The following is a 286968-nucleotide window of genomic DNA, read 5'->3' as shown; positions in this document are numbered from 1 at the left end:
GCAGCTGACTTTCCACACAGGTGCAGAGGATGTGGGGGGATACTCTATACACAAGGAGGTAGGAACAAAGAAATATTTACAAAAAGCTAACTGTATGTGTTAAAACAGTATTAACATCCATTCATTACAAGCTTTGTCTCAGGCCTGGCTACCATCTGTGGCACAGATTTTGTTATGCAGTGCAGAGCAAGATAGAGCTTTAAACACTGCCTGGAGCACACAAGACCTGTGTTTATTCCCAGCAACATATTCATAAATTATAAAGCCCAAAAAGGACCACTTTGGCTGTGTGGGCTGCAGGCATTTACTTAGTCAAGACACGTTCTGCCTGCTCCTGCAACCAAGGCAGGCATTCAGAAGCTTGCAGCTAAATTCCCATTTGTTTCCATGAGGTTTGCTCCCCTGGCACACCTGAAAGGTGGCCCTTAACTCCAAGTGTCAGGGATGTGTGATTAACAGCACTCAGATGTTTTCTCACCAGAGAAGGGCAGAGCACAGCTATGGTCGGGGCCAGGGTAGCAGGCCCAGCACATCACCCTTGCAACCACGTGCTCCACAAGGAAGCCAACGGCAGTCACAAGCTGCAGTGACTACCAGCTGAGCCCTCCATGATGTGGTGCACCTCATTCCTGAGGTCACTTCTGCTGAGGGGAGGTCAGGTAAGGCCAGATCATCCCTCTGGTGTGTACAGGGTTAAGTTCAGCATCCAGGCTCTCCTTTGATCTTGTATTTCCATGGGCAAAGATCACAGCTGTGGATTTTGTCAGGCTTTTCCCAATCTCTGTTGTCTGTATTTTTTAACCCAGTGCTTCCCTGAACAAACATGTGTCCAAGCTGGAGCCAATCACCCAGCTTTCAGCTCATTCAGATTTTGCTGGTGTGAGGAAGGGTTACCTCTGCTCTCCACTCTCTAAACAAACTGGCTCTAGATAATAACTGTAATCTGGAATGCCTTTACTTGCTGTGTGCCCCACAATGTTAGTTTATAGAAGCCTGGGCAGAACTCCCACACCAACTAGTGTATGGGTCTCAGTAATATATTCAAAAAACCAAACAAACCACAACTGCCAGAGAACCATGATTTTTTTCCCCTTACCTCTAAATGACAAAGAATTCTTATGACATTGAACTTAACTTTTCCTTGAAGCAGCCTCATTTTAAGCCTCACTATTTAAACAAAACACAACACGAAACACCACACTAATATCTCACGGACTACTCCATATGGTAGAGAACTATCTTCTCCTAATTTGGCTCCTTCTCAGAAATGAACATGCACTTTTTTTCCCCCATTTAGGAAGGCAGGGTTTGTTGTTGTGTTTGTGTATTTCAGTTCACTCTGCCATGCATTACCCTGATTAATTTTGGCAGTGACAAAGTTGGAGAGGTAATTTAAAATTATGATCACACGGAAGCACTCTATTTTACTGCAGCAAAATCAGCACTCCTGTTTTAACTCTCCTGACCTTCCATTCCCTGTGAAGGAGCACAAGAGGTAAAACCTGTTTCTAAAAGCACAGACTTAGGAGTTCTCACAATTGTGTTTTTGAATTATTTTCCCTTCATAATAAATGAAAATGCATGCAGTGTTACACTCAGAGAGACCACAGCACTTCAGTACATCCAACGGGTACACTAAAAGTGGAATTAGACTAGAACACTAAGGCTGTTAAAGCAAAAAAGTCAATCTAAATTTATCTTTGTCAATCTTGGAAAACAACAGAGATTAAATCAAAGAATGTAAATGACAAGCATGAGAAGCCCGACTCTTGTTTACCGGGTACGGTTTGCTTTGACAAAGAAAATGCAGAAATACAGAAAACAATGAAATATACAAAGATGACAAAGGGAGAATTTGAGTACCTTGGACATGTAATTTATATCCTTCGAGCTCCATTTCTCATTTCCCCCTCATTATAGCTACTGAAATCCATTTTTCAGGGAAGTATTATTACATAATGAGAGTTGTCTATGGGACTCGTAAGTCATTCATGGCTTAACTCCTCTCTGAAGAATTGGCCTTAACTATTTTCAGTCTGAGCACGTACTTCCTGTCGTTTCCCAAAATAATTTCTGGCAATCACTAGAGCTACAAGAGCTGCTGACTGCTGGAAAGTGACACTCGAAGTGTCCACACAAAGATCAAAAATTAGTTTATTAGAAAGCACCTATCTGAACATCTACTGCAATGCAATCGGTCATAGAGTCTTCACTGACAAGCTTCTGAAGGTTTTCTACCCTGCACACACACACACAAATGTAATAAGAAGCAAAAAATACTCCAAATAAAAACACCCCAAAAGGCACTAAATCCTTAGAGATGTTGCTCACATAATTTCAGTATTAATTTACATTACTGTTATATATGATAACATGATGCTTAAATAACAACGCTGTTAAGAAAAATGCCAAATCACTCCATGCACCTAATCAGCACCAAAATTACTCAAGCAGGTCATACCACTCAGTATTCCATCAGGCCACCATTTCACAGAATCATAGAATCAGTCAGGGTTGGAAGGGACCACAAGGATCATCTACTTCCAACCCCCCTGCCATGGGCAGGGACACCCCACACTAGATCAGGCTGCCCAGAGCCTCATCCAGCCTGGGCTTAAACACCTCTAGGGACAGGGCCTCAACCACCTCCCTGGACAACCCATTCCAGGGCTTCACCACTCTCACGGTGAAGAACAACTTCCTCATGTCCAGTCTGAATCTCCCCACCTCCAGCTTCATTCCATTCCCCCTAGTCCTATCACTACCTGATATCCTGAGAAGTCCCTCCCTGGCCTTCTTGTAGGCCCCCTTCAGGTACCGGAAGGCCACAATGAGGTCACCTCAGAGCCTTCCCTTCTCCAGACTGAACAGCCCCAACTCCTTCAGTCTGTCCTCACAGGAGAGGTGCTCCAGCCCTCTGATCATCCTCACGGCCCTCCTCTGGACACGCTCCAGCATGTCTGTATCCCTCTTGTAATAAGGGCTCCAGAACTGGACACAGTACTCCAGGTGGGGTCCCAGAGAGGACAGAGCCTTTTAAAACCAAAATAATTCCATAGTGTAGCAAACCAGCCTTATTTCCCCCTACTTATTTTTCACCACAGACGACAACCCTTTGGATTAGCCACATGACTGGGAGACTGCTGATGAGCCACCAGATTACCAGGCTACTTCACACAGAGAAAGCCTAACAAGGAAGAAGCCCAGGCAAATTGTTTCCTGGCAGGTTTAGGGAAAAGTATTTCAGCTTACCTTCTCCTGTGGGATCCTGCTGAGGTGGCACCGACAGTGTGGATGGTGGAGGCAGCCTGCATGAAGGGGAGCTGGCAAAGAACTCCCAGCACGCATTGCATTATGGCAGCCATGGATGTGCTGTGAAGAAGCTGAAATGAATGCAAAACATGCTACTGGTGAGGGCACACTGATGGTGTAAGCTGGGTTACTCTGCCAGGTGGCTGAGGAAAGCCAGGTGCTGTGGTAAAATGGCAGGCTGGGCAGAGCAGTAATGGCATCCTCCTCTGAGGGGGCAAAAGCAGGCAGGTTCAGTGCACAGGGCCTTCAGGCTGCTCTGGAGAAAAGACGGTCCGATCCTAGTTACTGATACTGCAGGAGTAAGGGAGAACACCCTTTTGTCTCTAAAGTCAGTCATATCCATACCTCAAGGACAAATAAACAGCTTTTGCCCCTTTGTGGGCTTGATCCATGTTTTGGATTGAGCCTGCAGCCAGAAGAACTCCACACAGCATGTTTCAAGGAGCCTTTCAAAAATAAAAGCCAATGACCTGTCGCTGATCTCAGAGATGTTGATCTCCTGAGGAAAAAACCAATGACAAACCTGCCCTAAACCAGCCTCAGGTGACTGCAGTGAGAATCAGGATACGGGAGAAATTCTGGTGGGGTTCTCAAACTCCTGCCTTAAATTTCCAAACAACCATTTAAAGAACAATGAAATGTTGCTCTAAATTCACCAGCACAAGGTGAAACAGTAAATTTATAAACGGTTGTAATCTCTTCTTTTGGTTAACCTTCAAAATGGTGGAAAAGCAAAGCACTGCCACTGCGGTGAGGAAGAATCACAAGGCGGCACCACTGCCCACCACAAACTGAGGAGAAAACTCCTCACATTCCAACTTTACTGTGTTTGATTGACAATAAGTCAGTCATGACACAATAGATGTCTTACTCAGTGTAATTAATAATCAGTAATTAAATCAAAAAGAGCCGAAGAGGAGGACGAGGAACGGTAGCTGCCAGCTCCCTGCCCCACAACGGGCCCCTCAGGATTTCCCGCCTAGCCCAGTACAGCAGGGCCCTGCACTGCACAAGAGACTCTGCCCTGCTCCATGGTTCAGCCATGACATCAAACAGCCAAATGGTGCCAGGATGACTTCAAACTGAAAAAAACCAACCAACCAACCAAAAAAAACTATAAAAGGAAGGCAGAGGTCGTGGCTGCTACCTGTCACACACAAGCCTTTGGACACTCAGACAGGAAGAGCTGTGAGGCAGAACTCTTCAGAAACTACCAGCCAAAATGTCAAAGATACTGTTTAGTAGTTTTAACTTTTTATCAATTCTGTAGCACCATTGCTGCTTTAATGGTTTTACCTTCCAACACTCTACCCTCTACAAACATCACAGGTGAGTCCTCCACCAGGCCTTCTTCCTCCTAATCACCAATGCTTCGGTTTCTATAGAGAGGCGCAAGGCTCAAGAGCAGTGGAAATAGCAGAAGCATTTGTTCAACATAGAATTGCTCCCCAGTTTATCAGCCTAGAGACAATTTGATTTCTCTGAGATGTATGTAAGTGGTTTATTTTACAGAAGGCATATAAGTTTTATTTTATTCTCTTATTGCACATCTGAAAATATAACTGTCAAGAATCTGAATATAGCAGAAATGAGTTTCGGGGATCCCAGCAGCGAGAGGATACCCACCAAACAACCCCATAGTTCGCAATCAACTTCTTTATGGCATCTTCAAAGCTACAATTTAATGAAATTGCTAATAAGCAATGCAAAGTGAATACCATCACTTTACACTAGTGAACTAACATGAAGGCTGCAGGATGAAAACACCAGTGGCTGTACCCAAAGATGTGTTGGGCGGCTACACAGGACATAGACAAAAGACTTGCCCTAACTTCACTAAGTCAGGTGAATTAAGCTGCAGAAGGACTCCAACATCTCTCCAGATTGATTCAGTTAACAGTTCACAACAGTACAAGCTTCAACTCATACTTAAGTACAGCTGAAGCCAACGTGAAGGCTCCTCATATTGCTGTGTTCATCTGCTGCTTGTAGAGCAGAGTTATGCAACGGAAATACGGTGCACACAAAGTTGATCGAAGCCATTTAAGCACATACTACTCATTACACAGCCCTGGAGTGTAATAGAGGGCATGAGTAATAGCTTCAGCTCAGTCAGCTGGTCACAAGATGGACATGGATGCTTAGCTCTTAAATATGCAGAAAGTAAGACTACGCTTATAAATGTGAACTGTGTTTCCATGTTGCTTTCTGAATTGGTACTTCTGCTGGGGGAAAAAAGAGTTAATAAGCACTATAAAAGAGACATGGCATTTTAAATACTAATTAAAGAGGTTAATATCAAAGATTAAAAGGATGAAAATTTATTTAGAGTTCTACAACATACATGTCAACTCAGCACCAAATTAAACTTCAACACAACAATCCCTGCAAAAACCCAAGCATGTGAGTGTTGCTCCTGGAGACTGTTTCAAATGGCTTTTACAACCCCATTCATTTTCAGCCAATAGCACAAATAAATGCAATTCAGTACAGAGTTTATGAAAACTGAAGCTGCCCCAGTAGTGAAGCCAGAAGGAACTCAAATAACCAGAAACCTCCACTTAAAAATCAAAGCAAAATCAGCTCCTGAGTATCTGAGTTTTACTAGCTGATAAAGGACTGATCCCATTTGCTCATTTTTACACTTAGAGAAATGATAATCTGTTCTGTGGCAGACAGAACAAAATAATTCATAGACAATTAAGATAGAGCACCACATTTTTGAGGTATTTATGCTGCAATTTAAAAGAGTTCAGTTCAGAATAGTCTGTTTATTAAAGATTGCAATTTGTGATAAAAATCTATGCAAGAAAAGAATTAAGTTTGATTATGAATGCCTTATGTTTCAAAAGCCTTTCAAAACATTGACTAAATAGGCATGTTTCATTTTACTAGCTATAAAAAAAACACCAGTGACTAACAGAGAGCCAGTGCCGGTTAATACCATTAACAAGCTGTTTCTCTGGCTGTATATTCCTATTACCATATGTGGAAACCCACCAGATCAGCACTATCCATCTCCCACTGTTCTTTTCAATAATGACCACTGCCCATTTTTTAAAATTCATACTTCATGAACAAAATTTGCCCATAGATACACTGCTGTGAAGTTCTACCAGGATTACATGTGCTCATTAATGCCTTTTAAAACTTAACAGCAGCTTCCAGTACCTACAAACCTATTATTTCAGTAATTGCTAAAGCATGCAAATTACCTGAAACACTGCAAAGCACAATGGCCATAAATACTTCTGTCTGAGGCACTGAAACAGCAACACCAGCTAATATTTAGCAACCAAATCACCACAGTGAAAGTTCATGTTAATTCATTAAGCTGGAGAAGGCTGTGGGCAAAGGGCTAGGGGGTGAGCTGTTTATATGTTTTTACTTCAGAACATATGCAAGTGTTCACTGCAACTCAACTCCATTAATAAAAACCAAACACAAACCAAAAAAGAAGTATGGTAAGGTGAACTATCAATGGGTAACTTACAGATTTAAATACTGGTCTGATGCATGTGGCTTTCTATTTAAAGCAAGTTCTGCCTTCTTACATATTAATATTTCTTTGGAAAAACACAGATCAAAGTTCATCAAGAGCAACAGGCAAGCTGCTGTGTGGATTGATCTGCCCCTTCCTGCACAAAAAAGCAGCAAAGCCTCATGTCTTTCACTGACTGACATCAGTGAGAAGGCTGTTCTGTCAGCCAAGGCCACAGTTTTTAGCCAGAGGTCCTCCCCAGGCTGCATCTTCATGAAACCACATCCTCAAACCTGCCAGCACAACCACTCCCATTCCCAGTGATCCAGAATGATTTAAGTATTCTCAAGCTGTAAGTCCTTTCTTAAGTGAACATTTTGACTTGACAGAGGTAGAGTGGTCATATACATGTAATAGTCCCAGCAGATCTAAGGCAGTGGGAAACCTCCTGTAAAGGGAAAGCTGATAAATAGCTGTGCTACAGTCTCTTCCATCTACACTACAGTCTGGAGAGGATATTGCATTAAACATGGCCTAACTCCAGATGCCATAAACATCTTAGGGGGGAGAAATCCCTTCTCGGAGGGTCTGACAGTCTTCCTGCAGGGAGAGCTGGTGCTTTAAGTGTCTGCCTTCTCCTAATAACTGGAATCTGTTCCAGTGTGCGCTGGCCCATGGAGCTGCTTCACAGAAGCAGAGGGACCAACAGGGACCTGACATGGCTTCAAGTTCAATTATCACTTCAACAACTTTTTATTTGGAAACCCATGATCTCAGTACTTTTCCGGTCTCCAAAGGAATAAAAGCTCTGCAAGTGCTATGCACAGAAGATTTCCTATCTGCCCACAGCCACTGGGGAGCAGAGCTGGGAAAGAATTCTTCCTCATCATTCCCTCTTGCACTGATTTCCAAACAATCGTTGAGCTGATCTTTGTAAATTGTGTGATGAAGCACTGAAGTGACTTCCCATTATTTCACTTGTTGTGAACTCTTCCACCAGCTTCAGTGGAAGGAGGGCTGTACCCTGAAGATTCTCCACAAAACTGAAACAAGAGCTTCAGTGAAATAATTCAAAGCAGCCTACTCCCCACTACACTTCATTACACCAGATTTTGTTCTTAATCTCTGGTGATCCAAAACCATTCTCAATTATGCACCACAGAGACATCAAAGAAACCTGGTGGGACAGTTTGAGATACCTAAGACAGCTTACCAAGAAAACAAAAACCCCCACAGAACACTCCAGCAGATAAAACAGTATCTAGTTTATTACATATAGAAAGAGATTTCCAGAATTTACAAACACCTACATTTTCATTCCAGGGAAAGAGCCAATTTGTTTTCATTTTGCTGTGTGGCTTTCTGTTGGTTCAGGTCTTTTTTTTTTTTCAGTATTTTTTTTTTTACAATATATACAATGGAAGACTTTTGATTTCTTTTTCCCATTTTTTTTTTTTTTGCCAGTTCCTGTGCAATTGCTGAATTCAAGGTGACACTTGTAAATACCATGTACAGTAATGTTTGTCTTCACTGTAGTTAATACAGAATATTATTTTACAAGGAGTACAAAATAGTTTTTTCTTTTGGAAAGAACTGAGCTCAGCATCAGGGTTATCTTACAACTGATAGTATCAGTAAATATGACTGTACAATCAAGGCCCAGGGACCAATGACTCATATTATATTATTTTCTGAGTTACAATCTTAAAACAAGAATAGTACCCTACTCTATTCTTAGAAGCCTTGTTTTAAGCCGGTTTCCCACTCTGTTTACAACAGAATATAGTATACCTCAGTTCCACATCAAAAAAGATGTGCTGTAGGAAAAGTTACATTTTAATTAAAAAAAGTACATGTATAAATCAGAACCTATGTTAAATATTTAATACTCTTCAACCAACATTAAGTCTGGTATGCAATAATTTACAATGATGATTTGTCATACAGGTTTTCAGCAGCAAATGAAGTTGTGTAAATGTGCTAGTAAAATACCCATTCTCACCATGACGCAGTGGTGGGCACATCAGTTCATGGTGGCCAGCTAAGTCCTTGTGGTGAAAGATGAAGGAAGAGAGACTCATTGTCCAGGTGTCACAGTGCTTCTGCTTGGCACAACACAGGATGTGCAGCTCAGTCAACTAACTCCTGAGGTTTGTGTAAAGTAAACAAACTGAACGGGATGCTTCGTACCCATTAACAGAGGAAGAGGAGGAGAAGGAGGTGAGGTCCTAGTTGTGATAGCATGAAACATTTATAGTCTTGATACCCATGAATTAAACAAAGGATTTGCTGAGGTTGTAGAGGTCATCATTCTGAAATGGAAAGAGAAAGAAAGTTAGCATCAGGGGCACTTCAAAAACTCTTCCCCCTTTTGTTTTCTCCTTTAAGAGTTATCATCCAAACTGGAAATATTAGGCACCTTGAAAAATTATGACACACAGTTGAACTGTACTCAAGCACCTGAATCCCAACAGCATTTAAAACAGATGTTGGCAATAAAATTTAAAGCAGTCAGAATTACATCTAAAACTTGCAAGAGATTCACCTAAGCAGAAACAATTTAAGTGTCCATACAGATTAACTCTGACAAGCTCCAGTAATGAAAGAAGGCAAAGCTCAAACCACTCACCTGCTGCTGGTGTTTTTACCCACTACAAGTGATTCCACTATCAAGCCTCACTGTAGGGCTTCCTGGCAGCCTGCACATAGCCACAGCTTGCACAAGGACAACCAAGGAATGGGACATTAGGAATGCATCATCACCATTCCCTAATGACATACACAGAGCCAGAAAACCTGCATGAAGAAAATCCTGTTGAAGTCCCTATATTTATCTACATTCTGCTTCTTCCTCTGAGAGGGAACTGGGTGAATAACAAGGTCCTGTAACCCTAACGATGCACAGCACAGGTCTAGTGGAAATGAATGTCAGGAACTGCCTTTTACCAAGTCCCACCGGTCTTCCTCATCTTCTGGCTCCAGTCTCCCTGATCCAGTCTACGATGCAACTGTCACTGTGCAATCCCCCAGCCACTGCAGACCACAGCCTGGCCTCATCACACCACAGCCATACCCACCAGGGACTGAACAACACAACAGTGAAATGAATACTGGGTTTGTTTGAACTGCTGGGGCTAGAGAACTACCAGCATTTACAGTTTAGGAGTTTTTCCTAAAATCTGATGAAGCAAGACTCAGGTTTTACATAAAAGCGTGTCTATATTTGATATTAACTACACTCCTGAAAACACAGGGAAACAGTGAATGTTCCTCAGGCTCCACATAGACACATTGAAGTAAATAACTGAAAAGAACTCCTATCCTGTATTCTTTAATTGCCCAAGAAACAAAATTTACTTTGTGTGGTCCTTCAAGTGAAAGGAAAGCCTATCCCTGCAAATGATGTGTGGTATGTTCCCAAAACTCCCTGGAGAATTCTCTCACAGATCTCTTATTTACTTTCAACTTTCTTCTGTGCTCACATTGCAATCTCCTGGAATGCTCCTGCCCAAGTATCTATATACAGCTTGACATAGCTTTGCAGCTTTCAACTTATGTTGGACATAGAATAAGCCAGTAATGCCATACTCCTATTAATAGACAGGCAAGGGACAAAGGAGAAATGGCTTCATTTACATGGAGGAGCAAAGTGTGATTTGCTTGCTGCATACCCTGAAGCAGGTGTTTCACACCCAGCTCCCATCCAGCAAGGGGACCAGAGGACCAGTTGGGTGCTCACCCAACAGCTGGGTGCCTGCCCCAACCCTGCTCATATGGTGAAGAGAAGGAAAGTGAGTAACAGCTTTTCTGCATCACTACACCTTCTGCTAAGGGATTTGAAGTATATAAATAAGGCTTTGCAGTGTCAGGGCCAAGTGCTACACCTCTTCCCTAGTATTAAGGTCATCTAAACTCAAATATATTGAGTATTGAACAGAATGGCCTGTCCAAGCCAATTCTTCACCGATTCAAACAATATGGCCTACAAGTCATCGCAACTGCTGCTAGCAGGCATTAACCCCTAGCCTCAGAAGTCAGGAGAGCAAAGGAAGAGAAACAAGTCTATTTCAAAATCAAAAGGCTTCCCAGATGAATTCACTAAGAAAATAATACTGAGGAAAACTCACATGCTGTTTATTAAAGTTCTGTAGCATGTGTAAAAAGAGTGAAAACACTCATCAGGCTGAAAAATCCATGAGTTTGAGGCTTGGGATGAAGAGCCAGAATCATGCAGCTCACAAAGCAACACAGTTTGTATTTCATACAGGCTTCAGCTGCAGGTACGACAAGATGCAGGCTCACACAGCTTGTAATTACACCTCCAGGATCCTCAGCAGGACAACATAAAAATTCATTGGATCAGAAGCTTCAGTTTTCTTCTAGCTTTGTGCAGCAAAAACCATTTAGACGTTTTGCCACACACTGTCTGAAATTACTGATTGCAATTATTTGTTTTCACACCCCCAATTCCTCTGACAAACCTCTTTCCACAAAACAAAATGTGTAACTGAGAATGACTTCCTGTCACAGACAGCAGTGCCTGCTCTGTCTGAGCACATAAAGACAACAAGAAACAGCCACTCCAAGAGCAAAGGTACTCCTCCACAGTCAGTGGAACACACTCAACCGGCGTTGACTCAGATCCACAGAATTCTGGTTTATGCTTGACTGAGAGCCAAAAGCCCTGTCCTCTCTTTTAGCAAACAAATTCTCTTTGCTGGATTTAAGAGTCCCTCTGAAATTTCTGATGAAACAATCTGCCTCTCCTCTCTCCCAAGTGAATTTTCTCAGTATGCTTCAACGCTGAAAGAGGCACCTTACTGGGAAGTGAAGTCATCAGCTGGACACCTCATTGTTTCTTATCAACAGCCATCAGCATTTCCTTAACAACATACAAGAACTGGACTGGAAAGGAGGGTTTTCATAGAGAGTGCTAGGAGCACAGCAAGTTGAGGTAAGGATCATTAAAACCTGACATCATTGTTGGCAAGCAGAGAAAAGGGAAAACCTGCATTTAATCTATTTCCTATTCACCACAAGTTTCAGCTGGAGTCCCCAGTAATGCAGCCTGCGGTTTGCTTCATGGAAAAAATTAGTGATGCAAGAAAAATGTAGCGAAACAAACGAGCATCTTTAGAAGTTACTACGAGGTACCTCTGAGAAGCAGCCTCTGCTCAACGTCTGTTACGGCACACGGGCAGATTAACACTCTGCCCGTTCCAGCTGGCAGGCTTTCCCCTCAAATCTATTAGCCCAGGCAGGATCCGACACAGCGAGCTGTAGTTCCGATTACAGCTGAAGTCCCATTCTTAAATCCAGTAACTAAAAATAAGATGATCCTTCAGTTTATTTCCATTATCAGGGAGCTGGAGAAGGAGTACTGAATATCTGAACTCTCTGGGAGTGGAGTGTCTAGACAATTTAATAATCATCTTTTCCAAAGACAGGAGAATTTTCATACATAAAGTAGATGTGCTGTTAAAATACACTTAAAAGTTATTCCTTGCTTACAATCCATTCTCTTTGGTATATCCTCACAATTATATCAAAAGAAACAATGTGAAAACTCAGCAGAATCTGAATCTTGAAGTGGAAGAGTTTCCAGAAGGCAATTTAAACTCCTATTCACTATTAAGGGCTAATAATGTGTCTTGTCCTTGCCCTTAGAACACCAAGAGAAATGTCCTTCCAATGGGCTGTTCCATTTCAAAACAAGTAAAATAATAAAGAGGCTCTGGTGCAGCTCCAATCATTTCAGCAAATAAACACAATTACTCTGTCACTGATTAATGTGTCAGGGAAAAATGTGTCTCCCAAACACCAGTGCTGCTTAACACACAGTGACACCTCTCCAGAGTAGCTGGACAGGGAAGAGAGCCAGGAAAATGAAAAGATGACTCCCTCCTGAAGAAAAATGCAGATTTTCCAGATCTACTATTTCCTAACCTTGCTTAAACCCTAATGTATTCTTCAGATCAGTACCTATCCCACCAGCATCTCACCTGAAACAATCACCATGGATTGGATGAAAACTCCTTGTCAAATCACTGGTTATGTCTTATGAGTAAATGTTATTCGTTGTTTACTTTAGTATTGTATTGAGTGTCCTGTTCTGTGTACATTAAACAGTTCTTTACTGCATAATAAACACATCTGCCTAATAGAAAAACTTCAGAAACAACAGTTCAAAATCAGAAGACAGTGTTATGGAAACATGTAAGTAGGTGAATCAGTGTGTCCAGCCTGGGGACCTTCCTCAGTGCAGGTATAATCGAGCATACAAAGTGAACACAGTAAGTAGTCCTTAAAAGTTCATTTACAGCTCTTGTCTCAGTGACATTTGCATGAGCCATCACCTAATTCTAATTAAATGGAGCACACCTACTTAAAATCTGAGTTCACCCACATGTTCTTGTGTTCTCCATACCAATGACGATAAGCAGTGAGTGTTTACAGTTTTTTTGGCATCCCTAACATAAGCACATATATGGGAAGGATCCCAATCAGCTAAATTAAAAACAGCAACTAAAATTTAAAGGAGCTCAAATAACTTCTTTTCAAAGAGATGCAAATATGCTGTACTGTTTCCCAATCTCACATGGAGGAATGAAAGAGCAAAGGAATGCAGGAAGAAACAAAGGTTGCTCCAGTATGGCAACTGCAGCCTGAGAACTAACAAAAGGAATTAAAAATAGAACTAAACAAAGTAATTACAACATTGGTATTTAACTTGACGAGTTGTAATCTACATTTAATAAGCTGAGCTTTTCTTCCTTGTACCCCAAAATACTTATTTCAGCTTTATTTTGAATGTAATAAGTAGGGAATTCCTGAGGATTCGGTTTCACTAAATCCTTTCCTGCCAGGCCAAGTAACTGGATTTAGTGTTTTCATCCCCTTTTACTTCTTCATAAACACTCACTGATAGAGGAACCTATAGACCAGTAACAATTCAGTCTTTCTGCTATGAGTTCAGACAATGTTCACTGCCTTCCTGTACAGCAATGAAAACGTTATCCTCACCAGAGAGAAAGATTTTCCTCTTTACCCCAGAAAGAGAAGGTGGGAAAAAGAACACAAACTTAAAGACTTCTAAAATTAGATGATGAGCATAGGCAGGCTCTTGCATTTCAGAACCTATATTCTGAAGTGTAAGTACACTGGAAAAACACAAACTAAACCATACATGTTCTTTGGATCAGCTTCTGCCCAGCAAAGGATTCAGGTATTTGACTTCAGCTTCACAATGTGTCAACATGATTCCAACTCCCTCAAGACATGTGGTGGTAAGAGACATGGTTTAGCACCAGACTTTGCAGACTTAACATAATGCTTGGACTACATGGTCTTAAAAGGTCAGATCTGTCCCTTCCACCTGGAAAGAGGATGAAAAGAGCCAGCTCCATGCACTGGTATGTAAAGAGCCTGGGAAAAGGAATTCACCATGTTTGCATGTGGAAAAAATATTTAAGGGATCAGCTCTATTACACAAAATCAGCGGCAGGTTGCAGTTTGAACACAAATGACTTGACCCAAGTACTGAATTGCTGATTAGTTATTTCATCTTTTTCATTTTGGGGGAAAAAGGCTCCAGAGTTTTTGGGTGTTTCTTGATGATTAAAAAAAGAAGGTCATGACTAAATCTAGAAAGAATGACCCTAAATTCAGTAGTCTGTTTTGTAAACAAATCCTGCAACTATCCTTGCTGTGGTACAGCCAAGTGATACAGCAGAACAATTCCTCAACACTTGCAAGCTACAAAAGCCCCAAGAGGCAGCAGTAGTTTCCTGTTTGTTGTAAAATAGAAATATGGGAAGAGTATCCCTCATCAAAAAGCGCTACAATGTAAGTGGGGTCTCATGTTTGTTTCTTCCCATTTTGTAAGGGCTGAATATCTGCATCTTTCCTCTTCTGCTACCAATAGCTCAGAGGACTGATCAGGTAAAGGTTGAATCCAGCTTACACACAGAAACTCCCCTTTGCTTCAGGACTGACAGTAATGGTGTTTCTCTGAAGCCAGTGAATGCAGGATCTGAGGAGACCAGTACTCCCAAGTTCATCCCAAATTGTCTCATGACAATTCTCTGATACTTTTGGCAGTGTTGCTTGTGCTTCATGTCCCTCATATAAACCTGCTGCTGACCTGGGGTCTGCTCCCTTCCCAGACTGCAATAATGAAAAAGGATATCAAAACCTAAACGTGTATCATCTAGCCAAGAGCTTCATCCTTCACAGGACAACGCTGCTTCTGTTTTAATATTCACAGAAAGCTGCAACTTCAACAACTGGGGTCATTCATTATTGTGGCAGTGGTACTGCTCAGCTCACCAAGTTTTCAGAGCCTGACTCTGAAGAATCTGCGGCACTTGCGTTTCCCCCAATGCCCCAGAAATCCACTCCCTGCTCAGGAAGGCTGCAGTGCAGCACTCCTTGTATCACTGAAAGAGGAACACGCTGTTCAGTGTTTATCAAACATATAGCAACCATATTACCAGGGGAACCCAGAAGCATAATTTATGCAATTTTTCTCTCAAAGGAGTTTTCTTATCACTTTTTATCACCTTGGAATTTGCTAAACCTCACCAGTGCTGGGAATTGCTATCAGTGCTTTCCCTCCAGGAAGCAGCTAACCTGTGTGCCTTCAGATGCACGCACAGCTCCTCAGCTTGTCAGCAATTTAAAAACACACAATTCAATTTGACCAAACTTGAGTGCACTGAAACCGCGCTTGTGTGCTATCAATGAAATTGTATCAGCACTGGAGCTCAGCAACACGTAACAGCACATCAACCCCACAGTTCAAGTAGATTCCAACTGCTGAATTCTGGTTTTCATCACCCTCCTATGAATTTGTGTTTTCGGTGCCTTCCTGGTACTGTGGGCTGGCTCCCCACAGCCAAAGGTTGCCACCTTCTCCTCTGCTTTTCTGCCCCAACTTTATAATACTCGTTTGCTGCCAGATTTATTTTCCTCTGACAAAATCTTAACAAACCCTTCATAAAGGGTCTCAACTACCTTGAAACTGTTCTCCTAATATATGCTAAACTTAAAGCAAGGATTCACACCATTCAGCTTAGCTGGAGCCATTACCCTCCCAATGGACAGACAGAATAAAATGGTACTTAAAAGGAAGACATAGAGAAGCCCCGTGGAGAGATAACCTGGCCAGCTGACCTTCCCTTTGAAATCCTGCCAGTGCAAATTAAGTAGCTGGTCTGCAGCAGCTCTGGCAGCAGCATGAGAAGGAAGTTCTGCAGTGATCTGGGATGAAACACTTCCTCCATTCCCAACAACAGTGTGTTAAATATCAAAAAAGGATAATAAAGAGGTGCTGGAAAACACACTCTGAAAAACAGGACAAGAAATTAGAGGAGGTGATGAGAACAAATGAAATGTCATAAAGCTGACAGAATGGTAACAAGGAGTTGGAAAAGCCAAGGTAGAAGCAAAACATCCGTTATTTTGACACTGTTTGCTGTGCCTCAACACAAAAACTGCAGCACACAGCAGAAAACAAATTAGAGGGAGTGTTTTAATGAAGTAAAAGAGGAAGGCTCTTGGTAAAAGGCAAAAAGCAATGGCAAAGGTTGTGACAACTTGAAGCTGGACTACAAAACAATTATTTGACCACAGATTTAGCTTTTGACTAAGATACCACTATCAATCTGACATAAAATTTGCAAGATAACAAATCTTAACAAGTCTGTGACTTCTGGCTCGGTTTTTTTCAGTAAGACTGTATTTTCATGTACATCCTCATACTTCCACCTTTCTAGTTTCTAGTAATTTGCACTCCTTTGACCTGACCTTTCTACCTTTTCTCTTCTCTCTGCCATAAATTGCAGAACTTCTGTGGGTAGAGTCCTACAGCATTTTCCCTCCTCCCAGAACTTCAGAATCCCTTGACACTTAAGCTGACAATTGAAATCCATGCTTAAAAGCTTTTCAGCAATCCAGTGCTGCATCTGAGGTACAGCACCTAGAGGCAGGTGGACAAAGCACACAGCTGGATGCAGAAACTGAAACCCAGTTCTGTGACTTGCTTTAATCTGCTGTAGAGCTTTACCCAATTTAGTCTTTGTGGTGTGTAAAACAGATGAAACATCTGCCTCATCTCTTTCCTACATGAGATTTTCCTGTGAGGAGGAGGAAGCCATGATGTCTCAAATACACAGTCACTATGACATCTGGAGAATTAGGTTTGTGCTTTAATCCTCCTGTATCTCAGCATCCTGACAGTGAGATGAGCTGCTACCTGACAGAGAGTTCAGATGGTGCCAGGGGCCCGGCAGCAGGGTGGTGAGTGTCTTGCCAGTGCCCACATGCCGACAGATGCAGGGCAGCATCTGGACAAAGTGCTATAAATAAAGCATCAAGCCAGACACTGATGAGAATAAAAAGAACTGAAAAGAAGGCCTCACTTCCTGAACACTGACTGCAAACTGAAGGAGAATACGGCATATGTGGGAAATATTAGTTTCTTACCATGTGGCCTTAAACTATGAGAATGCATATGCATGAGAGTGGGGGCAAAGCAGCAGAGCTTAAGAAAGTAAGTAACATTTGAGAATGTTGTGCCTCTATATACCACCAGGCAGTATTCCACATGGAAAATAAACTAGAATCTACATGCAAATAGAATTTTTAGCTAGAAAAAGGAACAAAACTCCAGAATAAGAATATAACCCTTTACTGGTAGAGCAAGAGCTCTGCCCTCCTACTCTACTGATTTAGCGGTTGAGATACTCTGGATTGCAATGAGTCTAACCTCAAAAGCGACACTGAGAACTTTAATAAGCTCCAAGGTGGTTTAAGGCTAAATGATTCATTTAAACACCAAAATACTCATTTGTATATAGATTAGGTCTTCTGACCAATTGCCACCCAATTTGTCTACAGAAACCCTAGTAATAAGAAAAAATAGTAAATACAGGATAAGGGAAGGGCACAAAGGAGATGCAATTCTGACTCAGTACCAGGGAGCTATCTCCAGGTTGAATTGCATGGACAGAGAAAGCAGCACCTGGCTGCTGTTATCTGGATGTGTTACCTGTACTGGTGCCTGCTGTTATTTCTCCCCAGGTGCAGGACCCTGCACTTGTCCTTATTGAACTCCATGTGGTTTGCCTTCACCCAGCTCTCCAGCCTGTCCAGATCTCATTGGATGGCAGCACAGCCCGACGGGGTGTTGGCCATCCCCCCAGCTTCATATCATCAGCAAACTTGCTGTGTAATTCCACAAGCAAAAGTCAAAGCAGGTATAATTTTGTCTTATCTCAGAATCTGCAGTCAGATATTTTAATTCAGTAATTCCTCATTTAATTATTTTTAAACAGCATGCTTAGTGGAACTATTGCCCAAATAATGGGAAGTTGTTGACAAAGCATAAGAAGTATGGTGAATACTAAATTATTGTGACCTGTAAATCCTCCATCAGCTGTCATATCTGGTACTAAGGATATACCTTCAGAAACTATTAGTAGAAGTCAATTGAAAAATTAAAAGCATATGGTAATACAGATTAAAGGCTTAGCATGTACACTAAAGGATCTGTACATGAGATCACATGTCATTAAGATGTCTTGGTTAATCAATGACTGAAAACACATCCACTAAACATTAATCTTGGCAAAATAGAAAAATTCAGCCTTACTACACTGTATGACCACACCACATAATGTCATAAAATGAAAAGTTCTCAGTGTCCTCACAACCTACCATATGAACTTACACCATCAGCCAACTAGTCCTAAGCAAGAGAGGAACTGTTAACTGTCTCAGACTGCTGATAGCCTCAGTGACTACACAGTATTCCATGAAGAACTAAGACAGGCTGGGCAGCACCCACCATCAGCCCCTGCACCCACCTTCTCAGCAGCTCTGCACTGGCAGATGCCGCTGAGCACAGCAGCCGTGGGATAGGCTGCAGGCACAGAAGGGCCAGTTCATACAGACAGACCTAGAGGAAATGGGTTAGTCCCACCACTTACAGATTACATGTTTGTATAAGCAGTTATGCTTGGAGCAGTGGTTTGTCATGCTACTATGGCATTATGCAAAGAATGTATTAACTTCTTAAATATTGCATGAGATGTAATGGATTGTGTATCACATGTGGGAGGTCAAACAAGGAGGGCAATGTTCCATTCAGCCTCATAGATACAACTTAAACCCCAGAAGCCTGCATTACACTTCAAAAAGCAAGTAGAGCTCAAACATATGTCCAAGATAGGAGAAAGCAGCTTGAAATGCAGAGACAAGTAAAAGGGATTGGAAAGGGAAAGGACAGGGAAGGGAAGGGAAAGGAAAGGAAAGGAAAAGAAGAAAAAAGAAGTAAAAAGTCAGCAGTTGTGACCAGCAAGAGTGCAATCATGAAGGAAGTTCTCATTACTCCAATACTCCTTACAAAGACAACTCAAACCACAGTAAGTCTGCCTCCAAGCAGCTGTCCCCTGATGGTACCTGACACTAAGTCATATCCAAAGCAAGTGTTCCACAGGGAGTTGTAAGAGGGTCCTTTTGAAAGCCTCTTCTCCTTTCATTAGCTATCTCCATGAAACTCGCCTTGTCTCCCTCCCCTTCTCCAACAGAACATTGCATCTGTTCCTGAAGATCTTGTCTATGTTTGGAAACTCCCTGCAGCTCCAGTGGCAGGACTCCGAATGTCCTTGCTACAGTAAGGAGAACACATGAAGAATGGCAGAAGTATCTTGGCTTCTACTTTCCATCCATGCCTACGGGCCAGAGCCAAAAATATTTTAAGTCTAATTTTAGCTCCAGCTCTCTTAAACGAAGGCTTTAATTAAGATAAAGACAAAGCCAGCATTTTTGTTATAAAAACTGCATGCTCACAACCTTTGGGAAAAAACCCTGGACACAGCACAGCAACCAAAGATCTTTCAGTGTACACTACTTTATCCCTGTGTTTCCCAAGAGCATCAGATTTTTCACATTATTAGGAAGTTATTTTTAAGGTATATCTTAAACCACGTAAGGAACACAACAAAACAACTTTCCAACTGTGTTGCAATATACCTTGCAGTTTAGAACTTTATCAGAAGATACAGGCTTAGCACACTTTTCTGCACATCAATTTCCTACTCACACTGTACAAAATGTAAGAGCATACCACCACTAAGTGCAAGTATGAATATATACAGAAAGAAGCTAAAGCAGGCTGGAGTGGCATGAAAAACAACAACACTTCCATCGCATTACTGGGGAAAACAACAACAAAATCCAACCAAATAAAACCCCAGAACAGTTCCCTGTTCCCTGCCTGAGTTCAGAACCCAACACAAAACCAACAGAACACCCACCCCAATCCTCCATACTACCAGACACAATTTATGGTTCCCAGGTCAAATTCCAAGGAGTCAGAAGAAAAAGAATTCTTGTTTTTCAGGAGGAGAATGAAGAACAAAGGGCACTGACTTTCTCCAGATAACACATCCTATGTTGTTTGCTGTTACACTTTTCCCAGTTTTAATCATTGCCTCTTCATCTTGTCAAAAACATTCCTTCTGACTTTTCAGACTGACTTAATTTCTAGTTGCCAGCTATGAATAATGCTTACTGCAATGGTTAATTGCAAGTAAGAATCACAACAATTCAAAGTCAGCCTTTCTGTACCTCTGTGGGCATCTCGTTCTACAGAGCCACTCTGAGGAATACAAACCCAGGAACCTTTTCTTTCTGCAAGTATTTCAGCAAGGTTAAACCACTTTGAGACTTTCTGCCTGTGATTCTCTCCTAGCTGAAAGTCCTGGTTTGTAGGAGAAGGTGCACCCAGGCCTGCAAAGCATGCTTGGTGGGAGCCACAGCTTGTAGAAATAACAACTGAAAACTGTATTAACTTCTACTCTAAACACAACTTGGCATTTTCCAGTTTCTTGGAGTATTGACATAACAACACATGGCTTGCAAACAAACCTAGCACCTGAAATGTAACAATTACTGCCTTCCAAACTTCAAGGTCACTGCAGAATCTGTGAAACACCAGAGCTGTCCAAAGTATTGGTTAGAAGGGATGAGAAAGGCACAGTGCTCTCATTGAGAGGGGTTAAATTCTTTCAAATAGAAGCTTTCCAATGAATTTCAAATGGAGAGGACTGGTAACAAGCATGGGAAATTTCAGCCTGAAAGCTGTCAAAAATACAAGCAATTAGATGTTCTGCTAGTTCACCATCCAAAACATAGACAATACAGGCATTCACACAACTTCTTAAGTGAAAATCTTCTTTCCAAAAAGATAGCTTCTACAGAGGCTCAGCTTTCTTCTGAGAAAATATCAGAGGCTGCAGTGACAACACAAAACCAGAAGCCATTTAGACATCATTATAGCCAAGAGGGAACACGTTTTTTCCTTTTACTTTGACAAGAATTTATCTGTTCTCAGGATTAACTTACAGTAGAGAGGCCCCACCAATCTCTCTTCATGTTCTGTGGATTGGGTCCTATTCAAGCTCAGGAACTCACTGTCCTCCTGCCTCACCACAGACAGGCAGCTCTGTCTGTAGCAACCATTTGAACTGTAAAACATCAGTTCAGTGCTGGGACACAGGAAATACTGTAATGGGTTACTTTGTTTATAATGTGTGAAACACACTGGTTATACTTTTGGAAGCCCAGCACTAAACAAATTCTATTCACAGCACAGAAAAACTCAAACTTTTCTCCCATCATTTTGCATGCACCTTCCTTTTGGACACAGCAGATCCTGGGGTTCAAAGCATAGGAGAAGAATTAAATCCCAGGTAGCACACTAAGGGAACCCAGGTGTCTGTGCCATGTGCCAGTGTGCACCCTGCAGCACCTGGCAAACAGCTGGACATGGCAACCATGGCACAGAAGCTTCAGCAGATCCAACCCAGAACCTTGCTTCACCACCACTGCACTAACAATCATTCCTACACTGCCTGTAACTGATTTTGCTTTCTTCTGCAATTACAGGCCATGCTGCTACAGTCCAGCTTGTGGGTCTCTTTCAGCAGAGCTGCCCCGCTGGGTTTCATGGCTGGCTGCGGATGTCAAATGAGAAACCAAGCTGAGTACCATCAGGTGGTGGTAGGTGTGAATACGAGCATGCAGCCACATAAAAAGGGAGAGCCTGAGCTCATTCTTAATCAAGTATGGAAACAGAGAAAGTAAATTAAAGAGTTAAGCCAATAAATCTTGCACTGATTTTGAGATGACAAAGAGACAGATGCGTGTTTGCAAGTAACATGAAATACAAGGGCACTTCACAGGGAGCCAGCTACCCCTGTGTAACTACTCTAAATGCCAGTTAGAGAAGACAATTTGAGATAAATATAAAAAGCCACAAATCTCACAGTTTGCAGTGACTTCCAAGGAGGTGTTAAAGCTAACTCTGAAACTAGACAACAGGACTTCAGCCTTCTCATAGTGACTACGTCACTGCAGAACACCCAGGAAAGAACAACCATGCCCATCAAGGCACCCTGTGACTTGTGGGAACAGAGAGGCTGAAGAGATTATGTGGATACTTCACATATTTTTCCACAAGTAAACAAAGGTCTGCTCACAGAACTTAGGGGAGGAGAACCCGACTGGGCAAAGTATCAATGGCAAGACTTTAGCTAGTTAATAGTTCCAATAATCTCTACATGTGACTGAGCACTCCCCACTGAGGCAGCTGGGATAGCGAGGCTGCCATGGGAATACCACCGTGATGTTCTGTAGCACCAGTAAACTGCTACAGGGAGAGGACTGGGATCCAGCCTGAATACACAGGCTTTCAGCCTTCAGGAATTCACCTTTTTATTACAATTATTCCATTCTACCCTCAAATGCAACAGATAGCCTGCTAGCCAGAGCTCAGAACACGCCTTATTTGACAGCTCACAGGTAGTTTTGCTCCCTTTCTAACATGCTCCTTCCCATTTGATTCAACCACGCTGCCCCTTTTTCTGCCTGTGGTACCCATCCAGCAGCCTGCAGGGGACAGTCTCTCTGTCCCCTCATTCTGGCTGGTTTGAAGCTGTTTGTTTTCCAGCGCCTTTCCTATGCCTCTGGCTGCTCTTGGGATGCAGCTGCCCAAGAAGCCTTCCCAACATGCTAGACTATGGTCAGTTACCTCATTGTTAGAGAAGAGTATTTTGGACAGCTTTTGCCAGACTCTCAAAGCTAAATAACCAAGCACAGCCTCCAATCCAGCTGCCACTAGGAACACGATATATTGGGAGGTTGTGCTGGATTTCAATTCTACAAATATAGTTGAGGGAATAAACCCCAGACTTCCACAGAAACTACCATTTTCTAGGCTGTGAGCCCTAGCTCTGTTCCTCTAGTAGTAAGCAGGTTCTAACATTCTCTGTAAGCATCCATCAGAGTAACACCTATGCTTTTAGCAGCAAGGCCACTTGAAGAGATACTGAGAGCACCAAATTCACCACTGCTCACATGCAGTTTACAGCTTTACATAGCCTCAGTATCTTGCACTTCCTCTCATGCTGCATTTGTTAAATGCTACCTCAGCACACTCAGACCTCTGCCTTCACCTCCCCCCACCGAAAGAAGCAGACACTTACCCCTGAGTACTTGTATGCAATGCACAGGCTCAGGTGGGCCCCTGCACATAGAGGTGGGCTCCATGTTACCTCAGAAGTTGCCCCCTGTCACCAGGACCCTGTCCCTACAAAGCTTTATACTGTGGCCTTCCATAAAAGGCCAAACAAGTTTGAGGAAGACTCCATTCCCTCCCCCATTTCCTTCACTCTTTATAGCTGATATAGTCTCAAAACAACCTGCATAACATTCATCATCCTCCTTCCCCATCACTAGAGCATTAGTATTATAAGAGGGGAAAGTAATTTCTCCAGGCACTTGACCAGGTGCAACCCAGAGCAAGACAAGAAGCAAGGGGGGGGGTGAGGGGAGGGTCCATATGCTGATTTTTTCTTGTTGCATGCCACATCTGGAAACAAACCAACCAAAATCCTCATACTTATAAGCTCAGGTGTCCAGTGTCAGTGCACTCTGAATTACCAACCACTCAGTATTCTTCTAGGGCTTATTTTCCACCCACCAAGAGTAGCTTTCAGATCGCCTCATCAGACTTGTTCAATGAAAATTACAAGATTATTGTAACCACTAAGTACAGCATTGACATTTAAGAGTCTTTTCACTGCATGGGGTGGAAATGCTAGACACTACCAGCAATGAACAAGCAATGCACAGAGCTGCCTCAAACGGCAACTAACAGTGTTCACAAAATAGTAAATATTGACAAATCTAATGTAAGGATCTCATAATTCAGTTAGAAAGACTTGGCCAAAGAAGAATAGCTGGTTTGGCTTTCATATTGGTTGGTTTGTCTGAAGTACTTGAGCAAGCTTTACTTCCACACTTATATTCAGCACTTAAAATAAAACAATTAAAAAAACATAAAGAGCAATGCCCTCCTCATCCTTCCCCAAACAGGCACTTTCCCTGTGCTCTTAGAAGGGTACTGCTGAGGTCTCTGGTCTCTCTCAAGGAAAGACCTTTATGTAACGTCAGATTAATTTAACACTTTGAGCCATCAAATTGTATTGCAGGGTTACAGAAGGAGCAAGAGGGGCCAGGGAAGGCAGGAAGAAAGCAGGGCAATGCTTCAGCAACAAAATTCAGATGGATACAGGCACATGAATAACGACCACTGCTGGCAGAGCCTTCGTGGTGACAGGATTCTAGAGCAGCTCAACACTGGGCTAACATGAAGTTTGACTCTGTCCAGCTTTAGATACAACCCAACTCTTTTCATTGCTGAGCTTCTCCTGCAGTATAAAATACAATGTAGAACACGGCATTAAAAATAGGACACTCATTTCTCTGTTGTAAGAAACCAAAGTTAAAAATAAAACAAACTCCACCACTTTGAAAGGAATGCCCTCCTCATTTTTCCTATTTTTCTTATTATGCCATTTTTAGCTTGTTCAAAATGCTATTTTTCACCCTTGCAGTCTCTCCAGTCTGAAAATCAGGAAAAAGCTCCAAGTTCTCTTTATTAATCTTTTAGATGATTTCCACCCAAATTAATTCTAAAAATATAACAAAGAAAACCACTAACAGCACTGGGCTCACTGTCTGCCAGTTACCCATGGTTACCACCCGACACACCACTGCTAGGCTGAAGTTCATTCTGGGAGGATTTAAAAATACATTTTCTTGAAAACAGTGTAACGTACTACCCTGACTTTAGCAGGACTACTCTTCCTCTTCAGGTGTAATCTGACGCCTTCCAGCTGTGGGTTTTACTCTTGCTCACTAATTCCCATCGATAGGCAACACTGGGATGAGGCAGGGGATGAAGAACTCGCATTTCTGGAAGCACACCAGGACATAACCAAACACCAAGGAATGCATCACATCGATGAAGTGATAGAAGGGTATTTGGAGCCCTGTTGCATAAGCAGCAGTGTACCTTCTTGTCATCACATACTGAGGGCAGCCAAGTCTAACTCAAATCTTAGCACTGGTAGCTGAGCACTATCTTGAACCTCTCTGTTGTAACCTGACAGGAAAATTATGAGTGTGACCCAGATGAATCACATTCCCTGATAAGACTTCTCGGTATTTGTTCCCTGGCCAGAAAGAAGGACATCTTTTCCAGCTCACTGTGAAGCAACAGCCATCTCAGCTTGCAGCACCCACGAATTTAAGCAAGTAAATAAAGGGTCTTCCTCAGAGGCACAGTTTCCTGAAAGTGAAGAAAAGACAAGCTTCATGCCTCCCATCTAGCCCTGCCACACTTGAGAGCAGAATTCTGAGTCAATGACAAAAAGATCCCACTAAGCCTGAGAGCTCAGGAATATATGAAATGGCCAAGTGGGTCAGATCAATGGTTCATCTGGTCCAGAACACTTCTCAACAGAGCAGGAAAGGTGCTATTTAGGGAGAACTCCTAAACCATGTCCTGTGGTCTGCGGCCCTCATGTTCTACCTGCTGACCATGAACCCTGTTCTGAACCTGCCTACACTGCCTGTTTTCAAAACATCCTCTGGCTGCAAATTGCATAAATTCACTACCTGCTATGTAAACAAGCACTGTCTTTAATCTGTCTGAAACCCATTCCCAACCAGTTTCATCAGGTGTCCTGTAATTCTGGTCCTGCAAGGTTTCTGTCAACAAGTTCTGCATTCGCCTTACCCACCAACTTCAGGGTTTTGTAACCCTTGATTACTTTGCCCCTCTCAGCCTCTCATCTCCTAAACCGAGCCTTCTAAATGGCGACACCACAAAAGGCAGCAACACCATGCCCTTGGATTGAGGGGTGTCTTTCTCTGTACATTCCCTACACTAAGGATACTAATTGAACTTTCTTAAGATGTGGACACGAATACGTGCCCCGTGTCCAAAGTGTTGTGTGCACGGCAGTGTTTCAAATGCCAACAAAAGGACACTGCTGTCTTGTCCTCAGTGCCTTTTTATGATGATGCCCAAAGGCACTGCCCATGGTTTTCTGGCTTTTCTTGGTTGCTGCTGCCTGTTGCAGACAGTGAATCTGGAGAAAGGTCAGTGACAACCACATGGGCTCCTTCCCAAGCTGCAACCCTCAGTTCTGAGTTCAGTATCACATAGGCATGATTTAGTATAACTTCTTCTTAGGGGAAAAAAAAAGGGATGTTTAAAACCCTATGTTTACCTATTGTGACATCTGCCCACTGTGTTTTTGCTCACTTAGCTGGAGACAGCCTTCTGGAATTGCTCAGCACTGACAAAGCATCTCACTACCCAACAGTAGCACCATTCTTCATCAGAACTGGAATTACTTGGAGGCTGGTGCAAGTTAACAAATCAAGCTGTTGATTTGAGTGATGTCTCGAAGCCACAGGGAAGGCACCTGAGATCCATCAAGCCTGCAAGAGCTGGTTTTATCATTGTGGGAAAATTTCCCCAAACAGGAGACTATTAAGCAGGACAGAAATCAGGCACAAGATTTAACCGAAATGAAAGAAACCCCACACATCACACCCCCATGGCTGACAACAGAGAACAGTACCAAACCTGCACAAAATTGTTCATAGAACTGTAGACTGTTCCTAGGTCTAGCTACTTGACCATATTCATGGCCATTTAGCTACTTGACCAGACTACTTGGCACATTCCCCACACATCTGTCACCTGGATGATAAAACAAACTCCAGGAGAAAGAAACAAAGCCAAAACATGCATCCACTCTGAAGTATATTAAGTATGAAGGGACTTTGCCATTAGTAATCTGCTTCCACAGGACAAAAAAGAAACCTCTTTCCAATGCTCTCCTGCTTGAAAGCTGAAGAGTTACATTTCATCTTCTCTCCTCCTCTATCACCAGCAGTAGTGGTCAGAGGGTTGTTATGAAGAAGTCAGAGCTGCCTTTAAGTTTCCAATCAGATAAAATAGGCAAACCTGGCTGTGAAAGAACAGTTCAGAACAGGAGCAAATTTAAGCTATCAAACATGGAAAGCATCAGGAAGTTTGGGGAAGAAGGAAAAAAAGGAATGATCTGTGTAATATGGAATTTTACAACATAGACTGTAATACTGTTGCAGAGCCTACTTAAGGGAGAATAGCTCAAAGCATTAAACTGTATGGTGCTACATATTGGAGCCTCTCAATCTTGAACACAAAATCAGCAGCTCCAAATTCCTCTGGTGACTGTCGGGAAAGAGCAATTCAGCTGCAGCACTGCTGCTTCACATCACGTGCTGCTGTTTTCTGATGCACAACAGGGAATGGTGCTCACCTTAATACTTAAGGAAAACCAATTTTAAACATTATCAAAGGATGAGGTTTTCTTGAGGAAAAACTCCAAACACTCCTACCTATATAAATGTCTCTCTTCTACTTCCCATACTATTTACAGAAGTTTTGCGCTCAGATTAAGTCCATTTCCATTTTCAAACAAAAGGTACAAATAGCTCATAGAAATTAAGCCTTTCTCAAATGCTGTTCCTGTCATCCTATAAATTCTTTCCTGCCTGGCTCTAGATGTTCTGTGCACTTGGATCACACAAGGCATCACAACACATTAGATGGACTTCTATAAACTGAAGAAAACACTGAAAGTTCCGAGATAACTTCGTATGATGTCCACGGTTCTCTCCTGATGAACAGCTTAAGTCTGCAGAGACAAGTCTCCGCTTTTAAACTCTAACACAGCTCCCATTTCAGTGTTTCAGGTTTTGTTTTCCTTACAACTTTTGTCTGGAGAATCTGTTTTCAAAACATCTTGAAACCTGTATATGCAATAACAACTTGTTAGCCACTAAGTTGCCAGTGCACACAGGTTTGTGACAGCAACACGTGCTAACTCGGGTTTCTGGTTCTCTACCCTGCACACTCCAGCTTGTTTAACTTAGTTATGCACAAAATATTACTAATACCACATTTACCTCAGCATACCATACCTAAAAACACTATGCCCCACTTAAGTCAGAGGCAACAAATAACATCATTTATCATCTAAGACAGGCAAAGGCAATGTGTCAAATGTTGCAGGTACCCCTCTCCTCTTTCCAATTCCCTGCTCTAGTCATCTTTTCATTTCTCTGATCTCCATTTGCCATAAAACCATTAAAGTCCCTTTAAAACATACAGTACTTAATGAGAGAAAACTGAATTGCTGACAATCAAAATTAAGATGCTGCCTTAAGGCTGCACTCCTAACTTGGACACTTTGTGCTTTACGCCTCTATCCATAGCAGCAAAGAAACACTCAGCCAGTTCAGAGGCTCTGAGTCTGCCCCAGCAATGTCTGAGCTGAACACAGTTCATCCTGCCATCTTCAGAGGGCACTTTTAAGTGGTTTAATCTCAAACCACAGCCTGGACCTCAGAATGGAATATGTATTGATCCTCATTTGACCAGTACTATTTAATCATTTTCACTATCTCTTCTTTTCCATTTGCACTAATTATTAATCTGAGGTTCCCTGGGCTAGGCCTTTCATCTATTAAGGTACTGAGTTAGTAAGGGGGGGATGAAGCACATGATGATGACAGGGTAGTGCATCTGAGATGATTATCTGTTATCCTACAGCTTGTATGACTTGGTCATGCTCAACTACAAGGTAATGAACACAGTCTAGAGGAATAAACTTTGACTGTTTCATCCAAGAATTTCCAGCAAGATCAAACTGCACCATTCTGCCAATCCATGAAGAGTATCTTTTAGGTATATAACAATGGGGTTTGCTGGTAAATCAGTGCAGGCTCATCACCAAGCCTCAGGAACCTGTAAAACCTTCAGAGAGACTGCATAATAAGAGATGTGCCAATACATGTTCCTGAGAAGATGCTTCTGCCACTGAGGCAATACAAGTCATTAGTGCTGCAGGCACAACTTGGACTGCACATGCAATTGCACAGATCCTGCTGTGAATTATGTCTACGGAGGTGGAGTGGTGAAGTGTCCTATCATGGATAACCCTGTCACTCGCTCTAGTGAAATACAAGCCATGTGATTTGCACAAAACAAGATATGATAGTCTAAAGAAGTGGCACTTTGTAGCACAAGAGAGGAAATCTAGTACTAATTAGTAAGTCTGAAGAAAAGAGAATTGCAATGCAAAACAAATTGCCAAGTTTGCAAGAGCAGCAGTATATATACTGCCAATTAAAACCAACATTGCACATGCACTTTTAACAACAAGAGTTACTCCAGAGCTCACGAGCAGTGTGCTCACGCCAGGCCGTGCTGACTCAGGAGAACACAATCCCCTGGTTAGCCATGGAACAGGTTCTCCTCCAACAGCTGGTTCCTCCTACTTGTTCAAAACTCTTCTGGCCTCTCCAGCAGCAGCTGAACCCAAAGCTGTCAGTTGTCCTGGCAGTCAGCTTCACCATCTGATAAAGTTTTTAAAATGATAGTAACTTAGAATGCTAACAGCATACACCTTGGTGAGCCAGCTTGAGAGCAGGAGTTGTGATCCAGCTCCAGGGAGGTGGCAGCAACAAAACAGTCCCCATCCTCAAAGGCCATGGGGAACCTTCTTAACCTTTAATGCTTTGAAGTGACACATTTCTAGCTTAGGATCCAAACCAGCAGAGTAGGTAGCACTAAAAAAAGGATTTTTGTTCTGCCCCTCAGTAAGCCACCTCAGCCCTTTCATCACATACATCTGTGAAGGAAAAGCAAAGCTGGCTGTCCAATAAACCTCATTTAACAGCTTTCCTTTGCTTCCTACAGTGCCTGTCACCCTGCAGTTCTTGATGAGGCATTTAAAAGCCTCTAACACCACCACCACCACCACAACAATATTTCAGGATTTCTAAACCATTAAAAAAAAAAAAAATAAATACAAGTTTGCTGTAGAAATATTTTAATTAACTTAAAAGGGGAAAGAATAAGCAAAGGTGCACAGAGAACTGAATGTCCATTAATTCCTTGCCTCAGATTGTCTCACAGAAGTTTACATTCCCTGCTAGTTCCTCTAAAATGGTTAATCAGAGCGACACAGGCAAGGAAAGCTGACACATACCCTCCATCCCCCCGGCCACCACTCACAAGATCTGCAATAGCCTTCTACTGCTTCTCAGAACACTCTGAAATATTTTTCCACCATTTACGTGACCTCATCCTTAAGGACACGTTTGAAAACAGCATTCGATGCCTTCTGACTCACAGCCAGTGGTTTCACTGGCAGCCAAACATGTGCACTCCAAAACACTCTCTACAATCTAAATTGCAAATACAGTACAAGTATATCAAGTTCCCTTTACAGTTTATGGCTTCATCTGTGAGGGGAAAAACCACTCGAAAATAAACAGAATCAAAGCTCTACCCTACCTTATGGAAAAGACTTCAGTTATGAAAGGACTGGGAATGTTTTGTCCAAAAAGATAGTCCAACTGTCTATTTGTGCTTCAATAGAGCTAAGCAAACAGCTTGCAGCAAGAAACAGAGGGGATCTTTTACTGGCAGTGGGTGAAAAAAGCTACTGAAAATTCATAGCAAAAGGAAGAACAGAGGGGGGAAAAAAACCCAAACCTTTTTATCCCCTGCAGTACAAAATGGATAAAAACCCCCTTCTGTTTCAGAGCGAGGAGTTTGGCACCAAAATTTGTAATTACCCTCGGATCTTCTCTCTCCCTTTTGCCTTTCTGAAATTCTAAGCTAATTTCAGAGCTCTCTGAACTTCTTCCCCAAGGCAAAGACACGAAGCAGACTTCCACTGAAACACTCCCCTGTCTCCGCTGTGTGCAAGAGCACAGCTGTGGAAGGAAAGGGTGTGCTCTCTTTGAAGGCTCATTATTAGCACTCATATCTGTTAAATTTAGCTCTCCCTAAGAATTTGTGCAGTGCCTTTCCATGCCTCTTGCTCATCTGTATCAGTTGCCTTGCTGGTGCTCTCTCTCTCAGTGCCTCTCAAAAGGAACCTCCCAGGTGATCTGATTTCATCACCCCTGAAATCACTGAAGATCTTAATTTGGATGGTTGTGGTTATAAAGAGTTAGAAGCTCTTTCCCCTTCTTCAAAATGCAACAGTTCCAGGTTGTTCCAGGGAGCAACCACGTCTGACCCAGATCTGCTCCACCGAGAAGCAGTGGCAGGTGCAGCTCACACAAGGTATAAGGAGCACACCACACAGCCACGGTGGGGAGCAAAACCAGACAGATCATCTGTCATTTGCTTTGTGACAAAACACCACTTGATGTTAAAAAGGATCCATTTCTTATTTAATAATGAAAGATGTGCCATTTAGGAAGATTGTTGTTATCCTTAAATACCAATCAGCAAGACAGGTGATAGGACAACGAAAGCCATCACACACACGATTTGAAGCTCAGTGCAGAGCAGATGAAGCTGGTAGACCTATCATACTCCTGGCCACAACCTTGAAGATGCAGGCTGGAGAAGCATCTCACTACCAGCACTTCTGGTCAAGCTTCAGCAGAAACAGCTCCCAGAATGAAGGAAAGCCTGACAGTTGGGTTTTTCTGAGCAAGGTGAGACTTACTGATTTGGGGATTAGGAACTTGGTGAATCTCAGCAGCAGCAGAATGTTAAACATTTGGACACCAGCGAGCGCAGCAACTGAAGTGATAACCAGAGACAATGACCAGCAATGGGTTACAGAGGCACGGCGCCTATGAATTCCTTCATGGCACAAAGCCTTAGATGATGTGGTTAGAGCTTCCAAACTCAGCTCACTGAGGCCACTGCAGAGATCACCCATCAGCTATCCGATATGTGAACTTCCAGCTTTCTCCTTTAAAAGTTAACAATCTCATCACCTACCTAATTTTGGTATTTGAGACCTATTTGGCACTTCCTGAAAAGCCCCAGAAGGTTGGGTTTTTTGAAGTTCATTATGTTTCCCTCTCTTTCTGAGGCATGAGCAAAAGTAATTTCTTTCTGCTTTTTTCAAAGAATGCCTTGAGTTTAAACTGTTTAATCCTTGTCACAAACACACTTAATCATACATTTGCTCCTAACTCTGAGTAGTCTGATGGCAAGAAGTCCACATCAAAATACTTGGTTGCAGATCTGAGGAACAAAACCTAGGAACAAAATCTGCCTTCTGGCACAAAACAGTGTGTGTCCTTCCAGTGCTTAACAGCCAAGGAAATTACTGATCTGCTCCCTGCACGCCAAAGTTGTATGTTGGGCAAGGTAAAACCACCAGCTCATCTGTTGTTGATAATGACAGGCTTACACAATAGCCACAAACATTGAATTTGCTCTACTAGCTAACTGTTACCAAGAGATTATGTGACACACGTCCCAAGGAGCAAGAAGAGACCACAAGAAGATGCAAGAGAAAATGCAGAGCAAGAACAATCCCTCCCACATCACTGCATAATTCAGCACATTCACTCCCATTTCTAACTGGAATTCCTATTAAAAACAAAACAAACCAAACAAACAAAACCCAATCCACCACACACACACAAAATTCTGCATAGGTGAAAGACAGAAAATCACTGGAGCAAGCGGCACCTCTAAGCAAAAATCCAGGTTTCTAACCTGTGCCCAGTGCCATCTTGGTCAGTACTCCTGCCCTAGCAGGTATGAGGCAGGACCATGTAAGGAGATAAATACCCTGCTGAAAGCTAAGCAGGAAGCCTGGGAGCCTCTAAAAAGTTCACTACACTAATCATAGAGATGAGAATATCAAATGGGTTTATACAAAAACAAAACAAAAGAACCTTTGTGCATAAGGCTCAGTCCTGGCCATTAGACTTGGAAAAATTCTATGATCCTAATGCAGGAAAAGACCAAGCTCCTTCTGCCTCACACCATCAGTACAACGCCTCAAGGCACCGTTATGGTCCAGCCAGTGAAATAAGCACTCTGAAAAATGAATGAAAGCATTACAAAGGAGAAGATGATCACAGTTTCATGTCTACCTGAAGCCATTACAAGTCCGTTCTGCTGTTGCCTGAAGTGCTCCCCTCTCTTTACACAGCCCCACCAAATGCACCATCTCCCTTGTTGGCCAGGACTGCACGATAGCATGATGAACTAGATCCAAATTACAAATCAGTTTCTCCCCTCCCCAAGCCAGGTTACTTTTAGCCTGGATGAGGCTCCTGTATTGGGCAGCTCCTTATACAGCTGCCTGCTCAGCTGCAGGCATACCTGTACTCAGATGAAGGAAGTGGCAAGTGTGGGAGCAGGAGTAAGAAGACTCTTTCACAGCCACAGGCTAAAACGCAGTAGTGGCAAGATGGTGTACAGATACACCCAGAGCCTCCAGCAGGTCCTCTGTAGAGTCCCCTCCATGGTCTGAACTGACATGGCACAAACTGCCCTAGCCAGAGGCTGTTCAGAGGTGGGTCTGTTAGCTGTACCTGCTCCAGGAACCCTTTCCTTCCAGGGAAAAAGGAGCTCCAAGTCAGAGAGCATGTTCAGCTCAGCAGCCTGACTCAGGAATATCACATCATACACTGTGATTGAAACCACCAAGGCCTTACAGGGAGGGAGGGAAATCTACTTTAGCCAAATGGAACTTGAGAGGATGACTGAACCTTGAACAGCCATTCATACCTGTGGTCCACGTAAGTAAACAAACTCACTGAACTTACCCTGGCTACAATTACACCCAGTTGTTAAAACAAATGACAAAACCCCCACACAAACAACAAAGCAAACACAATCTCTGATATGCTTTGTGCCTTCCCCAAAGATACAAATCCATCTTTCACTTTAGGCCGTCATTTTCTTTTGCCCAGACCAGTCGCTGTTATGCATGGTATTCTAGCACTTGTAGGAAAATTCTAACTCTCTCAGCTCACACTTTTTGCTTCTCTGTGCAGGTCTGTATGTAGGCCAGACTTTCAATACCATAGCGTTTTTTTCCTTGCTTACTCAAAGCCTCAGCCAAATCCGAACACCCTACGCTCAGCAAACAGAAGAGTAAAATAGATTTTACAAATCTTTGACATACACATCAGAAATACTGCACAAGTGATTTGATACCAAATCTTGCATTGCTCTTGGGCAGACTGGCTGGACCAGCACAAAGCACACATCTCTCGCTTTCTGCAGCAAAGAAAGAGCCAGGGCAGATAAGAGTTCAATGGCACTCACTATCAGTTTTTAAACTGATAAAGAACCCTTGGAAAAGAGCATTTATGAACACACAGCACTGCAAACCTCACCTCCCTCCCTCTACTCTGTCTCTGCTACTGAGGAAACTCCACTCTAGTCACGCCAGTGGACATTGTGCTACCAGTCCCTAAAAGATAAGGCAACTCCAACAGTGTGCACACGTTAGCAAAACCATCTCTCCCAACTGACTTCAGGATAGTGGCACAAAGGACTCCCTGGCTTGAAAATCTAACTGCTATAAAGGAATCAAACTTTAGCCTGTTTTCCTATGGTACTGCAATTTAAACTGCAGACAGGTCCAAAGGCAGCTGTGGACACAAGGAAGGAACTCTGGGGGGATGCACTTCAAGCAGCAGGCAAAACTGCTTCATATATCAAATGGCTGGATGGCCCTTGGAAAGGAGATGCCAACACACAGTGTAGGTCAACTGAGCTTGCAAGGAACATCTGGTGCAAAACGCCGAATATTTTGCTCCAGCTTTTCTTATTTCTGGTTTCCAAACCATTGCTAACAATAAACTGCCACATGGCAACTGAAAAGAGTGGACTGTGTGACCTTCAGTGGCCAAAGCACAATGAGCTTGGGAGAATCCTGTCACTGACAAACACATCCACTAGAAGATGCCAAATATTTGCACTGTCAGTGCTACTTAAGGTGGAAGAAAACTACCCATCCATCTCGACTGGAAGGTTTCCACAAGTCTGTGAAGAGGAGGAGCACGTAAGATGACGACAGGAAAGCTCACACAACACAAGATTTCTTGTCCCCAACACAAGACACACCTCTACATTACAGAAAAAAAAGGGGGGAAAAAAGGCAAAAAGAAGAAGGGGGAAAGAACTACAGTTCCCTCATTTCCTGCTCAGAAAATACTCATTGTTTGGATGAGCCACAAAATTAACTTCAGCTGCAGAGAACATGACTCATTAAACAGAACAATCAAAAATGTCACTGGAGAGAGGGGGAGGAGGTGAGGAGGAACTTTAACCTTCCCCCTCTCCTGCCAAGTAAATGACACAGTAGTTTGAAGAAACAAACAGCAGGCAGTGTAACACTTCTTAATAAATAAGGCTGAAACCAGAAATCTACAGAAAACAGAGGCAAAGAGAAGAAAACATCAAGCTATGGATGATTGTAGGAGCTCCTGGATCGTTTTAATCCTCCAGCTGTGCTCAAATGCATCTGGAAATGCCGCAGAGCGCAGCGGAAAGCAGAGTGATCTTTAAGGGTTTCTTCCTAACGTGTGTCATAACATCAGTCCAACAAAGAGGTAAAAGCAAGGTCTGGTTTTGCAATCACACAGCAGCTGGACAACACACATTCAATTTTGTGTCACTGAAGGGGACAATGGGAAAAAGTTCATTTAATAAAAGAAGAAAAATGCTCTTCCACAGACTCATCTGAGTTGCCATGAGATCAGGAAGAAGTATCTCAAGGAAGCTGATGTCTCCTTCTATCGGAGTCAGTTGCTTACTGAATCCTCCCATAATTACTACATTTGAAGGAGAACTGAGGGCAGGAAGGTGGAAACCCTGCCTGTTCCTCAGATGACACCTGGAGTAACTGTATCAGAAGGTCTGAAAGACAGCTGTCTGAAGCCATTACATGTATTTGTCATTTTCACCTGGAAATGTTTTCCACAGACACATGACCTTATCTAAACTAGAAAGGCTAATTTGTCAGTGGGGATTTAGGGTTTGGTGGGGAAGGGCTGTTGGAGATGACGACTACCAGACAGCTAAACTAGTATGGATACTAAACCAGCAGGTAGAGGTTTGCCAGTAAAGATGTCTTTCCTCAAATACAGCTTATTATTTTTAAATAACTCAAGTCCAGATTAGGGTAAAAAAGAAATTCAAATGCTGCCTAAGATATGAGACAAGATTCCACAGCTGCTTTTAACCAAGCTGGGAGCAAACTGCTGCCTGGAGAAATGGTCCAGCATTCCTTCCTCAAGACATTTCCAAGTGCTCACCTTCACCATTCATCACCTGTGAGCAACCATGGGTGATGCCCATAACCAATTCTCCAGGGAAACATGTGGTCAAGGAGACAGCAACAACAGGGTGACCTTCAATTGCTCTGAGCAGATGGCAATGCTGCACCCTGCATTCTGCTTCTGAAGTGGAAGGATTACTTACCACAACTCTTTCTGGCCTTAAAACTGCCACATCTACCTGCACAAACTGAGCCTAAATACTCCAACCAGACAATGTCCCAGTATGCTGATGCAGCCAGAGACATGAAAACAAATTCCAGAGAGTGGTTTGTATCACCCTTGACTTGCACAAACCCAAAACAATAACCTTTCAAAAGTTACAGTGAAGATCAGCAAGATACTCTAAGAGTGTATACTGCAGTAAAGGACTTGGGGATGTGGGTAAATGGACATGAGCCAACAGTGTGCACTTGAAGCCCAGAAGGCAAATCCTGGAGAAGAGAAGGCTCCAGGGAGACCTAATAGCAACCTTCCAGTACCTGAAGGGGGCCTACAAGAAGGCTAGAGAGGGACTGTTTGTAAAGGCCTGCAGTGATTGAATGAGGGGCAACGGTTTGAAATGAAAGAAGAGTAGATTTACATTAGATTTTAGGAACAAGTTCTTAACCATGAGGGTGGTGGAACATTGCAACAGGTTGCCCAGGGTAGTAGTTGAGGCCCCTTCCCTGGATATAGTCAAGGTCAGGCTTGACAAGGCTCTGAGTAACCTCACCTAGTGCATGATGTGCCTGCTCACTGCAGAAGGGTTGGACTAGATACCTTTGAAGTTCCCTTTCAACCCAAACCATTCTATGATTCTACAATACTGTGATCAGGTAAATACAAGCAGGGTTGCAAAGCTCCAGGAATGAACGGCAGGAGTCCTATGCCACACAGGCTGTCATCCAGTGCTCTGTAGCCCTGGTTATTCTAAGCATAACACAGTGCTGCTAACAGCCTTTTGCTTCCACCTGTTCCTTCAGCCCAAATGCAAATGCTGAACTGTGACCCAAATCCAAGAAGCACAATTAACATCATAGGAGTTGCTTGATAAAGGAATAGAAGCTGATCAGCTACTCTAACAAACAGAGCAATAAACAAGCTTGACTCAAGGCAGATCAAACATCACAGGAGAGAAATTTTGGGAAAATACGAAATACCCAAAGTAGGAAATCAATTAGACACTGAATTACAGATCATTTTGTAGCACTTGAGAACTAAGTCATTACTATAGCTAATTAAAATTAATGGGGACTTGCTATTAATTCAAATAGAACAGTGCAGTAACAGCTTAAAAAATAAAAGAGAGAGGGAGAGAAAAGTATTTTGAAGGGACACATTCCAGACTCAGGCAGCTGCCCTAGTCCCATCATCTTCATGCAGGTTGTACTGGGTTGAACTGAGCTGGAGTTAATTCTTACATGAGATGAAGATTCCTCCTCTTCCCTATCAAGAGGAGAAATCTTCACAGCACACTCATGCAGAAAGATCATCACTCAACCTTCCTCCAAAATATGTGTACACAAGTGTTACCAACATCTTTACACATTTTCCCCCCCTCGAAATTCCTGGCACGTGGATGCTCTCTGCTGCTGCACTCCCACAGTGTTACCAGCGTGGGTAAATTCATTCACACCTAAGTTTAACATTTTCTAACAACCTATCAAACCAAGAGATTATGAATCATCCAAACCATTAAAGCCTAATTATACTAACTGAAATCTGAGCTTCTCAGCATTATCCCCGTTTCTCCTGCTGCTCGCTCAGCCCATGTGCCCCTTCTCCAACCTGAGGAAGCTTCTCTTGCAGAAGACACAGTCAATTTACACAGCCTGTCACTCTCATTCTTCCATGCATTTCACCACCTTTTTTTTTTTGTAGTTGGAATTCTGTCCTTCCCTCTCAGCCTCCCAATCTCCCATCATCTCACTCATTGCCTGCTCCTCCTCTGACCAGACAAGCTCCAGTAACCAGGTCTTCTCTGCGCCTATGCTTTGTTTCCACATGATCATATCCACTCAAATGTATTTAATTATCATGTATATAGTGACACTTGGCTTCACGGTGGATTAAAAACTAAAGTGATTAAAATAATCAAATTTAGATTAGCAAATGAGGAAACTTATCTTTTTAAGCTCTTAATGGTCAAAGAATAATAACCACTAAATCATGTTGATCTGCAATACAACCTTTCAGTTTAGTATTTGATATTAGCCCTTAGTTGGACAATATAATTTATGCAGATTTTAATGCAGATTCTTGACATAAAACTGAAGACCAATACAGGTCACTATATGCCAGCTGGATAAATTTTGTTTTACAGCTTTTCAGGCTGTGTTGGAATGAAAACCAAGATGAGCTGTAAACTCTCCCTTTACTTAGTTATCAGTTAAATGAAAACTCATAAACTAGCCTCAACATGAAGTTGCTTAACAAAATCTCCATCCCTGGAGACATTCAGAGTGAGGCTCAACAGGCTCTGGGCAGCCTGATCCAGTTGAGGATGCCCCTGCTTACTGCACAGGGCGTTGGGCTAGATGGCCTTCAGAGGTCCCTTCCGACCCAGACCATTCTATGATTCTAAAATAAAGCTTGCATTTGAAGGCAATTCCTGTTTTTTAAAGCCTCCCCTTCACTTAGTAGGTGAAATTGGGTGAGCTTGGCTATTGCAGACTCCTAAAAATTCAGGTTTAGTAGAGGTCATGTTCGCCTTTTTGTTTTTAACCAAAGCACCTTTAGAAAGGATGTGTTTTCCTATCTTTTGGGTTTCAGTTACTCTCACATGACTTTGAATACTTGTGTAATTAGTCTAGTCATACTCAAAATGAAAATCAATTTCTCTAGGTATCTTCCAAACCACTTGCTCTTAAAAAGGAGTTTTTAGCACCTCAACCCCCCCCATTCTGGATACTCCATCAACTGTGTTCATTAGAGCAATGATTTAATTTCCTCTAAACATTTGATAGTTATGCTGATTAAAAGATCTGTCTTACTTTAGGCAGTATTAGGCTACTGCAGCATATGCAGTCCCAAAAACACATTTATTTTTGAGAAAGCATTACAAAAATGACTCAACCTGAACCACCCCCTTTCTCAGCCTCAGCTCGCCTTCTCCAGGGATCTGCTACCACCACCTCGGGGTCACAACAGAATTTAGAAGTGTAAATATTTGCTGTCTTCCTGGGAAAGCACTACATACAGAAGAGGAGAAAAGATGTGCAGATGGGGAGCCCATCGGTGTCGTTAGAGAGCTCTAGCAAGATGGAAATGTCGGGGCAGGCAATCCCTTGCTCTGAAGGGTATTTCCTCATCACAAACGTGCACCCCATTTTCCAGAGCTTTCCTACAGAAGAAACATCTCACCACCGCCGCCCAATTAGATCAAATTGGGTGGCTGGATGTTTTTGTTGTGTGCATGATAATACAAAGACTCTCCAAGTTCCTGCTCAACAAAGGCTTGTGTGAAACAGGCTTTGAAGACACAATAACATTCCTCTTGCGAGTTTCAAGCCCGGAGGCTGAAAGCACCAAGTAACTATTCATTCTTCCATCTTGAGACACATTCCTAACCGAGTTCAAAGGCCTGAAAAAACATGCCCTAGCTACATGTCTGCACACCTTCAGAAGGGCTTTTCCCTTCTATCAGAGCTTGCTAGGGGAAAGTTTCTTACAGGAAAGAACTAAGTGTATTTAAGAGTTTTGTTTTATTTTTAAGAACTCTTAAACCGTTTAAAGTATTCGAGTCTGTTTTGCATAGAAATTGACCAGCTATGTTAATCCATTTAAGGACAACTTCCCCACTGGTGTTTAAATGCGAGTGTCCATACTCAGTGCACAAATGCAGACACCATTTCTTCACCTTCTGCTCCCCCTGAGAAGCAGGATTTGGAAAGGGAAGAGGGATGATTTGAGGCTGCTTGGCTTTCATCACTGTTCATTGTTTTGTTTCATCTGCCTCTGTTTTCATCTCAAACTGATAACATAGATGCAAATCACACATAGCTATGCACCCATATCAAGATACCCAAGGAATTCAAGAACATTCTGCATCACTTTCACCAGATGATAAGAAAGTCAACAAAATCCAAGATTATTTCCAAAACACTGATGGTAGGCCAAATATTAACTTTCAATGACAAAAATATTTACAGTTTTCAACCTACAGCTTCCTAAGCACACTAGGTTCCTCTTTATACATTTTGTTTTGCTATTTCTCTGAAATCTGAATGCCATTATGAGTAAAATATGGAAATAAAAACAGTTACTAAACAATATGTCAGCCTAATGATAGTTGTCATCTACTTGTATGGAGCCAGCACAGTGAAACAGTGGGAGCAAGCAGAAGAGAGCCAAAGGAGACTGAGGTGACACCTCCTTTTTCAGTAACCCACGCTGCTGCAATGTGCCCAGACATCTTGCAGGGCTAACCCCTGGGTGTGCTAGCCAACCTACTGTTAGAGACTCCTTAAACACAGACAGCAGGTAGTAGCTTTCCTTTCATTTTTGATGTTTTTCAGCACATGTATGTGTTATAAATGCTAATATATACATATGTATTAAAAACAAACACACACACACAACCACATCCTGCAATGCAGAAAACCCAAAGGGGATCATGTGCTAAAAGCACCGCAACAGAGCAATGCAGGTAGGAATGTAACTGTGCCTGTACTTTGCAAAGTCAAGAAGAGAACCAGAGTAAAAGCAGCCAGTTAACGAAAGGCTATTTGTCCTACTTTGACAAAGTAGTTGCTACCTATCCAGAACATACTTTTGTCCTCCTAAAGATTTAAGTTCCTGGCTTTCTTTTTCACCAGACAGAAATGGTTCCATTTGAATTGACCACTGCAGAAAAATGACCACTGCTCGTACCCCTTCACACAGCCATCACACAGGTTGTCACTCCCACCAAAACAAGCCGTGCATTCATCACCTGGCTGACTCTTCCCAGTCACTTCAAACCCTCTGGGTAAAAGCCAAGCTGTCCCATCCCTTTCCAGGACTGTGAAGCTGGGCTCCCTGCTCTTGGTCACTTCCATGAAACACAACTGCACCACAAAAGGAAAATCCTAATGGGGGAGGAAGTAAAAAAAACACAAAGTGAGAGAATATCCTCTGGGCCTCAACTGACTATACAACTTTTTAGTTTATTTCCTCATTATTCCATAACATCTTGCTCCTTAAATACTACAGCATGCTGTTTGGAAGTAACAAGTAATTCAGAGTTTGTGACCAGGAATTGCAGTAGAGGACTCAGCACAAACTTTACTGAGGAAACGGATATGAATCTGTTCAGCCAACACCTTCAGCTTTTACCTGCAGGAGTCAGAAACAGATCAGCAGCTGTCATTTCAGCACAGAGATCACACTTTGTTTCTCTGGGTACTGCCATTACAGAACAAGCATCATAAAAAAGCAGCTTGTGCCTTGTCGGGGAAGCAGAGTGCAAGCCCTACGACTCAGTAGGTGCAGGCACAGCGAAGCCATTCTGTGGCACCTGCATCTTCTCCAGAGAAGAGAGAACTTTTATTTCCCTTTTTCAGTTTTAGTTATGAAGACACATCACATGCATCACTGCTGACACTGATCCCTGAACACCTTGTCCACCACTTGCATAGTAATCATCAAACTAAACTGGAGAGTTACTAGAAGATCAGAGAGTCTCCTTGCTCTAATCAGCAAAGTGCGTAAAGGTTATTTACACCTGGGCACTGGCACAGCCCTGGTGTGCAGTGCACACAGAGGGCTGCCAAGCCCTGAATTTGTCTCTGAAGCTGAGAAGTCTCCTGTCACTTGTTCCCTGCTCTCTAAGGGTTAGCATTTCCTTCTCTAACACTGCAATCTTCTCCACAAAATGAAGGCCAGCTCTGCTGAAGATGAATTACCACGCCGTGCTTTAATCTACAAGATTCCCTCACTGATACACATCAGCTGTCAGTCTAGATGTCTTTGTGCATCTCTCATACACAGCACAGGGCACAGGAAGTTCGAACTGAATCAAGTCACAGCTTCAGCCACAGCATTTGGAGCTCCCCAGCTCCCTTCCACTTCTCTGCTGTCACTTACACATTGACAAAGAGCAAGACTCCAGCTGAGATATGGAGTAAGAGGAGCAATGTACTCAATCTTCTACCTCCTGCCTGCACTTCCTGAAGTTTACTGTCTCCAACAAGACATCTCCACAGCTCAGGGCACAGGGTTTAAACATAGATGCTACTAGTGTCATCCAAATGTCCAGTCTCTTGAAAAGAGAATGAAGGAAGGTTGGGCTTGTTTGGTATTTTAAGTCTACAAATCAGCGAAGTAAGGGTAGTGGGTTACAAATACCCAACTGACACTGGCTGGGGCAGGAGAAACTCCTACCATAACTGGCTTAGTCTCCTCCACTCCACATGTTTGAGATTTCTACTCTTTCAGGGAACAATGCCAGTGAAGGAAAGCTCCTGTGCACAGACTAGCTACGTATTTTACTGACTGGTAAAGGCAGCTTATGGAGTTCCTGCCCTATAGTTATGTCTTAACAAATATTTGTGCACCATGCTGGAAGCCAGACTGCTGTACTGGACAATAAGCAAGGCTGGCAGACGATCCACTTTCTTCTGTTCACACTGACTTCGTATTTTAGAGAACGATCATCCAATGCTTAGGTGTGGCAGTGGGTTACAAATACCTGACCTACACAGACCAGGGGAGGGGGAGAAGAAATACAGCCCATTAAAGCTGTATGTATTCCCAGACTGACATTCCTACATTTCATAACACATGTCACCAGACAGCTCAAACACACTCATCAACAGCTCCACTAGCTGGGTAGTGCACAGCGTCATTCCATTCTTATTTGAAAATGTAACAGGTCATTTCTGCCCAGCTCCCAAAAACCCAGGCTTTTACCACAGCTGACAACACGTACAGAGGCAACTCTTCGGTCACACACCACGGGAAGGGCACCTTCCTGACAGCTCACGTGCCTGACACCAGATCTTCTAACTAGACTCCCAAATTATCACAAGCAGTTGAACACAAACAAACTTCCACTGTCTCGCTCACCTGATCAAAAACTGCTCTGAAGAAAATACACTTTACAATTACCCAAGGTTAAATCACTAATAACAGTCTTCACAGAACATGACCTAGATATGTCAAACATGATCAGAGAGATATATCTCAAGACATCTTTTAGTTAAGAGTGCCAGGCTTATTTAAATCCCCTTTATCTGTTCACACCTTGGCTTTTGTTCTATCTCCCTCCATTTCTGTAAGCAGAGAGTGAAGCTGTTAAATTCGAGAATCTTTTAAAGTTATGTACATCTCTTCTTTACCACCTCTATCTCATGTATCCACCAAAACATTAATCATCACAATCACCATTAATAAACCCCACAGAATGCTGTAAAAAGAGAGCGATGCTCTTCACTTTTACGAGCAGATACCCGCACACATCAGACTGCACAGATGATCCAAAGCCAGCTTTTAGCATTCCAACAAATTGGAAGTTCAGATGTATTTGTTACTACTTATTTATTTGTGCTGCAGCTCTTACCACAAAATGAAAAGCAGAAGATTTGCTGCAATAAGCCACAAGTATTTTGCCATTTGAAATTTTCTTTTACAAGCTATGCTTTAAACTAAATGGTTTTAAGCGAATCTATAATTACTAATTCATAAGACAAATAGTGAAACTAATGAACCTCATTTTTAATCAAATTTATACCTGTCCAAGCAGTGGAGCATAAAGAGCAAAATACTGCTGTTTGAAATCCTGTACAAGTATAGTTCTCTGTTCATAATATGTACTTTATAAAGGCAAGGGGGTTTAATATTAAAATTCACTCATTCTTATTGGTCTTTTACTTAATTCAGTTTCCTACCTGGAGTTCACTGCTGTGGCTGTGACAGGGATGCTAGAAGACAAAGGAAGAGCTGGTGGCAAATTCTGCTTTCCTTATTATGCACATCATCCTGTTTAAGCTCAGCAGAATATCCCAACAACAAGTAAGGAACACACAGAAAATACAGAAGTAAAAAACCCTCCAGAAAACGGCAGTACCGCACAGAATGAGAATCTCTTGAATACACCCTCTGAGATCGCCGCATTTCGCTGTACCCACCCTCAAACTTTCACAAACATCCCAGTTCACTACAGATCACAAACACCTTGCCATTCCCTCACTCACATCATCATACCACAGTTTGTGTGTCCCCCAAAGAATTGCTGCCTCTCATTTCCATCTCCTTCCCACACCAGTTTCTACAACCATGCCCCAGCCTGTCCCTCTAAGTCCACGTTATCTGTGTCAGTATTTCCAGTCTCTCCTCTAGCAACAACACAGCTCCATGAACAGCATTTTCCCTCTTTTCCCTCCTGTCTCTTAAGGCTGCTGTATTTCAGAACTGTCAGCCGATCACATTAATTAGTTTTCAATCAAACTTGGTACAGAGGTTAAATCTAGTATCAGATCAATTTTGGAACGAGTGTCTAATTTCTCTTCCCCATCACTGGGCACCACAACCACCCCACTTTCCTCACACACAAGCTGCTCTACAGTTACTGCAGCTTCTTCAGAAGAATATTCAATACATTTTGCTTTCATTACTTGCACTCACACATTTATAAAGTCATGAAAATTACATTCCTAATGACTACCAAATCTTCAGCTACTATAAAGCATTCCTGAAACAACATACTGAAGATATCAGTCAAATAATATTCCCCCTCCACAGCTGCTTGCTGTATTGCCTTTAAAAGCTGTAATTCCCTATTTACGAGTGTTATCCTGGAACAACTATGATCCCTCCATGGTTGCTAGTGAAAACTAAGCATCATCACTGCCCTTTCATTTTCAAATGTAAACCATGTTCAGAAAGCAGTTTAAACACTCATTAAATATAAAAACCTTGTGCTACAGAAGTCCAGACAGGACTTCATCGTCAACTAAATTGGTTTCTAAATCATGCAGCACCAATTTCATGACAGAAAAACCAAAGTCCCAAGAAACCTATCATTAGAATCAAGGTGGGGAAATAATCAATAAGATAATTTAGTGTAGCTAGATTAAAGGAAATGATCTACTGTGTGAAGGAAAAAAAAAGCCAACAAACACTCATAAAAGCTAAAACTCGTGAATTATAAGCTTGTGGTCTTGTTAAACAGGAGAACTGCAAGTACACAGGTATGTGGAGACACAGGCTCAACTCTGGCAAATCATTAGGTATGGATAAAAACCTGGTGTGTGCTTAGAGTAAGAAATATGCTGTTTTCTCTGCAGTCATACGCATAAAGCATGGAAACCTTTTAGAACTTTCCACTATTTAGCTTGGTGCTGACCCAAAACTACAGAAACTTCTGTTATTTCAGTTCTGGAAACAACCTCCCCCAAAAGCCTTATTTTCATTGTACATGTCTCATGTTGGCATTTGCTGTGCTTCAGTTGTTCCACCATTTAAACTGAGGAAATGAAACCAAATACTGAAAACTATTAGAGAAACAAAAGAACAACCAGTGTCCAAAAAAAGAAAGAAACAACTACAAAAAAACCCCACCCAGGTGTATTATACAAGAATTACAGGAGGCATTTTCTGTTTCCCATCACGTATTGTCATGACATCCAAACAAATGGTCAGCTCTTAGTAGTGCTTTACTCTAACCAGAACCAGATACAACAAGAGGATAGATGCCATTGAACCCATTCCCACTGCACTGATTTCCATTCTCCTGTGTTCTGTTCTCTTACATCACCAAAAAAGCCTGAACCACCCCTGCCCTGGGTAAATCAGCATCATTAAGGCTGTGAGTGTGCCAAGCTACTTCTTGGTCCCACTCCACATATTCTAGTCAGTGTCATTAGTGCTGGCTTTCAACAGTTCTCAGACTCATCAACCAAATGGAAATGAGGCAGGGGAATAATGGCTTCACTTTGAAGCTTCCGAGATCAAAGCCACATACCTGGATTCGTGCAGCTACCCTACTACAGCTTCTCCTGCTTTGTCAGAGACAACAGCTAATAGTTTCCTTTCTGGAGTATTTTTTGACTACATACTCAGAACAAAAGCTATTAACAGCCAATCTTCATAACCCCTGCTTGTTTTAGGAGGCTTCTTTTATCACAATAGTCCCAAAAACAGAATCTACAGCATATGCACAATATCTGCTCAACTGTTGTACTGGGTTTGCATGGGAAGGGTTTTATACAGGGGTGGCTTCTGTGAGAAGCTGCCAGAAGTTTCCCCATGTCCAACAGAGCCAATGCCAGCCCGCTTCAAGATGAACCCACCACTAAGCCAAGGCCAAGCCCACCAGAGACAGTGATAGCACCTCTGGGATAACATATTTAAAAAGACAGGGGAAAAAATATCCAAGCAACTTCAGCCAGAGAAAGGAGTGGAATATATGAGAGAAACAACCCTGCAGACACCAAGGTCAGGGAAGAAAAGAGGGGCAGGAGGTGTTCCAGATGCCAGAGAAGAGATTTCCATGCTGCCTGTGGTTCACCAAGACCATGGTGAGGCAGGCTGTCCCCCTGCAACCCATGGAGGTCCACAGTGAAACAGGTGGGTACACCCAAAGGAGGCTATAACCCCATGGGAACATGCACATGCTGCAGCAGGCTCCAGGCAGGACTTGAGGACCCAAGGAGAAAGGATCCCATGCTGGAGCAGGAGAGGAAGGTGAGGAGTTCTTCCCCTGAGAAACAAGTGGCAGAGACAGCACTTAATGAGCTGACCACAACCATTCCCTTATCCACATGTGCTGCACTGGTGGAGAGTAGGTGTAGAAGTTGGGAGTGATGCTGAATTCAGGAAGAATGGAGGGGTGGGGGGAAGGTGCTTTGAGATTTGGGTTTACTTCTCATTATCCTACTTTGATTTCACGGAATCAGCCAGGTTGGAAGAGACCTCCAAGATCATCAAGTCCAACCAATCAACCAACCCTATCTAATCAACTAGACCATGGCACGAAGTGCCTCATCTGGTCTTTTCTTAAACCCCTCTAAGGATGTTGACCCCACCACTTCCCTGGGCAGCCCATTCCAACAGGCAGTCACTCTTTCTATGAAGGCCTTCTTTCTAAGATCAAGCCTAAACTTCCCCACGCACAGCTTGAAACTGTGTCCTCTTGTTCTGTCACAGGTTGCGTGCAAGAAGAGACCAACCCCCACCTGGCTACAACCACCCTTCAGGTAGCTGTAGGCAGTAATAAGGTCTTCCCTGAGCCTCCTTCTCTCCAGGCTAAACAACCCCAGCTCCCTCAGCCACTCCTCATAGAGCTTGTGCTCCAGACCCTCCACCTGCTTTGTTGCCCTTCTCTGGACACATTCAAGCAATTCAACATCTTTCTTGAATTGAGGGGCCAGAACTGGACACAGTACTCAAGGTGTGGTCTAATCAGTGCTGAGTACAGGAGAAGAATCTCCATGTCTTAGGCTGGTGTTTCCCAGCATCATTTGGCATTTGTTGCAACATGACCTCCCAGTTAGAGCACAAATCCACTCATCAGAGGCACCAAGCACCAGAGTTGCCAGCTAGGCCAGGCACGCACAGCAGTATCCAGTTTCCTGAAGAAGAGGGAAGCACTTGGGCAGGGAAGCACACAAGACCGCACTGGAACTGCTGCATTTCTAACAGGAGGAGAGAAGAGAGGCAGAAAGGGCAAGGAGACAGCCAAGAACATTGACAGGGAAGGCAGTGGGATTGGAGAACACAGAGGAATGCTGTGGGTGCAAGAGAAATGGTAAATAAAATCTGGAAAACCATGTGATTATTTCAGCTAGGATCTTTAACGTTAGAAGAAATAACTACACTTGAATGAGGTTCAAAGTGTAATGCCTGAGCTACTTGGAAGTGGCTGAAGGGGAGCAGGGAAGAGGAGAGGAGTTAGCTAGCTTGCAGCAACAATCATTTTACCCATTAGGAGATGAACATCAACATTTGGGGTCCTTGTCCTGTAGTCTGGAACAGCAGAAAATTCCAGAATGGCTACAAGAAGAGTTATACAGATAGTTTTGGCCATTGGGGTGGGAAGCTGCTCTATGGAGAGGAAAAAAAAGTAACAAAAGTGCTTTGCCACTTGAGAGATTAAAATTGTAAACAATAGCCCATGAAAGACGTGAGGAGCAAAGACTTAAAGCAGCCTTCCCCATCCCTTGTTCTGACACACGCAGCCTCACCTCTCCCTTCCCAGGTCCCAATGCTCTCTCCTCTCTGCCATACCTTAAAACATACCAAGTAGTTTCTCCTTCCTCTTCCACAGTGCTCTGACATCAGCAGGAGAAACAACCACAGCAGCCAGAGCCTAAGCAGCCTCACTGCCAGGAGGAACCAGGGGGAAGCTGGCCAAGGCTGAGGCCACACAGCCTGCCGAGCTGCTTGTTGGGAAGGGCATGCACAGCTTCGGGAAGCTGCAGCACCCTCGCTGCACAGGGAGCCTTCAGGAGAGCAGTTTAGCTGAAGGTGCTCAACAGCTTTTTCAGGCATGTGCAAACAGACACTTGCAGGCCCATAATCACTCACCTCCAGGCAGATCTTCTCAAGCACAGCATGAGGTACAACCTACACCTGCCAAATGCCCTGCCAAACCGAAGCTCTACTTCCAAAGCAAAAAAGGTATCAGGACATGCAATTTTGAAAATGTCTAACATGGACAAAATGTTGCTGTGGTTTTACCTTAACATGTTCAACAAGAGATGAGACAGTTGGGCTGAATTTTTTGAGGCAAGTTTCAGCTGATGGTAAGAAATCTAGCCTGGGAACAAGGAGGCTGAAGGGTTAATGCCTGAGAAAGCTACAAGCAACTAACAGAGCTTTACAGTGGGAAGGAAAAAGCAACAGCCATGGCTACAAACTCCCCATGTAATTATAGCCTGCCTCTTCTCCTGCCTCCCAGAAGAAGCTGTGCTTGCTCAGTCCAATCCTAATTTGGGGAAGTAACTGACTTCAAACAGCAATTACTCTGCCAGGCACCACCTTTCACAACACTGCCCTGAAAAACATCTGCATAACATTTTCAGTGTGTTCCTACATCAGGTCTTCCACATGCTGATCCCGAACAGCACAACCACAGCAGATACCTACCTACCACCACGATGGAGAACATTGCCAGAACTTCTATGTCAAAGATGACACAGAGGATCAATTGGAGAACTTGTCTATAGAAAAAGGAAACAGTGCATCTGGAAAAACCCTGTGTATGTGAACAGTTATGACACTGCTCCCCCAGATCTGCATTCCTCAGACACACTGATTATTTATCCACATGCTGACATGGGTTTTCCTCCACACTTGCTCCCTCAACCTTAGCACACAACGAGAAAGAAAAGTGATACTTCCAGCAATGTGACTACCAGCATGACATGCTGTATCCACTGGCCAAAGTCCACACTGAAAAGTTCAGAACACGAAGCTGCCATGGGCAGAATGGATTCCCAGGGTGGCAAGAAGCATCCTGAAGACAGTCTAGATAGGCTCTTGCAAGCACATCCCAGAGCAGAGAATGGGTGTGGCAGTATATCCTGGTCACAGACCAGGAGTTGTGACAGTCAGCACACTCTAGTTAAGATACCCACAAAAATAACCATTTCCTACCAGTTATAATTCAAATCATGCCATCGACATCTTCACCGATCTTAAACCTTACCACAAATTTGACAGGGCCCTGGTATTCCCAGGTCACATCAGAGTAACACTTAATACAGCACTGCTCTAACAGAGAAGAGCAGCAAGCAGAAAATGTGAAGATTGGTTTGCTTTTACTCAGATGATAAGAATGGAAAATGTACCAAAATGGTGAACATATCCCAGGTGATCCCAGACCTCACAGTGAGACCAGCCATCACCACTCCCTTGGGTGGCAGAAACAAGCAATAAATACTAAGTTTCTTTACACTGACAATATAAACAATAGTACGAGACTCATCTCCTAACAACACTGCTCATGTTCATAGTAACTACACAAAGTACTGTGATTGCTGCTGCTTAAGGATGTAGAGAACTTAATTGGTCAGAACGGTCCTCAGCTTCCACAAGAGAACTTGCACAGGCATGAGCTCTAGACAGCCTGTTTGTTACGTGCTGCGCGAAGTTCTCAGAAACGTCACATTACCTGCAACAATGCTCTTACTCGACTTACACACCTGAAACCAACCTGCAACGGCCTGGCACAAGTTTTTCCCGAATTTAAAATGAAAAGTTCCAAGGGAAAACGGAACACACCTGTCAATCCCAAAGATACAGCTGATACTGGCTGTTTCTCACACAGTTTGTAACTGCTGCAAGCGATTCTCAGTACCAAGTGAAACACAAGTAACAGAACCCTCTGCAGCTTCTGAAGCCCGTTTTCAAATTGAAAGCACATTTACCACAGGCCAGTGAGGTAGGTATCATTAGCTGTGTTTTGCACATGGGAAAGCACGATCTAGTATGGTTGCCTTCACTCTTGGCCAGAAGACTGATTCCTGACCAAACCAGGATTATAACAGGAGTTTCCCACATCCAGCCCTACACTACAGCTAACTCACTTTGGTTTACCTGCCATGCACACTTTTATTTTTCAGAGATGCAGCAACATGGTAACCACATCATCCCATCTCCGCCTGGACAGGAGCATCCAGGAGTGCTTTAGCAGCATCCCTGGGCCAGAGGTGAGGGGCAGCAGCTGGGACCCCCGCAAAGATGCTGAGCTCCTGGCTGCTTCTCCCACCAAAACATGCAGCAGGCATTAGGGAAACCGACCTGAGGTGTCACAAGTCGGGCTGCGGCACCTCACGAGGCCTCCCCTTCTGGCAGAGCTGCAGCTCCCCCACCCCAGGCTCACCTTCCCCGGCGGGCTCCTACACCTCCTCCCGCTGCTGGAAGCTGATGCTGGCGTAGGCGCTCAGGTCGTCGCTGGCATGGCCGTTCCCACGGGGCTGTCCCGGGGACTTCGCTGGCTGCTTCCCGCCGGCCTCGGCGGGAAGGTGGAGATGGCGGTGGCGGCGGTGGCTGAAGTCCTTCACCAGGTCCAGGTCGATATAGTTGAGACCGTTCTCTAGCGCGGGCTGCTCCCGGCGGGCCGCCTCCCCTGCGGCGGGCCGCAGCCAGACGTTCTCGAAGGAGGCCGAACTGTGTCGCTTCACGTCCTCGGCTCCCCCCGCGCCGCCGCATGGCAAAGCAGTCCCGGTCCCCCCGCCGCCGCCGGCTGCCGGTCCACGGGCGGAGCTCGGCGTGGACGAGAAGGTTTCGGAACTGTGCCGGCGGCGTCCGCCCTGAGGGTCGGCCCGCACCACCTTAGCGCTCTGATTGCGGCCGGGGCTGAGACTGACGCGGGTGAAGGCGCTTCCTGCGCCGGGGCCCCCCAACAGGGAGGAGGAGCGCGGCGGGGCTGCCGATAGCTCGGCCGGCGGCCGCGGAATCTCCGGGGAGGCCACCGCCGTGGTCGCGGCCACCGGCGGGGGCTTGTCGGCATAGCCGAGCAGGACGGCGGGCGAGCAGAGAGAAGCGCCGCCGGCACAGTCCGGGCAGGAGCCCGCGGCCGCCCCCAGCTGCATCGCCACGTAGTCCCGCGAACTGGGGGCCGCACTTCGGCCGGGCCGTGTCGCGGAGCCGGCGGCCCGCGGGGGACCCAGCTCCATGTTCATGTACTCCTCGGCGGCCTCGCTGCCGAGCCCCAGGGCGGCCGAGGGAAAGGCCGGCTTCTCGCCAGTGATGAATTCGATGTTGATGTACTCGCCGGGGCTCTTGGGCTCCGGGGGCAAGAGGAGCGGGGGCTGCTCCCGGGCCCGGGGCAGGGTGCTGGCCTTGGGGCCGCCCAGCGACAGCCGCGTCGGTCGTGCCAACCGGCCCTTGGTCTGCACAGCCGTATCCACCCTGCGCGGGGGGTGCGACTGTGGCAGGGGGCCAACCTCGGAGCCACCACCACTGCCGCCACCACCACCACCCAGGCTGTCACTGCTGGTCGACGACGATGAGTCCTCGGCAGCATAAAGAAGGCGGCTGGATCCGAGCGCCATGCGGGGCTGGGGGCTGCCTTCCTCACCCACCATCACTGGCCCTCCACCACCCCGCCGGTGCACGTGCTTGAAGGAGCGTGGCAGTGAGAAGTAGGAGTAGATGGGTTTGTGGTGGGCTGTGCTGGTATCCTCGACGCCTGGCTGTCCTGCACCCCCAAAGTAACAGTCAGGTGGGGTGCTGGTGGTGGAACCGCTGGCTGGGGACATGTTTATGTAGTCGCTGCCGCTGCACGGGAGCTTCCCTTCATTGCTCTCTACTGAGAGTTTGGGGTGGTGGCCAGCACCATTTGTCCAGATCTTGCCATAGCCCGCTGAGCCACTGTCAGGCGAATAGCTGCCACTGGGGGACATCATCATGTAGCCATTAGAGTCCACCGTGGCTGGAGGGTGGCGGCCTCCCCTACCAGGGTTGATGATCTGCTGTGGGGCCGACACGCTCTTAGGGCTCATGGGCATGTAGTCACCACCCTTGGGGGGCTCCCCACCACTGGGCACAGGGGCGACGCCAGGTGACATGGGCATGTAGCCATCATCCGTGTGTGGTGCAGAGTTGGTTCGATGATGACCACTGTCCAGGTGGTGCATCTCCAGACACTCCTCTGGGTAGGAGTGTGTGGGCACAAAGGCCGAGTGCCGGTAGGAGGGGAGACGGTTGCTGCCACAGGGATAAGAAGGCAGCATCTCCGTGTACTCCTCAATGGAGGCCACTGAAGACTGTGAGGGTGTCTTCTGGTGGGAGATGGTGGGCGAAGTGCCTGCAGAGTGAGTCCTCTTCCTGAATGCCTTCTCCAGATCAGTCACCTCCTCACCACCACCTCGAGGGCAGCATGGTGTACTAGGGTAGCGGGACTGCTGCTGTGGGTGGCAGGTACGTGGGATAAAGTGGCCGTTGGGGGCAGCAAGGCTACTGCATGAGGAGGTGGCCTTCCCCCCCATGCAAATATAGTTGAGCTCTTCATCACCCCTAGCTGGCGGGGTGTGTCCCAATGAATCTGGAGTCACACTGCGAAAAGAGCTACGAAAGTCACATGGGCTGGAACCGTACTCATCAGAAGAAATAAATCCACCATCACTAGGGGAGCCAGAAACTGATGCACTGGACCTTCGTGGAAAAAGGCAGTCAGAGGTGGAACCATGGCCACTTGTGCTGCTGGAGGACAGACTAACTGGGCTGGTGGCTGAAGGAGAGCAGCGTGAGGAGGGCATAGGGATGGACCGGCTGTGGTTGAGTGGAGGATGGAGCCTCGAGTTTCCCCGGTGCCTATGTGAATGGGTCCGGTTGGCACTGGGACTTACCGGGCTACCATCCACAGAGGCAGGCCTCGACATTGTGCCTTCCCCATCACTCGATGCTCGCACTCGAAACGAGCTAGGTTTCCCACACGTTCCTCCACCCCCAGCAGGAGAGGTGGCAGTGACACTCTCAGTTCTGGACCGGCGGCTGAGCCCCACTTGGCTGGGCGGAGGGTTGTTGACGTGGTGCCTGCTGCGAAGGGGCACAGAGATGGGGTTGGAACAGTTTGAGGAGGACTGGCTCTTGCTGCGGGGCCGGAACTCCTCACTCATGGCTCGCATAGCCTCCAGGATGGTTTCATGCATGTTCTGTGCCACCACGGAGTCATCCACCTGCATCCAGAACTCACCAGGCCCAGTGACGGCTGAGCGTCCCACCTCAATAAAGAAGAAGTTCTCAGAGTGACCACAGCGTCGGATATTGAGCAGCTGCAGCACCACAGCAGCCGCATCTGAATTCAGCTTCACAAAGCTGATGGTCTTGTTAGTCAGGCACAGGCGGTAGATGCCAATCAGGTTCTTTGTCTGGCCTAGGCCCTTAGGCTTCAGAATTACTTGCCAAACTTCCTTAAAAGCTGGGCCAGGGGCTACCTCACCATAGGTGTCCTCACCTGCTTCCCCCAGCCCAGAGTTGCTGCCTCCAAAGGTGACATCACTGTGGTGGTGGTGGTGATGGTGATGGAAGTGGTGGTGGCCCTTGGCCCTGTTGTGCAACTGCAGCAAAGCTTGGTACCAGCTCTCCTGTTCAGGCTCACTGTCAGCTGCAATGGCAAAGTGCTCGTCCTTGGTGTAGAGGGCCACCAGGTGCTTGTTCTTGGAGTCAGCGCGTTTGTTGATGTTAAAGCAGCTTTCCAGTGGGATGGAGCGCTTGGGGGCCCCTGACTTGTGTCTCCATTTCTTCTCATTCTCGTAATACTCCAGCCGGGCGGGTCCAGACTCGCTGGCTGCCCTCAGCACGAAAAAGCGTTTGTGCATGCTCTTGGGTTTGCGTAAGTAACCCACCTTTCTGACATCCGAGAAGAAGCCCTCGTTATTATCCGTAGGGCTGGCCATGGTGAGAGGCGGTGGAGCTGTTACTGCAGCCAGCAGTCCGAGCGACCCCAATGCAGCCAAGCCAGCCGGAAAAGACAAGCACCTAAAATAAAATTCATGCAACAATTACAAAAGAAAGGGGGGAAAAAAAAAAAAGGCAAAATAGCTCAGGATCCGTTTGAGTGCGGGACGGGGGAGGGCCAGAAGCAGGGTGAAAGCAGCTGTTCAGAGGCAGCTTCCAGCACCGAATCAGAGTTTGCTTTGCTGTTTATGCCCAAATCGCCCTTAGATGGGGAAGCACGTCCTTAAACAGTCCAGTCCCGATCAGTCCAGACCAAAGTCCCGTCCCGAGAGCAGCCGCCGCAAAAGTAAATCGCATCTTCCTTCTTTCTCTCCCTCCGGGGCGAGGCTTGCCGGGCCGGGACCGGGGCTGGGGGTTCCTCCTTCCCCGTCCCGAGTTCGCCTCGGCGAGAAGCGATTCCTGCTCCTTGATTAAATATCCTCGTGGGGGCGGAGGTTGCTTTGCAAAGTCCAGGGTTTGCACCCAAAACCACACGCTGCTTTCTCCCCTTTCCTCAAAAAAGAGAATCTCCAAAAAAGCCGCCCGTAATACGACCCCCCCCCTCCCGTCCCCAAATATCAGCGTCGGGCTTGCTGCTGCTGCTCCCACTCGGCCGTGCGGAAGAGGCTGGCGACCCCATTCAGTCCCATCTCGTTAGGCGGAGAAAGTGCCGTCTCCCGACATGGCACAACCCAACAGCGGTGGAGGGGAGGGCAGCGGAGGGGAGCGGAGGCAGCCCGAGCGCCGGAGGAACATCCTCTCCTCCTCCTCCTCTTCATTCCAGGCGGCAGCGCCTCAGCGGCCGGCGGCGCGGCCCCCTCCCGTGCCCCAGCTCGGCAGGGCAGCGCCGACTCCCTCTCCGCCGGCTTCTTCACGGAGTTTCCCAGCGCCCCACAACCGAAACAGGCGGCGGGGGCCGCGCTCGCTACTCCAGCCCCCTCCGCCCGACGCCGCTCCGGTTCGCTCCAAGGAGAACAACACGTGACGGCGCCAGAGCGTGGACCATACCCGGAGCTGCCGCCGGGCTCCCGGCCAGCCCAGCGCAGCAGCCCCGAGCCCGCCCCACTGCTCCCCGCCCTCCCTCAGCGCGGCCGCGGGGGCCACCACCGCCGGGCCCAGCCCCGCCGCAGCGCACCGCCCGCCGGGGGACGCGCGGCCATTGGTGGTGCCGCCTGTCTGTCACGGCGGCGGGGGGCGGTGCCCGGCTGGGCCCGAGTAGCGAGGCGTCGCAGCCGCCATTGAGCGGCGCCTTGTTTGGTACTGCCGCTGGCAGCTGCTGCGTGGCCCGGCAGGCAGCCTTCTCCCGTCCGTTCGCTCGCAGCCCTTTTTACCGACCCTGCACGGCGGGGCAGGCCCTAGTGTGGAGGAGCCGCCGCCATTAACCGCTGTTCCTCCCTGAGGAACTCCTCTCTCACGGCTCCGGCCGCTGGGGGCCGAGGGGATCGGTGTGCCGTCCCCTCCTTTCCCCGCCCGGTCGGGACTCATTTAACCCCGCCGAAACCTCTTCCGGCTGAGACGTGGCCCGAAGCGGCGCGTCCCGGGTGAGGAGCGCGGGCTCTGCAGGGCCTTCATGGCGGGCGGTGGGTCATGGTCCCTCGGAGGGTCCTTCCCGCCTGGTGCCATGCAGTCCATCGTGTTTGCCGAAACACGATACGCTGGATTACACGGAATATTCAACACGGTCGGGTGTTCCGCGGGGCGCAGCGTACCGTGCGCGGAACTTCCCGGGAGAAAACGGGCCAAGTGTGGGGAGCCAAGGCTGCATATACATTGCTCAATGCTGCCATCTCCAGGACAGCTCCAAACAAGCCCAGGTGGTCTCGCGCATTGAGGAGAGGGAGTTGCTCCCGGGTTTGAACTTCTGGGGTGTTCTGTTTATTCTCTAGCCCCACTTTCTCTTGACTCTAGCTCTTCTTTCTAACGCAGGGAGCTGCTCAGATCCTTGTCCAGTTGTGTTTAATATCGCCACAGATACAGATCTCACAGCCTGCCTGGACAGCCTGCTCCAGTTTTTGACCACCATTGCAGTATGAAAGCTTTTTCTTGCATTTAAACAGAATTCCCAGTACTTCAGCTTCTGCCCACTCCCCTTTGTACGGAGACAAGAGCCCCTGGCCTTCGGTCCCACCCAGCACATCCATGCAGCTGTGTTCTGGCCCTTATTCCAAGGTTGATCTGATTGCGTATTTTATTTGCTTAAGCTCATTTGTAGTGTTTACTTTTCTATCTTCAACAGTAAGGATGAAACTGGTGTAACTCCTCTTCCAGAAACAGTGCAGTTGATTCTAGTTAAACCATTACTTAAGTAAACAAGTTGTTTGATTTCTCTATTAAAGTAATGGCAGTAGTATGATTACAGTAGACATGCAAAACAAAACAGATCTTACATCTCTGACTTCGTCTCCAACTGAGGCAAAGCAAAGCCACACATGGAGTAACTAATTAGAATCTCCAAATGTATTTGTTAACAGCTTTAGTCCACTTTAGTTCACTAACAAAAGCCAGAGAAGTATTAAGTCACCATTTCCACATCTCACTAGGCTGTTTTTGACAGCAAGTTTTCCGTTTCATGTGAAAAATGTTTTCATTGGTATCAGCATTTAGGCACAGCACGTACATTAGTGGAATGAAATCGTTCTAGTGATCAGCTTTCACTTGAAAACTCAGTTCATTCATACAGATCATTGGTTTGTCTGGTGTTGAGGGCTCTTACTTCAAGGACCAGATTTCAAGTAAATATAGAACACTTCCACTTATTTTCTCACTCAAGACCTCAACATTTGCACCAATTAGATTTATCTGCTGTTTAGATCACTTCCGTATTTGTTGTTTCATGCTACAAGTATTTACTGTTTCATGTCACAAGGACAAAACTAGTGTAAATACTGTGAAGTAAAATACTTGAGTTTATTCAGTCTATCTTGCACCCTATCATTTCCCTGTCAGCATTCACAGAGCTGCCTCCAGACAGTCCTTCTGTGTCCATTTGCAGCTCCTCTGTTTTATTTCTCAGACAGAAATCTTTAAAGATAGGAAATTTTCCAATCTGAATATTTTTACCTAAAAGAAAACCTGAATACATTACTGAGGATATGTTGATTTCTGCAGATGACAATTCCTTTACTTTTTCCCCCGTCAAAGGATTAAACTATAAACATGACTATAATTTCTAGACTGACTTGCCTGTTTCTTCTGCTTTTTCTAAACACAGCACCTAGGAGACAAGAACAAATGAATGAATGAATTTTGCATTTCAGAGGGGGACAGGATACCTCTTGAGCTTTTTAAGCCTTTAAAAATTATTTAGCAGTAATGACAGATGCAAGACTGACATCTCCACACAATAAGCCCCCCAACTTTTATCCATGCTATCAGCAAGACTCCAATTATTGCATGATTCTATAGCTATGCAGTTTTTCACTGAATTAATTCCTTCCTATAGAACAGTGATTAATAATCTCAGCTTCTGTTGTTTAAAACAGATGTTTCTGGCCACACAAAGATCAACTTAAATACATGAACAAGAGGATAAATATCTTCCTGAGTCTGCAGAACAACCTGAAAACATTTAATGGAGAGGTCTGCTTCCCCTCAGTCATCTAAAAGGGTTGTCAAGTCTGGAATTGAAAGATAAGCTAAGATGTTGCCCTCAGTAATTATTTCTATAGGGAGAATTCCAGCAGAAGCATCAAACTTTTGTCTTAACCTCCAGTCCAAAGCTGTCCATGTGGTGGGAAAAGTAATAAAAATATCCCAGAGGAACTTGTTCTCATTATGAAACTTTCATATTTAACTAACTGCAAACATCTTTTAACTTTGATTAAGCCACACCAAGCACCCATCAAGTCTCCTCCTGAACACCTCCACCACCTCCCTGGGCAGCACATTCCAATGGCCAGAACTCTTTCTGTGAAGAACTTCTTCCTAACATCCAGCTTAAACCTCCCCCGGCACAGCTTGAGACTGTGTCCTTTTGTTCTGGTGCTGGCTGCCTCGGAGAAGACCCCAATCCCCACCAAAGATCTTGCACCAGTGCACGAGCAGATGACTTTCATCATAACAGTGCCACGTTAAATAGCTTTAATCTTCACAGTACCACAGTATATTAGAGGTTGGAAGGCACTTCAAGAGATCATTGGATCCAACTCCCCTGCCAAAGCAGGATCACTTAGGGTAGTCCACACAGGAATGCATCCAAGTGGGTTTTGAAAGTCTCCAGAGAAGGAGACTCCACAACTTCCCTGGGCAGCTGTTCCACTGCTCCATCACCCTCACTGTAAAGAGGTTTCTCCTTATGTTGAGGTGGAATCTTCTATGTTCAAGTTTGAACCTGTTGTTTCTTGTCTTATTACTGTGCACCACTGAGAAGACCTTGGCCTTCTTCCACTTGACACCCACCCCTCAGATATTTATACACATTGATAAGATCCCCTTTCAGTCTTCTCTTCTCAAGACTAATCTTTCAAGAAAAAAGAAAAACCTGAAATAATAATCTGCAACATGGCTAATCTGTATACACAAAGCTAATGATCCAACCTGACCCCAGTGGGGAATGCCACTTTCTAATCATTGAGAATGCAAATGGTGAAGGCCCTTGAGAAGCAGAGCTTGCTGTGGTCACCTTGCTGATTTGCCATCAGAGCTTGCATAATGTAGTGGTGACAGCCATTAACTTGCATATGGCTTTGTATATGTCAAAGCAGAACAGTATAATCTAAAGGTGAATCCAATAATGTTATGTTGAATTGCAGCCCCAAAAAGCCTGTAAAAGCCCATGATTAAGGGTCAGCACATACAGCTTCTGATCTGATGTCAGCTGCTAACCTTTCTCTGACCTCATCCCCTGCTGACTAACTGACTGTTCCTGAGGATATTTTACAGTGCCATCTTGCTGACTCTCACTGTGCAATGAGAAATTCCATGTAGTTTCACCTTTGTTAATTTCAGACCCTCTTCAGTGCACCTGGAAAACAAACATTTTAATTTCCTAAGCCTGCACTAAATTGTCATCTCACATTGGGAGGATGTGAACGGGAATTAAAGGAAAACTGTTTTTTTTCCTCTCAAAATAGCAGTTCTATCCATTAGCCAGTGTTTGGAGTTTGCTTGCTTTTCATAACAGCATCAGTGACAAAAATGTATGCCTCCTTAGTGTAGCTTTGTGAAATAAACAGCAGAAAAATTTGCTTATGCTAGATAGGAAATCATTCACACCGCAGGAGATTTCCCACTTTACTGACTTGCATTGTTCACCCCTGTATTCATCTCCCTGTATTTGGCAGGCTAGTGCCCCATTTCTGTGATAAGCTGAGGCTCCTCTATGCTTTTCAGTAGGGCTGCTCAAATCTGCCTGAAAATAAGGACAGAATGTGTGGAGAGGCTGTATCCTTCTGCTGACAAAAAAACCATAAATCTCCACTTGGCTTCCCTCTTGCATCAGGAAACAATCTGTTCATTAGAAACAGTTCACAAGATGAAATATTTCTCTAAGCTCCTTTCCAACTGATTCTCGTTACAGAACAAACTAAATCCACCATTTACAGAAGTGAAAAGTGGCTAATTACACCAGGTACACCCAGTTATTATAGCACTTCCAAATGTACAAAAGGAAGGAAATGAATGGTCTGCAAATACCCACAGGCAACAGCACACCTTTTTTTTCAGAGAAATTAGCAAGTTTCTCAGCACAATGAATGCCCAAATATACCACAAGGATTTATTTAATAGCAGGCAAAGGTACTTGGAGAGTCTGATACCTAAATTCATAGAATGGGTTTCAGTTTGAAGTGACCTCTAAAGGTCATCTAGTCCAACCCCCCTGCAGTCAGCAGGGACATCCTCAACTAGATCAGGTTGCCCAGAGCCCTGTCAAGCCTCACCCTGAATATTTCCACGGATGGGGCCTGGATTACAGAATCACAGAATCACCAAGGTTGGAAGAGACCTCAAAGATCATCAAGTCCAACCTGTCACCGTAGACCTTATGACTGAACCATGGCACCAAGTGCCACATCCAGTCCCCTCTTGAACACCTCCAGGGATGGTGACTCCACCACCTCCCTGGGCAACCCATTCCAGTGTTCCACTACCCTCATGGTAAAGAATTTGTTCCTAACATCTAATCTAAATCTACTCTTCTCTCGTTTGAAACCATTGCCCCTCATCCTATCACTGCAGGACGTTGTAAACAGTCTCTCTCTCCTCAGAAAGAAAACAACCTTGGAATTGTTGGCAACACAGTTGGGCTTTGGAGAATGATGTGCTATAGGCTGATGCACATGAGGAAAAAGAATCACACTATTTCAAATACTTTGCTGGCCTTCATATGTATTTTTTTCATCTATTTAGATTTGTAAATGCTACCCAATACTTGAGTTATTATATGCATTAAGATACATAACAGAAAAGATAACTGGTAAAGTTCTAAAAGAAGTATCAGCAATTTCCACTTATTTCACCCTCTCCCCCTACCAATTAGGGAAAGTGAGGCCTGATTATGGAAATCAGCAGCTGTTTTAGCTCCTTAATACACATAAATAACACACCAAACAGCTGTGGAGCCTTCTGGGGTTACTGTTTTAATGAAGTACTATCAAGTTCAAGCTTGTTCCACCATTTCAACTGTAGGTAACAGCAGTAAATCTAATCAACTACATGCTGCATCACTGTTTTTAATTTGGATTAAATTAACAAGGCAGGAATTATAGAGAAATAGAATAGAATAAGAACAGAATAAAGTAAGAACAAGAATTAGAATAGAACAGAATAGAATAAGAACAAGAATTAGAATAGAACAGAACAGCATAGAATAGACCAGGTTGGAAAAGACCTTTGAGATCATCAAGTCCAACCCATCACCCAACACCATCTAATCAACTAAACCATGGCACCAAGTGCCTCATCCAGTCTCTTCTTAAACACTTGCAGTGATGGTGACTCCACCACCTCCCTGGGCAGCCCATGCCAGTGACCAGTGGCTCTATTTTCCCGGAACCCCCACCCCAAAGTTATGTACAAAACTGATTAAAGTTATTTCCAGGTTCTCTTCAGTCGTGAATTCTACCAGGATGCCTATGGGCAACTTCAGTACAATACAGAGAATTCAAAAAATGGAAAAGGCTAAGCCACAAAATAGGTTTACCCCACTTACAAAAGGGAGGCAAGCCAGGACCTTAGGGAAAGCCAGAGAGAATTACAGTTGTACTCACCAGGATGGAGCGGGAATTTGGAGATAGTTCCCAGGTCTCTCTTCTGTGGCAGGCTCCAGAACTGCAGGTTTATAATCCAATGTGTGGATAACAAGGCACAAATCCAAAGGAAAAGGGACCTGCCAAAATCAAAGTATCCTTAGACACAGCTCCCACGAGGCAGAACACATGTATCAGTGCTTTCTGAGCAGTGCAAGAGAAGCCGCACTGCTGTCCTGTCCCAGCCAACAGCCACAGTTTCACCGTTCTCAGGGTCACTCCAAGCAGCAGGCAAGGAGTAGGACTCTAGGGTAGACAGGTCCAGGGAGAAGCCAAGTCTGAGTGCTGACCTCTCCAATTTAGCCACGAACCCAGAGTGAGTGCAATGAGACCAAAATGAGCACCAAAACTGACCCTAAAATGAGAGCCCAGACCGCTTTCTGGTCACTCTAGACAATATGTCCAGTGCCAATATATACTGGGCACAAAGAACCCAGCTAATCACAGCTCCAAATCCCAGCACAGGCTTCTCCCACATATGAGGACCATCAGCTCCCACGGGGAAGAATGGAGTCTTTTCACCTGTCCCCCAGGGGGAGGGGAAGGCAATTCTGCACCTTTGTCTTCCCTCATTAAACCTCCGCTGATGGAGATGGGGGGAGGGGGGTTTAGAGCACCCCGTAACAATCACTGAGCAACAGACACGACCCACTGGGATATAGCTGAAACCAGTATGAATTCGGGGCTATACCCCAAGTAGCAGGAGCTGCAAGGCCTGAACAGGGATAAGGCCTGTTGTCTGCATCATGGCCATTTCAAAGTATCATGCAAATAAGTATCAAGTAATTAAAAAAACAGAGGTCAGGAACTGAGGTACTCATATGACTAAGCACAGCTTTCACAAGCATGTCGGGTCCTTGCCTGCAAAGCCTTACGACCACTTTCTCTGTATTATTGTCAGCCAACAAGCAAACTTCACCTGAAACCCACCTGGTTCGCAAAACAGGCCTTGTAATACCCACGCCACCACTCCACAACAGAGCACATTTAGTCCCACCTAGTGGGACGAGACTAAGTGCCCCCCAGCCTGTCGAAATCTCATTAGCAAAACCTGTCCTGTTGACAAGCAGTCAGGGCTTTTCATCCAGGGCAGAGAGAAGGTGGGGACATTCGCTGGCTGTCATGCTGTCCCCAACTCCTGTCCATCCCAGTAACACCAGCCTTCTACAAGCACCAGTAGTGATGTGTGCACAAAGCACAGGCTCCCCCTGCTCCCCGTGCCGGCGCTGCTTCGCACAGCACCAGTCACATTCTGGTTGTGTGAAACTTCCATCTTTTTCCCCCCATTACAAGTCCCCACAGCCCAGATTGAGAGTAGACCCAGCTGTCCTTTATAATTACATTTTAATGACTTAGGATGGCTGTTTGCATTTTGGCAACTTGTTTAATAGTGATGACATTTAAATTGTCACAACTAAGCTTCAAAGTTATCAATTTATTAGATGATCAGGAAACTTCACACCTATGGTGGTGCAGGCTTTTGGCTGCAAACTCAGTAATCCATCAGCACATTGATTGATGTTATTGAGGTTGTTTCATAGGGATATGCTGCGGTTAACTCAGCCCTGCGAGGGATTAACTCCCACCAATTAAAAAGGTTCTGTTTGCCTGTTTATTATTACTTTAGATTGACAGATGCTCTAAAAACACACATACTGTGTTTTGTCTTCTGTTGCTTTCTTCATTTCGGTATATTGACTGTTTCTGTGTATGCATCCATTTATTTCTCCTCCTTCTGCAAATGAACCTGGGATTTGCAGAATCACACACAATTCCTTCAGAGAAACACACCAACACAAACACTAAAATACTACATAGATTATATACTGGGTAGATTATTTTGCTGAGTATTTCAATACCCCTCCCTCAATGGTGCACTGAAACAGGGGTGCTACTTCTGATACAAATGTCAAAGTCCTGAATAGCAGAAAAATGAACCTGGATTGACTTTCGGACTATCGGGTTCGATCATACTGGCAGCTCCCTGGCATGTTCCCTACATACTGCTTGTCTACCCCTTTCCCTCCCAGCTTCTATTTCCAACCCAATGGTTTCAAGCTTCAGTAAAGTCTCCTCCCCATCTCTCTGACCTGTCCAGAGAAGAACCATGGGCAGGCAAGGCTGTGTGAGCTTGCTCACAAACCCACCAACACATGGATCCCAGCAGCTGAGGAGGCACAGATAAAATTGACCTGCACTGGACAGGCCTGTGAGACACACTTAGTCTCTTTCACCACATCGCCAATATCTGCACTCAGCTCTGCATACCTTTGGCCATTCCCTTTACATGGTCCGGAGCAGCTGTCCTCACCAAAAGACTGACTACAAGTGGCAGCTGTAGAAGCTGTAGGCCAGAAGCAGCAGATGAGCCTGAAACTGATCACCTGATTCCAAAGTTCCCAGGGGCGGCCAGTGTGCAGGTAAAATTGTCACACATAAGATTTTTCAGGGAATCAACAAAACACATGCTCATATGTGGTTGGTCATCAACGTGGACATGCCAGTCATTACTGAGGAGAGCTCCAGGAGCAGGAGGGGGACTACTGCTCACTGCTGAGTCCCCAGTGTCACAAACATCCCTGGCAAAAGGCACCATGTGGAGGCAAGCTCACATCTTGTGAGCTCCCACCTACCTCAGGGACTTGGCCCGGCACAGGGTCCACCACATAATCCTTCCTCGGAGAGAACTGGCTTTACTACACTAACAAGAGAGAAAACTCTCATGAATGTACTTCTCTTTACATTTTTTACTGGCTGGTATTACCTTCAAGCAAGCAATCATTAAGTAAACAGATCTCAAAGAACAGTCATTTCAAGTACAGATTTCTTCCACTAAATTCCCTGGAGTTCCCATTCTGTAGCCCTTGGGCAAAATCCAGCATGAATTTATCTCAAGAATAGGCCAATGCTCATTAATCAAGCAAAGGCCTGGCTGAAATCTTCACAAGTGGCTGCACAGAATGCAGAATGACTTTGTTGTAACTGATCTAGGTACTCTGCAATGCCAAAAAGCTGCCCAAGACCATTATTTTACACATGGAAACCAGCAAAGAGAATGAGGAATGTAATTTAAAAATGTATTTCTCAAGCTCATTGAATACAGACCAAAATTAAAACACAGAATGAATGATGGAAATAGACGTGGCAGGTAGCAGAAAGAGATAATATTTGGCTGCTGAAATAGGCTCTCACAAGTCTAAAAGGAGAGGAAGAAGAGGTCCCCGAGGCAATCCCCATGGGAATTCTTTGACTTTGGGAAGTGGGAAGGTTCTTCTCACTAATGGCTGAAAAACTTGCCCTTCTGCCTAGAAAGCTGGAAGAGCCCCAAAAACCTGAACAAGTCCTAGAAAGTTTGCATAAACACCTATGCAGATAACTGAGCACTGTCTTTGTGTCCTTGTTGGTGCTCATTCCAAGCTGATCCAAGTCCTCTGCCCCAACCTCTGCTTTGGTCCAGAGGTGGCCTTTGAAGTTAGAGGTTCCTGCTGTGGAGAAGGCTGGTGGGAGAAGACAGCCCAAGGCTGTGTGACTTGTTCTAGCTGGGAGCTGTACTGCACATGTAGAGGAGGATGTGAATCTTGCTGGCTCCAGCCCCACCCAGCCCTTGGAAACATCTCCATCTGATCCCAAGCACCTAGCCTTGTGATCCTGTTTGGAGAAGAACAGGAAGCTCTCAGCAGAGGACTGACAGGCAATCATCTTCATCAGAGTGGAAAATAAAGCAGAACAGTAGCACAGTAACCCACAGCAGCTGTTTGCACAGTGACTTGCAGTGTGACATACCATTGCCCAGCCTCACCTGCCTGTCACCAGAGGTAGTCACAAGAGTTCAACCTGGAGGCATCTCCCATGGCTGGTCTCCCCAGAACTGAAGGAGGTGCCACTGACAAGCAGTACTACTCTGTACAGTTTTGGATTGCCACCTTTAGAGTCACTGCCTCAAATACCCTGTTTGGCTCCTTCCTACCACAGAAGAATTTCTGTGAAGGGCACCCAGCCCAATGGTACCTGAGCAACGGGCAGAGGAGGTCCAGTCAGGTTCAGCCAAGAGCCCAAACCCCAGGGCAGCCCATAGTGATGAGGCAGATTGGAGTATTCTGGGAAGCCAGGACTGGAAATGGTATCAGGCTGGCTCAGACAAGCCCTCCACCCAAGCCCATCACAGCCAGGGCATGGCTGTAGTGGAGATGGAAACCAGCACTGTTCAGCCTCCCTCAGGGAGCTGACCTTCACAGAATCAAAGAATGTTAGGAGTTGGAATGGCCTCAAAATATATCTAGTCCAACCCCACTGCCAGAGTAGGATCACCTAGAGTAGGTCACACAGGAATGCATTTGAATCCCAAGGGCAGGAGTGTGGACAGGGGACCCAAGTGTGGCTGCTCAGGACAATTCAGGCCTGTCAGTGTCTGCTGAGCCATGATGAATGCCTTCCTTAGGCTTAGTTCTGTTCAAAAATATTTAGTATCATAAAAATGGCATTAGAAAGCCCCCTGAGTTAAAACCACCATAAACCAAACCCAAATAACTAACTCCTATTTCAGTATTACCATTCTGACACACTGTGCCTGCTTGCTGCTTCTGGGATTCAAACTCCCAAGGGAAATACAGCTTTTGACACTGTACCACAACACAACCAAAAAGACTAAACTCTGTACAATTTTAAGTTTTCCATTCACATTAGCTCCTCTTCTAAATGCTTCCCCATCCATGGCCCTGCCCCTCAGCCTCTCTGCATGGACATGAGCTAAGCAGGTGAGCACCATAGGTCACAGAAGCAAGACTAGTATAAAAAGACGCAGAACTTGCATTCTACTCGTATATCCATGAGAAAATACACAGCAAGAGAAGAATTCCCAAAGAGGAGACTTACAAAAGAGAGATTTCATGTGATTTCTGGAGAAATTTCTTTACTACCTATGGCAAATCCTTCTCTACGAGGAGCACCAGACAAAGCCCTCCAGTATTGCCTCTGGATTAGCCAGACCTAGAGAGCTGGGAACCTGGGCGTATGACAAACCAACCCCATATTGCTTCTGCTGACCTGACATCCTGCGGGCCAAAAGAGTACACCAGGCCACTGATACATGCCTGTGATAAAGCAGTTAAAATGTCATAAAACACTGTCTCAAGCCTCGTGTTTCCATTAAGGAAAGCATTATGTGGCTGCCTTATAGAACTGGGAAATAATCACAAACTTCTCACAGCTACAGTGCAAACAGAAATCCCCTGCCAGCAGCAGCATGCACAGTAATGTCATGATTTGTATGAACTGTGGATGATGAGATGTAAATTGTGCTGCCACTGAAAAAAAAAGAGCTGCATTTAGCTGGGTATTTTCTGCCTATAGCATTATTTTGGATAATAACTTTCAGACTGGTTTAGTAATGATTATTTAACATTCCTGTGGTCAAGTAAAATGAAGATAAATGTTTGCATAGACCTGTTTTAAAATCAAGTTTAGCTGACAGTAGGTTACTCTCTTGATATTCCATGATAGATAACGCTTTACATTGTAATTTGTTTTCAGCAGTGATCTCAAATTATGTTCTTGGACTTCTATACCTTTTTTAGAAGCCCTTTAGCTGTGTAGAGGGATTGCCTGGTACCGTCTTCTCAGTGTATTTCACACAGTTCCTTAACTTTTTGGTCTCTGCTCTTCTGGTCATATACAAGAACTTGGGCTTTTGAGGATGAAAAAGCTTTGGTTTACCTGAAGTATCTCAATGTGATGTGGCAGTATCTGGATAAGCAGTGGGTGACTCAAAGATCAGAGGTCCCTTTGGCCCCTGTTATGAAACCTGCTTGATGTTAGTCCAATTCTTCCAGCCCTTCCACCAGATGTTTCTTCTGTCCCTTCCAGCAGACTATGTGGACAGATCAAGAACCTCCAGGATATGTGCATTTTATCTCTATCAGCTGGAGAGAAACCATCTCAATTTTTTCACTCCATTTGTCCATAAAATCAGTGTTGGTGATGCTGGCAGCTGGAGAACATATACAGAATCACAGAATCACCAAGGTTGGAAGAGACCTCCAAGATCATCAAGTCCAACCTGTCACCACAGACCTCATGGCTACCAACAGGTAAGGAGAAGCTAGCATAAATGGACTATGCAGCAGAGCCAAAGTTAGTGTCATATGAAATACCCCGGGAGAGTGAGCCCTGGGCTTATACAAAATGTTTGCTCTCTGATTGTAGTGCCACTGTCTCTCTCAGGGGGCTTGTCTCCATGGTTCCACAGCAGTGTGCTGGTTTCAGAACCAGAGGGGCATCAGTGGTACAACAGCTGTGTATAAACGATGTTTAATCCCCGTTTAGTTAATTTTCTGAGACTCTTTCCATGTATCAAATTCTGAGTTACTGCCTCTCTCCTACTTGTAAGCACCATCAAACACTAACAGTCCAGAAGAATCACAGCTCCTTTGCTAGAACTATGCTTTGACATTCTCCTTACATTTGTAAGCTAGTCCTAACTAGTTTCTTTAAGATTAACATAAACAGTGGTTCAAATATGCTGCTATCAGATTCCCAGCATTAATTAAAAACATATCCTTCAGATATGGGTTTAATTTGCATCTGCACATTCCATAGCAGGCTGCTGCTTCCCAACTAGTCCATGCTGAAAAGCCTCAGTATAAATTTCAGAAAAATGAATATACTGAGACCTGCTCTACTGCTCCTAAGCCTGTGTAAATCTTGTGCCATTAAACAAAGACCTCAAAGTCACTTTGTCATTGTGGGTCAGCACATGACTAAGGGGTCTGTTTACACTGATAATAGCTGTATGATAAATATTTACATGGATTATATAGCTAGCAGGAAGGCGTAAGCAGTGCTGACCACATGCGTCACTCCTGTGCCAAGCACACACGGGCTATGGAAATGAAGGTTTTCACAGTATCACAGTGTCAGCAAGGCTGGAAGAGACCTCAAAGATCATCGGGTCCAACCTGTCACCACAGACCTCATGACTAGACCATGGCACCGAGTGCCATATCCAATCCCCTCCTGAACACCTCCAGGGATGGTGACTCCACCACCTCCCTGGGCAGCACATTCCAATGACGAATGACTCGCTCAGTGAAGAACTTTCTCTTCACCTCCAGCCTAAACTTCCCCTGGCACAGCTTGAGACTGTGTCCTCTTGTTCTGGTGCTGGTTGCCTGGGAGAAGAGACCAACTCCCTCCTGGCCACAACCACCCTTCAGGTAGTTATAGAGAGCAATGAGGTCACCCCTGAGCCTCCTCTTCTCCAGGCTAAACAATCCCAGCTCCCTCAGCCTCTCCTCATAGGGCTTGTGCTCAAGGCCCCTCACCAGCCTTGTTGCCCTTCTCTGGACACATTCAAGTGTCTCAATGTCCTTCTTAAACTGTGGGGCCCAGAACTGGACACAGGACTCAAGGTGTGGCCTAACCAGTGCAGAGTACAGGGGCACAATGACCTCCCTGCTCCTGCTGGCCACCCTATTCTTGATGCAGGCCAGGATGCTATTGCCCTTCTTGGCCCCCTGGGCACACTGCTGGCTCATGTTTTGTTTAGTTCTTCCTGATTTTTCTTCACAAGTGTTGAATTCTCTTTCTGGCCAGGCCAGCCATAATTAGATAACAGAACCTATACTGTTAATGGTTGCTTAAATGGCAAGAGATGTTCTCTTTCATGTGCCAGCCCTTCAGCCAAGCAGAATCATTGTTCTTGCTCCAGAACACCTTTTGTGCAGAGGAAAGCTGGGTAATCATACATGGGGCAGGTATGAGCAAGGATGAAGAAATCAACTTCATCAACTTTTGAGGTTTTTTTTCCATAAAATAGTTGCAGTTTGTGAATAGCACTTCTCATTTAATTCATTTTTAATGATAAGGAAAATAAACATTCAGACAAAGTGGTGGGAAAAAACCCAGGAGGTAAATGGTGGCATAAGGGCAGCAGGTGTTTTATTTTGTTGTGCTGGTTTGGCTTTCTAACTGGCTATGCAGGTATAAAATAATCCAGAAGATCTAGGTATCTGGGGGGTTTGTAGCAAAGTCTGTTCAGAACAAGGAGAAAAAGCACCAAATTTAAAGAACTTAATGGGTATCAAATCACACACTCGTGTAAAAGAAAGAGAAGCACAAGCTCAGGATTTGTACATCCAGTAGTAAGTTCAGGAGCTGTGCTCAGGCAATAAATACCACGTCTTTAAGAATTAGAGACTGGAGATATGATTGCAAGAAAGCAGAGCATGCTATGACAGAAAATAGTGCTAATTACAGAAAACCTGGGGTATGATAGAAAAATCTATCAGTCTAGGCATTTGGAACTCCCACTTCCTGTGATTTATGTGAATTATGATGATTAGTGTTAATTGAGGTAACAGATCTAAATGTGCCAGAACTAAGGAGCTTAAGATAACGTGTCTAAGTGGTGGCACACTCCAACTCTGCCCTCCTCTTTTGGCTTCTATTCCCTTTTGGAAGGGAAGACTGCTAAAGTTGCTTATTTTGGCAAACTCTGCTCCTTTAACTTCATCTCCACCCTATTTCTAGGAATTCAGGCCCTTTCTGTGCCTGCCAGTCTGTCGAGCTCTGTGCTGGTTTTGGAAAAGCAGAATACAATTTTCTTATAAATTCAATGACATACTTGTTCTAGTTGCCAAAATGTTCTGAGACCTGCAGTGCCACATAAATGACAGCAAGACAGGGCTATCGACGCGTACCTTTGGCAACGGAGTTTGTATGATTCACTTCTCACCACATATTTGTGCTACCAGCCTGCCAGCATTTCTAGGATAACCTATTATTTTAAGTACTTATAATTTGCTCAGTGTGTTCCCTAGTGAATTATTAATAACAAAGCTCAGTCAAAATAGCTGTATCAAATTTGGGGAGTAACACTTGAAACACCGGTGACTAGTCATCTCTGCGAGTACAATAAATGTGTTCACCTAATTGCCTTTAGTGCTTGGAAAAAAAAATTGAAGTGGTTGAACTATTAAGCTTACAGAACTTGTTACTCTTTTGCATGTGCAACGAGGTTATTTTCAAAGAGAGCCCAATTTTGCATTTTAAAGGTAAGTAGCGCCAGTAACCCATCCTTTCACAGACATTATTAGAAGCAGCACAGTTCAAAGCCTCCCAAATGAGAAGCTGGGCACCCTTTATCACCTGCAGCCGTATTTCACCAGAACTAACTCGCGAAGGGGCTTCCTTGGAAGTTACTGTGCCTTTCTCCTGTTCTAACACACCCTTATCTTCGCTAATTCGTGTTTACCTCAGCACACCCCCACACGCACTGCCAGGCCCGCCTGCCGCACAGATAACGCTGACGAGGGGCACTCGCCTTCTCCCAAGCCACTGCCTCAACGCCGGGGCGGAACCCATCGGGGCCGAAAAGAGCACGAGTAACGAGTGTCCCCGTGCCGGCCAACTACCGCTCCAGGGCCACACTGCTTCCTGGAGCCGGCCACTCCGCCCCAGTTGTAACGCCATCAGGGGATCCGGGGATAGCGCTATCCTCCGCGCACCGTCCCGCCTTTCCGCCACCAGGCACCACGCGCTGGCCGCTTGCCCGCGCATGCGCGACCGCCGCGTGCCGGGGGGGTGGGTCTGAGCCCGCTGAGTGACGGCTGGGTCACGCGGTGTTGCGCCGGGGGTGAGTGCTGCGGCGGGGAGGGGGCGCGCGCGCTGCCGCTGGTAGGGCGGCGGGAGGGGGGGGTGGTGGGGCACGGGGCGGCGAGCGAGCGGCCAGGCGGGAGGAGGAGGAAGGCTCCGCCTGCCGGGCGTGGCCCTGGTCCCGCTCTCCACCGCGTTTTGCGCTCTTCCGCCGGGGTGGGCTTGGGGTTTGGTCCGAGGGGTTGTGCTGCCTGCTACGGGCAGGAGGAGAGTGGCGCCAGTGGGGGTGGAGGGGGGGTTGATGCCGTGGGAGCGGGCCGTGTGGCGAAGGCGGCCCGGTACACCGGAGGACGGGCCATGGGGGTCGCTGGTCTGTGGAAGGCCGCTCTCAGAGCTGTGGGCGCTGCAGGGTTAGGTGCTTGTGTGTTGTGCTCTGCCAGGCTTGTCTCCGCCGCTGGGAGCGGAGTGTGTGGGAACGGAGCGAGTTTCAGGAATGGCAGAGGCCCTGGGTACCGCTCACCTGGGGAGCCCTCTGCTTCCCTGCGCGTCAGTCGCGCTTCGCTCTTGCCAGCGCTGTTGGCGCGGTGGAAAGAAGCGGTGCCTGAGAGAGTGAGGACGGCGGGGCTGGGGCTCCCGGGACGCCCCCGGACCTCCCATTTTACTGGTAAACGGCAGTAAAGTTTTGTGCAGCGACCCCTCCGTCTTTACAGTCGAGTGGCTTTAGCGTGCTTTGGCATTTACTCCCATTTCCTTGCGGCAGTATTTTTTCAATGTAACTTATCTGCTGATTCAAAACAAAAAAGAAGTCGCAGTTGAGACCAGGCCGTATCGCTACCTTTCCTTGTTAAAAATACCCTATGCCAAACATCCTTGCGCGCGTGTATCAAGGGAGAAACAGTGACAAGTATCTCAACTGTGGTAAACCTTACTGTGTTTGTCTGAATACCAACTTCATGTAAGTAGTTAAAAGTGTTTGTAAAGTAAGGGTATGTGAGTTGGTTTAATTTCCTGAGAGGCAATTCCTGCAGCTGCATGCCAGGTTCTTGAGCTAAAGGAGGAAACCCTTCTGATGTCATTACCCAGTTTTAGGATTGTACAAGTGTAAATATTGCAATCAAATGAAAAACCAAACCCAACCCCGACCTTTGACCATAACTAGTTAAAATGAGGCCTAATCTGAATGAAGCTCAGGGTTGTTCTGTTGTAATTTTTTTTAACTGTGACACCCCCTGTGATAAAACTGTATTAAGGGTTACTTTACTTTTCTGAGTTTCATGTAGGCGCATCCTTGCGTTTTGAGGGGCAGTTACTAATTACTGTTACGGGATGGGGATAGTAAGGTTTACCAAACCTTTCTGTGTCCCTTTGTTCCACAGAACTGGAATGGCCTTTATCTTCTCTCAGAATGTTATAATTAATTAATTAACCACAGAGGGTCAGCAAGAGGTGATGCTTCAAAGCTCTAGCCAACCTAACAAGGCAATTTAACTACTCACATGCTCATATGTTCATACGTAAGATGTGAAGCCAGGTATGAGGTTTGGTCTGGTCTCTTGCACTCTCTTTTCCAAAAGCTGTCTCATTTATTTTTGGTGTGATATGTCCAAATACAGCCTGAAGATGTATTGTTTAATTGTGTATATTTTATGATGAGGCTCAGTGGTCACCCTTTTCAGAGCACCATGTTCAGTATTAAGTTGAAGTTGTTAGCTTCAAAACTTAAGGGTTTTCTTCAGTAGCACTCAAGGTTAAAGAGCTGTAACATGTTTTCAGTTTTCATGCTGAAAAGGTAGAGGAATTTCCTTACTCTCACAGAAAACTTCAAAGGCCATTTAAAATAGAATGTGGCATACTAAAAAAAAGGAAAGGTTTTGTGATGTAGCCTTTCATGGAGTAATTTGCTGTTGATATTTAGCTTTGTTTTGATTACTTTCAGCAAGGTAGTTACTGACTGAAATAGCTGCAAAGCATTTGTATTACAAATGTAGGACTTCTCTTGCCAAATTCTACAATGTTTCTGGTGTCCAGTGTAAAGTTCAGTATTCCTGTGTGACTGAAAGCACGTTATGCCCATTAAAGGCACCTCTGATTAGTCCAGAAGTCATTCTTTATACAGTAATTCTGTAACTCTGTCAGAGCCTTGCTTTTTGTTATGAACTGCCTAATGAAGTATACTTTGCAGAGCTTGTAACTGACAGCTCGAGCTCTTACTTGCAGACCTACAAAACAAAGGGATTCATTAAGTTTCAGATCTTTGAGTTTCTTCTGTTGTTTTTGTCTTTTTTTTCCTGTTATACCTTCCTTTTGCCTCCTTCCAAATTTTGGGGGCAGCAGTGACAGGGTTTACAGTTTGCTTTTGCTTCCTTTGTGGGGCCCTTATTTTTCCCTGAAAACAGTAGCTCTGTCCATTTTGGGGGGAGCAAGAGTGCAGGGAGGTTCTTCAACTCCTTATTGCAGCTATAAGAAAGGGCAGTACAGCATTTCGTGTTAGCTGGCATGTACTAAAATATTTACTTAATGACATGATTTTTCAGTAACATGAAGTCATAATATTTGATGGTTGCCAAGTGAGCGGGGTGGGGTTGGCACGGCCGAAATCAGTTGAAATGCGCTGCGCTTGGTCAGTACAAACGTGTGGTTCATACATTTATCTTGAGTAGGTGACAAAAATGTGGACACGTGGCAGCTGAGAAGCAGGGCAAATGTCTGTTTTGAGCCTGCTCTGGAAATTTGTCCATCTTGAAGTGGGTGGCATGTGTTCAAAAAAGCAAAAGGAATAAGTGCTTCCTTGTCTCAAGCCTCCTTAGGCTTGTGAACAGAGTGGAGGCTGAGGAAGAATGCTTCAACAGTTGAAAGCTCTGTATGTTGAGTGAGAGGCCTTCCAAAAGGCTCTGAAATAACTGCTGCTTTCTTTCTTGTGTCGTTTTCCTTTATCATCAAATGCCCAGAGTGTCTTGGCTGATGTTTTTGGTTGTTCTCAATAATGGGATTGATTTATAATACACGGTACTACTGTAACTATGGTGTGAACTGTTCCCAGGTGCATTACTTGACTGTGGTACAGACCTGTGCTTTGTGAGGGTTTCTTTTCTTGGTTGTGTGCATGCTAAAAGTATTTAAAATGGCAAATGGAGAGTATCAGTAGGAGAGTGGAAACTTTCAGAAGCAGAGCTGGTATTTGGCAATCTGAACAATGTGGTATGGCAAGGTTTTAGGGTTTCCACATAGATTGCATTTAAATGATGTTGACTTGGAAATTTTAACTTGTGTTTTTTTTCAATGGTTTTGTGGTGGAAAACCCATGGCTGTGGTATGAGAAAAGCCAGAGGTTGGGGCAGATGCATCCTAGAACAATGTGAGAATATTGCACTACCTGGAGTCAGAGCATGCAGAGTGAAGGAAGAATGACAGTGATAAACTTTGGATTGTCTGAGTACTGGTTTTATTAATTATTTTTTGTAAGGTTGCCCTTAAGGTCAGAGGCTGACAATGGTAATTATCACCTGCAACCATTAATTTACATTTCAAAATGCCTCTGTTCATTTGCTCTGTGTAGTGACTACAGCTGTGTTCTGGATAGTTCAATTGTGAGTGTTAGGAACTGGTTTGTAGAGGCACCACTGTGGTTAATTCTGCATTCAAAGCCTGCTTCTGCTGTTTCCACTCAGTCTGGGGCAAGACTTGAATGTTGCGTAGCACCTCTGAGATTAGACCATGGGGAAGAATACAAATAATTTCATGTAGCAAATGAGCTTACTTGTGTTCTGTTCTACTATAGTTGTTTTGAGAAAGCTACCAGGACTATTTGCCTTCTCCTAAAGTGCTGTGAAAAGCACAAAGGCAGTTTAAACAAATTTGGAGACTGGAATAACTTAGGTCCAGGAAGTGGCATTAATTGATGATACATGTGAACTGGCGTGGAAGTACATGCTTCTCTCACATCTGAGCAGAGGAGATGGGCTGAACCCTGCATGATCTGCATTGTGCAGGTTTCATGCTTGCTTTGTAGTTAGTGGCTAATATCACTTGGAGGGGATTTCCATCTTCTCCATGTGTTCACTTACTGTGTGCGATGCACCCCAATCAACTTATTAATGGTGCTCTGAATACCTGAAGAGGAGTGTTTAGTGAAGTGCTTGCAGCTGTGCCAGTGTTCTGTGAAATGTGGAATTCGGTAAAACCTGATAGAGATGACATGCAATGTTGAAATTCCCATCTTGAGCTGCTGTCCTTTTCCCCTTAAAGTGTCATTCCTTCTGCTGTCCTCCCGAAGAATCAGATTGTTGCTTGTGTAATAAAAATGTTTCTAGAAGAAGCATTTGATGTGATAAATGAGGAAATCATTCATGCTGTGCTTAGTTCCTCAACACTGCATCCTTCCTCCTCTCTTTACATGCTGGCACAGGTCAACTTGATGCCCTTTCTTTGTCATAGAGACCCTGTTACTACCTGGATTTGGAACTTCTATAGTCCTTTTTAACCCTCCATTTTATCTGGCATGAGTAGGGCAGAGAACATTTTGTTAGAACTGTCTGGAAATTTTCTGTTCTGTTCATGGATGACTTCCAACAGTCTGTTTTAATTTTGGTGGTGGGGTTTGTTGGTTTTGTTTGGTTTGGTTTGTTGGTTTTGTTTGGGGTTTTTGGGTTTGGTTTTTTTGTGTCATTGAATGTTTTTAAACTCATCTTCAAATTCTACTCATTAAGAGGGAAACAATAATTTTCAGGCTTACACTAGGGGGCACTTAGCTGAGTCTCAAAATGGTAGCTTTTAATATTCTTTCTCATCTTGAATGTGTGTAAAATTTGGGGGACAAAGAAATTGTAGCACAGATACAAAGCCTGAAAGCCAAGACTCCAGAGAAGGGCTTTTAAGTGGGTTCCTTCCTGAAATTTTAGTAATTCTGAGTGGATCTCAGGATATTAACGAAAAATGTCTGAGACACCCCAGGAATCTTACAGATGAAGTCAAGCCTATCCAGGGAGATGAGACTCCTTTTTATCAAAACACTTGTCTGGATTGTCTGTGTAAATGCCTTCTATTTGTGTCTTACACCAGGTTAGAAATGGTGATGATTTTATCCCCCTGCCTTCCCAGCCGAATTTCAGTTCTGATTTTAAAAATAAAAGATGTTGGCTGCCTAGCTGTAAGACTTTGTTTAAAGAGAAAAATGCAGTGGATGAGCCCCAAACCACCCCAGGAGGTGTACAGTAATGCAGTTATCTCTTTTCTTTCAGAACTTCCGAAGGTGTGTGATTTTGAATGCGAACAGAGGCTAGAAATCAGGATCTTCGGATAAGAAGCAGCAATGCAGCGGAGACAGGGAAGAGTTAACGCTGGGCTGCTCTTGCTGCTTTATCAAATTTCTCAAATTGGACTCCAGAACATTCCTTCTGTTACCCTTGGGGTGCTCATACTGAACGTTTTCCTCTTCCTGAACCCTCTGAAGCCGCTCTCTGAGGTCTGCATCAGTGTAAATGAAGGCTTCCACAGACGGGACTGGCAGCGCTTGTTGCTTTCTCCTATTCACCATGCAGATGACTGGCACTTATATTATAACATGGTTTCCATGCTGTGGAAGGGGATCATGCTGGAAAGAAAGCTTGGGAGCACATGGTTTGCCTACATAATTGTGGTATTTTCAGTGCTGGTTGGAGTTGTGTATATGGTGCTGGAGTTCATGCTTGTGAAGATCATGGATGATCCTTCGTACGAATTCAGTTGTGCCGTAGGATTTTCAGGTAATGCACACATTTGGTCTGGTTTACATAGGTAAAACAAGTATTTATAGGTGCTATGTAACAAGATTTGAATGCTGAAAATGCATAGGTGTGCATCCATCTCCATGTATGTGGCTGTTAGGTCATTGAAGATACCCTATTCCTAATTTAAAGCATACACTCAGGGTACAGGCATCATGTAGTTTGGCTTATGGGTTTGTGACCCAGCTGTCTTTACCTGAGACAAAATGTGGTCATCCCAGCAGAATGATGTTTTCCTGTATGTTCCAAGCAGTCCATGACTTAATAAAGCTTAGTACTGATTCTGTTCTCACTGGGAATGAGAGAAGTACAGTGACTATTTCAAGAATGGAGGATGAAAATTCTTTTTCTCTGGGAATATGATCCTACCATATAACTGGGTAGTGTGGAGGTTGACTGGGAGGTGGTTTGTTGTTTTTTCCCAGATCATTTTTCTCTCTCCAGCTTGTTACTAACCAGCCAGCGATTTACCATGTCCCTTGCTTCAGGTCAACAGAAGAGAAGGCGAGTTTAGTGATGTAATTCTCCAGGAGAAGCAGGTTTATGCTTTCCCATGCTTTGCAGCAGCAGGCACCAAGCTGCTGAGCAGTGATGCCGGTGATGGGGTTCCCTCCTTCCATGAGGAGACTCATGGCAGCCCTACTGCAGTATTGGCTGGAGCAGAGAGCAAAAGAGTGGGACTAAGCCTGTAATCTACTCAGCCATTTGCAAAGAGGAGGGAAAGTTGAGCTTCTTGCCCATGTAGGGATCACCTGACTGGATTTGCATTTTACATGGTCTGTAAGGTACAGATTTCCCCTCTGCCATCGAGTATTGCAACTTACTCTCATGCCACTTCTGCAGCATCTCTTGAGTACTCAGAGCTTAGAAGTGTGGAACTGCAGCCTGTGTGCACCTGAGCAGTATTTGGGCAGCAAGTTTAAGTAGCTCTGTCAGAGTTAGTGTCTGCAGTTGATCTTTCTAAACCTTCAACATTCTCCACATAGCTGTCAGTGGAGGCTGTTTCTCATCTGCTGGAGCAAGTGGCAGGTATGTGGAAGAGCTGAAGAGAATACGAGCATTTTCCTGATAGCTTTGTGTAAGGTCCAATATGTCATTGTGCCCCACTCACTTGAACAGGTTTTAAGAGTTTTAGGATGCCTGGATTTTATTTATTTTTATTTTTTCTTAATTGTCCTTTGTTCCTGTAGATGGAACTTGACAACACACCAGTCAGGCAGTTCCAGCAGACACTTGAACCTTGACCCAAAAAAATTACTGAAAACCCCCTGAAGCTATGCAGATGGGGTTGTGGTGAGCTAGGGGTGGTTTGGATGGAGATGCCTCCTGAATTGCACTGCTGGTAGTGACTGTTGGTAAATGTATAGTTTCTGAACAAGTTGTTTTAGCAGCAGCAAATAGCATGAGTGTGTGCATGCACACACATTCCTGTGTATATTTGGTTCTACAGTCACACTATATACATACAGGAATTTAGCTGTCTCTGGTTTGCTGTGGTTTACAAGGGGAGGAGAACCTTTTTAATGTTTTTATTTAGTAGTTCTTCATTGATGTCCAACTTTGCTGTTTCTTCTGTGTGAGATCTTACACTTCTAGATTTTTCAGAGTTTATTGGGGTTTTTTTCCCAGTTACCTCTGAACTTGCTTTTGAGAGGAGCTTTGTCAAAAACTTACTGAAAGCAATAAATATGTGAATTCATTTTTCCATATCTGCTGTTGCTTGCATGGCAAAACACTTGCAGTCACTTATAAATTATGTTTTGAATTGAATCTGAAGGTGTTGCCTCTGCATTTTTCAGCAACAAGTGATTCTGGAGGTACATGTGAGATGATTTGCTGTTAATTCAGAAATGTTGGGGCTTCAGTTGAGCTTCATATGTATCTGTTTGCCTTGTTTTCAGTAATGGCTTTTCCCAGCTCCTGGAACTGCTTGTGACTTTAATCATTTTGTCATCTAGAGCCTCCATGTAAAAATTACATCTGTATTGTTTCAAACACCTGAATAGCTACAGTGAGGAGGAATATTAAAAACAACTTAGACTTGGCTGTCACACAAGTATCACCAAGGAAACTGCTTAGACTGTTCTGACATGTAAGAGGCGCTGTGAAACTGCTCTGTACTTCAATCTCAGTAAAGTTGTTTGCAGTTCGTTATTTTGGCACAAGTGCTTCCCTCTTTGCCTGATTTCTTCTTGTTTGCAGGAGTCTTGTTTGCTTTGAAAGTCCTCAACAATTACTACAACCCAGGAAGAGTCAGCAGTGTTCTTGGGTTCCGGATACCTAGTAAATATGCTTGTTGGGTGGAGCTGGTGGCTATTCATTTGATCTCCCCAGGGTAAGTGCATTTAATATCTTAAAGTTAAGAGAAGACATCTGGCCTTATCTGAAGTAGTTTGAGATGTGTTATGAAGCAAGTGTAGTGCTAGCTGGTATCTGGAGCACTGGGGCTACAATTAAATGCCGAGTCTATAGTCTGTGGTAAGCCTCCTGCATCAGGTAGAGTTAAAACATGAGTGTAGTGCTTGCCTGCTGTTGCTTTTCAATTACATTACCACAGAACTGTCTTTGGGGTAGAAAGCTTAAAGGAGGTCCAGAAATGTCAAAAACCTTTTCATGATATTCTAGAAGCTTAGATTGCTGCCTGTTTTAAAGAACCTCTGTATTGTGACTTTCATAGTCAAGACAGTTTTGTGGCACATAATTGCAATGGGGACTGTACAAAACAAGCAGTAATCTCCAGAAATTCATGTCCCTGAACACAATGTGTTTAATTAGTAACTGCCAACTGCCTTAAAATGAACTGTAACTGTTCTAGCTCTCGGAGCACTGCTCCTGCGTCTTCCTCTGCCTGCTCAGGGCTTGTTAAAATAATTGAAGTGTGATTAAATGGTGACCCTTTGTAGACTGAGTTGCATAACTGGGGTTTGAGCAAGTTAAGAAGTCAGTAATTGAGGCAAAATTTGATCCAGTCAGGAAGACATGCAATGAACTTGGACCCACCTTAGTGGAATGATGTGTCAGAATCACCTAAGAATCTGTAACCAGAAAGGGATTCAAAATAATGAGGCTATCAAAAACCTTGACTTGTGTGTGAAGAGAGGGTTTACAGCTTTACTGGCAGCTGTTCTTTTCTTTCAAATGAATGCTTTTGGTATGGGGCAAATGTAAAAGACACAGTATCTTTCTAACCTTGCCTTCTCTAGAGTGAGGATATTGAGATGAAGGCTCTGTGTGGCACTTCTTGGGATGGTTTCTTTGGAAGAAGCAGCACGTCAGAAGTTACTGTGTGCTTAATCTCTGTGCTTCTTCCTCTCTGTGGTACGTTGAGTCACCTGTTCCTTTTCATGGAACTGCTTCAGCTCTATTCACTACTAAAGGAAAATCCTATATTTGAGTCATTTTCAAACTGACTTAAGTATGTATCAGGTGGAGAAAGACAGCACTTTGGGGTTGGAAGCTGGATATCACATGTTTTTTCCAAACTGCTTTTTCAGGCAGTGAGGTGTAACAGCCTAACTGAAAAAAGGAGAGGTTTTGCCCAGAAAAATACTCATTCCAGCGAAGGCATTGCTGTTCTTGCAGTGTAAAAAGCTGCTTTTTAGATTCACTTGGGAATGCAGGTTGCATTATCACTGACAGTATAAAAATTTTTGATTCTATCCGGGATTATTTCCTGTGTATAAAAAGAAGACAATAGGAGTGACCTCAGGTTCCTGACTTAGACAAGAGTGGAATTCATAATGCAGTGACAGGAGCCTTGGTAGAGTGTGCTCGGACAAGGCTTTCTCACACCACTTTTGTGCTCTTTGTAAACTGTTTAACTTTCCAGCCCAAATTTGTAGCATCTGGTTCTAAATTGTGTATGTAATTCTGCCTTGTGAAAGCAATTGTAGTTTTGCTACTGACTCTAGTATCTGCAAATAAAGCTCAGCCAGCCTCATAGGCAAGAAATCCATTCCACATATTTTTCAAAAGGCAATTACTGCAAATGAACATCAGCTGTGAAATACATGGAACCTCAAGAAGAGTGACACTGAGTTGTTATTCAGGATTAGTTGTGAGCATGTATTTAAGCTGGAAACAGGAGTATCCACTTTGGACTAAGGTATGTGTATAGAAAAACAATTGACATGTAACATCTGAGTGGTAACATCAGAAAAACAAATGTGCTTGTGTATAAACATGCATATGTAGTTATACTTGCCATGATAGAGGCTAAGGCACTTCTACAGATCACTGATGTTTACTATAAACTCTGATTGCCCTTTGGAGGCCTCCAGCAGCCTCTCGTTTCTCTGGCAAAGCAGAGACAGACGTGGGAGGAGAAGGGCTCTGAATCCAGCAAGATGTGGGGTGGGGGCGTGTCTTGTTCATCTGGTAGAGACCCTGCAGGTTCTCCAGGCAGTCTGTTCTGCCACCTGAATGATTTGACTTCTCTTGCTGTGGCTTATCTCCATTATTCCTTATTCTGTGGATGGGAAATACAGGGATTGTATCCATTCCTTAGTATGGGCAGCAGGATGCCATTGTTGGCCGTGCTCAATTTTCTGACAGCATATGGTGGAAATCTGATGTGATTTATCAGTTGTGCTCATTGTCTGCTTGGCAGTGACAGTATATGTGTGAGACAGTAGAGCCAATTAATTTTAAAAACCCTGTTTAAAGATTTTGATCAGAAGTTGCAGCTCCTTGTTTAGAACTTAAAATCAATCAGTCAATAGAGTTTAGGCATCTGGCACACTGTGCAACAGACATAAAGTAGAAAATCCCCTTAAAGGCTTTAAAGTTAGAAGGTTTTGGTTATTCATAGTGTCACTAATATTCATACAGCTTCACTGTACTACAGGCAAATACTTTGATTGGGGGATTTGTGGAACAGTGTTGTGCTTGGTAACCTAAGATGAGCATAACTTTTGTTTAAAACACTGCCAGGAATAGAGGGGACCCGGTCTCAAGTGGATTGCTGGAGCACATCACCTTGAAGTGTTCAGTGCTTGCTGTGTACAGGCTTTTTCCAGGTCAGATGTTGTTTTACTGATTTGGAAAAAAAACTGACCCAGAAAAATCTGTTTGGAAAACGAGTTCCTTAGAGATACTTGATTTTGGTAGCCATCTCTTACCCTCTGAATTTTCACATCAGGGTTTCTCTGTTACTCTTAAAAGACTTACTGATTTCGTACGGGAGAGAGCTCCAGCTCTACAGTGCGGAAGTTTCTGGTTAAGTAGGTGGGAAAAAGTCGCTTGAGATTTGATCTTTATCTCCCTCTAGTGACAGCCGCGTTGCCCTGAGTGCTTTCACCAGCGATGCCGAGCACTTGCGATGTCGTGAGTGCACATGCTGTCATCTGTCTGACTCTGCATTTCTGAAGAGAATGTAAAAAACGTGATGCTTAAATCTATTTGTACATGAAACAAAGGTTTCATCTCTGCTTTATAAAGGTAAAAAAGCTCAGTCTTTGGACAAGCAGTATAAATCCAGAGTTATTTGTGATTTGGTGTATGTCAGCAACTGTTAAAACCTTCACTTGCAACTGTGAATGGTTCTGTAGATGCTACCTAGACATTTCTGTGCAGTTCCATGGATTTACTTCTTTATAGTTTAAAACTAGTTCCCTTCCTCAGTAGGTCTTTAACTGCATTTAAGCTAATGTCATTAAGTCCTCAAGTAAGCAATTAAAATGATCTCTCCAAGTCGTTTCCAGCTTCTTCAGGATGCAGGTGGAGTACTTTCAATAACTGTATATACCTCCCAGTTTTCAGGTCATTGTGAAGAAGGAAACCTTGGCACTGTCCTTGCAAGCGGGTCAATTCCCTGTGCTTGGTCTTATTTAGGACTTTCTTGGTTGCAACAAATTCTACCCTCACCCCTGGGGATCCTCAGAACAAACATTTTCCTTTCATCACTGACAAGATTCCCTTTTTTGTAGGACTTCTTTTGCTGGGCATCTGGCGGGGATTCTTGTTGGACTGATGTACACTATGGGACCTCTGAGAAAGGTCATGAAAGCCTGTGCAGGTGTGTAACTGCTCCATTGATAGTCTGCCTAAGAGACACTTGGGATTTAGGCCATTTCAGCAAGTTTTTAGGCAGGCTCAGCAGTCTCCATTTTTGGATGTTTTCAAGACAAGATGAGATAAAGCTCTCGGTGAGCCGGTCTGACCTCCTAGCCATGCTCTTAGTGAAGCTGGGCTAGGGACCTTCAGAGCACCCTTCCACACAGACCTATTCTGGGATTCTATTTGTATTTTATGAAACACTCAGGAAGGAAGAGTAGTGTTGTATTTTATAAAGACAGACACTGATTATTTTACTCAAAGAGTACATGCTTTACTTTTAGGTGGTTTTCCTTCATTTACTGACCCAGCCAGGCCTAGGGACTACTATTACTCAGGTAAGTTTCCTCATCCACTTACTTGAAAACATGTTCCAGCTTTTAAAATCCTTTTTGCTAATGGTGGAAAGCTTACAGAGGAGCTAGTTCAGTGGTAGCATATATAATTCTATTCTAATATGCTCTGCACATGTGTGCTTCCTACATTCATTAGTTCTCTGGCTGTTCAATCCTTTTTTAGGGCACAATGTGGATGTATTTTGTACAAGAGGCTTTAAACCTCCAATTAAGGTCATGACTTCATAAAATGCTGCCCTGGGGAGATGTCATCCCTTTTGCAGGAGGTGTAGCTGGAAGATATTGTCACCTGAAAGCAGCCCTTTGAACCTGGGTAAATGTGCTCTTATGTGGCAAAGCCACCTGTTGAGTTCTGGCATGGGGGGTTTTTGCCTCCTCTTCCTTTGAACACCTTTTGTACCTCAAGTAATTCCCACACAGAAAGCCCACTCCTTAGCAGAAGGCATGTAGGCTGTCTTCCCAGGCAGTAGATGGACAGCTGGAGTACTGGCACACCTTGAACGTGGCGTGTTGATTCACTTTTCATGCAGATGTGGAGTCAGTTCTGTTGTGGATACACAGGAAATAATAGGTGGAGGCCTGTTCTAGGGGGGCAGAAGAGAAGCAGTGGTGAGAATGATGGTGTATTGATCAAAGCTAAGGGATGTATAGCCTGGTGCCTTGCCTCCTGCGGTGATTTATACTCTTACCCAAGCATCTGCTCTGAGAACAGGATAAATAGATAGTGATAACTCCCTCAGACACTTGCTCCTCTACATTGCCTTGTGGCTTAAAGGTGTTTACAGCAGGAAGTGTTACGGAGGAGTTCAGTCTTTAACATCCTGGGATAGATTCTTCTTCCATGGCTCTCAAAAGCTTTTTGACTTGGCATGAACTCTTTAACACCTACAGCATCACAGGAGGAGGATTTCACAGTTTCTTCCTGGTGTAGAACCTGTCATTTGTGTTTGTTTGGAACTTGATGGCTGCCAGTTTCATTTGCATATGAATTCTTCTCTGAGAAGGGTAACTTAAGCCTTTATCTTCATATTCTGTTTTCCTATTCTTCATGTTTTTAAGTCCTCTATTCACCAGAGTCATCTTTTTTCCTCTGGTTGAGAAGTTGTAGCCTATACAGTTGTTTCTATGAAAACTACTTTATCATTCTTGCTGTTATCTGATGTTTAGCCATGCAGAGTTTTACTTGGTTTCGTCCTCCATCAATGCGATGTGGGCACTCTGAGCCACAGTGAACCAGTAATTGTGCTGCTTTTATCCTCAGTGACAGATTTTGTCTTCCATGACCTACCTTCCCTTTTATGATTACCTGCAATAACTCCCACAAGTGAGATTACTGAATATTTTTGAGGCCTAACCAAAAGATCTTAACTTGCTCTTTTCTTACCAACAGCCACAAGGATTGCGGTGACTTAAAAGCGTGTTCACCCAGGATTCCCATTGTTTCAGTTCTCAGGTCACTTGATCTATAGGCCAATAAAGAAATACAATTAATACTGTGAAATGAAATAAGATGTGAGCATAGACAGTGCAGTGAGTAAGAGCTATCTGTGCATCACTGGCAGCCTCAGCCCAGCTGAAGATACTCACCCAGTTAAGCAGGAACTCTTCACCCAAAGCTAGGGCCCAGGTGTGCAGCTGGCATTGCTGTGTCCTGTGCTTAGGTACTGCATCGTTCAGTGGGGTAGGTGGAGACTCAGGATTTATGTTGGGAAAAGTGCCTCAATGGCCAATGAAGGTAAGAATTTGTACTCAGTGCTTCAACTTCCTCATCTATTGTAGCCACAGCACAAACACCAGTGCCCTTGGAGCCTGCCTGGGTATAGAAGACCACTCTTGTGGAAGAGGAGCAGGTTCTCAGTAGCTCTTTATTTTCCAGCTCTTCTTAAGCAGGGAAGAGGAGATTTCACATACTGCACCTAGCTTGATGGGGGACTGTGTAGTACATAACTCTGTTAGCAAGGAGAAATTATGGGATTTGTGGCATGGTTGGGTGGTCCCTGACATAGCTGTGCTGCTACATTAAGGGCTTTGGGTGCTTTGCACAAAAGGGAGATAGAGGAGAAGGGTAACCTGTATTACCCTGTCTGAAAAGCTTGGCTTTAGAAGACACTACTTCTTTTTCTACATTACTTTTTCTAAACTGGCTGACACCTGCAGTGAAAGATGTCTCCATGTTAATTTCTGTGTATATACTTTGTTTTTCATCCTATTTGCAGAAGTCTGTGGAAAATTTAGCCTTTTTGCTTGGGGTGTTATGTATGGAATAACTTTGGCCATGGATGAATTAAGAAGCTTCTCCCTAGTGTCACAGACTGATGATGCAGATCTTGATTAATTTCTCCCTCTGTCTGCTTTTGAGTACCAATTTAAACAGGAAAACAGTGGAAAAGTATGAGCAGAAAAGATTTGATAAATCAGTAAAAGGAAATGGCTTCAGAAGGAAAGCAGATTTTAAGTGCAATTTTAACACATTTAGTATTTAATACTTGACTTAGGATTTCTTTAAATGAAGTTCATGAATAAAGCATTAACACATTTGTTGTAATTGAGCACCTTGAACAGGTTGATGTTACCCAGCTGCTTCTCCTAAAACAAAACATTTTTCTGGGCTTCCTGAGCACTCCCAACTTGATGTCAAGGTAAACATCAAACATACCAAAAGTCATAGTACTAGAGCACAATTAAAATAAACCAGCCTTTGTCTTTCATCAGATAATTCCATGCTCTTGGTACCAGACTTTTTGTAGTCCTCATGCATGCAGTTTGGCAGGCTCCAGCAAACAAACATGTAGCTGAGATCGATGATCTTTGAGGTCTCTTCCAACCTTAGTGATACTGTGTGATACTGAGGGAATGTTCACTTAGATGGGGAGAGGAACGAAGGAATACAGGAATCTTGCATCTGGAGTGTGTGTCTGTGTAACAGCTACATTATGTCCTGCAGCTAGCTTCCTTTTCCCTGGAATGTTGTCTCTTGAATGCTGCCAGTGTGACTTAAAGGCTTTTAAAGTTTGGTAGAAATAGGACTAATTCATACAGATTAAAACCCCCAAATAAGCTTCTCTCGTCAGAGGAGCTGTCAATTGTTTGGAGAACAGCAGAATTTCAGCCTGCTGAAGGAGAATCCAGAGAGTTTAGTGCAGATGGGTGAATACTGTCTCTGTGGCCATTGTGTGTCCCAAAACATTTGCAGGTGAACACAATTGCATTTTCCTTCTGTGTATGTGTGGATACACCTGTGTGCTCAGAGGTGTGTACAGTACATGCAGGTGTCTGTGTAATGCAGAGGAGTATGTGCTCCTTCCTGTTCAGAACACTGCCGTTTTTACTGTGTAACTCTTGAGATGCAGCATCACTATTGTTATTTGTCATCAGGCTCCTGATCTTAGGATTGCTGTTCTTTTAACATAAACATTTTTTAAAAGACATTGTTTCTGTGTCCTTAAAACTGGTCACTGAAACCCCCCAAGAAGGTTAGAAGTGGAGTCTGTGTAACTGAGCTAACACAACTGTCACTGATGATAATCTGAAGCTAAAAGGAAACAGCATGCTGTAGTTTCATAGAAGAAAAGTTCCAATTATTTCATTTTGGTAAGCTTCAGGACATTTTTCTGCCAGTTGCAAGAAACCAGCAACATTTCTGTGCTTTGGTCCTCCAAAATCTCTAGTCCAGCTGTCTGGAAATGAAAATACCACCCAGAGCTGTGTATTTTGCAGATGCACAAATGGAACAGAAAAACAACACTTCTCTTCTTATTTTTTTCCTCAGTTTAGATGTTCTGTGTTCGGGCAACATCAGACTGTGTCAAAAACAAGAATCTCAGTTTTTTTTAGCCAAGTCTTTCCCCCCTGCTTTTAAATCCCTTGTGCTTGGGTGGAGGATGGTTTGTACTTGGTTTTGACAGGCACTGCAAATGGTCAGAAGTCCTTGGTTGTCAGCTGCACTGGCTGCACCCAGGGGTTGTGACAGGAGCTGAGATTGCAGGTATGGTGGGTTTCCCAGGGCAGCTGTAGGTGTGCAGTAGCACAATGTAAGCTCTACACATCAGTGCAGAAGTCTGCAGGAATCCTTCTGTGTGTTCTCCAGATCCAGACATGATCTGAATTTATGCTGACGTTGGCATGTATTGTTTGTGGGCACTGGGGGAAGGGACAGACTTCCCTGTTTGCTTGTTGCCATGCTGGTGACATTAGTAAGGTCTCCAAGCATTTACAATTAAGAAAAGGGTCTTTCCATTTCTCTGTGAAACTTATTCTGTGACCCTTCCCTGTAACAATGAAAACTCTCTGAGATGTTGGAGCCATCTGTTCTGGGTTTCTCTCCGAGTGTCACAGTCTGGCTGTGATTTAGAAAAGGATTCCTAGTTTGTGTAAGTAATGCAATCCTAGTTAACTTTTTTCCTTTCCCAAATGGGAGTAATTTGTAGCAGAAAGGCTAGCATGGAGACAATACCTGATCTCTCACTCTCCTAAGCAGCAGCAGTGTGTTTCCCTGCTTTTGTGTTCCTGTCACAGAGTACTCTGGCTATGGAGGTTACCAGTACGGAACACCGGGCAGCTATTACGATTACACCGGGGGGCTCACTGAAGAGGAGCAGCTCGAGAGGGCAGTGCTGAACAGTCTCCGTGAGAGAGGTGGGGATTTCACTGCATTGTGTGATGATTCATGGCTTCCCTATTTTGACATATCTTTGGGAACAGGTGAAAGGTTCATGGTAGAGTTTTCAGAGTGCAGCATGAGGATGTGGTGTCATTCCGTGTGTAACCGCATTTATTCATGACTGCTGCCTCTTGGATTAACTTGCAGGTACCACAGTGAAGGAAATGCTTCTGTAACGGAGAACGGCAGTACCAGGAAAGTCTTGCAGTACCCTAAAAAGTGCTCATTTGGGTGCAGTTCACTCTGTGTGCAGTTGTCTCTAGTGGAGCTGCTATGTGCAGTTTAGGTCTGAAATGGCTGCCAGCTAAGGGTGGGAGCTGTCAGGAGTCTGTGGGGATCAGCACAGAGGGGCTGCGACACTAAAGGCGGAACTGAAAGCTCATTTTGCCAGCACTCAAACGTACTGAGGGCATTTAAGTAGTTGAACAGTCTGGAGTGAGCTGTGTAAAGCAGGGGATCACAGAAAATGTGAACTGCCAGGTTAGTACTGCTGAGATGCTTGGGTGGTGTTCTGGTTGGTTTGGTTTGGTTTCCTGTCAGCTGGGTAATTCTGGGGTTGTTTTTAATTTCAGTGTCTTTAAGAGCAGTCATGATTGTCCTGAAGCCATCAGAGCTGGAAACACTCCACATTTCCCTTGTGCTAGGACACTTTGGATGACAAAATATTTGTTCCTTTTCCTTATATTGCAGAACAAAATGTGAGCTCTTCATTGTCTTGTAGGTTCTGCTGGAGCAACGCATCGTAACGAGCGGCGGCCCTACGGCTTTTGGTTCCCCCCTGAGCGGCATTCAGAGGAGGAGATCCGAAGGCAAAGGCTTCGTAGGTTTGAGAGATGTTGAAATGGCAGAGGCTGATGTGGAATGCAAAGTGCTCTTCAGAGTCACCAAAATATTTGTAGATTTATATTTGTAATATGCAGATTTATTGTATAGTTTTCCAGGTTTTTTACTACTGATGGCAAAACCACAGAAAACTTTGAGTTTGAGCTCACAGTTGGAACTTCCATAGACAGTGAGATCCAAATTAAGCTGTGATCTTCAGCAGCCTCCATATTGATGCACCTTAACTATGGAAGAAGACTGGTTTGATCAAAGTGCCTTTATCTCTCAGGTTCTTGTCTTAGCTTCAGGAAGCCCACAGTTGTTTGACTGCCGGTGTTCTCATCACAGATGGAAACGTTCCTGGGTTTACACCATGGGAAATGTCTGCAATTCTTCCTTACAAACTTGTCTCTGACTACAGTCATTTGTGATGACCAATTGCTTTGGGGCTTGGCATGTGAAAGGTCACTTGACAAGATCAATCTCATGACAGCAACTAGATCCTAGGAGTCTAGATGTGAGCCTTTTAGCAGCCTTACAAACGGCAGCTATCCTTTCCCCAAGGAGTTATTTCATGCACCCACAGTGCTGCAGCCTTCTGGAAGCTTGTATATGATCAAATAGTTTGTAATTACTTATTTCCTAAAGCCTTTCATAATATTTATGTTTGAAATACAATGCTTCTATTGAAAGTTTAAATAATCAGTTCTGAGCTTTGTGGAAGGGGAGGTGGAGATGCCAGACAGGTAATGTACTTGTTTAATACCTTAAGCTTTTCCAAAGCATCTCTTGCCCTTTAAAGAAGGCCTGGGATTTATACCCTGAACATGCTGTTCATGCAGCTCTGGAAATTCACTTGTTTCTCCTTAAATAGTAGATACTCTGGGCTCACCTTTCTGTGTTCACTCAAAGGGGTCAAAAAGCTGCACAGAGGTTGTGCATTTCTCTCGGTGGGTAATAACTAGGTGTAAACACGGAGAGAGTAGCACTGGCTCCTCAGACTGATCATTCAGTGCTCTGGTCAACTTTCAGTGTAACTCAGTTTAATTATATAAAACCACTGGATTAGCTATTAGCCAGTTGAAAAATATCACCCCCTTGGTTACAGTTTAAAGACACTTGGGTTTGTAAAGGGAGGGTAAAAATGTTTGTCATTCTTCACAACAGAATTGTACTAATAATTGTGTGACTGTTTGGACTTTTGTATCTACAAAACTGAAATAAATTTTTGTACCTGTAGAGCTCTTTTTGCATTGCTGTAACTAAGAAGCTGTATGTTTCATGTTCCAGAGCTGCCACAGTGGTGTTAAAGATGTGCACTTCTCTGCTCAACCTCATCACTTCCAACCTTGTATCACCAATAATGGAGAACAATCAGAGGGCCCAACCAGATTAGGGAGTTTCCCAGTGGCATCTCTGACCTGGGCCCACAGAGCCAGCAGGCTTCCCTGTGGGATGGATCCTGTTGGCACATGGGGCCCTCCTCTCCCTTTAGAATGGAATCGCCTACAACAATTCCTCTTCTTAAGACCAGTAGCCCCAATGTGTGGGGCTGGCTGAGTCACCCCAGGCAACCCCCTGGATGGACCTTCATCTACTGCCTCTGTAGCCTGGCCCTCCAGTTCCAGAGCCCCAGAGCTGCTGTGTAAGGGCAGCTGGGAAGGGCACTTGCTGGCCTCCTTGAGCAGGGACCTGTTTCCACTCCCCTTGTCTTTTAGGTCTCCTATTGCCTGGTGGCAGGAGCAGGGGAGATCCTCTGATGAACCTCCTTCTGCTGCCTTTGCCTCGGGGGTTGGCTCCACCAGTCTATTTTTGTTTCACACTCCCTGATACTCCTTAACCTTTCCAATTTCTCTTTCAGCTCTGCTATCTGGCAGAGCAGATCATTCCTCCTGGCAATGTTTTTTTAACCTCTGTGGTCACCATGCTGGGCCTTCTTCTGGGACAGGACCAGTTACAGTCAGCTGAGCTTGCCTCTGATGTAAGCTGCAGATGAATTCCTGACAGATGCTGTGTTGCACTTTCTCTCCTCAGGGACAAAAATGAAGGGCAACCTGCAGAGCTGAGTATTCACTGCTGTGTATTTCCTCACACTGTTAGTGCATGGCAAGTTCTACCTAAAGTAAGGTTCTTTACAAAAAAGTCATTTTGCTTGGCACATTCCAGCACCTGAGGTTTGAGCCCTTTGCTGCAGGAGCTGTGGTTTCTTGTGAATTTTCCATACTTCCTCTAAAGGAGGAAGCAGCAAAAAGCATGGAAGAAGTTCTGTTCCCTGGATTAATCCTGATCAGCAGACTTGGTAACAGGCACATTCTTGAAATGTAACAATTCAGTGACCTAACATCACCACCAATACCTGGGGTGCTTTAAAAGCTGGGGAGACCGTTTTGATACTTCCATTGGTTTGTTCAGTTTTGTTTGTTTGTTCAGTTTTCTCTGTTGCTGTTAATACCTGCTGCTGAGGGTACAATGCACATCTTTGTTGGTGTGTGCTAGACCAGATGCAGGTCCTGAATGCAGTAGTCTGAGTAGTTTGGACTGTAAGGACTAGTGCAAGGCCATTGCCTTTGGGACTGTTCTTACCCTGAGCAGTTTCAGCTATTCCTTTTCACATCCAATTTTCCTAATGGGGTCCTCTATGAATAATTGCCCAGTTGTTTTCCTGCATCTGGTCACTGGACAAATGACTGCAGAACTAAAGCCTACGCTGCTTGCTCCTCTGGGCTGTCTTGTTTGCTTCATAGTCCCAAGCAATTTATCTGCAATTTCATTTTGAAGTAGAACAACATTTCTGACAAATGACTTGGATTCAGCTAAGTGTGAGAGCTGAATGTAGACACCTAGAAAATACTGAACCTGTCAGTAGCTTAAAAATATATCTCCTATATGGTGTCTTCCTGTAGAACATAGTGAAGTGTGACTGGTAGAGGTGCAAAAGCTGCATCAGGAGAACAGAAAACCACAACTGAGTTACATGATGGTTTAAAATTAAACAAAAGAGCAAGAGTATAAAATGCCATGGGGTGGCTTTGGATTGTCAGGGCTTTGTGGTGATTCTCAGGTGTTTTTAAGACTCTACTGTTTGCTCAAGGTAAGTAAACACAGATTTCAAAATCCCATTTTATTCCATCTTGTCTTCAGCCTGCAATTAAGAGTGTGTAAGGAAAACCTTCGTGATTTATCTCAGTGCAGACAGTACCAAAAGCCCCCCAGCAAAGCAGCTGTCCTGCTCCAGAGAGATTCCAACCATTCTTGCACTGGTGAGTGCTGTCAGGAGGAGCTCATAAAGGGGACCTTGCCAGTGCTGCCACTGAATGTCAGCTGAGACTACTGCCCCACTGTGGGTTCAGCTGGGGGGACACACCTTAAGGAAGAGGTAGCTGATGCATGGTGCTTCTCTGCCTGCTGCTTGCTTCTTGCAGGGCTAAGCACTGAAGATACTCAGCATCTTGGGGAATGAAGATGTTTGTTCCCATCTGACTGGCAAATGTGATGGCTATCTGTGAGAAGGGCTGGAAAAGATGACCTGGAGAGCTACAGACCTGTCAGTCTGACCTCAGTACCAGGGAAAGCCATAGAGAAGGTCACCTTGAGTGCTATTATGCAGTACAGTGCAAGGCAACCAGCTGATCAGGCCCAGTCAGTGGGTTCGTAAAGGGCAGGTCCTGTTTGACGAGCCTGATCTTCTAGGACAAGGTGACCCACTTAGTGGATGAGAGAGAGGCTGTGAATGCTTATCTGGACTTCAAGAAAGCCTTTGACTGTCTCCCACAGCATCCTCCTGGAGAAACTGGCTGCAGGTAGCTTGGATAGGTGGATGCTTTTTACTTAAAGTGGTCAGACTGTGGAATAGGCTGCCCAGGGAGGTGGTGGAGTCGCTGTCCCTGGAGGTGTTCAAAAAACATGTAGCCATGGCACTTGGAGACATACTTTAATGGCCACAGTTGTTAAAGGTCACAGGTTGTGCTCAATGATCTTAGAGGTCTTTTCAACCAAAATGATCTATTGGTTGTTGCTTTACATGCCCATAGTACTCCTTAAGGCTTCTAGAGGGATCTCTCTCTGAACTGTGACTCTTAGATGTGTATCTCTCTGTTTCCTTGAAAACCCTTTTGCTAAGACAACTTTCAGTGAACACAAATTGAAAGGGAAAGTGCTGGATAAAACCAAGCCCAACCCTTTTATTCCTTCCTGGTAAAATGTAGCTTCAGTGGGAACTGGAGCATTTGTGGACCTTGTGCACTTCTCCATTTGCAATCTCTCTTTTGAGTAGTTTCCCCACAATTCAAATAGACATTTAACTGTCCTGGGTTTATAGCTGAACAAAGGTATGAATGTGGAACTATCAAAAGGCCACTAGGGCTTTAGCTTATCAACAATTTAAGAGTCAATGCTTTGAAAAATAAAGAGCATCTTCAGAGCTGTGGCTACATAATGATCTTGAAGGTGAGGGTTCTGGGTTTGGTGGTGTATTTACAGAAGTAGTAAAAACTGAACAAAATTCCTTAGCCTCAAATTCAGACAATTGTCTTACCAGGTCTTATATTCATCACTCAAGTTCACCTATTTTATCACCACACTGCTATTTCTTTCCAATTAATAGTAGAAACTGATTTATTTTCTTCAGCCACTTGAATTGGAGCTTAATACTTTAACTGCTCTTAGAAATGAATTGTGACTACAAATAGAGCTTTTTAAGGAGCCATTATCTCGGCTAACCTTATTTCCTTACCTAATCTGCTGTTAAATGGATTTGCAACTCTTTGTTGCTGATGAAAGCCCAATTAACAGGTCTTTGGCAGTCTGGTTCAATACTGCAGTGGTAAAAGACTTTGATCTTCATTGTTTTTGTCATGGGGTTTTTAACAATTACATTTCCCCTTCCCTCAAACAACACAGGGTAAGTTTTTACCTTGGGAAATTCAGCTGCAGGGCTGTAAGGCCCTTGTATATTTGTGCATCTGTATCAAAAAGGATCAATATGTATGGGATGCTGTAAAAATGTGCCTACTTTTCCTGCTGTACGTGTGGTTTCGAACAGGAAATCCTTCATGGTGCCCACAGGTGTGGTTTCCTTGGCATTCCCAACCCTCCAAGCTCACTTCATTACCTGCACGTGAAGGCAGTGGAGTCCAGTGTGACAGTTCTGTGGTCTTAAGTCATTTGCACCAGATTTTCTACCTGTATATGTGCACAGTGGTAGCTGAAGCTTGGTAGATACTTTAGCTGTCAGTCCTGTACCTCCATTCAAACCAGAGGAGCAGTGTCGCACGGTTCCAAATATGTTCAATGATCTTTAAACCTGTAACATGTTCATCCTTAGACAAGTCTAGTTTTGGCTGTCCACTTCTGTTTCACTAGCTAGCCATGCTTCAAGCACACCTGGCACCTACTGATCTTTCTCCTCTGCTCTTGGCCTTCTTTGAGAGTTCCTGACCTGGGGGCTGCTGCAAACTGCAGCTCGGGCAGCACGGTAGTTAGCCAGAAGCTGTATTCATTGGCAAAAAACTGGCATGTCCCCCGCTGGCCCTGGCATTCGATGAATGGAGCTGATCTGAAGTCTTCTAGGCAGCTTCCAGGTGACATTAGGGACTGTCCACCACCCTGATCACCAGACCCAGTGTGCTGGAAAGAACAGTGAAAGAATTTGGTAACTGTGTGAAAAAAATACAAAAATAGCTTTCCTCTGTCTCCTGCTGACTATATTTGCTTTTCAACTTTGCTATTTTTTGGTGCTCTTAGGCTGGAGTGAGCTTACTGTGCTGGAGAAGGTCTTTATGTGCTCTGCAATGAATTGATCTTAGAAGTCTAGAGCCCCCTCACTCGCCTTTCTGGTACTTAAAAGGGTAATCCAGGTCAGCTCTAACCATTGCTGTTATCTAAACCGCTGCAAATGGAACTGGAGGGTAGCGTTATAAAGACCTGGGCTTATTTCTGACGTGTGTCTTTGTACATGAAAATCCTGTTGTCTATTAAATACAAGCAAGCAAAGTCTTTGTAATTGAGAAATGTGTAGCTTAGGCTGTGACTTCAGCCTGTAAAGCTAGAGACAAATTCTGCAGTTTGGAACTAACCCTCATCTCATTTCTTGTGGATTTAAATCCCTTTTAAGTGCCTGCCAGGCACTGGACAGTTTGCTTCACAGAGCTAGAAGTCTTTCTACCTTTAAAACACCCCAGCTGTATGAAAGAAACTTAGATGTAAGATTGTGTGCCCAGACTTACCATCAGAAAGGAATATCCTATCCAGAGGCTTCTCCAGTTGATGGGGCACGGAGGAATGGACTGGTCCTGGCTGTGCACCGCCACTGCCTGTGCCGGGGCCTCACACACAGCACACCTGCTGATGTAGGGCTCAATCTCCTCTCCTGAGAGTGGTGTCACGGGCAAGGGGGCAGCGCTGGCCAGCCAGTAGGACTTGTCGTTCCGGCTGGCATAGTAACAGACTTGGTTGATATTGCAGTAAGCAAAGGGCATGGTGTTGAACACGGGCAGACAAGAGCCTGCCAAGCCTGGAAATAACCACAAATGAGGAGAATCATTCCATTCTGTCCTGGTAAACTGAAAAGAGGATTTGGTGTTCTGGCCCTAAAACTTAACAGGAGTTTTGTAGTTCACCAATCTCAAACTCCCAGGTTCTTGACCTAAAGCAACTTCTACTGTCAACAGGATCTTTTTCTACCAAGAGGTATCTTCCTTTGACCAATGATACTTAATTGTCTCAAAACAGCATTCAGGTATGTAGATTATCATCATGGCAAACAGTTACAACAGAAATTTCTTAGCTGTGCCAATGCTGAGAAACCAACCAGGCAGGAGGTGGTGGCTGGTTTAAGAGATGAGGTGCTCACATGCTCATGAGCAGTGAGAAGCTGAATACTAACACTGATAAATAGAGGACTGTGGTACAGTACAGCAAGCTGCTGCTACCAGGGTGCTGAGCTGAAGTCTCAGTAGCTGTTCTAGTGTGTTCACAGCCACTCAAAGTGAAATAGAAAGATGGAGGGATTTTGCAGAGCCAGGTCTGTGCAGCTCTCATCAGGCAGACAGCAGTGGGAATTAGGCAGTGACTAGAGCACACTGCAGAGGTAAAGTTCCTTTGCCAGAACTGAATTGAGAACAAGCCCATGATAATTTTAGTTTAAAAGAATCACTGCAGTAAGTTCTGCCTTGAACTCTGTGTGATGCATTAGTTCTGTAATACCCCCAAGCGCTAATGCCCTCCTTAAAGAGGTGACCTTTCTATACAGAGGACAGGTTTGTTTATCAGTGATTGTGGTGGGTTGAACTACCCCAGTGCTATTCTATTCCACTCATAATAAAGGATCTGGATTTTCCTTACTCAGGAAATGTCTGTGAAAAGAACACACTGGTCACAGGGAACAGGGACTTCATTTTCTCTCGAGTCTTATTTTCACTGCTTTTATGAGGCATTCTGTTACCAACTGGCACTGGCAAACACACCATGGTGAAAACATGTCAAAATGACACTGCTGTACTAAAAATGTTCTCTTTTTATTGCTTTTTGTAAACACTTTTTTTTTTTCAATCCAGCTTATTAGGTCCTTGATCTTTCCTCCCAGGAGACTTCTCTGCCTCTTGTGGAACGAGTGAAAAAGGATCAGGATACACCTTTTGTGCAAATTGCCACTAATCAGTTTCTGAGGCAGAACATCAGGCAGCTTATTTAGAGAGCTAATTTTAAACAGAATTGGAGAAGGAATTATCTGAGGCACCAAAAAGAGCTGTCTTTGGGAGAAACTGGGCTCTGTCTCTTCCAAAAACACACTTTCTGAGTCTTAAAGCAGACAATTCTGCTGTACACACAACGCATGGTTTTAGTTGTAAAGCATATTTGCTCTACCTGGCTGAATCCACCTGAGCTACCCAGCTCTTCTCCTAAGCTCTCTGCAGTAAAAAGAAGCAGATCCTCCAGGGAGTTATTTCAGAGCAGCCAGATGAAATTCCTGGTCTAGGAAATCTCCTCGGTGAGCTCAAAGACAGGCCAAAATGCCTAGTGAGGATGAGTGAGATAAACCACTTGTCTCTCCAACTCTCCTCATAGTTACTTGGAGGTAGAAATACTTTCTAAAATAAATTGGAAATGGGTCACATAACAGGACAGCATAACCAAGCTCATTATAATCAGTGCACATCAGTTTTGAGCCTCTAGAAAGCAGGCATTTGCTGGTGCTACGGTGTGCTTCACCTGACTTGTCTTTCACTGTACAGACCACACTGTATCAGACCTTAACTGGAGAGCAATTGTGTACTACAATACATACCAAGATCTTGATTATGAGCTTTCTCTTGTCCTTCCAGGTACAGCAGACTGTAGCCAGCCCACAATTTAGGCATCCCCTGTGGACATAGTGGTTCTCTGTCTGACTGACTGTGAAGGACAAGCAAGAAGCCACTTGCAGATCTAATGTGGGGGCCTGGTGGTCCTGGGATACCGGTCTGGCCAGGTGGACCTTAGACACAGGAGAAAAGGTAACAAATTTACTTGCTTGAGCACATAGTGAGTGGGGACTTTTATCTTTCACTGTATTGAAGTGTTCAATAAGGGATTCCTGACAACTTCACAGGTTGTCAAGGGCAATACTGACACCAGTAGACTCATGTTATCCTTCTACTGGGAGAGAACTTTTAACTAGGTTCCAGTGAACCCTTGACAGTTGACTTTTGTACCATGGCTCTGTCCTGTGCTGTTTGGATTAAGTGAACCAAGGTGGGCAATCATTTCCCACTCCCTAGGATGACTTGTCCAGAGTGAACTGGAATACCTGCAGTAACAGACCATGTCCTTTCTTCAACTGCATTAAACCATTAATTTATTAAGCAGCAGTCACAGTTAAAATGCACTTCTAATTACTCACAGACAGGGCTCTATTAGCCCAGACTCAGAAAGGCAGACCTAGTGATATATGGTGTTTCTGCATGTGTGCTAATTGCCTTTCTATTTAATAATGGGTGCTAAGATAAATTTTCTTTTCATTAGTCTGCTTATGTGTTATAAAATCATTCACAAATCTCATTGTCAGTGCTTGAACTGAGAGGGGGAAAGAAATGTCATTGTATTTCAGGCTAAAGGTGGATGTATCCGTGTGTGATGGGGTGAGCAGAGAGAAAACTTAAGTCTCTACATCATCTTGCACATCTCTTGTCCAAAAGTCATTGCATCCCTACCTTGTGGCCCTGTGTATCCTTGCTCTCCTCTGTTTCCTTGGTCACCTGGTGGCCCAGGTGCCCCTGGTAAGCCATCCTGGCCTGGCAGGCCACGTGACCCTTCTTCCCCTTTTCGTCCTAGATAAGGGAAAGTACCATACTTTAAATGCAGCCATGTGAAATACAAAGGTTACAGGTTGTCCAAACAGCAGACCAGTCAGCAGGGCTGCCACCACCAAGAAATGATGCTGCAGGGCAGAGAGGGACAGAACTGCTTCTGCTGAGAATGTCTTCACAACTTAGTCACTTCAAGACCAGAGTAGTAGCTCAGAGACAGGACTTCAGCAACAGCAGCTGCTGCTGTGGTGTTATGTCCTCTACAGAACTTGTGTGATTTACAGCTGAAATCAAAGCACTGTCAGACATTATTGTGCCAAGCCTCTTGCAGAACTGCCATCAGTATCTGCACCATATAAGGAGCTGTAATTCATCCTAGGGCAGGCCTTCATCTTTCAGAACCCAAGTCAGCAAAGTCTTTAACCATAGTGATGCAGCTATTGGAGCACTTGCAGACCTGGACTGCACCCAGTGGGGAAGGGGAAGGCCATGTTCTGGCTCCTGATTGCCATAGCAAAGTAACACTGACCCCGACCCTTTTGTTACCTAAATGGCTAAACCAGACATCCAAGCTTTCCAAAGACAAGCTTACCTTGGGGCCCAGGGTGGCCTATTGGCCCTGGTAATCCTGCAGAGCCATCCTCTCCTCTTTGCCCTGCCTCCCCAGGAGGCCCTGGGATTGCAGGGCAGGAATCATCTGTTTTTCCTGGTTCACCAGGGTCACCTGGAATGTGTAAAAGGGAAGTAAATGAGATTGAAGAGTGGTTAATAACCCCCACATGAAAAATCAGTGTAACTGTTGGCTGGTTTTGCTACTCAAGTGTATAATTGAGAATTCAAGATTCTAGAATATTTAGAGTTTCACTGCTTTTGGTTTTACTCTTGGTCTTTCAGCACAGCAAGTATGTGCTAGCTAGTATGTGGCAGCTGATGTGTTTCAAATATTTGGTGTACAGGTTTTGTCTTGATGTGCCCCAGACTGATTTGGGTTAAAGCCTAAAGTGTACCCAACGTCAGTGCAAACACCTTGGCACCTGTCAAGGTTTGGAGTACTTTGCCTGCTCTGTGGCTGCAGACCCATCAATAAGCAGCTTAACTCCCAACACCCATTTAAAAGAAAATGTGTCCATTCTTTATTTTTTTATTACAGTCATGTAGTGAAGCTGCTGGGAGCTATTGGCTGTTTGTAGTTTCAGACAAGATCCGAATGGGATCAGGTTTAGTCACACTGAGAGTCCAGCGTTTGTAATAATCCCATGGTAGGATTCAAGCTTTTCCTACGTTTTTGATTGGAAAACAACCAAAACCTCAGCTGGTACATTTGAAACAAGTGTCTTTCACAAGCAGAATCGACATGACAGCGTGAGACTTCTCATACAGGATGCTCATGAGCTTGGTCTGCTTGGCTGTGCTCCCTAGTGATGTGACAAAACACGCAGCCCTGTTGTTGCAGCTCTATCTACTGCTCCTAATGACCAAGCCCAGACTGCTTTCTAGTAAGAAGATCCATATAGAAAGAAGCCCACATGACAAGTCCACAATTTACCTGTGAAACCTGAAGGATGTGAAGAATGGAAAGCAGATCATGACCATTGTGGGACAGGCAGGAGCAAGTTTTAGGCATGTAAAATAAAGGATGGAGTGAGAAGGGAAATCTTACTGGAGGCGACATCAGAAACAAAGACACAGCTCAGACAATTGTACACAACTCACAAGGAGAAATCAGTTGTTTGGTTTTTCTTTCAGAAACTGTTAAATTGTATCTATGCAATTAGATTCTCTATGTACAGATTACAGTAACAATTGCATGACAAGGAGCAAGAGGTTCACAACTACCTGTGGGACCTCTGGGACCAGGTCTTCCTTGAAAACCTTGGTCTCCTTGTTCTCCGGTAGCACCAGGTGGACCCTGTGGGCCATGGATTCCCATAGGACCTGGAAAGAAAACAGTTGTGTGCTTACATGTGACTCCATTCCAAGGTGAACTCATCAATAAGATGAAGTCTGGCTGCTTGAGTAACAAAAAGTGCTTGAGGCAGCTCAGCGCTGTTTCTCAGGTAGAAATGCAGATTTTCTTCTTCTCTCCTTGGTCTTGAACTGAATTCAATGCATGACTTTTCTTTTTGTAGAGACTGGAAGGGATTGGTGTAGATAGAACTTGTACAGTGTGGGGGATAAACAGAGCATCTAGATGGTTGTTTTCAAACAAAAGCATCTTTCTAAAGCCCAAAGCTGTTGACAGGTGGCAGGTGTGTGTGACCATTTGAGGCTGTGCCTTTAAGGAAGGGACACTCTGGCTGTGTTCAAATACTTCTGTATCTCCCATAGTTTCTCAAGACCCCTGCAGAGAGGGCAAGGTTTGCTTTACCTGGTAGACCCAAAATATACTCCCTCATTTTCAGGTTGGCAGGGGAGCCTTCCAGCAAGTTGCTGGAAGCAGAATATGTGAATCTGACTCTGCTTTGACCTTCTAACCTTATTTGCAGGTAACAGAGAACAGCTATGAAATGTACAGAACACCCCTTTTGGTCTGGCTCTGTTTGCAGGCTGAGATGCACAGGGCTGGGCATGTTAATGGATCATACATACCCTTTGGGCCTTCTCTTCCTTGCTTCCCTGGAAGACCTCTGGCTCCTTGCTGCCCTCGCTGCCCAGGCTTACCTGGTGCCCCTGGGAAACCAGTATCACCAGGATCTCCTCGCACAAAGATAGTCTCTCCAGGAGGTCCAGGGTTCCCAGGGTGACCTGTTGTAAAGGAACTTTATTCTTAATATATACACAAAGCATAAACTTCATGTAAGAGTTCAGAACAACTTGAAAGAGCTCCATCTGAGGACCAGAAATGCCTGGATCCCTGGCAGCCCCTGCTTGTAACACAAGTGGCATCTATGCAGATGCTTACAAAAGAGTTGGCACCTTGAGCTTTTGCAGGGCTGGAATTGAACTGCAAAGCTTTTTGTGGGTTTACCAACAGCAGCTTGTTTCTGGACTACAAACTTTCTTGCTAGAAAGAGAGGTCAGCAACCTTATTTCTGTTTGCTTCTGTGGGAACGGAGTTGTCTTGTAGCAGCAGGCCTTGTACAGAATTCCTATAGAAGCCAGAAACTGAACCTGGAGATCTTTTTTCATCCTTGGTGATCTACCCAGTGTTCACTGCAGTACTGGCTGGCTTCTTTGTTCCCCATGCCCCTCATACAGTATTGCAGTGACTCCTAGCAGCCTCAGTTTTGGTGTTGTGGGGCTTGTTTTGGTTTTTTTTTTTACATTATCAAATTTGGTAAGTTTTGTTTCAATACCTCTGATTCCATCCAAACCAGGTGGTCCTTGATCACCAGGAGGGCCAGGAGAAGCACTATCAGGACATCTTCCCATAGGTCCCATGGGTCCAGCTGGTCCTCTTCTACCTAAGGGATGACATTTTCCAAAAAACCCTCACACACTAAAACAGAGCAAAACAAACAACACCCAGGATTATTTCTTTTTTTTCAGATTACAGAACTAAGTTACTAAATGAGTGCTGCCACACAAAGTCATGGAGGTAACCTGTGAGTCCCACTTGTACCCTGAGCACAGCAGTGATTGGGTTAGTGCATGTGTCTTGTAAAAGCAATAAGGTTTATCTCTTTCAAATGCTTACTTCCTTCTATAAAATCTACTTAAACTCAAGACTGGATCCTCACGTGCTGGCAGGCTGCCACCAACACCTGCCTTCTCCCAGATTTCAACAGTGGGAGAAATGTTAAAAATGTCAGATGAGTGAGGCCTATGAAATCATCCTGTCTGGAACAGGAGAAGGTCCTGAGTCTGTCCAAGCTCATAATTTTCTATTCTCATTCGCTCCTCTCCTGTAACATAATAAACAAGAGATGCTGGGGTCTCTGTTTCAGCATGTAACATCAGCATTTTACTGTAGCAGATGTTTTTAGGCAGGGAAGCTTATGAGTATATATTAATGTTCATAATAACCAGGGGAAGGCCCTTTATGAGCTTCATTTCACCTCTGCAAAGCAGCACTAAGGAGAAAACCCCTCCTTACCTGGGAATCCTGGGAATCCCTGTTCTCCAGGGGGGCCTGGAATTGAAATACCAGGCCATCCAGGTTCACCTCTGTCTCCTTTTGGTCCAAGTTCTCCTGAGTATCCTGGAGGCCCTGTTTCACTTTGACCTTTATAGGAAAACAATTGTGTACATAAAGCACGCAGTGAGTACAAATACAGATGTGCAGAATGGAAATACCACCTGCAGATGTTCCTCCTTGCATGGGTTTGCCTAGTGCTGTTTTTCTGGTTCACTCTTGAAAGCTGGATAGAGTTTTGTTGAATCTGGCCCTAATTCATCTATTTTAAAGAAAGTCATCTCTGCTTTAATGCTCTTCTTCAGGGGTTGTCTTATGCAGTGTTGTTATCTGTAACTTGAACTATTAACTGATGGCATGGTCCTAAATGTAATATTCTATCAGCATAAACTTGTAATCTCCAGATAGATGCAGAGATGGTGTTCTTAAATAGTGCTTCAAAAGCACCTTTGAAAGTTGCAAATGGATCAGCATGAGTGAAGTCCAAATTCCTCTTTAAGTTTGTGGCACAACTCCCATCGATGTTAATGGGCTTGGGATTTCAAAGTCTCCTTTTAATTTGTTAGTTTCATCTTTTACATATAGGAAACCTGGAGACTTGGCTGCCCTTCTGAGTCATCTGCACTAAACACTTTCATTTTATAAACAGGATCCAAGAAAACTTATGTGAGTAATGGCAGTCAGAAAGTTTTCTCCTCTTGTAAGTGCAGGTGTGTCACCAGGCATACTTTGAAAGTTTATGTCTGAGCCTGAATGATACCTTCTGGCAAGGCAAACATCAAAATGCCATACATCAGTTCCTGCACGTTCAGTCACTTAAGAGAAGGTTTTCTGTTCCCTTCTTTACCTGGAGCTCCTGCAGAACCTTTTCGACCTTTTAGTCCATCCAAGCCATCCAGACCAGGCAGTCCAGGAAGACCTGAGGAATATTACAGGCGTGATAGGGTGCCACAATAATCCCTTAAAGTCACAATTAAACATTATGCCATTTCCCTTCTGACAAAACATTCTGGATGGAGAGAGGGTATTTGCTGAAGCTGATTCTTATTGGCAACAAAACACGAGATCACATTGCCCCTGAGTGCAGCCTTTTTGGAAAGGAAAATGTGAACAATCTGAAAACAGACATGATAATAGTTTGACATCAGAGCAACTGGCAAAACAGATCTTTGACATTGCCCCCGTGGGGAGGTGGTTTGGGTGTGGTGCTCGGGGATATGGTTTAGGGGTGAACTTTGTAGAGTAGGGTTAACGGTTGGACTTGGTGATCCCAGGGGTCTCTTTCAACCTGAATGATTCTATGATTTAATCCTTTAGTTATTTTTATACTACAGTTAGCAGCAGGAGCTCAGTATGGGACTAATGTGCTCTCTCACAAACCTCGTGTCTGCGGCCAGATTATCGCTGCTACCGGTGATTAGTCTGCAGCGTTAGCGGTGTTATCGCTACGTGGCCAGGTGACTGGGATGCAGACACTACCTCAAATAACTGTAAAGCTGTTACTTCTTTACAGCTTCTGTTCCAATTTTAAGCCCAACTTAATCCAGCTCTGCTAGAAAGGAGTGAAATTTTCACCTGGCTTCTTTTCCCTGGTCCTGCAGGTTTCACACAAAACTGTGCTTTCCTGCATCACTCTCTTACAAAAAGTCTTTAAAGTGACAGCACAAAAGTCTTTGAAGACAACAGATCTATAGTTGAGAGCTGTGCTGACATGGGTAGTACAGAGCAGCTTTGTCCCTAGTGATGTTCTCTAGGTGACCAGATCACAGGCTGAGTGTTCATGGTACTCAGTTATAACTTTTGCTCTATAATCTGTGCTTTTTGGCAAATTGCTCGAACACCACAAGTAAGAACAGATGGCAATTTTTTATGTTTCCTATTGAACTAATCTGAGATGCTCTTTGTCATTTGCAGTGGAAGGTAAAGCACTCCCTGTCATTAGCAGAGTGTACTGTCCTAAGCTGTGTATAGCTGAGATGTACACATCAACTGCAGCCATCAGTCTGTCACCTGGTGATAGGAGCAGACCTGGCAAAACCAGTGGCTTGTTTGGTAACAGGTTCCAAGGAGATTTCAAACTGATGAATTCACTTGGGGTGCTTCTTGCTGCAGAGAGGGACAGACTGGAGTGGAAACAGATCACAAGAAGGTGAACCATACTGTCAGTGCCCACTATGTCTCTCTTCCAGTGAGAACTGGACAGGCTGGAGAGCTGGGTGGGAAGAAATCCAATAAGGACAAGTGCAGAGCCTTGCATCTGGAAAAGAACAATCCCATGGACCACTATAGGCTAGGGGCTGATCTGCCGGACAGCAGCACAGGGGAAAGGGACCCGAGGATCCTGACAGACAGGAGGATGACCATGAGCCAGCAATGTGCCCTTGTGGCCAAGAAGGCAAATGGCATCCTGAGGTGTATTAGGAGTGTGGTCAGTAGGTCGAGAGACATTCTCCTCCCTCTCTACTCTGCCTAGTTAGGCCCCATCTGGAATATTGTGTCCAGTTCTGGGCCCCTCAGTTCAAGAAGGGCAGGGAACTGCTTGAAAGAGTCCTGTGCAGAGCCACAAAGATGATGAAGTGGAACGTTTTCCTTATGAGGAAAGGCTGAGGGAGCTGGGTCTCTTTAGCTTGGAGGAGACTGAGGGGTGACCTCATTCATGTTTATAAATATGTGAAGGGCTGTGTTGGGAGGACGGAGCCAGACTCTGCTCAGTGATGTCCACTGACATGACAAGGGGAGATGGGTGCAAGCTGGAGCAGAGGAGTCTACAGGAACATAAAGAAAAACTTTTTCATTGTGAGGGTGCCAGAGCCCTGGTGCAGGCTGCCCAGAGAGGTTGTCGAGTCTCCTTCTCTGCAGACATTCAAGACCTGCTTGGATTTATTCCATTGTGACCTGCTCTAGGTGGTTCTGCTCTGGCACAGGGGTTAGACTGGATGATCTTTTGAGGTCCCTTCCAACCCCTAACATTCTGTGATTTCACCTTTGCTGCTTGTCTCTGCCTAATTTCTTTCCCCACTAGGGAAGGTCCTCTCCCTGACATGTAGGGTTTCCTGTCCAGCTGCAGTGGTGTTGCGTTTTGGTTTGTTTGCTTGTTTTCCAGCAGTCTGAGCTATCTTTCTGTCTGTCTCCTATTCCCCATCTAGCTACTTCCTGATACAGAAGATGTAGGCACTGTCTCAGTCCCTGTGCTGGATCCCAGCATGTCCTGCAGCACACAAATCACCATATATCTAGAGTGTGAATCACAGGAAGAGCAACACAAATGCCCTTCATCATGTGCTTCACCTGCCAAATTTAAAGGTCCTTAGTTCAAAGATGGGCCATCTGGGAAAGAAAAAATAGAAGGGCACTGGGGTTATCTAACACACACTAAACATTATAATCCCACAACTTTGTTCTCAGAAACTGATGAATTGTAACAAAGGAGTGAAAAGAAAGGAAAAAGAAATGAAATCTAGCCTGTTGCAAACACTTCTCTGGCAAAACTTTAAATCCAGCAGATTGTTTGAAAACCTGCAAGGCATTGATAATGTACTCCCCATGTAATCCCTTTTCTAATATGGGATATTAATAATCCAACCTGTAATATCTTCTATGCCCTTAATTAACTACTCCTTAACTTTTCATGACACTCCTGGTTTCAGCCCTGCTTTCTGTAGCCTGCTTGTGCTTCAGGCACATTCCCATGTTCACATTTACTGCCTGCGAACCCGGGGAATTTAACAGTGGCATTTTACAATGGTTATGACCTCCTAACTATTTTTGGCACTGAGGTCACCATTTAAAACTTTTTGATCTCCAGCTTATTCAGCCAAGATTGATGGCCTGGTTTACTTGCTTTCCAGGGAATTTCAGACACCTTTGCCAACAATCCATTATAATCTCAGCACTTGTAATTCTAGAGTGTTGGCTTGCTACAGCCCCATATTTCTAGGTACAGCTGAATTGGCTGACCTGTGTATGAACCACTGTTTCTGTATTTTACAGCCCAGTTCAGCATCTACTCACACTAGTAATTCTGCTGATGTCCTTAATATTACTTGCTTCATCGAGGATTACTCACAAGCAAGGCTTGCCAGACTAAGCCTTTGACTGACAAATGTTTAAAAAGAAGACATTTATTGTAAATGAGAAGCAATTGGACTAACAAGGCCCTGTACTAAGCTATGAACAGCCAATTAACCATCTGACTGCTAATACTAGCAACAATATTTCCTGAAAATAGTGTTAAGATAAATATTCTCCAATTGAATTGGAGTACAAATTCCATTTAGTTTTCATTACTGAGTATAATGTCAAAGGTGTTACTGTTCTTTTCAACTACCCTGGCAATAGCAGGCAACTTGGTCTCTAGGGAAATGCCACTTGAACTGAACTGTTCCCTCTGCAGCACCTGTGTTAGTCTGCTTCCTGAGCAGGACTTAGGGTAACTTCTACACAACATAGAAAAGAAGTGTCTTGCCACTTACAGCAAGAAGGAAGGAGTCACAGAATGCTTTGGGTTAGAAGGGACCTTAAAGATCATCTAGTTCCAACTCCCCTGTCACAGGGAAGGACACCTTCTATTAGACCAGGTTGTTCAAGTCCGTCTGGCACTAAGTTTTCAGCAGGATGGTTTGCAGGTGGTGGTGGTGTTTGTTTGTGGGGTGTTGGCTGGTTTTATTTAGTTTGGGTTCTTTTTGACCCCTCTCAATTTAGACATTCCTGTCACTGCAGATCTCTAGTACAGCAGATACTGTTTGCAACAACAAAATGATCTGACTTGGGTTCAGCCCTATCTTATCTATGCAGTAGGAAGAAACTGGTCATGAGAGTTCAAATGAGCACATCTTACTGCAAGCAATCACACATGGCTTCCAGTTTTCATTTAAATTCTTGGTAGTTTGTAATAAACCTTCTCAATCTTTCCATGAGCTGAGTTTGGAAAAAGTGAATCTATTGCCCTCTCTAACCATTTATTACAGCACTAGGTGTTACTTTACTGTGATTTCTCTATATAGGGTGTTACTACTGTTCTTCCTGTCCAGGAGCTGGTGATGAAGCACACTATAAAAGAGGATGTGAAGTGCATGGGTGATGACCTTCCTTCACAAAGTATCAATTTCACTTATCATTTCAATACATCCTTCTGAGCAGTGAAAGTTACTAATGTTCTCCCACAAAACCAACTGTATATATGAACTGCTGTTCAATCCAAACATAACAGTCAGTGTGAGAAGTGGGAGTTAGTATTTGGAGAAACGTTTCTCTGTTAAATCCACCAAAACTCAGGTTCAGGAGAAAACAACAAAACACAACCCAAGATACCTTATCACAATTTGTTAAAGCAAATGAGTGAGACATCACAGTCTGCAGCAGTCTGCTGGGTTTTGTAGAGGAACAGTGGCACTCCATGGTGAAAAGGCAGAACACAGCACAACTGAAAAACATTTCAATTACTGCAAACTCCTTTTTCCTTTCTCAGCTTCTATTGGTTACATCAGCTGAGCCTGCATCTCTTTTTACCTTCTCCCATACTCATTCCACACTGTAGCCCAGTTGGCTGAGGTAACATTTATGTGACTTTTCAAAGGTGATGTGAACTGACTTTATTTAGTTTGAGAGAACACAGAATCAGAATGATGCTCACAGTTAGGGCACCAAAGGCTGTTTATGTCTGGTGCTGCTTTGTCACCAGTAGAGCTGCACTGTTACTGTTTACCTTTTCTGCCTTGGGGTCCGGCTAATCCTTGCAATCCTGGAGCTCCCAAAATCCCATGTTTCCCTTTCTCTCCAGGTTCTCCTGGCAATCCTTGAGGACCTGTAGCTCCTGAATGGGGGCAGGGGGGGAAACCAAACAATTTGTGAATATGCAAATCCATTAAACTGTTGATATTTGTTTGTTTGCTATGCAGCACACTGTGTTGACCAGAGGCACCTGAAAGTGCATGGGAATGTGTGAAGAACTGATGTATCTGGCTAGCTGAGACCCTGGGCAGACTACTGCTGCTGCCTGTAAGTGCTGAAATGGCTTTCAATACACACCTTCATATGATGTCTGATTTCTCTAGCCTCCCCCTCAGCTACATTTTCCTGTTTGGTCTCTCTTCTGAGCTGTTACACAGTACTATTTATTAACCATTGGCATCACCTGGAAATCCAGGTATTCCTGGGTATCCAGGGTCACCCTTGGATCCTGGTTTTCCGGGTTGTCCTTGGATACCTGCTGAGCCCTTTTCTCCTGGGAATCCACAGGGTCCTTAGAAGAAGAAGAAGAAAAAAATCTAATCTTTATTTGTTTAAAGTTGCCCATTCTACATCTCATGATAAGTTTAAAAATACAAAAGCTCAGTAAGAGTTTTCTTGACTAGAAAAATAATTCTATTCAAATACTGTGTCTCCCTGATGTACTTATGAGCAATGAGTGATGCTGATCTCTCTGGTGATAGCTTGACAGAGCAGAAATGGCTAGCAAGGAGTGGCCAAGCCAGGTTTTATCCTGATCAGTATTAGTATGTTCAACAGTGTTGCACTAGAACATAGTAGCCTCTGCCTCTTGTGTTCATACTAGCTGTGCTGCACATGGTGATGCCTCTCCAATCCCTGGGTTTATAAATATAGGAAATACCACTCAATATGCAGAGGAAGCAGAGATCTTTCTCTGCTAATAATACTAAGAGAAAATAAGTTCTTATGTCCAATATTTTCTTCACTCAGAGGTACCTGGTAATCCTGGATCTCCAGGAGGTCCTTTGCAACCGTGTGCACCAAGCAGAGGAGTTGGGTCACCTCTCCTGCCTGTTGAGATACAATGACTTCTATTTCATACAAGTCTTCCTCTTCATCCACAAAACCAAAGAGATTTTGTTAGATCAGATAATTTACTCATAGGTATTAACAGCCATAAAAGGGACTAACACAGAATGAAAAATGCTTTGGCACATGCAAATTATCTGACAGCTCAGCTTGTCCTGAAGTACTAACTTTATTTCAGCATGACTCCTGGCAAGATTTGTTACCTTTAGACCCTTTTGGGCCAGTCAGTCCTGGATTTCCAGGGATTCCAGGCAAGCCAATGTCACCCTGGGTTTTTTAAAAACAAAATAAAAATGTTTGAGATATGGCATGTGTTGCAGGAATGATCTAGAAGAGCATTTGGTTCCCTTACACTGGTAAATGGAGCAACAATCAACATGAATAGCAAAACCACTTAACCTCATCAGAAAAGCTAAGCCTGCTGTCTTTGTTGCATGTCTAACAGTGACCACTAACACTTCCAAGAAACTGTAGATTAAGCTTGCTAGTAATAATATTCTGAATTTCTGCTTTTATAGTTTGTGCTGACTCTTGGCTCAAACAGCTTCAACTCCCCACAGATGGCTTGAATAATTTGATTTGAAAGTTTCCATAAGAATGTACCAAATATCGCTGTATATTCCCCAAAATTTACTATAAACAGTAACCAGAAATATGTTGTGATGAAACACTAAAAGTGTACAGATTTCTCTATTTTTCCTTTTGAGTAATGACCTACAATCAGCAATACAGATTACCTCCTCAAAGCAATGAGGTAAAAGACAAAGCAAGCAAAGACAGGACTCTCTACCAAAAAAACCCCCAACTCTGACTTATGCTTGATGTAATTTCACTGGCTACTTAGCATATAGCCACTTCAGAACTTTACCCTACATCCATATATATTTGTGGAGGGTTGTGTATTTGGTTTTGAGCAATGTTGCTTGCCTGGGCTCTGTGCAAGCTGTTGGTATGGGCACAGGCGACTTGTTTTGCCTGGTTCCTTGGCTTGGCTGCTCCACACAGCATGTATGAAGAAGCAGCTATGTACTGATTTCCTGCCTGTGTTGCTGCTGTGTTATGATCTCTGCAGTGATTTGTCAATCTGATTCTAGGAATCATGCTGGAGACTTGACTGTGCATTCTTTTTCTGTCCCCCCCATAATTAGTGTACTATAGCCTGAACTTCCACCATGTGGCAACATGACAATCACAGCTGCAGCACAGAGGCTCCCTGTGGACTCTGATTGCAGTTCCTGATAAAATGTCATCGAAGCTTTGAAGAGTTACATTAAGGAATGTCCTTATTCCTATTACACTGACAGTCTTCTCAGTCAGAACATCTAGTGGGTAAGTACAATAGAAGTTTCCTTCATCATATTCATTGGAGTCAGAAGATAACTGCTAAACCCCTCCACTTAGTTTACCTGGTCACCTGGTTGTCCTTGAAAGCCTCCAATTCCTCTCAAGCCTTTTGGTCCCGGGAAACCCTGGAATCCAGGAAACCCCATCACTCCAGTGTCACCGTGGTCACCTGGCAATCCTGGGACACCATTCTTCCCTGGAAACCCTGGGGTGCCTCTGAAACCAGTGCTGCCTTTTTCACCTGAAGGTAATTGCAGAACAAGATAATGATCAATACGGTCAAGCCATTATTTGATGCTTACTATGAGTACAGCTATGCTCTCACGCTTCGTGTATTGCCTTAGAATTAGTCCAGAAAACGTAGCCTGATAGTTTAAGAATCTCTGAACATAAAGGGGTGGCTGGGAGTTACTGCAGCTGTGAAAAATCTGTCAGCTCAGTGTCTGTGTATTTAGGGCTTTATTTTATACGCTTACCTCTTTCACCCCTAAGTCCATTCTCACCAGGAAACCCCAGTTCCCCCTTCTGTCCTTTCTCAAGACGAATGTTCACACAGCCACTGTCTCCTGGAGGCCCTCTTTCACCTTCAAACCAAACACAGGGAATGTAAGTAAACCCTCATTGAGTGACATGTCCTGAAAGTTAATTTTAGTGAAGCCTTCCCTAACAGAGAGAGAGCCTTCAAATACTAATGAAGTTCTCAGTTGTTTCAGCAGCTGCTGAAATTTATTGTCCCTCCCTTGGTTTTTCAGTGAATTCAGTAGTAACCCAGGTGATGCTGAATCAGAGTTACTCCCTGCTTGTCTGGAACGTGTAAGGTGGCAATTGTGTTATGCACTCCACAGTGCACTGTCTGTGAGGCTGCACGTTGGAGGTAGTTATTCTTTCCTATATTCATATTTAGAGAGGTGATTACCTGTATGCTTTACATAGGTTGAAGCACACAGACAGTATGATGGAAAGCTTGCAAAATCTAAAGTTTCAGATGTGTCCAACTCAGAATCCAAGGTTTAAGTGATCTTGCCCTATTCTAGTCATAAATACACCTATTGATCTGAATGGAATGAATGTTTCCTCAGTTATTTTTCATTGTGCATTTGCAAGAGAACTGGATTTAGTACCTCTGAAACCAGAAGTGAGCATACCCTTGTAACAAGTAGTAAATGTACTCCTAACACAGCAGTTACAAAACTAACCACTGCAATAACAGAATTACAGAGTGAAAGGGATTTTTACAAACCTTTTAATCCCATATCCCCACATTCTCCACTAGGCCCAGGTGGACCCATTTTTCCTTCTTCACCTTTTACACCAGGGAATCCCATTTGGCCTTGTGTTCCTGGGAGTCCTGGGAATCCTTGGGGTCCTTGAATTCCTTTGCTTCCTGGTAATATTAAATGCTTTATTTACATATTCAGTCTGTTATGCTGTTATTGTCATATTCTAAGGAACAGTATAAAGCAAAAGGCAGAGTTCAGAGTGGCCCACAGAAGTGATCCAAAGGTTGGAACCCCTCAGCTGTGAGGACAGGCTGAATGAGTTGAGTTTGTTCAGCTTGAAGAAGGCTCCAGGGACACCTTAGTGTAGCCTTTTGGTACTTAAAGGGCCCTCTCAGAAAGATGGAGACAGACTTCTTAGCAGGACAGGATGGTTTTAAACTAAAACTGGGGACATTTAGATGATCTAAGGAAGAAATCTTTTATGTGGAGGGTGGTGAGACACTGCCTCAGGTTGTCCAGAGAGGTGATAGATGTCCCATGCCTGGAAACATTCTAAGTCAGGTTGGACAGGCTCTGAGCACGGGCTCACTGCATGGTAGTTGGACTAGATGACCTTTAAAGGTCTTTTCCAACCAGTCCATGATTCTATTGTTACTGTCTGCTGCAGTCTCATTCTTGAAGCTGAGAAGGAAGGAAACTGCAAAGTACTTCCGAGCTTTAACAGCAGTAAAAAAGGCTCCCTCCACAAATACATTTATAGATGAAGTGGCTTGCAGGATGTTTAACATACCTGTTTGTCCTGGGAAACCAAGTGGTCCTCTATTGCCTGGGAGTCCGGTAAGTCCTCGGGAGCCTGGAGGACCTGGGGGACCTTGTAAGCCAGGAGAGCCTCTGAGACCTTTGATTCCAGGTGGCCCAGCTAGGCCTCTATCTCCTCTCTGACCTTTAAAGCCTGGTAAGCCTGCAAAAACAAGAGGTTTGATTTACGTATGTAAATACAGTGAAAGAGTTCAGCAACTGTAGAAATTGATAGATTTTGAGTATCAGAAATTGGAGTATCCTCAAACGTAGCAAAATAGCTTGGAAGCTTTGCTACCATGCTGGAGTTCTGGTCTTCCTGCATTCTTCACTTGGATTATATTGTTTTCTTGCATTTCTTTAGTGAGAGACATAGCAGTAGCAGCACTCTGTGAAAAATCCCTAAGCCAAATACTTTTTATACATGTCTCCTAGCTCTCTCTAAATAACACTTCCAGTTAAGAATAAAGAAGGTGAAAGTATCCCAGTAATGACAGTTACTCAGGACAAGAGTACGAGAACTTTGCTGTTTATGACTTGACAATGACCACACTGATGTGGACAGTTCAAGAACAGTATGGGAAGGGAAGCTGGGAAGCATCTGGGATGCACACTCTCCATTCCTTAAGAAAACGTGCAAAACATAATGTGTTACACCCCCAGTAAGGAGCAGCCACCCCCTGGCAACTTGTTATGCCAGCCACAAACCCATGTGATTCAATCTGCTAGAAAAGATGTGCAAAGCTCAGAGCTGTGGGGCAACTGGATGGATGTTGTGTACCTTGAGATCCTGGCAGGCCCATGACACCTCTGAGTCCCGGTGGCCCTGGTAAGCCTGTGTCACATGGTGGACCAGGGAATCCTGGACAGCCTGGTGCTCCTCTATCACCTTCTGGGCCTCTGAAGCCTTTGGGACCAGGAAATCCTGGGGTACCAGGCTGTCCTGGAAGCAAAAACCATTGGAAAATAGTTTCTTTGCATTACTCAGCATCCCTCAGAGCTCCCAACTGTAATATTTATATTTACACATTCAGTTATTTGTAATATCTTACTTATCCTCTGCATTTTTGCACAGTCTGTGAAACTGGATGCTTTTCTGCCATTTAGAACTGGCTGGTGGGGACAGCTTCTTTCTTTACGGAACAAATCTGGATTCAACTCTTGCCTACATGCTTTTTGTGCCCTAGTCATCCTCACTAGTTTCTGATGTGTGGGAGCAGAACAGCAGGAGCTCAGTGGCCTGCAGCAGCTACACAGCACTGGGGTCAGTTCTATAGGTGTTCACTGCACGGGGGCTGGGTAGGGGGTGTGTGTGGTGTCTGCTTAGGGCTGGGCAAAAGGAAGAAATATAAAGGAGCTTAGCAATATCTGCTGTGAAGTAGCAAGTAAGTGGCACCCTTGAGACACACACAGCAACCAGCACAACTCCCCTGCAGAAATGGGCCATTGAGGATTACATTATGTAACTCTGGGAAAAGAAATCCACCCCTCTCCCTAAGTGTTCTCCCACTTTTTGCCAGTCTTTTCAGATCTGAGTAATCAGTCCAAGTTAGGGACTCTTTGTAGCAGTGCAAGAAGCCCTAAACACAGCTGGCCACAGTGCAGCAAGTACCAGCAGGAAGAACAGGAAGCTGTGTTGTTACTCCATGTACATTCCCCTTCCTGCAGGGCAGATGCCCACAGTAGATGATCAACCTTAACTGACAAAATGTGAATGTAAAAATAGGGCATACTCTTCAGTCACCACTATGGATCCAGGTAAGAGAGAGACTGATCTGAATCTGGACTGACTTTGCTCTAAACACAAGGAAAAGCTTCATAAAAGCTGGCTCATACCTTGAAACCCCGGAACGCCTGGATCACCCCTTGCTCCTTGTGCACCAGGGGGTCCTGGCAGTCCCCTCTTGCCTGGGATTCCTGGAGGACCATATGTGGTATCACCTGGAACACCTTTCTGACCATCTACACCAGGTGGACCTGGAGGACCATGTTTACCATCAATTATTGAGCCTCTTTCACCTTCATCACCAGGATCACCAGTTTCACCTCGAAAGCCTGTGGAGAGGATTTGAACATTCAAATAGGGCACAGTTTGGAAATTGTTTCCTTGGTTTTGTCCTTTGTTTTTACAAAACTGTGAAATACTATAATGTAAATTTAACCAGGATGAAATTATCACTTTGCAAAGGCAAAACAGCATCCTATATTACATTTCATCAGACATTAAAAGTGAGTGCAGCAGGTCTCCTGGATTAAGAAAAGCACAATTCACCTTCTGGGCCAGGGATTCCTGCTCCTGGCCTGCCTTGATGGCCCTTTTGTCCATCAAAGCCATTTGGTCCCGGATGACCAGGGAGTCCTTTTAAACCCTTTGGTCCTGGAGGGAGAAAGAAAACCTGTAAAAAACTGTCAGAGCTTTACAATGTGTGATCCAAGGAAACCATATTGTGTCTTTATAATGAATGTACTTTGACAACAAGTGGATTTCATCTCCTTTTAACTTTTTGAGCAAACACCATCACAGAATCAATAAGGTTGGGAAAGACCTCAAAGATCATCAAGTCCAACCTGTCACCCAAGACCTCATGACTACTAAACCATGGCACCACAGTCATTCAAAGTCATAACCAAATGATGGTTGCTTTTTTTCTATGTGGACTTGTTCCCAAATCCATGAAGAGCAGACTGCAACTCATCAGCATAAATCAGATAAAAATATCCATCTCTTACAATATTTTCAAGTTACAGGACATCCCCAATATGAATCTAGTGAATGCCAGGTGGCAGCCAGTTCTTGTATGCTGCTGTGCTAGTTGCTGCTTCTGAAATGCTGCTCATCCTTGTCCTTGAATTTCTGTATAAATCCCAGCTGCCACCCACAATTTTGATGCCAGGGAGCTGTGTAATACTACACTGAATAGCTTGAAAATCCAGCACCTCCCTTTGTTCTGATGAGGACTTCTTGGAGGATCAGAAATGTTTTGGAGGTGACCACAAGACATGTTCTGCCAGTTCCTGGATGAGTTTTAGTTTGAATTCAAATTAAGTTGAACAAGTTATAGTAATTACTTTGAATAGTAATTAACTAGGGTTCAACTGCAGCTTGCCATAAGCAATATAATTGTAGAAAATACAGACTTGCCTCACACCTTTTCTTGTCCTCTATCCAGATATACATAACCTATGTCTGACCCAGCTCCAACCATCTATTTTACAGACTTTTCCATGCATTTTAATTGAGTCATTCATTTAGTCATTGCTCTGCAGGCAGTCTGTACACCATTTGATGGTGCTCACTGTACTGTAAACCCTTGATTCTTTCAAATGATTCTGTTCCTGGGTATTTGCAGCTTTACACTTTGAAATCTGCATCTGTTGGAAAGTAGCATAGTCTATCTTTTCAGAATAGCTTCTTTTTTAATTATCAACTTAAAGCTCTACTTTAAGTAAACATTCTGGGCCACTCAGTTCAAGAAGGGCCTCAGGCAACTGCTTGAAAGAGCTCAGTGTAGAGCCACAAAGATGATGGAATGGAACATCTCCCTTATGAGGAAAGGCTGAGGGAGCTGGGTCTCTTTAGCTTGGAGAAGAGGGGGACTGAGAGTTGACCTCATTAATGTTTGTAAATACATGAAGGGTGAGTGCCTGGAGAACGGAGCCAGTCTCTTCTCAGGGATGTCCAATGATAGGACAAGGGAAAATGGGGGCAAGCAGGAGCAGATGAGGTTCCATGTGAACATAAGGAAGACTTTTTCACTGGGTGGGGGGTGACAAAACACTGGAACAGGCTGCCCAGAGAGGTTGTGGGGTCTCCTTCTCTGGAGACATTCAAAACCCATCTGGACAGATTCCTGTGTTACCTACTGCAGGTGATCCTGCTCTGGCAGGGGGGTTGGACTCAATGATCTTTTAAGGTCCCTTCTAAACCCTAATGTACTGTGATTCTCCCATTTGTGAACATACCTTGAACACCTTTAAATCCTGGGGGACCCGGATTTCCAGGGTATGGTGAAGTAATGCAGACAGTGTCACCTGAAGCAAGAGAGATAAAGAAATTGCCTTTTTGAGCACTGTCTGAGCATTCACTGGAATATTTCTGTAGAATTAACCAACTGGCTGTGCAAGAGTAAAGAGAAAGGACTGTTGATGCATGTTATTAACATATTACTTAAGGTTTGATAGGGGATCTTAAAATATCTTTTTCTTGACACCTATTTCTGGAGAATATTGATAATGATTTGAATTGTCATACAGCTGTATGCTCTAAAGACAGGTTTATTTCACTTTTTACTTTCCACAGCAATTTGTCCCTGCAATACCCTCTGTTGCAAGAAAGAAACAGCATTTTCATCTCAATCCCATGTACATTTCTGGTTCATACACACTGTTATCAGTGTGGATATTTCTGTTTCAGTAAGGATATTTTACAACCAGAAAGCAGACCAAGCCTTAAGCAGGAGTTGTATTACCCTGATTCTTCAGCAGAAAAGCATTTCCTTGTAAATCCTTACACTCAGGGCTAGTCTTCATCCCAGAAAGTAATTCCTCTGATAATCTGCAAGTGGCATTTTGCAGGTTTAAGGCACCTGGCAACTGGCATTTTCATCAGTGTCTGCTGCTAAAAGCTGATAGTATGGTCCCTCTCACTAGCCATATTTCACATGACCACTGAGCTTGCAAAAAATGATTTTCACTGTGAATGGCTAACACTATAAAATACATATGAGAGTTTAACAGATGCTAGGAAATGTGCCTTTTTTTGTTTATTTGGCTTTTAATGTAAACATGAAGAGTTACCTTTCTGGCCCTTTGGACCAGGTGGCCCAACATTACCCGTATCACCAACATCTCCAGGGCTGCCTCTGAGTCCTGGAGGGCCAGGAAACCCCAAGCCAGGCAATCCTGTCTGTCCTTTTACCCCAGGAAGTCCTGGGACTCCAGGAAATCCTTTATCACCTGGCAGTGGTAGTCCAGAATCACCCTAAAAGAAAGAAATCATAAGAAATAACAAGACCTAGTGTCTTTTCTCCCTTACATTACCAAGAGCCATATTAGAGAATTAACTGCAGAAACCACTCCTCCACAATTAAGTGACGATATGGATGATAGTAGTTTTAAGTCTTGAAAGATATTAGGAAAAAGGGATATAGAGTTTTGTGGAGTCATTTTTTTTCTTTCTAATCCCATAATACTGGTAGACAGTAAACACTCTGGTTGTAGCCAGGAGGGGGTTGGTCTCTTCTCCCAGGCAACCAGAACAAGAGGACACAGTCTCAAGATGTGCCAGGGGAAGTTTAGGCTGGAGGTGAGGAGAAAGTTCTTCACTGAGAGAGTTGTTAGCCATTGGAATGTGCTGCCCAGGGAGGTGGTGGAGTCCCCATCCCTGGAGGTGTTCAAGAGGGGATTGGACATGGCACTTGGTGCCACGGTTTAGTTACGAGGTCTGTGGTGACAGGTTGGACTTGATGCTCTTTGAGGTCTCTTCCAACCTTGGTGATTCTGTGATACAGAATTTCAGGAATACAGAAAAAAGGCAAAAAAAAAAGGCAGTAATACCTCCAATTTTTAATTTTTTTTGGTGCATAAAAGCTACACTTACTGATCTAGGCTAACATGAAGTGAGGAAAATGATTAATGTGCTAGGAATTTGGAATGAATTAGTACTTCCATCACTACAGAGCTAGTAATTTCTTGTTATCTGAGATGAAAAAATACAACTATCTGAAAGTCAAACGTTACCTCATTTCCTTTTTCCCCAGGCAATCCTAGTTCCCCATCTCTGCCATCATTGCCCCTTTGGCCTGGAAATCCTGGAGCTCCAGTAGGACCTCTTTCTCCTTTTATTCCTTAAACAATTAAAAAGAAAAAAAAAAGAGAAAGTGTAGTATTTCCAGTAAGTTCTGAGGGGTTTGTTTCTGCTCAGGTAACTGCTGGGTAGCCATTCATCACATCTGTAGGATCACTTCTAGTCCTTGGATTCCCATTTCCTTAGTGAGGTATTCTAGGCTTAGGGAGGCAATACGTAGTTGGACACCTCCTGGAACAATTTGATCTCTGTAAAAGACAAGTTTACAGGCACCACAAGAACGTGGCTTTTGTTCAACCTGGTTGCAGTGCAGGAAGGATACAGCAGTGCATTATGGTGCAGAGTATTTGCATTGATATTCCCCAAAGGTACAATACTATTTCTTCATGCATTCACAGTAATTGTGTCCTGCTTGGTCTTTGCTCTACAGAACCTGATTATCTATCACATGAGACAAAAAGGTGGGTTTTAGCATTAATAACCTGTTAAAACTGGTTTGTGGCACAACCATAGAGTACAATCCGCAGAACACTGTGCTGATCTTGTGCATAAGAAGAAAATGAATGAGGTAGTACCAAGAAAGCAGTTTGGATGTACAGGCTTCAGTAACTTACTGAAGTAATGACTTTATTAAACAGCAGCTGAAGACAGTTTTTTCTTCTGTTATTGCCTAGACATTGTATAGGAAACAAAATTGCTAATGATAAAAATGTGTGTTTACCTTTTATTCTAACTCTTCCTGGATCACCCTTCTCTCCTTTCTCACCATGTTGCCCAGCAGAACCAGGTAGCCCCTTACCATTACCAAAAAAAGAAACCACAAACCATTAATAAAAAGTTGTCAGTTATCTCCACCAAGGAATCAGTGTGGGAATTGAGGAGGGAATTAAATAACCAGGTCTTGTTCTTGTATTGTTTCCAAAACCCACACCAGTTAGAGTAACACGCCCAAAAGAAATGCTTCTGGGGATTCTGTCTCTCAGTGTCAAACTCTGCCCACTGCTGCAAGGGAGATCAGATAGAAACTGATAAAATGATCCTCCAAGAAGATTAAAATAAACAAAAGTAGATAGAACCTGCAGGTAACTTTCCAGGGCAGTTCCCCTACTGTGTAAGTGGTAACCTGATGTTATTTATTTACTGAACCTCATGAAAACTACTCACAGGGTGCCCTGGAGATCCCATTGCACCAGATAAGCCTGGATCACCCTTTTCTCCGTGTCTTCCAGGGTATCCCATTTGTCCTTTCTTTCCTGGAGTACCTGGAGGTCCTTGCACACCACGGGGACCAGGAGGACCAGCAGTACATGAGCAGAGGCCTCGATTTCCTACACCAATAGGTCACAATTACATTGAACAGCTGCACAGTTAATTCTAAAAGAATAACACTGCTCTTCTGACTTGTGCACAGACCATTTTATCTCATGATGGCCTTTAAAGGAGTGAAGCACATCAGTTTTTATAGTGCTGAGTAACTGCTGCACTGACATGATTAGTTAGAAGTCCCAATGCCAACAGACCACTTCACAGTCTGATGGGTCTTTATCCTCTACGTTACCACAAAGTTCTTATCAAGTTAGGTCTGACTGATGTGGCAAAGATCTCATATGTGAATTGCTGGCCTCCAGGCACACTTACCCTTTTCTCCCTTTGCACCTTTTCTTCCTGGAAGGCCTAACTGACCCTTCGCTCCAGGTCCTCCAGGGATCCCTCTCTCAGTACAGATTACACCTTTGAAAAAATGAATTGTACAGCTAGCATGGATCAGGTTGCCAGTTTCCTTAGCTCAGCTCATGTGTTCTCCACTCACTTTTCTTGTTATCCTCACATGAAGAGCCCAAGATCTCATGAAATGTTTTACAAGTAGATCATACTACAGGAGACTGTCTGGCTAGAGTTCATGTTGACACATGACTTTTGCATTGCCACCACTTCTTCCTTTTTCTACTGTAGAACTTTGACTCTTATTTCTTTACTAAAGGATGCTGATTTGGGTTTTGTTCCCAGTTTGCTGTTTTAACTTTAGATGGCATGTTTTAGGGGCATTTTGATACTTGTTACTCTGTGGGGTTAAATCATCCAGAAAACTATGACAATCTTGACATCTCACTGATCAACAGCTAGTAGGAAAAATATGTTTTATATAGCATTTAAAAAGTTTTATGTATCTGTTGAAATATACTTTTCACCTCTAATTTTCTGTGGGACTAACAAAAGCAATGAATCTATTAATATGCAGGATAATAGTCTCAACATATAAATGCTGCTGAACCTACTGGGTAGTCCAGGTAAGCCTTGTCTTCCTGGCTGTCCTGGTAAGCCTGGTGGTCCAGGATATCCAGGTCTTCCTGGGATTGATTCACCTGTTCCAGGGAAACCAGGGTCACCTGGAAAACCTTGAGGTCCTGGTGCCCCACTCACTCCTGGCAGGCCAGGTAGACCTATGAAGAACATAATGGTATATGGCTTATAAAGCTTCATAGTAACAGTTACTACAACATATCAAGGAGGAAAATTACAGACCATTCAGAACTGTCTGAAGAAGAGCTTCTATGTAACAAAAGCTTACATCTAAATCTGTTGCCCAGGTTCCTCAGGAAAAGAAGGTCCTGCTTTAGACCTTCAAGTGCTTCTTTTCCTCCTCCCTATTAAATCTCTTACAGAGATCTCAGTTATTCTCATTCCTTAGAGCAAAGTCATCCTCATCACCTTCCTTCCCACATTCTGAGATGGAGAATAGAACTTCTGAGCACCACACTCTAGATACAAGCATACCATAGATTTACAGTGTGTGGTAGCATTCTGTTACCTTTTCTGGTAAATCCTAATGCTCTGTTTGGATCATTTGGGTTCTCTTTTGGCCACCAAGGGCTGAACTAATACTTTTATTGAACTCTCTCTAGAGCTGAAATCCTTGCTGTATTGGTGACACATCAAGAAAGAACAAAGAACACTTTTCTTTTAGATGCCTTTTTTCCTACTCTATGTAGTTCACCTTTTATCCCCTCCTTCTCTTACTTGTTCCGTCATCTCCTGGTCTTCCCAGCCGGCCTGCAGGACCGACTGGTCCAACTGACCCCATGTCACCAGCAGGACCTGGAAACCCAGGATCTCCTTGTGGACCTACACAGAATTACAAAAGCACGTGAATTGAACACCTTCTGACATTGACAGCTTCAATCTAAATTAAACTGCAACCAAAACTGTCATTTGGGAGCTACACAAAGGTAAAACACAGTAACTTCTGTTCTCTTTATGAAACGTTTCTAAACGTGAGACAATCTGATTTTAAGGTGGGAGGATTCAGTTACTTTTCCACGGATTCCTTCCATTTTGTGGGCAGAGTTTTAACTCTTCATCACTCCACAGCAGTATCTCTGTGCCACATGTTTCAGAAGTCAAGACATATTTGTCAAAAATAAGTAGCATTTTCAATAAATGCACATCTCATGTTACAAATGTTTGGCAGTACAATGGGGCAGGCTGGTTGGGGATCACTCCAGTTTAAACTGGATTAAACATTTTAAAGAATGTGTTTTCCAAAGTGCTGTACTGAATATATTTCACAATTGCATTTACCAGCCAATGGAAAACAAATTCAATTGAGTTTTGGATGAAGCCCTTATCTAATCTTGAGGCCCCTATCTTGAACACTGGAACAGGGTGCCCATGAAGGAAGTTGAGACCCTATCCCTGGACACATTCAAGGTGAGGCTTGACAAGGCTCTGGGCAACCTGATCTAGTAGAAGATGCCCCTGCTCACTGCAGAGAGGATTGGACTAGATGACCTTTGGTGGTCTCTTCCAACCCAAACCATTCTATGATTGTAATGGGGCAGTTGTGCTGAGCCGGGTTTGTGTTACAACTTACTTCTGCATTCACAATCAGCATTTGCAGCACTAGAAATACAATTCATGAGAAGTTCTGTGTTAAAATCTTAGTGTGTGAGATGTTAAAACAAATCTCTTCCAGGCAGCTGGCCTGGCTGTTGCCCACTGCCTCCTGCTAAGCCATAGGAACTAGCACACATCTTTTCACAGACTAGATGGTAAAGATAGGGATGAAGGGAGCTGGGATATAAAACCACAGCCTGAGGTTTTGGTAGAAAGGTAGTAAGTTTGCCAGGTATTCTGTTGGGAGTACTAGTTACAGGAGTACCAGTTCACCCTGCTATGTGACAGGAAGCCAAACTGCAGTCTAAAAGCTGTGTTTTGTGGCCATTTTGAAAACAGGAATTCAAAATTCCCAGGAGAAGCCTGGTTTTCTTATCCATTATTTAGCACAGGTTTACTTTTCATAGTTGTTTCCTAAATATGCTTAGGCTCAATACCTAGGGGTAGTCCTGCAGATCTAGCTGGGACTATGTGTGTAAGGGTCTTGTACATTTGATGTAGTTCCAGTAAGATCAGTTACACACACAGAGAGAATGTGGCTACTAGGAATATACTTTAGGATCTTTTTCTAATTCCTTATGATCACTCTCAAGCACCTTGGCAAAACAGGTCCTGCACACTTTATACAACATAAAGACTAGTTAAATCTGGCTATAACCTTTTATGGGAAGAAGTGGAGTTCCAACAGCTCCAGGAGGACCTGGGGGTCCTTTTTCTCCTGGATCCCCCTGTAAAAGTACAACAATAATTTTTACTGCCACATACAGCATGCAGTGTGCTAGCATGTACCCGAAAACTTCAACAACGGTGGGGTATGTAAGGATGTGACACACATCACCTGGGAAATTCAATTTTGACACTTTACAGCATTTAAAATCAAACAAAAATACTTAAAATGGTCAGGATCTTTCCAGACACCATGACTAAGCAGTGTATCTGTTTGACTCTTCAGAACTTGGGGCTGCTGCATTTGGTTTCGTTCATTTATTGTAAAAGATGAATTAATTACAGTAAATCTGTACCCATTTAATTGAGATGTTTTAACAGCCAAACTGCAATCATTTGCCTTAAAATCCTATAACAGGCTTGAAAATTACTTCTATGATGACACATAAGCATTAAGAAAAGAGGTTTCACAGTGTTACATATTATTGATGGTAAGAGATATTCAAAGTTCTTATAAGAAGTTTAAAACATCTGCATCAGAGAAACATGAAAGTGACTACTAATGGCATGGAAAATCATTTCTGCTTGGAGGATTTCTAAATTAGCTTGGATTTTGATATGTGGCATTGCAAGTGAAGTGGACTTCAGGGAAGTCTCTTGTGTGGCAAATTCTATTAGATTTTTTGCTTTGTAGATTAGGAATCAGGCCTGTTCTGTGTGGCAAATGGCAGCTGAGAAGACAAGAATGTGCCTGTGGGAACAGCATAGTGAGGTTGTGCCTGGGATGAAAGTTCAGGGCTTTTTAGGACACAGACAAGAAGAACTAGGACTGCAAAACTGGATACCTGCACTTTTCAGGAATAATCAGATTTATCCAACTGTTTCCCAAACAAAACTACAGCATCTGTGCAATGATTCCAAATTTTGTGTAACTCTGTAACTTAAATTGATATTCCTTTAAGCTGAGTCTACCTGATTCATCTTCATTTGCTCCAAGTGTTTCCACTTCCTGAATCATTGCCACAGGCATCCAAACTTCACTCTAGCCTAAGTTACCAACAATTAATTATTTTTTGCTTACTGTTTGTAGTGTTAACTGATGGCTTCTCAAGCTGTGGGCTAATCAATGCAGACTGAGGAACACACTGTGCTGTCTATACCATCTCTTGACTCAAGTTCATTAATGATGCCCCAACTGAAATATCTGGGTGAGTACTTTTTAACAACAAAACACTAAAGGTTTGACTCTGCTTTTGGGAAGTAATGGGCTATAATGATTTTTCTGTTTAAATAAGAGATGTTATTTTTCTGGCTAATTATGATCTGAAGAATCCCACATTGTTGTGAAGCTGACAATAAGCAAATAGTCGAAAAAATGAACATCCATGGGCTGTTTCCCCCCACCAAGTATGAAATCTTGACTAGCACTCTCCTGGCAAGCCTAACTTTGAAACAAGTAAGCATGTGACTAAAGCAGTTGTTTTCACTGTACTTTTACTTATTTACTCCATGTATTTGTCATTTCTCATTTGTAAACCTGCTTTCTGAAAACATGTTTATTGCTTCTTGTCAGCTGTGTCTTTAGCAGTATACTTCTTATGGCAAGCTTGATCCAGCCACAGTTTAATTCCTTTTGTCATCTCAGATTATGTAGAGTGTGTTCCCACCTTAGCCTTCAATTTATATCTGAGATGACTCTGGCTCAAATCTCCTGAGTGTCATTCCTCTGATTTCAGAGGTGCAACTCCTGATGCTTTAAGAAAAGTTACTGGTTGATATGCAGCTTTCCACAAACTTTATTTCAGAGGGAAATAAAAGCTTCTTGACTTTTGTATTTCAGACTATTTAGAGCCAAGTTCATTAGTGTCACCACCAGACAACTATTGGCAATTGCCATTAATCAATTTGTATGTCAAGCAAAATGGAATTCTCACTCTGATATGCACCAAGCAGGAATGTTTTCTTATGTTGCTATTCACTACCATGGTGTTGAGTAACTATGATTATCATGACAACAGTACATCTGACTATAGAAAAGGAAATGGTCTGACAAGCAGGTACATTTGGGAGGCCTCATTAGCACTCATATAGCATTTATGTATCTATGTCTGCGTGCACATGTGCATGCAGGGATGTGCTGGGTTTTCTTACCTGTATGCCTGGATAGCCAGGCTGTCCAGGAAAACCAGCAAATCCTGTTTCCCCCTAGAAAAGACCACATAAATATAATTTAATTAATCTGTTAAGATATTACTGGAATTGAACACAACCCAGTAAGGCAGTCAGGCAATAGGATTATGTTGTGACAACATCAGCAGTTTGCTTGAGAAAAGTCACTGAGTTTGAACAAGAGATGATAGGTTTCACAGAATCTCTTCTGCTACAAACCCCACAACAGGTTACTTTAGTGATCAGGAAATTCAGGTTAGCTGGGGCACAGAAGTAGCTGAATTACATCCCAGCAGACTCATCTGCTTAATACAGCTGAAACTGGCTTACTGCCTGCTGAATGACCTTCTTAAATGAGCTACATACCAGCTTCCCCTCTCCTTTTGTGATTAGTAATATGCTCCTTCATCCTGTATTCAAACACTTCAGGTCAGCAGTGGTAAAGTACAGAGTAAAGAGCAGTTGCACAGATTAAACAGCCACCTGGAACATAACTCAGGATGCAAATACCTGCACTTCGGTGCAATTTATCAACAGTAGGATCATTACCTCCACTAGATTTGAAATGAGCCAGAAGAGGAGGCAGGAAAAGGCAAGAAGGGGATCTACATATGTACATCTCTTGTTCTTCACTCCAGTAGAATGTTGTCATTTATAACTAACATTTCATAGAATCATTTGGAAGAGACCTTTAAGACCACGAGTCCAACCATTACACAGCCATTACTTAGCAGATTTAAATGCTAAACTGGAACTTCTTGAGCCAGAAAGATGAACAAAGCATGCATCTGACACAAAATTTCACAAGCAATGTCACCATGTCAAACAAAGTTAACATGCTGTGGAACTTTTCCATCATGCTATGTGCACGTCCCACATGCGCGACTCTTCCCCCTGCTTGCAACTCAAGACTTCATTAGCCAATTTCAGCTGAATTTCATAGTGGCAGAAATGTGAAGACAAAGAGTTGGCACAACTTTTGTGGCAACAGGTAGCAGGAGAGAAAGCAAGGAATGTAATGTGAACTATCCAAGTATGTGGAAATTCCAAATCTGCACAAATCCACACAAAAGCCAGTCTCACTGATCCCATGTTTCAGGGAGCTGCTTGGACTTCTCATCTTCTTACCTTCATTCCAGGAAAGCCAGCAGGTCCATAAGAGCCAGGATTACCCTGATAAAAGCAAGTAGATTGTGAGCTAAGCCAGCAAATGCTTATTCAAAATTACACCTATTCAGAATTGCTGAGCACTTAATGTTCCTTAGATAAGTACTGTTTGGGGTATTTTTCAGTAATATTACTATTCAGAATTGCTAAGCAGTTAATATTCCTTAGATAACAATTTCTTGGCATGTTTCTCAAAAACTTGGCAAGGTTTTTGCAAATAATTTGTATGAGATGGGCATGAATTTGAACTACAGACCAAACTTAACCAGGTAGGTATTCACTTCACTCATATATCATACTGCACCAAGCACAGTAGTGGACATATTGCTTCATGTGAGCACTGTTACAGAAATCAAGCACAAGCTGCTCTAAAGAGCTCCCATCAGCACATATGGAATATACTAGAATTACTATGTTTGTATTGTGCTACTCCAGAGAAGCTTTGTGCAGATCTAAATATTTAGAGTGGCACTCTACTGATTTACTTTCTTTCCAAGGTCAGAAAGTCTGCATGAACTTGTCTGAGACGGGGTGAGTCCCAGGGCAGGATTCTTAAATGCTCTTAAATACAGAAAGTATGACAGATTAGTTAAAAAAATAATTCCTTAAAGTAATCATTGGAAATGCAAACTCAAACTGACAAATAGATTATGAGCATAATTATAGTGAATTTGGTAAGTAATTTGTTCTGCAACTTCCTTACCCGCAATCCAGGGAATCCAGGAATGCCTTTTTCACCCTTCTCCCCTCTCCCAAGCGTACCCTGAAGCATTCAAAATACTTTGTTTAAACAAGATGCTCACTGAAGTTTACCATAAATTTTAGTGCATGTTTATTAAGTTATGCATACATTAGGTTATAATACATCTTGTTCCATTTACTAGGCTCAGTCACTAGGGCTTAATTCATACAGCACCACTAGCAGTGTCCATGTAGCTTCAGTTACTCAAAGAAACTGCTGTGGTCTCTTCTCCAAGCTTAATGTGTTCTCAGCAGTTTAACCTTTCTGTAAAGCTCTGGGCATCTTTTGGGCTGCATTAGTCAATTTCTCAGTTCCTGCTTATAAATAAACAGTGTACTATGATCTATGTGGACAGCTAGTACTGAGCAGGCACAGAAAGCAAATCTGTTTCAAAGTAAATCTGACGTAAAAAGATCAGGTTTGTCTCCTTTCCCAGTGCTAAGTAACAGTAGTCCTTTTATAACGAAGATGAATTTCTGGTAAAGTGCTATGCTTGGAACTCTGATGATCAGTCTTCTCATTGCTTCTACCTACAAATCTAAATAAGTAGTTGACATAAAGTAGGCTCATTTTTTTGTCCCAAGTTAGATTCTGCTTCTGGTAGTTTTCTGCCAGTGTATTTTCCTCCTGCACATCTATCAGCAATAAAGTCTCCAGAATCCTTTTAATGGCTGCTTCTGCTCAGCATTCAGGAAACTCTTTACTGGAACACCAACATTTCAATTAATCATGCTGACAGAAAGAAAAGAAATCTAGAATAGATGGCAAACAGCAGCTTTTTCTCAGGTGGCTGTGCCTTCACTACTCTCAATGGTACCTTTAACGTGAAGTCAGTCTTTCCCTAACACATGCAGGAAACGCACATCATGCCTATTATGAACACATGCAGATACTCTCCATTTCTCTCTCTCAGAAAATAAAATCTGTGCTTCTGTTTTCTTCACTGTTTCAGTCAGTTACATGTCAGTAGCCCAGCTGGAAACAAGACTGACCTTTCACTGCCAGGTAATGTTCCACAGGTATGTATAAAACAGACCCGGAAAGGTTTTAAAATGTTTCTGCTTTCACACTGATTTAGGTGATGATTAAATCTCACAACACAAATGCTGTCAGCTCTTCCATCACCTTGTGCTTTAAAACAGTAACCTAACCACTGAAGGCCTTTGCCAGCACCATGAGGAAAAAAAAATACAAATCACATTACTTACTTTGGGTCCACGTGGCCCTCTCTGTCCTGACACCCCAGGAAGTCCTTTTTGGCCCTACATATCCAAGGAAATTTTTTGTGCATATTAATATGCAGGACATGCTTGGTGCTGTTTAAGACCTGTTTTGAATGACAACTATTAACAAGTATCATCTTAAGCAATGAGTCTGTTCCTCCAGCTGTACTGAGCAGAAGAAAACCAAGAAAACCAGTTATGTACTGATTTTTTACTTCTCTTAACACTGTCAAAACAGCTTAATGATTGTGGAGTGGTATTGGGGTTTTGTTTGCTGCTTTATGTAGTTTGCTGCAAGTATACACGTGCATAAATGCACACTTGGGTGCATTGCCCCATGAGATGCATGACTGGCTATGTGGCCATGATCACCACAGAAGGGTTAGAATTGGTAGTTCAAAACATTACATTGGAGAAATCTCAAAGAGAATAACTGCTAAAGGTCTGAAAATGGGAAGAGTTTGTGAACAGCTGTGAGACATCCAATAGCAGAGTAACAAACTTGCCCTGAACAGTCAGAAGTAAGATTTGCTAATGACAAAAAGTTAAGGACATGAGGACATGAGCTAAATGGGCTCTCTTCTGAAGGAAGAATGCCTTTAGGAAGAGTGTTGATCAACAGGATTTCTGCTGAAGCTGAGTGTTTATTACAGAAAGATTCATCTTGTGCAATTTCTGCAAAAATTACATGACAGGATGGTGCTTGTCAAGTTTAGCACAGTTAAATATGAAGAAAAATTAACACCTTTTCTCCTTTGAACAGCTGAGCTCCTGGAGGTCCAACTAACAGTGGTGTCCCAGGTGGCCCAGGAAGTCCAACATCGCCCTGTGGAAGCCAAAGGAACAGCAGAGAGACCTTTTATTCTGTGCAGCTTTTCAGTGAGACTCAGCTGTCTTCCTGCTGTACTACAGCACTACACATTCCTGTACTTACTGAACATGTATTAATACCTGCAGATAATCAGAGGTTTGTACTAATATCTCTTAGCCCCTCTACCACCTTCTTACACCCTTTCCTTGGCATCTGCTGGCCATAGTAAGAGATGAGATTTGGTGGCTGATGGGGTTCAGGCAGTTAATGGAGGGTGCAGTTTGATTTAGGCGGTGTCTGTACAGAAGGTATTGCGGTGTAGATGTTCACTAACCTATTGATTGTTGCCTTTCAAAACCTCCAGGATGTGCCTGATTCCTGCAGGCAGTTCACTGAAGTCATCTCTACTGCACAGAATTATCAATGCTTTATATGACTTCTCCTTCTATTCTAATATGACTAGTGGGAGCACACAGCCACAAATGAATACAAGAATCTATTTATACTTCTACTTCTGTAGCACAGTAATATAATTATATTTAAATATATTGGAGGGTTTTTAACAGTGTTTGTTTCCTTACCGGCTCCCCCTTTTGTCCATCCACTCCAATACCTGGGTTTCCCTAATTGACAAAAAACAGTTTGAAGGTATTCAGAAAGTGATGACAAGAGAATTTAATCAAGTAAGTCCTTTTCTTTCTTTGGTAACAAAAACCATAAGGAGCATTTCAAATCTTTGTATAAATGATTGTTTGACCAACAACTTAAAGTCATTGCCTACCTGTTCACCCGGCAAGCCAGGGTACCCTGGAATACCCTTTAAAAAAGAATAGACAAGTTAGTATGTCTGATACAGAGCTTTGCTTTGATGGTTGCCTCCTCTTGCCAGCATCACCTAGAGGCAGAATTTCCTTTTGGGACGTGCCTTTCCCAAAGTGCAATGTACTTTACCTGGCCACTTTGTTCTGCCCCATCCCCACAGAGTGGCTTTGGGGAAAGGGAATAAGGAGAGACCACTCACAGCATTCTGTTGTGACCGCAGACTGCCAGGATGAAATGCATTCACACAGGCACGAGAAGGAGCAACATATGCTCCAATTCCTGTACTTACAACCTCAAATGGCAACACAAAAATATCTCTTCATCTGCCTCAAAAAAAGGATTTCTAGACTTTGATTTACATTAAGGCAAGTTCTGGAATTGGTAGACAAGGATTTACACATATCCTGCAAATGGGAGGCTGTGTGACTGTGATGATCTTACAGGCAAGCCTGGGTGGCCTGGGTATCCGGACGGGCCCCTTGTACCTCTTGACCCTCTAGGTCCCTGGAAAAGACAGAAAAAAAGTCTGTCTGCAAAAAGACCTTCAGCATACCCTTTTCTCTCAAAAACAGTCCCTACAAAATGCCAGCATCACTTGGACTCAAGTCTACTGGCCACTGCATTCTGTCCACAGCCTGAAACTCACACCATGCCTGAAATCTGACTGTCACCAGAGCAGCTCAGTACCAGTATCCTGCATTTCATGGAAGAAGTAGTCTGCAAACAGTGAGTACCAGAGTGACAACTGTTCAGTGCACAGCTAATGTGAATGGGTATGTTCTGTTTCAGCCAGCAGCAATTGGTCATGAGGACAGGCTATAGGACTCAATGTTTCTAAGACTTTACTCTGGAATTTTGCAGTTTGAGGCAGGCAGGGAGAAACCTCAGTACTGCTTCCCCATGAAGGAAAATCTGAGAGATCTTCAAGACAGAAAGCATGTATAGAACCCACTGACTGTACTTACAGGCATGCCAGGGGGGCCAGGATCACCTCTGTCTCCCTGAAATCACAATCATTTAGAAATTAATGATCACAAGCTTTGTTGTGTGTATTTTCTAATGTGACAGCTACTAAGGTCACAATCTATCTGGTCCAGTTGCAAATTTGCTGGGTTTTTTTGTGTTAAGCTTTATTAAAGTGAAGAGTTATGAGAACAATGACATTTGCTATGCATGTTTTCCTACATGACATTTTTTTTCACTATAAGATACTTACTGGAGGTCCTTTTCCAAAATATGATACATACACTGAATTTCCCTTTTCTCCTTTTTGTCCTGGATTTCCCTTGAAAGAAAAAAAAAAGCTATTTTAAAGCATGATCCACACTTACTGATACCCTACATCTCTATGGAGATTGAATGATCCACTAGAACCACCATCACAGCACGAGGATTTTGCAGTTCCTTTATCTAACAAGAACTTTGAAAGTAATATTGCCTTCTGTATGCCCTCTGTTTTTAAGAACTAAATTCCTGTGGTTGCTGTGGAGTCCTTTATAAAACTTTGCCTATCTTGGCACCCTCAAAATCTCAGTCTGATATAGCAGAAATGGATGATGTGTACATGTCTAAAGAACAGATATATTAAGACACAACTTCTGAAGTTTTCTCATGTGAAGTCCAAGTCTACTGGGTATAATTTAACTCAGCCACTTAACTATTGATTTTAATAAAATGGGATACTGTTTTTCATTAACTTTAGCCACTTTAAAACTGTACTGGCTTCCTGATGTTACACACTGGCTGTGCAAATCCTAAAATCAGAATGAAAGAAGGGAAGTATTTATCCCTGGCACAGTCCAATGAAAAGGAAGATTACAGCTGTTTGCAGCTGCATATAGCTCCAGTAGTCTGGATGCAGATTACAGGTCAAACAGCTAGAACACATTAAACACACCAAAAGTTCTATTTGTCTTTGGTTATTTTGCATGTGATCTCTTGTGAAATTAACCATTTTTATTAGATTCAGTTTGGTACCTCCTACATGACTTAGGTAAGCGCTTACTAATAAATGTAAGATTCTCCAAGGTAACAGAAGTAAAGCTGATGAATATGTACATAGCATTAAATAAAACTATATGGGACAAGGTTATAAATAACACAAAAATGTTAGCTGCAATATATAACCAGCTGTAAGAAACTGCTTTACAAAGAGGCAGTCTTCATGGAGTGGTTGGAATAGCATTCTTGTCCACAAGAAAATACGGTTACTATGCCTTGCTTTTCTGGGTGGCTAATTTAATTTGCAGTGGAATCTTAGTGTGCATATCTAAGGCTACAGGCCTCTTGTGTCTCACATTCTCTGTAGGTGGCAAATACTTTTCTAGGCTTGCCAGTGAGCGTGCTCCTGGAATTGAGAGTATTTATGCTGTAATTTGTCCCATGTCTCATTTTTCCCTTTATGTCATTTGACTAATTATAAAAGGCAAAACCTCTTATTTTGAAAACCATAATAAGTAAGAAAGTAAGGTAAAATTAAGAGTTTGAGTGGAGGTAATTTTACCCTTTGGAGGGGTAACGGGTTAGTATGAGGGCTATACCAAATTAGGTTATTACCAACTTTTGTATTAGGTTGTATATTTCATAGCATTTGGTACTGAAATTGTAGTTTTTTCCTAGTTGCTGTATTTCCAATAACTTCACACTGGCACCCACTGCACACTGTGGCTGAATCAGCATCTTATTTAGCTTCTGCTAAACATGTTTGACTTATCATGCAAATTACAGTTGTTTTTACTGTTTTCTTTGAAAAGTGTCAGGGAGGCTGTAATACCTACTAACCAGCAATTAATCATTCAGAACTAAAACATGTTTCCATGAAATGTCAAAGACTGAGGACTAGATCTGTTCAGCAAAATGTCTTTAGAGTTACAGTAATTTATATCCCCTACTGGCATGAATCTGCATTTTATCTTCATTTGAAGAGAACTGCTAGCACAACCATTTAAACAATCTAAAAATGCTTTCCATGTTAACAGCAGAAGTAAATTATATTGAAGTGCTAATTTTAGACTGAAATGATCTCTCCATATACAGACAAACACCCGGACAGGATGCGGTATGCACAGAGCAGCCACGTGGGAAAAGTGGCACAAGAAACCAAGAGCATGATGTTGGAAGAGATCTACTAATACACTTGTGTGATCAAACACTAAAAATCTTCAGATGTTACAGGACTCAGACTTGTTGAAGCTTCCACTTACTGCCAATTCTGCTAAGGTATGTCCACCCCAACTATTAAAGCTTTCAAGACATTTCAAGTATTGATTAATGGTGTGATGGTTTCAAACTACTCCTTAGTTGTACTTCCATGAAATGGTATTAGCACAGGTGTGGTTATGTACAGGGTAACAAAGCAGAGTTTAGCTCTTAGGGGAGACATGCACACTTCAAGAGTATCTCACATTCAAGCTTAATCTGCTAAGGCACCAGGCGTCCTTCACTCCCCTCAACCTTAGTAAGCATGCCTGGAAATTCATTGTGCATTGTATAGCCATAGTCTAAAACTCCTTTAATTTGTAGAGCTGTTGGCTGGGAGGGGAAATGTACATATAGAGTATTCACAGATAGCAGGGATGCCTTTCACCTACATAAGGACCTCTTGGTCCAACATAACCATTTTCGCCTGGAAATCCCAGATCTCCTCTTGAGCCATTGCAGCCATCTGGACCACGCTTGCCCCTGGGTCCTTCACTTCCTGGTAACCCCTGAAAGACAGTGTGATATTTATTAGAGATGCAGCATGATAACTAGAGAATTACTTTTTTTTTAATTAGCAGAAACAGCAGACTCAGAAACAAATCCCTTGGATCTAAACCAAAGGACATCTCACAGTGGTCCCAAGATTCATCCTTTTTGCATTAGCAATGTTTTCTATTGTGACCAGTAGATTTTTTAACATTTTTTTTTTGGTGTAACAAATTGTATTTTATATCTTTTTCTTTGATGCACAGCAAATATAATAGGGACAGAATTGCTTAAGAGAGCAAGACTGAGCTCTCACTTGAGTAAAAAAGTAACGTTCTATCTTCCCAGAGAAAGCAGCCTCTAACTGTAGTCTTTCCTGTGGCTGTAAACAGCTGAAGAAAATCACAGAAGTCATCTCAAGAAGGCTCATCATAAACCAAAGAACAACAAGACACAGCTTGACTCAAGCATGAAGTAATCTCAGAGATCCTCACCATACATGCAAGAACTGAGGATGTGATTCTCTAACCTAGCAAGAACTAACCCCAGCTATGGCTTATCTCTACTGCCCATTAGACCCTGGGCAACAGAAGCAGTGACACTTCCCACAGAATCAAACACTTTTGTAAGGAACAAATGGTAATTTTGACCCAAAATTATTTTTTGGAGGGTTCTGAAAAATCATCAGGCAAGTATCCTGGCTATTTGCCTGGAAAGTTTTTCCACTTTTACCTTCCTTATTTTTAAGGTCCTTCATCCCAATTTGTGGACACTGGTTTTTAATTAACATTTTTCATAAAAAGCATATACATTTCTTGGGAGAGCATCCTTTCTGTGCTACATTTTGGCCTTGTACAGACACTCTGGCAGCAGTTCCACTGCCAACTGTGGACAGCTGACAAGCAGATGCCAAGACACCCACTCAGCTTTTGCTTCTGTTTTCACTACCAAAATTCAACATTTTAACTTTGAGCCATATGAAACTGATAACAGCAGAGGACTTCAGTTCTAGTAAACAGCCTTTTTCAAAACACTGTATCTAAGAGATACTACCTTTTACCACACCCATTTCCACACTGAAGAAGACACTCAGAAAAACAGAAAATCACTCTCTTCCAAAGATATATTTAGAACAAACCTTCCTTCTTCAGTCCCAATTTATGTTAAAACTACTGGACTCAATGGTTAATTTTTCAGTGCATTTTTTTTTTCCCTGCAAAAGAACTACAGGCAAAAATCAGAGTATTTCAACAGTAAACAAGTCACCATTTGAGATCAAGCAAGCAGATTACAACTTGACATAGAGCCTGTGGAAATAAATTCATTGTTTTTAATCCTAGCACTGACACATGGACATGGGCTAGTCTGATCTTCACTGCCCCACCCCTGCATGAAAATGATGTACTGACCTCACAGGACTCTTGTGGAATTTATCAGTACTGAATCCAGCTGGAGTTAACCTGGCTATCTTAACCTTCTGCAAAACATGTAGCTCTGCAAGTCACATGACATCAAATGGTACAAAGCCAAACAATTTATTTACTCTATTATTCTGCTAGAGGATTTGCTAGGACTTTACAGAACCTCTAATTTTTATGGAGTAATATTAATTCAATACGTACAGGAACACCATCTAAGCCAGGAAACCCTGGGACTCCAGTTGGGCCCTAAAAAGAGATGACAAAACAAAGCTGCTGAGGTCATTAACTCTTAAGTCGAATGAAAAACAAGAATATGTGATACTGTCTAGCAAGAAACAATTAACAGTCTTGTTTGTAACATGAATCAAAAGCTGTAATATCTGAAAAATGTTTCATGGGCTTGCCTTAGCAGGAGACTAGAACCAAGAGTCACCCATCTAACGACAGACGGTACAGCAAAGGACAAAGGTCTGACTCTCATACCATTAATTCTCCGAAGGTTATGAAGTGACAGAGAGAGCCAAGTTGCCTCTAACTTACAAAATAAACACTTTTTGACCATCTAGGTTCTGTTTAGCTTGCTAACATTTAACATTGTATACTTCATAGACCTAAAAGAGCTGTCCATGGTGTTTCCTACCTTATCACCTTTTTCTCCAGCTGGCCCAGGCTGCCCATTCTCACCTCTCTGTCCTTTTTCCCCTGGTAGACCAGCTGGTCCTGTAGATCCCAAGGACCCAATTGGACCTTGAGCTCCCAGATCACCAGGCTGACCCTGAAAGAGTGCAAAGAAGTGAGCGTAAACCTTGCAGCAGGAGATGACTGTATGGATAAAACACAGCTCACAATGTATACACACTCATGATTCAAACCAGCCTGCTGTACAGCCTGCAGATTTGTTCCATGCATCAAAGAACACAACCTGCAAATTTAACAACTTGCTCAAAGTGTTAATTTCTTTTCACCATCACCAGGTCTCCAGCACCACCTCTGAGATGCCTGGGATAAACTGCAAGCCCTCCTGGCTCCATCGGCGTTAAGTATCATCCTCTGCAAGCATAAGATTCCACTGAGCATCCCATTTTTACCACCAGAGAAGTGATCACTCATTTTAGACAAAGGAACTTTGTGCACAGTTAGGAAAAATGGAGAGTACCTTCTTTAAGTCACAGTATATGTTAATTATCTGCATTCTTTTTCTACCTCACACTTATTTAATGTCTTCTTTTAAACTTGTGATGTTTCCTGCAGGGGGTGGGGATATTTGTTATGAGCCACCACATTTATTGAAAGTATAAATTTTAATAGATTGTGTTAAAATGGTTTGGAAGGTTGCAGAAATTTATCTCTATATGGCTCTGATTTGAGGATCTGTACCTTCAGTACCATACAGACCAGCTCGGTGGATTTCTGCTAACTTTCCCAGCGTCATATATGTTCTGAAGTAAAAGTACTTCCCATGCCAGCTGGTTTTTTCGGTCCATAGCATTGCTCATAGAGTTGTTTTGGATTTGCTGCAGTTTTTGTTCTGTGCTGCTAAACAACTATTAAATGATAGATTCAAAGTGCTGAATGAGGCAAGCTTTCGAATCAGACTTCACATGTGACCTGTCTGCACTTTCACCCTACAAAATCTACGTATTTACAGGTCTTTATTTCTCTTACTCATCTTTTTCATTCTGCATCATTATCTTTGTTGAGCTATAACTTGTTTTGTTTCTAAACTGAAAAGTGTTTTGCTTTCTTTTCAGAATTTGTCAACTAATCAACCCACTATATCACACTATTAAAAAGAAAGCAAAGTGGAGCCCCATGTGTTCTCAAGAAAAGCAGATGGCTCTAAGACCACTTGAGGGCAGTAAAGGATATTTTGGTACAACCTCATTTACAAAACGGAAAGACCAGACATTTATTTCTATAAATGGATTGAAAGAAAATAAATTGACAGAAATCAAAGGTGATTGGAAGAGGATAGGTCACTTTAGGAGACAGATTATGTTGAAGCAACAGAATTTAATTGCTTGTTTTTCAGTGCAAACATTTCAACGGCCTCAATCTGGGTTAAATCTTATCTTGTGAACTACAAGCAAAGACCTAAACATATTTTTATGTATTCCCTATCTGTCTTTTAAAATACCTTGGTAAAATCAGTGTGATTTGACAGTTGGATGTGAAGAAATGTGCTGTATACACCAGCCAATCAAATCAGCAAAGAAAGAGGAATGAGAAGGTGACTTACTACCTGCTTGGAACAGAAACTACTCTAGGCTTACACTGTACTAGAAGCAGAATTGGATCACCACCGGTCCTGAGGACAGGAAAAGAATCCCTACACTTACAGGTAAGGATTGTTGAGGAATGGCTTGAATTGCAGGGACATGATTCTATGGCACAGCTGCTTGAACAAAGTGCATAGGCTGGACTCCATCTTGTTGTTTACTGCTCACAGTAAGCTAGTGTGCTGATGCAGCAAGGCCACCATAGCCTTGTGGCTGTGCTCGCAGCTGCTTGAAAGATAACAGTGTGTGAAACAAAGTATATGTTAAACAAAGGACTACTGAGAAAGAGCTTGTGAAGTTGCATGTAGGCCTAACCACAAGGAGGCTGGATATTATAATGTAACCCTGGACTAATAGCCAATAGAATAATGACATTTGTGCATGTTTAGTTGAGATGCTTTATAAGCCATGCTTTTGAACAATAAAGGTGAAGCTTGCTTAGCAATCATATTGATTGTTGCACCTTTCCCTCACCCTGCTCGCCGTCGGATCTCTTCCCAACAGAGGATGACCTGGAAAAGTATCCTACAACTCATGTTCCACTTGTCTTTAGTGGCTCTTCTCAGTTAAACCTTGATCCTGCTTCCAGTGAAGCCAGGACAGAATCAGCATAGTGTCTCCAGCAACAGATAGAATTTTCTTGATACCATAATTTGAGCAATGCAAACTATTATGCAAATTAAGGGCTACTAATATTAAACACTGCTGATTCTGCATCCTTGTTAACAATGAATGGACAGTGCAGGATTCTGGGTGTTTAACTGCATGTAGTATTTGCTTGCATGAACAGTTGCAGCCTGTCTATTGGCAATGCCTGGCACATCTCCATTGTAAAACTGAATTTGTTTATTGAAGTGCTTTTAAAGCAGCTATTGCACCCTTAAAATAATAAATAAGGAGAACACAACCATTTTAATTAAAGAATAATTCTGAATATAAGGAAAGTGAAATGAATGAGACTAATCAAACACAGAGACTAGTAAAATACAACTGTTTCAACCATTCACTCTTCTGGAAGCAGTGTGGGGTTTTTAGTACACTTAGTGAACTATTACCGTGCAAAATGCAGCATTCAGCAGCACAAAAAACACACACAAGATATTTCTCAGTAATCTTCTAATGCCTCTGTCTTCATGTATTGTGTGGACAACAAGTTTCTGCAGCAATTTCAAAATTTTGAGTTCCTAGTGTATATGCTCTGCACCTAAGAGCTGACAGAATATTTTCAAATCATCTTATATCCTTCAGATAGTTGAAGAAACTTGATTTTCATGGTACTCAGAATCTGAGACACTATGATTTCTATGTTGGTTATCCATCACAACTAACCAAGAAACACTTTCAGGATATATGTAGTCCTTTAGGCTGATAAAATGTCTTCATTAGATGCTACCCTGTGAATTTAATTGACTCCATGGTTTATGTCTTCAGTAGGAGGTGGTGAAGTCATCAAGCAGAGTGACTGAATCCAGAATCCACAATAGGTTTGGCAGCTGATCCAACTCCAGCATGCCATGTGAAGCTGGTGGATTGTCTCTCTTTCTTTCAGCTCAAAGACTGATAATGACTGGGAGCTTTGTTTAAGACCAAACTGATACCATGTCATAACATCTATTATCACATCTATTATTTGTGCCCATCCAATGTGACTACCGCAGCACTACAGTCTCAGGACAGCTGTACAAATAAAGAGGATGAAGGTAGTCATGCTCATGTGGAAATGACAAATTAGCTCAGTTAAAATGACCAGAATATTATGCCTGCTCTGCCATCTGATGCCAATAAATTCCTTTAGGATTTCAATGCCTTGCTAATTGTCTAGGTCAGGGACTACCCATGCCAAGACTATGGTCTGTTATTTTAGCATATCCTGAGCTTGACCTGCAGTAAGCAACTGACTTCTGACAAAACAAGACTATATTTTTTTTAATTAAGTATGCTTCCTAGGACTATGGCTGCAAATACTTGAGAATCATGCAGCAGAGCACTGTCTGAGAAAAGCAACGGCTACAGTTATCTGCAATAACCTTTTTTGGTTGCCAAAAACACCAAAGAGCAATTGTTTCTTGGAGTACCCTAAGCACTTGATTATCTGAAAGCACAATCTTTTAAAGGAGTCTTAACTGAAAATCAAAAACACTGGTTCATGCTATTACTGTGAATTCTGTCCTGCTTCTTGTTACCAGTGAAGTCAGAAGAAGTCCAGTTACTGCCTTCAGTTAGAACAGTCCCTATGTTACAGGATATGTGGAGAGTGGAGGCAAAAAACAAAGTGCCCTTTTTCATCTCGCAGTTGGTGCTGGCTTGCAACCAGTCTTCCTCCTTGTACCAGGACAGAGAAAGGGAGGAAGGCAGAGCGGTTCGGGGGTGAGAAGAGTGCACACAGAGGCATTTGCAGATGTTTTCTTTTGCAAAATGCTTAGTGAGGTGGGAGCATCTGCTGTTCCTCTAAGCTCCACCCATGTCCTCTCCCCTTGTGGAAGAGCAAAGCCACAGCTTCCAGAGCTTGTAGGGGTGTCCATTCTAGGACGTTTCCACTCCTCCACTCTGTGTAGGACTGAGAGCAACACCATTTTCACTGCAAGTCAAAGGCTCCAAAATAAACTTTCTAAATGTTGACTTTATCAAGATGAGATCAGTCTGAGAAAGTACATAAACTTGGCATTAAATCCACTCTCTTGTCCTTAATTGAGGACATTTTTCTGTGGCTGTACACTAAACAGTGAGTGAGGGTCAGACTAATATATGGCATGTACTTTATTCTCCCTTTGATCAGAAACAACAGATCACATGACTTTTCAATGTTAGATATCTTGGGGTTTATGATGCAGTAGCACCTCAGTGCTTGACCTTTCTCAGCATCTGTATCTTGTTGCAAATGACTAGTAAATTTTGTGCTGTTTTATCATATCATACAGTGATCCAACATGCTACAGCTTAGTGTTCACTCTGGTACTCCACTGAAGCACAATAAATCACAGTGAAGTGTTGAAAACATTTTTCACCACATACTTTGTTTTGTGTTTTAACCCTGTGAAACCATGGAAAGAAAAGGGATGCAACAAGCCAGTGGGTGTCACTGTTGTGTTAAACACTGCATATGAGAGAGTTTGGCACCAAAACTCCAAGACAGACTGCTAATGGTTCAGAGAGTGGTTTAGACCACAAATAATTAACACCAGATTAGTTCATAAAATAAAACTAACTTTAGCTCTGATTTGTTTTCTTGAAACAAGTCACTGATTGGCAATTTTTGCTTCATTCAAATCTATGAAAAAGAATGATTTGGTGGAGGTTTTGTCTTGTCTAATGTGAAAAAGCAGCAAATGCTGGTTTTAGTATGGTGGGACAGAGGAACCTAACGTATTAGGGAAAGAAAGATGCTCAAGAACCAAAGGAAAGCTAGCTTAACCAGATCAAAACTTTGGAAGCATGTCTAATATGAAAAAACATCTTATTTATAGGTGCTTTAGCTGGACATGCTATATGAAGAACACCCTCAAAGAACCCTTATAGTAAAGAGACTGGAGTGATCAGTTTCATGTTCCAGTAAGCAGGATCCATTCCCTACCAGTTCAAATCCCAACTTCTGGAGCCAGAGCACAGCCTGGAAGTCTGGTCTGCTTCAGGTGTGGATTTAGGATCTCATTTCTCTGTATTTGTTTTTCTGTGATTCTCATGATAACTAGGTGAAATACAATAGAAACACTACAGAAATAGATAACTGGTCTCAAGAATCTTCTATTTTAAGACTGCATCACAGCTAAAATACTGAGGGAAATGATCAATAAGTATGAGGCAAATGATAGGAGAGACCTGGGTTTCCCCAGATGCATGTGTACTGCATGTGCATTCCACTAAGCACATGTATTTGAGAGCAAATAGATAGCTTTTACCTATTCATTTCCTGAGCTTGAAAACTCAAAGAGAAGCACTGGAAACTTCATGGGAATGACAGATTGCTATTGCATACTGACATGCAAAAGGTGTGAGTTAATAAATGCCTGTCCCCAAAACCAGAGGGATTTTGCAGTTTCCCAGTTAGTGAATCTTAAATATATTAACACTGTGCTGTAAATCAGACTCACTTAACCCACAGACTACGAGGGAGATCTTACACAAGAAGTGATGCCAGGAGACAGACCTAAAGTATGAAATTCACCATTCTTACCCTGCTACACTGAGATATACCCCAGCTGACTTTCTAACTTATCTCTGACAATCCCCAGGCTTAGTGTCTCTCATGAATGCCTACTTCTCACACCTCATATGCCAGAAAAAGTGAGATCTTCCTCTCAGATTTCTGTTTGCTAGGTTCAGTCCTACACTAGTATGAAAAGAGGCCACTTCATCTGCAAAAGGACAAATGTTGGTCTTGCTGAGTTATATTTATGTATCAGTCACTTTGCTCCAGGCATTTCACATGATCTCATGGAAGCTAGATCAGGTTGGGTCATGAATAGATGCTTGCTTTCTAAATCTACTTAACTCTATAAACAAAGCCAAAGGAATTGAATGGGATCAAACTCTGGGGTCAGCACAGGACAGGTTTACAATCAGGCAGTGCTAACCACAAACATTTTAACTGTCTAACTTCTCAGGGCAGCCAGCATTTTTGGAGGTCACTGATCCAACACTGTGGAGGTTAGCAAGGAAACTACTACCCAAATTAGAGAAAGAGGAAGAAAAGGAGGAAAGTTTTCATTACCAATTTGGCCTCTCAGAAGAAAATTTAAATCATGGACTTTGTAGGAGACCAAAAATGAAGAGGGAGAAAAAAAAATTTGCTGTTTGCCTCTAATTAAAAAGATTGACTGCTATTGTCTACTGGAAGACCATACCTCTTGACTCAGCAAGAAGAGGCTAGAGAAAGACTCAGTTGTTGCAGGATAGCACAAAAAAATCATACACACAGTGCTTCCATATAAGCACATATATACACTGGCAGTGTATGTACTTGCACTAATGACTCGCTCTCCTCATCTATCTTTTCTATAAATGAATACATATATTAGCACACAGTATGCACAAAGAAATTCAACACCATGATTAAATGGTGTCCTATGGAAGAAAGAATCTTTGAGTTGTGACACAAGATCAAGAGATTAATAGGAGAATGTAAAACTAATTCCAACAATGCCAGTTACACAGAAGTTGAATTTTCATTGTGATGTGGAAAACTACAACGATCTCAAGATGGGGTACACTACTAGCAGTAGTGACTGGAGTGTTTATTCAGACAGTGATTTCTTGCTAATGAGTAGTAATGCAAACCTGTTGATAGCACAGAATTATTGGAAGGTTGAGAGGAATAAAACCCAACAGGTACACAAGCTCTTCTAAACACAGTAGAGCAACCAGTGCTGTATACAGCTATTTACTTCCACTTTTCCCCCAGCTCACCTAATTTCAATACACTAATTATGGCCTAGGCCATTTCCTTTTCTTACCACCATGGTCATCTTTTCTCTGGCTAAGGCCTCAATTGCCTTTTCCACCGACAATGAAGGCTTTCTATGATGACATGTAAAAGATTTTCAAATGGGCAACTATGAGGCAAAGTCCTAATTCCCACAGCATTCAGTCAGATGCACGGTGTTCTTATGCCATCCTGGTACCCACAGCTTTAACTAATCACACTGCCACTGCACTTCAGAAAATGGAGGGAAAGAAAGGGCATTATGCTAGGACTCCAAGGACAGCAGGGCAAGATTTGAGGTCCTAACTTCTTATAGTCATGCTGACCACTCAGCTCCTAAACTTCAGTATATTTAGGAGGTTAATTTTAGGTGTGTATTCTCTTCTTTATTTTTTTTACTGTTTTAGTTGAGGGCTACAGCTTTGTCATACAGAAGTTACAATCTTTTTAGTTTTACAAAATGTGAAGAAACTTCACTTGTCATTGTTAATTGCCAATAAACAAAGCTGATTTCCATCAGCTCTAAGGCTTTTGTTCTAGTTTAATTGTTATAGATAGACTCTAAATCTGCTCCAAGCCCAGAAATAACATTTATTCACTTTAACAGCTACATTTCCAGTGAGCAATGCTTCCACTGAAACACTAAGAAGGAAGGTAACATTCTAAAATGAGTGAAGGGGCAACATCATCAAATACCTGTCAGTGTTTGATATGTCAATAAAAATCCCTAAATTAAACTAGCAAAAATATTTTTCTCAAAGTCTGCTGACAAAGTGAAACCCTTATCAGATGGGCACACCTTAACTTTGAAACTACAACTGCTGTTTTATCAGCAGATGGATACCCTGACCGCTCTAAAAATCCCCTTCTCTTTGGTGTGTGGAGAAGGATGTAGGGAGATGACCAGTAACAATGTGCAAAGCAAACCACTTAGGTTCTTATTCAGCTGTTCAAACTACCATTTGTAAGTTGAATTGTATGACATCTTCCTAGCTAAGTCTACATTACGATTCAGTGGGCATCCCTCCTATGGCTAGTAATTCCTCTGCATTCCACCAGGTGTCTTAGAAATAATGCCCTTTGCTAAAGAGCATCTCCTCCAGTGCATTTCTTAGGGGGGGTAAAAGTTAATAGAAAAATTCCTCTGAAACTGGAACTCCATTTGTAAGAATTCAGCCAACAACAAAGACTCAGAGTAACATAGGAATGGTCATGTTCCAGCTAGTTTAATGAAGGATTTGGTTGCAGTTCTTGGAAGAGTTTGAATAAAACATTTAATCAATTCACTCTGGGTCTGACCCAGTGAGTTTCTAACACAGATGATGCCTTAGCAGTCCAACAATGCCCTTGCTCCCCTGTAAGTCTTAGATTCCATGTTCAGTGGAAGATGATGAAAGGAATACCCTATGTCTGACTGCCTGTGCTAAGAGATTAAAAAAGAAACAAAATGAAAAGTAGGTGGCCTGGTTATGTGCATCAATGTAATTCAGTGTGTATGATGTAGCTCACTCAGATGCTGTCTTTCTCATTCAGCCTCTGCAAAGCTCCCAGTATTGCAGTTGGTTTAACAGAGCAGAACAAGGACTTGTTAACTTTGAGGGTGCTGTAAGGTTGGCTTTCCAGTGGGTCTGGATGAAGTTATTGTTCCATTGCCTTTTGCCAGCACGTACATGAATTTTCTAGTATCTTTTTGTGCCTTCAGCAAACACCTTCAGCTAGCCTCTGCAAATTAGTGAAAAAGGCAAAAATATGGTGCTAGGCAACCACATTTGTACTGTTGTCTTTATCTCTGCTTCTTTACAGGGAAGGATTATTTCATAAACTGTACACTTCTGAAGTGCCAGACTTGCATACCAGCCAGAGGTTTTCAATGATCATTTGTTTCTTGCACTTTAAAGAAAGAATTGAGGAGGACACAAAACTCTGAGCACCCAGCCTAGGAGCAGAATTCAGACAACAAAAGCAGATAAAGCAGATGTTTTGCATTCTAGGAAGCTAACAATAAGATAAACAATTTTTTTATTTTGCAATGGGTGATCTCCACAGAAGCTAGGAAAGCCAAGTCAGTGTGTCAGAGTGTAAAGGCAGAACACAGCAAAGTTTAGAAATCAATGGGACTGTAGGATGGGAAAAAAAAAGAGATGAAGTAATCCTATAGAAAATAATTCATCGCCATACATCAGTGTAGAAAGTGTTTGCCCATATATACCTTAAGTGCTGTTTTAGTTAAGCCACATGTAATGTAGGGTCTGCTGAGTACTTTTATTTCTTGCATACTCATTAATAGAAATAATTGCATGAACTGTAAACCCATATTACAGTGGAGAGACTTTATCCATCAGTGTGCATGTACTTCAGAGCTGTTTCAGAATATAGTACAATTCTCAGACTTCCATTTGCAAAATGACTTTCAATTTGTTTTTACACATTTATTACATTTCTCTTTGGCACTTAGGTTCAAGCCCTTGGAAGTATTTAGAGAACTAACTGCAAATGCATGAATCATGGTTCAGTTTACCTGTGGTGGCAAGAAGAGCTTAGGAAAGGCCTGTAACAACCACTACATTTACCACTGACTGACTATGGGCATGTGATTCAGAACCTCCAGGCTACTGACAAAGAACCAGAACCAGGGAATTTTCCTCTAGTGTCAAAGTCAGTTGTTTTTAAATGGCACTTCAGATCAGGTTTTTGGTATCCAAAACTGCTGGTCATAATACTTTTCCTGGGGTGCCCTTTTGCTAACAGAGTCATAGAGATGATGTGTCCCAGGTACCTATCATGAAAATCCTACAGCATGGGGGACTTTGGTACAGACATAATCTTAGATGATTAGGATAGGATCCAAGGACATCAGGGCAGTGATCATGACACAGCAAAGCATGCAGCTAACTGCAGCAGCACAGAAGGAAAAGGTGTGTCTTGCTCCTGTGGTGACTCAGGTTGTGCATAGATGGGGCATACAGCTCTTCTACAAACCAGTTCACCATGCTGAATCTTTCTAACCCTGAGCTTTAACATTGCACTTTGACATAGAACAAATTCTGTCACTAACTGACAGTTTTTCAGCTGTTCACTAATCAGGACAATTATTTAAGTAAGTCCTTTCTTCACACAATGTTTAAATTGCTTGCTATCGCTACATAGATCTCAACACCTAAGATGATAAATGAGTCATTGTAGAATGGTTTGGGTTGGAAGGGACCTCTTAAGGTCATCTAGTCTGACTCTCCCCTGCAGTAAGCAGGGACATCCTGAACTAGATCAGGTTGCCCAGAGCCCTGTAGAGCCATCACTGGACTGTATTTAAGAAAGAGCAACATGCAGTTAGCAATTTTCATGTATAATATGGAGACCCCTCGGCCTGATTCAACATTTTATTACTACTACAAAGAAAAGACAATTCAGGGTGGGTTTTTCCTAGTTAGTGCATGAAGCTGGTAAATAAAAAGCCTGCATGCTATTCTGGAATCACCTAGCACAAATAAGAAACACCTCAGTTTTCAGAAAACTAGTAAATGGCATAGACATTCTCTTTCAACCCACTCCTGAATAGAAAACAAGCATAGATTTCTATACTTTAAATATGACCTTTCTGTAGCTCAAAGAACTATTAACACAAAAAGGTGCCACTACAAACCTAATCCACATGCAAACTTGTTTACAATCCTAACTCCCTTTGATGACAGCTGTACTCCATACCAGTGAGAGAATTATGGAGTTTGCTATAGTCAGATTTACTTATGTCTGAGTATTGATTTACTGATTTATACCAATCATACTGATTTTAAAGAAAACCCATGTGCATAAAATGAAAAGTATTTACAGCAGCAATTATCCTCAGCTCTAATCATTACTTACTCTTGATCCTTTTTCTGGAAAGCACTGACAAAGTGAACACTCCTGTCCCCCACATGGCTCAAGGTATGCATATCCTCCCTGGGGAATGAAAAGGTATGGATCTATCAATACACAGCAGACAGCAATCACTTAATCAGGTATGTCCAGCTAACAACATGAGCCAATTAGATAAATTTCAAGGCAAGAGATTTGGCTACCCTTGCATACACCCACAAGGCAACTTCCTTCTGATGAAGCAACTTGCCATAGCAGCAAGCATCAGAATGTTGCGCAGCTTTTCAGCTTGGCACACATAAACCTTTCAAACTACTTGTTTAACAGAATGCACACATCAATACTACACTTAAAACCCTTCTAACCTGCTGGGACCTCTCATCAGCAGAGATCTGCTGGCAATGTAGACACACAGTTGCTGTAAAAGGTGAAACACATTATCTGCAAGTTATGTTAAGTGTTGTTAAGCATTACAGCTGAATACAACTAATGAAATAGCTACAACCAGAAAAAAATCTAAGTATCAGAATTTGTAATCATGTGAAATTTGTAATTCACCATACTAGGCTAGGAGATTGTATTAACTACACTTAAACAAAAGGCAAAACAGTGATGAAACCTTGCATTTAATTGCCTATTAAGTGACAAAGGAAGTATGTGCAGGGTGTAATTATGCCTTGCCCGCCATTAAGGTACTTATTTCTTGCATCAAAGTTTTCTGTCCTTCTCCTCTTGGTGGTAAAGTTACTACTCTGTTAAAATGTAATAAAGAAAAAAAAGTGTATTTGAGAAGAAACTAAACCACAATAAAATGCACATTCAGTAGATTTCTTGTGTGGTAAGGGAAGATGATTTTATTATTCTTGTCTCTTTCCCCAAGTGTAAATATAAGCTTGTACCAACTATACATACTATATGCATTTATAAACTCACTTATATGGTTGGTGACACCTTTTTTTCAGCAAAATTGTTGTTATGAACAGAATGGCAAGGGCTTGAGCCACTGAAGAACAATTTAAGCAAACAAGTAAAAAGTGATGCAGGAAAATGTGCTCAGTGTGGCTTTCATTTGTATCAAGGTCAGCAATGTTTTGTCACTGGTTGTAACAACTAACAGAACACAACAGGTTCATACCTTGGTTTTTCAAGGAGAAAACACTGCCAAACAGTAGATAAGGAGGAAAATTCTGTTCTTTCTAGCTAAAATATTTTCAGAGCATCTGATACTCCCAAAGTTCAGAACAAGAGGGTGTGATGGTCTCTCACAGGCTGTTTCTCTTTAGTACACTGAGTTTCCCATGGAATTACCGATCTATTCCACACTCGTCCCTCACCCAGTTATAGAAACTTGTCTCTGCTGGAGTGTCAGTGGAATGCAGGTGTCCACTAACACCTAAGCTGTTACTCTTTGTTCCAAATAAACACATTCATTTTTAAACATATTTCAGTTTTCAACAGTTCAAACAACCAACAAAGAGCTTTTAAATATTTGAAAGAAACAAAGAGGACAGACTTGAAGTTTTGGTGAGGGCAATGCAAAGATAATGGTAACATGGAGGACAGTACAGAGAGGAAGATAAAAGTAAATATTGACTGTATGATATGTGCCTTTGGAGAGATGGGAATGTAGAGGGTGGGAAGCTGAAGATCAAGGCCTTGGAAGGTAGTCTGGTCTATGCTGTAATGCAGAGCCGCTGAAAGGATTTTGCAAGGAAGGAGACACACTCAATGCAAAAGGGTCCATTTTTATGTGCACCTTTACAAAAGCACTTCAAGACACCAAAGGTAGAATCCAGAAGAACCCAAAAGAGAAAACTGCTAGTAATTAAGCTGAGCAACATGAACAGAAAGTTAGAACTGAAAGAAACATCACTGGTTTTGTACAGAATTGCAGATGATTTAGGTGTACATGAGTGTCACTCATTTGAACCATAACATCCTGTCCTTAACCTGTCAAAAGGAAATACCACTGTCACTTACCCCATCAGCTTCTAGGGCTGAAAAAACAGCCATCAGCCACCTGATGGAAAAGAAGGAGAAAGCTAAATTAAAACTAAACTTCCAAGATCCAACCTGCACAAAAATGTAGTCTCTTAAGTGTGTACACATGAGTAAATCCTGTTTGGGGTAATGATATTTCTAAGGGGTATGCACCATCACAGCCTGGTGAGCATGTGCCATAATTATTTGTCTTTTTGCATTTGTGAGGCTGAGTACAAACAGGAATGAATAAGACTCTGTAAAAGTTCTTGAAACTTCCTCCTTGTAACCTGTTTCAAATCCCACAATTAAGGATGGCCAGAGAAGAATCATTCTAGGCAGATTTCTGCACTTCCATGGACATCATGGCATGAAAACTGTGCAGAGATGGAGGTGGTCTACCCCAAAATGACATAGCTGCTGCTGTTTGATTTTGCTCAGAGAGTGTGAGGAAGCAGGGAGCAAAGTAGCACTCAACAGCCACACAATTCCAGAGCAGCTACTGGGGAAGCCCATTGCTAGTGATGGATTACAAACCTGAGGTCATGTCTTTCGTTATTTCTACACAGAAAAGAAAGAAAGAAAAAAAAAGGGGTAAAAAAGGTAGCTCAAAATTTCTGCAGAAATACAAGAAAAAAACCCACATTACTATTGATATCAACATTATAATAACAATATAAGTATTAATGACAATAAAGATGGTCATTACATGAAGTGATAAATTAGATACGATCATTGACAGGGCTCTGAGCAACCTGATGAAGTTGGGGATGTCCCTACTTACTGCAGGGGTGCTTGGATTAGATGACTTTTAAAGTTCTCTTCCAACCCAATGCATTCTATGATTCTGTAACTACTGTCTATTATTCTCCAGGCTACAGTGAAGCTTGTATCAAAACTACCCCAGCCCTGCAAATATTTAGACACTTATTGAATATATCCCAAAGTCCTATTAAGATCAACTCTTTTATTTTGGCAAGTCATTCACAAACCACACAGAAAAAAGGAAAGAAGCATGGGAGGGATGTCTGGGTTAGCAGGCTGGTATGTTGGGGAACGTCCAAATAACAAGCAATCTGGGTTTGCACAAACCGAATAAACTTAAACAAGATAACTGGAGGAAAATCAGGCACATCAGCACAACAGAAGAGTGCCAGGTTCAAGTAAGGTACATTTTCTGGGACATGAGTTTTCCATCAGTTTTTAGAGATTCCCTCACTATCAGAAAGACCTTCTATGTATTTCAGATGGCCCAGCAAAGCATTTCACATTCCTGAAAAGACTGGTGCAAAATGTTTTATAAAGAAGGTGGACTGGCATTTCCTAGAAGATAGGATTATTTTTTTCCTGGAGATGGACTCACTGATCCCCTTCACCAGCCTAACAATTCCAGGCCACAGTGATTCTGATTTCCCCTATGGATCACATCTCTCTAGAAAGAAATCCTGACACAGTTGCTAGCAGGTATTTCCATTAGAGTCTCTAGAAGTGTTCTTCATGCCTTTCAATAATTATTCATCATCTGCAAAATTACCCTGGGACAGGCATTCAGCTTGGAGATGGTCATTACTTTTTTCTTTTCTCCAAGTATGTTCATCACTAGGAATACCTTTCCTTTTAAAACAGACACAGAATTACAGTCTTGGTTTCCTATTATAAAAACAGTTGAATACCTGCAATTTTAAATGGTAAAGAAATTATAGACCAGCAATCCAAATCAAATACAAACAATTAATACATAGGCTTATCAAACGTATGACAGGCTAGAACTATTTAACTGCTGACTTATTACTGGTAAGTTGATAGCTAGGAATCTATATCTCAGTGACTAGCTAAAAAATGTAGTGATCTGTGAAACTCACCAGGCAGCTGTGATAAGCCACTTAATCCGTTCAAATGAATCCTTTGTTAATGCCATTCACGCTGCTCTAGGATCTGTACATGCAGCACTTTTTCTTTCATTTATTTTTTTTGGGGGTGTGTGTGGGGGGGTAAACCAGCAGTTCTTCTCTTTCTTCCTGTTTGTGGATGGTCTATAAACACCGTCCCATACTGCTGTTGTTTTGCCTTCTGAACCTGTTTATATTAAAATACACACATCTGATGTACAAACAGGAATAATTACCAGATAACCAAAATAAGCTCTAGCTATATTCATGGAGAGATGGCAGTCATTTTATTCCTAAAGGAATAGGTTTTGAACGAGCACTTTAAAACCTCAGGTCACACAATTCTCAAAAGCCAGATAGGGGGAAATCTGGCATTGTAACATAACCCAGGTGGTTAGTTCCTAGACAAGGACCAAGAAGGAAGACAATTTCATTCTTGAGGATTCAGATAAAGTAAGACCACAGGACATGAGCCAGAGTTGTAGGCAGACACAGCGATGGCATGACCCAGCTAGTACATACTGCTCAGCAGCTGTTGTTCTGGTGGCACTCAGATAAGACTAGGCTGGAAGAGGACTTTGTTTTAAATGCCCTGTCTTTCTGTTGTCTGGCCCTTGCTACCACTTTCCCCTGTTTGTTTTGACCTTCCTGTCTTGTTGCTTTGAAATGTCCACACAGGGTTTTTTCATCACTTAAACACTGACTGAGTACCTTTTTATTACAGCAGTATTTCATTCATTAGATGCTCTGCATGTATTCATTTCTCTCTCCTAATGGTGGTTTGCCAGCTTTCTGCTTCTTCCAATGTTTTTTTGGCCTAGTATGCAAGAGCTGTCCTTTTCAGTACTATCTGCTTTACACATTGAGTCATACTGCTCATTCTGCATCTAAACTTGCACCACTCCTGAGGACCTCTCTTCCACTGCTATCTCACTTGTCTCAGGAACCTGTTTTCACTTTAGTGTAAATGAATCTCTGCTACCCTCTAATACCAGTTCTTTTAGTGTTAAATTGCAGTGGTGCATTTAGGTACTTAGAAATTATAGGTACTTGCCACTTACAAACACCTGTAGACCCCATTTTTGTCCCTATTAAAGTATTTTGTATTAAAAATTTGTAATACTGTTACAATCCACGGGCTTACAAACCTGACAAATAAAATGCATCAGCTTAGTGGGTTTATCTGAAGATATTATTTCCCCTACATGGTCACCATCAATCTGGCTTGAAAAGTGGATCTTCCCCTTTCTTCCCTATAGGTTCAGAACCAAGGTGGTAACATCTGTGATGATGTACAAGATCTTTGGTACTGAACACAGTGCTCTGCTCTTCCAGAGGTGTGTTCTTGCTGCTAGTACCAAACCTTTGGGAAAAGCAGCCCCAATTCTAGCTTTCACACTGGATCGGAAGGGGTTACCAGTAACAACCAGCTCTATTCTCACGACTCTAAGATAAGCTGTTTTACAGAGCTCTATGGTTAGCTTTATGCTCATGAAAGGTTTTAGATTTGTGTCTTGTGACCAGTCCTCAACAGATTTATATATGTATATTATATTGTTGTGTATTTTTTCTTTTTCTGTATTGCTTAATGACACCTGTAATGCAGGATTTCCTGTCCAGCACTCAAGACCACTGCAGATAGAGCAAGATCACTGTGGCTGGCCTGGCCAACACACTTGTTCAGGCAACTTCAGAACACCACTTTATCTGGCGAGATGTTACCTTTAACGTGCAGTACCTTTGGCATTAACAGAACTGTGATAAACTTTGCATATTACCAAACACTTTATAAATCACACTTCCATTGAAAAAACGTTTCTACCATGCTGAACTACGTGGAACGCCAAGGAAGAAACCCCTCTCACCGATTTCTGTTTCTGCCGTGGGCAGCACTTTTTCCCTTCTGGGACTTCGTGGTCTCCGCTGTCCCATTAAGAAACACTCGACTGGGAGGTTAGCGCCGCCGAAAGAAAAACCCTGCCTCCAGAGCGCCCCAGGCAGCGGCGGGACGGCGCTGAGAGCCAGAGATGCCGCCAGCCTGCCCCAGTACCGCCTCACCCTGTGCTACCCCCTCCCATCTCTCTCCTGCCCCGGGTTAACCGATCCTGTCTCCCTGCCGGGCCGCTGCGGGCGGGTCCAGGCCGTGGCGGTGCCCGGGCAGGCGCACCGGTCCCGCCGCGCAACGCCGAGGCTCTGGGCAGCGTCCAACACCTGCGTTCTCACAGCTGCGCGGGACGAGGATAGCCCCGTACCCCCGAGGCACCTCCCGTCGTCCCGTGACAGGACTGGCTCCGCAGCGAGCGGCGCAGCCCCGGCCCGCACCGAGTCCGGGCGGGACGGGCGCAGGTGCCGCCGTCCGGGGCTGCCCCTCCGCGGCGCTCACCTCAAGTCCCAGGCGGGAAAGTGCCCTGCTCCTCACTCACTCCATGCCCGCTGAGGACGGAAGAACGCTGACTACCGGCGGTGCCCCAGGCAGGAGACACAGAGGTGAAAGGAAAGCGGAGGAGAGAGGAGGAGAGGGGTGGCCCAGCCGGCCCCGCCCACGTCCCCACCCCAGGGCGCTGGGATCGCCGAGGCGGGTGCGAAGCAGCAGCCCCCAGGCCAAAAGCTGCGGGCGGGCGGGGGGCAGAGTCCGAGCGGCCTAGGCCGAGTTTCGCGGGACGCCGCGCAACCAGCGCCCAGCGCGGGGATGGCCAGTGGGGTCTGCCCTGGCCGCCCGGTGCTGCTGCAGCTGTTGCTGCTCGCCCTGCTCTGGCCGGGCCGTGCCACAGCAGCGGAGGTGAGTGAGCTGGCGATGGAGGGTCCCAGCGTGGCTGAGATGAGTGCGGGGTGGAGGGGCTGATGCGGGGGACGGTGGTGCGGCGTCCCGCTGCCTCACTTGGGACAGAGGGAGGCTCATCCCCTCGGCCGTCTAATCAATCTCACTGCATTTCGGCGTTGCCAGGTTCTGAGAAGGAAACGGTGAACTTAAGGTATTTGAAATTGTAAGGGTCAGCCGCGCCACGTACATCGCAGCCGGGCACGGTGAGGTATATCCCGCCCCATCTGTGGTACCGTTACCTCGCGCCGCTGACGGGCGGGAACGAGGGAAGGTGGGGAGGGCGCCGCACAGGGCGCGTCCTCGTCGCCCGCCTCAGGTGCGAGGGAGAGGCGTCCCTGGGATGGACGCTCAGCCCCGACTGCGGCTTGGAGGCCTGACCGGCGGCTGCGCGTCTCTTCGCGGGAGGTGGCGGGTTTGGGCAGCAAGGGCAGGGTTGTGCTGGGTGCGGATGGTCTCTGAGGTGAACACTTACGAGCAGCACTTCTCGTCTGGACCATCTGTGCTGCTCTTGTTACAAACTCACCTCACACTTTGTGATTCAGGCTTAGTGATCGAGTGTGCATCACCTCGTCTTTGCCATCCATCTCTTCTCTCTCCAGTTATAACACTTAGACTGTACATTCCCGACTGGGAGAAGAACAGTCAGCTGTGAGGGTAGTAGTGTCGGTGTTTTTCTCAACACCTGAGTTTTGGTAGGCATCAAACATAGCAAACAGACAGTTTCAGCAAATTAAAGCTCTGCTTCTCCCTTAAACAGTATTTATCTCTCTTTGCACTTGTGAATAAAGCTCTAACCAGTGCATCGAAATCCTTTATTGCCAATCAAGGCATTTTGCAGTCCAGCTTTATAAGGAAAAAATCTGATCATTACTCTGTTGCTAAAATAGAGTCCCATTCTGCTGTGATGGTCTGAAACAGAGAATAAGTAATCATATTTCGTCTAAAATGGTGTACCTCTCTCACTCTCACCTTAGAATAGAATAGAATTAACCAGGTTGGAAAAGACCCTCGAGATCATCAAGTCCAACCCATCAGTAAAGTATCTATAAACAGCATAAGCACCTTGCTAAACATGTTTTCTTTCATAGCATTTCAACTTGCAGTCAAGCTTAGTCATTTAATAAAGATCTAATTGTTTTATTTGTGATAGAATTAAAATACCTTTTAGCTCTTACATAGAACAGAGGTACCAGATCTTTTTGCAAAGTGCACATTTTCTGCAGAGTTGTTTCAAGTTCTGCCTAGAGCTGATCCTTACTCTAAAGGAAGATTTAGAATGTGAATAAACTCAAGACCTGTATCTCCTACCCGTCTTTGTGTTCTTTATTCCACTCCTAGTCTGCTACTACCTCCCATCCTTTGCCCTTGCTGCTCCATGGAGATGGACATAATGGTACATGCTCCTGAGTGGCTCTTAACAAGGGCAGGCTGTGCACCAGGAACTCCTCCCTCTCAGCACACACACATGCACACTTTTTCTGAGCCTCTGTCATGGCTATGTTGATCTTGCCATCCTATTTCATGTTTTTATCTACAGAGAAAGGGAAAAGGAAGTGTATCAACAAGGGAGATCCCACCTATGGTACAGCAAAGTACTCCCAACACTTTTTAGCCATTTCAGTAGGTTCCCAGATTGTTTGCCAGCTTTGCAGTCCCCTGTACCCTAGTTTATGAGTAGCCTTTCTGCTTAAGGTAGATCATGAAGCTCTGAAATACCAGTTTTCAAAAATGTTGTCACTACTGTGACAAAGCTGACAAAATGCATCAGTTTAATGGTTTTATCTGAAGATACTATTTCCCCTACATGGTCACCAACAAGACAGGACTGGGCATGGCAAGAGGTGCCTTTAACAGGAATCTTGCTGTTCAAGCAAAGTTTGAAGACAGTGTTTGAATTCAGTGGTCCTCTGAAAATGCAGTGCATCTCAAATGTGCACTGACACTAGTTTAAACTAGATTTGCAACAGATCACTGTTAAGATTCAAATGTCTTCATTTCAGTTCTTGAAAATGCTGTGTTTTTCAAAAGAGAACCAAATTTTCTAGATGATGGAGGAAATAAATAGCTTTTAAAAAGCAATTTTATCTGAACTCCTAATATTAGCAGCTAATGTTAACTGATGTGAAATGATTGATGAATAAATCATTACATCCTGGCTGCACTGTCCATTGTGAAAAAACAGGCATTGTTTGTGTTTTAAAGTCATGCCACATTTTCATATGGAAATAAATTGACTTTTGATCACCAAGCAATATCCTTGCTATGTGTGTAAATTAAGCAATGTTCCAGCATAGAAACAATTTAATTATGTGTCTCTTAATAACCCATTAAGTCATTTATTCCTAAAAACAAGACAGGAAAGTTTCAATTTGTGCCTGCTGCTTTTTATACAGTAGATTTTGGTCCTCACAGCTCTTCACAGAGCCCAGACTTTCCTGCCCTGAGGAGGCTGAACTTTCTGGCACCTACTAGGGAGTATTATTATCTGCATTCTTGACCACTGGCATGCTCTAATCACCTCCTCTGAAAACTCAGCAGAAGTACCATCTTCCCATGTCAAAGGCTTTTCAACTTGCTTGATGTAGTCCTTCAAGTACTCCTGTTATACTTCTTTGCATGTTCCCACTCTTTGTTTAAATACTTCAGAAGAAGAATAAAAATTATCAGTACATTTCTTCAGGCAACAAGATCTTATTCCCCATTTCTATTTATTCCCAGTCAACTCTCTTGAGTGTGTTCTGTCTTTTGATACCATCCATGTACTTCTTGTATGTTTTGAAATTAAACACTGCTCTAAAAACAGTCTCTAAAATTTGGCACTAATAGGAAAGTTATTCAGGCCATGTTCATTAGTACTGAATTGATACTGGTTCATAGTGGCATTAATACTTGTATGATGGCATCATGTGAGCATGTGTTCAAAACAAGGTAAAAGAGGCTTTCTACATGAGCAAAGTTACTTGACTGTAAGGGAGCTGCAGCTCATGTTACTACCATTTTTTGTAGTACAAGTGCAGTATTTTATTAGCTCACAGGGTAAGAGTTCTATAGGCTGTATTTGCTTCTGTCATTCTGTATTTTTCATGTGCTGCTGGCAAAGGAGGTAAGATAACACAGTGACTACAAGGCTTGAGAAGACCTTGTCTGCATCCCCTTTCTCATTTGGATTATTGTCTGTGACAAGTGAAATACAAGTGTTTATATCTCTCTAAGTTTTTTACAAACATTAGAATGCACATGCCAATACTTATCAACTAGTCTTCATGCAATGTTCTTTCCCTAATTATATGCAAACTATATTGCTGTTACAAATAGGTCTTAATATGTGGTTCTGGGAGGAAAAAACCAGGGTTCTAGCTCAGCTGTGGGCATCTCTTAAGTCTGCTAAGAATGGGATGCAGGCTGAATCAATGTGTTGAACTGTGGATCAAAATGCTGGAAGGACAAAGGGTGACAATGAGAATTTTCCTTTTGTGCAGGCCCTTGGAAGTGCACAGGTTCTGTGTGGCACAAGGCAGCTGAGAAGGAAAGATGTGCACCTGAATGTACAAAAGAGTTCACTGATTGTGTTAGGAAAACAAGTTCTTTGTGCAGTGCTTTCTTTGATGTGGTTAATTTGATCCCAGCTCTGGAGCTAGTGGGGGTGTCACTGATGATTGTGCCCAACTTACACCAGACTCTTCTGGTCCCGATTGCCTCTCTAATTAGGTGTCATTCATCCATCATCTCCACAGAGAAAGAGGCCAATGTCAGAGCACTGCAGAGCAAAACTTTTCCTGCTGGGTAAAGGGGGTGAGCTTAAAAGTGGCAGAGTTGCCCTCATGTTTGTGCATCCAAATTTGTGGAGTTCTGTTGTGTTATCCCCCCAGGGGGCTTGCTCTGATGGCCAGGAAATGCTACATGTGCTTGTGTTTGCTGCACCATACAACTGAAAGGAGATGAACATGTGAAAACTGAACTGTTAACATGTGACCTACAGCCTTTTCCTAGCAAACCTGCAGGGTAAATACACATTGAAACAAAATTCTGTAGTTCAGGTTATTTTGCTGACTGAATAATATCACTAAAATAACTAAAGCAGGCAGGCAAGCACTGTTTCATTCTTCATTGCTTTGTATTTCATATAACTATAACACCCTTTTATTTTGAGATCTGTGCAGATCCTTTCTGCAAGAGCTGGAAATGATTTATCATAGCATGTCTTGAAATAAAATACTTTGCTACTAAGTGCAGCTAGTATGGGATGTCCGGTCATCTGTTTTACTGTCACATTCTCACCCTACCACCTAACAAAGTAATACTAGAAGCTCAGTATGCTGGCATGGTTTACAGGAGCCTGGAAGGAAGGTGAAATACAAAAAGGCTTTTTTCTTCTTAACTGTTTACAGCCCCAGTCTCTTGTGAATGCACTGGAGTTTTGCCACAACTAGGGAATTTTTAGTTCTATTTTCATTGTCCTTTTTTTGGTTGGTTTTTTAACCTAGCAGTTTTGTGACAGGGTAAAAGGCTCACAAGTTGACATGTATTCATCTGGCCTGGTTCAGTGAAGGCTTTATAACTAGGGGTTTATGCTGCATTTTTCCCCAGATTATTTTGGAGCAAGCTGCAAGAAAAAGTAACCTTTTTTTTCTTTTGACCTGTGAAACCACAGAGCCTTTCAAAAAAGGAAAACCCAGAGCATGTGCAGTAAGCTTTATCTGAGCAAGCTGCTGTTGCCTTCATTGCTATTTGCAGCACTTAACAGAATTTTACAAATGCACAGGCCTGAGGAGACAATTCTAGTGAATACCAATTCCACACTCAACAGCTGGGGAGAAACAGAAATGGTGTGATGTATTACAAACCATATTAAGGTAGGTAAGCAAAAATTCCCTAGTTGAATGGTGTGCATGCCTTGTTATTAGATGGCTCTTTTTGCTCTTTTAAGATGACCTTCTCTTAGGAAGGAACAGCACAGATGAATAAGCTGATTAAACACCCTGTAGAGTCTGCTACACAAAAAAACCCGTGTCCTGAATTGCTTAATCTGTTTTTCCTTGTGGAAAGGAACAATATTTGTTTCTTTTGTCCCTGTGTCCTGTTCAAGGTCAAGAGAAGAAACCCACAGAGATGGGCGTCTGCCTCTGGAGATTAAACCCCTCTGAAAATATGGTGAACAGTTTGTCCCAGTTTCTGATAGTCCTCATCACAGGGACTTCCTCCCTAGTGAGATTATTTGTAGAGTAAGATTTTGGTCATTATAAATGTAAGTATTAAAGTCTTTTGTGGCTTCACAGAAGAAAGTAAACCATCATTCTCTGTATTTAAAGGGGGAGTAATTATGTGCTTTTTCTTTACAGACCAAAAGGAATTAACTCCCCCTGCAAAAAAAGCAGAGATTTAATTGAGAACCTCAACTTTGTTTTCAAAGTTGCACCCAATGTGCCAGCTTTACATACATGGATACTGAGCAATACTAGGAAACTTCTACAACACAGGCCTTAGTGGTCATCACTGCAGAGCTCACAAACAATCTGAGCTTGTGCAAACTCAAGGTGGTGGTGTTTTTTTTCCCAAACTAGATAATTTTACCTGTTTTATCCTAACACTATGATGATAACATGCAGGCCCAGTGGAGATTGCTAAGCCCTACTGTTCTCACACTCCCCATTTCTTTACTGTCACTGAGCTGGAGAGCAGGGAGAGGTTCTGTATGATTAATTGCACTGTGCTTGGACAAGAATAATGGTTGGTACCATGAACGCTGCATGTGGGACTAGGAAGAGGATGGCAGAATGGTGTGCTTTCCTAAGAACAGTATCAACATCTCTGTTAAGGCAGTTGCTTAATTCCATACAGACAGGCTTGTTCACAGCAAAAAAAAGTATGCTATATGATAAATATATTGCCAAAAAAAGAATGGCAGGATGTTTTATAGGTCTGGTTTTGGTTTTTAGTTGTTTGATTATTTTTTTCTATACTTTTTTTTCCCACAAGGACATAATTTATTCCCTTTAAACACAGGCAAGAGATACCAGAAGTCTATGAAAATTTTGTTTCCATCTTACTTAAGGTTTGTGTTACTGAATTTTGCAGTTGTGATAAAAATTACTAGTTATAATGAAGCCATTTGGCTAACACTACTAAATTATTATGTATTTATCATATTTATCATATAAAGTTCTCTTTAAACAGGTTTTTGCTTTTTACTGTGTCCAGTTCTGGGCCCCTCAGTTTAAGAAAGATGTTGACTTGCTGGAATGTGTCCAGAGAAGGGCAACAAAGCTGGTGAGGGGTTTAGAGCACAAGCCCTATGAGGAGAGGCTGAGGGAGCTGGGGTTGCTTGGCCTGGAGAAGAGGAGGCTCAGGGGAGACCTTCTTGCTGTCTACAACTACCTGAAGGGAGGTAGTGCCAGGTGGGGGTTGGTCTCTTCTCCCAGGCAATCACCACTAGAACAAGAGGACACAGTCTCAAGATGGGCCAGGGGAGGTTTAGGCTGGATGTTAAGAAGAAGTTCTTCATAGAAAGAGTGACTGGCCATTGGAATGGGCTGCCCAGGGAGATGGTGGAGTCACCATCACTGGAGGTGTTTAGGAAGAGGGGTGCTTGGTGCCATGGTTTAGTCAGTTAGATAGTGTTGGGCTCGATGATCTCAAAGGTCTCTTCCATCCTGGTTAATTCTATTCTATTCTATGCTTTTCTATTCTATTCTGTTCTGTTCTGTTCTATTCTATTCTATTTTTTGAAAAACTTAGGAGGTTTTCAAAATTGTTTCAGTCTCTGAAGAGAGAAAAGGGTTTCAAACATTCTGTTGACGTAACAGGAAATTGTTTATGTGTTCACTTGCAGCAGCTTCTTCAGTTATTTCCATAGTTGGTTTGCAAACACCATTATAAATACATCTTTATATTACTTAATAGGACAAATCCCTTCCAAAACAACTCCTGACAGTTTAAGGATAGAAAGTAAGGCAATTCTTACCCAGTTCAGGTAGACACACTGTGTGTTCACATGTAACCACAAATTGCAGATCTCCAGGTTAAACATAAAATTCTGTTTCTCTAAAGTGTTGCAAAGGTTTTTTACTGTGGTTGTAAATGCTTGGAACTTCTTTTCTGCCCCTCACACTGGAAGCAGCACATAACCAGTCACACAGGGCTTGTGTCAGCAAGGAGGAATAGCGATCCAGCAAAGTTCCCATTAAGAGCATTTAATGGAGCAAGCTGCACTGCACTGTCTGCGCATAACAGTTTTTTCCAGGTTGTCCTTTGAGATCCCATCTCCCTGTTATTGACCAAGCTGTTTATAGGTTAAAGTTGCAGATGTATTGCCAGGTGATAGGTGTTCAAGTGGCAGGCAGAATGCTGTGAATTCTGATAGCACACGTGACTTTTTGTAAGTTTTCTGAGGTAGGAATGTCTGGCTGCCCTCCAGTTCACAAGCGACTACACAATGTTGTCAGGGTTTGGGAACTGGCATACTTTCCTTCATCTCATCATCTCCTATTTCTACTCTATGTTGTCTATACTTATTGAAGGCTTAATAATTTGGTTTTGTTGTACTGGCCCAGCAGTCGCTAAAAAAAACACAAAGTTCTTCGTGGTCTTTGATAATTTCAATGAATTCATGTTTGATGCTTAGAATGCATGAAAAACTTTTAGTATACAGATTGTGAGACTGGTATTCTGTTTTGATAGCTATGTTTGGGACTGAGAGGACTTCATTCTTCAATACCTTGTATGCCGCACTGTGATTTACAGTTGTGCAACACGAGGACGATGCTGCCAAGGTCACGTATCTACTAACCATGGCTAGATGGAATTACTGACTCTGCTAGTCCAGCTCAATATCCCAACAGAGGTGCATCTGACTGGGAAAAAGGGTTTGCCTTATATAGCCTGTTACACAGTGGGGACTGACTTTATACAGTTCTGCTCCGAGGTCCTCTGCTTGAGCAGGTTAGAACACATCACACAATCATAGAATGGTGAGGGTTGGAAGGGACCTTAAAGATCATCTAGTTCCAGCCCCCTTGCTGTGGGCAGGGACACCTCCTGCTAGACCAGGTTGCTCAAGGCCCCATCTAACCTAGCTTTGAGCACTTACCGTGTTGGAGCCTCCACAACTTCACTGGACAACCTGTTCCAGTGCTTCACCACTCATGGTGAATGGTCCTAATGGCTAAACTAAATCTGGATTCTTCCAGTTTGAAGCCATTAAGCCCAGTTGTGTCACTACCTACCTTTGTAAAAGAGCCCTTTCCAGCTGTCCTATAGGCCCCCTTCACATGCTGGAAGACTGCTCTGCAGGCTCCTCAGAGCCTTCTCCAGGCTAAACAACCTCCACTCTCTCCATTTGTCTTCATAGGAGAGATGCTCCAGCCCTTTGATCATCTTCACAGCCCTCCTCTGGGCCCCCTCTAATAGTTCACTAGGCTCAAAACCAAAGCTCGAAGCTTTACCTAGTGTCCTTCAGAAGGTGCAGCACTCCACACCTCTGTGCAGCCCATCTGTCCCAACACAGGTCTGTAGGGCAGGTAGATGTCAAAGCACTTACTGCACTTCTATGAGATGTGCAGAAAACGTGTCATAGAGGACAGCAGAAAAGCAGGCCCTTTGTGGTTTTAAGCACTCTGTTAACACCAACTGCTTGAGCAATATTATTCCGTGTGCTCAGCTGCAGTTTCTAGGTGCAGCTGGAATGTGTGAAGTGATTGCTCTGCACTGAGGCAGCACAGGAAGAATTCCGAAATCTCAGTGTGTCAGCACCCCTTGGAAAGTCCTGGTCAGGACTCTTAAAGGAGCTGGCTCACTGGCACGCAACTCCTAATAAACACTGGAAATTAGCTGAAAAAAAGTTGACATTAACTTTCACTTGAGAAGGACTGCGATGACCTGTGTAGCTGGAGGCTGCTCAGGTTACCCTTAATGAGCAAAAAGATGGAAAAGGGCTAAAATAGAAAAAACAGACTTATGGGGAAACAGATCTTGTCCAGCAAGTCCTGTTACACATTTTGATGGAGTTGTAATTTAGTAATCTGGGAAGTCAGAAGACAGAGGGTAGGTGGGATGTTAATCAAGTTCAAAGGAAAAATCAGATATATGTACTTAAGTCTCATCATCTGTTAGAACCACCAGTGAAGGACAGTGACAGCTTCACCACCCACTGGAGAGAAGACACCTGGATTAGTTCTACTGTTCAGAGTAATTAATGGATATCACTTGCACTGCTTTTAATTAATCTTAAAATTATTTACATTTCACAGTCATCTTTCATTTATATTAATCAGGATTTACCTCTGCAATCAGTAGAGTTCACTCAGTGGGTTAAAGACCCATCAGGCCAAAAATGTGAATTGCAGCCCTACTGCAGACAGATCACTGTATTCCTACAGAATACGTTTCATTTCAGCTCCACTGGCGGCATACAAATGTCTTTAGTATTCATCCTGTGTAGTCTTCATGTGGTCTTCATCTGAAACACTTAAGGAACCTGGTGCCTGTGGCCTGCAGCAGCATGCTTTGCTGCCTCTCTGTCCTAGGTGCAATGTCCTTAATAGGAATGTGTACTTTGAAATCAGAGCTGACCTACTCTGATCTTCTCTGGTTCTGCAAAAGCAAACAAGTACCCTGACTGTTCTGTCATAGTATCATAGTATCAATCAGGGTTGGAAAGGACCACAAGCCATTCCAAAAAGAGATCAATGGAGAAATACTTCCTTATCACCCTCACTGACTCTCATTCTGTCTGTTCCCCATTCTTCCTGTGTTTAAACCATTCCCAGTATGATTGTGTTGCTCCACAAATGGACAGGCCTCAGAGCACGTGTTGTTGATACAAACACCTATGATTTTGGACTTTTTCATTACATTAACATTTGGTAATGTCCTTTGTCATATCCAGGCTTGATAACATTCCATAAACACATTCTCTGACATCCTTCTTATGACTCCAGCTTTATATATGTGGCAACATAGTCTGCAGTCTGCTATTTCTTCCTTTGTCAATTCTTCAAGAGATTCAGTGAAGGCCAGGCCTGGAGTGATCTTTATGGAGGTGTTTAAGTTAGTCTCTGAACTAGGGGCAGGAACACATAGTGCTACTATCACCCAAAGCACTTTTGAAAGGAGCTTCTCTGCAGAATACTCCAAGAAGGTGTCAAGTTTTTGGTTTTTTTGAGTCATGCAATTATCTACCTTTATCCTTTGGCCTAGATTTTTAGACGAAAAATTCTGCAATGTCTACTGTATCTAAATACTTAAGACAAATGTCAGTGGTTATAAAAGTCACAAACTGAAAAACATGTAGTAAACCATGCCTTGTTAATGCATTTTCTTGTGAAGATGTTATTGTGAGGATAAACCATTAATAACTAATAGTCAGTTTCCTTATAACCTGGAACTAGACTATTGTTTTGTTATAGTCCTTTGATAAAGGAGCTGCAGGCGTCTTGCAAGGGTGTGGAAACCTCCAGTAGTGTGAATGAACAACAATTTTTTGGTTCAGAGCTCCTATAGAGAAGGCATAATCTAATCTTATGTAAAATTATATGCCAAAACATTTAGTGTTATCCAGCTAACTGACTGTGTAATGTAAAATCATCTTCAGCCTTTTCAGTTTCATTTAAAGTGATATGCCTACACAAAGAGACCTGAAGTGATCTGAAAGCTTACTAATGGCAAATTAAACCTATTTGAAGCATTCTGGCACCTTGGAGAGCAAAGGCTCTTTCTTTGAATAGTTTAATAACCTTGAGTAGATGTGTAGCATTATAAGTTTCTACATCTGCATGCATTTAACTTCACATTGGATTCTTTTTGATTGTAAGTTTAAAAGTTTCTCTTGTGTCTATATGTGTCTTCTTACAGTGAAAAAAGTCATTCAGCATGAGTTTCAAAAGCAATGGAAAGAGTTTGAGTGTAAAAAGAAGGACAATAAATGCATCTCTGTGAAACACATGGCTTCAGTGGTATTATAATATGTATAATACTTGTGTTAACAAAGGATTATGTTTTTTTCTCCTCCACTCCACTGAAACAGGATGTGTCTACACATGTTCAGAAAACTCCTTTGCAGAGTTATCCCAGCCAGGCTGGGCTAGCTCAGGTACTGAGTGCAGGACAGTAGAAGCAGGAACAGAGCACAGAGGGTTAAGTGTTGTCAGGTCACCCAGGAATTCAGATGGGCTTTGCAGCTCTGCTGAGCCCTGCTACCAGCACTACCTAGAGCATGAGTGAGCTAATTTAGTGATTCTGTTTGTCCAGTTACACACTGAATGTCCTTGTTTGAGCTGCTTGGTTTTTCATTTGTGTGAGCAATAAAAACCTGAATATCTCTTCATACTTGATTAAATCATTGAGTTTTCCCATACTGTAGCTGCTCCCAGATAGCCTTGCCACGGTCTTGTCTGCAGAGATCACAGACGTCATAGACTCAGAGATGTTTGGGTGCTTTGAACTCTGGGCTCACATGAAGACACAAACATGTTGATAGCAGCTACAGGACAGGACTTGCTGCAGGAATAGAGACATCCTTGTATGTCTCTATTCCTGCCATCCAACCATCCAGCTTGTCTCAGAAAACCTCCAGAAGTAAGAAACAACAAAGCTGAGAGTCCTTTGTAATTGTATTAGGTACTGGGAGCCAGGGTCAGGAGGTGAGCACAATCACAGGTCAAAATAAAATTAGTATCACTGTAATGTAAACCAGTCTCAGTGTTTGTGTATGCTTCTATAAAGTTTTTTAAAGAATAGGCAAAAATTAGTTCTGCTAGTCCAAATGCTTGAATTACACACTGTGCACTGATGTTATACCCTTGGTGGTGTTAGGCATGGCTTCTTCTCCTTTACCCCAATGATTAAAATTAAATGGCTGCCCTTCTCTGTCTTGAAAGACAGTGCAGAGGAATCATGAGCTCTTTTCCACTGTTGAGAATTGCCACTCTTCAAGAACACTGTGTTTTCAGTTGTGTTGCCTGTGAAATAATTACATTGCTAAAACCCCTGAGATCACATTTGTCCCTCACCAAACAACATGAGAAAAATACTTTCTTTTTAATAGTGTTCTTGTTTGTTTGTTTGTTTTTGTTTTAGAGCTGTGTGTGTAAAGGTAAAAGTCCCTGTTTCTGCGATGGCACGAAAGGTAGCAAGGTAAGAACAAAGACATTTTTCAGTTGTTAAGGTTAGTTTATGCCTGGAAGTTGTTAATACATCAGCTGAGTTGAGGCAGTGAGTAAGTTTATTATGTGGTAATAGTCAACAGGTGCTACAGAGAATTCTAGAAGAAATCCTTTACCTTACAAAACTCTGTTAAAATAACTCTGGGGATACTGTTTAACTCAGAAGACTTTTAAATTTATGTTTTTTAATGTGTTAGTTCAGCATCACAGGATGTTTGAGCACCACCAGCAAAAACACTGGCTGAAGCACTAGGTCCCTGTCAGACCCCTAACAAGTGTCCCACAGGTACCATTACCATGACAGCATCTCTCCTGTCACAGCTTTCAAAATGCCACCAAGAGTGTCATGTTCAGTGCTCCCCTCTTTCTATCTCTGGACCTTACCCATCTCACCCTTGACCTGTTCCTGAACGAAAGCTGTGTGCACTGGGATCAGACAGACAAATCTGCAGCCCAAGACAGGGCTTGCCAGCAGTGAAGGAATAGCATTGAGTCCATCAAAAGAACTGAGCTGCAGCTCTGCCTCTTGCCAACCTGAGCTTGGCAGAGCCTTGCAGTGGCTTTTAGACAAACCTGAATTACACAAATGCCAAAAATTCTTTCAGACTCCTGCTTGTAGCTGGAAAAACAACTGATTCACCAATGAAAGGGGCATTATAAATAAAGGCATGGTTTAATTCAGGCTAACTATGGACACAGGGGCTGCTGTACTAAACCTCATCGAGAGATTCCAGGTATCTGTGGTTAGTCCCACTGATCAGTGCATCTGGCTGGTAAAGAATTACACTTTCCTCCTGTGCTTTCATTACCAAGAAAAAAGGTCACATTGCACCACAGTAAACCTGGAGTGACAGGCCAAAGAGCAATGGCTTTAAACTGGAGAAGGGCAGATTCAGATTGGATATCAGGAAGTTCTTCACTGTGAGGGTGGTGGAACACAGGAACGTGTTGCCCAGGGAGGTGGTTGAGGCCCCTTCCCTAGAGATATTCAGTGTAAGACTCGAAGAGGCCCTGAGCAGCCTGATGTGTTTGGGGACGTCCCTGCTGACTGTGGGGAGGTCAGTCCAGATGACCTTTGGAGGTCCCTTACAGCCTGGACCATTCTGTGATTCTCTGAAACACTGCTGGGCTTGGGTTTAGGAAACTATTTCAAATTTAGGGAAAAGTTCTCTTAAATACATTCGTTATTAAAACACATTTCTATAAGTGCAAACGGAGAATACTTAGAAGCTTTAGTAAAACCTCTGAGCCTGGAGAGCACCCCATGGCTTGCTTCAACGAGGGGGCAGCAAGCTCAGTGGAGGTAGGTCGACGACTGTTTCGATTTCCCCTTGTGCATTAGTACCGTGCTCCCTCCGGTGGCAGATTGTGGTACAACTGCAGCCTTTTGTGCCTTTCTTGGGACGCTGATGGATTAAGTAAACAATCTGATATTAAAAGCTGTGCCTGTTTATGATCCAGATTGCACAGAAACTTCATAATGCAGTTTCCACGTTGATTTGAGATAAAATATTCTGGGGTTATATTCTATCTATGCACTATTGTTATAATATAAGCTATTTAAAAACTGGTGAGTTTGTAGAAATTTAAGGGGTGAGAATTACTGGAAAAATAAGCCAAGATTGGCTTCCCCAGGACTTCTTCTGGGTCCCCTCTTGTATACTGAATAATAAGATACCAAAACTTCTGCACAGCAACACTTCAAATGTTTTTTTCTATAAGTGTCCTGTGATAAAGCAATAGGAAAACTGACTCTGAGAGAGTCAATAACCCTCTTCTCTCATGTATTTTCAATCTAAAAGGTCTTGAACAGGCAGCTCTTAACGGATGTAGAACTAAGCACTCTAAATTGCTGGTATCTGAAGAGCTCAGACACATTTTCTGTGAGTTTGTAGGCTTGAAGCACTTTAATCAAGATAAGGCTTGCATCTTCATTAGGATTGATTGAAAACTGAAAATGGATATTGTAAGAACTTAATTTTCTTAATGTTTACAGGGTGAAAAAGGCTTTCCTGGTGTTCCAGGTCCACCTGGTCATCAAGGCTTTCCTGGTCCAGAAGGGCCTCCAGGGCCACAGGGCCCAAAGGTAGGAGTGTGTGACAGACACAGAGAAACTGCTGTGCTTGCCTGTGAAGTGAACTATGACTTGGTAAAGAATTCTGTTCTAAAAAACAAAACCAAAGCAGAACCTCTTTCAGAGTCTTCTGTTGGTGAGGGATATTGTGTGGTCACCAGCTGCAATTGTCATTTGTGACTGAGTTGAAGTAGCTGATACGAGTATGCCCCTTTCAACCCAAAGCGTTCTGTGACTCCATCACGTATCCCCTGTACCACTGAAAAGGAGGCCTGCAAATCTCTGATTGATTTCTATAGCTCTGTGTGCACGTGTTGGTAGTAAAAATATTGCATGTCCTTTTGAGATAGATGTGCTTTTCCTCAGTTACATTGAAATACCTTGTTTCCCATTTGTGATGTAGGGTTCTCCAGGGTTTCCGGGCTTAGCTGGACCCAAAGGTACACGAGTAAGTATTTACATTGTAAACAAACTTGTATGTGTTAAAAGTCAGCTTGGTTCAACAATTTGTGAAAAATACAACATTATGTATGACTTGAAGGTCTCTAACATTGATGACATGGTGTATGTATATGCATTAGCTGTGTTTTAGAGCTTTTTCCTTCTTTGCTACACCTTATGGACAGGACTTATGTTGTGTGTATTTAGTACTGGGATATGCTATGAGAAAATCAGACTAGAATTCCATGAAGAGTTTATTTGGGGTGTGTTCTGTCTCTGTGCATAAGCTGCCATTATACATGCAGTCAGAAGGTTAAGGAAATAATGATCTGTAGACAGAAACATACTTGCAATCATCCCCTTTATGAATGTGATCATGAGAAAAACTAAATCATGAGCTTTTGTTTAATAGTTGTACTCTTATTTGTCTGTTTTTATGTCATAGGGAGTCCCAGGAATACCTGGATTTTCAGGTCCCCCAGGCCTTCCAGTAAGTAAAATCAAAACTGATTTAACCATTTCTACACTCTTTGGTACACAGTTATCCTCAGCTCCATGTGCTCACTCTAGTCTCTGCGTCAGTGCTGCCTCTGTCAGTTAGCCTAGAGATAAAAATCTCCATGTCAGCAGTTATTACTGCTTGTAATGATTTAAGAACACATTGTAATGTGTCGAGTCTCGTCAAACACTGCTCCAACACAGACTCTTTCAGTATTGCTGTAGGCAATGTGACTGTGCAAAACCAAAGCTTGAGTCAATGTTACACTTCTTTGCAGGGGGAACCAGGAAGTGTTGGTCCTCCTGGGCGCTTAGGAGTTCCGGGATGCAATGGCACAAAGGTACAAACCAACCTGAGTGTTACAGAGATTGTGCTTGGCTATGCTCAGGAATGGACAGAAAGCATTCTGAATTTTCCCCCTGATACAAATCAAAGTTGTTGTGTTTTCATTTGTGACTTTAGCAACCAGGAAAAACGTTAAGGCCGGAGGAAGGAAAACTGTTGCTTTATTGTGTGAGAGAGGTACTTCAATAACACCTGTTCTGTGCTGAAAAGTTACAAATGAGGTTTTGTACTTTGACAGTTAACAGTTGCATTAAATACAAAAGGCCTAGTTGCTTGTGTCCAGTGTGTCCTTCTGTTGAAATGGGTTATAGAAGCACCAGATAATTCATTTTATTTCACTGCAAGTATCCAGCTTGCAGCTGACAATTCTTAAGTCCTGAAAGCAATTAAAAGGAGTAACATTAAGTTACAGATTTACTTGTTATCCTGTGCTCTATGAGCAAATGTTTCCAGTATTCAGAAAGAAGGAGTCAGAAGAATGCCTACTAGAAAAAAATCATACATTTCTGGTGAAACAACGACCCTACCCTCCATAGCTAATAAAGCCAAGTGCCTGGGATAGTCAGTGAGGCTGTGCCTCTTCCAGCAAATATGGTGGTTAATGCAGCTGATGGTTTTAGTATGATAACATAAGGAACTTCTTTTGTAATTTGCTGAAATTAGTCTAACTAATAAACAATCATATGCATTAACAGTCACTGTTTCTGCTTTCAGGGTGATCAAGGATTTCCAGGCCCTCCTGGCAGAAGAGGTGCTCCAGGTGTCCCAGTAGGTATCTGTGAAATTCATTCTTATGTGCATTTATTTCTGCAATTTATAGCCATGCACTGAAAGAGTGTAGAGCCTCGTGTTAGCTGGTACTGACCACACCTCAAATATTTTATTAATAGGAAAACTGTGTGGTAAAGAAACTGTGTGGTAAAGAAAGTTACTTTACCATCTTCAATTAATGAGTGCATGCAGTTTTATTGTCCCATGTTAGCTCTTCAGTGTCTCAAGGGATACTTGGGAAAATTCAGCACTCACCTCTCTAAAGGTGTTCAATATATATTTAATAGACTGCAGTTTCAGTTCATGCCTAAAGATCTTTGGGGATGTGGCCTAATGAAGTCGGTAAGAAGCAGGAATTAAAAACAGAATTTCTGGATGCAGTGATTTAATTCTAGTATTTCTTTTATATCTGTAAAATCATGCTTTTTAAAAGCAGCTTCTTGGCATTTTGAAAAGGAATGCTGTCTATCAAGTTACAGTGGATCAAATCTAGTAACTTCTGAATACGATATTTACTTAACAAGTTCTCCTGACTTTATTTATTTGTTAAGATCAAGCTTCAAAACTGTTTTGTCTCCACAGCTTGTGGAGTTGTAACTCTGAGATGAGACTAGTTGTTAACAATATGCCCTTTCTTCTTGAATTGAAGTCTGGCCCAGCAAACATGTACCTGGCTGTACACTATGACCATGAAAATAAATCACTTAGAGGCACTGTTCCTTTCACCATTGTCTCTTTCTTTTTTTCTCTTTTAGTAATATGATTGTTCTTCTCCCTAGGGTATTGCTGGCGTCAAAGGAGAGAAGGTCAGTTATTTACAACATGTTATGTGAAATAGGTATTGGTGAACAACCATTTGTGTGTATGTTCAGTGCTGGAAGAGTTCTTTACATTTCCAGTCATGGGAAACAGAAAGTTTACTTTCCAGAAGAGGCAACCACAAACTTTGGTGCTTCATCTGTACTGATTGCATTCATCTCGGGTTACAAAACAGTATTCAATTTATTTTTCCCTTTAAATACTGTTGTTGAATGTAGTGAATTTAACCCTTTTGAGTACACAGAACTAAGCTCATCCTCCAAACATATGGAAATCTGCAGATGCACTGAAGAGTTTTTGAAAGGGATCAAAAGTACCAAAAAGAAATTGTAGGTCAGGACTGTGGGTGGGTAACGTAGGTATGTGTGACTGCTCCTAACAGAGAACTGGGATGCTTGAGAAAAGACATGTTCTGTTTAATAAAAACTTTTTTTAGAGTCATCCATAGTGAACAGTTGCCATCATTTATAAGTCTGATGTTGCTTATTTCCCTACAAACTTGATTATAAGATTTGCTCCACTACAGACTTCTACGGCATAACTTTTATTCTTCCTTTTTACCTAACTGTTCAGGGGTGCCCTGCAGATGGATATAGCCAAGGGTATGGTGCAAAAGGTGACCCTGGATTGCCAGGAATGCCTGGACTTCAGGTAATGTGGAAATAATTTAGACTGTGAGATAGCTAAATAGGAAGATAAATTATCTACATAAAACCCATTATTTATGTGTGTATATAAACATTATTTTTGCATATATAATTGTACTGTGTGTTGTATTTTATATAGATAGAGTATTTTTTACAGTGGTATCACTGGTTTCTAAACCAAAAAAGAATGCTGTACCTTAAGTATATTAAGACACTTAAAAGTTGCATAATCTGATTAATATAATACATTGAAAGTCTTGTGACATTACAAAAGGGAGTACACCAAGACAACAGTCATTAACTGTGCCATCAGAACCAATAGTGTCTATTAGGTGTTAATAAAGTGAGACAGGGAAGTCAGGTTGCAGACAAACAGTGGTTTAGAAATGGAGACAAACTGGTATTAGAATTAGGGATGTACCTCTACATATAGACTAGCCTAAACAGTTCAGTTAGAAAGGATCTAGAAAGACCATCTCCTCAATGCCAAAAATTCCCCCTGAGTAAGACAGAGCAGTTAGCCAAGCTCTGCTTCTAGAGTATTAGCAAAGGATGTTAATAGGAGAAGGCAGAGCAGACATTCCTTTTGACTGTTACAATAAACACAGGACACTAAAAGGGAAATAAAATTTTTAAACTTCCCCTTTATTTGAATATTGAAGCTTTAATGTTCAGAATGTATTGCATAGAATATTAGAAATATTAAAGAGCCAGCAGTGGGACTATGGATCATGAGGATGCCCACAGTTAAAGAGGACATACAATGTCACTTGAGCAGTTTAGTTGTGGAATAAGTATGTTTTCTCATGCTTCAAAATGCATGCCAACCAAGCAACAGTGAGGAGGAACTATACTTCTGTGTTATGCTGAAACAAGGGAAGGAAATTCAGAGATGGTGCTGCTCCTCTGTCTGTTCTCATTTTACTGAGCACAGTGTCATGGTATGCTCATAACCTTGCCAGAATCTTATTTCTGTTTCTTTATTAACACACAGGGTCCCCAGGGTGCTCAAGGATATCCTGGGGAACGTGGACCACAGGGCCCTCCAGGATCTTCAGTGAGTATGAACTTATATCTCACTTGGTACTTTAATCTTTGGTTTTCCCTGAAGCCTATGGAATTACACAAATAAGTATTTGACTCCCACAGATTTGTCTGAGGTCTGGAGACATGAATGTTTGATTTCTTTTTTCATTTTTTAGATTATTTTTGTCCATGATAATTTCTGTGTTTTCAGATGCATCCCTGTAGGCATAGATCTCGTTTTTCAAATAATTACCTATTCATTCACTTTAAATACTAATGTGTGTAACTGTTGGAAATGTAGATGTTTGCAACTAGATTGTATAGACATTCTGCCACCCACTCACATCAAATTGTGCTTGTAAAGGTGGAAGAAAGAATAGTGGCACCACTCACATGAAAACTGGGTGCCTCAAAACAGCTATAGTGGTGCTGAAGAGTGTACATTTTTTTTAAGTCAAGGAATCATTCTTTTTATTTTCTGTAGGGCATGCCAGGGCAAGCAGGACCTCCTGGACCTAAGGTAGTCTCAGATTGGTAATAAAAATGAAAAATTCCTATTATTAACTCTCTTTGTAGGTGTTTTTAAAATAAAAAATAACATTTGGGAATTTTAATGTTTTTTTTTTTACCAGGGACTTATGGGACTGAAAGTCATAGGAAGCAAAGGAAGAAAGGTAACTATGAAATGCTTAAAGAACTTTTGCAAGCTGTGCTTCTTCTGATACACTGAGGTAAAGTGTTTGGGGAAGTAAGCACTGTGAAATACAAATGTTCAGTATATACATGGAAGTCATATACTGGAAAACCAAAACCTGGCAATTCATATCTAAGGACAAACTGTTTTCACGTAAGGGTAAAGGATATAAACTTCCTGATGAAAGAGTGGAAACCTAAGAGGAGTCACTAGTTAATATTTACTAATATGTAGCATTAAATTCATTTGTATATCGTGTGCACAGTGTTCCTACATGCTGATGGAAGCATGTAAACAGTGTTAAATATATAGCATCTGTAGACTCTCAGCTTCTTGTGTCCAGTGTCTTCTCAGTGTCAGCCTTTTGCTGCTAGAAAACCTTCAAGACTGGGTAAAACCAGGATGACTCATCTATGTTCTCACTTTGTATCCCATATAGTTGACATTAAGTTCAAAGTGACTAGAAACACAGGTGGTGTCAATGAGGACCTCAGCCTGCAGTTGGAGAAGCAGGGTAGTCAATCTAAGTGTCCTTACAGGACACTTTGGGAACTTGGGGCATCTCAGTTATGCTACCACTCAGCCGTGAGCTGGAACAGCGCTGTTGGATGGTGGGGTTGGTTTTAATTTTGTCATTGCTAGCATGAATGTGCTAGAAGTGTCCTGGGAAGACATGTGTAAATAGCTATGATAATTCATTAGCAATAGCTCAGGTGACTGTGGAGCATTTTGCTTCCTTAGGAAAGAGTAATGCATTTTTTTGCTGTTGTGCTCCAAATGCATGGGCTTAAAATCACTAGAAATTGCAGATGTTGATTTGCTGAGCTCCACAGGAAAGTTCACATTGAGAACTTTCCCTCTTCTGTAAGATCCTTGATGAGAGAGTGTGATGCAGCATTAATGCTTTTGGTTAAGAACACAAGAAAGCTAATCTTATCTGTCAGCATTATGTCACAATCATCTGTAATACAGTCAGCAGTTCTAAGGCTATCACCAAAGTCATTTCATGTACTTTATTGATTGACTTCATCATGTCAAGAGAAAAATTATAAACAAGGAGATACTTTCAATTCAGAGTTAAAATGGTCCTGTAACTTTAAAACAAATTTTAAGCTAATTCTAAATCCTGTAACAGAAATCAGCATGTGCATTTTTACTTTCCTCATCTAGAAGAAGGTTGTCGTAGTCTTAAGTCTTCCGTGTGCCTTTTTACGGGAAGATAAATAGCAAGCACAGCAAAATGTTAACTGCATTAATATCTGAGTGTAATGACAGAAACACTTGCATGATGTCAGAAGTATAGTAATGGTAATTTGAAATAATAAAAACACACTGCTTGTATTTGCTCTATTTCTCTTTTTCCTTTCAAGGGTGACACTGGGTTAACTGGCCCCCCAGGGCCCCCAGGGACCGTTATTGTGACATTGAGCGGACCAGACAACATGACGGTAGTACAATTGTTAAACATCACCTTCAGATAACCCACCCTACCAGCTTTTACTTTGAGAGGACTTTTTCATCTTCATTGTTCTGATAACATTTCCCTTTACCCATCCTAACGTTTTTCAGGCTTGCTTAGTTAGATACTAAGCTCTTCTTACAGTGTGTCTGTACAGCTCAGACGAGGCCTGTGTACTCACAGCGCATTTGCACAGTGACAGTGGAATGCTAAGTGGTTACTAGCAACCCACCTGCTGTGAAGCTCTGTCTACATGAAAAGTAAACCACTTCTGGCTTTACCAAATCAACGTGGATTTTCTGAGTGGCTGTCACGGCCACAGCTGTGTTGGTCTCTGGGCCTTGTCACTAAAAATAGCAGGACTCTGTGTGGCTAGAGACTCACAAAAGCTTACAACCTATTCATGTACATTTAATTGTTTATTTTCTCATTGTTTTTACTGGAAAAAGAGTAATCAGGGAAAATACTGGTGGAACTGTGAGTACTGGAGAAAGAAAATACTCTGATTTGGCTTTCATTTTAGGTATTGCTTTGTGAATTAAAATCCTTGAATTTTGTCCTTATATACACACAGTTATGTGTCTTCACATATTAACAGATCAAGTCTTCAACCTGTTCTTGACTCTGCTTTCCTTGTTTAATTTGCAGCTAACCCACGGAGTTACCAGAGCTCTCTCTCCACTATGTGCTAAAATAAAAAGTGAATTTTGCATCAAGAATGCGTTGCAGAGGGGAGACAAAGGTTCAGCTTTTAGGCACAGCAGCTCTTCCCTGTTGAAATCAAACACAGACCACCTGGAGTACTTCCCACACACAGCTGTGGCAGTTTATGAGGGGGAATGGCATTTTTTCACAGACATTGGACTTTAAGGTTTAAAAACCATTCAAAACTCTTTACAAAAATAGTTTGTACATGAGTCTAACCAGGTGGTAATTAGACAGACCATAAACTTTGGCTTTACAATGAATTTAGGATGTGACCAAAGCCATAATCATACTACACAGGAGGGTAACCTATCTCAAGCTAACAGAGACAAGGATCCTGTTGGCAGCTGCTGCATCTACCTGTTGGAGGTAAATGTAGCTCCAATGCAGCAGACAAGGTTTATTTGTGGTGGTTGTTTTTTTTTCCTTTTCTTTCTTTCTTGCAATTTTTGTTGCCATTTCTGGGGATATTTCCTCTAGTCCCCTTGTGTGCAATCAGAGGTATGTTGTTTTGAGCTCACTGTGTTCAGAAGTACATGCAGTTTATTTTTCAAACATCATGGAGTGAGGCAGGAGCACTGATGTGAAGTTTGTCTCTTAGTCATTTAAGAAAAGACATCTCAGGTTAGACTTTTATTTTCTGCATAACAGGACTTGAAAGGAGAGAAAGGAGAAAAAGGATCAAGAGGACTTCCAGGGCCAATGGGGTTTACAGTAAGTGGTCAGAAGTAAATCCCTTAAATCCAGATGGTCAGGCAGCATCACCTAGTAAATGCTTCTCTTTAGAGTAGCATTTACAGTAGTATATGCTAGCAAATACAGTAGTATTTACACTACTTATTCCAACCTTGAATGAATAGAACTAGTGACTAGAATACAATGCCTATTAATAGATCCCCTGTTATTAGAGAAAACAAAATGATGAAAGATATTTTTAATTTAGAAAATGTGAGTCTCAATCTGTGTATCTTGAGGGTGGTTTTGTTACAGGGGCCGATTGGTGATTCTCAAAGTGAGAAGGGGGACCGAGGAGAGCCTGGAACACCGGTATGTGCAAACCACAGAATGTTAGAGTTTGGAAGGGACCAACCCCTCTGCCAAAAGCAGCATTACATAGGGCAGTCCACACAGGAATGCATCCAGGCAGGTTTTGAAAGTCTCCAGAGAAGGTGACTCCACAACCTTTCTGAGCAGCCTGTTTGATTGCTTCATCACCCTCACTGTAAAGAATTTTCTCCTCATGTTGAGGTGAAACCTTCCATGTTCAACATTGTATCCATTGTTCCCTGTCTTATTACTGTTCACCACCAAAAAGAGATTGACACCCACCCCTCAGATAGTTATAGACATTGATCAGATCCACTCTCAGTCTTCTCAAGACTAAACAGCCTCAGGTCTCTCAGTCTCTCTTCATAGGGGAGATGCTCAAGTGCCCTAATCATCCTCATGGCTCCCCATTGGACTCTCTCCAGTAGATCATTCCTCTCTGTTGAGCTGGGGAGCCCAAAACTTACCACAGTATTCCAGGTGTGGTCTCACCAGGGCAGAATAGAGGGGGAGAAGAACCTCCCTAGACCTGCTGGACACACTTTCTTGATGCACCCCAGGATACCATTTGCCCTCTTGGCCACAAGGGCACAGCATTTATTTCTTATGCTTTTTGAATGCAGTGATCCCTTTTTTGATCTTCTCAATCTTGTTAATTTTCTTTTGTGTTTTTCCTGTGTAGGGAAAACCTGGAAAAGAAGGTGCCCCAGGTCCTCCTGGCTTACCAGTAAGGAAGGAAACCTTCTAAACATTTTTTGAGTAATAGTCAGCTGTTTATCACGGTCATATTTTCCTGTCACAGCTTTTTTCCCATTGCAGAATGTGTTTGAAAATACTGATTTGCACACATTGAAACATTTCCTCTCACACAGATGGCCTTGAGACATACCATGGCCTCACAGGTTTATCCAGGAGAGAGTCTTAACTTCATAGATGTTGTCTCTTCTGTGTAAAACAAAAAGGCCTGTCGCTTGCTGCTCTCTAACGAGTTTGCAGCACATTCCCAAGTTATGCAAAATTAATTCCACTGAGTTTAATTCTGCTCATGCAAAAGAGTTATACTTTCACTTCAGCTTAAATCAAGAGGCAAAATGAATAAATTTTAGTCACTAGAATCAAAGACATTAGTTTACAAAGAAAAATTGTCAAAGCCACAAGTGCCTTGGCCTGAAACAAGATGACTGATGTTAACAATGTTGTATTTTCATCTTACAATTCTTAAAAGATGCTGGTTTATAATCAAAAATATTTGATTTGTATACTAATTTAAAAACTGAAGTCCTTGAAACGTGTTTGGTATTCAATTGCTTTTATACCAATTTTGTTTTATATTTCCTTGACTTCTACTTACTGGGGTCACAGAGACCTTAGAAATGTCAACATTCTTGTCAAAATAGCAGACCATCATGCAGACAGTTCTGGGAGAGGCAGCTGCTGAGTTGTGAGCTTGCATTGTGTTTGGTTTCTCACCTTTCAGAAACAGTAGTTTGCAGAGGGAAAACAAGCCAGAGCATCCTACATTTGTGCTATCCAGAGCAGCTCCACATTGGGATTGGTGGAGAGTGCCGTTAGCAAAGCAGGTCTGGATGAGAGACCTACAGTACTTCCCACAGGCATGGAACTACACCTCAAACTGAGTCTTTCCCTGAGCAGTCTTCCCTTGTGCAAACTACGTTCACCTTGCCGTTGCCATGGAAGATTAAACCTTTCTATTTTAGATGTTACTGATGATGGTGCTAAAAGATCAACCCTCATTAAATTGTGTCCTGTCACCTGCAGGGGCAGAAGGGTGACCAGGGCAAACCGGGACTGGCCGGCAGGCAAGGAGCTAAGGTATCGTCTCGTGGGTTTGTTGTTAACATTCTGGGGGTGAGGATAAGGTATGTTTTGGGGCTATTATATCTTTTTATTTACCACTGTGTATACAATATGTTTTACTTCACCTAGCATGATAAATAATGGTATGATGGGATAGGGAATGGATATGCTGAAATCATGTGTTTGAACTGATGTCCTTCTGTGCCTTCTGATGTGTTCTTGTACTTCTTGGTATACGTGGCTGAATAGCTGTGTGAGGAACAGAAATGGGGGTGGTAAAGGACTGGTCTGAAATGTTATGAGCAATGTACTGAAGTAGTAGTGGGCACCAAATGTCATGTCATGTGTTGTTTTTAATAAACCTATCTCTGTCATCAAGGGGATGAAAGGAAACACTGGTCCACCTGGAGACTATGGGCGAGTAAGTGTGAATTATCTTTATCATATCATTTTTCTGAAGAATAAGAATAAGCCAAACTGATTGTGTGAGGCAATAATGGGTGTCCCATGGTGCTCTAATCAAGGCAAGGCTTTCTTAAAGGTCTGGTGTTGCTGTGAGTCTTGCAGAGATGGCACCTTCCTTCCTGTGGAGCTGAATACACAATCAGGTCCTGGTTTAATCTCACTGAGTTCCAGCAATTTCACCTGTCATTTGTGGAAATGTTGGAATGTTGTATTAAATTGAGTTCTCTGGGTGCTTGAGGAAGTGACCTGAAATCAATTCAAGGTGAACTACTGTGCTTCTCTCTTCATTCTTACTATTCTTCCTTTTCTTATCATCTTTCTCTTAAGACGGAGTATTATGACGGTGTGGTTGGTGAAAAAGGAGACGTAGGCCCCCCTGGACTTCCAGGACCAAAAGGTCGCCGTGGCATGCCTGGTGAGTGGGACATAAAAACTAGAATCTTTTAGCAAAAGCTGCCCACTCAGAGGACTCATCAGCACATTGTTTGTACATGCCATAGACAGACTGTGGAGGCTGTAAGTCTCCTGATAATAGTCCTGCACTTTTTTATCTCCTGATAATAGTCCTGCACTTTTTTATCTCCTGATAATGGTCCTGCACTTTTTTTTCTCCTTTTATTTTGTAAGTGCAGAAGCCTGAAGTTTGCAGTCAGTATTAAAGAGTAGTGACTTTGCAGAATATGCAGTGGTCTTAACTCCAGTTCTATGTATGTTGCTTTTGCAGGGCCAGAGGGTCCTCCTGGAATTGCTGGTAGACCAGGTATGTGAAATCATCCAGCACCAACAATAAAATGCATTGTTCTTCCTGCCCATTATACTCAATCAGCTTTCTAGAATCTTCACTTCAGATGACATTAAACATATTTCTAAGTGGTAAAAAGCTGTGACCCAAAAGCTTTGGTGGGCCAAGTGTTTAAAAAAAAAAATGTTAAAAATAAATGTTAAGTGTCTCTGCATTGTAATTATTTAATGTACTACAAGGTCAAAAAAGATTGTATGGATTAGTTCAGAATGTTTGTCTCTCTCACCCTATCAAGTACTTTGCTGTGAAACTCTATTTCTTCTTTAACTGCGTGTTTGTATATTTTGTTCTGTGGTTAGGTGTGTCAAGACCTGGTGTGAGAGGTCCCCCAGGATTTCCTGGGCCAAAAGGAACTAAAGGAGAGAAAGGACAAACTGGAGTTTGTATTGTGGGCCCTCCAGGACTACCTGGTGTTACTGGCAGACCTGGTTCTGTTGGATTACCAGGTCCTCCAGGAGAACCAGGTGATGTTCCAGTATTGTATATATCATGAACAAGAACAAATTCAGTCATCTCAATATCTAATGTACAAGATTCTTTAAATACTTTACTTACAGAGTATATTTTGAGTAATATGGTTGAATATAATTTCTCTTCTGAAATTTTCTTTTAGGATATTCATGAAAACATACAGTGAAGGTCCACACTCCATTGTCAAAGGGGTACTGTGGGGAAGATACAATTAATCCCTAATAGAAAGGTTTCTCACCTTTTTATATAACTGTGGCCATAAAAATCTGCTATATAAACCCAGGAAAGACCAATGAAAGAAATATCTGCTCTTAAAAGCAGTTCTAACAAAATGTGTAGTGACTCTGTGAAACTTAATTCAGAAGGGGCTAATCTGAAAACCAGAGAAATTACCTGCATGCCTTCAGAGGTCATAGTGATCCTTAGAGAAGGTCTGAAGTTGTACAAACATGGAAAAAAAACCCAGTAGCAGTTTGTAAAACTTCTAGGGAATGTATTAAATACTAACAGCATCATGTGGTCTGGTCCAAACAGGCTTCTCTGATCCAGTGCCACTGTAGTGCTTCTCTTTACTGTCTCCTTGAAAAACCTAACCATGCCCCAAATATATTACTGTAGGAAGAGCTCAATGCATGTTCTGTTTTCCCAAAGCAATAGTAAATACAGCAGGATAGTTCTGTCAAAGATACATGAACAGCATTAGGATTTTAAAGAAGTTCCCTTTCCATTCATGGTAAAAGAAGGAATTCTGTTTGCTGATTGAAAGGAAGTGGAAATACTTTCCCCACAAAGAACAACACTTTTTAAAGGCTAGACAGATGGATCCAACAGTCTGCTGAGACTGACCTTGGCATTGCTGTGTTTATCCTCAAGTACTTTCAGATACAAGTGTTTTGAATTTGTCCAGACTGTTCTCTTTTAAGTGGATCAGAGAATATCTCCACTTGGAAGGGACTTCTGAGGATCAGAATAGTGTCTCCAGCTCATAGCCTTGAAACTTTTCTCATAGCAACTAGTGAATTGTCTGAATAATCAACCAATGTAATGGTGTTGTGCTCTTTTCATTTGCAGGTGGAGTAATATTTAGAACAGGCCCACCAGGACTTCCTGGAGAGCCAGGGTGTGTGGGACCTCCAGGACTTCCAGGAGATGTTGGCATGAAAGGTCAGTTTCAGAAGACTGTTGCTCAGTAGTAGATGGTACAATCCAGTAACCTTCATGGATCCTCATGAAAAGGATCCTGTGTGGATACTCCTGATGATACTCCTGAAAAAAACTCAGGAGGTTTCAACTGAATCTTCCTGCATTTTCCATTAAATGTTATCAGTTCTGTCTGGCCACAGGTACTTCTGTACTGTGCTGAAAGTGATCTTCCAACAAAATTAAGGGCATGATTCTACCTCTGTCTGTTCAAAAAGCTCTACAACAAGCTCTTAATTAAGCTTGGGAATGGTTTGCTGCAAAACAACTAATGAATTGTTTTTGTTCCAGGTGATGAAGCTTACGTGTGTACTGATTGCACCTACATCCCAGGAATACCTGGCCTTCCTGGTTCTCCTGGGCCACATGGTCAGGATGGTGTGCCTGGTAAGCTGTCTTGTTGTTTCACATAGTGCAGTAGGAACTGCCAGTGCTTTTGCTTCCTGCATGAGGATCAGGTGTGTACATGCCTGCAGCATGCAGTCTTTGAACTAGTCTGAGGTTGTGGTGTGAGATCATGATACAGCTCCATGTACTGATAGGAGCACAAACTCTAGAAGAGGGGAAGTCAGAATGCTAATAGGTGCAGGTGCAGCCTGAAGCCAGGTCAGTCTGTGGTGATGCAGTCCATGTAAGAGGCTGAAACATTCAGTGCTGGGTGTGGTTGTCAGATTTTGTCAAAATTCATGTCTTTGTTTGCATTTTTCTTTATGCTGCTTCTTTTGCAGGTAGAGAAGGAACAACAGGCCCAAAAGGCTCTCCAGGTTCTCCAGGAGCACCAGGCTTTCCAGGAGCTCAGGTAAGACTCTGGGTTTTCAGGTTATTTTTCAGATTGCACAAGAAACCTCATGGCTGATGTTACATGCAGTGTCATGCTGAGTGACCTCAACAGTTTTCTTCCTGTAGTAATGAATGTGTCTGCATGGGAAGCCTGGGTAGAGGCTGTAATGTATGGTTGGCTTAGCTTGCTCAGCACAGCAGGAAGTTCAGCCCAAGCAGTGAAGCAGATAAATACCTCTGCGATTAACCTGTGCTGCATTTCGTGATGGCTGGACTGCTTCTTCTGCCTGGTATTGGTAGTTTATAGTTAACTTCTGTTCCTCTACAGAATTCTATAACCATGGCAGTGTTTCTAAAGCATATAGAGAGTCTTGTGTGCTGTGATCATTGTCAGACTTCTTACTTCTCTTGTTTCCAGCATACTCAGGACTTGCCAAAGTCCTAGCTGTGCAGAGGAACTTGCTTCTCATAATAGGCCTCTTTAGGCATTGGCTCTTAGGGGACAAGATGAAGAAGGAAAGCTGCCACCTGCCACCATAGACATACTATTTGGTTGTTCCATCTAATTCCTGTAGCACTAATTATTTATAGGAAATTACATTTGGTGCTGCCCAATAAAAAATGTCACACACAAGTCATTATGGTAGTTGCTGTAGAGAGGCAGAAGGAGTCTGCTAACAGGCTTTTCCAGAAGGCTGCCAAGATCACTAGAGTCCAGTGTGCTTTCAGCTTATACTGGTTTTGGCTGGGATAGAGTACCCACTTTACACCCTGTGGGGGAAAGAAAGGAAGGGAGAACTTCCTTTCAAACAGAGTCAGCTGTAGCAGTTATAGTGTCCCTGGGAAAATAATCCCATGTGGAGGAGAAATCTCTAATTGGATTTTATGGTTCTTTCATGTCCTTCTTTTTGTGCCATTGGAGCACAACCAGGTAGCTGACACTGATCCATTAAATGGTCCTGTGTTACTCCTGCTTAAATTACACAAATGGAAATGGACACAACATGTGCCAAGGGAGGTTTAGGTTGGATATTAGGAAATGCTTTTTCACTCAAAAGGTTATCAAACATTGGAGTGGTCTGCCCAGGGCAGTGGTGGAGTCACCGTCCCTGGGGGCATTCAAGTGGCATGTGGACCTGGCACTTAGGGACATGGTTTAGTGTTGACCCTTCAGTGCTGGGCCAAAGATTGGCCTGGATGATCTTGAAGGTCTCTTCCAGCCAAATGTATTCTGTGATTTAGTGATAATCAGGGCCAAGAGGAATAAAGTCAAGAGATGGGGAGGGGGGAAAAAGGGCCAATAAAAAAAACCCTGTTCACTGTAGTGTGCCTTTACAGTGAAGAGAGCTGTGAATAAAGAGAACTACTCTTAGGTATTTAATTGCAAAAAAAGGAAAGCTTGAAAATAGTTGACATAGATTGTTCTATTCCAGGGACCTCCAGGTTTTAGAGGAGAGCAGGGCTATAAAGGAGCAAAAGGTGAACCAGGATATGTGTATCCAGAAGGGCCAAAAGGTGAGCGAGGAGATCCAGGGGCCAGGGGAGACAGAGGAAGAAAAGGTTCAAGTGGATTTCTGGGAAGACCTGGCTCTAAAGGATCCAAGGGCTCTAAAGGTGAAGAGGTATGTGTGCAGTTTGCATTAACAGAGAATTACTGAAAACCTGACACTATTTCTATCTGGTACAACAGTCTGTTTGTAACCATTGATACTAAAATTCCATGTTCATTTAATCACAAGTAAATCAGAGGGCAAAATTCCTTTTAACTTAACAGAGCTACTCTGTTACTAAAGTAATGTAAGAATTATATTCAGTCATAGAATTGGGCCTTTTGTTATTGAAGCTGGTGTAGAAGGCAAGTAATGCTTAGTGTGCACCCATGTGTAATCATTATAGGGACTGGCTGGTTCAAAAGGAGATAGAGGACTACCTGGGTTGCCTGGCAGTCTTGGTCTTCCTGGAGAGATGGGGCTCCCTGGACTGCCAGGATATGGACCACAAGGAGTAAGAGGTTTCAAAGGCTCTAAAGGAATTCCTGGTCCACCTGGATTACCTGGAGAAGCTGGTTTGTAACTTCCTGTTTGACCATATTTTACCATATTTTAAAGAGTACTCAACTGGAAATGATAGCAGAAGTCATAGGATCATAAAATAATTGAAGGGAGTCCAAAATCCTGGTCAGAGAAGGCTCAGCTAGGAGATTACACCAAGCTACTCAAGGCATTATGCAGCTGGGCCTTGAAAACTTCAAGGACAAAGACTGCTTATCACCTCTGGGCAGTCAGTTCCACTGTCTGACTGTCCTTACCATGGGGGGGAAAATACCTTTAAATATCCAGTCACCATCATTAATGTGAGCTCAGTCCTCGGGTGAAATTCAGGGCTTCATCATTTTTGAGAGCCAAGAACATAGCAGTGTATGCATTTGGAGGTAAGCATAGTGCTGAAGGACTCAAAGTTGGCCAGCAGATACAGTCCAAGATTCTTGAAGAGAATCTCTCTGGAACAAAGTTGCAAATGAAGTGTTTCTCAAATGACCATTTTCCTGCTGACTTTGTGCTTCCTTTTCTGGCTCTCTGATAGCTGCAGGAGGGCTGAGAAGCAGACTGCAGGTGGCCTTGTTGTCAATCAAATTCTTTGGCTTTACAAAGCCAGGATCTGAAGGCTTTCCCAAGCCTGCTGGAATTTTGGAAACATGGGAACTGTAGAATTTTGCATTTTTAACTGAGGAGATTGGTCACTAATATTTCTCAATGCTTAAGACTACACATTGCCAAACTATAAGCCTTTGTAATCTTTGATTATGTGTTTGCTGAAGGGCTGAAAGGAGAGACCAGTAGGGTAACTCCATTACCTGCCCTGCCAGGACCTCAAGGACCAGATGGTTTACCTGGACCTGCAGGAGTGCCAGGTGAGTACATCTGCACTAAACACAGTAAAAATCAGAGATAAGATAAATTGGGATTTTAATCCCAGCTGTGGGTTACTCTGCTTTTTGTGGTACAAAAGCTATGGAATTTGCAATAACATTACCCTTCAAGAGATCTGGGTTGAGTGAATGTGAACAGAAAGGGCATAGATCCTAAATTATGCTGGGTCTGCTGCAACCATCAAGAAGGAACAAAATTAGGTTAAAGCATTCTTAATCTTCCTGAAGCTCTTAGCCTTTCTTATGCTTTGCAGAAGCACAGTTTAAAAAGTAAATTAATTACAAAGTTCCTTTTTCACCTGACTGTTACTAACCTTTGTTCTAAATACTAAGAATTTGAGTTTCTTCTTTTGGGTGTGTTTTGGGCTTGGATTCCAGGTGGGGTGTGGGTTTTTTTGGTTGGTTGTGTTTTCTTAAGACATCTTTGCTTAGGTTTTACAGAACAATCACGCTTAAAGCTGCTCTTAATAGTGTAAGAAAGTTTCTTGGCATCTTTATGGTAGCTTCAGTTCTTCTGTTACTGCTCTTGCAAACCTCACCCCTCTAATGTGTGTTTTGTATCTTCTCAACAAGTGGAAGATTTCTGTCTGCTTTGTTGCTGTGAAGACAAATTGCATTTTAACTGTGAAAAATCTGGCGTGGAGGAGAAATAGTGCCAAGACCTAATGTAATCTGCATCAGTGTCCTAATTCGTGAGGATAAACTATAAATCCTCTAATGCTTCAAATTGATGTTCTGTGGTAAGATAGATTACAGTTTACTTATTTCCTTTGTACAGGTAGGGTTGGAGCAAGAGGTCAGCCAGGCGATTCAGGACACCCAGGGCCTGTGGGTGACACAGGCTTTCCAGGGCTTGGCTTTCCTGGAAACCCAGGACCAAAAGGTAAAGTACACTTTTGATCTGCTTTAAAAAAACTGAAAAAGGAAACACACTATTCCACATTAAAAAAAATCACTGAACATTGATCAGACAGGCAGATGTTTTTAGTACTCTTGTGCCAGTAGTGTCAGAGCTTCAGAACTGCCCCCACACAAATCCCCATTTGTAAAATGAGGTACTAACCATAGTATCTGTACTGCTATTGAATTCCTTTTGCAGGAGATAAAGGACTTCCAGGAGGCAGAGGCTCACCAGGTTGTGAAGGAAAGACTGGAGATCCAGGCCGAGCTGGCAACCTGGGACAACCAGGAGAAAAGGTTTGGTTAGAAATACAGCGTTGACTTCTCCATAGTTCTCATTCATCAAACGTGATGCTGAGCAGATAAATTAAGAAGTATAAGGAATGTAGGAGTTCCTGTATGTCCTGAGCAGTGCTGCACAAACTGTGACATTACATTTTTTATGTAAAAAGCCAGACATTTAAATTCATATACAAGATTTGGGATGTATTTGGGATGTTTTGGGATGTTTTGATACTTCAGTTTTCAGAGCACAAGGAGGATATTGCATTGCTTACAGTAAAAAAAAAAGTTAAACATTTAAGGCCACAGCTACTAGAAAGATGGCTTTTGAGAAAGTAAGCATATGATTGATGGAGGTCAGTACAAGTAAGTATGCATTCAATTTAAGTGAGTGCTCTGTTTGAACTGAAACATAAAGGATGCAGGTTGGAGGTAATACTTCAGCCACTCTGGCAGATGAGCAGAGGCTAATCTACTGATGACACATGTAAATGTAGGGTCCTCGGCTACTCTGTAATTAGGAGTCAAATTTGAACAAAATAATAACACCTAAATGATGTGAAAAAGTGGCAGTTCTTTTTTTTTGTGTGCTCATGTATCACTTTTTTATGGGCTTGACATGACAGAGTGGATTTGGAGCTGTGGATTATATTTTGTCCTAATTATTATTTAATCTATGTTTGCCACAGAACAGCTGGATGTGGAGTGGCCTTTCTGGTCCAAGTACATCATCAGTGGCTGGTATAATCTCTGCTCTGCTGACCTGCTTCATGAACATACTGCTTTGCTGGTAGTCAAAGCTAGTACTGAAAGCAACCAGCAGTTCAGTCAGCCAGGAAAAAAACATAATTCAGACTTTGCATTCAGGGAACAGGTTTGGGACACTTGTAATAAAACCAATCTTCATGGAAAACAATGTTCAGAACAATGGGTTTTAAAAACCCAGTAACTTTGAGTATCCTGAGTCACATTTGGGAGCTGACCTTGATTATTTCAATAAATGTTCTGATAAAAATATGACTGTAGTATAGAAATAAAGGAAAAGTTACAATTGCATGAACTTCAACCAGATTTTCATGTACAGCTCCAAAGCTTTTCACACCTGCAGCAAACATCACAATGCAGTAATGACCAAATGGAGGGAAGGGTCTTGCATTGCTCAGTAGCAGTTTCTCAGAGTTAGGAGGCAGAGCTCAAAAGTTGTCCAGACAAATTGCTCCTCTGGTGTGAAACCTGCAGCTGGTCAACAAGGAATATCCTTTGGCCTACTAAATTGGAGCTATTAAAAATTATAACGTGAAACTTACCTTAATAAAAGAAGTTAATGGATCACATAGTGAAGAAAATAGTTTGCCAGATTTGCTAAGAGCAGTGGATTGTTTACGTTTCTCTCTGTGTTGTAGGGTGACCCTGGTGTGGTTATTCCTGGAGAGCAAGGTAGAATGGGTCCACCAGGAGGTCGTGGCATTCCTGGTTCAAGAGGTGATACTGGATTTCCAGGACTTCCAGGCATACCGGGGCATGCTGGACGTGATGGTGATGATGGCCTAAGAGGTACTGTTGTCAAACAAAGTCAAGGAGCACAGCAAGTTGTTTTAAAGAAAGGAAAGCCAAGTCAAACAATGCTCACTCAAAGCCTGACTCTTCTGCTTAAATCATTCTGAATCCAGTCTCTTTTCTTTTAGGAGATCATGGCTCACCTGGAGCTCCTGGAGATCGAGGTTTTCCAGGGAAACCTGCTGAATGTCTTATTGGCCTTCCAGGTTTGCCAGGTGTCCAGGGACCTACAGGTCCACCAGGTAGGACCATCTGAATCAAATGTGCCATTTGGCTGGGTGGGTCTGGGATTCATTTCTGCCTTCCAATGGCTTGAGAGAGCTGATGTTGTTTCTGTATGTGAGAAAATGGGAGGCCATTTAGAGGATGGACTTGCTGCAGATAAGAGGAAACATCTCATGGATTAAAATTCAGATTCCATTGTATAGTATAAAGAATAATCACAAATGGCTCACGTTCCACAGGAAAAAGGATATTTCAGGCACATCTCCTGTATGAGGCCAAACTTACATTCTTTGGTGCAATGACAACTGATAAAGAAACAAAATAGAGAAAGAGCTCAGCTAGGTTGAAAGTCAGTTTAGGGTCTCAAAAGTATCTTCATGTACTGTAGATGATTTTTCTTCTACATCATAGAATCTTCTAAATCATAGAATCAATAAGGTTGGAAAAGACCTCAAAGGTCATCAAGTCCAACCTGTCACCCAAGACCTCATGACTACTAAACCATGGCACTAAGTGCCACATCCAGTGCCCTCTTCAACACCTCCAGGGATGGTGACTCCACCACCTCCCAGGGCATCACATTCCAACGGCTAACAATTCTCTCTGTGAAGAACTTTCTCCTCACCTTGAGCCGAAACTTCCCGTGGCTCAGTTTGAGACTGTGTGCTCTTGTCTGCTGCTGATTGCCTGGGAGAAGAGAGCAACCCCCTCCTGGCTACAGCCTCCCTTCAGGTAGTTGTAGAGAGCAATAAGGTCTCCCCTGAGCCTCCTCTTCTGCAGGCTAAACAATCCCAGCTCCCTCAGCCTCTCCTCGTAGGGCTTGTGCTCGAGGCCTCTCCCCAGCCTTGTACTTGGGTACCCATGGAATTGTCTAAACTTGCCTAATTTTTTTTCTTTGAAAAAGCTAACCCACAACTCTCTTAAGATTTCCTGCATGTGTGTGTTGTCATACAGGTCTAATGTTTAGCCCTCAGACAAGCAGAGTTTCATGCTTGGAATGGCAAGATAGAGATGAAGGTTTGTTTTCCAGACAGATGCAACGTACTATGATGTCATGCATTTTTCTTAGGGGGAAGAGGTTCACCAGGTTCAAAAGGAAAACTGGGTCCTCCTGGCTTAAGTATCCCAGGAATCTATGGAGAGCCTGGGGAACCTGGATTAATAGGTCTTCAGGGAAATACAGGCTTGCCTGGTCCCAAGGGGCAGTCTGGAAGGCCAGGAATCTCTGGTGTGCCAGGTAAGGATTCCCCAAATACATGTTTTTATGGAGAAATTAAGTCAGTCTTTGCAACAAGATGTTAGTCACACTTCTCCAAACTGAAGATGCTGAAATATTTCCTATCACCAGCTTTCATGTATCATTGAGATCTGTATGGGAAACAAATAAATCACCAGTTTCTGTATCTTGGAGCTGTCATGACTCAGTTCTGAATTTTTGTAAGTCTTCTGAGAACAGAGGGCTACCTCATGTTGCTTTCTGTACAGCAATGTGCCTGCAGTAGGGTATGAAATAGCTAGCATTCAAAGCAACTTCCCAGCGTAACAGAAGTGTAAAGTGTTCCTTGTTGGAACAGTCAGCTTTATACTACCTTCTTTTGCTTAAAAAGCAAGTTTCCCTCTTCAGTCTGACAGTGAAGTCAGATCAAACTCTGCCATGTTAACTAGAGCTCACTTAAGTAAATTGGTAATCTCTGGAAGGTTTGCTTTTTAGTTTATTTTTATTTGTAGAATAAAAGAAATTAGTTAGCTAATGCTTCTGGCCTCTAATAAAAATTTTCCCTTACTATCAAATCCTTCACTATCCTGTGGGAAGTAGATGGTCCATGCCTTTTTATATACACAACCTATAAATCTGATGACAAACAGGTAGCGATTGACTTCTGATGTCATTTGAGGGGAGCTGTCACCTCTGAGCTGGCCTTCAGCTCCTGAGCCAGAAACAAAAGTCTTTTCCATACATCCCATGACAGATCTTCCATCCCTGTGTGAATTGGATATCCAAGTTGCATTATCCTCACTATCAGTTATTTAATTAATTGCTAGAGGCTGTTGCAGCTACTAATATAATAAATCTAAGTGGTTTGGGGGTTACTCTGTGTGCAAGTGCTGCTCATATGTTTAAAAACTGGGAAACTGACTTAGTATGTTACAGAAATGGACTGAAAAAATAAACACTTCCCTGACAGGCACATATGTTATTTCCTGAAGCACTTTACTGTATCACTGATCAAACACTAACAAGTGTGTTCCTGTTGCTTCAATTCCACAGGCCAAAGGGGAGAACCAGGTGTAATGGGCCTGTTAGGAATTCCTGGACCTCCTGGCATGATTGGAAGACCAGGCAGCCGGGGTCTCAGAGGCAAGCAGCCATAACATCTGCTTTCATTATTGCTTAAAATATAGGGACTGCCATGCTGACAGAGTCTTGTGATCCATGGCTTTGAGTCTTGGCAAATCCTTGAGTTCTGTATATCTGCAGTCTACAGGCTGAATGGCAACATGATTTTATTTCACTCATTTTTCTTAGCAGTTTTGGATTGCCACCTTTCCTGTTTCATTGGTATTTGTGAAAGTGGCTGATGATTTGCTCAAAGGAGCAGAGAGCTTTTTTGCTCTAGGTTTTTTCCATCCCATTCATGTTCTAAATATTATTATATCTTCAACAGATAGAAGATTATATCTTTATTCAGTATAATAAATGTCTCTTGCCATAATCTGTGCTGATAGATGTTTTATTGATGACTAGAGTAAGAAGCTAGTTTAGGTTGCTGATTTGGAATGTATATTTACTTGTGTAGTTGCCCTTGAAGACAGGAATTTCATTGCTTGCTTCATGCTCTGATCTAGTCAGGTTTCTTGAGGAGATTTCCCTACATTTTCTTGTAGGTTCTTCTGGCTTCCCAGGACTAAAGGGAAGAAAAGGGTTTCTTGGAGCAAAAGGTGAACGAGGTGATAAAGGTTTTCCTGGACCATCTGAGACCTTGGTTGGTATTGGGAATAAAGGAGAACGAGGCTTAAAAGGTATAGGTTTATAGTTCTGTCCTGCAAAACCAGTCATCTCCATGGCAGTTCCAGTGGACTCTCAAAGAGGGAAGAAAATTACCTCTGAGAGAATTCACATGGCTTTGAAGTGGCTACTGATGACCACTGTAACAACCTTTTGGTTTTGGAATAACTTGGTATTAACCTGGTTATTTCCATTTAAACAAGTCTATCTTCCTTAAAAAACTTGTATTATAACATTAAACCCATAGCAAATGCCAGTAGTACACTAAGGCTTATACCTATATGCTCTGTGGTCATGGTTTTACACTTTTGTAGCCTGTGAGCACACAAATGGGTACAATTGCCAACCAGATGTTGGACTGCAAAGAAATTGAGTCAAAATCTTCTTTAAAATGAGCCTTTGTTTTAGGAGTTCAAGGCAGAATGGGTCCAAGAGGAGAAAAAGGAGATGCTGGTATGCAAGGTCCCCCAGGTCGTGATGGGGCTGAAGGAATACCTGGTCTGCCAGGTATGGAACATATGTATTGAAAGTTACTGTTTCGTGTGGAGGGTAGAGATAACATCACCTCAGTGTTAGCCCGTCAGCTTGGCTCCAGCAGCAGCACTGCCTTCTCTAGAGTAGCTCTGAAGCTTTCCTGTGAATTCTAGAACTGAGCAATTTCAAAAGCTGCTCTTTGAAAGTCACAGCAGCTACCACCACATGATTCTTTGTTTCCTTCCACATATAGACCATTTTTTGGGCTTATAAATAGAAAACCATATTAAATCCTTTAAAATCTAAAAGCTGGCTGAGGCCAAAGAATAAAAATTGGTATCTAGAAAAGTGAAGTTTGAATTTCCAATATCATTGGAGAAAAAGTAAGAATTGTGAAATACAAACATTCCAATCCTGCACAAAAAGATTTCAGAAGCTTTTTTTATGTCAGATTTATTTTATTTCCCTTTTCAAAGCCTGCAAAGTTTAGTTTCTATTGTGGAAGGTACCAGATCTTAAGGGGAAAAGCAGACATAAAAAAGCCTGCTTAATTACAAACCTACTTAAGCTACTTCACAAAGCTTTTCTCTGGCCTTGCTTCATACACAATGATACTTGTGGACCCTTCAGTGAGATAATGCATCTGTTTTTACAGTTGATGCTAATAAAACACCTTCACTTCTCTGTACTGTTGTTTTGATTCTCTGAGATAACTTCTTTGTAGAAAGGAATTTGACACTATCGTTAGCTACGTAAAACCAACTAGAAATCTTTTTAAGCTTGGAATCAAAATAGCTCTTCTCACGATGACAATTGCTCATGCTATGGCATTATAACATCACTGCTGTAGTCTGTCATTAACATCCTTTGTATAGACACTGCAGTGTAACCATCACAAGAAAAACTGCAAATGCTCCACTGCTCCCTAACTTTTAAAGGAAGAAGATAAGACCTCATCTGCCTAAATGTTCAAGCGTTGCTGTTGCACTAAAGTTTAGACATCTGGACATTCTAGGTGTAACTAGATCTTGTAGGCATTAAACTGAATGCTAATTTAGCTACACTGAGCTAAAGATAAGTGAGTGGGGGTGGGAAAGTGCTGTATAAGAAAAAATTGATCGTACTAGTCATGACAAATGTGTAATGACCAACTAATGATGTGATCATGACATGGCCAGAAAGCAGACTGAACTCAGGAGGACAAGGAAAGGGGAGTCCAGTGTGTAAATACACATCCACAATCCTGATCAGAATTTCCAACAGTGTATTTCAGTTTCTGCCCCTAAGTGCTGTGGTTACAAATCCTCAACACATAAAATGCTTGTTATTTTCTTGGCTTGCTGACAACAATATTGTCAGTTTTATCTGTGTCAAGGGCACAGGTGTTTGTAAAATGGCAAGATACCATGACAAGGTGTGCAGCAGAGAATTCTTCATTCTTGACAGCTCTGCCAGCCAGTGTCAAAATTCAGTGTGAAGATGACACTTCTCTGTCTTGCAGGTGCCAAAGGATTTATGGGTCTTCCAGGGATTCCTGGACAACAAGGACTCCCAGGTGCACCAGGAAGCCAAGGAGACATGGGAATTCCAGGTAATTTTCTGTCAAGTCCTATAGAAGCCTTTGCAGAGATCTGAGAAATTACTGTAAGCACACCACACAGTGCTTAGCCTGGGATTTGTTCTATGCAGTACCTGTAGACTTCTCACCACCCCAGCATCTGCTTGCAGAATGCAGTTCTCCCTTCCTCCTGAGTGAAATACAGCTTCTTTAATTTACATCCCATTACACACAAGGACCTCTTTGTAATGGGCTTTGAAATAAAATCACTGCCTGTGTGAATTAATGAAGAATAAATTTCTGAATATACAAGCAGTAGCTCACACAACACAGGTTGTGATATGCAGTTATGATCCTTTTAAGAGTGGTTGTAGTATCTGTACTTTTCCAGGTCCAAAAGGACAGAAAGGATCTCCAGGCTTTCCAGGACCATCAGGTGACCCTGGTTCACCAGGCTACGGTGGCTTTCCAGGTGACAAAGGAGATCCTGGTTACCCATCAGCTGGGCCTCCAGGAGAACCTGGTCCAAAGGTATGAAACACTGTCACACTGGGCAATAAGCAGAGCCTCTGACTATAGAAATAGAACTACATGTAAGCAAGAACTGCACAGGCTGCTGCTGATTTGTTAGTGATAAGAAACAGGAAAAGTCTACTGTGTCATTACTCAGGAATTTTTGTGTTCATTATATTTCCGTTTTCTCTTGGTGCAAGAATTTCTTGTGTGTGGAGAGGAAGCCTCTTGAAAATTTTGTTTCTGTAGAAGTTACTAATCCCTTAAAAACAAGGATTTGCACACAAGCAGTCAGGAGTAGGAATACCTGTACAGTACAAAGTACAGAAAAAAAGTGGAATCATAGTAAAAGCAAAAGTTTTGTAATCTAAAATTGTGCTGTTGAGTTTTGATAAGCCCTGTGATATCATTACACAAAATGAATGTCTGGTTTTTTTCTTAGCAATATATATTACTTTCAGTATGTGTTATTGTAGTGGGTTGAGAGAGGGCTTAGCTCTCCCTCCTCCACAGAGTAAGAAACCACAGCTAACTCAGTCGAAGAGCAAAAGCTATATATTTACAAGCATATATGGAAAGCAGGTTATATATAACACAATATATACAGGTATTTACAATATATACACAGAAATACACAGCAAAGACAAATAACACAACAAAAATCCCTCCCTCAGGGAGGGATCCCCTCTTTGGAACCCCCTCTCTCCCCCGCTTACCTCCCTTTTTCCCCAAAAAGGGGTTAGAGAGAGAGAAAGGCAAGTTACTAAGGAAAAGAGTTGTTAGCAAGCTTCAAAAGCCCATGCAGGATTAGTGTTTGCTTATCTGAAGGCCAAGTCCAGCAGTTCGCAGAAGAAGCAGGCAGGGAGAACAGGCTGAAACACCAAACTCCCCCAACTCCCAAACCGAACTGAACTGAGGAAAAAAATTTTCCAACCGCTTCACAATCTAAAGCTGAATTTTTGTTTATCAACCAATGAAATTCGTTTAGAATATCAGAATGTTTTGGTTCTAGTACCAAAAACATTAGCCAGTGTGTTCCAGCAGTGTTTGTTCTTAAAGGCACAGCCTCAAACGACCACAGTTATGTTCAGCAGTATGTATTGCTAATTGAAAACCAGTATCTTTTAAGGTAGGTCTGTTGGATACAATTTTACTCCACATGTTCCAGTTGTTGGACCACTGTGAGCCTTTTTACATATGAGATTATCTGACACATGGTTGAGGCTGTCAGCTGTTTCTGTATTAGCTGGGTAGCCATAATGAGATGGCTGTGGTTCAAGTCAGTAGGAACTCAAGGAAAAATATACATTTCAGTGTTTAATACATGTAAGGAATGTATATTTGGACCAGAAGAGGACCTGCTAGAATAAAATTGAAGGGAAGTCTATGGACATCAAAATACTGAAGCTGGTTTGTATGGATCCAGGAAAGATTTGATTTGTTTTGTTCTTCCTTTAGCTATGATCAGTGGTATGATGAGAAGACTTCATTTTAGTCTACTTTGATTTTTGTCTGAAAATTATCAGAAACTATGATTACACTTACTTAACCTTTTAATTGGCATCTAATTTTTGTTATTGTTTACATATGGAATGAAATGTGGTTTATGTAACGTGATTCTTCACCTGTCTGTGTGCAACTGCTGTTTCTCAGGGAGACCCAGGCCCCCCAGGAATTGTGGGCAGCAAAGGAGAAAAAGGATCCCAAGGTCATCCAGGGCACAAAGGAGTACCAGGAGCACATGGGATGAGAGGAGAAACTGGAAATGCAGGAATACCAGGTATGTGTTGTATGGAGGGGTGATGAGATGCTGACATGCTTCTAGAAGAAAATTTACCCCATGGGGTGGTACCTTTGTATCTAACTGCTGTAAGCCTAAACACCTCCTGCATAGTCAGTGCAGCCAGGCTTCTCTCAGCCAGAGGTTTTTCACAGCTGTGTGAAGCAGAAAGGATAACAAAGTTCTCAGACTGAGTGTGGATCTAGTAATAATACCTTTTCTGAACTCATTCTTATACAGGGATGCTTGGACCTCCTGGAGATATGGGTGCCAAAGGACAACAGGGCCACCCAGGACGGCAGGGCATTCCAGGCCCTTCTGGTATGGTATAGAGCATTTCTCCCAAATCCCTGACCCTGGTTTGTTGTTTTCTTTATAATAAGGCAGTTGGTGCTTTTGCTTTTCTGAGCTTTTTCGTATTTAGCTGACACAATTTTAGTCTCTGTGTTTTGTTTGCCTTCTCTGGTTCCAGCTAAGGTCTTTGACAGCCTGGTTTCAATGTTATCACCTTAGCTGAGGGGAGAGGTTTTCATTTTATTTCTCTATTGCAAAGCTTTTTGCCTGCCTTTTTTAAACTTTGTTTTCATCCAGAGGTCTCAAGATGTGATATCCACACAGTTGTAAGACTTGTTCTATCTCATGAAAGAAAGTAATAAACTAAGATGTAGCTGGATGAGAAGAAAGGAAATGAATTAGTGTGGAAAGAGGGAACAGAGATGTAGTTTGCTAAAGCAACAGAAAAGATCAAACCCTGCAAAATATAGATATGGGGGAGTGTGTAAATATGCAGCAACAGAGAGGTATGCCATGCAGATGTTTTTAAAGTGAGTGCCAGTCACTGTCCTGCAACAGAGCATTGAATGCTCTTGTGTTCAGAGATCCTCACTAAAATGATGATGTTGTGGCCTTGCAGACGTCAGTGCACTGACGATTCAGAAGAGTTAGAAAAGATCAGAAACTACTCCCTGTTTAGAGAAGCTTGGAACTTGTCATATAACCAGGGAGAGAAAACACACTGCTTGTATGGATTTCCCACCAGCAGGGTCCTAAAATATCTTTGAGAATAGTGGGGGTGTTATATCCATTGAAGTCCAGTGAGCTCCATAACAATTATATGCTGCTCTTTAGCCATGTTCATATACCAGCACAGTTCCTTCCACTTAGAAGCAGCTGAATTAAGTAAATTTTAATAAAGGGGACTTGTTGAAATAAAAATACTAGCAGTGAAAATGCTGTTGTGGTCTGTTATAATTCACAGGTGCTGCTGGAGCCCCTGGGAAAACTGGACTTGTTGGTGAAAGAGGTAATCAAGGTCGGGATGGCATGCCTGGTCCCCCAGGAGGAAAGGGAGAACCAGGTAACACCAGGGAAAGATTTTCATTCTGTTTTATAGCTGGGTTCTTTTCCCCTCGTTAAACTGAGAAGGTTTATTTGGGAAGCATTTGTAAGGAGCTTCTCTGGAGCCAGAGAGAAGTTTAGAAGGAGAATGGTTTTCACTTTTACATGATTCACAGTTTTTTCTATGCCATTGTTGTACATGCTATCAACAACCCAAATGCACGTGTCACTGTTATGCATGTGATTTGTCATAACATCACCTAAAAACATTTATGTCTGCAAAAGCCAAAGTACTGATTTTAACAGTTCTTTTATCTCTAAGAGAGATGTAAAGAACCAAAATCCTTTTAAAGGAGTCTCCTCTCTTACATGGAAATAAGAGAAAAGGAATTACAGTGCTTACTTCCGTGAATAGTGGAAAGTTTTGATGGTCTGGCCCTTGGGTTGTAAAACCTTCCCTTTAAATGTCACTTCAGATGTCATCAACGTCCCCAGAGAGATGTAATCCTCCACTGAATTCTGACAGAAAGGGTTTTCATATTTTACAGTGAAAATGTTTCTTTGCATCTTAGGATAAAGAGGATACTGAGAAGGCATTTGTAGCATTTATTCAGGGTTTTTCATATGCAGTTGGCTGTAATCACTGTTACAGTGTTTGCTTTGTTTAGGTATTTGCATTTCTTCTTCATCCTTCTTAGTAACTAACAAATGCAGATTTTCTTTCTGGTTTTTTTCTTCCTCTGAAAAAAAACAAAGCTTATTATTGTCAAATGTACCTTAAAATGGAGCAATACAAATTCCTACCAGAAAGGAAAACATATCAATTTAATTTGGATTTCTGGATAGAACAAATGGAAGTAATAGTAAATTACATTTTGCATGTAACTAAAAGCTATGTTTTGGTTCAGTGAATTCTGGAGAAACCTGTGAAATATTAGATGACTATGATGTTTTCTACCAATTTTTGAGGTCTTTGGGTATAACATGACCTAAAATCTTCTAGGAGCACCGGGGAGAGGAATCCCTGGCCTTCGAGGCGTTCCTGGTCGTAAAGGTGAGTTGTCTTTTCAGAAAGCAAAAGCAGAGCCCTGTTTTTAAAGACCAGAGTCATCATCTTCATCTTGAAGTCACCTCCTGATTTTGGGGTGCTTGAAATGGCCCAAAGAATGTCAGAGGAAATCAAGAGGCCTTCTGTGCTTTTTGAGCAGTGGTTTGATGCTGCATATTAAATGCCCCGAGTTCTTGCTGGTGAAGTGAAGGGTATTGTGCAAGGCAAACAGAGGAGCTAACTTCTGTGTCTTTGTGAAGGTGATGTGCACATCAGAAAGCTTTAAAAATTGTACTTTATGAGGTAATTTGATTACCAGAGTGTGTTCTAACCACAACACCTGCTTCTGAATACTAAACTGCAGTGATTGCATTTTTGGTTTGTTCATCTGCTCTTTTGCACTGCAGAACAATGGACTCCCCAGTTTTTACAGTTTGCATTGCATTTCTGGTAGAAATGCATTGATTGGCTTTAAAAAAACCCCAATTCTCTCTTCATATCCTCCATATATTCATATTGATTCCTTCAGCTACAGTTTAATTGATAAGGATTTGCCATGTCTGATATTCAAAGAAGCATTTTCTTCTATTCCATGTCAAGAAGTCTTCCCTGCTCTGATCTTTCTACCTTCCTCTCAAGTTTATTTCTACCGGTGTGTCCACAGCCTTGCAGCGAGTCATATCTCCTCACAACTGTTATGCTTTCCAGTAGCATGGTAGTTTTGAGGACTTCTGCATACTGAAAACAAAGGCTGAATTCCATCTTTGCAGTATAGTAAATGCACATACTCATCCTGACAGCTCTCTCCAAGTGTCATACTCCTACTTTACAGGAATCAAAGGGAACATGGGACTGCCAGGCTTTCCTGGGCCACTGGGTATGAAAGGTCGTCAGGGTGATCAAGGACCTATTGGACCTCCTGGCTTAGTGGGGTTACCTGGATTTCAAGGTGCAACAGGCATGGCAATTACTGGGCCAAAAGGGAACAGAGGTGTTGCTGGTGCAGATGGAAGACCAGGTGTGTTGTTACAACTCCTTTATCTGAAATGACATACTGATAATTTAAAGTAGAATTCAGTCTGTCCAGAACTCAGGGTTGAAAGGGCTCTTCCCCCACAAGAGCTTCATAGTTGAACAGGTAATTCCTTTACCCTTTAATGCAGGGTTACCACTGCAAGCACTGGTGGTCTGTGCAGTGTGATGCAAATGAAAATACCACTAGGTTTTGCAGTCACTGGACTGCATTGTTTGCTTTCTTCCCATGAGGTCTGTAGGGCAGCTGAGATGCAAGGTTAAACATATGAGACAGCATAAGTCTGTAGCTATGGCACTAAGGAACATAGTTTACTGGTGACCTAGCAGGGCTGGGTTGGACTTGGATACCTTATAGCTCTTTTCCCACCCAAATGATCCTGTCATTACAGGCAAAACTACAGCTTGAGGATACTCAAAAATTGTAGTGCTATAGAACTGCAAGAACTCAGTTATGATCTCAGATTAAATTAGCAGGCTAGGAAGAATGAGTTGATTTATTTTAAAATGGGTCTGTTCTGCTGGAAATCACTGTGGGGGTAAGCATGAATTGCACTACAAAGTGCTGAGTGTTGGGCTGCGTTGCGTGTAATGCGTGTGAAATGGTGTTGGCACTAATCTGTACTCATTCTGCTGTTTCTGTACAGGTGCTCCTGGTTTTCCAGGGCCCCCTGGTGTTTCCATTCCCAGCATAAAAGGAAGCAAAGGTGACAGAGGGGCAGATGGCGTACCAGGGCCGACAGGCCCGGCTGGCGACATTGGTCCTCCTGGTCCAAAAGTCAGTGAAAGCAATATCGCTTGTTTCTTACTCCATTGTTAATGTCTTGTCAGGATGAAAATGCCAGGACACCTTAAGCCCAACAAACAACAAACCAAAACACACAAAACCCCCTCCCATCCTCCCCAAAACACCCTTGCAATAGAGGGAAGGTATTAAAATGAATGTTTGTGGGCTTAAATGTACCAAAGAGAAACTACTGGCAATTTCTAGTATGCCATTTTCTGGGCCAGCCTATATTACAGAGTAATCGTACTGGTACCACTCTTTCTAACAACTCACAAATGAAGCACATGCTTCTAGTTGTAGTTTGTTCTGTGAATGTCATTCTGAACAAATGAAACTGTACTTGATAGTGTGCTGCTTCCTGTGTGTTACTGCTGTCATCTGATTTGCAGGGAATAGAAGGTCGATCGGGTTATCCCGGTGCTAGAGGACACCCTGGATTTCTTGGATTCCCAGGTGTCAAAGGTATTTATTACATACAACTCTGTACACCAAACACAATAATTTACATAGTGTGTTATAGCAGTATTTAAAATCTGTTTGATTTAGACATTTTTCTAGAGTTTTAAACCTGATAGAGGTCTGCATTACTCGGGTGTTCTGACTTTTCAATTGCATGATTTACAGTGACACAAAATTGCCATTAGCTGTTGAACCTACTGGTTTGTGTTCCCTCCTAATTACTGTGCATTCTGAATTTGTCCTGATCTGAAAAGTCACCATGCAGACAGTAATTATACTTTCTTAAGCATAAAAGCTCTCATTTTAGGGCATGGCCAGTGAAATCTCCTGGTCTGGTAATGATAAAAATACATTCCTGTAACTTGTATTTCCAGCAGAGAGGTGGAAGGCAGTCTGAATGTAACCTCAACATTTGCACAGTGAAAAATACTTTTTGAGTGTCAAACTCCTCCCAACAGCCATGAACATAACTGACAGTAGGCTGTGTTACTCTTTGGGAAAGCTGCATGGCCATGCAAGGCTCCTAAGTGAACCTCTGAAGCTCCAACAGTTGTTTTGACATTGTAAATCAGACAGAACTATTTTCAATCTTTTTTTAGGAGAAAAGGGTAATCAAGGACCCCCTGGACCACAAGGTGCAGAAGGGCCACGGGGACCAAAGGGCCAGCATGGTAACCAACCTCTTCATTCTAATACCAGCTGACTTTGATTGATTGGTTTGTAGTTTGCTTTCTTGAAATATAAAGCAATAGCTCTTCATTGTGTTTTTGCTGCTAGGTCCACCTGGAGTCCCTGGGAGAATATTCTCTCTTCCAGGACGCAAAGGTCCTCCTGGATTGCCAGGAGTCCCAGGAACACCGGGTGATCAAGGAATTCAGGGGATTCCTGGACTACAAGGTGGCTTATATTTTTATCTCTGTACACATTTGTGTGTGCTGCTAAGTGAAATGTGTTGGTTTGGTGGGAAAACATGCAGTGTCTTCAAAAATACCTCTCTGTAGTCAGAATGGCTTTTTGTGCCTTGTTAATGAGCTTATAACCTGTCCCAGTCAGTGAGGGAGCTTCTCCCTCAACCAAAGTCTAGGCAAAATGATGGAATAAAAGGAAATGTGATCCAAACATTCATCATTTTCATACAAACAGAACCATCTCAGGATGTCATCTGGGGAGGAGGAGGGAAATTACCACATGTAATAGAAGTACTCCAGATGTGTTCAAGATAGGATATAGGTGACAGTAACACTACAGACAAGTCTCAAAACTCAAATTCACGCTCATGATTTTACTTTAACACAGCTACATTTACATGTGGACTTCATTCACTAACAGTTATTAACATCTCAAATGATTGCTGATGTATGATTCTCTTTTCTTCCTGATTACAATTTAGGACCTAAAGGAGTGAAGGGTCTACCAGGAAGTTTTGGTCACCCGGGTCGACCAGGACTGCCTGGTCCAAAAGGAGACAGGGGATTTCCAGGACAAAGAGGTAGAGGAAAGCAGACATCTCTGCTGGACCGCTCCTACTGAATTCGCAGATAAAGTGCATTTTTGTTCACTCACCAGAAAATGTTTTTACTTTACAACTTCTTTGGTAAAAATGGCTGTGCTTTTCCAAAATGCCTCACTAGTCTGTAAGACTGTGCAGTGTAAAGCTGCCTGGGCTAGGTGTGAAGGAGTGAAACACATCTCACAACCGATGCAGCTGGTTTGCAAACTGTATCTTACTGAGTATTTTTGGGGTCTAGTGTTCAAGTGGTTCCACTGATTTAAATGAAGGAACATTGCAAATAAAATGCTAATGTTTACAGCAAGGTTTCTTTACCCTCCACAGGACACCCTGGACTGATTGGCTTTCCAGGCCTGCAGGGGTTACCTGGATCACCAGGTGCTGTCACTACCGGTCCAACACGAAGAGGTTTTATCTTTACCCGGCACAGTCAGTCGACAAAGATTCCTTCCTGCCCACATGGGACCGCGCAGATCTACATTGGCTATTCGCTGCTCTTTGTGCAAGGCAACGAGCGAGCACATGGACAAGACCTTGGTACTGTTCTGCTAAAAACTTCCAGATCATTTCCTTTAGAGGCCAGGAGCTCTGGGATGTTGTGAAACCAAGCCCACAGCAAGTGTCTGAGATGAACAAGAGGCCCAACCATCAGCCTCCAGAGTGCTCTGCTGCTCTCGGACAATTTTAGAGCTGTGGCCTTTCTTTCCTGCACTCTTCTATCTCCTTTTTGCTATTCCTAGACTGGTTTGAGGAGAAATTCAGTTACTTATGGACAGATGTCTAGTGTAAATGTTCACAGCATGGGCTACCAGTAAACACAGGATCTGAGAGAGAAGCTTGCATTTTTTGAGACCAAATGGGATGCTTTAGGGTGTCACTTAAAAACAACACCGAAAGTTTTCACTTAAGCAGCTGAATCCCTGCCACTGTCTCAAGGACCAATATCACTCAAGAAGGTGTTTTAACAGATTTTACTCTTGCCACTTATTTTTTTATACCTATTTTTGTATATGCCATCAGTATTTTGCTTTGGGATAATTCCACTGTACAGACACTTACCTCTTTATAGGCACCAAGTCTTTTAATTCTCACTACAGTAGAAGGGATGCCATCATGTCTCTCCTGCTTACTGCCCTAACTATAATCTCCTATAATCTGTCACAATAACTATAATCTGTCACAAACCTTTCCTCTTTTGTCTTTCAGGAACAGCTGGTAGCTGCTTGCAGAGATTCACCACCATGCCATTCTTGTTCTGTAGCACCAATGATGTCTGCAGCTTTGCTTCTCGCAATGACTATTCATACTGGCTGTCAGCTGCAGCAGTAATTTCAGCAGACATGGCACCCATTTCTGGCAGGGCACTAGAGCCCCACATAAGCAGGTAAGAGTATAAGACTTTGTCTTTTCTGGTCAGAACCACAAATATGTCATACTTGTGGGTTTTTTAAGGGCAAATCTCAGGCAAAGACCTGCCCATGTCAGCCAGTACAAGCACTGGTTTTAACTACTTGGGTTTTAATTACTCCCCTGAATATGTCAGATATTCAGTAATACTCTTAAGCAAAATCAGATTGCAGCTAGAGTTCCACTGCACTGTTTGATCTGTGTGGCTGATATGAGAAGACAGCACACCATCGTACTGCCTGCAGTGAGATTTTGTTAAGAACCTGTTGTTGTCCATATCAGAGGGAGGCTCAAATCAAACAAAGACAGCTTCATTAGTCAGAATACAGCACAAATAAGTTTGACCTTCAGTTCTGTGTAGTACATTTACTGTAGCTGGTAAAGAACAATTAAGGTGTGGCTAAAGGCTCTCTGCTATGAAACACCCTTGTGCAAATGTGGTCCTGGCTAGCTGCTTTAGAACAGCTGAAAAGGATAAAGAGCATCTTAAGAGGAAATGTTCTAAAAGCATGAAAGACAGAGTAGGAAAATCAGAGGCAGGGAGGCAGGCTTTGTACTCTGTCTTCTAGCCTGCTCTACCCAGATGTTGCAGTGTAGCTCAACTTCATAGTTTCATTGAGGAAATAAAGATGACTTTTTCTAATCTTAGCAAACTACACAACTTTGATCTAAACCTTAACAACACAAAGTATTGAGAACATGGAGAAGGTAAAATGTAGCTTGTTTATTCAGTAAAAGCAAAACTGGGAAGCTCAAATATTCTGGGACCAATTCTCATACCAGTTTTGGTCTGGAGTTTCTAGCAGAGATTGCAAAGCATTTGAGCAGCAAGGTGTTTGGTTACTTTCAATTTACTTACCTCCTCATTAAGCAGAGAAAACCTTTGTGAGTTGTAACACTTGGAGTAGGCCCTGCCATTCGGTAGCTACAAGGTAGCTAAAAGGTACAGTTTTTATCTTCTTTCACATTTCCCCTCCGATCTGCAGGGACTTCATGCATGTTTATTCTTACAGGTGTGTTGTCTGTGAAGGAGCTGCAATGGTCATAGCAGTTCACAGCCAGTCAACTGTAGTTCCTCCATGTCCAGATGGCTGGATATCTCTTTGGAAGGGCTTTTCTTTTGTTATGGTAAGGGTATAGAGACTTGAATTTTAGGTCCTCTTACTTTCACTGCTTATAACTAATTTGTTTCTTAATAACTGTTAAACTGTTAAATTCTTCTCTTCCCTTGCCAGGAAGAAGGCACTAAGTCTTACTCAGTGCCAGAAGCATTAGAAACACTGTTACCATCTGTCCTCAAAAATAGTTGGCAGGAGGAAAAGGGGAAAAGATGAAAAGAGAGCAATAGGATTTTAGTCTGACAAAAATAACTGCATGCTCTTTCCTGTGTCATACTAAGTCCTAGGAAAGAGGTTTGGGGAGTGGAGTAGTTAAACTGGTCCTGAACACAGATGCAGAGAAGTCACTGACCTGCTTCCATACATGTGTTGATGATTACAGTACACGAGTGCTGGCTCAGAAGCTTCTGGCCAAGCACTGGCATCTCCTGGGTCTTGTTTGGAGGAATTTCGAGCCATCCCATTCATAGAGTGCCATGGCAGGGGGACTTGCAACTACTACACAAATTCCTACAGCTTCTGGTTGGCATCACTTAATCCAAGGAGAATGTTCAGGTAAAGTGGACTTCCCTGTGTCCATGCATATCACACCACACTGCAACCACCTGAGGAGACAGTAACTGCCTGTGTAATATGGGGGGCTCCCACAGCAATTTCTCTTGGCTCAGGCATCTACTTTGTTAGGATTAGGCTCATTCTCTAGTACCAAGATGCCTTCAGTGAGCCAGGTCTTGCTGTCACAATCACAGAACATTAGGAATTGGAAGGGCCCCTGAAAGAGCATCTAGTCCAACCCCCCTACCAGAGCAGGATCACCTACAGCAGGTCACACAGGAATGTGTCCAGGCAGATTTTGAATGTCTCCAGAGAAGAAGGCTCCAAAACCTCTCTGGGCAGTCTGTTCCTTGTCCTGTTATTTGGTATATCTGAGCAGAGCCTGGCTCCATCCTCCTAACACTCACCTGTCACATATTTATAATGAGGTAAACTCTCAGTCTCCTCCTCTCCAAGTTAAAGAGACCCAGCTCCTTCAGCCATTCCTCATAAGGGAGATGTTCCACTCCCTTGTCAGTTAGTCCATATCCAAAGTTTCATTGTCTCTCCTTGTTCTTTCTTTCAGGAGACCTCTGTCCCAGACACTGAAAGCAGGAGAACTAGAAAACATCATCAGCCGTTGCCAGGTCTGCATGAAGAGACCAGTCTAAACAGCAGCTGCTCTAGATGGGATGTGGAACTCTGCTTCTGTTACAAAGAATTGCCTGTCACCGGGGAGCTCTAATTTATTAAAGTCCAACTGCACCTGGAAAGCAACCAACCGGCCAGGGCAGCACTGTGGTGAGGTAGGGTTTGACTTTTGTCTGTGGCAGATCACAGAGCACTTTGTTGGAGAGAGCTTGCAGTGGCAGTCTGCAGGGCTTCTGCTGGACTATGTCCTGTCTAAGCTGTGTTTTTGTGATAAAACTACAGCACCACCAGATCTTCCACGGCAGCTGTTAATGCTGCCTCGTCACGTGCTTTCCAAACGGCGAGACAAACCGCGTGTGCCGGTGTCCGCTCACCTATGGTCAGTGTCCACAGGGGGTGTAAGGTAAAATGAACACTGGCACTTAGGAGAAATAGGCTTCAGTAAGAAACACTCTCAGTGCACTTTTAAATATATAATGACTCATTTGGGGTTGTTTTGTTTTGGTTTCCTTGTCTAATAAATAAGTATCTCCCTGCTTACCTCACCCTTCCTCTGGCTGGCCAACAGGAACACAACCATTGGAGCAACAATAATGGTTCTTGACTAGCCAGGAGAGAGTGAGCCCATGCCTCAGGCAGCCAGCACGGTGGTGACACAAGCTAGCCATGTTCTCTGCAGCCACCCTGGCAATAAAGGCTGGCTGACACCAAGTGCTGGACAGCCTGCAGTAGATCCCATGGCTTTTCACACAGACCATGAGATCTTTCACAGCCTTCCCAAGCTGACAGCTTTGGGCCTCGTGCTTTTGTCTCTACTGAGGAACAACCATGTACCAGATCAGAATTTGGGATTTTGGTGGAGTTAACAATTCCTGCATTGCTCCAGGGATTATCAGGCATGATCAGGTTGGGGTTTTGGGTTGTTTTGGGGGTGGGGTTTGGTTTTGTTTTGTTTATTTGTTTGGTTGTTGGTTTGTTGGGGTTTTTTTGGGTTTTTTTTTAATCAGGTTTGGTTTCTTTTTAATAAATAAGATTTATTTTAACATTCCCTATTTAAATATTCATCACAAGTTCTATCCTGTATTTAAATATTTATCACACATTTCTGCAGATGACACCATTTATTCCATCCAGTGAATCTACACAACAAACCCTAGATGTTCAAAATGTTCCATCTAAGCACTGATACATACAAGAGAATCCAACTGCAAATGAACAGAAGTACTGGAAAAGCACTTTCATTCACTCACATAACTCACAGCCAATTGTAGCTCTCAGCTGTTTGTTTTAAATATTTATAACATTGCACTTGCAAGACTATTGAAAATTGTTAACATACCAGATGTTACTACTTGCACAATCTATCCAAACCCCAGTCTTTAGTATTCTAGAAGAAGCCTGCTTCACCTGAATAGTTCAGTGAATGCACCACTTCCAGTGTAGGGTCCAGCACTTCATTGGCATAACTAAGATTTCTCATTTAGACCTTTTTTTTTTAAGCCAGTGACATTTCATATGGTTCCTGTTAAAGTACTTTGCTTCATGTCTGTCTAACTGAATTTTCAGTGTTATCCTAACTAAGAGAAGTTTCCTCTGTGTTTGAGGCTGGTGTCTTCTGATGAGCCAACATGAAGATACCATTGGCATGACCTGAATGGGCATTGTAAAGTTCTGGTTTGCTTGAACAGCCACAGCACTTCTGTTCACAAGGTGTAATTGTGAATTTGTGGGGGGTTATGAAGAATCTCTATGCAGATGCACTACTGATAAGAAGGTATTGATGTCAAGTTAATACTTAGTCTTCCATTTGAACAAGGTTTGGGGTTGAAGGTGTTTGCCTTAATCACAGATTAGATTTTTCCATAAACTCTGAAGTTTGCTTTAAATACAGAGAGAATCCACACACATTGCTTGTTCAGTTGCTGGGGTTTGGGTGGTTTTCTTCAATTAAGGCTCATGACAGTCACCCAAAGGCACTGCAGAGGGTACTTAACGGATGACTGTGGGGGCCCTCATGTAAAATGTGCTAGTGAAATGCAGAATGTAAGTACCTGAGGTTGAAGTCTGCTGGAAATGGTCAGGGGAGGACTGTGTAAGGAGAAGGGAAATGATTGTTGTTTTAAAGCTCAAAGGTAAGTTAGAAAGAGTTGTTACGTCTCACAGCAAAGAACTGGAAGTCATGCCTTGTACCTAGTTCTGGGTTCCACTGCTCACTTCTTGTGTGGCCTTCAACAAATTGTTAAAGAAAGATTTTCATAAACAGCTTGAGATTTTGAGTGATCAGACTCAATTCTTTCTTTCAAAAGCAGGAAACACAACCGCAGGGACATGTGTTTATCCAGCCCAGCTTGACACAAGCTGGACACTGAAAATCAAAGAAAAGCTTGGGAAAAAAGCTGCTCTCTCTGCAGGTGCAGGTCATTTTTTCCCTACTGCTAATGGTTGTTGTGAGGATTAGTTAACTCCTGTCTGTAAATGCTTTGAGAGCCTTGACTGGGCAGTACTGATGAGGTGCAAGGTATTAATATATTGTACTGAAAGAATGGAAATATGTGAAATCAGAAATAATGAGCAAACAGTGTGGGGGGGAGAAGGGGAGAGCAAACCTTCTGCTAAATACAGCCAAATAAAAAGTATTTTGACTAAAGAAAAGACCCATTGCACTTGGCTTGTTTGTCCTTTCCAGGGATGTTTCCCACTACCTATACACAGTGTACTGGGATTAAGATAGTAGTGAAGTTTGCCTTCAGAAAGATCTCGCTCGCTCCAACTGGACTACACCAGAAGCCTATCACTGTGTTGTAGATATCCATGCTGCACATCTGTGTGTCCTCCCTAGACCTACCCTCTACAGGAGATACTGTGGCAGGCTCATGACAGACAACAGTTTCAATCTGGAACAGCTCAGCCATGTTCCTTTCTGCTGGATTTGCTCATGTTTTCAGATGAAGAAGAAAGGACCAGCCCCCGTGTAGTTCGGCTGGGAAAGAGCAGGACTTGTGTTTCCTCCGCCAGAAGACAGCACCCAGAGGTGTTCTGCAAGTGCACACAGATGGATAAACAAGCAGATTGTGAGCAGCAGAAGGAGAAGGGCAGATGAGTGTGAAAATTCTATGCATGCTGATGGGAGTTGGACCATACTTTGAGTGAGCTTCAAGAATCAGTTCTTAAGACTTCTTAGGAATTTTTTATTTTTGTAAAGTCTAAATCCCTACTGAGAGTTTGGAGTCTAAATCCCTACTGAGAGTTTGGAGTCTAAATCCCTACTGAGAGTTTGGAGCCTTAGAGCTTGGAGAAGCAGTAAAACCAAGGAGAGTGGTAAAACTCTTGCACAGGTTGATGAGGATTCCCGGCTATGATACGCTGAGGCCCACAGTTTATGCTGCACAAAGGCCAAATGCAAAATGGTGCATCTGAAAGCAAGGGATGGCCAATTCTTACTGTTACACAACTTCTGTCTGGCAAGGGCTCCTACTGCAAACTGCCTGTCCCTGTAAAACACTGCTGGTAGTACTGTGAGGAACTGAATGAGCAAATTGCACCCTTGGATCAGTGTATACTTCAGTCCTGGCATAGCTACCCAACTCACCTCCAGAATATAACTGTGACCATAAATCAAACGGAGGGAAAGCTCAGAGGCTACTTTTCTGTCTTTAAAAAAAATGCTTGCTCTATATAATCTTTTATTTTTCTGTATGGCCATGGAAAAGGCCTAATTACACCACACTGGAACAGCTCCTCTTCAGGAGCCATGCTGTGAGCAAGAACTGGGTTCAAGAGGGGTCACCTAATGGAAGTGTTCTCAGACAGGACATGGTGCTCTGTCAGTCCCCATCAACATGCAAGAGTAGTCTAGGGATGGCTGTCTACTGCTCTTGCTGACAGATTGTAAGTAACACTAATGGGGTAGTGACTGACATAGAAAAGACACTGTTTAACAAGACAGATTCTGTGAAGTTCACCAACCAGTAAGGTGTGGAGCTTAACTAGCAGCTGGGTTTCCAACTGTGCAGTTGCTTGTGAGCAGCAGCCAGGCAACCACCTGTCTTACAGAAAACCTGCCCTGAAGTGGCTGGCCATTTGCCCTTGCACGTGAGGGTGGCAGGCCAGGTTCGTCACACACCCAGCCAGATTTTCCACCCACTTACATAATTAGATCTTCCTGTTTCCATATTACAATGGTATGTTAATCCACCACAGCACAAAGATGGAAGTAGGGTGCAAGCGCTCCACAGGAAGCTCTGCTGCCCAGTGTTTCAGGGATGGCATGAAGGAGTGGTTCAAGGGGGAGAGCACTGCTGTCAGCGGTGGGAGCTATGCAGACGCTGGGCAGAGGGCCCTGGCTCAGCTGGCACCTCGGTGAGCACTGCCCACTGTGCCAAAGCAAGCAGCTTGCCCTCCATGCAGACAATACAGGAATAGAGCCCTAGAAAATAGTTTGTGCACTCATGAATGAGGAAAAAGTAGTTTTCCATAAAAAACGTTTTGTAAGCTGCAGAAGAGCCAGCAGTGTGCCCAGGTGACCAAGGCAGCCAACAGCATCCTGGCTCTAGTGTGACAACCTGGAGCAGGGCAGGGGTTTAGATTGGGCATTAGAAAAAATTCCTTCCCTGAAAGGGTTGTCAGGCCCCAGAACAGACTGTCCAGGGCAGTGCTGAACTCACCCTTCCTGAAGGGGTTCAAAAGCCGCATAGATGCGGTGCTGAGGGCCATGGTTTAGTGGTGACCCGGCAGTGCTGGTTAATGGTTGGCCTGGACGCTCTTAACTGTCATTTCGCAACTCTCTGATGAGAAGCGTCGCCTGCAAGATAAGCAGAGGATCTCTCTCCTGACTCGTGTGCTGCCGAACACTGCTCTGTAGGCCCCAGTGAGCCTCCAGCACCTACCTGTCCCACTCGAATCCGAGCCCAGAACGCATTGACCTTGCACAGCGATTGAGAACGTCCTCCAGCCGCGCCTGCGCGCCGCTTGCCCTCACTAAAAATGGATGCCCTGGGGCCCCCCCTTCCCCCCGACCACGTGAGGCGCCACCGAGAGGCGCTTCCGCCCGCTCTGGTCACGTGAGGCGCGGCCCCCGGCCCGGCAGCCCCTACGGGAGCTGCATGGGGACACGGCGGCCGGTTTTTGCGTCTCACCTGAGGAGCGGGGCCGGAGCGCGTCGCGCCTCTTAACGCCCGCGGCTGCCCGCGCCGGGGTCATAACGAGGCAGGAGCGGAGCGGCCCGGCTAGGGTAGGGCTCGCCGGCTGCCTTCCCGTCACTTTGGGTGAGTACGAGCTGCCTGGGCCTGGCGGCTACGTCTCCCGATTGTACTGGGCTTGGCCTGGCCGTGGGGCGACCCGGTGAGGGAACGGGACTGGGAGAAGATAGGGTGGCGGAGAGGGAACGGTGACAGCCGTTCATCCCCACAGCCTGGGGCCCCTTCTCAACTTGGCACACCCCCCGTTCAACCTGACACCACCTCCCCATCCCTCCGAGCCGGAGCCCCTCCGAGCCTGAGCCTCTCCCTTCAACCTGAGCTGCCCCACCATCCTCCCCGCCCCGTCCCCAGCCTGTGTTGTCTTCCCCCGGTGCTGTCTCGTGTTGTCGTCCCTGCTGTGGTACAGGGATTCCCCACCCGCTCTCTTTGCTCTGTTTAACGCTCTTACTGCTGTTACAACGCCATAAATTCTGGGGCGTTTCAGAGAAGTCCTTGTCGGACTTGGTCCTAAAGTATGCAGTATTTTTTCTGTTAAAAAAAGAAAAGAGTGTTTTGCCTTAAAATTTCCTACAGCATTGTGTACGTGCAGCAGGTATTGTGTTATTCCTGTCATCCTGGTAGTAAGGACAGGGATGATGTGTTTTACAATTCATCTACATACCCGTCCCGTGCAGAGCGGCTTTCAACATTCACACCTTGCTCTCCTCTCCCTCAAGTCGTTCCCTTAGTGCTTCATTACCTCATAGCCTCTGCTCCCAAATGCTTCAGCAAAAGATGTTCTGACAGTTTCAGGACTCTTTGGGTCCTATAATAAGTCTCCTTAAGTTCTCCTCTTCCCCTTTTACCTGTTAGAGGATCCGCAGGCACTGGCTGAAGCAGCTGTTGGTAGTGGATGTCAACATGAACAGACTAGCTGTAAAATGTCCCCAGCAGGAACACACAGTAACACAGCTGGAGAAGTCACAGTCAGCTCAGTGTAGGCTGGAGAACCTGCTCTGCTCTTTGTTCTGGCATATCTTTGCTATTATCAGGGCTTAGCTTCAGCCAGCTCAGGTTAACTGGGCCATCTGCCCTGTGCTCAGCAAGGTATGGCCAGTGCCTGGTTATTGCCAGAATGATGAGAAAAAGTGATCCTTTAGAGCTGTATACCTTGCTTTCTCCTCAGATCTTCTGCTGATGCTGTTACTTAGGGGGGGGGGGGAAGGAGATACCCTCTGTCTTTCTGAGCATGTACAATTCAGCTTTCTCAGCTTCTCTGGATCCTCTCATCCCTTTCTCTCATTAAATACCACTGATGCTCATTAGTAGTTCAGCTGTTCTCTGTCATCTATTTATCCTGGCTTTGTGTCTGTATCTTTATTGTCTCATCGTTCCCAGATTGCTATTTTTATTCCTCTTTAGAGCTACTCAGTTCTGTAAATATCAATACCAAAGTTCTCCTTCTCCCTGATTTATTATTAATGTCTTCTGTAAAATGCTTTGTGTAACAAGACCGTTGCAGAAAACACAACTTTGATTTCTGCTCTCTTGCAATAGTTGGGGCTTGCTAACAAGCTCTGTTTTTAGTTCTCCACGTCTGAAATCTCCCTGTTTCTTGTTTTCCTGTTCCCTTGTAGGAGGGGGTAAAAATTGCAGTCACTTTGACAGCAAATACAACTCTCAGTGACACAAAGTAGATGAAAAGTAGTTAAGAGTAGGAAACGTTGAGGCATTGTATCTGCAGGTCCTTGGCAAGTACAGCTAAACCCACACAGTGCTGTTTAGTCTATGAATAATTTATGAAGTGACTGTTACAATGCTGCCTTTTCTCTGCACGTGTTTCATCTGACAGATGGAAAGCAGCTGTCGCACAGAAGCCATGCCCAAGTCTGGGGAAGCTGGGGTACAAACCCTGCTGCCGTGTAGTGGACATTTAAAAGTTAGAGCCGTAGAGGTATTGCGAAATTAGAACGTCACCGAGCAGTGACACTCCTTTTGTCAAGCCTCATAAGCAGTATCTCACCTGTAAGTTCCTGGTAAAATTCAGTCTCTCTATTGACATTCTGATTTTTGCTCCTGTTGGTTTGGAAGGGCTTTACTGGTCGTAAGCTGTGTTTGGACATGAAAGGGCCTTTGGTCAAGTGGAGACGTCAGGAGGCTGTGTCCTGTACTTGTGTCCCTATCTGATCTGGCCAGTGCCTTGCAAGAGGGACAACACTAGTTTGCAAAGCCTAAGGGCAGGAGCAAAGCAAATAAAACCAGTCTTGAGTTCTGAAGTGACAGAGCTGCTCGAGCACCTCTTGGACTCCTATCAAGTGCTTGTTTCTGATGGAATGGGTTTTTCCTGTTCCTTTCACTTGAGGCATACAAGCAGCAAGAAGTAGTACAGGTGGATTAAACCCACATCACTTCCAGTATTGCCTTTAGAACCATTTTTCAAGTCCTCATAGAACAGTGACCAGCATGCCTTTGCCCTGACCCCCAGTTCCCCTGCTGTGAAACTTTAATGAGACTTTTTCATTTGATCTCTGGTGAGAGGAAGTCCTGAAAATAACACCGAGGATCCCAGAGTGTCTTGCCTAGTGGATCACATCTTGACTGTACTGAACATGTGCGTTTAATGTAGTGTTACACAGTCCAGACCCTTCCATCTGCTTCTGTCTGAAGGTTACTGCTAGTTTGGGGTTTTGTTGATGGGAGTATTGGTTCTGGTGGAGGAGGAATGGCTTGGGGTCCATCTCACCTGCCCCATGGATGGTCTGCACTGAGGTGTTCTGATAACAGAGTTCTGCCTGTTCAGCTTCTGAGTGCACACAACCAGCAGCAGGCACAGCCTTGCTGCCAAAAATAGTAAAGGAATGCAGCTGCAATTACAGTGGCAAAGCCTGCCTTTTGCCAGGAGAGATTTCTTCAGTTAGGGAATTACTCAAGCAACACCACTAAAGATTTCTGGCTAGAGTAAGCTCTGCTTCCCATAGGCAGATATGCCAGGAAAACGGTATTTACATAATACATGTTTATTTGCATCTCAGTCTGAGCCCCCAGCAAGCTCCACTAACCACTGCCCAGATGAACAGCCTCTCTCATCTGTTCCTATTCCTTTTCTAGCTCCTAATTTCCATCAGCAGCCCCTTTACAGCCCACCTTCAAGTGCTGCTCTAGGATACTTGTTGTCTAACTATCAGCCAAACCTAAACCCCTTATTATTTTGGTCTTTGTCTTCCATAGCACTGCCAGCAGTTATCATTCAGTAAGTTTGTCACCTCCACCTTTCTGGGCAACTCTGCCCCCTGCTGCTTCGTATGAAATTCCCTTCCTTTTCCAGGAAAGCGTGTGTTTGAAGTATTGGCAGAGCCTTCTCAGTGTAACTAAAAGTCTTGTTTTCTCTCTGACCACCTCATACCTCTTCTGCAAAGTAAGATTTTAACTGACAGAGAAGTTCACAGAACCGCTTGTGCAGGGAACGGGTTAGGAACACGTGGGGTTTTCAGGGTGGTCTGAGAGGCCCTTGATGAGGAACTTTGTCCTTGTAACATGAAGTGAGGTCTGACCGAGTGACAGGAAGCGGAGGGCTGCTGCCCAAGTTGAGCCTTTTCTGTCCCTCCCCTACTTCACCGTGCAGCTTTGTCAGACTTCATGCACTTTGTGTAAAACCAGCACAGATCAACAGTTCAGATTTCTTACCAGTCCTGAATGGGCTTCCTGCCAATCCTCCTGATTCTTTTTGGTTTCTTTGTTTGTTTGGGTTTCCTTTTCTGCCAGCCAGGGCAGAAATAGTGTGTGATGTGCAGAATGTCTGTTCTTCTGTCACAGCTCCATGTGTGGACCCTCAGTGTGGCTTTGAGCATTGCCTGCAGCATCGCTCTGTTCTTCTGTCATTGCCCTCGTGCCTGTGCTTGCCGTGACTGTTACTGTATAACTTGTGTCTCTCAGTAAGTCAGTTGGGTTGGGATCATCCATGGCTTGTCTAGTAACCAGATCAAAGAATTTCCTTGACACACCTTCCACTGGTTTCCCGTGTTGCTGTTACAGCTGCTGGCTTTCCTTTGGCAGAATGAGCGGGGCTGCGTTCCCGTCGCCGGCTGCCGAGATGGCCGAGATGAACCGCCTGCAGTACGAGATGGAGTACACCGAGGGCATCAGCCAGCGCATGAGGGTCCCAGAGAAACTCAAAGTAGCTCCTCCAAACGCTGACCTGGATAAGGGTGTCCAGGAAGGATTGCCAAATGCCAGTGTGACTATGCAGGTTCCTGAGCGGATTGTAGTGGCAGGTGCGTCTGCGTTGCAGTAGGAGAGAAACAGTTCCCCAAGTTGGTGGTTGGACAAAATTACATATTGGTAGATTTTTAAGAGGAAAAAGCTATAAAACCCTTTTTCACTTTCAAACCATTGCTGCTTATCAGCTTTGACTTGGGAAGTTCCTTAAACTCTGGAAAGGTTTCTTGGGTAGTTTTGGTATCACTGGTAATGGAGACAGTCAATGGATGAACTACTAACAGAAAGTTTAATTGCTGACTTTTCATCTTACTAAACAATTTCTAGAGGGGGGGGGGAAAACAGGGAAATGTTCATTGATTTTTCTCCTGATTTTTCTTATTTAACTATAAGCTGATGTGTCTGTCACAAGTTTTGAGGGTGTACTATGTATTAACTACGCAAGATGTGTTTGATCCTGAACAGAATGTAATTTATATTAAGGATCTGTCACTACTGGGTGGACTGTAAATGGCCACGGGTTTTGCAGTGGCAGACCTGGATGTGCTGCAGACTGCACCATTTGCAACATGTGTGATGTGTGTGCCATGCTTTGACAGTGACATCTGCACATCCACCTTCAAGAGGACTGTATCTAGAGATGAAAACTGCACTCACTTGCAGTAATAGGTGATGCTACTCAGATTCACTCAAGATCGTTGTTCTCCCAGAGGCTGCTCAAATAAGCATCTATCAATATGGCCTTTATGAGAACTGTAACCATAGTTTTTAACATCCAGATCCTATTAAAGCAAGGTGTACTTCATTATTGGGCAAATAACTTCTGTGCTGTCTTTTTGAGTTTTAGCATTGGCCCTTGGGCCTCAGAACAACTTGCTTTCAACTGACAACTGATGTTCTTGCAGGTAATAGTGAAGACATTCCATTTCCCAGACCATCAGACCTTGACATCCTTCAGTCTACTCCATTCAAACCACTGGCATTGAAAACTCCTCCCCGTGTTATTTCTCTTAGTGATCGACCGCTAGATTTTTTGGACCTAGAAAAACCTCCTCAGCAGACACCTCAGACTGAAGAGGCTAGTACTTATTTTGTTTTTTAACTTGGCTAAGAAGTGAAGTGACCAATGATTTCTCCACTGTGGTGCAGATCTACTCGATGCTAACAGAAGCTGGGAAAGCACAAAATCATCCTGATTAGCACTGTCGTAGTTCTAGTAATGTCTCTGCTGTTCCACGTTTAACTGGCAGATGGCAAGGGGCGTTGTTCCTGCAGGCAAACAAAGTCATCATTAGGACTACTCTAAATACTTTCAAATAAATACCCTCTAGATTGAAGAGAAAGCTGCAAGGTGGTTCTTTTTATTTGCAGGTTGTCAGAAAACAAAAAGAGTCTTTGAACGTATTATAGTTAACCTTTGGAATGTGTGGCCAGATGTTGCCGCACCCTTTAGACAGTCTCAAGCTGTGCAAGGGGAAGTTTAGGCTTGATCTCAGGAAAAAGCTCTTCACAGAAAGAGTGATTGGCCATCGGAATGGGCTGCCCAGGGAGGTGGTGGGGTCAGTGTCCCTGGAGGTGTTTAAGAAAAGACCGGATGAGGCACTTAGTGCCATGGTCTAGTTGATTAGTTAGGGTTGGGTGATCGGTTGGTCTTGATCTTGGAGGTCTCTGCCAACCTGGTTGATTCTGTGATTTACTGAGCTCTTACTGTGAAAACCCCCTTCAAAGAAGGGTGTAACACAGGCCCCCAGGTGGGTGATGGAATTGACATCTTAGCACCTGGAGAAGATTTATGAAGCCACGTAGACTCCTAAAATCCAGCGGAACTGTGTTTTCCTCTGGTGATAGGAAGTAACGTTAAAGAGAATACTGGTTTTTTACCTATTCACAACACTGTTGGTTCGTGGTTTGGCCTCAGATCTCATGGACAGAGCACAACAGGACTGCAGTAAGTTTGGACCTTGCTTTTGTGTACTGGCATCAGATCCTGTTGCTGGGGTTTTTTTTGGTCCTAATCACTGTGAAACCCATGAAAATATGCTGTAGTGTCTGAAGGCAGATCGAACTTAGAGATCCCCTGTGGAAATTACTACATGTTTCTTGGAATTCTCTGCCTTTTATCTCCCTTTTCCTCTCCTTTCACACAGGTTCGCTCAGTGGGGAGACTGAAGAGGGAGCGTTCCATGAGCGAGAACGCCACGCGACAGAACGGCCAGCTGGCCCGCAACGACTCGCTGTGAGTAGAGCAGCAGGGTGCAGGGACACAGCCATGCTTCTGTTAGACATTTCCTCTCTTCCCTAGCTCGTTAGCTGGCTTTTCCAGCTAGCATTTTGTATGTTGTGGGAAGTAAAGAATTTCAGCTATTGGAAGGACAGGATTTTGCTTCATTTCTGTGCTTTTTGTGTAGACAGGTTGACTCGTTTCTGGAGGATTTTCTTGCAGGGGGTGGGTGGGAGTGTTTGTGGCCTTGCCAGCTATCATGACTTGTTACTACAGGAGATTGCCAGCTTCTGAGCTGCTGCAGTACTTTGTTTTAACCCCTGAATTTTCAGGACATTTAATTGTTTCTGCATCAAAATGTTCCTGTTTCTCTCACTCTGAGTATTATAATGATTTTCATTCGCTGAAGGAGAATGGTGGATTTCCACATAATCATTAGAATAAGTGATTTCCCTTAATTATTGGAATCTGTGAGTGTAGATCTTTCATACTTTTTGAGATCAAAATGAAAAGTTGCATTTACAAGTGGAAATGGCATCTGTTGTTACCATCTGAGGTAGCAGTTCTCTTGGTCTGCATATTTTAATTAGCTATGATAGTCTTACTTTGAGTGGCAGCATCTTTCCACCTGGCAGTAACTGGTTTTGCAGTGTCACCATTAAAACTCTTATATAAAAGATTCCCTTTACCTTTTGGGTAATCCTTTCCCTTTTCTAAAGGGTCCTTTCCCTTTTCCTTTCCCTAAGGGTCCTTTCCCTTTCCCTTTTCTAAAGGATCTTAGGTTTAAGACCTAAAAGATGGGATTCATCTGTCTCAATGAAGACTGTGCAACACTGTTACTGAATCACCATAAACCTGATTTTCAGTAACTAGAGGAAAATAAGGGCATGAACTACTTAGGGTCTGTCTATTTTTAGTCTGAAATAGATCAAGTGGCTTATGTCCTAGAAATGTCTGTTTCCTTCTGTTTACAGCAGGGACACTAGGAGGTACTCTGTGTAATACAGACCTGTCTGTTACTTATGTTTCCACCAGTTTTGGACAATGTACTCTGATGCCTGCTCCAGATATTACAATTCTCCTCTTCCTCCAGATCTTCATGGAAATAACTGTTGCATAGCTTCTTCTTAATCAGACTTTGGATCATTAAGTTTAGGGATGGCAGATGTCTAGGTTCTCAGGCCTGTCAAGTCACATATATGAACTGAGCTGACAAAACTGGATTTCCATCTTTTAAGCCTCTTATTAGCTTCTTGACTCTAAAGTTTCTTGAATCTGAAACCCCCAAATCTGTAAAGCTCACCCCTGTGCTTTGCTGTTTCTCAGGGACAGAATATAGAATTACTGTTTGTAAATACTCTGAATATTATTTGCAGTCAGTTTGTAAGTCCACTGCCAGTCCTTCAGAGGCTTAGCAATACACTGCACACCGCGAGTCCTGTACACTTAGAAAGGATGCGATCAGTGAACGTGTGATTGGCAGCTTGGGTGACTCAGTTTAATGTTTACAAAGGCCCAGAAATTGACACATCTGGAGATGAATTTTCCTCTCTTGATGCCCATGTTAGTACCTGCATAATTGTCTGTCATCAAACTTTTGATGCTAAGCAGTTTCCATGTAGACTGTCTTTTAGGAAAATGCCATAAACTTCAGATTGATTCAGGAGCTCTTCTCTTCTGTTGGTATGAAAAAATCCAGCTAGCTGGCTGCCCTGGAGCCTGCTGCCTCTGTGCTCTCCATTGCCCATGTCATTCTTCACTGCACATCCCACACTTGCTGACCTGCAGATAACCCACTCTTGTAGAATTTCATTCATCTGTCCTTCCAAGCACTTTCTTATGACAGAGGTTTATGCTCTGCCTAAAATGGCAGTCATCTGCTTTGAGATCATTGAGGTTCCTAGAAACTGCTTCTTTTCTGTTGTAATTGCTGCTTCTGACTTCAGTCTGATCCAAAAAGATCACGCTGGACGTGCAGTGATACTAGCAGTGATGCCGGCTCAGACATTCCTCCCTCATCCAGGTTTTGCAAGTCTTTAAGTGTAGAATGTGAATCTGCCCCTGGGTGACTCTCAAGAGACTGTTCTGTCAGCTCAGATTACACCACTGTCATGTTGTATAGCTCACACAAATGCAGGGAAGCCAAGCCCTTTGTATGTGGTGAAAAAGGTATCTCTGGACTCGCATTTCCTCACTATTTAGGCCCTCAGGACATAGACTGTAAACTGTTAAAAAATAAATACATTGTAAGTTTCACAGAGTACATCTGGTTGGAAGAGACCTCCAAGATCATCCAGTCCAACCTTTGACACAGCACTAAAGGGTCAACACTAAACCAAATTCCTAAGCACAAGGTCCCCACGCTGCTTAGAGACCTCGAGAGATGGTGACTCCACCTCTGCCCTGGGCAAACCATTCCAATGTTTGAGACCCTTTCCATGAAGAAATAGTTCCTAATATCCAGCCTGAACCTCCCCTGCTGCAGCTTGAAACTGTTTCCTCTAGTCCTGTCACTTGATACCAAGGAGAAGAGGCTGCCTCCTCCTCGCTCCAGCTTCGCTTCAGGTAGCCACAGAGAGCATGCAAATATAAATCACAAGTACAAATAAAAGTGACAGCTACTGAAGTGGTAGCTACTTAAGAGAAGCTGCCCATGTGGAAGTGTTATTGTATGGCTGAAAATAGGCAACAAAAGCAAGCACCTGCTTGGTGTGAATTCTGCTAGCTCAGATGGTGCTGAATGTCACCTAAACCTGCTTCCATTAGAGCTTCATTGCTAATTTGGTGCATGTCTTTTGAGTTTAGCTTCCTTGTTTATAAATTAGACCATTTAGGTCAATAAATGTATTCCTGGACTTAAGTATGGTTTTCTACAGGAATTAAATATATTCTTTTCAATGCTTATTTCTCTTACATCTTGATTCAACTTCCCAATAGACAGGTTAGTCCACTCTGATGCTGTGATGAGAGCTCCATTGAAGAAGCACAGGGAGCACTGCTTTTTAATCCTTTCTTTTCTCAATAGGACTATAACACTTAAGCTTTAATTTAGGACACTGATGTCCTTCTTGGACAAGATATTCAGACGTAGTGTGCAAAATTCCAGTGCTTGACCTACAAAAAGTACAAAATGAAATGTTCTGGAATAGACTGTGAGAATGAAATGCAAAAGTTGGCTGGGGTCCCTCTCACAGTGTTCTCTACATGGTACAAATAGTTGTTAGTTTTCTATTGTCTCTGTTCTTGTCATCCAGCTGCACACAGAGTCTGAGGATTTATCAGGAGTTGGGCTTCACTAAAGACATTAATGGTCAAAAAAACCTGAGACTGACAAACAGGCACCTTCTACAGTAACAATGTCTAGCAGTAATGACAGCTCTCTGCATTGTAATCCCTCTGCTTACAAGAATGCTTACTTAAGAGATTACAATTATTATTCAAGGTGGCACAGATCAGATACTGTCCCAAGAAATAAAATGCCACGGTTCAAGTCACCTCTTTCGACTCAAGATTGCACGTAAGCCTAAATGTTACCTGGTATATGAAAATCAGCAGTGTGTTTAATCATCCATGTCTCTGCAATACTAATTTGCTGACTAAGCATCTGTAGTTTAGAATAGAAAACTGGAAACAGCCTTTGCTGCACTGAACATCTGGTTTCTAATTGTGCTTCAGGGTTTCTCAAACTTGGCCAAATCATTTCCCCCTGTAAAGAGCAGAGGGAAAAACACCTGATGGCAAAGGAAAGGGACAGCTTCAACTAAGAGCTGATTTGTAAAGAAAAAGTGGCATTTCAAAATAGCTTTAGTGTGCTTGTTTCTTCTTTGGCTGGTTCTGAATAGCTGGAGAAACAGCTTTTTGTTGGCCACTGCCAGGCAATTCTGAGTGCAAGGATTCCAATTCTGCATAGGAAGCCAACAAGCCATCGAGAGCACATGGAAAACAGGACAGCATTTAATGTTTGGGTTTTTTCTGCTCCAGTGTTTCCCTTAGAAAATGGAATCTCTCTGGAAAATTCACTTTCACAGTTTGAGAAATTCTGGGGTTTGTGCCAGTCTGGGGAAAAGGTGATGGGTGTGCACATCTTTAATGAGAATACAGTCTGTCTGCCTGGCTGAGTTTAAAGCAACCTTAATCTGTTAAAAGTTAAATCTGTTTACCTCTCCTCTGATACCTTCTGAACTGGAAGAGAAATATCTGAAGTAAACCATGTGTAAATCACAAATGCTTTGGGGAGGTTTAGGAGACTTCACTGCTAAGCTAAAAACTCTGTCTAGAGTAGAATGTTACTGTGCTCTTTCACAGTCATTTCTGTAATTCCATGTTTGTTTTGGTTCCAAACACTGGAACTGACTGACATTTCTTGCAGTTGCCTTTAAACTTTGTTCGTGTGCTCATCAAAATATGGTCCTGATTTTTAGTCACAGCTCAAGGAAAAATTTTGCTTGAAGAGGCTGTCTGTGAGATTCTCCTTACTGAAAAAGGCTCATGTTCTGAGAAGAAATTCTGTAGGAGTTGTTCATGTCAATGCTTGCAAAAAGCCCTTAGTCATTGATGTCAGTGAGGCTTGAATACTGACTTCAACAGGTACAGCATACTGACTTCAACAGGTACAGCATACTGACTTCAACAGGTACAGCATACTGACTTCAACAGGTGCAGACCTAGCTGGACAAGGACCTTCTGAAACTAACTTTTTAACAGATCTAAAGTGTGTGCTTGGTTTATTACTTATATTTGTTTCTGAAGAACATGTATAAACGTTGTTCCTGATCCCTGTGTGACTAGAACTTGGGAGTGTTGCCTCAGAGTGGTGGGAGAAGGGTAAACCAAAAGCAAGCAATGAGCATTTTGGAATGGGGGTCTAGCTGCAAAGCTCTTTTTTTTTAATTCCAAATCTGACTGTAGTATTTCTCTCTCCATTTACTGTGCTTGTACAAACAGTGTGACACCATCACTGCAACAGGCTCGTGTCTGTCCTCCCAATATGTCACCTGAAGACGGGATTAATCTTTACTCTGCTCGTGGCATTTTGTCGTTTATCCAGTCTTCCACTCGTAGGGCTTACCAGCAGGTCTTGGATGTGCTGGATGAAAACCGCAGGTGATTGGTTGTCACTGACTCTGCCAGCTTCTGCTGATTGTTTTTTGCTTTGGTTTGGTTTTTTGTTTGGTTGGTTTGGGGTTTTGGTTTTTTTTTTTTCCTCCTTTTTCTTCCTTTTGTTTTTTTTTAGCGGAGTTCGGTTTCTGCTTACAAAATTCTGAGATGAAATGGTTTGCTTTTGCTTTCCTTTTGCTTTCACTCTTCATAAGCAATTTAATTGTCCAAAATTCACATTTCAAAATGCTTCAGTCAAATATAGTGTTGTTTTGGTTTACTTTCCAACAAGAATCAAAATGGGAAGCGTTGGTCTGTGACTGTCAGTTTTCTGCCATTAATCCTTCCCCCTGAGCCTGCAGATTTGTTAGCCTTGTCTTCTGCTTCCTGTTGGTGAGTGATGGTGCAAATCAATAAGATTGGGTTGATGGTGTCCTGGGGTAAAACAGACATTAAGAAACAAAGTACAACATCGTGCTAGGCATTGTAGACACTGCCTTTGATAACATGGCAAGACCTGAGGATGTTCCAGTTTGTACTGGGAATAGTTATCTCTGGATGATAGGGGACTGATGGTGACCATGCTGCTGGATGCTGACAGGAAGAAAGGCAATGTGTACAGAGAGGCTGGCTGCTCCTCTGCTAATGCTGGCTCTGTTTTTATGGATGAGCTGGTACTTTGAGTGACAGTGAGCCAAAACCAGTCTAGTGGCAGTCACCATGTAGTATTTCCATTCTTTTCTGTGGAGTTTGGTCCACTTGGACTGTTTGGATGTGGCACTTCAAAGAACAGCATGTTTAACACTACAGACACATTGAGGAAGAGTAATAATAGCAAGGTTAATGTACCAAAAGCAATTTCCATGTCAATAGCATGCTAGCTAGAGGTTCAGGTATGAATTGCACACAGTCTCCAGTGTAGAGCTAGCCAAAACCTCACCAAGAGGTCCAGTTAGAGGACATGACCAGCAAGAACATCAGAAGGAGAACTGATCCCTCCTGCAGCTCATCAGCGTGGCCTGTGCTAGGAAGTTCGTTGAAACTTGTCATCTGTCTCTGATTGCTGACAGCCCAGCATCACTCTCAGTATTTTGTAGTGTGGGTAAATGATTTGCTTTCCAGTTGTCTGGTAACAAAAGTTGACTATCAAGCCAATCTTATTGTGAATGTCTGTGTGTTTGCCATCACTTCCCAACCTGGCACCACCTGTAGCCCACCATGTTTGCTGACCTAACAGTACATGGATGTCCACACTAACATCCCTGAAGCGTAGGGAGCTCCAGTCTCACTGGCCTTTGTTTTTAAAGACAGCAATACCTTTTTTCTCTTGTTAGTATTAAAAGTTAGATGGAATTACAAGTTCATTTTGTTTTACAAAATTAAAGCTCTTCATAAAGAGGAATTGTGGGATCTATGAGTAACAGCACTTGGGAATACTGTGCCAAGAGTCCTTGTTGAAGCAGAGCCTGAAATCCCAGCCCTTTCCCCAGTCTGCAGTGGAGCTGACAGGTTCATTCCTGGCTGCCATTAGGCATGTCCTTGACCATGTTTTCTTGGATTCTGGCAGGGACACACACATGCAGACATACACCTTCAACTTGCTTCAGCTGCCATAAAATTCCTAGGGTTCTGGACACTTCAAAAGCTGCACCACTCTTCCTGCTTTGGGTTAATTTTTTGAGGTGTTCTTACTCATCTTCCTGGAAGAAATGGAAAACCTGTTTCCAGACACCCCTCAGCAAGTAGGTGCAAAAATACTGAACCCTTCAATGAGGTGCAAGTGCATTCCTTGTGGCTGGGCGTTTAGACAGCCACCGTTACTCCACAGCTGGCGCAGGAATGTGAACTTTGGATGATCCACTTGCATGGTTGCAAAATATTGCTGACTGTAAATTGCTCCAAATCTGCACTTCCTTCTTTTGCTCTGTGTAATGTGCTCTCTATCTCAAAACCTTCTCTACTCTAGCATTGTATGCTTAATACTGGATGAGGGCTTTTAAAATGAACAATGTCCTACTATCTGTTGCTGTAAATATTTGTACCTTGGTTCATGGCTTGCTTTTTTCTTGTTTTGTTTATTTTGATCTCAAATATTTTCCTGTCTACTAAAACTGCTAACAGCAGGTGCTGATTTGCTGCTGCAGGTAATGAATTATGCCTCGTTTAGCCAGCACTGCTTGCACATTAGGTTATGTAATGGACAACACTTTATGGTCACTGTTGACACTCTCTGTTTACTCTTGCATTTCCTTCAGCTTGGACAAGAGCAATAGGTCAGTTTTTGTTTTCCTAGTTCTAACCACTTCTCTGTTCCTATTTCTGTTGAGCAACTACAGGGGCTGTATCTAGTGTCTTGGAAGTGCTGATCTTTTTTGGTCTAGGCAACAAAAAACCCAAACAAAACCCCCCAAACTTGGCATTTAAGGAGACTTAAATGATGTCTTGAATGCAGGAAAAAAGGCTGTTTCACATCTGAACAGAGCTGCATTGAAATCTCTGTTACCTGAACTTCATCTCTTGAGTCAGTTCCTTTTTAGGTAGGAAAAGAAAAAAGGAACTGTATTACTAGTTCCTTTCTCCAGCACAGCCCTTTCTAAAAAGCCACCACCCTTCTTAAACATCAAACTTCACCCACACCATCATATCCTGAGGTGTTAGGAGATTACTTTTTGTATTGAGCAAGTGAGTGATAATTTCCATGGTAGAATTAAAACAGGATGTGAGTACAGGCTGTCAAAGAGGGCTACACATGACTTCAGACTGGCAGAAGATTGGGATAAAGCAGTCAAGAAAATTAAATGTATCTGAAAAGTGAAGGAGCCTGGGAAAAGCAGCAATCTGTTGCTTTATTGATGTGACCAGGTAAAGCATGGAAACAAGTTTCATCCAGTCACTGGTTCCTCAATGCACCAGTCCTTTCTATGCTGTAGAAGCTGAGCTTCTTACCCAGGTAACATCCAGAACCTGCCTGTAAAGTCCTAGAGTCCCTTCCTACAGCCCTTCTCAGGTTTCCAGAGGGGTCTTAAAGTAGACATGGGGTGCTCATAGCTGCTGCTTCTGCTTGACAAAGAGCACATGCTGACCTCAGGCCCCTGTGCACATGCACAGACTCAACAGAAGCCAACCCAGGTACCTAGGCTGTCCACACAAAGCGGTTTTCCTCCCCAGACTACGTGTCTGATTGCATTACCACTGTGATTGCATGCTGCACTCTTGCAGAAGACAGACCAGACTCAATCGGTCTCTGTTTTATTGCCTGTTATTAAGTTGTATTACTGCACATTCCCTTCATGTTTCAGGCTGCCACTGTATTTGCAGTGAAATAATGAAGTGTTGAGTATTCCTGCCCTCCAGTTAAGGCTGCTTCTGATCACCAGTTAATGTTTGGGATGGAATTGACAGAAGTAGCCAGGAAATTGAAATTTTAATGTGCTTTTGCTTAGTCTTTTTAAAGGCAACCATGTGTCTAACAGCCTGACTCTATCATACTTGTGCATTCTGTATTTACCAAAAAACTTGCTGCAGACTTTTGAGGTAAGCTGATCTCAGTTGTGAGGCCACTGTGATCTATGTCATGATTTTTTTGTTACTGCTGATTAAAAAAACCCACAACAACAAAACCACACCACAAAAGCCAAAACCAAACAAGTAAGTAAAAAGTATGGGAGAGGCAGGGGAATGGCTGGTGATCCTTTTGGGTCCACCTGTAAAGAAATAAAACGTGAAATGCAAACAAAAGGAAGAAATCACATGCAGCCTGGCTGTGCTGGGAAGAAGGATTGACTTTAAGGGCTTCAAGTCAGGCTCCTGATCCGCACAGATCCGGGTGCTCTGGTTTTGTTACCTGGTGTAGTTCTTGGTTGCCACTAGGTCTGTGTCTCTCCTTGGGAAGAGCAGTGTGAGTCAGCACTGAGTAGTTCTACTGGATCCTGATCTTTTTAATGAAACTAGTAGCTGTGATATTTTTGCATGGCTCTTCCTTATTTTCAGCCATCCCACAGTGTTCTCCCAGCCACCCCAGTACCAAGCCTCTGCCTCCTACATGTACCTGCTTGAAAGATCTTCACACCTATATAGCTTGGAGTGTAGGGTTAAATGCACCGACACAGGTACCTCTTGTTGCCATTGGGAGCACGGATGGAACTGCAAGGGTTCATGCTCTTGAACAGTTTGTTACACATCATGGATGTGTAACACTGATGTCTCATTGCCAGAAGCACTGAAAACACACAGTACTGGTTCTAGCAGGAGATACTGCTGGTATCCACATGACCTGGGACACAGGAACTCCTTATTCCAAAGTTAATACACATCATATAGTTGCAGCAACTCCAAAAGCTCTACTTCTCCTTCCTCTCTGCCTAGAAGGAAAAGAAAGAGCAACACTTACAGGGATGTTCACACTACCTGCTTGAAACGTAGTCACTTCTTCCTGGAGAGATCTCCTCCTCTTCAGACTATGGATGGTCCTTAGGTTGCTGGCCCAGGGTTTCTGAGTTACAGTGGCTTAGATGAATAAAGAGAAGACAAATCTGTCTTTTCCCTGGAGGGAGGAGAGAATGGTTAAAAATACTTCTGGAAGTATTCATAGATACATTTTGGGTTTTTTCCCCATTGTTGTGAGGTTTGGAGTTTTAGGGAGATTATTCTTTTTTTTTACCTGAATTTTCTAGTGGTTATTTTGTGAGGTGGTTAACCTCTGCCCAAAGCAATGTTCCAACTATTTGTCTTCCATAAATGAAGGTGTTTAATCCACAATTTGCCTACATGTTTCAGCTGCATAAACATTCAGTGTTCAAGTGCTGGCAGTTGAAGGAGAGAACTATGAAAGTGCAAATTACAATAGAGTAACTATATATTATATTGTATGCAAACATTATACAAGTGGCAGTGTTTTGATGTTCCTTTGTTCTCTGTGGCTTACCTCTTCTCTCTGTTTGTCATTTCCTGTTTCTGTCTTGTGCTTCCTACCTCCAAACCCGGCTGTAGGCCAGTGTTACGTGGTGGGTCAGCTGCTACCACTTCCTCTAACCCTCATCATGACAACACCAGGTAAAGAGTGGTTTTTTGTTAGTCATGATCCACTAAATTAGATTCTAAAACTCACACTTCTGCTTCCCTCCTTCTAGTGGCCTTATTTTCAAACACAGTGCTCATTTCTATCCTCCCTCTCAGCTCCTGAGATATTTCAAGACTTATTCCTTGCTTAACCAAGTCACCTGCAAAGACCTCACTTGTCTGACAGACACAGTATGCTGCAAAATTCTGACTCCACGTGTGAGGAGAGCTCCTAAATTACATTAGCAATACTCTTAAAATATGTTCTGTTTAGTAGTGAGATGCATGGGTTTATTACTAGAAAATGTGGCCTTGCATCACCATATTTTTCCAGGTGTTCTCAGTGGTTGTTAGTTGTAGCTGAGTGTCTTTTCACTGCCTGTATACCGGCAGACTTGACATGATTTCAGTGGAGCTGATCAAGACTGATACACAGTCTCACGGTCAGGATGAAAGGTAAAACGTAGTCCTTCCCCCATCTGTTGCTCCCATTTGCCAGTGCACTCTTGAGTGTTGATTAAAATAGCTGTTGCATTTGTGCTGAAGCAGACAGGATTCAGGCAGGTGATTCTTCTTCTCTATCAGAAGAATTCACCTCTTGTAACAGCTGAAGAGATTCTCTCAAGGGGTTTCTTGCTGGTACACTCCTTGATTTAATTCCTGGAATGGCTTGGAAGTTGGCAGAGCAGCAGTGGCACACTCTGACTTGATATTAAATGAGTGTGCCCAGCTCTCTGAAATGGTGGGCCTCTGCTGGGAAACCAGGAGATGGGGAAGGACAACAGTGCTGTGGAGCTGATGGCATTATCCTATTTAATACTTTTTTTAGCATCTACTACAAAGAAGAAAATGGCTGCAGAAGAAAACCCTTCTCAGAAATGTCTTTGGTTTTCAGATGACCTGTAGTACTGAGGAAGACTGGATTATTATTTCTTAAATGTTTAATTTGTGTCTGCAAAGCTTTGGGCTATTTTTTTTAATAGCAGAAACATTCAATTTGGTTTATAATTAACTTTATAACTGAGTTAGCACTGCGAGCTTCACAGCGCTGAGGAAGTAAAAGCCCAGCGGTTTCAGTCCTTCTGATACTGCCCAAACCGAACAAACTACAAGCAGTAAATAGCATAAATTACAGTTAAGTGGATGTTTGGACTCTCCTTAGAATAAAAAAATCAACAATAGCCTTAATGAGAATCTTTTTCCAACAAAAGGGATTGCCAGAACTTTGTGGGTTATGTCCCATACTGTGGGTTTAAAGCAGCAATGACTGTGGGCAGGCATTGCTTACTGACTGTTCCTTTACTAGAAGTTGTTTCATGCTGCTCTCGCCTGGAAAAGGCTTTCCCCTCCCTGCATACCTTTCAACTCCAAACCACAGAGCAAATGTTGTTAACTGCCTCTGTTTTAGTGTCACTCGAGGATCTCATTATTTCTATGTCCAGACTAATGCAACTTTCATCTAGAAAAGGCAATTCTTATTTAGAAACAATATATTCTATAGTACAAGGAAACTTCTGTTGAGCTGTCTGTTGGGGGTAGGAATCCTGCCTGAGCTGAGAACATGCTGTAGAAGTGATGAAGAACTGGCAGCACAGAAGCAGTGTCAGCACTTGAGTGCGTTCTGCAGGCTTCAGAGTTCTACTTGTATTCACCTCAGAAAAGCTGACCACTAAGGGTCATTAAATGCTAAACATCCTTGTAGGTGTATTTTGTTGTGTTCTGTTCCCTAAGCTGTTTGCAGCAGTTGTTCATATGCTTGAATGGAAAGTGAGGGTTTGATACAGGAAGTGAGAAAGTCAGGTGGAGGTTGCAGCATCAGGGACTGCTTTTACCTGTTAGTTGTTGGAAAAGAATCTCCTTAAGGGGTCTTCATACTCTGTGTAGATTTTCTGCCACTTCCCAACTGGTGATAATTGTGCCATAAATACTTGACTTGAGTTAGAATAATGCTTCCTCTGAATCACTGCATTGAGAGAACTGAGAGGTACTCAGAGAACTAACTTTCTAATGCACACAGAGTTCAGCAAGCAGTGACTTATTTGCAAGGTTCTCTGCCTAAAATACTGAGATTAATGATCCCAGTACTGTTAATGTTGCTAGGTGTCCTTTGAGATGCTGAGTAGGTACCAAATGCAAGACACCTGAGGCTTTCCCTGACTCCCTTTAGTTATTTGTAATCTGTTGCCAATTTGGCCTTTTAGCTCAGGCAATTTTCAGGTTTCATTAAACAGCTAAATATCTGGAACAGTCTTTTGAGGGACCAAATGACAGCAAGAAGTCTGTCTACATGGAAAATCTTCTGCAGTACTTAAATGTGTAGAGCAATAAACCAGATTCAGTCAAGCACTTGCCCACTTAATATGTGTTAGTGCTCAATTCAGTTAAACAGACAACTGATGAAACAGGCAACTCTCTAAAAGCGAGGCAAACAGGTTGTAATTCTTTCCATCACCACCAAAAAGTGCATCTACCAGAATGTTGATAGAATGTGGTACTTGCTGGTCTTGGTGTGGAGAAGACAGCTAAGCCATCTCCCTTGTTCGATAGATATGGTCTTTCCAACCTGGATACAACGCTGGAGGGAACACCAGATGACATGACAGTTGTAGATGCTGCTTCCTTACGACGACAGGTATGTAAAGCAGGGCTGCTGCTAGCATCAAGAAACAGCTCTAGTGGTAAAATGGGGGAAGAGGATTTCCTTGGGGCTGCAGAGGTGTCCACAATGGGTGTGGTGAGGGACTGATCCTCTCTGCACCCCTGCTGGATTTATCCTCGTGTGTCCTGGACTACTCTGGAAATCCAGAGAGTTGACTCATTTCTGCACTTGCTTGTTAGGGGACAGCAGGGTCTGATTGCTGGCAATGGACAACAGCCCAATTTAAGTGCTTAAAATCCATCTGCCTGAGATACCTATTTTATTTGTATTTTGTCTTATTTCACTCTTCAGAGGCTTCTGGAGTCTGGCAATTCTCAACACAGTCTTAAAAGCCTCTGTTTGTTTTTAGATAATCAAACTTAATCGCCGTCTGCAGCTTCTGGAAGAAGAAAACAAAGAGCGTGCTAAAAGGGAAATGGTCATGTATTCCATCACCGTGGCTTTCTGGCTGCTCAACAGCTGGCTCTGGTTTCGGCGCTAGGCACCACTCTGGAGAAGATTTCCTCCATTCTCCCGAGTTCCTCCTTTCTGTTTCTGAATTGTATGCTGTTTTATAATTCATACACTGGGAACTGCCACCACCGAGGAAGGCTGCAGCAGGGGGAGACCCTGTGCTCAGTCAAACCCCGTTCAGTAGGTTCGCATCGCCAGCACTCGCAGTGTCCTCCTTTGCATGCTTTCAGTGTCAGTGCGGCTCGGCCGACGCCACGGCGGCTTCACGCAGCGTGAGGACTGTGGCCCACAGGAATAACCACTGGGACATTTTGTGGTGTTGGGATGAGAAATGGACAGAATGGGCTTGGTAAAAGTGTAAAAGCCGAAGGAAATAAAGTGTAGATTTTATTGTTCTGTTGTTAGATGCAATTAAGCGTGACCGCAGGAGTTATCCTTTACTCTGAGTAGTTTGAGGCGTGCCATGTCTGAGGGGTGTGTTCTGTTTCATGAGTGTGTTCCTTCTTTAAGTACATGTCCAAGTCATAATAAAAGGAATTCTTTGCTAACATGCAGCTTGTATTACACACCTCTGGGCATTTTGGTTGTTTTGTTTTTAGCTTTAATTTTGCAGGTGTTTTTCTATAAAACACGTTTTTAAGCAAGTCAGTCTGTGAGTGGTGAAAAGAGTCTGAGGTACCAGGTACTGATGCTGTGTATTTAATAAAACTGTAAAAAAAACCAGAAAAAAACCAAGCCATTGTTTAATATTGGTTTAAGAAAAGCTGAGTGTTCATCCAAGCTGTCAGTTTTTGCAGTAGGTCGTGATGAACTAACTTGAAGTCAGCTGGTGGGACCTGACAGCCTGCTCCAGGCTCCTATCCCGTCTGTATTTGGCACTAGGTGTATGTGGTGCAGGGCACTGGCATAAGAAATGAGCCTGGTGGGAGTTCAGCCACCTGATCCACCATGGGTTTTGGTAGTTGGAGTTTGAAAGAGAACTGAGCCATGCACACTGCTGCCCAGGGGGCCCTCGGCCTCTCTGCTTATTGGTTGCCTCCTGATGTGAACAGCTGCAGCAGTCACAACCCCTTCCCTGGGGCTGTTTCAAACAACTGATTGTGTGGGATGTGAGGTGATGTGCAATGCACCAAAGCAGTGCTCCAGCAGGGACCTTGCCTAGACCAGCCAGACACAGACTGCTGTGCACCACCAGTTCTGGGTTCTCTAAAGTCACAGAGGGCAAAGAAGTGATGATACCAACATCTGTGGAAGAGGATGTGGGACCTCCTTGGATCTTATCCTTGGCTCACTGCAGCAGCCAAGCCTATGGCACAGTATTGGGGCTAGCCCCATGCAGACTTCATTAGCTGGGATGGTCACTGGGGTGCTGCAGGTCTGGAGACTGCAGCTCAGGGTTGGTGATGGAGCAGTGCCTGATAAGGGTGGGCTGTCCGGAGTGTATCATCAGAGAAGCCCTGAGGATCTGATGTGTGCTGCAAGTGCCTCATCAAGGAATTCTACTGGCACATCTCATGTGCCATTCAGTGAACTCAAGTGTTCCACCCCACTGCTGTGTGGTCTTGGTACTACTGTTGATGGGCACTGTGCTTGGATGTTTTGTCAAGTGTTTTTAAGCCCCATTTACTATCTGATGTGACTCCACTGGCTGCTTGGGGCTTTGCTATGCACATTTTGCTATCAGCAATGTTGAGAAGTGTGATCCTCTTGTCTTTTAGTGAAAGGCAACACGAAGGCAAGGGCCAGCCCTGCACACGTTTTATTTTCATGGATTTTATACCACAGCCTTTAATCTGAAGGTATGTATGAACTGTACTGTATGAGCTAGGATGATGCAAACGAGGGTTTGAGCTATGAGAGAACTGTACAAAGAGTTGTAGAGTGAAAAATAAAGCTTAAGGGAACAAAACCAGACTTTTGTCTTGCCAGTGGAACTGAAACCCAAGGAGGGCGTTTTACAAACATCCCAGGCTATGCGTTGTGGGGGCAGGTTTTCTCAGTCTCAATGGTCAGCACGTTCTGCCTGAGCACGGCTGCGGATCCCGAGCAGAAGCGGGGCAGCTGCCGGGCTTGACCTCGGCAGGATATGCTTTCCTAGATCCCCGATCTCGCCGAAGGACCCGACACTGGAGGCTTCGGGCCCGTCCCATGGGTGATGCTGCAACCGGAGAAGCTTCGAGCTCAGCCTTGAAATGCGGCTCTGTTGGAGGCGCTCGGGGCTCTTCACCCTGCCCGGCCTGACAGGCGCGGATCGAAGCCGCCGCTCCACCCTCCTGCTCCGACATGGGACGCGGAGTCTCGGCACCGCCGCTCCCACACTCGCATCACCGACGGTGGCAGCGGGGCCAGGTGAGGCCGGGGCAGAAAGCAGAAAGCTCTGACGGAACCCACGCTGCTTCCTTCTCTCCCGGCATGCAGCGCGCTGGTTTCCACCTCCGGTCTGCCTGGCTCTGTCCCCGGCTGGGAACGCTTCCGCCCGGAACTAGAGGGAAGGGGCCCTGTTTCCGGGAAGAGCCGAGCCGGGACGGATCGTTCTCCGCCCGCACTCGCCAATATGGCTGCTCGGCTGCTCCTGCCCGCGGCGCGGTGGTTGGTGGCCGGGGCCCGGACCGGGCGGGCTGGGATCAGTACCGCACCCAACCGCAACAAGAAGCGGTGGCTTCGCGCCTACCTGGAGCAGCAGCGACTGGAGGAGCCACCACGGCGGCGGTGAGAGCGGGCACGGCCCTGCCTGCCCGGTTCGGCTCGGCTGGGCGGAGAGTGGGAGGCAGTGAGGGTGGCTCGGGGAAGGGAGTGTAGCAGGCTCAGAAACAGATGAAATCCCAACGCCCAGGCAGCATCTCCTCCCGATTTGGAGCAGAGTGGTTTTAGCTCCGTGTGCCAGCGTGGTCCCGAGTTGGAGTGTGCAGGGCTCGTCCTGGGCAGGAAAACGGTGATGGGCGAACCGACCATGTTTGACACAGAGACCTTTACAAACCGGCTTTGATAGTCAGAAACATTTCCGTTTTCGTTTCCTTTCGCTTGTCTGAAAGGCGTGGTTCTTGCAGCACGGGTCATGTCTCGTTCCGTTACTGGATTTGTTTCCTTTTCCATCTCCGTAGGTCAGAGAAGCCAAACTGGGATTATCATGCCGAGATACAAGCCTTTTGCCACCGCCTACACGAGAATTTTTCGTTGGATCTTCTCAAGACAGCCTTTGTTAACTCCTGTTACATTGAAAGTGAGGAGGCGAGGCGCCGACAGCTGGGGCTGGACAAGGAAGCAGTTGCTCTTCACCTCCAGGATAACAGTAAACTTGGCGAACAGGGGATGGCTTTTTCACGCTCTTACCTGAGGCAGTGCTTTGAAGCTGCCTACCCAGATCTGCCTGCAGCAGGAACAGGAGCACTTGTTGATTTTCTTACTAGTCAGGAACTAGTTTCTTACGTGGCTCAAAACTTGTCCATACAGGACCTGACGCTCTGCAGAGACTTTCCTGCCCCACCAGATGTGCTACAGAGGACATTTTTTGCTGTGATAGGAGCACTGCTCGACAGCAGTGGGCCTGAGAAAACAGGGATCTTTGTCAGGGTGAGTCACTCCCTGTCAGTTATTTTTGTACTGACAACAATAGCCTTTAAAAGCCTCAGACATCACAGGGAAAAAAGGCAAACCCAGATATTTTGTCTTGTGTCTTGATCCAAGGAAGTGGGCAGAAGATCAACAACAGCTATAATACAACAGTGGGATCTGTCGGGTGGTGGCTGAGGGGAGTTCCGTGTGTTCTGCAGTGGGTTTAGGAGTTTTGGTTGGTTTTGGTTGGTTTTGGTGGTTTTTTTTCCCCTTAAAGATGCACAGCACTGGTTAAGCACAGGAAATCAGTTATTTCTGGTTTGTCAAGATGATGTTTCAGTATTTGCTGACACTTGCTAAGGGAAGGTGTTGCATTCCGTGCACTGCACTATGAAATAACGAAATCATTCTCTGTAAGGTCAGGCATCTCTTCCATTTTAAAACATTCTACAGAAAGCAGGGGCTGAGCCCAGGGGTGTTGTGTGTAAGAAATCCAGAAAGATATTGAGGTGCTGAAGTGAATCCAGAGAAGAGCAAGAAAGCTAATTAAAGGTCTAGAAATCAAGTCCTATGAGAGGAGACTGAGGGAACTGGGATTGTTTAGTGTGGAGAAAAGGAGGCTGAGGGGAGACCTCCTTGGTCTCTACAACTACCTGAAAGGAATTTGGGGTAAGGTGGGGGTCAGTCTCTTTTCCCAAGAAGCCAGTGACATAATGACAGGAAATAGCCTCAAGTTGTGCCAGGGAAGGTTTAGGCTAGATATTAGGAATAATATCTTCACTGAAAGGATTGTTAAGCCCTGGAACAGGCTGTTGAGGACAGTGATGGAGTCCCCATCCCTAGAAGAGTTTAAAAGCTATGTAGTGTGGCATTGAGGGACATGGTTTAGTGATGACCTTCCATACTGGATTAATGGTTGTATTCAAGGATCTTAAAGGGCCTTTCCAGCCAAAGTGATTCTATTGATTTCTGTGTGGGAATGCAGGCACCTAGAGATACTTCATACAAACAGCTTAAATTCAAATGCAATGTAACAAGTTTGAGCAGCTCCTCTCCTTCAAGTTGTCCTTTTCACTTGGTGAACCATCACTAATTTTGCAGTGAGGAAATGTCTGTTAAATTTCCTGATGACAGCAGCCCGTTGAGAGGTGTCTGTAGGACCAGCAGCAGGTGTGAGGCAGGAAGGCAGCCTGGCTGGGTGAAAGTCCTGCGGATCTGTGTGCTCCCTTCAGCCTGTTCACAGAACTCCCCTGATGCACAGCTTCCCTACTCAGAAGCATCAGAGTTTTGACCTTCACACTCAGACATGTATGCAGGTGCTGCTCTAACTCCTCTCAGGCAGGTGCTGATCCTGTGTTGTGTCTGGGTGGCTGACACATCCTGTCAGTGGCTATATTGGGCCCAGACTGCCAAACACAGCAGCACTAGTCACTTGTGCCCAGCCATGGTGGAGTACTGAGGTGGTTTCATTATTCATCTCTTAATTTATTGTCAGCTGCATTAATGCCTCTTTGTGTTGTATTGTTGCTTGCAGACACCAGAGGCTGGAGCCTTGCTACCCTTCCCATTAACTGTAACTTTTAAATACCTTTGTTTAGGATTTTTTTATTCCCCAACTGATCGGAAAAGACCTGTTTGAGATCTGGGAAGTGATCAATCCTATGGGCTTACTTGTGGAAGAACTGAGCAAGAGGAATATCTCTGCTCCAGAACCAAGAATTACCAGACAGCTGGGAGTCAGCACAGTTACGCCACTGTACTTCGTTGGGTTGTACTGGTTAGTACCCTGTTAATCTGAAGTGAAATGGATTTTGGCTGTGGGAGAGGGAAGGAGGGAAGATGGTCTTTTAGTTTTCTACTTGTGCTCTATGGTCATATCATTACAGCAAAGAAACCTTAGTGTGGGTTCCATATAAAATCAGCCCTTTGAGCACCGGCCAGGGCTTGCCACAGTGATACATAATGAGACACCAACAGTCTCTGACTGAAGGGCTTTGAAGCATAAATTGAATGCATGGAGGAGCCTGGGTGTGTTTTGGGTGAGCTGACAGATGGACCCTGCCAGCAGCATAACTGAACAGTTTGGGAAGCACCACAGCTGTATCCAGGGCTTAGGGGAGGCTAGAGACTTGATTTATATTCCAGAGAAACTTCTTAGTTTTCCAGTCACAGGCACTGTAAAGTATGCAGGAGTGCCTGATCCAGACAAGACTTAGGCAGTGCCAACCATCCCTAGTGTGCTTGTCTCAGATGTAGTCAGCACTTGTCCTGGTCTCTTGTCCAAGGATAATTATCACTCCTCTGGAACAGAACAGGACTTTCTCCCACCAAAACACATTGTTGTGTCTTGGCCATGTGAGCTGCAGGTAAATGTGTGAAGCCTGCCATAGATTGTTCTGATATATCGTACCTTGCATTGTATGCCTTCTAAGATTTGTTACCTTATATGAAAGAAAGGAACTCTGATTATTTTTCTTCTGGAATCTGTGCCCCTTCACAAACTGTTCCTGTTCCGTGCCCACAGATGTTGATTTGACAGAGCTGAGTACATTCTTCATAACATAGAGAGCTTCTCTGTGGGCCTTGTGAAGGAGTTTGGAAATGCTTACCAGGAGGAAAGAAAAGGCAGGAGCGTTTCACTTCTTTGTTTAAACTGTCCAGAGTAACAATTCTGCGTGTTTCTAACAGAGCTAACAAGAATCAGTGATGTGCTAGGAACTGAAATGCAGGGAGTTGTGCCCTTCCAGGACGTGGGTGCCTTTCTGATTGGAGTTCCCACTGTTGAATGTACAATCACTTAGCGTTGCAGGAGAGGCCAGTGGGAACGTTTATACACCTGTGTGCATATAGAAAGTACCTTCAGTATTCACAGACACCAGGGCAGAAAGCAGTCTGGCAGCCCTTGTTTGTGATATGCTGTGGTGCTCAGGAATCCATGATGAAAACGGTTTAAATTTTGGTTTTTTTTCCCTTCCCCAAGTGATAAGAAGATCATAGCTGAAGGTCCTGGTGAAACCTTGCTTGCCGCAGAGGAAGAGGCGGCCCGTGTGGCACTGCGGAAGCTCTATGGGTACACAGAGAACAGGAGACCCTGGGATTACTCAAAACCCAAACCAGCACTGGCAGCAGCAGCAAAGGCCATCAGCAGTAACTAGATGATAGAAGACATTTCTGTTTTCTCTCCCACACTACTGGCTTTTGTGCTTAACATGGATGTATTTAGGAAAACAAAATTCTGGTTTTGGTTTTCTGGTCTTCGGTGCTTGAAAGTTTCAAATCAAATATAGTGTTACAATAAAGTCTTTTCTTTTGTACCAAGTTCAATTTATGTTCATTTTCCTAAACATACCAGTAAGTACCCTGGTGTCAAATGTGTACCTCGTGGATGAGTTGTTTTTCCATACGTCACAGGAGGTAGTTTGGAATGTGGCTTACTGATGTGTGACAAAACCTCTCTGTACAGAGAAAGCTTTCATGGGTGCCTCCCTGGAGATGGATGTGAGGATATTTCTGTCAAGAGAGTTGAATTACATGTGCAGTGTGGGTTCTTGGATTGCTTCTGGATTCATTTGTTTTCATCACAGAATCATCAATGTTGGAAAAGACCTCTAGGATTGAGTCCAGCCACTAACCCTGACCGTGTGAAAGCATCAAGCGTGCTGTCCGTGATGACAACACTGTGTTGGTGATCCGCTGGAAGCAAAAAGAAGCACTGCCTGCACACCTGTAGCTCTTCTGATGTAACTCCAGGTAAATGGAAATTCACTTGGGAATAACTTGTGTACCTGCCTCACATTCCCATTGACTGTTCCAGGAGCTGTGTATGTGTCCTAGGAGATGAGATGTGTGAGGACTATGACTCTGGTGGAATGACCGCCCTTCAGTTGAGAGTCTGTTAAAAATGAGCTGGGCCCTCCAAGGAAGGAGTTGAATGTGGGAGAGTGGTTAACAATGAGTTTCTGCCCTATCCTGGTTGCAAAGAGACACAACAAGTAAATGTGTCTTCACTGATAAGGCAAAAATAAATCCAGAGGTGGCTGTTCAGGCAGACCTGATACGGCTGGTGGTAAGGTGTATCCCTTGCGCTCTGCCCCCTGGCATGAGTCTGTGTGAAGGACTCTTGGCCGCAAAAGGTCCCAGGCTGGAGCCACAGCTGCTGGGTGGATCCATGGTGCAGCACTGGGCACGAGGACAGGCTCTAGCTCTGCTCTGCTCGCTGGAAACAGGTACAAGTGTCCTCAAGCGAAGGATTAGCAGCTGGTGACTCTGTGTCTCCAGAGTTGGCTGTGACCTGCATCTTTGTGCATAAAATGCTTGTGCAGCTGGATAGCTGCAGAAAGGCTTTTCTTCTGCAGTCCAGCGTGGGAGGTAGGTGTGAAAGCTCAGCTATACAAAGGAGAGCAGAAAGATCAGTCTGGCATAAAGTGTGTGTAAAATTGCCTGGCCAGAATGCTGCACTCCACACAAGCAATCTTACTGCTTACATAAGCAAAGCCAATAAGGTCACTGTATTCCAGGGGAATAACAGCAAGGTCTGAAAAGAGGATAGAAACTGGGCATGCTATTTTTAGTTGCTAGATGAGGTATTTCTCTTACCTTTACCTATTTTAAAAGGTCAAGAGTGAAGGTGAGTATTTATATCCAAAGTTTGATATACCTACTGATTTCTATATCAGTATCAGTGTATTGGAGAGATGAAAAAGCAGTTTTGTGGCACTTTACCTTAAAAGAATATTTAAAACCTGCATATGGGCCTAAGTCCCAGGAGAAGGGGATTACTGAACAGTGTACTGGAAAAAAACTGAGTAATGCAAGATAAATCAATTTACTGTGTAGCACTTATATGGAATGCCTTGAGCTCCAACAGAAAGACAGTTTGGGGACATGGAAAGAAAGGACCAGATTTTTATAGAAGTGTGAGTGGAAAAGGAGGCTTTATAAGAAAACATGTCCTATTTTAAAGCTTCCAGAGGTCACAAAAGCATTGTGTATGGTATCTGTGCTTTAATTTCTGGCACTCAAGCATATATTTAAGGATTTATCATTGTATCAGTGGGATCATTACATACTTCAGATCAAGAATTTTGGTTTTCTTTTTTTTTTCTGAGTCAGTAGCCATCAGCAATAACAAAGTGATATTAAAAGATTGGGTAGACTGACAGAAAGCTATAAAGTCTGGTGAAAACAGCAGCTTTTCTTCAGCCAGAATCATTGTTCATGCTAGTTTTCACAAGGTCATGTGGTGACAGGATGAGAGGTAATGGTTTCAAACTTGAAGAAGTTCAATTTAGATTAGACATTAGGAAGAAATTCCTCACCAAGAGGGTGGTGAGGCACTGGTACAGATTGCCCAGAGTAGTTACAGAGGCAGCCCTGGAAATATTCAAAGCTAGATTGGATGGGGCCTTGAGCAACCTGGTCTAGTAGTAGATATCTCTGTCCATGGCAGGGGTGTTGGAACTCAATGAGCTTTAAGGTCCCTTCCAACCCAAAGTGTTCTGTGATTCTAAGTTTCTGTGATTTCTGTTACTGTATTTGCATTTATCCTTGCTTTAACTCACTCAATGATTTCTTTTAAGTGAAAATTACAATTAGTAAACCAGAACACTCTATTTTTGCACTAATGTAAAATATGATTGTAGTGGGTACTAAGAGCTGCATACAGTACTAGAAGCTAATCCTTTTTTCAGCTTTTCCTTCTTGATCTTTTTATTAATTCACATAAATGCTAATGTGCTCAGACAGAGATGTAAGTAAAATTATTAAATAAATGGACTACCAGTCATTAATTCTTAAAAGCAATGCCAGGTTTTGGTCTAGACTTGGTTTTGTTCCAGGTGTTGAATAAGCTCAGTGTGTAGATAATCTTGGGTTACTCTGTTTCTGCTGGCTAGATCCTTTGTCTTTGTCTAGAAAGTGTTTTAAAAGTGATTTTTATCTTGAGGAAGGTAAGAGAAGTTCTACTGCATTGGTCCCAGCTAAGTAGTTGGAGAAAGAAGTGCCTGAAAGTGTATCAAGAATTCTATTGAGTTACTTCTGTCTGGGGTATGTGCTTTAGCTCCCATGTCTTGAGCTGTTCAGTAATATCACAGAACACTTTGTATCATCTCCTTGATCTCATCTGCAGCTGCTTCTGGTTGCCATAACCAGGTATTTTGCTGTCATTTTCTCTTAAAGAAGTCCAGGAACAATTCTGGTCTTAATTATTGCTGTAATTTAAAGTCAGGAGATGGAAATGTCACAACTTTAATTTGTTAATTGAGAGTTTGAAATTGCTGGTGAACAGATACAGCTTTTACTGAAGATTCTGACACCAAACTGTTTGGGGTTTTATGATAAATCAAACATTTAAATAAGCTGCTCTGGGGTGGTGCTGCTATAAAAAGCCATGAAGAATTCCAAGCATCAAACGCTTTGTTGTCACTCTGCTTTGCAGGGCAGAGCACAAGGGATGATGCAGCACAGCAACATCAGCAGAGCCCTATTTCTTTTGTCCTTAATGCCACTGAGTGCTATGGTAAACCTTAAACAACCTCTAAACCATTTAGTTTCTTTTACAGCTGAGCTTTGGAGTTTGGTATTACGAGGTGCATTTAGTGTAGAGAAGCAGACAAGGAAAGACAGATTGCTTTTTATCTTTCTAACTTGATCCCCCTCAACTAATGGCACTGGTTTGGGGTGTTTGCCATTTCAGCTTGTCTAAGAAATTATTGACCAGTTAGGAAGATAAAATGGTCACCAGTGGGTCAGTAAATAGCCACAGTCATAGTGCAAAGTTCCACAGTTGACCTGTGGGACAGAACCAGAGCATTGAAGGCTATAGGTGATCCCCTATGTCACAGAGCATGCTACAGTGCAGCTTCTCATGGTGCACCTGAAATCTGGGACCAGCCTAGATGCACATAACCACAGTTTCACTTCAAGATCCTTGGCATTGTGTATTTTGAGTCCAGCTGCTGGGAACCTTCAGTGACTTGGTGTCCTGTAACTTCAGGAATGATGTAAAAATGAGATTGCTGGTAATTTCCATGTGTCAGTCTGTGTGCCACATGGACAGGAGGCAGGCTGCCCAAGTGCATAGAAACCTTGACTAGCAGCAAAGCTGCTGATTGTTCCCAGGTTTCAGAGGCAAGTGACATATTTAATGGTTCATTTATTGGAAAGATTCTTGTTGAACTTGTCAGTTTTTAATTAGTTGTTTCAACTGCCTACTGTGAGCTTGGCTGTAAGATGAAGTGTTGAGGAGCTGATTGTGGATCGAGAGAGAAACCCAGGCACTTCAAAAATAACAACTTTGAACAGTTTTTCTTGATTGGAGTACTATACTCATCACTTCCAAGTAACCAAAACCAACAGGGCCTAGATAGATAAAAGTATGATAAAAATTGGAATAAATGTCACTATTTTTCTCTGGAGAAAAATTCCCCTTACTGCACAAGGGATTTCTTGCAGTGACAGAATCTACCACTGAATCCTCTCTTACCAGATTCTGTTTGAACCCTGCAATGAATGCTTTTCAAACATGATTCTATTTTTGAAGCATAATACTACATCCCACTGACATGAAGATGGAGCTGACTGTAGAGAGGACTGAGGGCAGTTGTGGCTATTAACCAGCAGTGCTAAGGGGCTCTAGCAAAGAAAGTAAACAGACAGAACTTTGGAGCAAAGCTGAAACTGGGCCATACTCTGAAAAGTCACTGTTGGGTGCTCATTTGATAATAAGCATGAACTAGAATTAAACCCTTTGTCAGGTAGGTTGTACGGTGATCTCTGTCAACAATGGAAAGAGTAGGAATGCAAAACAAGAGCTTACCCTGGGTCAGTAACAAGGGAGACTTCTCATTGGTTACTATGAAACATTCTGCTGTGCTGAAATGGTTTTACTTTGCAATTATTACACTCAACCTTAACTCTGAGTTACCAAGGTTGTGGTTGTCACCTTGAGCCAACTGCAGCAGCTGGTGGCTAATCGGCACGACTGGGTGCCCACTGCCTCTATCTCTCCCCTGCACGTGTCACTATTTCAGCTGGGCACTTATCTGTGGGCACAATGTATATACAGAGAGGGAAAAATAAGCAGGAGGGTAGTTCTGGCATCAGAGTCATGTTTATAAGGTGGGTTTGAATACACTCAACCTAAAAAACTGGAAAGCTGAGCCTTGAGTTGTAAATTACTGAGCTCTGAAACAAGCCTGCTCAAAGCGGAGCAGGCTGCAAACCCCCTGCGTGTTCAGAAAGTGGAGCCTGGCAATTTGGGAAAGTCAGGGTGGACTTGGAGAGCTCTAAGGAAATTATACCAACTGTCACAAATTCTAACCATTACAAGAGACAGTTAAAAGTCACTGAGCTAATAGCTTTTGTCATGCTTTTGTTTCCATATTTGTGATGATTTATTGACTGTCAGGTTCCTTTTCCCTGCCAGTTTTCCTCATCTGTGGCAGTCTGGAAGAATGTGGTTTAGTGTTTTTCATTTTGTTTTTAAAGCTCTTCCACATCAAGGGCTGTACTTCCCGTGTTTATGTCAGCAAGACACTGCTTTATAATGACTGGGGTATTGCTCTGAGCAGGCACTGTCCCCAGTTTTTCACTCACTATGCTGTGTCAGAGGATGTATTCATTCTCTTCCATCAACTCCCTTGTCCACAAACAAAACTGGAAAAACAAACCAAACCAAGGTTTTGCTGCAAGGTCAGGCTGCAATTGTGTTCTGAACACTTTCTCTTTTCCTGTTGCCAAAACACACCATGTGGAATATTACTATGCCCACCACACCTTAATTGTTCATTTCTTTCTCTCTTCTCAGGTTTGGAATTTTTTAAAAGTAATTTACTTAAGCATGTGAGCAGTAAATATTAAATATTCCTTGCATGCCATGGGAAAAAAATATCTCCTTTTCATGTCAATCAAGTAATTTTGTTCAAGTCACATGCTGATGAGCATTTCTCTTTTACCTCTTGGTTAAGACACAGTTTTTCCCATTGGCAAGTACTTCAACAATCTGCATTCTCCATTGAACTTCACATGTTTTTTCATAGAGGCATTGCCACTTTAACCAGAGGATGCGTTCTGGAAAGACACCTCAGGTTTTCTGTAAGCTGTTTGTATCTCCAGCTATTGCTGGCAGTGTTGAAAGCTGTTGATGCAAGGCAAGGAACTGCGGCGCTCTTGCGGTGCAGCAAAGTATCTGAGGCCTCAGTGTCTGGGGATTCACTTCTTAAATTAATGCTTCTGAACAATTTGAGGGTTTGTCCTTTTACTTCCAAGCTAAATGATGTGGAAATTGCCAAAGTATTACCACTTCCAGCTGTATTTTTTCCCATGGATGGACTGAGATTAGTCTTCTCCTGCAGAAACCCTCCCTTAAGAGGATATTGGCAGCCACCAGGGATTATCTGTATCTATTCACTGCAACTGCACCAGCCTGTGCTGCATGCTCCAGAGGATTTTTTGTTTGTTCTGCATCTTGTTAGTGCTCTTACTTTTAACCTGTTCATACCACCAGCCAGAAAGCCCTGCTCTCTGCAGCTTGGTCAAGATACATTCTCACGGATTCATGGAAAAAGCCTTGATGGCAGTGTCTCAGAATTTAAAATGCCACTAATGAGAAACCTTAAATTTGAAGCACCAGGCTTGCTTTTGTAGTCCACTTCGAAAAGATTTTCTTTCAGAAACAGTGCCTGAAGAACTTAATTTTCCCTATAATCACATTACAGAGCTCATTTTGGTTATTCCTCTGTTTGAAAATCTGACCCCTGAAAGCTACATATCCCAGATTTCCCTATTTTGTTATGTCCATCTCCATTTCTTTACTCCAAGATACTGTCCTCCTCCATCTCCCTTCAAAGCCAATGGATGTTTCCATGATTTTTAGTTCTTCTGGTACTCATTGTATTAACTGGTTTGTTCAGTGGAGTGTAGAAAACTCTTTATCAGGCAAGATTCAGACACTGCTATACTGGAGTCATTGATTTGCCATCTCAATGTTTCACGTAGTGGAATGCAGGCAGGTATCTCATGGCCTGTCTTGGCACCCTGGACTCAGCCACTTTTTCCTTCCTTTTCCACCTTCTCCATCCTTTTTATCTCCAGGTTGAATTAGAGAATTAGAAAGTTTTGGCTCAATTTTCTGTGTGTAGATTTCAGTTGTGAATGCTGCTCCAGGATTACCATGAGCACTGAAGGATGCCTGCTCAGAACAGTGAATTGTGCTCTAGTGTTCCCCAAATCAGCCTATAAGTGATGTTTATCAAAAGAATTAACATTTTATAGAAGGAGAATATGTGGGTTTTGTAAAGTGAAGTCAAATAAAGGAACACTGGCTGAAAATACTCCTCCTGTCTATTTGAATGTCATTTCCTTCACTGAAGATGTCTGTCAAATTTCTGTCATTCTTTTTGCCAAATCTAAGGCAGTTCTAAGATAGCACTAACCAATAGCAGTCTCTACAAATTAGACTGACAAATCAATAATTTAGATTCATTAGCAGAAGGGAACAAAGGCCTCTTCACTCCCATGGGAGTTTTACATGAAAGAGGCAGGAGATGCCTGTCATCAAGTTCAGTTCTTCAGTACCTTTCCCACTGGAAAATACTCTGGGCTTTAAGTAGAAATCTCTTTCACAGGGCAGGAAATACACTATATAAACTTCAATGTGACTATCAAGTTGTTCCAGTTCAGAGAGCTGGGAGAGCATTTCCTAGTAGACTACTTTATGTAGCCAAATGTTGATGGTTTATGTATCTGCTTAGATTTTGTATCTCCCTCTTATTTAGAACTAAAAGTTAAACTCCTTCCGCCATCAAGGTCTGTCTTTTGGTTCTTTATCTCTGTATCTCCTCTTCCTTTATTCACAGGCGTTCCACAACCACTCTCTTCTACCTGTAGATGCTGGGCTGCCCCATGTATTGCTGACATCCCCATGGGCTGCTCCAGCACAGGCAAAATACAGTACAGCTTAATGTTGTTTTTCTACTGCTGTTTATAGGATCAGCTGTGAATACCCTTCCCTTTCAGCTTAAAGGGTAGCACTCTCCTCTGAAAGGATGCAGGAGACAGTTATTTTACAGAGTCCTGTGATTTGGGTTACAGTTTATAAAGCATTATTCAACTACAGGATCTTAGCAAACAATGATAAACCAATACTGATCAAAAACACCACCAGAAACATTGGCACATACCCTAAAAATAAAGGTCCTGTGAAGATAAATTTAAAAAGAAAAGCCCATCACCTCATGTACAAGATATTCCTCTGACACATTTTGCCTTCACTGCAGCTGTCTATTGCCATGTCCTTTCCCCTGCCTCGTTGGTGATTACAAACTGGAACGTGATCTTGTACGCTTCAGGCATGACGGAAATTCAAGAAGTGGGTCAAATAAAGAAGCAGGCTTGAAATATTGATAGCCTTTCAACATCACTGACCAAACTAGAAAGCAGAATTGTAATGCCTCCTCAGCTATCCAAATTTCTCAGTAAAAAGGGAAAGTTCCTGTAACTTTGGAGCAAGTCAATCTGCTGACATGCACTTCGGATCTGAAAACCTCCTGTTGAACTAGTCTGGATGGCACCATGAGCTAGGACAATGCTGTGCTCAAATCCCCCTCTGAAAACCAGTAAAATATGTTCTTCACTGAGAATGAAGTCCAGCCAGGAAACCTCATTCCCTTCCCACTGAAAAACTTGAAGGAGATTCCACTAAACTACACGGTGACTGATGCAATTTAGACAAAAAGAACCGTATTCTTAACAACACTAACTTCAGGATGCCCCTGGTTCCATTCATTTACATTCAGATTTTCCACTCAGTTTTGAAGAATGGCTGCAAGAAACTCATCTAAATTATCATTCACAGAGGTATCTTCAAGCTTAGAACATCATACTAAGAGGAAAGATGAGAGACTTTTTAACTACTACTGATGAGGATATGTTGGGTTACCTGTGGAAAGGCATTCTATACCTATATGGTTCTCTTCTTAAAACTTGTCTGGTGTGTTGATGTTGACAGGAAAACTCTAGTTTACTTTGCAGCACAAGGAGTGTCTTGCTCTTAATGACTGGCTCGTGGCTCTGCACAGCTTCAGCATGTCTCACCTGGAAACCATAAAAGCTCTATCAGTAGAGTAGATGTGTCATAAACTAAATTGAGAGTAGAGTCTGAAGAAGAATTGCCTTTTCTGTCTGTATTTTTTTGTCTCTCATACTTCCTGCTCTTCCGCTAGCTCTTGGGTTTGTGTCTTAAACTCTTACTTTCAACCTCCTTCACGTCCACTCCAGAGCCAGCACTTCTGCTTTGGATCTCAGAATTTTGTGTCTGTGCTGGCTGAAGATCACTTCACTCTATGTCACTCAAACTGAATGTCACACTAATGAAACATGGGATTTAAAAACTAAAGACCACTAACGTGCATTACCCAAGCCACGCTGCCGTGACTGTGCTCTTCTCTCTACTGGGAGGTCCATTGTCTGTACAATGGTGGTTATGGGTAAAGGTTGGGCTGTCAGTCATTCATGTTTCTTGATGTGTTAGTGTCACTGCTGGGAAATCTCAAATAGAAATGGCCCTTCAAATAAAAACAATTTGACCATTTCCCACAGTTACATTTTCTAGATTTAAATAACTCTCAACAACCCATACTGGTTTCTGTGATGTTACTATGACTTTCACTTCTTCTGATCTCTTAGTAAAACCTTTCAACTCATCAACAAAAAACTACTGCTTAAACAGGCCCAGACACACTAATCCATGCTCTTTAACAGAGCATTTCAGTGAACACCGTCACCAGCTACACTTTGCTGTGTTCTCTCTCAGCATTCTCAGAACACCCTTCATACACACATATTGCAGCACATACAAATAGTCACCACAGATCTGATATACCTAATCCCAGGCTTCATTCCATGAGCCCATCAGCAGTGAAGCAAGATGGATTTAATGGCCCATTAGCCCTTCAGCATGATCATTTTCATGTCACTCAGCCTGCTGGGTTAATTGCTTTAAAATGTGTATTATTGACCCCAATCCGAGTGGCAAATGGAGAATGCCTTATTCATCTCCCATATGTACATTCTTAGACTGTTTCTTTTGGTCTTGACAATAAGTCCTCTAGATGCTGTGCTTGTGTAGTATCATTTATACCCCATTAGCCCACACTAGGGCTTACTGAAGCAATGTCTTTCAGATACTATTACCCATGACTAGGCCAACTTTTAGGTTCTGTTTTTCATGTAAAGAGAAATGCTGCAAGCATAAGAACTCATTGTTTTACCTCTAGTTAGGAAATCAATGTTAAAGCTAAAAGCTGTATCAAGTGCAATAGGGATTAAGCACTTTGAGGATAAACAACTGCCCACTGTTAGACAAAAAGAACCATATTCTTAACAACACTAACTTCAGGATGCCCCTGGTTCCATTCATTTACATTCAGATTTTCCACTCAAACAGTTTTGAAGAATGGCTGCAAGAAACTCATCTAAATTACCATTCACAGAGGTATCTTCAAGCTTAGAACATCATACTAAGAGGAAAGATGAGAGACTTTTTAACTACTACTGATGAGGATATGTTGGGTTACCTGTGGAAAGGCATTCTATACCTATATGGTATACCTTCCAACCAAACCCACCCAAACATCTGGTCACTAGGAGGCGTGAACAGAGAAAAATGTGAACAGAAACGGAGTAGGAGAGAAAATACAGGGTAGAGAAACAGAAAAAATATGTCAGGAAAATAAAGGTGAGAAGTAAAGCTGCAGAGTTTTTATTTTCCTTATCTTGGTGCTGGCCATGAATAACATCAGAACTCTTTCTTCCTGTAACAATTGCAGCCTGCTTTACTGTAATATGAAATTCATGTGACTCCTATTGAACTGTGATGGATTTGAGCAGTGCTAAGACTTTCCCTGGGAGCTCAGTCCCACAGTTTAATGACAGCAACTACTTCAGTAACAACAGTGTTGTTTTTATTAACAGCTGCTCCTACGTGAAGTTGGATGTTCTTGCTTCAGTTACAAAGCACCTTTGACTCTCATGGAAACAAAACCCAGTCCTGTGTAGCAGTTCTCCACCACAGCAGGTGTTGTGTCTGATCATTGCTCTCTGAAGTATTTTCCAGAAAAACAAAACAAAACAAATCAAAAGCAAAATAAACCAAACTTGGTTTTTTTAACCTTTAAACTCTTTTCTTTCCCCTAAATTTAGGTCATCTGCTTTAGGTCATTTAGATCATTGGCAAATCTCCAAGGTTGGCATGTTGCACAGAAGCCAAAAACAAACGAACCCTTCTGAATAGTAAGAATAAGAGTGTTTCAGGGAAAAGTGAACAATTTGGTCCTTGTAAAACTAGAAATATTCAGTGTTTACTTTTAAGCATTCATGATGATCTAATGATTCACTGGTGTTTATTTTTCGCTACGAACAGCTCCTACCATCCACCCACGGCTCCTGCCATGGAGATCACTGCGTTACACTCTGGCTTTAAAACTTTGGGCAGCTTGATTGGCTCGTGCAGATCCACACACCCAGGACATTCAGAGGAGGAATGGTCAATCACTGATACTGAACCCCTAGTCCTAGATTTTTTTTAAACTAAACTAGAAGGAAAACACAGCAGATCAGATATTGCTCCTACAAAAGCTAGAGCTAACATATGTGCTGACGTCAGAGCTGAAAAACTTGATCCTGAATATGCTGAATTGGGATTCATTGAACCTTAACAGATTTTAATCACACGTGTTGCCAGGCAGCTTTCCAAATTAAATCACCAAATTATAAAGTAAATGTTTTTTTAATGTATATCCATTTTATGCACTGTTGAAAAATACTCCTTTAGGCCTTTGTAAGGAACAAGTGCAGATTTGTAGATCGTAGCAGATTTGAGTTCAAGCCAGACCCAAGGATTCCTCAAGGATATCATCAGATTTGTATGACTGCTGGCTCTGTTCTCTTTCTTTTGATAAGGAAAGTGCCCAGTTGGGCACCAACATCCAAATTCCCAAGGGGAAACTGCCCTTTTCAAAAAGGAGAGACACACAACATTTTCCCTCACAAGTCCTGCTGCCTTGTGTAAGCTGCTCTGGCTATTCTCGCCAGCTGGGCCCTTGTGTGTCATCACAGCCACTGGCCTGTCTAGCAGCAGTCATGCCAGGGACCCCTAGATGCCCCTCAGGGGAATGCTTCACATCTGAGCAGGCTTTGAGCCTCCCCCAGGCCTACCCTCACAGAACCATTGAATCACAGCAGCGTTTAGGTTGGAAAATATGTTTAAGTACACACCATTAACCCAGAATGCTAGGCCACTATTAAATCGTGGCCCTCAGCAGCACATCTATGCTGACTCGTATTCATTCTGATGTTAACCAGCACCTCCAGGAACTTTTCCTTCCTACCACTCTCTCCCAAGCCATTGTATATTTGGGTTGTGGTGACCCAAGCGCAGGACCTGTTACTTGCCTCAGCCACTGCTTTCCCGAGCCTCCATGATGGAACATTCAGACTTTGGGAAGACGAGGGATGTTCACACAGCCATTCAGAGAAAGGCAGCTCAGAGGAGGGCAGTTTGGAGGCCACGGGGAGCGCTGGGGCAGGGCGTTCGCTGCTTGACGGCACAGACCCCTCTTCCTGCTGTCCTGAGCCCGCCTCTCAGCGCGGCCTGAGACCCTCAAAGACCGCGCCCCGAGTACTCCCCGGGGGAAGCAGCCTCTCCTCCCCGAGGCACGGCGAGCCGGGCATTTTCGGGAGGGTTTTCCATTAGCACTCCCGCCCTCCGCCCCGGAGCCGTCCCGCCGGGGGACGGCAACGACATGGCCCAGCCCGAGGCACCGCCCCACAGGCCGGGGTTGTGGCGGAGGGGGAGCGCGTCCTCCCACGCGACAGGGGGCGCTGCAGTCGGCGGGCGCGTTCAGCCTCGCCGCTGAGCCGCCATCTCCGTCTCTGATCTCATAAAGGTGTCGCGCAGGTTCCGCCCGGGTTCGTCATTCAGCCGCCCCGGGCCTGCCGCTGCCGCCGGCCTCCTCTGCGTCGCGAGACCCTCCCCCGTCCTCTCCCGCCGTGCCGCCGGCCGGCGTAAGCGGTGACTGCGTTCCCGCCCCGGCTGGCGCCGGCTGCCCTCCCCGCCCCTTCCTCCCCCCCGCCCTCCCCGCCCCGGCCCCCTCTCTCGCCGGCCGGGCCCCGGAGCGCCGCTGTCGGGGTGTGAGCGGGGCCCGGCGCCGTGTTGGGCCGTCCCCTCGCCGGCGGGGCCATGGCCGCCAGCGCCAAGCGGAAGCAGGAGGAGAAGCACCTGAAGCTGCTGCGGGAGATGAGCAGCCTCCCGCCCAACCGCAAGTGCTTCGACTGCGACCAGCGCGGCCCCACCTACACCGACATGACGGTGGGCAGCTTCGTGTGCACCTCCTGCTCCGGCATCCTGTGAGTGTGGGCGGGGGGCCCCAGCTCCATCCCTCTGAGCCGGCCCGGCGGCGGAGGGCGGCCCTAGGGGCCGGCGGGTGACCTCTTCTCCAGGCCGGTCCCGGGGGTCGCTTGGCTGCGGGGGCGGCGAGGCGAGAACAGCCAGTGCGCGGGATGCAGCGACTTGCCTTCGGTCTGCTGCGCCGGCCGGTCCCCCCGGGCTTCCCCTTCCTCGGAGCCACGTCGGAGGGGAGCAGACGGGAGCTATCCCGGGAAGGGGACGGCAGGCGGGGTAGTATTCGCCAAAATCCCCCATCGGAGCCCTCGGTGCGGGAGATGGCGGTTGCTAACCGGGTGGGTGTGTGCGAGGCCGGGGGGCAAGGCAGCCTTGGCGGCTGGGCAGCCGCAGCAACCCGGTGCTCATCCTGTAGTTGCCCCTAGGGAGGTGTTTTCCTGCACGTAGGGAGTATAAGCGCTTGCCAGCGGGGCGCGCATGAAGGGTGAGCAGCACCGCCACCCCACTGGAAGTCGTTGAGAGTGTGACAATTAAGGAAGAGTTTGGAGAATACTTTTGAAAGGGCGCACATGGCAGAACAGTTCACTTTTGTCGTAGTCTTGAAGACGTAGGGAGACTAACCCTATTGTGAATACCGAGTTTAACGTTTAAAAATCTTGCTTTAAATTAAGTTAAATAACCAGTCTAGTATTTTGTGTTTAAAATTGTGCTTCGTAGTAGTTTTTAAGACAGCTATCTGAGCTCTAGCTTAGAGGATAGACTCTAGCCTTAATAGCTTTGTATCCATGATCAGAAAAGTAATAGAAGGCTTTTCCTGTTACTTCTTACAAACTATATATATAAACCTTGGGAAGGGTTTGGCTCTGATAAAGTGAGTTGTATTTTTCCTGTTCCTCATTCCTGCATGGGCCTTTCTACTACTCCTCCTTCCTTTTCCACCCTTTCTGATCCAAGATAGTGTGTATGAAACAAAGAGTTGAGATCTGTCAGTTCTGAGTTTTGCTTGCAGATACATCCTGCTGCCTTAAATGTTGCTGTTTCCATGGCTGAATCTGTTTGCTTGTCAGTGTTTCTCTGGCATTGTGCTTATGGAGTGGAGCAGAGTCAGAGTAGCCCAAGTAAGAAATAGTATGTTAAAGGACACAGATTTGTGCTTTTAGGAGTTTGAGTTCATAAAAGTCATTCAGGAGCCTGAACTATTTTCCATCCCTTTACTAAGAAGGGCTAAGTACCCCACACAGGTCTTCCAAGTGAGGTCTGGTGTTTTAGAACAGAATTGGTAATTATACTGAGATTCAGAACAAAGCAAACATGTAAGTTTAGTTGCTGAATTCACATGGAACAAACTGCCTTCTATAGTACTAGACAGCTAATTAGTCTAAGGGTATTTCTTCCTTTCTGCTTTGTGTAAACTTTTGAACAGGCTTGATGTGAATACAGAAAATACACTTGGGTTTTGGGACTGAAAAGAGACTCTGGTTTTTGACATACCCATGCTACTTAATCAGCCAGCTATGGCTATTGTTTGTTCTGTTAGCAAACTGTTATTTGTGCTGGCATGTGAAACTATTTTAAGCTACTGCACAGAGCTGATTTAATGGTTGCACATGTTCTTACTGGTTAGACTGACAGCATGATGAAAGCACTCCATAAGAATATTTTCCTTTTATTTTTCAGGCTTTTTGACCTTAATGGAGAAATACATTGAGTGCTGCTGATATGCTTAGCATGGGTTCAGCAGGATTTGTTGTGTGGGCTGGAAAGTATGGACTGGTTCAAAGTCTATGGTCCAGTTTACAGTAACTAAAAGGATATATGTGCAGTGAAATGGCTCGTAAGCAGGGGACAGCTGTCACTTGTTATTGGCCATCATTTGGATGTTACCATGCTTAAAGGAGGAAGACTTTTTCTGAGGAAAAGCTGTTCTTGCATTGGTCTTCTAATAAAATGCAAATCATTCATTTGCATTCTAAATATGCAGCGTTTTTGTGTGGCTATAAAAAAGAAACAGTTTTAGTTGTTAGAGCTAGTAACACCTACACTTAAAGCTGGAGTAAAGGGCTGTTAAGAAGCCTTAAAGCTGTCTTCTAAAATAATTTTGAGCTCATTCTTTCATGTTAGCTTGGAAATACTTTCATAAACTGTGAGTGCATGATCCTATGTATTGGTTAATACCTCGGAACCTAGCCAGTGGGATATGTTTGTTAGTGATGAGATGTGGTGTAGACATAGGTCATGTCTGTTTCATAACTAGAAACTGTCACTTCTGTCAGAACAGTGCTTCATGCAACTTGTTTCATTTCCAGGAGCTTTTCACTGTAGAATTTCATGCTGGAGGGAAATGCTTTGGGAAGAAACCACATAATGGAAAAGAAAGTGTAGAAGTGCTGCTGCTACTGTAGTTCGTAATGGCTGCTTGCATTCTACCTCATAGTACTTGCTTTACTGTAAAGCTTTAATAATCTTATTACTTCATCTTGTTTGTATACTGTGTGAATGACTTGCATTGCTGCTTAGTTTAATTTTTTCTAATCTGGTACAGGAAGTATTCTAGGAGTCAACTGCTCCAGTTTTCTCAAGTACAAAGTGCCCAGTGCAAGGTTAAAATACTTAGTACGTTAACAAGTCGTCTTCATAAAGGTTTCTTAGTTAATTAGAAGTGGTTCCTAACACAAGTATTATCTTAGGCTTGTTGCTGTAAGTACAGTTAGCTCTAAAGTTTAAAAATCTGAAGTGTAACTTAGTTTTGTTGTTAGTTTTTTATTGTGTTTATTCATTGTCCTGTCAAGGACAGTCAGTCAAACCCAAACCTTCTTTCTGGATCCATCCTTGATTTCCTCTAAGGGAGTCCATGTTCATAAAAGTGTAGAACCATTAAGGGTTGGAAAAGACCTTTGAGATCATTGAGTCCAACCATAACATGACTACCATAACTACTGAACTGTATCCTCAAGTGCCTCAAGAAAAGAAAGAAAAGCCATCAGGTTTGTTGATGGATTTAGATATTACACCTTACTGTTTTTGTAACTGTTGCCCGAAATAGTATGTCTGGAGTGTTTGAGTGCTGCTGTAAATGAGAATTAGTGACTTTGAAAAGCTATGTTTCTGACTTCAGTGTTGAAGGTGAGTCATGTCAAGTTAAAAGTATGAATGGCACAGAGGAAGTCCTTAGCTCTGATACCGAGGTTTTACTTTTTCTCATCTGTTTGGGTTTACCAGAGCAAAAGTTCTGCTATGTAAAATGATGCAAGCAGGAGAAAGTTTGTGAATAGCAGTGTGGACAGTGGCTTCCTCTGCAAAGACCCCCGTGTGTTCCCTGTATTTACGTTTTCTCCATGTGGAGACAAGCATGCTGGGATCATACAGGTTGTGTCTAATTTAACTTTTTAGCGTTTGACAAGAATGGAGGATATGTGGAAATGGACACACAGTCATTTCTTCTCTGAGAGTGGGAGGCAGTGCTCTAGAGGAGTGGTCTTCTCAGGTCAAGGATTACAGTAAACATCTTGACAAATGATGTCAGAGAGATTCTTGCAGTTTGACAGAAGTCCTTTGCTTTGAGGGATTGTCTTGGTAGCAGTGTTACTGGGTGTCCTGCTGACAGTGATACCCATCCCTTTGTTTTACCAAAGCCTCCTTGCCTTGTTTCTCTGCTTGGCTGTGCCTATTTGCTTTTGAGTGCTTCTTTACTACTCTGGGTCACTCTGAGACAATTTTCATTTAACCTTGACTTAAAAATACCTGCTGATGTGACAATTCAGACTCTGTGCTCTCTCTCACTGCTGCCTTCCTTACTTCCTCCCAGCTACTGAGGAAGTCTCTTCAGATGTTTGCACTTCTTGCTTATGTCAGGAAGACACAACAATGAATGTTTAGAAGATATGATTACAGTGGGGAATGCTGAAGCCCTTTTATGCTATTTCTTAAAATTGGATCCTGGGGCCACCTTTAGTCTGTTTGTAATATTCCTAGTTGAAATGTTGAGTTCACAATTTTCCTGGGTGAGGGTCTTCTGTACCAGCTATACTGGAGTGTTTGAGGACATGCCAATAAGAAACTGAAAAACAGGTCTTGGTGCAGTGGTGGTGGATTATTGTCTCTGTCCCCAAAAGGCATTTTGCAGGAATTAAAATGCTTTAAATAGTGTAACAGTGAAGGTGATTCTGGTTATGCTGGTGTGACTTACCAATCTTCCTTTCCCTTTGGAGCACGTTTGGAAAAGGGTGCTGTGTGTTTGTGTATGCATATGGTTCTTAAAGGAAGACAAAGAAATACCTTTATTAATAAATTGTGTCATGACTGGGAAGAAAAGGAAATGTCTATACCACAGCTAATACTTTGCAGTTGAGAAAGGATGCTTGCTTTTCCTTAGTAAAAAGTTAAATTAACCTTGATTGTGCTTCTAAATGTACGTGTGAGCCTTTTGCTGTTAAAAATAAATGAGCTTGTGAGATGGTGGAGGGTCTCCAGGGAGGTCTACAAGTATCAGCAATGGCCACTGCTGCTTATGTTCTCTATTGCTACCAACAATGGCATAGAAATAATAAGGAATGGTGTGATACTGGGTTTTCTAAGGCTTGCTTTCCAGAGACCTGGGGAGGTAGTGTGCTTTGGGATGGCTTGGCATTTGACTTGCCTCATAAACTTCCTGCTTCTTAGGGGATCAGATTTTGCTGGCTTAGTCTTGAGATTGTGCTAGAATTTGATTCAGGGGAGGATGAAGAGTGTTGAGCAGCCATCTGCCCACTGTGACTATTCTAGCAGAGCCCACCCCTTAATTTTTTTGTTTTCGTCTGGCCTTAGCAGCTGACTTTGCTGACATGTGTCTGAGCTGAATGCAGGAATGGCTGCTCTGCCAACAATCACAAGTTCAGCCGTAATTTGCTACTAAATTATGTTAGTAACAAATGTTCAGTGCTCATTGACAGTGTTTTGAATGTTTAATGTTTCAATTGCCAGACTTCAGAATCTTGTGTCAGTGACCTTAGAGCTTCCTTTGTTTGAGAATGCCAGTTTAACAATGCTCTCTGAGGAACAGAGGTCTCATGTCCTGCTTGTGTTCTCAGCGGCTGCCCTTGTGGCAGGCTGTGTCACCAGACACTTGGGCTGAGTTGGTGGAGGATAGTCTCACAGCTGGAAAGTTCTGGTCATAGTGCTGTTCTGCAGAAATAACCATTGCTGAGTATGAAGAAGGTTGGCAGTGATGAGTGGGATCTACGTGTGGGATGTTAAGCTATGGTGTGCTGGATAAGTGCAGATGGCAGAACAGTCTTACTCAGTTGTCTTTCTCAAGAGTCTCTTATGTGACAGCAGTGAACTGGAGTAAGTGCTGAGGTAGCATTTGATTGCTGTCTTCCTCAGTGTTTGATTGCTTTCCTTCCTGTAGTAGGGAAAGGAGTAGCTAGTACCATGCACAGATAAGGGTTGCAAATATTTGTTGAGGGTCAATTTAAAGCTCTGCATTATTAATTTGAACAGAGGGACTAGAATCCATTTTGTCCCCTGTTAAATATGGAATACTGTGAAGTGTTAGAACTATGCAAGCAAGTGGTAGGTATATTTTTCCAGTAAAAAAAGGCTTGTTAGTTCCTCATAAGGGATAATTGTACTTGGCTGTCTACCAACAAGCTTCCCCTGTAAGTAGATGAGCTGTTTGTGAATCATTTCGGTCATGTAGCAACCTCTGTAGGTAAGGAAGGGTGTAAAATAAGTTAGGATTTTTGAAGTAAGAGTGGAACCCTGCACTTAGCCTTGCTAAATCTCATTGGCCTCTGCCCATCATCCAGCCTCTCAAGGCTGCTCTGCAGAGCCCTCCTACCCTCCAGCAGATTGACACCTGCTCCTAACTTGGTGTTATCTGCAAACTTACTGATGATGGACTCAGTTCCCTTGTCCAGATCATCAATAAAGATACTGAACAGGATGGGGCCCAGCACTGATCCTTATGGGACACCACTAGTGACTGGCTACCAACTGGATGTGGCGCCATTCACCACCACTCTCTTGGCCCGGCCCTCCAGCCAGTTCTTGACCCATTTTAGAGTGAATCTGTTCAAGACACGAGCTGCCAGCTTTGCCAAGAGTTTGTTGTGGCAGGTGGTGTCAAAGGCTTTGACTATACTTGTCTGTATAGTACTACTTGATGATTAACTTGGCATTTGTGGCTAAGTCATGTCCAGGATTTCCAGTCTTCCTGGGCCATCAGTGTGGGGCTCTAGTCTCTCATCATTGCCAGACATCTGATGCTTCTGCCTTGTAGTCAGACCCATAGGAGTAGGGCATGTCTTCTTCCTTCAACAGGAGGGTGTGAAAGAGAAGAATCTGCCTTATCATAGCTATCATTGTCTAAATTGGGGAACTTTTGAACCTGAACCTTAAAATCACAGTCTTTGGTAGACAGGCACATAGGAAGTCTCTGATTAGACTCTGCTTTAATTCCACTTAATACTGCTGCTTAACACAGATGAAGACCCATGTTTACTGATGTAAGTGCTTTGAAGAGCCCTAATAGTATATCAGTGCAGAGTAGCTACTGTTCAAGTAACTTGTGCAGTGTCTTTGGTGTAAATATGGGTACGCTGTAGCAGTTACAATGCACTGACTGTAAAAATTTGTTTCCAGCAGAAGCCAATGTGAAAGTTCAGGTATGCTACCTGTGCTGAAAAACATGTATTAGCAAATCACTCTAGCTTTTAAAATAGTCATTAAATAGTTCGTAAGTGCTTAGCTGTGCATCTTCCTTAGGAGGAGGAGAGCAAATTGAGCAGACTAAGGCAGACAAAACCGCTTTCATGGTATAGAAGCAAGGCGCAGGGAGTGGAACAAGTGTACATGAAATGCCAGGTGTATGCTGACATGGCTTCTATGCTGTCACTTAACACATGATTCTGGTGTCACTTAGTGAAATTTGATTGCTTGCATAGAGGTTTTTTTAAAAAGGTGTTTAAAAAAGCCACCAAAAAATCAAGCAAAACCCAACCAACCAAGCATGAAACTAACATCAGCTCTACAACAATGGATTTTTAGCTGCACACAACTCACATGGATTTTTTTAAAGTTGCACCATCTTAAAATGAATATTAACTTAAAAAGTCTTAGATGATAATGCACAGTGTTTTAATAAGCTTATTTGTGATAAGATGTGGATTTTATTTACAGCTAGATGAAAGATGTTCAATTGTTAATGTCAATTTGTCATTCTGAGACAGGAAGTTAATTTGCTGGTGGTTGAGTTACATGAACCTAAACTGTCTTGCAACATCAGTCACTAACGTTGATAAAACTGCTGCATTCCTGTTGAGGTGCTGAACCATGGAGTAATTAAAGATGCTTGGGTTTTGGAACATTTGTTTAAGCAAATAGCAGTCTGTAAAACTAATTCTCATATGCCACTAGGTATGTCTGACTTCTCTTTTTAAGGTGCTCAAACACATTGCAAACATTCTTTATTTTTATCCAAACGTTTCAAACACTGAGTGTCTTTCATCTTTAGAATGAAACTTAGGCTAGAATGTTACTGCTTGGTGTTCAAATCAGTATCCAACTTAACTGAAAATGTGGGGATGTTCTAGTGCACGATCAGAGCTGTCTTTTTACAGGTACAGTGCAAGATAAATGCACTTCCCCCCATTGTACTTAAAATGCTAAAAGTTGTTTAGAAATTGAGTAGAAGGTGTTAATCTATTTTGTCATTGGCTATTTTGATGTGCAACAGTTTAATTTACAGCTAGTATTCTTAGAATAATGACTACTAGTGTTCTGAAATTAGATGCCAATGATTATTTTTTTGTAGTTCTTATTTTGTTATTCCTAAAAGCAAAAAAGCTGTCTTCTATCAATTGGTTTGTCAATGATTTGTGCCCTGTATCACATCCCTTGAAAGTTTTCCCCAACTTCCTTTCTGGAACCTTTCTTCTCATTTACCTAACTACAGAATTGTGTGCTTTGATATCACGTAGTTTGTTTACTTTGTTTTAAGACCGCGTTGCAAAAATCCAATTTGGTTAATCTGAGCATTGAAGTAACCACCTTGTATAGCCTGCCTTAACAACTCTGACACATGTGGGATGTGGTGTTCTTGTTTCCATTGAGCAAGACTCGGCTGGATTTTAATGGCGAGCGTTTGTGGACAAAAGCAATAGTTAGCATGTATTTAAAGAATACTTGAACAGAAAGAAAGCGTTTTTCAGCAGGATTTTTCTGTGTGCTGGCAGATTGAATGAGCAGAGTTTGACATGTCAGGCTTTGGCAGAACCAGTGACTGGAGTTAGCCCTGCTGCAGCAGTCTGGGTGGGGATTTGAGGATGCTGCTGGTCTCTGCTTAAAGGCGAAGCTGCTGAGATTTTGAGCGGTTTCATTAGTGAGAGTGGCTCTCATTTGAGGGTGCAATGAAAACATTCGTCTTTTGGCTTTTGTAGTGTTCAGGAGGAGGAGGACGACAGAGCCAGCAAAGAGATGCTGGGAGGTAGTAGGAAATACAAGTTAAATGCAGAGAAAAAGCTGAAGAGCATATCTTGAAGAAACTTAGTGACTGGATAAAGTTGTAGTAACCATAGGTTGAAGTGAGGGAGGACTTGGGAGTGGAAGAACTCTACAACAGATGTGTCCAAGGCTGAGAGATGAAAGAGGCACAGGTGAATGTCTGGGGAAGCAGATTTAAAACAAAGTCTAATTATGTTTTCATAAATTTGCCTAGAAAGTGTCAGAGTGATTTTGCATGTGCACATCTAAGCATTGGGCTGCCTGAAGCTCAGTTATGTGACTTTGCATGCTGAGAGTTGAGCTTGCACAGCCTTTAGGTGTGTGGAAGTGCCCAAATGAGCGTGCTTTGGAGCTGGCTCCTGAGATTGAAACTGCATAACTTCTGTTTGTAACGCTGCAAGTGATTGTGGGGTGAGAGATTTCCGGAATACTGACTAAATACTTCTTGATTCTTTTTTTAGACGGGGCTTGAATCCACCCCACAGAGTGAAGTCCATCTCAATGACTACTTTCACACAACAGGAAATAGAATTTCTGCAGAAACACGGGAATGAAGTAAGTATTGCTTGGAAATTGTCAAGTGGTTTTGGCACTTTAATATTGAGCTTTAACACACTAAAGGAAAACCATGATTATTTTTTTTTGGTAGCAAAAAGTAAGCAGAAGCCTTTTGAAGCCAGTGTCATTTGAAATGATGCTTCTAAAGAGCTTGTTTCACGTAGGCAGCTGATCATCATAATGTTACGTGTTATTGTCCAACCAGAACATCTAGATTCACATGTTGAGCAATTCTGAACTGGGTTTTCTTTTGCACAAGGCAGTATGCATCTCTCTTTTTTCCTGCCAGCCCAGACCTTGAGACTAGCTGCAGTATTCTTTCCTGAAAGAGTCTACCATGACAAAGTTGTTGCTTGTGCCTGTATTTTCTCGGAGCAGGCTTTAGAAAGCTTTCTAGTAGTTGCAATAGCCTCTTTCTTTAATGAAAGTATGTTGGTGTTGAAGGCTCTTAGAGGAAGGAAAGGGAGAATGTTTTTCCTCTGAAGTCTGCTATTGTAAGTGGCAATATGTTTAGAGTAGCATGGGGCAACTTTGAAGCTTTGTTCTTTGGAATATGAAAACTGAATATGAGATTCATGTTGGATCGACTGTATGGAGACACATGGAACATTTGAACCCTGGATGTGGCTGTTGCTGACTTCATTTGAGGGTGACAGTTGTACACTATAATGTACTATGTAGCACTGAGGATTTGGGAGGCAGCTTTTGCTTCTGTTCTGTATTAGTGTAAATTCTGTTTCACTTGAATTGGATTGGTATTTAGTAGAACTATTGGTTGAAGACCACGCAGTGGCTAATTGACATGTTCATGTGAAGCTTTGTGGGGATAAATCCCATCATTAGCTGAGAATTAACTTGTCTAAACTCGGCCCATTCATAACTGTTAGGTTGAGGAATGGAAATAAGTAACAATGGTGGTGTTTTTTTTCTACCCTGGTAAATGTGTTGTTGAAATGGCTGTTAGGGGCTGATTCCTCCAGACAAAGCCAGAACAAGGTCTGAACTCTTAGAGACACAACAAAATACTTTTAATGGCTTTGCTGTTTTTTTGGAATTGTTTTGTCATATCAAAGCTGTCTAACATTGTGTATGTATGTACATATAGCATATGTACATGTAGCATATGCTTAGCATACTGCTGACATTTTGCACAGGAAGCATAATAAAGAATCTTTTGTGTGTTGAAATGTAGTATGTTGATGTTGCTTTGCCTAAGATTAGGTTGTGAATTCCTGCTTTGCTTCAAACTTTGTAAGTGTGAAGGAAGATGTGTGTGTACTTCCCTCCATACCTGCATCTGTGTTAATTTCAGTTTTTCCTTAAATCTGGAAAGACTAGAGGGTGTCATCAGTTTGGTTTTCTTTTTTCCCCCTTTTTTTTTCCCCCCAGATGTGTAGCCTACAGTGATCCCTACTCAGCTGACTAGCGTAGTTGTCCTTCCCACTAGAGATCTGACTGGTCTGCCAATCGTAATGGCTTAGTTGATAAATAATTTATTATTGACATAAGCTCCCAGAACTCTGCAATGCTGTGCTACACTTCAAAAGCAAGGGTCTGTCTTTGTAGTACTTATTCCCCTCAAGTATTGCAGTGCTTTAAATGAGCTACCTCATAAATGAAGGTGCCCTCCTGAGTTTAGTTTTGGGGTTTTGGATACTTTGGTACCTTAATTCTAAAGTAACACTAAGTGGATATTTGTAATTGCAGATGGTAGGTTTGACAGGTGTGCAAACACTGAACAGAAGATGTACTGCTTTAAACACTGCTAGAAGTTTAAAGCCTAATTAAACATGTTTTCACTTGTCATGCTGTGTGCTGCATTTAGTTAAGTGCTTTGTTTTCTCTTGCTGTTATTGGACTTTGGAGTACTCCTGCAGATAAGATGAAGTTTTGGGCAGATGAAGGGTAAACTGTCTAATATTTTGGAGTGTGGACATATAAAGTATGGTCACTGAATGGCTTAAAAATTTTAACCTTCAGTTGTTTTAATTCTGCAGCTATATATTAAAGAGTCAACTTTCTGCAATCTGGTGTGCTTAGCATCCATTTTTCTGCAGCTTGTAAAGTAATTTAATTCCCTCTCTGTCCTCCCAGTCATTCTCCAACATGGCCAAGGTCTCTGTGGTAAGCTGTCTTGCTTGGAGATGAAGTACAATAGGGAACTTGTTCTGAATAGAAAAGAAAATGACAAGAAATCTTCCCTGAGATAAGGTAGCTATTAGGGTGGTGAGTTGTTCTTAGAGGAAGTTTTCCACTCTCCTTCAAAAAGTGTTTCTAAGGTCAGTGTATTGTATGAGGTTCTCAAAAAATAAAGAACTCCCCTAAAGTGTCTTTCTGGTACAGTTAAGTTAAACTTCTTGGGAGAGGAGTATTTACTACTTCACATACAGTAAAGAGATCTTTATTAGAAGACATCTATATTTTGGTGTTGCTTATTCATCTGCAGGTGTAAATAATGTCCGGGCTCTGGTCTTGTTAACGTCGGAATTAGCTCACTTTCACAGCCAGAATGGAGACCTCTTCTGTCTGACTTTGCAGAGCCTTCTGAGGTCCTTTTGAAGGATAAAGTCAATTCTGACTCACTGGGTAGGATTTTTACCCCTTTCATTCTCCTCACTAAGAGCAGTGTGAAGTATTTTTCACACTTTTCATATTGGGAATAATGAGGAGAGGGTGTCATGGAGATGGTCCTGTTTGAATAGTCCTCAAACGCCACTCGGTTTGATTAGGCTGCTGCTTTAGTGTAACGGTAGTAGAAAGTGACCTCACTGTTTGCAGAAAGTGGGGGTGGTACTCATCTCATGTTGCCATTGGGGTTGTGAATATTGATTCTGAAGCTGGACAATAGTATTAGGAGGCAGTGTGGTTACAGATGTGAAAACTGCCAGGCACTTTACAACCTTTCCAGATAGTCTGTTCTAATGTGCATGGGTGGAAGAAAATGATTTGGGTGGTCATGTATTTGGAAAAGGAGGGGTAACTCTGGGGACAAAGGCCATGTGTATCCAAGATGTGAGATGAACACTGTCTGGGTATGCTCAGGTGCTTGGGATTAGTTGAAGAGTCCTTGGGGGTTTTTTGTGCCGTTCTTTCTGACTCTTTGATTAGCACCTGGGCAGGTAGCAGTTTTCCACAGAGCTCTTGAACTGGTAGCAGTGTATGGCTGCTGCAGAGCTGATGTTTGGCCTAAACAAAGTGCCCTAGAAACTTCTTTGCTATGGAAGGTGGCCTAGAAATCCTGGAGTGGAAAGAGCAGAAGTAAGCTGGAGCTGATGAGTCCTGACAGCGTGAGCTGTGCAGTCAGGTGTCCTTGTAGTTGTGTCCCTGGCTCTGCTAATACGATCTAGAGATAGGTGAGCTGATTGTGTGCAGGGCGGTCTCTGTTAGCAGGATTTACCAGCTGGAACTCTGACCTTGTGAAACCAACTATATCTTTTGGACCCAAACTGCCTTTGAAATCAGTATACTGGCAGCATGAAATTCTTTTAACCTACAGAGATTAATGAATAATATTGACATCGTAAGTGCTGAATTACTGAACAAAGCTGTAACTTGCTTACACAAGGGAACAGTTTCCAAATCTTTCTTCCTGTGGTGAGTGTTATGTTTTGGAACATAGTTTTGTTGTGTGGTAATATGTAGTTCTTTGCAAGGTCAGCATTACATTTGGTGCATAACTGAGGATATCTTACTAGGGGGAGGAAGAGAAGAAATCTAATGTGGCACATGCTAAAATCCTGAAAGGTAATACCTTTTTAAATGAGACTGGTGTGCAGTCTTCCTATGTAGTGATATATCTGGGGCTAAAGAGTGCCATAGATCCAGTAGTGTGCCTTTTCCTAGTGTCTACCAGAGGTACTTGTCATGTTACAGCTTTTCCTTGCCATGCTGCCCTCAGTGCGTACAAGGGCAGGTGACTTCTTGATCAAAATCCTAATTTTGCTGGCCTTGCTGAATTTTTATGATGCAAACTTGCATGACTCTGCTAACAGGAGTTTCTGGAGTCTGGTGGCTCTGTGTTGTGTAAGCAGAAGGCTTTTGTCTCTCCCATATCCGCCTTCCCACACTGGAGATGTGTATCAGTGCGATAGTTGTGCCACGCTGAAGTGTTGTTTGGTAGCTGAAACGTATGGCAATGGAAGAGAAATAACTGAAACCTCAGAACTGCTCAGGCTTGCTGCAAAATTTGATGGATATTGCTGTTTTTCTTTCTTTCTTGGAAATTTTCTGAGTGTGCCTATTCTTCCCCACCTTCCCAACTCTGTTAAAAAAAAACATAAGAAACAAGAAGCACCCCAAAAGCCAAACACTTGTGGAAAACAGGTAAGTTTCTGCTGTTCTTAGCCTTTAAAGCCCTGCCTGGAACTCCTGAAAGCATAGGATGCTCTTAGACTGGATTTTAAACCAGAAGCCTTTCTGGTCAACTCTTTGTGGAGTACCAGATGTGCAGTGACTGGGATGAATTCTTTGTTCCTTTCTGCCAAAGCTGATAACAAGGGTAATTACTTAAACTGCAGGACTACAAATGTAGAGTGGGAAACAAGATAGGTAGAGGCAGTTCTAAGAAAGTTTCTTCCTCAAATAGAGTAGCTGCTGAATGCAGATGGAGGGAAACCAATGACATGAAGAGAAATATAGGTGAAGATGTTATTATAACATGGAATATGCACTTGGCCCAATTTCCCCTCTCAATGATATATTTAAGTTGTGGTAACTCACAGCTTCTGCCTTGCTACCTCATGGGTTTTTATCTAGGTCAGGGTGAGTAGGTTGAAGCTGGTTGTGATTCTCTTTCCCTCTTGGCTTCACATTGTACTTACTGATCTAATTCTGAACTTCCAGTATTTAGTTGCCAACTGCCTAATGACATCCCTTGCAGGACTGGAGCTTGTTGGCAGAGAACAAGTGCTGTTCTACCCAAACCAGTTGAAAAAAGGATTCACATGAGCTTTTAAACTTCATGAAGATAACTGCTGGATTTTGTTTTCCACTTATTGTTACCTGACAAGAGACAACTTTGCTTTTTTGTGGTCCTTGCAGCTCCCACAGTGTAGTAGAGACCAGCCAGACTTCAGTGTCTTGCTTCTGACAACCCTTCAATGAAAGCAGGCTGGCAAAAGCTGCATATGCTTGATCATTCTGACTTCAGTGCTGTCTCTATGTTTTAGTGTAATTGTGGTTTTGATGCTGTTTCCCCCCCTTTGTGCTACATTGGTGAACCAGTGGGACATGGGGGTAATTATACTTTTCAGGGACAGTGGACAATGACTATGGATTGTTGGATGTGTTCCACTGTTTCTAGGGGCTTCTACATTACTTGAATGTTTACTCTTGGCTCCAGCTTGCCTGACTCTTCTCTGAACAGAGCATTTTGTTTAATAGAGCTTGGTTATCAAAAGGAGGAGTAGAACAAGGACTTCGGTGAGTGAACATAGCTTTTGAGCAGAGGCTTATTTGTGCAGAAAGGACAACACTAATATTAAATGGCTGAACAAGAGTATCCCCAAGAAGGATTTCAGAAAGACACAGAATTTTTAGGCTGGGTACCTTAGGAGCAATGTTGTTTAACTTTGTGGCAAGTTGGGATTCATTCTTAGTGTGTTGTCTGTAACTGCAAAGGAAGGAGTGATTTTGCTAAAATGGAGCTTATGATAAACCATGAAACTTGAACAGTAGCATTTTCTAAGTCAGCTCTGCAGTCTGATCTGTGTGGATTAGTCGAGGTGTTTTTGAAATACAGGCTCTTTGGAATGTCAGGTCATGTTTTTCAAAGCATATAGTCAGAATTTTTGCTGCTCCTGAAAATGACTTCCTCTTTTTCTCCAATAGCACGTTTGTATTAGAAAAACTAAGAATAAAATTGCATGTTTAGTATACCAACTGGTTGCTTAAAGCTCAGTTGCATGCACATTTATATGCCCTTGACTTCCTTTTTGCACTTGTTCCTCTATGTCCTGCTAGTAATTAGCTGGCCGAGAGTCAGCGTGTATAGTGAATGAGACAGGTGGAACACAGCGCTGAAGCTTGTGTTGAAATGTGGCAGCTGAAGTTCCTCATCTGATATTTTTTTTGGTACATTTCCACTAATTTTTTTTTGTCACAATCTTTTAGTATCTCAAGTGTTGTCAAATTCAGATAGTTGGATTTAAAAGGTGTGATTGGTGGGGAGCAGTCTGGGTACTGAAGATGTAAGTGCGGAGCAATCATTCCTTGCCATAACTCAGCATACAGCTTAAATTTCCTTCATCTTGATCATCAGTGACTTTTAAACAGCTTTGAAATAAAAAACTGTGACTACCTTGTTAGTAAAATACTCACATTTCTCACAGTGAGCTTTTCTTTGCATAAGATTCAGTACTTTTAGCAACTTACTTATAGACTATGGAAAGATAACTGTTTGTAAATGTGAGTTCTGTCCCTGACAATTCTGTAAGTTAATTCCAGTTTGGATGTTGTCCTATGGTATTTCACAGCACACTGCCATTGGCTTTGTTGTAGATAGCTGAAAATTGTGTATTACGGCTTGCTGGAAGCATAATCAATGCAGTATTGTGGGTCCCTGTCAAGTCAGATGATGGTAACAGAAGTATAGCTAGAAAGGGCATACAGGTCACAAGCAGACAAGGACAGACAAGGGGCCTTTGATTGTGTTCTGAATGCTTGCTTGGAACGGCTGCTGATGTTCAAAGCATTGTGTGATACTTCATACAGAAGCAGACAAAACTCTGCCTTTCAGCTGTTCTTGTGTGATATTACAGCTTTATGAAATTAGGCTGTCTAAAGGACTTGCCTATATGTAAGACTTGTAAGAAATTGTACTTTCTCTGAGAGCTGTTTAGGTGAAGGAAGATGTCATTTGCGTGTCTGGAGCAGCAAAGTAAATGTTTTAACTTGTGTTTGTACAGCCACTTGCCGTTGAACTGACACAATGAGAGCTTGCTGAAGCCTGTGTGACTGTTTGGGTTCTTGAGCTTAATGCTGTGTGGTGGTGTGTGCTGCCCATTAGTAAAGCTGCTCTCTGTGCAACCAGTAATGAGAAGCAATAAAGAGTCCCTTGCAGGTTTAATGAAATAAATTATAATAGTGACTTAAGGCACTGTTCAGTTATTGCTGCTTTTGTGTTTAGGTATTTAGAAGAAATTAGTTGCTTCAGGAAATACTTTTGGAAGCTTGTTTCCTGCAGTTTTGCAGGAATTGCAGTACAGTGCAGGAATTGATGCCTTGCATCATTTGAAACCAACGATGTGTTGGTCCTCCTTCCTACCTACTTGCATATTCATGGAGCTCTTATCTACTGTAGCTGGTAAATGATCTAAAGTCACACAGGACCTCATTTTTTGCGTTCTCCCAGAAATTGATTGTACTGCCCAGGAAGGCTTGAGACTGATGTGGAATTGTTTGTTCTTTTCCCTCCTTATTTGGAATTCTTAAATACTGTGGGGTAAAGGTGAAATGGCAGACTGGGAAGGAGAAAGGTGAAAAACTGGATTGTGGTTTGACTGTTGTTGTGAGTTGATCCCAGTACAGGTTTCAGTGGTACTAATGACATGGTAATTGTGATGAGTTTCTTTGATGTGACTTGGGTGGTAGGAGGAGGGGAAGTAATGTAATGGCCTGATGTGGGTGGGGAGGAGGACTTTTTCCTTCCTTCAATAGCACATCTTGGGCTGGGTGTGAGCTGATCATCACAATACAGCCCTCAGTGTTAACTCTGCTTGGTGCAGGGTCATGTAGGGGCTGTGTTTCTGCTTGTCTGAAATTTGGCACAGTGTACTCACCAATCCAAAGTAAGGAGAGACTACTGCTGGCCCACCTCAAGCTATCCAATGCAGACGTTCAAAGCTATACCCATAGATGTTCTGACTTTATACATTTTGTCAGCAAAACACAGGGCTTAGGTGCAAGATTGTTACCACTAAAACAGTGCTTCATGCTATTGGCATTTGGGTTGGAACAGACTGTTTGGACCAAGTTTGTATCTTCTGACTCTGAAGAGGTTATAAAAAAATACCTTCAGTTTCATTCCATCTAGTACCATATTGCAAATAATGACTGTTGAAATATACAACTCTCATCACTCCATTGAACTTAACCCTTTTGTAAAGTACAGTTGCTGATTGAATGCTGACTAGCTGAGTGTATTTGAAGTAGAAACTACTGACCTGATCTTTAAATCACTATTTGGAGCTATCCTTTGATCATTACATCTGTTTCATGTTGTCCCTGTCCAGTAGATGACAATAAGGACTGGAGCATTGGACAAGCAAGCAGGCTGAAAAAATATTGGAGAGATTAAGTATGAAATACATAGTTGTGCTTGCTATCTCATCTCTAGTCCTGAACAATGTTTGAAATCACCTGAAGATTTGTCATATTAGACAGCTAGTGCTTCCAAAGATGCTAATTTAGCTGGTCAGGTGAAGAAGAAAAACTTTTCTGGGGAAAATGATGTAGTGGGGGTAAAACAGCCTTCCCCTTGATTCGTCAGAAAGAGCTTGTGCAGTTCTTAATTGTTAGAGCAGTGTGCTTCCTCTGAAATTTCTGAGACTGTGCTGAAAACCTGACACTGTTGCAGGAAGAGAGGGCAGCATTTGTGGGAGGCCTGTAAGGGAGATGGTCAGATTTATCTCAGGGTGTGAGAAGGATGTTATCACAAACAAAGCTTTGGGCTTCCCTTCTGTAAAAAAAAAACTGTTTTGAAATGGCAGAGTCTACTGTTAGAGGGTAGCAATTGTTTGGTATATGATTTGAGTGTGTACCCAGGTTACTTGCAGAGCAGTCCTAAGTGCTTGAAGAAAATGTTTGAAGTGTGACAGCTCCTGTGGCTTGTTGAGTTTTGAGAAGTCACCTTTCTTAGTGATTGAAGCTGGACATACTGAGAATATTGCAAGTGCTTCAACTTTTCATGCTCACTGCAATTGGAAAGTTTAAACAGAGCAAGAATACTTTTCACCCATTCTCACCCCTTCACTCAAATGAAATGTGTATGATTCCATAGCAACTGCATCATGGTGAGGAAGACTCTTAAAGTTCTTATGCCCAGGATTTGTAAATGCTTAACTTGAGTTCCTTTAAAAAACAGCCTCTGGGTTTGTGGCACATGAAATCTGTTTAAACCCTGGAAAAAAGGTAAGGGAATGTGTAGAATTAGGGGATGGAGAAGAATCTTAGAGATCACAAGTAGAAATCAGGTGCTTTGCCCCTTTTTGAGTACATACCACAAATATTTTGTAAAGAGCAGTGCTTGATGGTGAAATTGGATGCTGGAATTGGCTTGCCCTGCTGCGACAGATGGCCCTACAACTTTAAGGTACTTAGAGTAGTACATGGTGCACCAAGCAGTTGTTAAAGCAGCTCAGCCTGGAATAAAAAGCTTGCAGCCACACACTTTGTGATGGTTTTGTGTATTACAATTGTAAATGTAGATGAGTTTCTAATTAGAATGTTTTGACTGATGAACCTGTGCTGTCTTTTTTTTTTGTAAGGTGTGCAAACAGATTTGGCTAGGCCTATTTGATGACAGATCATCAGCAATTCCAGACTTCAGGGATCCACAGAAAGTAAAGGAATTTCTACAGGAAAAATATGAAAAGAAAAGATGGTAAGATAGCTTTACAGCTATAAGGTTTGCTTCTATGATAAGAAGTGAAGATGGGCTCTTCTCATGTTCTTGGATGTGCTTACCTTGTGTGCTCCTTGGGCTGGGTTGCACAGCTCTGAAGAAAAGTGATTTCTGGATTTTGTTCAGAGCTCCTACAGGAAACAGAGAAGACCAACTATGTATAAAGAAGTTTCTCAGTGTGTAATTCATGTTGCTGAAACAAAAACGATTGAGGGGGTGTCAGTGTGAAGAAAGGGATTTGCAGGCCTGTATTAGGAGGTAGAAGACATGTGGTTTGTGTTAAATAAGTGCTGTAAAATACTGATGACTTGCAATTCTGGTCTATTTTTTTAAAATATCTGGCATATTTAAGTAATGGGCATTCTGCAGACTGCTGACAGAATTTGTGGCATGGTCAGTGGTTAAAATAACTGATCTCCAGTTCTCACACTTAACTCTTAGGAATGCTAAGCTGTTAAACTTGTCAAAACCATTGCTCTATTTGAACACAGGTATGTTCCTCCAGAGCAAGCAAAGGTGGTGGCATCAGTCCATGCATCCATATCTGGGTCTTCTGCTAGTAGTACAAGCAGCACACCTGAAATGAAGCCTCTCAAATCTCTCTTGGGAGAAGCTGCACCCACACTGCACTTAAACAAGGGCACACCTAGCCAAGTGAGTAGTGACAAGAGTTGCAGAGCACAGAACTCTGCAGCGGGGTTTTCCAAGAATTCTTGCAGTAGCAACTGCTGCCTGACAGTATGATCACTAAACCAGCGTTATCCTGTGTATTTTGTTGAAGCATGCTGGTGTTTGCAGATCAGATTTTAAAATAAGCTTGTTTCTATTGAACACAGAGGGTGTTTTTCATTAATGCTTTTCAGCAAGCAGGATTTTCCAGTGTGGTTGATAAGTTCAACTGTATTTGCTTAAATGTCTCTGAGGTTTGAATCTGATGTGGTATATTTTTTTGTGGTGTGATGTTTTTTCATTTGAAACAGTGAAATTCTGATTAGTAATGAACCTGGATTGAGAGCAAGTGTTCATTATTACTTGCTGTGCCTCCTGTAATTGTCTCATCAGGTGCCATTCAGGAACAGTCCATATGGTGTTCTGTAAAGCCAAACAGTACTACAGACTTCTATTCTGGAGGAAGCAGGTTTTAGCTAACCTGTAGAATATGGACAGCTCTGGACTGCACCTCTTAAGACTCAGAATAGAAATTGGGGCAGAGTGCAGCCTTGCCTTGAAGTTGCTAAATTCTTCTCTCCCCATACTGAATTTTAAACGTGTTTTCAGAATGCAGTGAAATTCAGTTTTATTGCATGTATTAGTACAGTATTTTCAGTTTTAAATACATAATTTTGAAGTTCCTTCTGTTCTATTGTTGCATTTCCTTTTAATCCATGGGAATCTGCTGCAAAGTTCCTTTAAAAGCTACCATAGTACCATAAGCAGAGTGTCCTGCTCATATTGCAGCAGGAGGGCCCATGCTGTATGCAGCATCATGAAATTGAGGAATAAATGGCTTGTTAAATGTCTTGAGTCTATCCTTCTAGTATTTTTGCAACAGTTTGGTAAAACACTTTTTGTCTTAGCTAATTGAAATGTTGTTTGTAGTCTCCTGTTGTAGTTCGATCTCAAGGACAGCAGCAACAGGAAAAAAAGCAATTTGACCTCCTCAGTGACCTTGGCTCAGATATCTTTGCTGCTGCTCCTCCTCAGTCACCTGCTACAGCAAATTTTGCTAATTTTGCACACTTTAACAGTCACACAGGTAAGTATTCTGAGCAATGTGGCCTTGTTAATGATATAACATGTAGTTTTTTGTTTTCTGTGGCTTCAGACTAAACTTCCTAAGGTACATGTAATTTTCTGCCTTGAGAATGTTGCATTGTTCAAGATTTCCTTTTGGTTTTTATAAGGATAGGTTGAAGACACACAGGCAGATAATCCTTTTTGAAGTGGGAGCTGCTATAGCTGTTTTCTATGATATATATGATTAGACTCTGCCTACTTCAGATTCTTTGGGTAGAGAGGATGAGTAACAGAAGGTAGGGAGAAGCTGATATCAGACCTTCAATTTTCTCACTGAAAATTATTAGGAAGAGCATTTATGGAAAGAAAGCAGATACAGAAACTTCAAGGGAGTTCAAATGCATTGATGAACTGTCAGTTGGTTAAAAGAAAAGCAAAGGCTTTCTCAGTTTAAAGAATGATCTCCTCCTTTGTGCGTGTGTTTGAGAAATCTGCATGCTACCCACATTGGTAGTACTCTAGTTTGAGGAAGAATAGACATGGTTTGAGCACATGTATTGACTGAGGATGAGGGCAGACCTTACATTCTTCAAGGATGACTTAAGTAAAATATCTTGAGCCTCCAAGTTTTCAGTGGAAGATCTTGAGCCATGGAAATCTATCCTAAAGATCAAGTTGATTCTGTAGTCACTGAAGTATGTTGTTGCTAACTTGCATTGTAATTGTGGGGAAGTTCTTTTGCCTGCCCTGTCTGAATGGGCTTTTCATCATTTTTTTTTGGAGAGAAACTGATGATGCTTAGCCAGTGGGAGTAAGAGAGATTTGTTGCTGAAATTGCTCTGAATTTGTTGACAGCTGAGAGGAAACATCATGGAGGGGAGGAATGGGACAAACTATCAAGGCTTCCTCAAAGTTACCTTTCAGTAAAAAATTGTGAAATAATTGGCTGAGTTCAGTTACACAAAATAAGAATTGCCTTTGCAGAGTGTTTTGTAAAATACTTAACACAGGATTTCAGTTTAATCACCTTTTGGGAGGCATATTGAAGTGGGATAACTTGTACTGACTGGCCAGTGTTGTACAGTGCTACTGAAGAAGCTGTGGACAGTGAATTCTTTTTAATGACTTTTCTTTACAAACTTGTTGCTGAATTATTCTACATTTATATACACTCAATTACTCTTGAAGTTTCAGGAGATGAAAATTCCCTTAAATCAGTATTTCAATACTGTGTTCTAAATCTAGGCAAAATTCCACTGCATCTCTGCTGGGTAGTTCCTAAAAAGCATTATGAGCACTCCAGAATATATATAGTGTTACAGAAGAGCCTCTGAATTGCTTGTTGAATTAAGACACAGTCAAAATCTAGAGGAATACTCAGATGTAACTAGTTGGATGTCTCAGTGATTAATCACTGTGATCTCCATGACTCTCTAAATTCTGGAACCCAAAACACTTTCAAGTGTGGTAAATTGGTTCCTAAAAGACACAACCCTGTTTCTGAGCATACAATAGCTGAATGTGTATTGCAGGCTGCTTTGTCAAGGTGTTTGCTGGGGTAAAAGATTTCCAAGGCATGTTCTGTGTGTAGTAACCACAGGGCAGTGTTAAGTGAAAATTGTAACAGACTCTTCTTTGTGGAATGCAGGCAGGGTTGTTCAATCTCCCAGCTTGGGCAAAAGCAAGTTTCCAGTACTCAATTTAAGGAGCTGTATAAACATGTAATTCTTGTTATGGTTTACTGCAGCAGAGGATGGAAGAATGTTTGCTTAGCCCAGGACCACTTTATCAAAGTTTGGAGTGTTCCTGTTTTAGGGCTTGGTTTTAGCTGTGCCTCCAGGGGATGGCCTCTTCTCTTTCCCTTCATGTACACAATGATTAACTAAAGAAATGACTGGAAAGTGACAGTGAATTGAAGGCTTCCAGTAAAAGTGACTGTTTCTGCAACCACAACAATATTTGTGACCTCATGCCAACTAAGTTGGCTCAGGACACTTGCATGTTGAAGTGGACACATGCTTACCTTACATTTACCATCTCTCTTTAATATACCAAGTTCTGTGGCTTCTGCAGAATGAGATTGTGAAGATGATGATAGATCGCTGTGCTCTACCTGCAGTGTACAGACTGGAAACAGTGACAGCAGCGAAGAATTTTTGGCTTGTGTAAATGAACAGAATAGATCTACACAAAAGCTATAAACAGGTGTAGTGACACAGCACAGCTCCATCATGGGCAGCAAGGGAGAAGAGGCCTTACCCAAAAGAAATAAAACAGCGTGACATAGTTATTGTCCTGCAGAGAATTGCTGTCAGTTTTGTAACTGAATATATGTGGTCTTCCTGTTTTGTTTTGCAAAGTTTCATCCCTTTATTCCACACCAGGTACTGCAGATCTCACAGAGGAAACGGTGCAAAGGTTGGGGGGTAGCTTGTGTTGCCATGGCCAGTATTGCCATACCTGAACTGGCTTTAGGCAGCTGGCTTTGTACTGCCTCACTGATCTGCATCACAACAGCAGCTGTAAACCTGTGCAAAGCTGCAATCCCCTGCAGCTCCTTAACCTTTAGGGCCATTCTTGGGTTTCTCTGTGGAGAACTGAATTTTGGAGTTGACAGTGCATCCCTGAAAATACCATCTGCATGTTGTTTCAGGTACAGGAAAGTACAAGTCTTGGTCTTCATCTTTGTGCCAGTCTTGCATAGGTTCAAACTTTACCATGTAAAGCAAGATACATCTGAATGCTCTGCAGAAGAGTTTCAACATGGGCCCACTTGCAAACCATACCTTGTGTCAGGTGATGGAATAAAACTGTTACAAGTGGCCTGTAAGGTAGTAGATTGCAGTTCTTAATCTTGCCTCAAAAGGCTAGATCATTTAAGATTCTTGATTATAGTGTTCTGTTTGTGAGTGGTTGACATGAAAAATATTGCCTCAGTTCTGGGAGTGACTTTATGTACTTAATGCTGTGTGGTCAGCTAAGCATTGGTCTCCAAGTAGCCCCTGTCCGACCAAAGCGTTAGGGTGAAAGCATCGCTTTCATTTTGAAACCAGGTGCAATTTAATTGTAAGTCTGTGCCACTTAGAGCTACTGGTTTAAAACCAAACAAAAAAACCCAAAACCAGACCAACAAACAAGAACAACCAAAAAAAACCCCCCAAAACAACAGAAACCCCCCCCACAAGCCCCCCAAAAATAAACACCCCCCCTAAATACAAAGAATCCCAACCAAGCTGTGAAATTTGAAGCTGAAGTCTGTAGGGTGCTGTTTGAACCAGTACAGATGGTATAATAACAAACTATAATCCTTGTTTATTACAGCTGTTTGAAACTAGATGGGTGTTTAACTTTTATTTGCTCCTATAGCATGGCACAAAAGGGAGGCAAAAGCTGACATTCTCTTTGAAATTGCCTTGGATTTTATTTTGTGGATCCACCCTAGGATGCTGTCTTCTTGACATTGGTATTGATTTCTATATTTCTGTACTCTGGTCTAGTTTACTAAGAATGGAGTTTTCCAGTGAAATTAACTTTATAAATCTCATCAAAACTATTCAAGTGGTGTCAGACTAAACTGACCCAAGGAAGAATCACCTTCTGTATCAGGAATTCAAATTGTCTGTGTTACAAGAGTAGCTTCTAATTTTCTTATTCCCAAAGAAATGTTTGGTTAATCCACAGATTCTAGTTTTGGAAGCAAGTATTTAGCATGATGCCTGCTTTGGGTTCTACAGGTGTACATCTGGCATTGTGTACGTTCTGGCTGGTTTTCCCTGACCACTGCAGACACTTTAGGGTCAGCTCATGCAGTTGTGAGGAGGCCAGAGGTTAACTGGTACAGCTCTGCGCAGGCTACATGTGAAAGCTTGTTCTAAGACAACTTTCAGGTGCAGAATATCATGTTGTGATGATTTGATTTTTTAATTTTATTTTTCATGTTTAATGACAAGAGAGGGGATAACCCTTGGAGGCTGTCACAACCATGGATTCAGTTGCTACATCTGTTTTTGTGTTGACTTCCCATATCATTAACATGTTTTGTTCCTTTGCGGTTTACAGCGCAGAACTCTGCAAACGCAGGTTTTGCAAACTTTGATGCATTTGAACGGTCTAGTGGCTCAAGTAATTTTGGAGGTTTCCCCACAGCAAGTCAGTCTCCTTTTCAGCCCCAAAACACAGGTAGAACTCCTAGCACTTTTGATTAATACTTAATTGAAATAATCCTTACCTTTGTGTTGGAAGGTACTTGAGTTCATTTCTTGCATCTGCCTGCTTTATTGCAACTGTGCTTTCTGAAGCTCTGGGGAAACTCAAAATTAATTCCTTCTGCTTGATGTTGATTTTCTTTTTCCTAATGCTGCTCAGAAGTCTGATTTATGGCACTGTGTGTTAGCTCTACACCTGAAATAACTGACTAGAGTAAATGAGACTGCTTTTGATAAACAATGAATTGACTCAATTGGGTAAGAGAAATGCTTCAGTAGACCCAAAAGCACATTGCTGTACCAAAACCAAAGTGTCTGTGCATAGGTGTGACACATGCGCACACTTCAGTGTGTTTGACTTCATGTGTAGAGCCTATAGCTAAGATTTATTTTGCTTTCCTTTGATTTGATCATGCTTTAGAACTTCTGCTTGAGCTTACACTTGCTGTTTGTTCTTTGGCTGACTGACTTTCTTTTCCTTTTGTTTTTTTTTCTTTTGAGTGTGGTGTCGTTTTAAACTTTTTTCCAAATTTTCTTTCTCCCTTCTTATGTTAACTTTAACCCCCCCACAATTTCTGGCTGTCCAGCGTTCAGAACGCTTTCATCTAGCTGCAGTTTTGGTGAATTTACTTCAGCTTTTCCTCTCCAGGCTGTACACAGTAAGTTCCACGCAGTGGAAAACTCGGCTTGCTTCATCTTGTGCCATTGTAGCGTAGCGTTCTCATGCCTGCCCTTGCGTGCGCGTTAACTTCCTGGTGGTGCTGTCAGACAGTCGTGTGTTCTGTAGTGTGAGTGCAGTCCTCAACCAGCTGCTACAGAAAGTGATACACTTAATGGAACAACGCATTTAAATTTCAGTCTGTGACCTGCCTAGGTTAAATTGTCTGGACACTGAAGAGATGGAAGCTCATGGTTCCATGTTTGAACTGAAGTTCTCTTGTGTGGACCTAAGTCACATCTTTAAAATCGATTTTTATGTATTTCTGATGTCACTGGAGACTTGGTATAAAAAGACCTTTGTTACATCTTCCCCCCCTCTCCTCTTTCCTGTCTGAGAACAGAGAAACAAATTATCACTAAACCTTGGCTTGAAATTGTACTATTTTGGACTTCTAGACACCATTTTTCTGCTTAGAATGCTGACTGACATCTGAAATGGTGAAACATTATACCATCCAGTAAATGCAAATTCATTAGACACGTGTGACAGATTCTGTATTACAGATTCCAAGAAATGCCTGCTTTTCTAGCAAAATATGATTGAAAATGACAGCTAAGAAATAAAATGTAGTTTTCCAGATGGAAGTATGACTGTAATTTGAGCTGTTGAAGTTTGGGGTTCTTTCCCTGGATTGGCAGACTCAAAAATACTGAGGGGAGGGAGAATAAAGTGATGATAACCCAGTGTAACTTTGAATGAAATGGGAAAGGGTTTTAAACATGTGGGGTGGGGCAGAGGAATGCTGCCTCACGAAGAGGTGGGGTTACTGTGCCAGTTGGAAGGACTTTCTCTAGCTTTGGAGTGTTAATCCTGTTCAACTTTATTTGTTACAGGTGGAAGTGCTGGATCGGTCAATGCTAACTTTGCTCACTTTGATAACTTCCCCAAATCCTTCAGTGCTGACTTTGGGGCCTTCAATGCTTCTCAGAGCAACACAACAGCCACTGCAGCTAGTAAAGCTGCAGCGAATAAGCCCAACCTCCAGCCAGCTGACAAATATGCAGCTCTTGCTAACTTAGATAATATCTTCAGTGCAGGGCAAGGTATTAACCTTTATTCTTTAACATGTTTGTTCTCCATGTGTGTACTCACCACAGGCATGGCTGTGTTGTTAAGCAGTGACTGTATTTCAAAATGTCCTTTCTCCAAGTTCAGTGGCATTTCACCTCTGTGTACCCTTAATGTGTAAGGTGTAAGTTATAAGACTAATACCATTCTTAATGATGTCATCACTAGACTGCTTTTTGAAAACTTACTTCCTTTCAAGATAATAACAACTCTCATTGGAGATACCTAAACAATTACTACTGCAGTGATGAAAATACAAGTTTTGTATTGGTGCTGAAGTGAAGGCTCTTGGATGGAGAGCAATAGTTGTTGCAGAGAGCTGCCAAAGCAGCATCAGGAACAGTGTGGCCAGCAGGAGCAGGGAGGTCATTCTGCCCCTGTACACTGCACTGATTAGGCTGCACCTCGAGTACTGTGTCCAGTCTGGGCCCCTCAGTTTAGGAAGGAGGTTGACTTGCTGGAGCAAGTCCAGAGAAGGGCAACGAAGTTGGTGAGGGGCTTGGAGCATAAGCCCTATGAGGAGAGATTGAGGGAGCTGGGGTTGCTTAGCCTGGAGAAGAGGAGACTCAGGGGTGACCTTATTGCTCTCTACAACTACCTGAAGGGAGGTTGTAGACAGGCAGATGTTGGTCTCTTCTCCCAGGCAGCCAGCACCAGAACAAGAGGACACAGTCTCAGGCTGTGCCAGGGGAGGTTTAGATTGGATGTTAGGAAGAAGTTCTAGAGAGAGAGAGTGATTGCCCATTGGAATGGGCTGCCTGGGGAGGTGGTGGAGTCGCCATCATTGGAGGTGTTCAGGAGGAGACTTGATGGGGTGCTTGGTGCCATGGGTTAGTTGATTAGGTGGGTTGGATTAGTTGATGGGTTGGACGTGATGATCTTGAAGGTCTCTTCCAACCTGGTCTGGTCTATTCTAAGATTAGACTGGCTTGCCTTTTTTTTCTTTTATAACTTGTAGTAGTAATGCTTCATGTTTACTTGACTTTAAGGAGAGAAAAATAGTTAGGGAATAAACTTTTTTCTTCTCACATGATGTAGAAAAACTGCTGTTGGTTTGTAATGTACAACTTTGTTCTGAAATGGATTATTTGAGAGTTTGAGTGTCACGTTTTCCAGGGAAGCCACAGCATCTTTGGAGCTTCAGAATATTTCTGTAAGCATGACACTTTCCTAAGAGCTAATGGTTTGTTAAACACATTTTGTTGTATGTCTTTAGTGCATGTCTAATTCTTGAGTCTGAGACTTGAGGGCTGGAGCACCTCCGCTGAGAGGGTTAGAGTTGTTCAGCCTGGAAAGGAAAAGGATCCAGGGAAACCTTAGAGCAGCTTTCCAGCATTTGAAGCAGGGCTATAGGGAAACTGGAGAGGGACTTGTTCAAAAAGGCGTGTAGTAACAGGACGAGGGGTAATCGCTTCAGGATGGAAAAAGCTAGATTCCAATTAGACATTAGGAGGAAACTCATCATGAGGGTGGTGAGGCACTGGAACAGGCTGCCTAGAGAAGTTGTGGAAGCTCCAGCCCTGGAAATGTTGAAAGGCAGGTTGCATGGAGCCTTGATCAAGTTGGTCTAGTAGGAGGTGTCCCTGCCTGTTGCAGGTTGAAACTAGATTATCTTCAAGATCCCTTCCAAACCAAACTGTTCCATGATTCTTTGATTCTATGACTTAAACTGCTCATGAGCTTTGATTTAGTTCTCAGTATTGGTGGGGTAGAAAATAAAACAATTGTTTTTTATCTTGTTTCTTTTCTAGGTGGTAGTGAGCAAGGAAGTGGCTTCAGCACAGCTGTGTCAGCATCAGCAGGGCCTGCGTTGTCAGCCCCGAATCAGTCAAGTCCACCTTCAGACAAGTACGCGGCTCTAGCAGAGCTAGACAGCGTGTTCAGCTGCACAGCAACCTCTAGTAACGCCTATACTGCCACCAGTAACGTCAGCAGGTACTTGTTAGGAGTAGCTGACAACAACAATGTGCAGAAAAGTAGCTTGGAGGTGTTTCTCACATCTGGTTTTATTTCCCTAACTGGGATAGCTTTACATGAATTTAGAGGTACTACTGCAGCCACATCCTTTGTTTTAAATAACAGCAATACCCTCCAGTAGGGTGTTACAAGATAAAAGTAAGAGTACTTTGTCAGCAGAGTGTTCTCTGCCTCTTTTTACTCATTACATGCTAAACCTGTTAGGTGGTAATGCTTTCCTGTACAGGATGCTTGTGTGCACCCTGAAATTCATAGCATGGTCCCTGGCAAATGAAACTTACTCAGATGTTTATAATGTACACAGTGCCAGCCACCTTTTTTTTTGGGGTCATTAAAGCAATAAATGCCAAACACCTGCTATAGCTCTGCTGGGTTCTGCAAGTGCCCCTAAAACTACTGCTTTGCAGCCTTTCTGCTGAGGGTCTCTGTTCAGTGTTCTTTCTCCCATTGTTGGTGGAGATGACTTCTCATTGCTCAGCACTAGTTGTGGTCTCCCCCCCTAGCATCAGGGGCTTGGTTCCTGGCACCAATGAATTGTATTGCAGTTTGCAGACTGCACATAAACATTCCTCTCCTGTTCTACATGCCAACAGTAACTGTAAGTTGTATTTACTTGTGAAACAAGCAGTTCTGACTTCACTGAATGTGTCAATTATTTTCAGCAATGCTTTTGGAACAGTACCCGTGGCTGCTACTGCACAGACACAGCCTGCATCTTCAAGTGTGCCTGCTCCCTTTGGAGGTAGATAAGTGTTACTAACACCTTTTTGTGGACTGTAAGCAGACATATTACTCATATTTAGTTGATAGTGCTGCACTTCACTAGTGATGTTGGAGTGGCTGAGGGATGCCTCAAACGTGCTGTTGTGATACGTTTTTAAGCATTTTATTACCAATTCCTAACTTTTCATGTGGTCTTAGATATTGATGTGTCTCTGTAGAAAAGCTGCATAAACCTAATGTGAGTCAAGCTGTTTTAAAATTACTTTATTTAATAAACTGTCTTTAATCTTTCAGCAACACCTTCCACAAATCCATTTGTAGCTGCCCCTGTTGCCCCAGTGGCACATCCAACAAATCCATTCCAGACCAATAGCCGAGGAGCAACAGGTTAGATTCTTAAACATGTAGTGGTTTGTGCCTATTTTTTGAGGCTTTCATTGATTCTTTTCTTCATAGCTCTGTCATTTCTTCCTTAAAGATTTTCTGTATTACTTGTCTCTAGTCTTTGACATGTTATTTGTCTGTTCACTGTAGAGAGCAATATTTATGGATAGGCTTTAGAAATCAACTTTGGGGTTTCATTTGGTTTTTTTGATAAGTGATGTTTTATATTGGGCTGAGGATATTATTTTCCTGTTCTGGTCCAATCCTGGGACTTCAAATGATGGCCATGAAAAATGCTAATGCTGCCTAAGCTGTTTGTAGTCTTCGTATTACCAGTTGGGTACCTTCCAAGACTATAACCTTGGTTTTGAAGCATGCTTCATAGAAAGTTGCTCTGAAATGAGAGATTTGAAAGCCTTGCTGCTGTGCTGGCATTCTTGGTTTTTGAATTTCTTTATTTCCATGTCCCCAAAACCCTGAAAACCTAAGAGCTGGAGCTCTTTGCCAGTCTGCCAGGACTGTTAGCTCCTTGCCAGTCTGCTTATTCAGTCCGTTGGTGGTGGTCTTTATTTTCCCTTTGGTAGCAGAAAAGAATGCTTGAACAAACATAAGACTGATGAACTACATGAATTTTCTGGGGGAGGATTCTGTAGAATCAATTTCATAGACAATCACTTTTTAAAAAGGCAAGCTTGTACTTTTCTTTAAACCCCTGAAGGTGTATTTAGGTGATTCCTAGATTATGCCAATTCTCCTCTCCAAAGACACTGGTCAATTTTGGCACTTCTAGCCCTTAAATGTAATTCCACAGGTTTAAATCCATTGGTGTGTACATTTTGACAGAGTTGTGCTTTGCTCAGAATTCTATGCAGACTGAGTTAAACTTGACAAAGTTAAAACTTAATTGACCAAACTCATGTCCTCCACTCAAATGACTTGTGTTTTCAGTCCCTTTTGAGATACAGTGGATTTAAAATTGGTCAGGTGTTTAATGCCCCAAATACTTTGCTAAATTTAATCCTATTCCTAACTGTGGTGTTTTGGATCATTTTTAAGATCTTCAGATAAATTTATGGGAGCTCTACCTTCAGCTGCTGCCCTTTGCTTGCAGAGGTACCAACCCTTTGGCAGATAGGCTGATGTTAGGTGCTAGTTTATGGAGAGAATGAATGAGTAAAGATACTATTACACCCCTTTCAGTGTAAGATGTTAAGATTGTAGCTTGTCCTTTAATATTAAGCTTTCTTTCTGCATGAATTTTGCTGGTTTCTTACCTGGGAGATCTGTTTTGTAGCATTTATTTCTAATGGTTTCCATAGCATGACAAGCAATAGATTGAGCTATGAACAAACTGGTACATATGTGTGTATACTGCTCTGTATAACTGAGACATTGCTGTTGAAGTGTGTAAATGATTTGACATTGTCTGGTCTCTTTGTGGCTTCCATAAGGCCTCTCAGGAGCAATTCACTCTCACATATTTCCTCAGGCTCACTTTGGTAGGTTGCCACATTTGGTCTCAAGTTTCTTGTGGCTAGTTGTTCTTGCTTGTCCAAGCTCATTGATAGCTATCTGGTTCTCTGCACGCAGAATTTCAGCAGGCTTTCCAGCTTTTGAACTTGGAGGGGCATGGGCTTTTAGCAATTGGGCCAGGGGAGAGAAGAGCACATACAACCTACAACAACTAAAACAAAACCATTATCGATGTCCTCCATGGTCACAATGAAACACTGACCAGCTGAGTGACTCCTGAAGGTTCTGTGAACAGTAGCTTGATGCCTTTTGGGATATCTTAAGTCTCTGCTTATTTCACTGTGCTGTTTGCTGTTTTAGCAAGATTTCCTATCAAATAGCTTCGTTACTGCCTGAGAGCAATGTTGGTACATCAGCTTTTTTGTGTACTTAGTCAACAGTTTACTTGTGTGTAAAGTCTTGCCCTCGAATACTCTCGGAGTAATTCTTTCAAATTATTAAGATCCATCCATTAAATACATTTTAACCAGTTGGGCTGGCATACAATCTCCTAATGTTTCAAAAGAAACACTGTCTAATGTTGAAATAGAACAAAATGCCTGGTGTGTGTACGAAACCCCCTCCATGTGCTGCTCTTCCTTCCAAGAATTCCTCCCAAAAGACTGAATAATGGTTTTGTTGCTACATTTTTACACTTGATGTGCTGCTGTTTATTTGCTGAAGGCATGTGGAATTGCGTGTGAGCTGTGTGATCATTACTTGAAACGTTCAGCAGAGAATCAGATGAAAAGTTCTGGGTGTTTTTATTTGTTGTTGTAAGTCTTCCCTCAACAGTAAGGGCATTTGCAGTAGGAGCTTTGTGCAAATACTGTGCATGGTGAGAATTTCCTTTGAAGTGACACTGAGGATGGGATGGAGCAAGGGGATGCATGTATCCCTTATGGTTTAGTTGTTGACTTTTAACTTCCTGTTAATGTGGCCTGAAGCAGGAAGATTCTTCAATGCTTTTTCAAAAGGGGAAAACCAGAGGGGTTTGTGCTGCCTGAAAGTGCTTGCTTTTGATGTGGACAGACTTCTACTAAAAAAACCCAAACCCTTGGGAAAGCATCTGATCACATAGAGAGCATTAAAAAATATTTTCCTTCTCAAAGTATCTGAATGTGCTGCATCTAGTACATTTGAAATCACTCTGTTTCTAAAGTGCCAAAGTAAATTATGCACTTAACTGGTGGTGATCCAAGCTGTCAAATCAGCTCAGTGGCTGTAAAAGTTGAACTGAACTTCTTTATGGTCATTGAAGCATTAGGGACCTTTAAGAAAGTTAAAGTGGTATTATAGTAATCTGTCTCATGAAAAAGAAGTGATTTAAGTAATGGTGTTAACTTTGTTTTTTGCCTGCCAGCAGCAACATTTGGTACTGCATCCATGAGCATGCCTGCAGGATTTGGAACTCCTGCCCCCTACAGTCTTCCTACTAGTTACAGTGGCAACTTCCAGCAGCCCACGTTCCCAGCCCAGGCAGCTTTCCCTCAACAGACTGCTTTTGCTCAGCAGCCAAATGGTAGGTCTGTGCATTGCAGATAATCCTGTTTAGAAGTGGAAATGTGGAGAGCATGATCTGCCTATGGTTTAGCAGTAATGGGCATATATTTCTATGTGAACCTAATAATACTATTGATGAGGGGTTCCTAGCTCTGAGCTTGCTGACTTGGCTGTGTGCAATGACGTGACTGAGTTTTTACCATAATCTAATCCTGAAATTGCAGGTATTGCTCTAGGCTTAAAGGAGTTAAATGCAAGAGGTATTGTTTGTCTTAACTTTTCAGGGTGTCTGCAACTGATTATAACACTCTCTTACCTTAGAGTACAGGCAAGAGAAATTGGAAAGTGCTTCCCCCTAAATTTAAATGATGTGATAACACTGACTGTATTGTGTGTAGCATTTGGGAGTGAATTAGCTCCCAGCAGTTGAAGTCAAACACAAAGCTCAGTTGTGTGGTTTCACACTTAGATTTCTGACAGTGTTAAAGTGGGTTCATTGTGCTGATGGTGCAGGCCAAGCTTCCACTTGTGTGGGAGCTGCAGCAAAGAACTTCAAAGACAGGTTACTAGTATTAATATTTTTCATTTATCTTTCCCTGGAGCAGGTTTTGCTGCATTTGGCCAGGCAAAGCCTGTAGTAACTCCTTTTGGACAAGTTGCAGCTGTTGGAGTACCTAGTAACCCTTTTATGGTGAGTTCTTGCATGATAGTAACTTCTGTCTGAAGTGTAATCTTTAGCACTTCGCTTAGACACGGATGTTACTAATATGGGGGTGTTGTTTGCTTCAAATAAGGGGTAGCAGCATGCAGGAGCAGGGAGGTCATTCTGCCCCTGTACACTGCACTGGTTAGGCTGCACCTCAAGTACTGTCTCCAGTTCTGGGCTACTCAGTTTAGGAAGAATGTTGACTTGCTGGAACGAGTCCAGAGAAGGGCAACGAAGTTGGTGCAGGGTTTGGAACACAGCCCTGTGAGGAAAGACTGAGGGAGCTGGGGTTGCTTAGCCTGGAGAAGAGGAGACTCAGGGGTGACCTTATTGCTGGCTACAACTACCTGAAGGGAGGTTGTAGACAGGCGGATGTTGATCTCTTCTCCTAGGCAGCCAGTACCAGAACAAGAGGACACAGTCTCAGGCTGCACCAGGGGAGATTTAGGCTGGAGGTTAGGAGGAAGTTTTACACAGAGAGTGATTGCACATTGGAATGGGCTGCCCGAGGAGGTGGTGGGGTCGCTGTCGCTGGGGGTGTTCAGGGCGAGGCTTGACAGGATGCTTGGTTGCATGGTTTAGTTGATTAGGTGTTGTTGGATGATAGGTTGGACACAATGATCTTGAAGGTCTCTTCCAACCTGGTTTATTCTATTCTAAATACAAGCTGATGTTAGGATGACACAGTATTTGTAAGCTGCTCAAGTCAAACCAGAGGTACTTGTATACCGTTCTCTGGCATCGGTGTAACTTCAGAGACTGCCAAAGAAAATGAAAGCTGCAACATAAACCACAAATATCCTAATAGGTTGCTTTCTTCTTTCTACATTCTCCATTTATGACTTACATTAAGGAAAACGGTCTTGAATGCTTATTTTCTTTTCTCTTTCCCCCAGGCTGGTGCACCAACGGGACAATTTCCAACAGGAAGCTCATCAACCAATCCTTTCTTATAGCCTTATAGACACTTTATCCAAAAGAACTCTTACGTGGTCACATAACATCTCTGCGCCTCTTGCACTGTTGTCTTGTTTCACTGATATTAGCTTTAAACACAAAAGAAGTCTTTAAGAAGTACAAATAAAAGCCTGCATTGTGTACCTTTAAAAAAAAAAAAAAGGAAAAAGAAAAAAAAAAAAAATAAATTGAAACCCCTTCCCCATAAAATACACAAACCCTAAGTCAGTCAACCTCCCACCAGGTAATAATGTGCAAACCAGAGGGCTGTGGTAACATCCTTGAACCTGTGAGCTGGCAGGTGAAGAGTAGCGGTATCATGTATATTGAAATTGGCTAATAAGTTATTGCAGATACCACATTCATTATGCTGCAGTACTGTACATATTTTTCTTAGAAAATAGCTATTTGTGCATATCAGTATTTGTAACTTTAACACATTGTTATGTGAAAAATGTTACTGGGAAATAGATCAGCCACTTTAAGGTGCTGTTGTATCTCTTGGAAGGAAGGAACTGCATCATTTTAACCGTTGACATTGGAAGTCACAAAGTTCAGCTGAAGGTTTGTTCATTTCTCAAAACGTTTTCCTTTCCTAAGAGCTCTTCTATTTATACATGCCTAAATCTCTAATGTTAGAGGGATACCTGTCTGCATAATAAAGCTGATCATGTTTTGCTACAGTTTGCAGGTGAAAAAAAAAATAAATATTAGCAGAAACAATTGTGTAGCATTATTTCTGTGGAGCAGCATCTTGTTGGGTTGCAATGTGCACACCGAGCATCTTGTACACAGATCAGGCCTCAAAGGCATATGCTGCAAGGTGAGTGAAGCTTTACATTTCCACATGCCTCACCAGGATGTGTTTTTGTCCTTGAGATGGAGCTGGCTGTCCTAGCTGAAGTGGCCTGTCGAACAGGGAGATGTTCTGTGAGCCTGGGTTATTGTGACTCAGCTGCTGGATAATGGAGGATGCTGGAAACAGTGAGGAGGAAGTTCCCTGAGAAAAGGTTAGCTGCAGGAGACACAGTTTTGTGGGTAGTGGTTTTTTATTTATTGGAATGTTTCCTGCTATGCTAGAATGGGATTTGTAAAGGTGTGTGGGAAAGGAGTCTGGCTTGTCTAGTCTGGTAGCAAGAAGGGTAATGAGAAATGTAACTGCATCAGAGTAGTTGGTGATGGTGTTCAACTGGCTTAACTTCAAGTATAATACCGAAACGAAGCAAATAATGTAAAGATACTGTGAATGTGAAAACTGTCAGCTTGAAGCTTTCTGACCAGCTGGAGAACAACATTTTAACAGCTTTCAGGATAACAGAGTAAATGATCAGGTTGACCTTTTTGAGAAAAGGATGTCAAAGCCCCTGAGGCAAAGGTGGAAGTTCTCAAAGGTAAGACCTTTCCCTTTTACCTGCCTGAGTATTGGAGCCTGTTGTTCCTCGTGGAGCTCAGCAGTTATATCTGCCTGTAAAAACACTTATATGCCAGTGCTTTTGACTGTTGCCTGCCAGTGCTGGGAGGTGTCATGATGTCTGTATCTTACCTTTGGGATTTTATTTATTTTATTTTGTTTTTTAAGCTTTGGACATCCCAAAGCAGGGGACAGGTGGCTTATACAAGCTGCTTACAGCTGGACTCCTCACTTAACTCTGTTTGTCCTGTTGGTGTATGTGAAGTTAATCCAGACTTGAAGTCTGGTTTTTCCCTTCTTATGGAGACTGCTGGCTGGAGTCTGGTGTATAGTTTAATTCTCAGGGTTCTCTGGGAAGTCCTCTGAACAAATCCCCAGCCAGCAAGGGTTTCCAGGATGTTGGTGGCACCCTTGGTCTCACCACTGTGTTTATCATGGTACAAATGAACAGCACTTGTCTGTGACTGACCTCGCCTAGTTTGGGATAGTAGCACAAATGCAGTAAAGAGGGGAACTGCAAGGATTCAGAAGGGTCTGTAGAACACTTAAACGTGCTTATTGCATGCAACTGCACCAAATCAGCCCAATGTCTACTCAGTGAGATGGGAATGGGAATAGTCCTGTGTTCTAGCCTGATTGTTTGGGCTGTGGCTGTGCTGTATAGCACTGTGGTTATCCACTTTGGAATGTACTGAAGTAGTGTCTTTGGGGAAAAAAGGTTTATTGCTCTTTGTTAACTTGCTTTGAAAATACCTGTAACAATTTCCAGTTGGAAAAAGTCTTCCAAAGGCTTCTGTGACAAGCTTTCCAAGGCACCATCTTGCTGCTGTGGGACATCTGCTTCTTTAGATCCCCTGGGAATGTTTGGATGTTTCATCTGTGGCTAAATGGCCTTTAAATGAAACAGTGCAAGTGAAAGTTCAAAGGCTGTGTTCTCTAAGTTGTTCTGCTGTGAGGTTCAGGTATCTGTGTGGACTTCTGCTTGCTGAGCATTAGTAGAGGTTTGGGTACCACATCACTAGACATGCTGAAATAGAAGATTGTTTGAGGATGGTTTGGTGTTGAAGTACTAGAGGAAAAAGATGGGGGGGGGGGGGGGAAAGGTGGAAATCCCTTCTTGAGGCAGGCTCCTGCTGGCCGGGTGCACCACTGACAAGTCCTGCCTGAGGAGCATGATGCTTCTCCACGTGCATTGTTCAGGTGACCGTGTCAGCAGTGCTTCTTGCAGCCACTTTGTCCCTGTTGTTACTGATGGGTGATTTCACCATCCATGCTGACACTTCTGCATTTACTGGAGATCACGGTGTATGCACTTCTGATCAGGAAAATGCCAGCTATGACCGTGAAGTAGCTGCTGTAAATGAGAAACTGGGAAAAGGAGGAGCAGTTAGTCAAACTGCCTTTGCTGTTAGCTGATAACCGAAGGGTTGTCCCTCCACTGCTGCGTTCCCTGTCACCCACACCCCAGAACAGTCCCATTTTGGAAGGATTCAAGAAGTCTGGTTGGTTGACTTCATCCTTTAGGAAGCCTGCAGTAGTAAGATGAGGGGGAGAGAATACTCTGCTGTGTGCTTCCCCTCCCCAGAGGGGAGAGCTGCCCTGCCCTTTCCTGTTTGGAAAGATGGAAGCTAGTGACTTGGAACTCCTTCAGGAACTAAGTTTACATTTGGAAATGTAATGGGGAATTATGAGATTAGATCATTTGCAGAACTAGAGTACCTTAGGGGTACATCTGTTGACAAATGTAACTCGGAATCACCTTAGGAGTTGACTCAGAGCTTGTCTTTCAGCTTGTTTCCCTGCTTCTGTTTTGGCAATAAACTTGTGAATAGTAAGTATTTAAATGAAAAACTCTTGAGCAGTAAGTGGTGGTCTTCTGCTCTGTGAAAGTAGTAGTAAAA

The 286968-nt window shown here is 42.9% G+C and overlaps 8 protein-coding genes and 2 long non-coding RNA genes across 19 annotated transcripts in view; 7 read left to right on the top strand and 3 right to left on the bottom strand.

Moving 5' to 3' along the window:
* Window positions 1-8191: 8191 nt before the first annotated feature.
* On the bottom strand, window positions 8192-54750 carry IRS1 (insulin receptor substrate 1). The gene is made up of 2 exons (XM_054175531.1): window positions 51120-54750; window positions 8192-9105 (listed from the first exon to the last, which is right to left on the bottom strand). Exon 1 carries the CDS (start codon window positions 54637-54639, stop codon window positions 51136-51138), a length of 3504 nt encoding a protein of 1167 aa, XP_054031506.1. The 5' UTR covers window positions 54640-54750; the 3' UTR covers window positions 8192-9105; window positions 51120-51135.
* A 22061-nt stretch (window positions 54751-76811) lies between these two features.
* Window positions 76812-89328, top strand: RHBDD1 (rhomboid domain containing 1). Its single transcript, XM_009896316.2, has 6 exons — window positions 76812-77258; window positions 79482-79614; window positions 83207-83295; window positions 83618-83671; window positions 88205-88324; window positions 89071-89328. Exons 1-6 carry the CDS (start codon window positions 76826-76828, stop codon window positions 89187-89189), a joined length of 948 nt encoding a protein of 315 aa, XP_009894618.2. The 5' UTR covers window positions 76812-76825; the 3' UTR covers window positions 89190-89328.
* Window positions 89329-94389: 5061 nt separating this feature from the next.
* Window positions 94390-150570, bottom strand: COL4A4 (collagen type IV alpha 4 chain). Its single transcript, XM_054175593.1, has 47 exons — window positions 150494-150570; window positions 148632-148671; window positions 146658-146735; window positions 135739-135873; window positions 135300-135344; window positions 133581-133697; window positions 131207-131275; window positions 130956-130991; window positions 130432-130494; window positions 129950-129985; window positions 129750-129791; window positions 129103-129183; window positions 128343-128396; window positions 127096-127155; window positions 126354-126398; window positions 125208-125261; window positions 123049-123118; window positions 121515-121619; window positions 120773-120937; window positions 120135-120227; window positions 119661-119824; window positions 119218-119290; window positions 118430-118536; window positions 117488-117671; window positions 116654-116722; window positions 114963-115067; window positions 114527-114745; window positions 113472-113633; window positions 112683-112853; window positions 111913-112056; window positions 111149-111256; window positions 110735-110913; window positions 109532-109595; window positions 109236-109310; window positions 108664-108771; window positions 108235-108342; window positions 103378-103449; window positions 102492-102620; window positions 101752-101859; window positions 101045-101200; window positions 100292-100390; window positions 100002-100010; window positions 99048-99179; window positions 98360-98476; window positions 97456-97644; window positions 95396-95682; window positions 94390-94796 (listed from the first exon to the last, which is right to left on the bottom strand). Exons 1-47 carry the CDS (start codon window positions 150547-150549, stop codon window positions 94533-94535), a joined length of 5046 nt encoding a protein of 1681 aa, XP_054031568.1. The 5' UTR covers window positions 150550-150570; the 3' UTR covers window positions 94390-94532.
* LOC128898811 (uncharacterized) lies at window positions 97583-111253 on the top strand. Its single transcript, XR_008462983.1, has 3 exons — window positions 97583-97663; window positions 108428-108527; window positions 111179-111253. It is a non-coding gene; the product is annotated as an uncharacterized LOC128898811 (long non-coding RNA).
* LOC128898810 (uncharacterized) lies at window positions 133048-136238 on the top strand. Its single transcript, XR_008462982.1, has 4 exons — window positions 133048-133209; window positions 135018-135195; window positions 135808-135891; window positions 136073-136238. It is a non-coding gene; the product is annotated as an uncharacterized LOC128898810 (long non-coding RNA).
* A 2599-nt stretch (window positions 150571-153169) lies between the features above and the next one.
* COL4A3 (collagen type IV alpha 3 chain) lies at window positions 153170-205010 on the top strand. Its single transcript, XM_054175582.1, has 52 exons — window positions 153170-153299; window positions 165414-165470; window positions 167496-167585; window positions 167977-168021; window positions 168460-168504; window positions 168791-168853; window positions 169573-169626; window positions 170409-170435; window positions 171022-171099; window positions 172090-172152; window positions 172606-172641; window positions 172754-172795; window positions 174186-174263; window positions 175631-175693; window positions 175970-176026; window positions 176709-176753; window positions 177806-177859; window positions 178224-178265; window positions 178637-178724; window positions 179034-179069; window positions 179411-179575; window positions 180654-180746; window positions 181074-181169; window positions 181511-181581; window positions 182996-183184; window positions 183459-183627; window positions 184381-184473; window positions 185270-185374; window positions 185591-185688; window positions 187077-187227; window positions 187359-187472; window positions 188525-188692; window positions 189725-189814; window positions 190342-190476; window positions 190871-190969; window positions 192438-192527; window positions 192886-193025; window positions 194661-194787; window positions 195028-195108; window positions 196046-196144; window positions 197129-197179; window positions 198006-198191; window positions 198853-198983; window positions 199382-199454; window positions 200051-200122; window positions 200229-200348; window positions 200842-200940; window positions 201286-201498; window positions 202168-202345; window positions 203382-203496; window positions 203869-204041; window positions 204607-205010. Exons 1-52 carry the CDS (start codon window positions 153210-153212, stop codon window positions 204689-204691), a joined length of 5022 nt encoding a protein of 1673 aa, XP_054031557.1. The 5' UTR covers window positions 153170-153209; the 3' UTR covers window positions 204692-205010.
* A 4759-nt stretch (window positions 205011-209769) lies between these two features.
* Window positions 209770-229616, top strand: MFF (mitochondrial fission factor). 2 transcript variants are annotated; one of them, XM_054175580.1, is made up of 9 exons: window positions 209770-209935; window positions 213902-214119; window positions 214969-215141; window positions 216211-216299; window positions 219727-219801; window positions 221229-221387; window positions 226371-226433; window positions 228987-229071; window positions 229448-229616. In XM_054175580.1, the coding sequence occupies exons 2-9, from the start codon at window positions 213903-213905 to the stop codon at window positions 229577-229579; spliced, it is 993 nt and encodes a 330-aa protein (XP_054031555.1). In that variant the 5' UTR covers window positions 209770-209935; window position 213902; the 3' UTR covers window positions 229580-229616. The 2 variants fall into 2 exon arrangements, with proteins under 2 accessions (XP_054031555.1, XP_009894605.1); XM_009896303.2 differs by lacking the exons at window positions 209770-209935; window positions 219727-219801; window positions 221229-221387; window positions 226371-226433.
* A 2489-nt stretch (window positions 229617-232105) lies between these two features.
* Window positions 232106-238177, top strand: MRPL44 (mitochondrial ribosomal protein L44). Its single transcript, XM_009896296.2, has 4 exons — window positions 232106-232260; window positions 232653-233121; window positions 234702-234880; window positions 236084-238177. The coding sequence occupies exons 1-4, from the start codon at window positions 232106-232108 to the stop codon at window positions 236256-236258; spliced, it is 978 nt and encodes a 325-aa protein (XP_009894598.1). The 3' UTR covers window positions 236259-238177.
* Window positions 238178-249105: 10928 nt separating this feature from the next.
* Window positions 249106-284689, top strand: AGFG1 (ArfGAP with FG repeats 1). Of its 9 annotated transcripts, none has more exons than XM_054175570.1 (15): window positions 249106-249507; window positions 258445-258538; window positions 268027-268142; window positions 268655-268817; window positions 269763-269919; window positions 273960-274079; window positions 274693-274764; window positions 275660-275869; window positions 277646-277829; window positions 278534-278613; window positions 278889-278981; window positions 280430-280477; window positions 281857-282012; window positions 282599-282684; window positions 283596-284689. In XM_054175570.1, the coding sequence occupies exons 1-15, from the start codon at window positions 249341-249343 to the stop codon at window positions 283653-283655; spliced, it is 1806 nt and encodes a 601-aa protein (XP_054031545.1). In that variant the 5' UTR covers window positions 249106-249340; the 3' UTR covers window positions 283656-284689. The 9 variants fall into 9 exon arrangements, with proteins under 9 accessions (XP_054031545.1, XP_054031544.1, XP_054031550.1 ...); XM_054175569.1 differs by having other exon boundaries at window positions 281854-282012; XM_054175575.1 differs by lacking the exon at window positions 273960-274079 and having other exon boundaries at window positions 281854-282012; window positions 283596-284688.
* A 1500-nt stretch (window positions 284690-286189) lies between these two features.
* The window catches only part of SLC19A3 (solute carrier family 19 member 3), a 4110-nt gene continuing 3331 nt past the window's right edge, over window positions 286190-286968 (bottom strand). Inside the window, exon 5 of the mRNA XM_009896311.2 lies at window positions 286190-286435. Coding sequence (XP_009894613.2) covers window positions 286313-286435 — 123 coding nt within the window. The 3' untranslated portion in view covers window positions 286190-286312. The remainder of the gene's footprint in view (window positions 286436-286968) is intronic.

This window comes from Dryobates pubescens, chromosome 32, assembly GCF_014839835.1.
Source record: "Dryobates pubescens isolate bDryPub1 chromosome 32, bDryPub1.pri, whole genome shotgun sequence".
NCBI classification, from domain to species: domain Eukaryota; kingdom Metazoa; phylum Chordata; class Aves; order Piciformes; family Picidae; genus Dryobates; species Dryobates pubescens.
This window is presented reverse-complemented; position numbering and strand designations above follow the sequence as displayed.

Coding starts and splice junctions, on each gene's coding strand:
- COL4A3 (XM_054175582.1), top strand. CDS start 153,210: ATGGCCAGTGGGGTCTGCCCTGGCCGCCCGGTGCTGCTGCAGCTGTTG. Junction 176,027..176,708: donor GAGGAGAGCCTGGAACACCG/GTATGTGCAAAC, acceptor TTTCCTGTGTAG/GGAAAACCTGGAAAAGAAGG. Junction 200,941..201,285: donor GGGATTTCCAGGACAAAGAG/GTAGAGGAAAGC, acceptor TACCCTCCACAG/GACACCCTGGACTGATTGGC.
- IRS1 (XM_054175531.1), bottom strand. CDS start 54,639: ATGGCCAGCCCTACGGATAATAACGAGGGCTTCTTCTCGGATGTCAGA.
- MRPL44 (XM_009896296.2), top strand. CDS start 232,106: ATGGCTGCTCGGCTGCTCCTGCCCGCGGCGCGGTGGTTGGTGGCCGGG. Junction 233,122..234,701: donor AAACAGGGATCTTTGTCAGG/GTGAGTCACTCC, acceptor ACCTTTGTTTAG/GATTTTTTTATTCCCCAACT. Junction 234,881..236,083: donor TACTTCGTTGGGTTGTACTG/GTTAGTACCCTG, acceptor CCCTTCCCCAAG/TGATAAGAAGATCATAGCTG.
- RHBDD1 (XM_009896316.2), top strand. CDS start 76,826: ATGCAGCGGAGACAGGGAAGAGTTAACGCTGGGCTGCTCTTGCTGCTT. Junction 77,259..79,481: donor TTGTGCCGTAGGATTTTCAG/GTAATGCACACA, acceptor TCTTGTTTGCAG/GAGTCTTGTTTGCTTTGAAA. Junction 83,672..88,204: donor TAGGGACTACTATTACTCAG/GTAAGTTTCCTC, acceptor TTCCTGTCACAG/AGTACTCTGGCTATGGAGGT.
- AGFG1 (XM_054175569.1), top strand. CDS start 249,341: ATGGCCGCCAGCGCCAAGCGGAAGCAGGAGGAGAAGCACCTGAAGCTG. Junction 249,508..258,444: donor ACCTCCTGCTCCGGCATCCT/GTGAGTGTGGGC, acceptor TTCTTTTTTTAG/ACGGGGCTTGAATCCACCCC. Junction 269,920..273,959: donor ACACTTTAACAGTCACACAG/GTAAGTATTCTG, acceptor TGCGGTTTACAG/CGCAGAACTCTGCAAACGCA.
- MFF (XM_054175580.1), top strand. CDS start 213,903: ATGAGCGGGGCTGCGTTCCCGTCGCCGGCTGCCGAGATGGCCGAGATG. Junction 219,802..221,228: donor CTTTCGACTCAAGATTGCAC/GTAAGCCTAAAT, acceptor TTGTACAAACAG/TGTGACACCATCACTGCAAC. Junction 221,388..226,370: donor GTGCTGGATGAAAACCGCAG/GTGATTGGTTGT, acceptor ACCCGGCTGTAG/GCCAGTGTTACGTGGTGGGT.
- COL4A4 (XM_054175593.1), bottom strand. CDS start 150,549: ATGGCATTAACAAAGGATTCATTTGAACGGATTAAGTGGCTTATCACA. Junction 97,645..98,359: donor AGGATACACAGGGCCACAAG/GTAGGGATGCAA, acceptor CCTGTGTCTAAG/GTCCACCTGGCCAGACCGGT. Junction 95,683..97,455: donor AGCTCATAATCAAGATCTTG/GTATGTATTGTA, acceptor GGTTATTTCCAG/GCTTGGCAGGCTCTTGTCTG.